At 47.0% G+C, this 286485-nt stretch overlaps 5 protein-coding genes, 2 non-coding genes and 1 pseudogene across 19 annotated transcripts in view; 5 read left to right on the top strand and 3 right to left on the bottom strand.

The window, feature by feature from the left end:
• Window positions 1-10310, top strand: part of Wnt5b (Wnt family member 5B) — a 136085-nt gene extending 125775 nt beyond the window's left edge. For all 3 annotated transcript variants that reach the window (XM_045137209.1, XM_045137207.1, XM_045137208.1), the window contains exons 4-5: window positions 1830-2122; window positions 8776-10310. In XM_045137209.1, coding sequence (XP_044993144.1) covers window positions 1830-2122; window positions 8776-9234 — 752 coding nt within the window. In that variant the 3' untranslated portion in view covers window positions 9235-10310. The remainder of the gene's footprint in view (window positions 1-1829; window positions 2123-8775) is intronic.
• A 20765-nt stretch (window positions 10311-31075) lies between these two features.
• On the top strand, window positions 31076-31177 carry LOC123455880. Its single transcript, XR_006634187.1, has one exon. It is a non-coding gene; the product is annotated as a U6 spliceosomal RNA (small nuclear RNA).
• Window positions 31178-38147: 6970 nt separating this feature from the next.
• On the top strand, window positions 38148-38254 carry LOC123455920. Its single transcript, XR_006634217.1, has one exon. It is a non-coding gene; the product is annotated as a U6 spliceosomal RNA (small nuclear RNA).
• A 13367-nt stretch (window positions 38255-51621) lies between these two features.
• Window positions 51622-51717, bottom strand: LOC123455876 (annotated as a pseudogene).
• A 4068-nt stretch (window positions 51718-55785) lies between these two features.
• On the bottom strand, window positions 55786-58079 carry LOC123455754 (5'(3')-deoxyribonucleotidase, cytosolic type-like). The gene is made up of 2 exons (XM_045137266.1): window positions 58014-58079; window positions 55786-56436 (listed from the first exon to the last, which is right to left on the bottom strand). The coding sequence occupies exons 1-2, from the start codon at window positions 58077-58079 to the stop codon at window positions 55819-55821; spliced, it is 684 nt and encodes a 227-aa protein (XP_044993201.1). The 3' UTR covers window positions 55786-55818.
• Window positions 58080-58485: 406 nt separating this feature from the next.
• On the top strand, window positions 58486-107853 carry Adipor2 (adiponectin receptor 2). Its single transcript, XM_045137521.1, has 8 exons — window positions 58486-58653; window positions 76192-76448; window positions 80719-80838; window positions 88180-88351; window positions 93617-93803; window positions 94038-94225; window positions 99553-99746; window positions 105146-107853. Exons 2-8 carry the CDS (start codon window positions 76278-76280, stop codon window positions 105272-105274), a joined length of 1161 nt encoding a protein of 386 aa, XP_044993456.1. The 5' UTR covers window positions 58486-58653; window positions 76192-76277; the 3' UTR covers window positions 105275-107853.
• An 11144-nt stretch (window positions 107854-118997) lies between these two features.
• Cacna2d4 (calcium voltage-gated channel auxiliary subunit alpha2delta 4) lies at window positions 118998-284415 on the bottom strand. Its single transcript, XM_004669117.2, has 38 exons — window positions 284252-284415; window positions 281129-281210; window positions 280006-280122; window positions 279103-279162; window positions 275167-275329; window positions 273680-273811; window positions 218046-218106; window positions 217146-217296; window positions 215853-215927; window positions 214698-214787; window positions 214490-214603; window positions 214044-214122; window positions 212232-212365; window positions 208630-208707; window positions 207825-207905; window positions 205775-205849; window positions 203648-203734; window positions 203056-203127; window positions 178800-178861; window positions 176849-176916; window positions 173794-173839; window positions 173624-173721; window positions 170733-170826; window positions 166256-166351; window positions 163589-163716; window positions 160030-160110; window positions 134479-134540; window positions 133282-133326; window positions 133049-133111; window positions 126639-126709; window positions 126122-126197; window positions 125631-125683; window positions 125237-125289; window positions 124943-124963; window positions 122590-122707; window positions 121549-121661; window positions 121191-121273; window positions 118998-119122 (listed from the first exon to the last, which is right to left on the bottom strand). Exons 1-38 carry the CDS (start codon window positions 284413-284415, stop codon window positions 119018-119020), a joined length of 3351 nt encoding a protein of 1116 aa, XP_004669174.2. The 3' UTR covers window positions 118998-119017.
• Lrtm2 (leucine rich repeats and transmembrane domains 2) lies at window positions 139967-156437 on the top strand. Of its 11 annotated transcripts, none has more exons than XM_045137737.1 (6): window positions 139967-140170; window positions 145982-146098; window positions 146271-146377; window positions 147094-147224; window positions 149909-150499; window positions 153994-156437. In XM_045137737.1, the coding sequence occupies exons 4-6, from the start codon at window positions 147158-147160 to the stop codon at window positions 154446-154448; spliced, it is 1113 nt and encodes a 370-aa protein (XP_044993672.1). In that variant the 5' UTR covers window positions 139967-140170; window positions 145982-146098; window positions 146271-146377; window positions 147094-147157; the 3' UTR covers window positions 154449-156437. The 11 variants fall into 11 exon arrangements, with proteins under 11 accessions (XP_044993672.1, XP_044993671.1, XP_044993673.1 ...); XM_045137736.1 differs by having other exon boundaries at window positions 146230-146377; XM_045137738.1 differs by having other exon boundaries at window positions 146210-146377.
• Window positions 284416-286485: the final 2070 nt, after the last annotated feature.

Below are 286485 nucleotides of genomic sequence, written 5' to 3'. Positions count from 1 at the left end.
CTTCCTGAGTGCTGGCGTTAAAGACGTAGCCATCACACCCAGCTGTCATGGAATTTTTGTTGTTGTTACATAAATTGTCCCATTTGTTTCAGGCTGGGGATGTCTCAAATGAAAGGGCTCCTATGGGTCACTCCGTTCCTTTAGTTTTCTGATGGCAGACGTGACTGCGACAATAGAGGTTGTGTTGTAGGCCCAGGCCCCGCCAGCCACCGTTTGCGTGCAGCAATTCCAGTGCTAAATGCCCATCGCTTCATCTTGGTTTTGCCACAGAGGGGCAAGTGTACTTGGCATGCTGGCTGATTTCAGTTTTCTTCACCATTTTCTGGAGGCAGGCACCTGAGTGGGTCCCGTACTTACTGATGATGCTGGCCTTCTTAGTGCATTTGACCATGTCCTCGTGACCCAAGCCAGACCACAGAGAGGGAATTTTGTTGTTTTTTTCAAGGTAGAGTCTCACTCTAGCCCAGGCTGATCTGGAACTCTAGCTCCAGGCTGGCGTTGAACTCTTACTGATCCTCCTAACTGTGCCTCCCAAATGCTGGGATTAAAGGCGTGTACCACCACACCTGGCGAAAATGGGGAATTTAAATTTAATTTTTTTCTGTTTTGTTTTGTTTTGTTGAGGTAAGGTCTCAGTGTAGTCCAGGCTGACCTGGAATTCACTATGTAGTCTCAGGGTGGCCTCGAACTCACAACGATCCTCCTACCTCTGCTTCCTGAGTGCTGGGATTAAAGGCGTGTGCCATCACGCCTGGCTTAATTTTTTTTTTTTTTTTTTTTTAATTTGAGGCAGACAGACAGAATGGGCACATCAGGGCCTCTTGCCACTGTAAATGAACTCTAGATGCATGTACCACTTTGTGTGTCTGGCTTTATGTAGGCCCTAGGGAATTGAACATGTGGATGGCAGGCTTTGGTAGCAAGCACCTTTAACCAATGAACTATCTTCCTCGCCCTCATGGGAATTTTTATTTTATTTTATTTATTTTTGGTTTCTCAAGGTAGAGCCTCCCTCTAGCTAGCCCAGGCTGACCTGGAATTCACTACGTAGCCTCGAACTCATAGCGATTCTACCTCTGCCTCATGAGTGCTGGGGTTAAAGGCATGTGCCACCATGCCTGGGTCTGAGACACTTATTTTTTTTTCTTTTCTCAGCCTGAGGTAGAGTGAAACCCTACCTCAAAAAAATAAAAAAGAAAAGAAAAGAAAAGAAAATGTGTCTGAAGGAGAAGAAATTCTTGCTAAGCTGTGCTGTTGGCCCCATGATACCCTAAGTCCCATCTGTTAGTCCCACGGGGCCCATAAACTCCAGGAAGGCCATTCTCCCTCTGCTTAGTGCTTCCTCTAGGAACAAATGTAGAGTCTTTTGTTGTTGTTGTTCATTTTTATTTATTTATTTGAGAGTGACAGAGACAGAAAGAGGTAGAGAGAGAGAGAGAATGGGCGCGCCAGGGCTTCCAGCCACTGCAAACGAACTCCAGACGTGTGCGCCCCCTTGTGCATCTGGCTTACGTGGGTCCTGGAGAATCGAGCCTCGAACCGGGGTCCTTAGGCTTCACAGACAAGCGCTTAACCGCTAAGCCATTTCTCCAGCCCAAATGTAGAGTCTTATAAGCTCTGCAGTGGACAGGGTATGGGCCAGGGTGGCCTAGGGCCTGAAGGCAGGGGGAAGCAAGGATGCATGGTAAAGAGAAGTTTCTAACCATCTGTGCAGTGGGAACCCCAGGCTGGAGGGAAGGAAAGGAAAGGCCGAGGAGGAGGAGGAGGAGGAGGAGGAGGAGGAGGAGGAGGAGGGTGACCTTCCTGCCACCGTTTGTTCCCTCTTGTAGGCAGCCGGGAGACTGCCTTCACCTATGCCGTGAGCGCCGCCGGCGTGGTGAACGCCATCAGCCGAGCCTGCCGCGAGGGTGAGCTGTCTACCTGCGGCTGCAGCCGGGCTGCGCGGCCCAAGGAGCTGCCGCGGGACTGGCTGTGGGGTGGCTGCGGGGACAACGTGGAATACGGCTACCGCTTTGCCAAGGAGTTCGTGGATGCCCGGGAGCGGGAAAAGAACTTCGCCAAGGGGTCGGAGGAGCAGGGCCGAGCGCTCATGAACCTGCAGAACAACGAGGCTGGCCGCCGGGTAAGCTGCCCCTGGGCTGATCTGCGTGCCCTCAGCATTTGAGCTAGCCACCCCCCTTACCAGCGCACATGTGGGGTTGGCACTTTGGTTGGTATTGTTTCCCTGCTTTCTTTTGCTTTTATTCCTTGTTTGTTTTGTTTTTTTTGTCTGCGGCAGTGTCTCATGCTAGTCCAGGCTGACCTGGAACTCATGGCTTTCCCCTTCCCTCAGTGGAGATTAAAGGCCTGTGCCACCACATCCAGCCATGTTTATTGTGTGTTTGTTGTGTGTGTAGTGTGTATGATGTGTGTGTGTGTGTGTGTGTGTGTATGCACCTGCACGTGCAGATTCACTCGCAGGCACACCAGATGAGAGTGTTGGGTGTTCTCTAGGCTCATCTGTGCATTTTCACTAACTTCCTTGCGACTCTGGTCTCTGAACGTGGAGCCGAGGTTTCTCGAAAGCACTGGTTGATTCTCGGGTCTCTGTGCACCACAAGACTGCGGGACAGATATGTGTGGCCGTGTGCAGCTGTGTATGCTGGGGAACTGATCCAGAAGTCTCAGGACCCTCGTGCTTGAGCACAAAGCACTTGTGTCCACTGAACCATCTCCCTCAAACAGGATTTGAACAATCCTCCCTACTAGAGGGGGCAACAGATGGCCGATATTGACTCCCAGCAGCCAGTAGCTACCTTGGGAGGTGTGCGTTCTCATGTACCCCACCATTAGGAATTCTTTTCCCCTCTATTTTTATTTTATTTTATTTTTGTTGTTGTTTTTCGAGGTAGGGTCTCACTCTATTCCAGACTGACCTGAAATTCACTCAATAGTCCCAGGGTGGCTTCGAACTCACGGCGATCCTCCTACCTTCTGCCTCCCGAGTGCTGGGATTAAAGGTGTGCGCCACTACGCCTGGCATTCCCCTCTATTTTTTTTTTAACCTCTCCACAAGTCACTGCAGCCATCAGTCACCATTGTGCTGCCCAGAAAGACCTCCAAGGAATCCTACAGTAGTGAAAATACCAGGACTAGTACTTTAAAATCAGATCCGAGCTGGTCATGGTGGCGTGCGTACCTTTAATCCCTGCACTCGGGAGGCAGAGGTTAGGAGAATCACCGTGAGTTCGAGGCCACCTTGAGACTACAGAGTGAATTCCAGGTCAGCCTGGGCTAGAGTGAGACCCTACCTCGATAGATTATCAGGGATCTGACACGACATCTTTGACAGTAAGTCTAGGCAAGCTTTGCCAGCTTTTCACAGCTTCTGAGAGCTCCGTCCCAGGCTCTACCAGGCTGGTGCTGCTTGGTTACATGAGGGGTTTTTTTCTTTTCATTTTTGGTCTACTCCCCACTTTATTGGGGGGAGGGGTTGAGGTAGGGTCTCTTCATAGCCCAGGCTGACCTGGAATTCACTATGTAGTCTTATTTGTGTGCGTGTGGTGTGTGCGTGTATATAGGGTGTGTACTTGGGTGAATCACGGTCTCTTGCTGCTGCAAATGAAAGCCAGATACACATGCCACTTTTTGAGTTTGGCTTTACATGGGAGCTGGGGTATTGAACCCAGGCTGGCAGACAGACTTTGCAAGCAGGCACCTTTAACCATTGAGTCATCTCTCCAGCCCCAGTTGAGTTTCTAAGTATTAGCCTTGTGCCTAATCTTGGTGACATTTCTGTCAAATACACAGTGTGACATTATAAGATAAATCTGGGAGAGGAATTTAGTATTTCGAAGGACTAAAACTTTTTTTTCTTTTTGATTTTCGAGGTAGGGTCTCGCTTGAGCCTAGGCTGACCTGGAATTCACTACGTAGTCTCAGGGTGGCCTCGAACTCACAGTGATCCTCCTACCTCTGCCTCCCAAGTGCTGGGATTAAAAGGCATGTACCACCACACCCAGCTTTTTATTTATTTATTTATTTTTCTAAAGCAGGAGCTCACCTGTGCCAGGGCCTCTAGCCACTGCAAATGAACTCCAGATGTATGCACAACCTTGTGCATCTGGCTTTATGTGGGTACTGGGGAATTGAAACCTGGGTCCTTAGGCTTTGCAGGCAAGCAGTTGTTAAGCCATCTCTCCAGCCACACCCCTACTTTAAAAAAACCTTTTTTTTTTTTATTTGTAAGCAGAAAGCAAGAGAGGGAGAGAGAATAGGAACACCAGGGCCTCTTGCCACTGCAAATGAACTCCAGACACCTGTGTCATTTTGCGCATCTGGCTTTACATGGGTACTGGGGAATCAAACGCAGATTGTCAGGTTCTGCAAGCAAGCACCTTTACCACTGAGCCATTTCTGCAGCCCTCTAGACCCGGTCTTTGAAGTTTTTATTGGGAGGGTATGTCAGTCCCACCTTGTGCCTCCCTGCCTCTCCACCCTGAACTTCCATAAGCTGTAAGATTGGAATACAGAACCCATTACCCTTCTGGTGCCCTTGTGGATGGCCCTCACTGGGTTGCAAGACTCCTTAGACTCTCAGTTTCTCTACCATAAAGTTATAGGCATAGTTCTCTATCAGTAAAAGGAAATTCAGAAAGAGTTTTTGAGGCAGTCTATGAGCTGGTTACATTGTTTCTTGCACCTGGCAGTGGTCTCTGCTCAGCACTGAATATAGGTACAATCTAGGAACTCTTGAAAAGAAATCAAAGAGATGGGCTGGAGAGATGGCTTAGCGGTTAAGCACTTGCCTGTGAAGCCTAAGGACCCTGGTTCAAGGCTTGATTCCCCAGGACCCACCTTCGCCAGATGCACAAGGGGACTTACGCATCTGGAGTTCATTTGCAGTGGCTGGAGGCCCTGGCGCGCCCATTCTCTATCTCTCTCTGCCTCTTTCTCTATCAAATAAATAAAAATTAAAAATTAAAAAAAAATCTAAGAGAGACCCTGGATAAAATACATCCTTGGGCTGGAGAGATGGCTTAGCGGTTAAGCGCTTGCCTGTGAAGCCTAAGGACCCCGGTTCGAGGCTCAATTCCCCAGGACCCACGTTAGCCAGATGCACAAGGGGGCGCACGCATCTGGAGTTCGTTTGCAGAGGCTGGAAGCCCTGGTGTGCTCATTCTCTCTCTATCTGTGTCTCTCCCTCTCTCTCTCTGTCACTCTCAAATAAATAAATAAATATGAACATAAAATACATCCTTGCTATTTAGTTTCAAGGAGGGGAGTTAGGTGGTGGCGCATGCCTTTAATCCCAGCACTCTGGGAAGCAGAGGTAGGAGAATTGCCATGAGTTTGAAGCCACCCTGAGAATATAGCTGAGTGAGTTCCAGGTCAGCCTGGGCTAGAGTGAGACCCTACCTTGAAAAACCAAATTAAAAAAAAAAAAAGGAGGGAGGTGGAAAGACAGACAGAATGGGTGTTCCGGGGCCTCCAGCCGCTATAAACGAACACGAGATACATGCACCACTCTGTGCAGCCTACTTTACATGAGCAGTGAGGAATTGAACCCGAGTTGTTAGACTTGGCAGGCAAGTGCCTTTACTGCTGAGCCATCTCTCCAGCCCTTTTGGTTTGAAGCAGGGTCTTACTCTAGTCCAAGCTGACTTAGATACTCACTCTGTAGCCCAGACTGGCCCAGAAGTCACAGTGATCATACTGCCTTGTTCCCCACAGTGCAGGGATTAAAGACATGTGCCACTTGCTAGGCTCAGGTGTGCGTTTTATTTATTTATTGAGAATGAGACAGGTAGAGAGAATGGGTGTGCCAGGGCTTCCAGCCTCTGCAAACGAACTTCAGGCACATGCACCACCATGCACATCTGGCTTATGTAGGTACTGTGGAATCAAACCTGGGTTGTAAGGTTTTATAGGCAAGCACCATAACTGCTGAGCCATCCAAAGTGTGCATTGTTTTGTTTTGTTTTTCGAGGTAGAGTCTTGCTGTAGCCTAGATGCGCATTTTTACCCTGCCATCTGTACTGGTAGAACAGCTGCCAGCACTAATGCATCATTATACTTTCATCGAAAAGCACTTTGTGTTTTGTTTTCTTTTTCAAGGCAGTCTAGCCCCGCCTGACTTGGAACTCACAGCGCTCCTCCTACCTCTGCCTCCCAAGTGCCGAGATTAAAGGCGTGCGCCACTGCGCCCAGCGAAAGGCATTTTGTAAGCAGCTTTCTGAACAACTCTCACATTATAATTGTGTTTCAGTGTGACCCAACCTCAAGTCCTTTCCACATTGCTGAGGTTCGGTGACTGGAATGGATTCCATACAGTAGCTTCCCTGAGCTGCTCCTGTTGCACGGGTCTAACCCCCTTCCTTCCCACATACACCATCCACCCACAGAATGTGAGGGAAGCTAGGTGGTCTTGCTTACAAGTATGATGGCTCACAGGAGACTTCTGAAAACTGACTGGCAACGCTAGAAAAGAGACCATTCAATACTTGGGGCATTGAGTAGGATGGGGGATTTTTGTTTCTTGCAAAACAGGGTTTCTCTGTACTAAGGCTGATCTGGAACTCACTCTGTAGCCTGAGGCTAGCCTCAACTCACAAATCCTACTACCTTAACCTAAGGCATGTGTCCCCATACCTGCTGGTGGATTGGGGAACAGGTCTTTTAACTAACCAAAGCCATACCAGCTTGTGAAATGACTGGATTCTTTTTTTTTTTTTTTAATGGACTCTTTTAAAAAAATGTATTAGTTTCATTTATTTATTTGAGAGAGACACAGAGAGAGAATGGGTGTGCCAGGGCTTGCAACCACTGCAAATGAACTCCAGATGCATGTGCCACCTTTTGCATCTGGCTCACATGGGTTCTGGGGAACTGGACCTGGGCCCTTTGGCTTTATAGGCAAATGCCTTAACCACTAAGCCATCTCTCCAGCGTGTGTGTGTGTGTGTGTGTGTGTGTAAAATGGAGAGGAAGTGGGAGGGAGAGAGAATGGGTGCTCCAGGGCCTCCCACCATTGAAAACCAACTCCAGACACATGCGCCACCTTGTGCATCTGGCTAAGGTAGGTCCTCGGGAATCGAATGTGGGCCCTTTGGCTTTGTAGGCAAATGCCTTAACTGCAAAGCCATCTCTCTATCCCCACCTCCTTTTAAAAAATAAATTCAGCTGGGTTTGGTGATACACCAAACCCATCTTTAATCCCAGCACTTAGGAGGCAGAGGTAGGAGGGTTGCCATGAGTTTAAGTTCACCTTGAGGCTATGAATTGAATTCCAGGTCACCCTGGGCTTGAGCAAAACCCTACCTCAAAAAAACAAATAAAGGGCTGGAGAGATGGTTTAGTGGTTAAGTGCTTGCCTGTGAAGCCTAAGGACCCTGGTTCATGGCTCGATTCCCCAGGACCCACGTTACCCAGATGCACAAGGGGGCGCACACATCTGGAGTTCGTTTGCAGTGGCTGGAAGCCCTGGCATGCCCATTCTCTCTATATGTCTGCCTCTTTCTCTCTCTGTCACTCTCAAATAAATAAATAAAAATGAACAAAATAAATTAAAAAAAGAAACAAATACAAGCTGAGTGTGGTGATGCACACCTCACACGCCTTTAATCCCAGCACTCGAGAGGCAGAGGCAGGAGGGTTGCCATGAGTTCGAGGCCACCCTGAAACTCCATAACGAATTCCAGGTCAGCCTGAGTTAGAGTAAGACCCTATTTCAAAAAATCAAAAACCAAAACAAAACAAAAATAAAACAAATACAGTGTTGGAGAGATGGCTTGGTTAAGGTGCTTGCCTGCAAAGCCAGAGGACCCAAGTTTGATTCCCTAGGACCTATGTAAACCAGAAGCACAAGGTAGTGCATGTGTCTGGAGTTCATAAGCCAAAACCAGGTGTGGTGGTACATGCCTTTAATCCCAGCACTCTGGAGGCAGAGGTAGGAGGATTGCCATGTGTTCAAGGCCACCCTGAGACTCCATAGTGAATTCCAGGTCAGCCTGGGCTAGAGGGAGACCCTACCTTGAAAAACTTAAAAAAAAAAACAAAAAACATAAGCCAGGTATGGTAACATACACCTTTAATCCCAGCACTCCGGAGGCAGAGGTAGGAGGATCACTGTGAGTTCAAGGCCACCCTGAGACTACATAGTGCATTCCAAGTCATCCTGGGCTAGAGGGAGACCCTACTTCAAAAAACCAAAATAAACAAACAAATAAATAAAAATAGTAAGATGGACTTTCCTGTTTACGAAAGTGGCACATTTCCTGTAGTACATTGCATGGAATATGCAATGAACAAGGTAGACAGGGGAATGTCCTCTGTGCATATTGACTGACCCTTCGTGGATAAGAACATGTTGCTCTGCCTCCCTGGTGATCAAGGCCAGGTTTCTGGATCTGCTTCCCATCCGAGCTCCTGGGGAGCCTGGAAAAGTCTCTGGATGTTTGAAAACCTATTACTCTTCCCAGTGAGCCAGCCCCATGGCTACTCTATCCATGTTGTTGACCTTGCCCGCCAGCAGTTCTCCTTTTAATTTTTCTTTATTTATTTGAGAGAGAGAAAAAAAAAAAAATAGGCAGAGAGACAGAGAATGGGTACACCAGGGCCTCCAGCCGCTGCAAGCAGAACCCTAGATATGCGCGCCTCCTTGTGCATCTTGCTTCTGTGGGTCTCGGGGAATCAAACTTGGGACCTTTGGCTTTGTTGGCAAGTACCTTAACCACTAAGCCATTTCTCCAGCCCAGCAATTCTTTTTTTTTTTAAATTGTCTTTCTCTTCCTTCAGGCTGTGTATACGATGGCCGATGTCGCCTGCAAATGTCATGGCGTCTCAGGGTCCTGCAGCCTCAAGACCTGCTGGCTTCAGCTGGCCGAGTTCCGCAAGGTGGGAGACCGACTGAAGGAGAAGTACGACGGCGCCGCGGCCATGCGCGTCACCCGCCAGGGCAAGCTGGAGTTAGTCAACAGCCGCTTCAACCAGCCCACCCCGGAGGACCTGGTCTACGTGGACCCCAGCCCCGACTACTGCCTGCGCAACGCGACCACGGGCTCCCTGGGCACCCAGGGCCGCCTCTGCAACAAGACCTCCGAGGGCATGGACGGCTGCGAGCTCATGTGCTGCGGCCGCGGCTATGACAGGTTCAAGAGCGTCCAGGTGGAGCGCTGCCACTGCAAGTTCCACTGGTGCTGCTTTGTCAGGTGCAAAAAGTGCACTGAGATCGTTGACCAGTATGTGTGTAAATAACCGCGCCTCCTCTGCAACCCTCCCTCTGCTTCCCAGACGTCTCCATTACGCAAACCTGGCATGGGGGTGCGTTCCTGTCATCCCACATTCGGGGAGGTGTGGCGGGGGGGGGGGGGTGCGCTGGAGGGTAAGAATTCTTCTATTCATCCTCAGCCGCGCAGTGAATTCAAGACCAGCCTGGGCTTCGTGAAACCCTGTCTCAAAAACAAAACAGAAAAAAAAAAAAAGGTCTATATTATATAAATATATCTAAATATATTTTATATTTGTATAAAGAAATGGATGGATGGTAGATAATGAACAGAAGAAAACGGAAAGGGACACGCTTATTTAAAGACTGGCGCTTTTGCTTTTAAAGGACTGGGCTTTGCTGGTACTCTGCCCGCTGTGGGAGGAAAAAAGGCTTCTTTTTTTTCCTGCTCTCTGGCAAGGACTGTCAGGACATAGGAACACAGAACTGCCTATCCACATGCCCTCCAGAAGAAAGACGGTGTTTAGGTGAAGATGATCTTATTTCTGGAGTCCTTTTGGGGGAAATGAATGTCCCATAACCCTGGCCAGGAGGCCCTGTGGAAGGTGGGGAGGATCTTGCTGAAATCCTCATGGTGGTCCAGGTGATGACGTCAGTAAAGGAAGCAACACTTGCTTTTTCTCTCATCATAGGAAATACTTGCAGGAAAGGCTCCTTCCCTCATGTGAAGAGACATCCCATGTCACTTACGTAGTGATTGCAGAGGGATCTACACCTCTCTGGACTCTGGGCCTGCATTTCAGTGAGACCCTTCCTCTGACGTTCACAAGCTCCGGTACCAAGAGGAAAGGGGTCATTTTACGTGCCAGATGTGACCACAGTGTCGGTACCTGGGCTGTGACTCAGGGCCAGGTGCATGTTGCACCGCCCTCCTACAGGGGACAGGAGACCACGGCCTCTGCTGCTGTCACTTCTCCAGCAAGGGGGACCTGGCAGATCAGGTCCAGCTGCCTTAGACCTGTCTTGTTATCTCTGCCCAGATGTACATTGTCTCCCAGACATAAAACACCCACCGAGGTCTGTCTCCTTTTCTTTGGGCACATAATTACCTTTTGTGAGTCTCCTTTGATATTTTGCTTCATTTTGGGTACTGAGCTTAGAACCCAGGGGTTCCTACATGCTACACAAGTGCTCCTCCATTGGGCCACACCCTAGCCTGGAGTAGACCTTTCCTTCAAAGACTAGGATTACCCAAACTCCTCTGCATGCTGACTTTCTCACTATTTGGTGTAATCCTTCTCCAAGCCAAGTGGTGGGGTTGGATTTTCTCTGCCTCCTCCTCCTCTTCCTCCTTTGTTTTCTCTAGTACTGGGGACAAAATACAGAGTTTCCTGTATGCTCAACAAAAAACTCTACCACTAAGCTACACCCCTAACCCTCCTTTCAGGGTTTTCTTTTGTGGGAGGGGGGGTTGGAGGAAGGGTCTATTTTGGCTTACAGACTCTAAGGGAAGCTCCATGATGGCAGGGGAAAAGATGGTATGAGCAGAGAGGGTGGACATCACCTCCTGGCCAACATCAGGTGGACAATAGCAACAGGAAAATGTGCCCAACCCTGGCAAGGGGGGAAGCTGGCTATAACACCCATAAACCTTCCCCCAACAGTACGTTGTTTCCAGGAAGCTTCAATTTCCAAATTGCCACCAGCTGAGGACCTATCATTCAGAACACATAAGTTTAGGAGAGACAACTGAATCAAACCACCACTTTCTGCTCTTGGCTCCCATAAACTGATCATCGTTGATATAAAGTGCAATGTATTCAGTCCAACTTTTGGGCATAGCAAAGAAATATTCAACTGAAGCCAGGTGTGGTTTGATTGTGGTGTCTCCCATAAACTTAGGTGTAGCCTAAGCCAAAAATAAACCTCTTTTTCCCCACAAGCTGCTCTTGGTTGGGTGATTTCTACCAGCAATGCAAACCTGACTGCATCACCAGGCATGGTGGTGCCCGCCTTTAATCCCAGCACTTGAGAGTCAGAGCTACAAGGATCGCCGAGAGATTGAGGCCACCCTGAGACTACATAGTGGATTCCAGGCCAGTCTCGGCTAGAACGACACCCTACCTTGAAAATTTTAAGAAAAGAAATATATTTAACCAATACGAGATTTAAACAGGGCAAATATCAAAACTATGTAGCTCCAAGTCAATTCTTTTTTTTAAAATATTTTGTGTATTTTATTTATTTATTTGAGAGTGACAGAGAGAGAAAGAGGCAGTTAGAGAGAGAGAGAATGGGCACGCCAGGGTCTCCAGCCACTGCAAACAAACTCCAGACGCGTGTGCCCCTTGTGCATCTGGCTAATGTGGGTCCTGGGGAACTGAGCCTCGAACCGGGGTCCTTAGGCTTCACAGGCTAGCGCTTAACCACTAAGCCATCTCTCCAGCCCTGATTTATGTTTTTGTTATTATCAAAGTACTGGGCATTTCCACAGGACTTTGTACATCCCAGGCAGGTGCTCTACCACTTAGCTACAACCCCGGTCCAAGTCAATTCTAACCAGCAACAGGTCTCTGGAGTTCTAATTCTGCCCCTCCAGCTAGGCTACTCACAGTCCCTGAAAACTTCATTAGGTTCTGTCCTTGGCAGCTGCCATCTCATAGTGCTGTAATCCCCGCTGGGTCTTCACTGCAACCCATGGTTCATCCTTACGGTTTCAATGGGCTCCACACAGGTAATTCAAAACGCCTGCTTCACACTGCCCATGGCTGTTTCCAAAATACAAAACCATATTGCAAATTCAATGAACCTCTCTTTCCTATATTTGTTATACTCCAGAGTACCAGGTGGGGTACCAATTTGTTAATCTGGGGTGGGGGGGGATGGAAAAATAAAGCAGACTTAGAAGAACAGGACATTCTTTCAGCATTCAGCCCCCTTCAAAAGACTGCATTGTCCCAGTGCAAATCAGCTGGCCTAATCTCAATGACTGTAGTCTCTTAAACAATTGCAGCTGAATGGGCAGTAGTTTCAGCCAAAAGATTTCATTTTATTTCTGCACCATATCCCTCTGCTCACACCAGTCCGTTTCTACACAATGCAATCCTGTACAACTTCCCAGGACACGGGCATAACAGGAAGCCTCTCACACAAACTGCTTCTAGCCCAGTCCAGACAAAGCTCTTCCTCACCCTCATATACCAAACCTCACAGTCCATAGTTCTCACTGCATTCAGGTCTTTGAACTCTGACCAGAATAGTCCATCAATCTACTTACATCTCTGCCATGAGTCTCTTAGGTCAAAGTTTCAAATTCATCCACATTCCTCCTGCAAAGCAGTTCCAAAAGGCCAAAAGACACACAGGCGGTTTCTAGCAGTAGTGATGCCATTTTTCACTTCTTGGTACCAATTTTACTGTTGCAGTCAGGTTCACATTGCTGGCAGAAAACACCCAACAAGAGCGGCTTGTGAGAAAAAGGTTTATTTTGGCTTACTCTAGGGGAAGCTTAACAATGGCAGGGGAAAATGATGGCCTGATCAGAGGGTGGATATCACCTTCTGGCCAACATTAAGTAGACAACAAGAAGAGTGTACCCTCCTTTGAGGGTTTATTTTATTTTTTTGCCAGGTGTGGTGGTTCACGCCTTTTTAATCCCAGCACTCAGGAGGCAGAGGTAGGAGGATCGCTGTGAGTTTGAGGCCACCCTGAGACTACATAGTGAATTCTAGGTCAGCCTGGGCTAGAGTGAGACCCTACCTTGAAAAAAAACCAAATTTACAATCTCATACATATACATGATATATTTTGATCATACTGCCATTGCTTTTTCTTGTCACTGTCCCATTCCTGGTACCCCCACCCTTCTTCCCAATTAGTCTTCCCCTACCCTCCCACATTCATGTCTTCCCACCCCAGCCCACTGTGGTGATCACCTGAGTTTAATTAGGGCGACTGGTATGAGCATGGTTAGGGTGGTGGGGGTTGTTTGTTGGGACATGGGCATCCTGTGAGTTTTAATCTGATCTTTAGAACTCTCCCACATGGTGTGAAACAAGGAAGTGGAGACTTTTTTTTTTTTCAAGGTAGGGTTTCACTCTCGTCCAGGCTGACCTGGAATTCGCTATGTAGTCTCAGGGTGGCCTCGAACTCTCGGTGATCCTCCTACCTCTGCCCACCTGAGTGCTGGGATTAAAGGCGTGCGCCACCATGCCTGGCGGAAGTGGAGACTTTCTTTTTGTTTTTGGTTTTTCGAGATAGTGTCTCGCTCTAGCCCAGGCTGACCTGGAATTCATGCCGTAGTCTCAGGGAAGTGGAGACTTTTTTTTAAAACTCCAGTCTGGTGAATAAAAAAAAAAAATGGCAGGAGAGTCTTGGAAGAATTAAATAAGTTAATGTACACAAGCATTTTCCTCAAGGGCTAGCACAAAACTGAACATGCAGTCAGTGCTAGCCACTGTGAACAAAACAATCTGAAATTCAAGTGGGAGCTTCAACAGACCTGCCCTTGCCATTCTTGCTGTATGTTGTAGCCTCCAAGTGTGAACTCATGTGAATGAGAGCTCTTCGTAAAGCACAGTGAAGCACCAAGAGGCTCTCTACAGCGTTCCTGAGCCGTGAACCACAGTATCTGGGGCAATAGAAAGAGTTGGGCAGAATTTAGGGATTCATGAAGGGACACATTCTATAAAGGGAAGGGGCTAGTGATGTAGCTTTATGGGAGAGCTCTTGCCTACCATGTTCAAGGGCCTAGAGGCTGGACTGCATGGGAGTGACCAGCCTGCAGTGAGCTGAAAGCTACATAAAGGTATCTGGGTTGGTTTTGTTTGTTTTTGAAGCAGGGTCTCACGTAGCTCAGTCTGACCTGAAATTCCCTCTAGTTCCAGGTTGGCCTCGAACTCACAGCTGTCCTCCTACTTCCTCCTCCCCACCTGGCAGAAGACATCTGTTTTATTTCAGAAGGAATTATTTCTAAGGAAATGATGGAATTGATGAATGAACTTGGATTACAATGAGAAAAGCTTTCTGGCAAATTCTACTGAGATGTGCATGGCCATTTGGACCACTTGACCCGTACAAGCTAGTAAAGGACCTAAAAATAAAGAACCTCAGCCCCAGGGCGAGTTTACCAGGAACTAACAACTCTGGCTCACTCAGATTCCTTTGATCCAAATTTTCACCACGACCATTAAAATAGTTGAAGCCAACTGGCTTACAAAAGTTCACAACCATGCCTTGCTGGGGCTATTTGCATAGGTCTATAAGGCCAGTGACTCGGGAGACCGAGACAGGAGGACCAGAGGTTCAAGACCTACTATAAGTTGGACTATGAGTTCAAGGCCAGCCTAGACAACTTGTGAGACCCTGTATCAAAATGCAAAATAAGGGCTGGAGAGATGGCTTAGCGGTTAAGCGCTTGCCTGTGAAGCCTAAGGACCCCGGTTCAAGGCTCGGTTCCCCAGGACCCACGTTAGCCAGATGCACAAGGGGGCGCACGCGTCTGGAGTTCGTTAGCAGAGGCTGGAAGCCCTGGCATGCCCATTCTCTCTCTCTCCCTCTATCTGTCTTTCTCTCTGTGTCTGTCGCTCTCAAATAAATAAATAAATAAATAATTTTTTAAAAAAAAGTTAAAAAAAATGCAAAATAAGAAAGCTAGCTCAGAGTGATTGTCTAGAATGCATAAAGCCCTCAGTTCAAGAACCAGACATAGTGCCACACTCCTTTAATCTCAGCACTCGGGAGGCAGAGGTAGGAGGATTGCCGTGAGTTCAAGGCTACCCCGAGAATACAGAGCAAATTCCAGCCTGTGCTAGAGTGAGACCCTACCTCCAAAAACCAAAACATAATAAGTAAGTAAATAAAGCTCTCAGTTCAATCTCCAGTACCAATAAAATAAATAAGCAGCGCTTGGTCTCACTAGATTTAATCTCCAATATCAATTAGCTTCATTAGTACCTTTTAACCATCTTAAACATATCTAGCCAGGTATGGTGGCTTATACCTGAAATCCCAGGACACAGGAGCCTAAAGTAGGAGTTTAAGGCCATCCTTAAGGCTATAAAGTGAGACTGTCTCAAAAAAAAGAAGAAGAAAAAAATAAAGTCGAACCAGCTAAGTAACAATAACCACAATAATGAACTCTGAGCCACGGTGGTGCACGCCTTTAATCCCAGCACTCTGGAGGCAGAGGTAGGAGGATTGCTGTGAGGTCTACTCTAGCCCGAAACTACTATAGGGAATTTTAGGTCAGCCTGGGCTAGAGCAAGACCCTACTTTGAACACCCCTTCCCCCCCCCAAAAAATAGCTAAAACACTGGCTGAAATCTGCAACTATTACTGTTATGTTGTCAGGGTCACATTGCTGGCAGAAAACACCTAACCAAGAACAGCTTGTGGGAAAAAAGGGTTTATTTTGGCTAACAGACTTGAGGGGAAGCTCCACAATGGCAGGGGAAAACGATGATATGAGCAGAGGGTGGACATCACCTCCTCGCCAACATCAGGTGGACAACAACAGCAGGAGAGTGTGCCAAACACTGGCAAGGGGAAACTGGCTATAACACCCATAAGCCCGCCCCAAACAATACACTCTCCAGGAGGTGTTAATTCCCAAATCTCCATCAGCTGGGAACCTAGTATTCAGAACAACTAAGTTTATAGGGAACACCTGAATCAAACCACCACATTTCTCCACTGGCCCCCATAAACTGATAACCATCCATGATGTAAAATGCAATGCATTCAGTCCAACTTTAAAAGTTCCCATGGTTTTTATCAATCCCCATGCTATTCAAACATCCCCATAGTCTGAAATCTTTAACTGAGTCATACTACCAAAAAATCCCCCCCAAAGTCCATAGTGGCACAGAATAAACACTCTGCAAAAAATGGCATTGGGCATAGCAAAGAATATTTAACCAATACAAGATTTAAAACAACCAGGGCAAACATCAAACTCTGTAGCTCCAAGTCCAACAACTCTAGTCAGTGACAAATCTCTCAAGTCCAGTAATTCTTTTTTTTTTTTAAATTTTTTTTGTTTATTTTTATTTATTTGAGAGTGGCAGAGAGAGAAAGGCAGAGAGAGAGAGAGAGAGGAGAGTGGGCATGCAAGGGCTTCTAGCCACTGCAAACAAACTCCAGATACGTGTGCCCCCTTGTGCATCTGGCTAACTTGGGTCCTGGGGAATCGAGCCTTGAACCGGGGTCCTTAGGCTTCACAGGCAAGTGCTGCTAAGCCATCTCTCCAGCCCAAGTCCAGTAATTCTAACCAGTAACAAGTTTCTGGAGTTCCAATTCCACCCTTCCAGCTAGGCTACTCACAGTCCTGGGAAACTTCATCTTGGGCTGGCAGTTCTCCTTAGCAGCCATTTGGTGGTCCCGGCATCTCCACTGAGTCTCCAGTGCAACCCACGGTTCACGGTTCATCCTCACGGCTCCATGAGGTCTCCACGCAGGCATGCAGCAAACCTGCTTCACACTGCCCATGGCATTTCCAAAACACAAGACCGTGTTGTAAATTCAATGACCCTCTCTTTCCTGCATTTCTTATACTCCAATTTGTTAATCCTGGTGTGTGTGGTGGGAAGGGGGGAATAAAACTGACTTTGAAGAACAGGACACTCCTTGAGCACTCAGGCCCCTTCAAATGAGTCTACATTCTTCCTGTTGCCCCAGTGTAGGTCGGCTGGTCCAATCTCAAAGGTTGTAATCTTTCATACAACTGCAGCTGAACAGGCAGAAGTTTCAGCCCAAAGCTTTCTTTCTGTGCCATCTCCCTCTGCACACATCAGTCCGTTTCTACACAATGCAGCCCTGCACAAGCTCTCAGGACACGGCCATAACAGCAAGCCTCTCACACAAGCTGCTTCTAGCCCAATACAGACAAAGATCTTTCTCTCCCTCACAAGCCAAACCTTATGGTCCATAGTTCTTACTGCATTCAAGTCTTTCAACTCTGACCAGAATAGTCCATCAAGCTGTACTTACAGCACTTCAAGGTGTCTCTTAGGCCAATGTTTCAAATCCTTCCACATTCCTCTCAACAATCAGCTCCATAGCCAGGCATGGTGGTGCATGCCTTTAATCCCAGCACTTGGGAGGCAGAGGTAGGAGGATTGATGTGAGTTCAAGGCCACCTTGACACTACATAGTCAATACCAGGTCAGCCTGGACCAGAATGAGACCCTACCTCAAAAAAAAAAGAAAAAAAAAAAGGCAGCTCCAACAGGCCAAAAGCCACACGGGTGTCTAGCATCAATCCCATTCCTCTGGTACCAACTTTACTGTTGCAGTCAGGATCACATTGCTGGCAGAAATCACCTAAGCAAGAGCAACTTGTGGGAGAAAGGGCTTATTTTGGCTTACAGGCTGGAGGGGAAGCTCTGTGATGACAGGGGAAAATGATGGCATGAGCAGAGGGTACACATCATCTTGCCTACATCAGGTGGACAACAGCAACAGAGTGTGCCAAACACTGGCTTGGGGAAACTGGCTATAACACCATGTATCCGCCCCCAACAATACATGACTCCAGGAGGGATTAATTCCCAAATCTCTATCAGCTGGGAACCTAGCATTCAGAATATCTAAATTTATGGGGACATTTGACACAAACCACCACAGTTACTTTTCTTTTTTATTTTTCTGTAGTCTCAAGGTGGCCTTGAACTCACAGCAATCCTCCTACCTCTGCCTCTGAGTGCTGGGATTAAAGGTTAGCGCCATCAAGCCCATCCTAGAGTTTTGGGTTTCTTTTTTTAAGTTATTATTGTTACTTTAAAAAAATATTTTAGGCTGGGCGTGGTGGCACACGCCTTTAATCCCAGCACTCGTAGGCAGAGGTAGGAGGATTGCCTGAATTTGAGGCCACCCTGAGACTACAGAGTGATTTCCAAGTCAGCCTGAGCTAGAGTGAGACCCTACCTCGTAAAAGCATAAAAAAAAAAAAAAAATAGGGCTAGGGAGATGGCTTATCAGTTAAGGCACTTGCCTACAAAGCCAAAAAACCCAGGTTCAGTTCCCTAGGACCCATGTAAACCTTTTGTCTGGAATTCATTTGTAGTGGCTTGAGGGCCTGGCATGCCCATTCTCTTTTACTCTGCCTCTTTCTCTCTCTCTTAAATAAATAAATAAAAATAAATATTTTAGCCAGGTGTGGTGATGCACATCTTTAATTCTAGAACTTGGGAGGCAGAGGTAGGAAGATCATAAATTCAAGTCCATCCTGAGACTACATTGTAAATTCCAGGTCAACCCAAAAAATAAATAAATATTTATTTATTTTTAAAATATTTTATTTTTATTTATTTATTTGAGAGAGAGAGATACAGAAATAGGCATGTAGAGAAAGAGAGAGAATGGGTATACCAGGCCTCCAGCCACTGCAAACCAACTCCAGATGCATGCACCCCCTTGTGCATCTGGCTTACATGGGTCCTGGGGAGTTGAACCTGGGTCCTTTGGCTTTGCAGGCAAGTGCCTTAACTGCTAAGCCACCTCTCCAGCCCATAAATATTTTATTTATTTGAGCAAGAGAATGGGTACACCAGGACCTCCAGCCACTGCAAATGAACTCGACTCATGTGCCACCTTATAGATCTGGCTTGCATGATTACTGAGGAATTGTACCTGGGTCCTTTGGCTTTGCAGGCAAGCACCCTAACCAACCACTGAGAAATCTCTACAGTCCACTTTTTTTTTTTTTTGTTTTTTTGAGGTAGGGTCTCACTCTAGCCCAGGCTGACCTGGAATTCACTACGGAGTCTCAGGGTGGCCTCGAACTCACGGCAATCCTCCTACCTGTGCCTCCCGAGTGCTGGGACTAAAGGCGTGCGCCACCACGCCTGGCTTACAGTCCACTTTAAAAAAAAAATAATTCTGGAGGAGGAGGCCAGGGCATGCCATGCCACTAAGTCATGCCCCCTGCCACACATTGGGCTTTTCTTCATCCCTGTTCTAGAGGTCTTCTGAGTTATTCAAAGTATTGAAGCCCAGTTCCTCCTTAGAAATTCTGGGAAGTCAAAAGTACCTTTCCTGTCCATAGTCTCCACAAGTTCCAAGAAGAAAGACAAGGGTCATTTGGCTTGCCACATCAGGGAAGATGTGAACCAGGCATTTGGTGCCCAGGCTGTAAGACCTAGGTTGCAACATGGGTCCCTCAGCCTCCAAAATTGCCTCTCTGCTCCTGAAAGGAATTTGATCATTCCTGGAACGTGATGCAGAGTCGTGGCGAATGGATAGAACAAGTCAGTGTTTTCTTTCTGACGTTGGAGCAAGTCGGGTGTTGAAATACTAGTGTGACCCTTACATTCTGATGAGTGTGAATTTAGAGTTAGTGTCATAAGCATGTTGACTCCTGGTGAGTTGACTAGGAATGTGACTACAAATGAAAATACTGAGCTGAAAAAAAAAAAGAAAGAAAGAAAAAATTGAGAGAGAGAGAGAGAGAGAGAGAGAGAGCCTTGCCTAGACCATAGATGGTTATCTTCCCAAACTTTAGTATGCTGGTGGAACCTCACAGTCCAAAAACCTACAGGATTGCCAAAATTTTTAGGCCAAGTGCAAAGTGACATTGTGAGACTCTATCTCTCTCTCCAAAAAAAAAAAGTGGTGGCTGGAGAGAAGTGGCTTAGCACTTAAGGCATTTGCCTGTGAAGCCAAAGGACCCAGGTTCGGTTCCCCAGAACCCACATAAGCCAGATGCACAAGGTGGTGCAGTTGTCTGGAGTTGGTTTGTAGTGGCCGAAGGCCCTGGCACACCCATCCTCTCCCTCTCTCTCTCTCTCTCTCTCTCTCTCTCTCAGCCTCTCTCTGTCTCAAAAAAAAAAAAAAAAAGCCGCTCTGTATCCTGTCATATTAGGATTTGTTCAAAGTCATCCTTGGCAAATAGGGAGTTCAAGGCCAACCAGAGCTAGACATCCTGTTTTCAGAAAGGGGAGGGGAGCTGTTATAAATCCTACATATATATTTTTTTTCTACTCACCTCCATTTGAAAGGTCAATCTCTCCCTGGGTGATTTAAAACATTTCCCTTTGTGTATGTTATTTTTCTCACAGCTGTGACTAAATACCCGAGAAGAAGCAATTTAAGGGAGGAGGGAATTCTTTTTGGCTCATGGATTGAGAGTACAGTCCATCGTTGGGGTGAGGGGCTGCAGGAGCAGCTGGAGGCTGTGGTGGTCTAGCTCATATCTCTAGGGGTCAGGAAGCATCAATGTGTGTGGGGGGGAACAAGGCTATAAATTTCAAGCCCCTCCCTCCTCAGAAATGCACTTTTCTCCAGCTAGGTTCCCAAAGATTCCACAACCTCCCCAAACCGCACCATGGGCTGGTTACCAGTTGTTGGAACGCATAAGTTTTAGGGGACTTTTTTTTTTTCTCGAGGTAGGGTCTTACTCCAGCCCAGGCTAACCTGGAATTCACTATGGAGGCTCAGGGTGGCTTTGAACTCACAGCGATCCTCCTACCTTTACCTCCCGAGTGCTGGGATTAAAGGCGTGCGCCACCAAGCCCGGTTTAGGGGACATTTTAATCTCCAAACCACATTAGACAGTATGAACTCGAACCAGCAGCATCACTTGTATCCTTTGTATTTTCCTCTGGTTCTTCAAGGTCAGAGTCCACCATGGGAGAATTTTACCTGAGATGTGTAAGGCTCACCAAGATTTTTTCTGTAAATCCTCCACAGCTCTTGAGAAGCAAGCAGAGCATTTGAAAACGTGGTGAGGCTAGCCTTTTTCTGTTGTTTGATTTTGTTTTGACACAGGATCTCCTTATGTTATTCAGGATCGTCTTGGGTTTGTTATCCTCCAATCTCATAACAGGTGTGCAGTACCACACCAGACTGGGAGAATCTTCTTTTGTTTTTATTTTTCTTCTCTTTTTGAGGTAGGGCCTCACTCTAGCCCAGGCTGACCTAGAATTCACTATGTAGTCTCAGGGTGGCCTCGAACTCATGGTGATTCTCCTACCTCTGCCTCCCAAGTGCTGGGATTAAAGGCGTGTGCCACCGCCTAGTTTATTAATTTTTTAAATTTATTTTTACTTATTTTATTAAGGGGAGAGAGAGAGAGAATGGACATGCCAGGGCCTCTAGCCACTGCAAAGGAACTCCAGACGCATGTGCCACGATGTGCATCTGGTTTATATGGGACCTGGAGAATCAAACCTGGATCCTTAGGTTTTGAAGGCAAGCGCCTTAACTGCTAAGCCATCTCTTCAGCCCTTGTCTTATTTATTTACTGTGGTGCTAGGAATCAAACTTGGGGAATCATGCACATTAGGCAAGCACTCTACCACTTAGGTGTGTTCCCTAACTCCTTTTGTCCCCTTTATTTGAGAGCACAAGCCACTGGGACATTCCTTTGACCTAGACCTAACTACATTCTGGGCCCCAGTTTGGGTCAAGCTGGGATTATCCTAAAACCCATTAGGGACCATTATGTAGTTTTTCATCTGGCCACATGGTGGCGCTGTGCCATAAATTCTAGCTCAATGTCTTCTTGACTCAGGCCTTGGTTCAAGGGCAGGGACGTGAGAAAAGGGTACCAATGCATGATGTATCCGTACTAAACATGCTGTTAATAATGATAATAATAATAATAAAACATTTATTTTTATTTATTTATTTTTTGGTTTTTCGAGGTAGGGTCTCACACTAGTCTAGGCTAACCTGGAATTCACTCTCGTCTCAGGGTGGCCTTGAACTCACGGCAATCCTCCTACCTCTGCCTCCCGAGTGCTGGGATTAAAGGCGTGCGCCACCACGCCCGGCAAAACATTTAAAAAAGCACTAGCTGGGTGTGGTCCACATAGGATCCACATATGAGAGAGAATATGTGATGTTTGGCTTTTGGGGCCACACTTAGTATAATCCTTTCCAGAATCATCCATTTTCCTGAAAATTTCACAACTTCATTTTTTATTTACTGCTGAGTAGAACTGTATTGTATAAATGTGCCATATCTTCACTATCCACTCATCAGTTGAGGGACATCTAGGCTGGTTCCATTTCCCAGCTATTGTGAATAGAGCGACAGTAAACATGGTTGAGCAAGTATCTTTAAGGTAGTGAGATGAGTCCTTATGATATATGCCTAGGAGTGCTATAGCTGGGTCATATGGTAGATCTATTTTTAGCTGTCTCAGGAACCTCCACACTGATTTTCCTAATGGCTGGACCAGATTACATTCCCACCAACAGTGTAGAAGGGTTTCTCTTTTTCCACATCCTCACCAGCATTTATGGTCATTTGTTTTCATGATGGTGGCCAATCTGACAGGAGTGAGACTGAATCTCAATGTAGTTTTAATCTGTATTTCCCTGATGACTAGGGATGTAGAACATTTTTTTAGATGTTTATATGCCATCTGTATTTCTTCTTTTGAGAACTCTGTTTAGTTCCATAGCTCATTTTTTAATTGGGTTGTTTAATTTCTTATTATTTTTTTTTTTGAGTTCTTTGTATATCCTAGATATTAATCCTCTATCAGATGTATAGCTGGCAAAAAATTTCTCCTATTCTGTAGGTTGCCTCTTTGCTTTATTCACAACGTCCTTTGCCACACAAAATCTTTGTAATTTCATGAGGTCCCAGAGGTTGATCTGTGGTTTTATTTCCTGAGCAATTGGGGTTATATTCAGAAAGTCTTTGCCAATACCAATATGTTGAAAGGTTTCCCCTACTTTTTCCTCTAGCAGTTTCAGAGTTTTAGGTCTGATATTAAGGTCTTGCATCCATTTGTACTTAATTCTTGTATATGGAGAGAGATAAGGATCTATCTTCATCTTTCTACAGATACATAGCCAGTTTTCCCAGCACCATTTGCTGAATAGGCTGCCTTTTCTCCAATGAGTATTTTTGTCAAATATCAGGTGGCTATAGCTACCTGGACTTACATCTGGGTCCTCTATTCTATTCCATTGATCTACATGTCTGTTTTTGTTACTATGGCCCTGTAACATAGGTTAAAATCAGGTATGGTGATATCACCAGACTTATTTTATATTAAAAATTTTTTTTTTACTTTTCTGAGGTAGACTTTAGCTCAGGCTGATCTGAAATTCACCATATAGTCTCAGGGTAGTCTTGAACTCTCGGCAATCTTCCTACCTCTGCCTCCCGAGGGCTGGGATTAAAGGCGTGCACCACCATGCCTGGCTTAATTATTTTTATTTTTATTTATTTATTAGAGATAGAGAGAGGGAGAGAAAGAGAGGGGGAATAGGTTCACCAGAGCCTCTACCCACTGCAAACAAATTCCATATGCATGCACCATCTTGTGCGTCTGGCTCACATGGCACCTGGAGAATTGAACCTGGGTCCTTAGGCTACATAGGCAAGTACCTTAACCACTAAGACATTTCTCTAGCCCCACCAGCCTTATTTTTGTTGCTCAAAATTGTTTTAGATACTCGAGATTTTTTGTGATTCCAAATTAATTTTTGGATTGTTTTTTTCTATTTGCCTGAAGAATGCTATTGGAATTTTAATGGGAATTGCATTAAATGTGTAGATCGCTTTTGGTAATATTGCCATTTTCATATTGATTCTCCCAATCCAAGAATAAGGGATGTCTTTCCATTTGCTAGTGTTTTCTGCAATTTCTCACTTGAGTGTTTTAAAGTTTTCAGTGTAGAGATCTTTCACTTCCTTCGTTAGGTATATTCCAAGGTACTTTATTTATTTATTTATTTAGATGCAATTGTGAATGGGAGTGATTCTCTGATTTCATCCTCTGTGTGTTTGTTGGTAGCATATAGGAAGGCTACTAATTTCTGTGTATTTATTTTGTATCCTGCTACATGGCTATAGGTGTTTATCAGCTCTAACGTTTGCTGGTAGAGTCTTTAGGGTCCTTTATGTATAGAATCATGTCATCTGCAAATAATGATAACTTGATCTTTTCCTTTCCAATTTGTATCCCTTTTATGTGTGTCTCTTGCCTTATTGCTTTGGCTAAGACTTCTAGTAGTATAGTAAATAAAAGTGGGGACAGGGGATACCCTTGTCTTGTTCCTGATTTTAGTGGAAAAGCTTCAAGTTTTTCTCCATTTAGTATTATGTTGGCTGTAGGTTTGTCATAAATAGCCTTTATTATGTTGAGATATGTTCCTTCTATTCCCAGTCTCTGTAGGACGTTTATCATGAAGGGATGTTGGATTTGTGTCCCAAAGGTTTTGGTATGCTGTGTTCTCATTATCATTTGACTGTGAATTTTTTGATTTCCTTCTTGATTTCTTCATTGATCCAGTCATCATTTAGTAGTGTATTGTTTAGTTTCCATGATTTTGTGTATGCTCTATAGCTTTTCTTGCTATTGATTTGTAGTTTGATCCCATTGTGGTCAGATAGAGTGTAAGGAATTATTTCAATTTTCCTGTATTTGTTAAGATTTGCTTTGTGTCCTAATATATGGTTTATTTTAGAGAATGTTCCATGTGCTGCTGAAAAGAATGTGTATTATGCAGCATTTGGATGAAATGTTATGTAGATATCTGTTAGGTCCATTTATTCTATGACCTCATTTAATCCAGATGCCCCTCTGTTTATTTTTTGCCAGGATGACCTGTCAATTGATGAGAGTGGGGTATTGAAGTCACCCACTACCACTGTGTTTGGTGTTATCTGTGACCTTAGTTCTAATAGCATTTGTTTGATGAAGTTGGGAGGCCCCATGTTATGTGCATATATGTTTAGGATTGTAATGTCCTCCTGTTGCAGTGTGCCAGCTGCTAGGCTAAGCCATCTCTCCAGCCCTATAATCATTGGTTAGAAATCTTTCTCAGGTGTTTCCTCTAAATTAGTCTTACTGGAGGTCAATTCTTATGCATTAATACTTTCTGGTGGGTTTATGTTGTCTTAATTTTTTGTGTTTCCTGTATTATAATGTAGAGATTTTTGCATCTTTGATTAACTTAATCCTTGGATTTTTAAATTATATGCAGTAGTATTAGATGTAACAATCAATCTGATATTATACATCTTCAGGGTAGGAGCTTAAGGTGCTAGCTGTGGCTCTTAAGACTCTCAGAGTAACATCAAAAGTGACCCTAGATGTTGGGTTTGCCTGTTATGAGAGTATTCAATAGGGCTGAGTTGAACAAAATACAGGCAATTTCTAAAACTTAATTAACAATGTACATATTAAGAGAAAAACAGCACAGAATACTTACGCAAGAGTAGGTATTATAACAACGGAATCCTCTAACAAAGTCACAGTCCCTAAGGATGTGCGTTAACCCACTCCCTTAATTCTGTCAACTGGGAGGCTAAGATTTCTGGTCTGTAGAGGGTTCCAAGTCAGCTTGTGACCAAGTGAGGCCCTTCCCCAACGAACACCAGAAGAGGAAACAAATGCACTATAAATCAGGAAACAAGTGACAAGCCCAAAATATAGCTTATTTAAGAATGGGAAATCCAACCATCCAATGAGATTTAACATATAATTTATCCCGACATGGAAGGTGCAATTAGCACTTCCGATTCAAGCCTATGTACCAGGCTTATTTGGCGGGTACTGACCTGGTGTAATCCCAGTTACCTTTTGGGATGGCTTTGGTCTCAATTATGCTGCGTACCCACTTGGGTCCCGATGCTGTGCTGGGGGCTCAGGAAGGCTGGCTGGGTGGCTGCTCTGATCGCCTGTGCGGGGTGCTGTGCAGGTGAGCTCCCTTCCCCAGGTCTCTGGTGCTTGCTGGCGCTTACCCTGGTGGTGGGGAGGGGAGGCTGTGGATGGTGGCTGAAGTTCTGCTGGTCCTCATGATCCTCTCCTCATGAGCCGCTTCTCTGTTGGTCACTGCCATCCTCCCTTCACGTTTCCTGAGTTTGCAAGGAGGCTGGTGTGGGAGGAAAATCCCCTCACCTGGCTTTTCCTGCGGCTCAGGCCAGTCTAGAGGCTGTGGCCATGTGGACCTGGTGCCGCGGCTGTTGGAGCCGCTTTTGCCTGCTTCTGTGGGCTCTCCACGCTCCGGGTCTCTCCTGCTTCTCTGCTGCATTTGATAATTTTTTTTTAATAAAAATATTTTGTGGGGCTGGAGAGATGGCTTAGCGGTTAAGCGCTTGCCTATGAAGCATAAGGACCCCGGTTCGAGGCTCGGTTCCCCAGGTCCCACGTTAGCCAGATGCACAAGGGGGCGCACGCGTCTGGAGTTCGTTTGCAGAGGCTGGAAGCCCTGGCGCGCCCATTCTTTCCCTCTCCCTCTATCTGTCTCTTTCTCTCTGTGTCTGTCGCTCTCAAATAAATAAATAAAAAAAATATTTTGTGTATTTTTATTTATTTATTTGAGAGTGACAGAGAGAGAAAGAGGCAGTTAGAGAGAGAATGGGCGCGCCAGGGCTTCCAGCCTCTGCAAACGAACTCCAGACGCGTGTGCTCCCTTGTGCATCTGGCTAACGTGGGTCCTGGGGAATCGAGCCTCGAACCGGGGTCCTTAGGCTTCACAGGCAAGCGCTTAACCACTAAGCCATCTCTCCAGCCCTGATAATTTTTTATACACCTCACTTTTTTAGTAGAAGAGTTTTTTTGTTTTTTTTTTTTTTGCCTTTTTCTCCTCTAGGCTTGCTTTGACATGGTTCCTAAACTGCCATCTTAACCAGAAGTCCAGGTCCTGGGTTTTGATCCTCGGCATTAAAATACACACACACACACACACACACACACACACACACACACACACACACAGTTGGGGATAGAGAGATAGCTAAGTGGCTAAGGTGCTTACCTGTGAAGACTAAGGATCTAGGTTCAATTCCCCAGTACCCATGTAAGCCAGATACACAAGGTGGCACATGTGTCTGGAGTTCATTTACAATGGCTAGAGGCCCTGGTACACCCATTCTCTGTCTATCTGCTCCCCACCCTCTATAATAAATAAACACATAAATAAAAATAAAGTATTGAAAATAAATCATGCAGTCAGCAGTTGAGCCAGGCACGGTGGCACCCACCTGTACTCCTAGGAGAGGTAGGGAGATTGCTGTGAGTTTGAGGTCACCTGGGATGACGTAAACGAGGCACTGCCACCCAAAGTGGTCAGACTCATAGAGACAAAGTAGAGTATTGGACAGCAAGGATTGTGGATGGGTAGGAGCGGACAGTAACTGTTTAATGGGCACAGAGTTCTAGTTTACAAAACAAACAAAGTCCAATATCGGGATGCTTCTGAATTGCACACTCAGTAACATTTGTCCTGTGTGTATTTTACCAAAGTTAAACAGTAAGAACAAAAAGGAAAAAAAAAAGTTGAGCAGTGGAGTCCTTGAAGATTAGTGGTAAAAAGCAGAATTTAAATGCAGCCACACTGAGTTTTAGCTTTTTCACTTGGGTGGATTTCAGAAGAATAAGGCAACATTATTTCACTTCCCTTTTGAGGATTAATTAGAGGATAATACAGAAGAATGCTCGATCTTCTTTAGGTGATCACCAAGACTATCAATAGCTACCTGGAGGTGGGGTGGTATAATCTTCAATTGGTCAGCCTTAACTACATGGTGAGACCCTGCGTCAAAAAACAGACATCTGAGCCGTGCATAGTGGTGCACGCCTTTAATAATCCCAGCACACTTGGGAGGCAGAAGTGGGTGGATCACTGTGAGTTCGAGGCCATTCTGAGACTACATAGTGAATTTCAGGTCAGCCTGGACTAGAGTGAGACCCTATCTCAAAACAAAACAAAACAAAACAAAACAAAACAAAACAAAACAAAACAAAACAAAACAAAACAAAACAAAACAAAACAAAACAAAACAAAACACCTTAGAATCTGGGAGCTGCGGAGGTGGTTCAGTGGTTAAAGTTCAATTCCCATGTAAAGCTGGACACCCAGAGACACACGTCTATAATCTCAGAGTGCCTAGGCAACGGGAGGAGGAGCCAGGAGAATTGGGACGCTCATGGACTGACCTGATTCACAAAGTAGCAAGAACAACAGAGACCCTGTCGCAAACAAGGTGAAAGGAGATGACACCCTCACGCCTCCACATGTGGCCGTAGCATGTGCCATGCCCATACGCACAATTCATACACATCTAGACACATAATTAAAAAAAAAAATACAAGGGCTGGAGAGATGGCTTAGCAGTTAAGCACTTGCCTGTGAAGCCGAAGGACCCCGGTTCGAGGCTCAATTCTCCAGGACCCACGTTAGCCAGATGCATAAGGGGACGCATGCGTCTGGAGTTTGTTTGCAGAGGCTGGAAGCCCTGGAGCGCCCATTCTCTCTCTCCCTCTATCTGTCTTTCTCTCTGTGTCTGTCGCTCTCAAATAAATAAATAAAAAATGAACAAAAAAAATTAAAAAAAAAATACAAGTCCTGGGCTGGAGAGGTGGCTTAGTGGTTCAATGCTTGCATGTGAAACCTAAGGACCCAGGTTAGTCAGATGCACAAGGGGGTGCATGAGTCTGGAGTTCGTTTGCAGTGGCTGGACGCCCTGGTATGCCCATTCTCTCTCTCGCTCTCTGCCTCTCTCTCTCTCTGTCGCTCTCAAGTAAATAAATAAAAATAAACAAAAAAAATTTAAAAAGGTAATGTTTAAAAAAATAATATACAACAACAACAAAAATTTAAAGTGCTCCCCCCAGACACAAAATGGCCTGGATATCCATGACCTCACTGTGCCTGACACTTACCTACACAAGACCATCATAAGAGGAGGGAAAGATCACGACATCAAAATAAAAGAGAGACTGATTGAGAAGGGGAGGGGATGTGATGGAGAATGGAGCTTCAAAGGGGAGAGTGGGGGGAGGGAGGATATTACCATGGGGTATTTTTTATAATCATGGAAGTTATTAGTAAGAAATTTTTAAAAAGAATTTAAAAGAATACAAGCCCTGGGGAGATGGTTTAGCAGTTAAGGGCCCTGGCCTGCATGCCTGCCAGCGTGGGTAAATTCCTCAGCCACTCACATGAAGCCGGGCAGGTATTTAATTGTAGCAGCAGGAGACCCGGGTGCCTGCGAGCGGGCAAACAATAAAGCAGATATCGTGCTAGGGACATGGCTCGGTGAGTGGAAGTGCTTGCTGAGCAGGTGTGACAACCCCAGAGCCCACATGAAGCTGGACACAGTAGTGAGCGGCTGTCATCCCAGTCCTCCCATAGCAGGATGAGAGGACCCAGGCTCCAGAAGCTCACTGGCAAGCTGGCCTGGCCAGCACAGCTGTGAGCAGTAGACCCTGTCGCAAACAAAAGGACGGACCCCTGAGGTTGTCCTCTGACTTTCACGTTTGTGCCTGTGTGTGTGCACGCATGCACATGCAAAAGGTAATCATTTTTAAAAAATTAATTATTTATTTGAGAGAAAGAGAGAGAGAGAGAGAAAGAGAGAGAGAGAAACTGGGCATGCCAGGGCCTTCAGCCACTCCAAACGAACCCCAAATGTATGCGCCACCTTGTGCATCTGGCTTATGTGGGTCCTGGGGAATTGAATCTGGGTCTTTAGCTTTGCAGACAAACAACTGCTAAACCATCTCTCTAGCCCATATATTTAAATTTTTTTAAAAAAATTTTTGTTTTACTTATTTGAGAGTGACGAACAGAGAGAAAGAGAGAGAGAGAATGGGCACACCAGGGCCTCCAGCCACTGCAAACGAACTCCAGATGCGTATGCTACCTTGTGCATCTGGCTTACGTGGGTCCTGGGGAATAGAGCCTCGAACCAGGGTCCTTAGACTTCACAGGTAAGCCCTTAACCACTAAGCTATCTCTCCAGCCCATCAGCCCATACATTTTTCTAAGAAAGCACATGTCAGCCAGGCATGGTGGCATACACCTTTAATCCCAACACTTGGGAGGCCGAGGTAGGAGGATGGCCATGAATTTGAAGCTACCCTGAGACTCCATAGTGAATTCCAGGTCAGCCTGGGCTACAGCGAGGCCTACCTCAGAAAGCAAAAAAAAAAAAAAGCAAGCAAGCAAAGAAGGCTGGGTAGATGGCTTAGCAGATAAAGCACTTGCCTGCAAAGCCAAGAATCGATTCCTCAGGACCCTCGTAAGCCAGATGCACCAGGTGGCGCATGCATCTGGAGTTCATTTGCAGTGGCTGGAGGCCCTGGCATGCCCATTCTCTCTAACTTTCTCTCTCTCTCTCTCTGCCTGTCTCTCTCTGCTTCTTTCTCTCTCTTCCAAATGGGTGAATAAAAAATAAATTAAAAATGTCACAGTGGAGTTCCTGCCAGGGCCAGGGAAACTGCTGTGTACTAGGTGTGTGCTCAAGCATGGCTAGACGTGTCCTGCTCCTAAGTCACTTCCAAGCAGTTTGAAGACTTAGCAAACTTGGAGGTGGTCATTAAGGAAATGAACAGCCTGTAGCCACCACTTACTTAGTGCTTACTGCTTGACCCCTGCCTTGCACACATCCTGCAGAATTCTCTCCGTACCTTCACATCACACTGTCACCCACACGCTCAAAGAGCCAAGGTAAGACTCAGAGAGATTCAACAACCCTTTTTGTCTCACATAGCTAACGCTTTATGCAGACTTCAGTCTTTCCTCTTCAGTACGTCTGTGGCAATGAAAGATGGAAGGCGCCTGAAATAAGAGATACCTGTTTGTTGCAGTCTCAGGTGTGTCCGGTGATCTTGCCCATCTTGCCACCATGACTTTGAATGGGCAGAGTGATGGAGAAATTTTCACTTGATAGGGGGGCGGGCACCTGGCCAAGAGATCTTGAGGCTCCCAAATCTGAAGACAACAGAACATGGGGCTAACAACATGGGAAATGTGTGAAAAGTGAAGAAAGAACCCTCAGATACGCCTTGAAACAGGAGTATTCAAGATGACCTCCTTTGGTGGGAATTCTAGAGCCGACTCAGTGGGGTTATTTTACGCCAGAACCATGGGCAGGCTCCATGGCGCCATTTCTCCCAAGTTCACATAAACACACATATACTAAAATTGGAATGATACAGAGATTAGCATGGGCCTCTGTGCAAGGATGACTCGCAAATTCATTCCATTAAAAAAAAAAAAGTGAAAAACACTTTCTGCCAAACTACCCCCCCATGTATGTGCGTGCGTGTGTGTAACAAAAGGAACTAAAATGGAAATAATGGAAGACTTTCTAATCAGAGATAGGTAGCCAAGAGTTACAGATTTCATTCCCTGAGGAAATGCTAAAAAACAAAAGTGTTTATAATTTTTTTTTTATTTATTAGAGAGAGAGAGAATGGATGTGCCATGGCCTCTGGCCACTGCAAACGAACTCCAGACGCGTGCGCCAACATGTGCATCTGGCTTACGTGGGTCCTGGGGAATCAACCTGGGTCCTTGGGCTTCTCAGGCAAGCACCTTAGCTGTTAAGCCACCTTTCCAATTCTACTTAAAAAAATTTTTTTTTTTTTTTATCTACTTGAGAGAGAGCTCCTAGATTCTGCTTTCCACGTGCTTGTGGCTCTACTCCAATCTTTCTCTAAAAACCTCAAGTTTTCTTAAAAGGAATCTTATAAACCATGCGATGTTTCCACATGAGAGTGTGTTTCCTCTTGTTTATGGCTCTGCCTCAGCTTCCCTTCCCAGACCCCAATCTCTCTTAAATAAACCTCACAATTTGTGATTTCCCACTGTTTCAGTCAGGTTCACTTTGCTGGCAAGGACAAAAAAAAAAAAAAAAAAAAAAAGGTTTATTTTGGCTTATGGACTCCAGGGGAAGCTCCATGATGGCAGGGAAAATGATGGCATGAGCAGAGGGTGGACATCACCTTTTAGCCAACATCAGCTAGACAATAGCAACAGGAGAGTGTGCCAAATACTGGCAAGGGGACACTGGCCATAATACCCATAAGCCCGCCCCCCAACAATACACTGTTTTCAGAAGGTGTTAATTCCCAAATCTCCATCAGCTGGGAGCCTAACATTCAGAACACCTAAGTTTATGGAGGACACCTGAATCAAACCCCAAATAAACTTAATAATTCATAATTTATCCTTAAGTCCATCTTTATTAATTCTTTAAAAAATTTTTTTAAATTTATTTACTGGAGAGAGACAGAGGGGCAGATAGAGAGAATGGGCATGCCAGGGCCTCTGGCCTCTGCAAACGAACTCCAGACACATGTGCCACCTTGTGGATTTGGTTTACGTGGGTCCTGGGAGATCGAACCTAGATCTTTAGGCTTTGTAGGCAAGCACTTTAACAGCTAAGTGTATTAACTCTTTTTGTCTCTTCACCCCTATTAACTCTTTTTAAAAATTTTTACTTTTACTTATTTATTTGAGAGAGGGAAAGATGCAGAATGAGAGAGAGAGAATGGAAGCGCCAGGGCTTCTAGCTATGCAAATGAACTCCAGACATATGTCCCACCTTGTGCATCAGCCTTATGTGGGTTCTGGGGAATCGAACTGAGGTCCTTTGGCTTTGCAGGCAAGCATGTTAACTGCTAAGCCATCTCTCCATCCCCTTAACCCAAAACTCAAAGCTTAGAAATTCTGGGGACTCCTCCTGAACCCCAAAAGCCTGTATCGGGAGGATTACCATGAGTTTGAGGCCAGTCTGGCACTACTGAATGAGTTTCAGGTCAGCCTGGGCTACAGTGAGTACAAATTGAGCTAGGCCTAGTGGCACATGCCTTTAATCCCAGCATTCAGGAGGCCAGGATAGGAGGATTACTGGGATTTCATGACTAGCCTGAGACTCCATAGTGAATTTCAGGTCAGCCTAGGCTAGAGCGAGACCCTACCTCGAAAAACCAGAAAAAAAAGAAGAAGATTGAAAGAAAGAAAGTACAAATTGATCACGTCTTAGTTGAGGAAAACCACAAATACAGAGGGTATGACTTGATCATTGACTTGAGTTGTTTGGTCCTTTGCATATCCAGAAATTCACCTTTCTTCCTAATGTTGATGTTGGTCTTTCATGAACCTGCCTAGAATTAAAAAATGGAGGAGTCCTTTCATTCTTTCTTTCTTTCTTTTTTATTTGTTTGTTTTTCAAGGTAGAGTTTCACTCTAGCTCAGGCTGACCTGGACTTCACTTTGTAGTCTCAGGGTGGCCTTGAACTCACGGTGATCCTCCTACCTCTGCCTCTCAAGTGCTGGGATTAAAAGCATGTGCCACCACGCCCAACTTCTTTCTTTTTGTTTAAGTCTGATTTTTATCATCTTTTTTTAAAATATGTTTTTAATTATTTTGTTGTTTATTTTTATTTATTTACTTGAGAGTGACAGAGAGAGGAAGAGGCAGATAGGGAAAGAATGGGCACGCCAGGGCCTCCAGCCACTGCAGACAAACTCCAGATGCATGCGCCCCCTTGTGCATCTGGCTGATGAGGATCCTGGGGAATTGAACCGAGGTCCTTTGGCTTCACAGGCAAGCACTTAACCACTAAGCCATTCCTCCAGCCCTGATTTTTATCATCTTAATGGGACCAATACCTTATGAACTTCAAAAGGGCAAAGAAAATGAAAGGAAGCAGGCGTATCCCAGGGGCCCTCTGAAGATTGGATAGGGAGCCAAGTTCCTGAGAGGCCTACTCTCCCCCCAGCCCCTTGCCAGCTGGGCCACTGGCCTTCACCCAGGGCAGCCACCCATCAAGGGTTGAGCCAAGTCATCACAGGGTGGGGGGTAGCAGGACGGTTACCATTGTGCTGGGAGACATAAGCAGTTCTTTTGGACTGTCCCGGGTAACAAAGCTTACACACAGCCTTGTTTATCTGGGAACCTCAGCCTTCCAGTTCTACACAATTGATTTACAAATTTTCTTCCTGAGCACAATGGCCATTCAGAGGTTGGGGATGTTCTGTCCATGAGCTCAGGCTGGGAACTCACAGTTCTTAGGAAGGGGGGGGTGAGTGGGGTGCCAGGCCTGCAAAGCGAGCCTATGCTTGGATATGCAGGTCCAAATGTTTGCAAAAAAAAAAAAAAAAAAAAGTGTGAGAATGCACATGTTACTAGTTCTAACCAGCTCCAGAACACTCTTGTGCATGGGTCTGTCACATGTCCTGATAGTGTGTCCCCTAACCTTTGCTCAAGATATTGGGTAATTGTCCTCAGCCGAGTTCACAGCCATCCACGTACTGTCAGATATTATCCAGACCAAGAAATGTCCAAGACTCACTCCCAGGTAGAGCAATCACCCTGTGGCTGCTTCTATCTTTTGGCAGTACCCCGTAGCCTCACAAGTAAAAACAGATAGCAAAGAGGAAAAGCAGTTTCCATGCGAGGCGCTGAGACAAAATGCCCCTTTAGAATTGGAACATGCTGGGCGTGGTAGCACACGCCTTTAATCCTAGCACTTGGGAAGCAAAGGTAGGAGGAAGCTGTGAGTTTGAGGCCAGCCTGAGACTACATGGTGAGTTCCAGGTCAACCTGGGCTGTAGTGAGACCCTGGGCGGGGGGGCGGGAGGGAGAAGATGGGAAGATGGCTCAGTGGGTAAAGACACTTGCAGCCAGGTTCAATTTCCTAGCCACCCACGTAAAGCAGGATGGGCATTCATTTAAGTGGCAAGAGATGTTGGTATGTCTATACACACACAGATGTATAAGTACATAAAGGTTGTTTTTTTTAAAAAAGAGTCGAGTGTGGTGGCGCACACCTTTAATCCCAGCACTCGGGAGGCAGAGGTAAGAGGATTGCCATGAGCTGGAGGCCAGCCTGAGACTATAGAGTGAATGCCAGGTCAGCCTGAGCTAGAGTGAGATCCTACCTCAATAAAACAAAAACAAGGGCTGGAGAGATGGCTTAGCAGTTAAGCACTTGCCTGTGAAGCCTAAGGACCCCGGTTCAAGGCTTGCTTCCCCAGGACCCACTTTAGCCAGATGCACAAGGGGGCGCACGCGTCTGGAGTTCGTTTGCAGTGGCTGGAGACCCTGGCGCGCCCATTCTCTCTCTCTCTCTCTATCTGCCTCTTTCTCTGTCTGTCACTTTCAAATAAATAAATAAATAAAAATACAAAAGGAATAAAAAGGGGCTGGAGAAATGGCTCAGTGGTTAGAGGCACTTGCTTGAAAAGCCTGTCAGCCTGGGTTCGAGTCCCCAGTGCCCATGTACCAGACGCACAAAATGGCAAAAAAAGGCACTCCCTCTGCCTCTCAATCTCTCTCTCTCTCTCACACACACACATTTTTTTTTTGTTTTTGAGAAAAAACAAAAAAGCATTTTTAAAATACTTTATTTATTTGAGAGAGAGAGAAAGAAGGAGGGAGAGAGCAAGAGAGAGAGAATGGGCATGCCAGGGCCTCTAGGTACTGCAAAGGAACCCAGACACATGAGCCACATCTGCATCTGTCTTAGGTGGGGTACTGGGGAATTGAACCTGGGTCCTTAGGCTTCAGCGGCTTTAACCTCCAAGTCATCTTTCCAGCTCCCCCTTTTTTTTGGTTTTCAAGGAATTCCTGGAATTCACTATGTTGTCTCAGGATGACCTCGAATTCGTGGCAGTCCTACCTCTGTCTCCCAAGTGCTAGATTAAAGCTGTGAACCACAACAATCTGCAAAGATATTCTTCTATGAGGGTGGGGAGAGAGGGAGACAGAATTGATGCACCAGGGCCTGCAGCCGCTGCAATCAAAGTCCAGATGCGTGTGCCATCCTGCATGCACATGCAATGTGCCATCCTGCATGCACGTGCAATGTGCCATCCTGCATGCACGTGCAATGTGCCATCCTGCATGCATGTGCAACCGTGTGCACGTGTCACCTGTGCGTCTTGCTTACGTGGGATCTGGGGAGTTGAATGTGGGTCCTTAGGCTTTGCAGGAAAGCACCTTAACCACTAAGCAATCTCTCCAGCCCCTGGCAAAAAAACATTTTTAAGGAGCTAGACAGATGGCTCAGAGGTTAAGGCACTTTCTACAAAGCCTAACAATCTAGGTTTGATTCCCCAGCACCCATGTAAAGCCAGATGCACAAAGTGACAAATGCATCTGGAGTATGTTTGCAGTTGATAGAGGCTCTGACATGCCTAGATTCGCTCTCTCTTTTGCTTTCCTTGCAAATAAATAAAATAAAGAAATATTTATTTATTTTGGCTTTTCTTTTTTTTAATTTTGTTTTATTCTTATTTATTTATTTATTTGACAGAGAAAGAGGTAGGGGGAGAGAGAGAGAATGAATGGGCATGCCAGAGATTCCAGGCACTGCAAACGAACTCCAGACGCGTATGCCCCCTTGTGCATCTGGCTAACGTGGGTCCTGGGGAATCGAACCTGGGTCCTTCGGCTTTGCAGGTAAACCCCTTAACTGCTAAGCCATCCCTCCAGCCCTATTTTGGTTTTTCAAGGTAACGTTTTGCTCTAGTCCAAACTGACCTTGAATTCATTATGTAGTCTCAGGTGGCCTTGAACTCTCATGAGGATTAAGGGTGTGCACCACCACACCAGGCAAAATAAAAAATATCTAAAAAAGGGTCTCACTCTAGCCCAGGATGACCTGGAATTCACTGTGTAGTCTCAGGGGGGCCTTGAACTAACAGTAATCCTCCTACCTCTGCCTCCCAAGTGCTGGGAACAAAGGTGTGCGCCACCACGCCCAGCTCATAGTTTTTAAAAAAGGAAGAAGAACTGCTAAGCCGTCTGTCCATCCCTTTTTATTTTTTAAATTGGAAGGCCACCTTTTACCTGGTTCCTTGTCTGAGAAAATAGTACAGGAAGAGCTGGAAGAAATGGCTTAGCAGCTAAGGCATTTGCTTGCAAAGCCAAAGGACCCAGGTTCAATTCATCAGGACCCACGTAAGCCAGATGCACAAGGGGGCGCATGCTTCTGGAGTTCATTTGCAGTGGCTGGAGGCCCCGGCGCACCCATTCTCTCTCTCCGTCAAATAAATGAAATAATTTTTTTTAAAAAAAAGAAAGAAAATAGTACAGGAAGCCTAGCATGGTGGTGTGTACCTGTCATGTCAGGGCATGAGCATTGTTTTAAGTCTGAGGCAGTCTGAGCTACATAGCTAGCCTTTGTCTCACCAATAACTACCAAAATAAATAAATGAATAAATAAATAAATAAAAGTAAGAACAGGCCTCAGGAGACCCAGGGGAGAAATGGAAGGGGTGAATGATTATCTGGGCAGGATGGTCTTTCATTTCCCCAGCCTTTGAATATCTCTTTTCCCCGCAACCTTGGCAACTACATGCCAAAGGAATGCTTCCATTAATCTCAGCACTTGAGAGGCAGAGAGGCAGGAGATTGGAAGGGCAAGTTCAAGGACAGACTGTCTCAAAAAACAAACAACAACTCTGGGAAAAAAAAAAAAAAAGAAATTACAAAAGAAGCAATGGGTGGTGCCAGGGTGCCCGGTCCACTGCGTGGCCTCCAAGGCCACAGTCCAGACTGGGGCAGGGTACGTTAGGAACACGGGCTCAAAGCCGGGCGTGGCGGTACACGTCTTGAATAGCACTCGGGAGGCAGAGGTCAGAGGATCGCCGAGAATTCGAAGCCACCCTGAGACTCCATAGTGAATTCCAGGTCAGCCTGAGCTAGAGTGAGATCCTATCTCAGAAAAGCAAAAAAAAAAGAACACTAGCTCGGGTCTAGTGTCCTGGCACGTGCCTGTAGACACAGCACTCAGGAAGCTGAGCTGGGAGAATTTTAAGTTTGATGCCAGCCTGGACTGCATAGCAATAACTTGTATGAAAAAAGGAGAAGTTGGGCTGATGTTTCAGGCCTTTAATTCCAGCACCAGGGAGGCTGAGGTACGAGGATCACTATGAGTTCAAAGCCAGCCTGGAACTAGAGTTCGAGATCCGCCTGGGCTAGAGTGAGACCCTGCCGCAATAAGACCAACAATAGGACTGGAGAGATGGCTTAGTGGTTAAGGTGCTTGCCTGTGAAGCCTGAGGACCCAAGTTCAATTCCTCAGAACCCATGTAAGCTAGATGCATGTGGTGGTGCATATGTCTGGAGTTCATTTGCAATGACTAGAGTCCCTGGTGAACCCATTGTTTTTTTTCTCTCTCTCACACACACATAATAAAATAAAAATAAAATATTTTTTAAAAATTGTCTCTGGTGCTTGCTTCGGCAGCACATATACTAAAATTGGAACGATACAGAGAAGATTAGCATGGCCCCTGCGCAAGGATGACACGCAAATTCGTGAAGCGTTCCATATTTAAAAAAAAAATTGTCTCTGTCTGCCTCTCTCTCATATAAATAAATAAAATCTTTGGGGCTGGAGAGATGGCTTAGCAGTTAAGCGCTTGCTTGTGAAGCCTAAGGATGCTGGTTCGAGGCTCAATTCCCCAGGACCCACATGAGCCAGATGCACAAGGGGACACGCACATCTGGAGTTCATTCTCAGTGGCTGGAGGCCCTGGAACACCTATTGCCCATTTTCTCTCTTTCTGTCTGCCTCTTTCTCTCTCTCATATAAATAAATTAAAAAAAAAAAAAAAACACAGCCAGGTACAAGCCTTTAATCCCAGCACTAGGAAGGCAGAAGTAGAAAGATTGCCATAAGTTTGAGGCCACTCTGAGACTACAGAGTGAATTTCAGGTCAGCCTGGGCTAGAGTGAGACCCTAACTTGAAAAAAACAAAAACAAAAACAACAACAAGAAAAAAACTGGGGCCTGGAGAGATGGCTTATCAGTTAAGGTGCTGCTTGCAAAGCCTAACAACCCGGTACCTACATAAAGCCAGATGCACAAAAAGCAAAAAGTGGGGCACGTGCCGTTTGTGGTGGCACATACCTTTAATTCCAGCACTCGGGAGGCAGAGGTAGGAGGATTGTGGTGAGTTCAAGGCCACCCTGAGACTATATAGTGAATTCCAGGTCAGCCTGAGCTGGAGTGAGACCCTACCTCAAAAAACCAAGATAAGGGCTGGAGAGATGGCTTAGCAGTTAAGGCGCTTGCCTGCAAAGCCAAAGACCTACCTCCTCCCACTGTTCGATTCCCCAGGACCCTCGTTAGCCAAATGCACAAAGGGGTGCATGCGTGTGGAGTTCGTTCGCAGTGGATGGAGGCCCTCCTGCTCTCTCTCTCTCTCTCTTGGCCTCTTTCTCTCAAGTAAATAAATAAAAATAAAAATAAACCAAAATAATAGATTAATTAATTAATTAATTAATTAAAAATAAGATAAAGGAAGTGAATGAGGATTTGTGTGGCTGTGTGGTAGAGGGCATGCTTATTTATTTGATCCCAGGTCATTCCCAAAACTGCAAAAGAAAGAAATGAAAGGAAGAAAGGAGGGAGAGAGAGAAGGCAGAAAAGAGAGAGAAAGACAGTATGAGAGGAGTGGGTAGTTCAGGGTGACTGGGCGGCTGAAAGTAACAAGTAGAAATGTCTTTGGGCCTATCCTTGCAGTCTTCTTATCTCTTCCCTAGATTTGTTTTTCCACAAACAATCTGAGCCCCTCCTGGAAAGGAGCTCCCCTTTCCTAGAATTTAAATCTAATCCTGACGTTATGGTTGGTCAAGTTCAGTCCCCAGTTCAGCGTCACGGCTGGCCTCTTCCGGAGCCAGCCCCCAGCCTGGATCATTGAACTCTCACTGTGTCCCCCTGAGCTGGAAGGCAGGCCCACCAACATAAGGTTATAAATACATTTACCAGCGGAGGGCAAACCTCTCTGGGCTGGTTTCTGAACTTTGGGGTTCTGGTAAGCTTATCTCACCTAGGCCCGGTTAGGCCGAGAAGAGAGGAGATTCCCCCCGCCCCACAACTTGCTCCCACATGGGCTTTCTCGCCCTTCCTGCTCTCCACATAGAAGTTCTCTGTACTTTCTTTCCTTTCCTCTCTAAATCTCTTTTCACCATTTATTTTAGGCCCACATGGGCTCTCTGACCATGTGTGTGTATTCATTTTCCTTCCCTTGGTTTTGTACTTTCCTAAGTAAATATAACAATAATTATATTTCTCAGTCTTTTTAAAATTTTTTTTAAATTAATTAATTATTTATTTATTTGAGAGCAACAGACACAGAGAGAAAGACAGATAAGAGGGAGAGAGAGAGAATGGGCGCGCCAGGGCTTCCAGCCTCTGCAAACGAACTCCAGATGCATGCGCCCCCCCTGTGCATCTGGCTAATGTGGGTCCTGGGGAATCCAGCCTCGAACCAGGGTCCTTAGGCTTCACAGGCAAGCGCTTAACCGCTAAGCCATCTCTCCAGCCCTTGGTTTGGTTTTTTGAGGTAGGGTCTTGCTCTAGTCCAGGCTGACCTGGGATTCACTATGGAGGCTCAGGGTGGGTGGTCTTTGAACTCACAGGGCTCCTGAGCCTCCCAAGTGTTGGGATTAACAGTGTGTGCCCACACACCCAGCTTTTCTCAGTCTTCTTTTATCCAATTCTTTGGTTAAAAGTACACAAGAACTGCTGGGCATGGTGGCGCATGCCTTTAATCCCAGAACTTGGGAGGCAGAGGTAGGAGGATCGCCGTGAGTTTGAGGCCACCCCGAGACTCCATAGGTCAGCCTGAACCAGCGTGAAACCCTACCTTGAAAAACTAAAAAAAAATGTAGGGTTTGGGGTTCAAAGACTCTTTTCCTGAACAACTAATACCCCGTATCAAGTAAGCCCAGAAGAGCAAACAAAGCTAAGCACTTAACAGGTCAGGGTTGCCTCCCAGTTGCAAAACCTGTCTCTTGGGTGATTAGTGCACAGTGCAGCAGGCAAAAGGGCCCAGTTGAGTAACAAAAAAACTAGCAGTAATTGTGAAGGTGCTTTGAAGAAGTTATGCTGAGTGAGGAGAGGACAGTACTCTGTAGCTCTTTTGTCAGGTAGACAATCAGAGATAATTCAGAAAGAGTAATGAGAAGTCACATTCAGAGACAGGAAGAAGTAGCATGGTGTCTTGCCATGGGCTGAGAACAGTCAGTATGTAATGGATACAGAGCTGAGGTGGGGGAGAAGAAAGTCCTGAAGGTAGACCATGGCCCCACACTGGTGTGCATGTACGGGGTCTCCCATGTTGTTTTCCTGTGCGTGCGTGCGTGCGTGTGTGTGTGTGTGTGTGTGTGTGTGTGTGTGTCAGTCTCGCTGACCCGCGACCTGCCAGATTCTCCTGGCTGTGCCTCTTCCCATTGTCACGGGTGCCCGGGGAATCTCAGATGAGTGTGCCACTTTTGGGTTTTGGCTTTTAGTGGGTACAGGGGAACCAGGCAGGCGGGCTCGCAACGTCTTTGTAACATCCTGTGAATAATACATGCTGAAAAAAAAAATCAGCTCAAGCCAGTTGTGGTGACACCTATCTGGAATGTCAACACCCTGGCGGCTGAAACAGGAGAATGGAAACAGCCTGTGCTGCGGAGCCAGACACTGATTTCAACAAACCCAAGCGAACAATTTGAGAACAACACCCCTCCTTCCACTGCACCCAGAGCTGGCCCTTGCTAAGAATGGGACGGTGGTGCTTCATTGCATTCTGACTTTTTTAGAAATATATATATATTAAATTTTTATTTATTTATTTGAGAGAGAGAGAGAGAGAATGGGGGCATCAGGGCCTCCAGTTACACTGCAAAGGAACTCCAGACACATGCGCCACCTTGTGCATCTGGCTTACATGGGTCCTGGAGAATCCAACTGCGGTCCTTTGGCTTTGCAGGCAAGTACAACCTTTCAGCCATCCCTCCAGCCCGCATTTTGACTTTTTAAGCAAAACCCTGCCCAAAATCTCCTTCCAGAGACAGCCTGACTAGAGACCTAGGGATCAAAGTCTTTGGAGTTTGAGCAGCGCTGAGGCAGAGGGAAAACTGTTATCTTGAAGAGCCAAGTACAGATCTGTAACTCTCTGTAGTCATGACCCGGTCCCCACTGGCTGCAGCTCACATTGGCCCAGTTGACTCCAGACGTACATTCGAATTGCTTTTGAAACAGTCTGGGTATGAGCCAAGGTGTCCCATGACCAAGTCACCCTACTTGTTCACCAGTGAGTGAGTCCCAAAGGGAACAGTTCTCTGGACCCAACAATGGCCCCACTAGGGGCTGAGTGAGTGATCTGGAAGGATAAATATGGGACTCAGATGGAAGGAAACATTGAACCTCACTACTGATTAGAAAGCCTACCTTTAAAATTCCTAATTCAAGCCAGGCATGGTGGCGCACGCCTTTAATCCCAACACTTGGAAGGCAGAGGTAGGAGGGATCACCATGAGTTCAAGGCCACCTTGAGACTACACAGTGAATTCCAGGTCAGCCTGGACTAGAGTGAGACCCTACCTCCAAAAACAAAAATAAAATAAAATAAAATTCCTAATCCAGCCAGGCATGGTGGCACATGCCTTTAATGCCAGTACTTGGGAGGCAGAGGTAGGAGGATCGCTGTCAGTTTAAGGCCACCCTGAGACTACACAGTGAATTTCAGGTCAGCCCCCCCTCCCCAAATAAATAAAAATGGGAGAGGAGCCGGGCATGGTGGCTGTGAGTTCGAGGCCACCCTGAAGCTACATAGTAAATTCCAGGTCAGCCTGGACCAGAGTGAGACCCCCACCTCAAAAAAACAAAAATAAATAAGTAAATATAAAAATAAAAATGAAAAAGGAGAGGGGTCAGAAGGTTGAGTTGGTAAAGAGCTTGCTGTACAAATTTGAGAACCTGCGTTTGGATCCCCAGCAAACACATAACAGTTGGGCTCAGCAGCGTGCATTTGCAATCCTCGCACCAGGGAGGAGATGAGAGAATGCCAGGGGCATTCTGGCTAAGCTGTAGTCTAATTGCTGAGATATAGGTTCAGTAGGAGACCCTATGTCACAAAATAAGGTGGAGAGCAAGTGAGTAAGCCCCTGACCTCTGGCTTGAACACACATCTGTGTCCACACACACACATACATCCCACACGCATGCCGGAAGTTAATGAATAATGCAGGGCATAGTGGCTCACACCTTTAACCCCAGCACTGAGGAGAGGCAGAGGCAGTAGGAGCACCGTGAGTTCGAATCCAGCTAGAGACTATGTAGTGAATTCCAGGCCATTCTGGGCTAGAGTGAGAGCCTATCTCAAAAACAAATAAATACAGTACTGCACTATCTCTATCACACCTTCCAAGGCTCAGGGTCCATTGCGGAAGAGGTGGTGGAAAGAACGTAAGAGCCAAAGGAAGGGTAGGACCCCTTACAACGTGCTTCCCCCAGACACAAAATGGCCTGGATATCCATGACCTCACAGTGCCTGACACTACCTACACAAGACCATCATAAGAGGAGGAAGAGATCATGACATCAAAATAAAAGAGAGACTGATTGAGATGGGGAGGGGATATGATGGAAAGTGGAGTTTCAAAGTGGGGGGAGGGAGGGCATTACCATGGGGTATTTTTTATAACTATGGAAGTTGTTAATAAAAATTTAAAAAAAAACACATAAATACAGAATAGCCAACTGATCAGCTGGGCTCAGCAACCTTGGCTTTTAGAGTTAACTTACATATATACATGGGTTCTTTTTTCAAGGTAGGGTCTCACTGTAGCCCAGGTTGACCTGGAATTCACTACATAGTCTCTAGCTGGATTCAAACTCAAGGCAATCCTCCTACCTCTACCTCCCGAGTGTTGTGATTAAAGGTGTGTGCCATGATGCCTGGCTTCTTCTTGTTGCTGTTTTTTTTTTTTTTTTTAAAGTGTATTTTTATTTATTTATTTGGGAGAGAGAGAGAGGAAGGGAAGAAGGAAGAAAGGGAGAGAGAATGATCATGCCTGGGCCTTCTATGGCTACAAAGGAAATCCAGACACATGGGCCACTCTGTGCATCTGACTTTATATGGGCTACTGGGGCCTTCAGGCTTTCTAAGAAAATGCCTTTCACCACTAGAACATCTCTTCAGCCCTGTTTTGGTTTGCTTTCTTTTTGGTTTTTCGAGATAGGGAGGTAGGGTCTCGCTCTAGCCCAGGCTGACCTGAAATTCAGGGTGGACTTGAACTCATAGCGATCCTCCTACCTCTACCTCCCAAGTGCTGACACTAAAGGCATGCGCCACCAGGCCTGGCTTGTTTTGCTTTTTATGTTTGTTTGTTTGTTTTGTGGTAGAGTCTCAAACTAGCCCAAGTTGACCTGTAACTCACCATGTAGTCCAAGGGTGGGCTCGAACTCATAGCGACCTTCCTTCCTCTCTGTTGAGGAGCAGCCCTCAACAAGGTAGCATAGCCAACTGAGAGTCAGGCATGGTTGCACACACCTTTAATCCCAGCACTCACTCGAGAGGCAGAAGCAGGAATATCGCTGTGAGTTCGAGCCCAGCCTGAGCCTACCTAATTGAATTCCAGGTCAGCCTGGGCTGCTCATTCATTCAACTTTTCTTTTGTTTGTTGTTCATCATTTATTTATTTGAGAGTGACAGACAGAGCAAGAAAGGCAGGTAGAGAGAGAGAGAAAATGGGCGTGCCAGGGCCTCCAGCCACTGCAAATGAACTCCAGACGCATGCGCCCCCTTGTACATCTGGCTAAAGTGGGTCCTGGGGAATCAACCCTCAAACCGGGGTCCTGGCTTCACAGGCAAGCGCTTAACCGCTAAGCCATCTCTCCAGTCCTCATTCAACTTTTTATTTGTTTACTTGTTTTGAGACAGAGAGGTGGCTGTTATGAACCCAGGCTGGCCTTGAACTCCTGATCTTCCTACTTCATCCTCCTGAGGGCTGGGATTATAGTCTTCTACCTTCACACTTGGCTTGGTTCAGTGTGTGTGTGTGTGTGTGTGTGTGTGTGTGTGTGTGTGTGTGTGTGAGAGAGAGAGAGAGAGAGAGAGAGAGAGATTGAGAGAGAGAAAGAGAGACCACAGGTTAACCTTAAGCTTGTGGCAGTATTCCTGCCTCTTCCTCCCAAGTGCTGGAATTCTGTGTGTACATCATCATTTGCAGCCTCATTCAGTTTATTTATTTTTGAAACAGGGTCTATGTATCCCAAACTGGCTCTGTAGCTGAGGTTGACCTTGAACTTCTGATCCTTTTGCTTCCACCTCCAGGGTACTCATGTGTGGGTTTGTTTTTCGGATCTGGGTTTTATGAGGTGCCAAGGAACAAACCCAGGGCTTCACACATGCTAGGCAAGCGCTCTGTCAATGAAGTCACATCCTCAGCCTATCACTCACTCAGCTGTGAGGGCTTCAAAGAAGGGATATGTCATCACGGTGTTCACCATGATCAGCAATGCTTCATCTGCCTGATCATAATAATTAGTACCTGGAGAGAGAGAAATTTACTACATGCTCAGAGTTATTTATAAACATGAACTCACGTCGTCACAACCCCATGACCTAATACTGTTGCTTATCCCTACGTTATAGATGAGGAAACTAAGGCACAAGGCAAAATGACTGTTTAAGATCACATACTTATTAATTCGAAGAGCCAGAATTCAGGCACAGTGAGGGTGGCTCTAACCCTCAAGATTATGAATGAAAAAAATAATAATAAATAGGTATTAAAAAAAAAAAGCCAAGTGTGGTGACGCACGCCTTTAATCTCAGCACTTGGGAGGCAGAGGTAGGAGGATCGTGGAGAGTTCGAGGCCACCCTAAGACTATGTAGTGAATTCCAGGTCAGCCTGGGCTAGTGCGAGACCCTACTTCAAAAAAAAAAAAAAAAAAAGACCGATTTTATTTTATTTTCTATTTCAAGATGAGGTTTTGCTCATGTCAATCCTTCCAACTTGGCTTCCTGAATGCTGGAATTAAAGGTGTGCACTGCCATGCCTGGCCTCAACCACACAATACTCCTACTTTAGTAGTGAGATTACAGGTGTGAGCCACCACATCCAGCTCAATTTTAATATTTCTTTTTTTCGGGGGGGGGGGTAAGGTCTCACTCTAGCCCAGGCTGTCCTGAAATTCACCATGTAGTCTTAGGCTAGCCTTGAACTCACAGTGATCCTCCTACTTCTGTCTCCCAAGTGCTGGGATTAAAATCATACTCCACCACGCCCAGCAATTTCAGTAATTCTAATGCACGTGTGTATGTGTATGTGTGGATGCTCGTGTGTGGGTGTGCATGCGTGTGGTGGCCAGAGGATGATCTTGGATCTTATCCTTAGGAATACTGTTTACCTTTAGTTTAGTTTTGTCTTCTTTTTGCTTTTCTGGTCTCACTCAGGTTGGCCTTGAACTCATGGTGATCTTCTTACCTCAGCCTCCCAAGGGCTGGGATTATAGTCATGAGCCACATGAGCCACCATATCTAGCCTTTTTTTTTTTTTTTTTTTTGAGTCAGGATTTTACTATAGCTCAGGCTGGCCTAGAACTCATCTTCTGACTCAGCCTACCAGGTGCTGGGATGGATATATATATATTTAGAGGTGGACACTGACTCCAATTAGGTTTAGAGGAAAGGATATTGTCTTCAGAGGGACAGATTTTATTGTATGCAAATCATCCCTCAATGAAGCTTTTTTTTTTTTTTTCTTCAGTTTTTCAAGGTAGGGTGTCACTCTAGCCCAGGTTGACCTGCATTCTCAGGGTGGCCTTGAAGTCATGGTGATCCTCCTACCTCTCCTTCCCAAGTGCCATGATTAAAGGTGTGTACCACCATGCCCAGCTTTTTCAACAAAGCTATGTCGTCTCAGGGTGGCCTTGAACTTACAGCAATCCTCTTATCTCTGCTTCCCAAATGATGGAACTAAAGGCCTGTGCCACCATGCCTGGCTTATTTATTGATTGATTTTGAGGCAGGGTCTCACTCTAGCCCAGGCTAGCTTCAAACTCATGGTAATCCTCCTACCTCAGCCTCCTGATTACTGGGTTTAAAGGCATGCATCACCATGTCAGGCAAAGCTGATTCTTGTTGTTGTTGTTGTTGTTTTTGTTTTTTGAGGTAGGGTTCCACTCTAGTCCAGACTATGTTGTCTCAGAATGGCCTTGAACTCACAGTGATCCTCTTAATCTCTGCCTTCCAAGTGCTGGGATTAGAGGCATGTGCAACCGCCCAGCACAAAGCTGAGTTTTGTAATATATAAAAGTTCAGGGCCTAGAGAGATGGCTCAGCTGTTAAAGGCATGGTATTCAATTTCCCAGTACCCATGTAAAGCCAGATGCATGAAGTGGCACATGTGTCTGAAGTTCATTTGCAGCAACAGCAAACCCTGGCACTCCCATATTCACCTTCTCTCCCTCTCTCTCAAATAAATAAATATTGGGCTGGAGAAAGGGTGTAGCAGTTAAGGCACATGCCTGCAAAAACAAAGGGCCCAGATTCGATTCTCCAGGACCCACATAAACTACATGCACAAGATGGTGCATGAGTCGTCTGGAGTTCATTTACAGCAGCTGGAGGCCCTGGCGTGCCTATTCTCTCTATCTGCCTCTCTTGCTCTCTCAAATAAATAAGTAAAAAATAAATATTTAAAATAAATAAATAAATATTAAAAAAAAAAACTCAGGCCTGGTATGGTGGCACCATGCCTTTAATCTCAGAACTCAGGAGGATGAGGTAGGAGGACCACTGTGAGTTTGAGGCCAGCCTGAGACTCCATAGTGAATTCCAGGTCAGCCTGGGCTAGAGAAAGACCCTAGCTTGAAAAAAACACCAACCCCCTCCCCCCCGCAAAAAACAAAAAAAAACCAAAACGTGGGGGCCTGGGGAGCAGGGAGAAGAGAGGGCTCAATGGTTAAGGCACTTGCCTGCAAAACCCAATGACGGAGATTTGATTCCCCAGTACCCACTTAAAGCCAGATGCACAAAGTAATGTGTACATCTAGAGTTCATTTGCAGTGGCTAGAGGACCTGGTATGCCCATTCTCCCTCTCAATCTCTGCTTGGAAATAAATAATAACAAAAATTAATTTTTTGGTTTATTTGAGAGCGACAGATAGAGAGAGAAAGAGGGAGAGAGAGAAAGAGAGAGAGAGAGAGAGAGAGAGAGAGAGAGAGAGAGAGAGAGAGGACCCACCACCACTGCAAATGAACTCCAGACATGAGCACCCCCTTGTGCATCTGGCTTACGTGGGTCCTGGGGAACCGATCCTCGAACCAGGGTCCTTAAGCTTCACAGGCAAGCGCTTAACCACTAAGCCATCTCTCCAGCCCCCCCAAACTTTTTTTTTAAAGTTCAGAGAAAAGCCGGGCGTGGTGGCGCACGCCTTTTAACCCCAGCACTCAGGAGGCAAGAGGTTGGAGGATTGCTGTGAGTTCAAGGCCACCCTGACACTACATGGTGAATTTCAGGTCAGCCTGGGCTAGCATAAGAGCCCCTACCCAAACCAGAAAAAAAAGACCATATGTTTGGGCTGGGGCTGTAGCTGGAAGGTTGAGTACTTGCTCAGCACACGCGAGACCCTGGGGTTGATCTCTTGCATTGCAGAAACACAGAACAGCCAAGCCCTGTGTATTCACAGACAGACAGTGTTCCCCGGGCACACCGGGACGGGTCATCCAGCAGCAGCAGCAGCAGCAAATGGTGTTCTCTCTCACACATCTTCCCCAGGGCTATGTTACCCGACCTGTGCTTGAGGAACTGCTAATGTAATTTATCTAATTATGAGTGTTTACATGACTCTTTTATTCTCAGTTCCCAATGCTGCTGCAACTCCACACAAATGGGAATTTGGCGTGTGATGACATTTCTACAACTGTTGGAGGCGTACCGCTTTGTCAACTTTCACATCCAAGATGAACGCACTTTTGAGCAGTATAGATATTTCACATCAGTGATTTGTTTAACTGCAGGTAAGAAAGGATAAAGAATACAGGACAATTTTGCTGGGCTCAGTGGCGCATGCCTTTAATCCCAGCAATTTGGGAGGCAGAGGTAGGAGGATCGCTGTGAACTCAAGGCCAGCCTGAGACTTACATAGTGAATTCCAGGTCAGTCTGGGCTAGAGTGAGACCCTACCTCGAAAAACCAAAATAAATAAATTAATTAATTAAAGTTAAAATTAAAATTAAAAAAGAATACAATTTTATGTCTAGAATATAGATTCTAGGGGCTGGAGGGATGGCTTAGTTGTTAAGGCATTTGCCTGCAAAGCTAAAGGACCGAGGTTCGATTCCCCAATACCCATATTAGCCAGATGCACAAGGGGCACACGCTTCTGGAGTTCGTTTGCAGTGGCTGGAGGCCCTGTTGTGCCCATTCTCTCTCTTTCTCTCTCCCTCTTTCTCTGTCAAATAAATAAATTAATTAAAATAAAAAATATTTTTAGAATATAGATTCTAGGGCTGGAGAGATGGCTTAGTGGTTATGGCACTTGTCTGCAAAGCTTAAGGACCCAAGTTTTATTCCCCAGGACCTATGTAAGCCACATGCACAAGGTGGCACATGCATCTGGAGTTGGTTTGCAGCGGCTGGAGGCCCTGGTGTGCCCATTCCTTCTCTCTAGCTGCCTCTTCTTCCCTCTCAAATAAATAAATAAATAATTTAAAAAATAGAATATAGATTCTAGATATTTTCAAACCAGCTAACTCCGTGGCAAACAAATTAGTTGGCACGATTTGACTTTTCTGCCAATCACGGGGGAGGACCAATTTGATAATTCTTTTTCACTTCTTTGTGTGTGTAAATGGTATGTGCATATGTGTGCAAACGTGCATGGTAAATGTGCAGAGGCCAGAGGAAAACATCAAAATGTCTTTCCATGTCATTCACCCACACATTTCACTGAACCTGAAGTTGCCTTTTTTAAAATTGGTCAGACTAGCTGACCAGCTCCGGAAATTTTCCGGCCTCCACTCCCCACAGGACGGGGTTTACAGGAGCCTATGGCCATGCCCAACTGTCTCCACGTGTGCTGGGGATCAAACTCAGGGTGAGTCAGGCCCTCTTAGATCCTTATGCCTGCAAAGCAAGTGCTCTTACCTGCAGAGCCATCTCCCCATCCCCAATCTTCTTTTTTATTTTCTTTTAAGCTCCTTAAGAGGACTTTTTTTAAAAAAATTTTGTTTATTTTTATTTATTTGAGAGGGACAGAGGGTGAAAGAGGCAGGCAGAGAGAGAATGGGCGCGCCAGGGCCTCCAGCCACTGCAAATGAACTCCAGACCCGTGTGCCCTCTTGTGCATCTGGCTAATGTGGGTCCTGGGGAATCGAGCCTCGACAGGGGTCCTTAGGCTTCACAGGCAAGAGCCTAACTGCTAAGCCATCTCTCCAGCCCCAATCTTCTTTCCTTCCTTCCTTTCTTTTGCTAATTTATTTATTTGCAAACAGAGAGATAGAAAGAAGAAAGACAGACAGAATGGGCATGACAGGGAACTCCAGATGTATGCACGACTTTATGCATCTGGCTTTATGTGGGTACTGGGGAAACGAATCTCCTGGATCCTTAAATTTTGCAGGCAAGTGCCTTGACCATTGAGCCATCTTTCCAACCCAGTAATATTTATTTATTTTTAAAAAATATTTTATTTGGGCTGGAGAGGTGGCTTAGCGGTTAAGCGCTTGCCTGTGAAACCTAAGGACCATGGTTAGAGGCTAGATTCCCCAGGACCCACATTAGCCAGATGCACAAGGGGGCGCATGCGTCTGGAGTTCATTTGCAGTGCCTGGAGGTCCTGGCACGCCTATTCTCTCTCTCTTTCTGCTTCTTTCTCTCTGTCTGTTGCTCTCAAATAAATAAAAAAAAATTTAAAAATATTTTATTTATTTAATATTCAAGAGAGACAGAATGGGCATGCCAGGGCCTCCAGCCACTGCAAATGAACTCCAGATGTCAAGCGCTACCTTGTGCATCTGGCTTACGTGGGTTGTGGGGAACTGAATGGAGGTCCTTTGGCTTTGCAGGCAAACGCTTTATCTGCTAATCCATCTCTCCAGTCCCCTAATCTTTATTTATTTATTTTTAATTTTTTATTTAGTTATTTGAGAGAGGGCGAAAGAGACAGAGACAGAGAGTGGATGTGTCAGGGCCTCCAACCACTGCAAATGAACTCCAAACCCATGTACCACCTTGTGCATCTGGCTTACCTGGGTCCTGGGGAATTGAACCTGTGTCCTTTGGCTTTGCAGACAAGCATCTCAAGCATCTTAACCACTAAGCCATCTCTCTAGCCCTCTTTCTTTATTGCTATCTTTTCTTTTTTATTTTATTTTATTTTGAAACAGGGTCTCATGTATCCCAGGCTGCCTCAAAGTCTGAGGACAACATGAACTTCCCATCCTTCTGCTGCTTCCTCCCTAGTGCTCTGATTATAGGGTTATGTAACCACACCAGTTTTGGGATGAACTCTTAGCTTCTTGCAGGCTCGGCAAGCCCTCTACCAACTGAGTCCATCTCTAATCTCTTTTTGATATGTCTTATGCTTTCTTTTCTTTTTCTTTTTCTTTTTTCCAGGTAGGGTCTTGCTGTAGTCCATTGCTGACCTGGAATCTCTACTATGTAGTGTCAGAGTGGCCTTGAATTCACAGTGATCCTCCTACCTCTGCCTCCCAAACTCTGAGATTAAAGGTGTGCGCCACCATGCCCAGTTCTGTCTTATTATTTTATTGTCTATTTTTTATGTTGTCCAGGCTTTACACTCAGTTCTAATACTCATAATTATGATTTTTTCTTCAGAGTGTTGAAGATCAAACCTAGAGGCTTACATGTGCCAGGCAAGTGATATACCATTGAGTCTAATTATATTTTATTTTCTTAAATGTGGGACACTTCATTAATTTACATGTCATCCTTGCCATGATAATCTCTGTATTGTTCTGATTTTAGTGTATGTGCTGCCAAAGCAAGCACCTGATTATATTTTAAAAGCCAATAATTATTGGAGGAGAAAATAATTTAGGTTGACTTTAAGTATGTTGGTTGAAAACTTATTATTATTATTATTATTATTGGCTTTTCAAGGTAGGGTTTCACTATAGCCCAGGCTGACCTGGAATTTACTATGTAGTCTCAGGGTGGCCTCGAACTCATAATAATCCTCCTACCTTTGCCTCCCAAGTGCTGGGATTAAAGGCATGTGCCACCATGCCCAGGCTTTTCTCAAAATATATTTTTTATTAGTAGTAGTATGTACACAGTGTGTATACAGCCATGTTGGTACCATCATTAGCCTCTTCCCTGTCCTCCCCCCTCTGAAGGAATCCTCCTCATTAGGAAATGTGGGTCATGCATTGTGGGGGTATCCATCAGTTATGGGGAAGAGGCAATGTCTCTGTGCATAATCTCCCAACTCGTGGCTCTAACGATCTTTCTGCCCCTTCCACAAATTTCCCTGAGCCATGTTGGGTTCAATTTTGGGTCTGCTTCAGTGATAAGATCTTGGGAGCCTCTGTGTTTCTGGATATCTAGTTTGGTAGGAGTGTTCTCTGTGTGTATCTCCTTCACCCTTGTGCTAGTACCCGGTTCACCAAAAAAGCTCTTGCTCATTTCCCCAATTACTCTATGGTTTCAGCTGGGGCCCTGGTGCGGTGGGATGGGCTAATTGTCTCCTCAGTTCTGCATCCATCTGAAAAAGAGAAGCAAATTCTCCAACGGAGAGTGAAGTCAGCACCAGACAAATGGGATAACCATTATTATTTTAGAGAGAATTTAATAGGGGTAGGCCCTCTAGTAGCACATGATTGGTAGGAGCTTGATATTGGAGAGTGGGCTTATTTTTTGGATATGGTTCTGATTTGTTTCGCAGTTCCAGCTATGGATTCCATTCCACTGAGCAGATCCGTTAGTCAATTCAAAAACAGTTGGTTACCCACCATGGCTTTAAAAAAATAATTCAAAAAATGTAGAGAAATAATTTTAAAAATGAGAGAGAGAAAGGAAGATAGAGAGGGAGAGAATGGGCATGGTAGAACCTCTAGTCAATGCAAATGAACTCCAGACACGTGCATCGCCTTATGCACCTGGCTTTGAGTGGGTCCTGGGGAATCAAACCTGAGTCCTTAGGCTTCTCAAGCAAGTGCCTTAACTGCTAAGCCATCTCTCCAGCCTCATTATTCTTTTCCAGCAGCGCTGGGGATGGAATTCAGAGCCTCATAATGAGTGAGGTTTAAAGTATTTTGTAATGATGGAATCCACCTTCCTTCTTATCTATTTTATTTATTTATTTATTTATTTTTTGAGGTAGGATTTTGCTCTATAGCCCAGGCTGACCTGGAATTCACTATATAGTCTCAGGCTGGCCTCAAACTCACCATGGTCCTCCTACAGCCTCTAAAGTGTGAGTGCTGAGATTTAAAGTCTGGCTGGCTTGAAACTCACAATCTTACTGACTCACCCTCCCCTGTTTTGGGACTAGAGCTGTGCACCACTATTCTTCGCTTGTAATTTTAAGTCACTGATTCGATTACTATTCATTTTGGTTTCTACTACAAGCATATTTTTCCCCTTTAAAATAGCCAATTGAGGGCTGGAGGGATGGCTTAGCGGTTAAGGCGTTTGCCTGAAAAGCCAAAGGACCCAGGTTCAATTCCCCAGGACCCATGTTAGCCAGGTGCACAAGGAGGTGCACACATCTGGAGTTCATTTGCAGTGGCTGGAGGCCCTGGTGCACCCCATTCTCTCTCTCTCTTCCTCCCTCCCTGTTCCTCTGTCAAATAAATAAAAATAAAATAAAATATTTAAAAAATAGCTAAAAAAATAAAAATAGCCAATTGAGCTGGGTGTGGTGGCACACGCCTTTAATCCCAGCACTCAGGAGGCAGGGGTAGGAGGATTGCCATGAGTTCGAGGCCACCCTGAGACTCTATAGTGAATTCCAAGTCAGCTTGAGCTAGAGTGAGACCCTACCTCGAAAAACAAAAAAAAATAAATAAAATAAAATAAAAAGGTCCTTCATAGGAGAAGCACCAAGCTGCTGGGGATGTAGCTTAGTGACAAAAGACTTGTCCAGGAGGTGCAACATTCTAGGTTCAATCCCAAGTACCGCAAACAAAAAAAGAAACAAAAACAAAGCAAAAACAGCACAGGAGCATTGAAAGCCAATGGCATCTAGGGTTTTCTTTTGGTTTGCAAGCTGTTCTGTTTGCTTGTGGCGTTATATACTTCCTCTGTGGTGACTATTATTGACTTGCAAATCACAAGGGAGGTTAACTCTGTCCCTAGCAGCGTCATTTTGCCTGCAGCCATACTGAAGTGTCAAGGAAGCCATAGGTGGAGTTCAGATATTACTCACCCAGTGTTGCGCCCTGCTTGTCAACAAACTAGGTGACTATAACAGACTGTTTGTGCCACAGGGCCTTGTTGGGTCACTGTGACTGGCATGAGGCAGGGCGGAAGGCAGTGGCTTTTGGTGTTTCATAAAATGAAGGACTTCACCCTCTGTGGAAAAATGGAGAGAAGAGCTGGCGATGTAGCCCAGTGGTAAAGGACTCGCCTCGCGTTCAATCCCTAGCACAGGCAAAAATAAAGAGATTCTCAAGACTCACAAGAGACACTGGCGGCTACAGAATTCCACTGAATCCCCATGGTGTTTGGACAGCTAATGCATAAAAATGACTAACTCAAGCGTGGCCATTGAGGGAGGCTCTGAAAAGTTTGGAACTCTAACTTTATTTAAGTAGCAACAAAAGTGAAGCCAGAACTCAGGAATGCTGCCCAGGTCAGGGAGGGTAATAAGATTCTTTTTGTTTTGTTTGTTTTTCAAGGCAGGGTCTCAGACTAGCCCAGGCTGACCTGGAATTCACTCTGGAGTCTCAGGGTTGCCTTGAGTTGTTCATGATGCAGCTCCCACTTCTGCCTCCCAAGTGCTGGGAATAAAGGCGTGTGCCACCACGCCCCACTTGCAAGATTCTTATTAGCTGAGAAGACTGGAGCATTTCAAGGAAATAAGATGTTTGTTTCATCATTATAGGAGCATCAGGAATTGCCAGTCGTGACCTGGAAAAGGGATCAAGGCAGCAGAGATAACAAGGTGAGGGGTAAAATCTTGTAGGGAAAATGATAAGTTCCCTTAAACTGGCAGAGTAAGCGAGTGAGAGAGAGAGAGGGAGAGAGAGAGAGAGAGAGAGGAGAGAGAGAGAGAGAGAGAGAGAGAGAGAGAGAGAGAGATAATGGGTGTACAAGGACCTCCAGCCACTGCAACCGAACTCCAGATGCATGCACCACCTTGTGCATCTGGCTTACATGGGTCCTGGGGAATTGAACCTGGATCCTTTGTTTGTCAAGCAAGTGCCTTAACTGCTAAGCCATCTCTCCAGCCTGGAACTTCTCCCCCTCCCTCTGAGGTAGGGTCTCACTCTAGCTCAGGCTGACCTAGAATTCACTATGTAGTCTCAGGGTGGCCTCGAACTCACGGCAGTCCTCCTATTTCTGCCTTCTGAGTGCTGGGATTAAAGGCGTGTGCCACCACACATGGCTTTCATCTTTTTGTTAAAAAAGAAAAGAAAATATATATGTGGTTATTTATTTGAGAGAGACAGAGAAAGAGGAAAATATGTAGAGAGAATGGGCACACCAGGGCCTCCAGCCACTGCAAATGAACTCAAGACACATGTGCCACCATGTGTATCTAGCTTACATGGATACTGAGGAATCAAACAGATCCATAGGGTTTGCAGGCAAGAACTCCAGATGCATGTGTCACCTTGGGCATCTGGCTTATGTGGGTCCTGAGGAATTAAACCTGAGTCCTTTGGCTTTGCATGTAAGTGCCCTAACTACTAAGCTATCTCTCCAGCCCTCATCTTTTTTTTTTTTTTTTTAAAGTTTTGTTTTGTTTTAATTAAAAGCCTCTGGACTGATTCTCCTATATTTCTATGCCAGCCATGCTCTCTGGGCACAACCTTCGCGGAGGCACCAGGTGGATGGGCCTGTACAAGTTAGGGCAGCTCCATGCTCCACACAAGGACAGGAGTCACCCGCCCTTCCTTCAGCACTGTCCACCACAGGTTCTGGTCATTCCTGCTGCACAGTTGTTCGCTTGCTGTCTATGATCTCCCTCCAGTTGTCACTCCAGGAGAGCAGTCGTCTCCTTGTGGGGGGCAGGGCCAGGTGCTGATTGTGGCAGCAGGTGAACAAGATGTGTTCCCAGGTTGGGGTCTCTTCTAGGCCTTGAATTGTGTCCTTGTCATCAATGAGCAGGTCCCCTGAGACCACTGTCTTGTCCCTTGTCAGGATAATGCGCTCCACAAACTGAGGCCCCAGGTTCCGCTCCACCCAGCGGTACTTCTCACTCACACAGTGGTGGTACTTGAGCAGAGGGCTGGTGCAGATGAAGACCTCCGTGTCGTCCATGGCGTTCATTTCCCGCAATGCTTCCAAGGCCCCGGGGATGGGCTCCAAGTCCAGGAAAAAGCCTGGAGCTTCGTACACACTGGCCACTTTATCCGCCAGGTCGGGCCGCAGGGCTCGGTACTGCTCTCGGGCCAGGAAGCCGCGGCGCTGCTCCAGCGGCACGTGCGGGTCGCGGGGGAAGCGGCGGCGGAAGCCCTGCAGGAGGCCGGACTCGAAGTCGGCCAGCACGCCGTCCATGTCCACCAGGACGCGCCATCCGCCCGGGACCGAGGAGAGGGTCTCCCCATCTTTTTTAATTTTAATTTTTTTTTCAAGTTGGGGTCTCGCTCTAGCCAAGGCTGACCTGGAGTTCACTATGTAGTCTCAGGGTGGCCTCGAACTCACGGTGATCGTCCTACCTCTGCCTCCCAAGTGCTGGAATTAAAGGCATGTGCCACCATGCCTGGCTCAGACTGGCCTTTTTTTAATGAGAAAAAGCGAGCCAGCGAGCGAGTGAGAGAACTGGGGCACTGTGGCATCCAGCCACTGCAGTCAAACTTCATGTGCCACCTTGTATGCGTGTGCCAACATGAGTCTTTAGGCTTTTCCTTTTTTCTTTCTTTTTTGTTTGTTTTTTGAGGTAGGGTTTCACTCTAGTCCAGGCTTTTCAGGCAAGAGCCTTAGCTGCTCTAGCCATCTCTCCAGCCCCTGCATTCTGTTCTTTTGTTTTTGTTTTTTTGAGGTAGGGTCTTGCCCTAGCCCAGGCTGATCTGGAATTTACTATGTAGTCGCAGGGTGGCCTTGAATTCTTAGCAATCCTCTTATCTCTGCCACCCCAGTGCTGGGATTAAAAGTTTGCGCCACGTCTGGCTCTGCATTCTGTTTTTGATGTGCTGGGAAGTGTGCAATTGTTTTCTTGATCTCAATCTGAAGACTTCTGTGTCTTTTTTTTTTTTTTTTTTGACAGGGTCTCACTCTGTAGTCAAACTTTGCCTGGAATGCATTTTGTATACCAGACTTGGAACTTGCAGATCTTCCTGTTTTTGTCTTCATAATGCTGAAACTGTAGACTTGAGACACCACACCAGGCTGGTTTTAGAAACTTTATTCACTTCTTAAAATTTTCACTTCTTGGATGAAGAATTTTTTTAATGTTTCTCCCTTTCCCTGTACATATCAAAATCTAGCTTCTTGGATGTGAGACCTGCCTTGGTCCAGGGGGAAAGGCAATGAGCTGTGGGTATAGGCTTCCTCTAAAGCCAATGAGTTTGCTTTAACCAATGCGAAGTTTTGATCTTAAGAGAGTAATAAATTCTTGTTACATCTGCAAATCAGCTCCCATAGTTCTTACAATTTTTTTTTTTTTTTTTCGAGGTAGGGTCTCACTCTAGCCCAGGCTGACCTGGAATTCACTCTGCATTCTCAGGGTGGCCTTGAACTCATGGTGATCCTCCTACCTCTGCCTCCCGAGTGCTGGGATTAAAGCCGTGCGACACCATGCCTGGTTTTAGTTCTTACAATTTTAAGTACATAACTAAACTTGTTCTTGGTTGCTAATTAAGGTAGCGTTTAATAGGAAAATACATTTGTCGCAAATCTCTCATTCTGGGTAACCAGACATAGTCAATGCTTATAAGTAATTTCTGATCTACAACTACATTAAAACCACTTAAAATAAACTTGAATGGTTTATTTTAAGCGTCCATGTGTATACACACGCACATTTTTTAGAAGCAGTAGGGCTTAAGTCATCATACGTTAATGCAATAATAAAGGGTTGGCAACTCCTGTTTGGGGAAGAGTTGACTAAAGCTTTGGGCATTCCGAAACCTTCGCAAGACAATGCCTAGCATTCATTTATCTTGGCCCGTTGGCACCAACACAAGCTCGGGCCCGAAATCCTTCAGCTCTGGCTCCAGGTCCGAAATGTTGTTGTAGCTCATAGGCACAGAGACCGTGGAGAGAGTCAGGGGAGTCGCGGCAGCCCCTCTCCCGCTCTTCCGTTTGGGGTTTGGAAGGAAAAAAAAAAAGAGGTCGGAAACCTTTCCAGGCAAGCGCCGTGGCTTGGAAGCACTCCGTGCAGCCAGCAATACTGTTTACGTTCAGTTCCCAGCTGAACTACAACTCCCGAGATGCACCGAGGGCCGCCGGAGGGGTCCGGGGGCGGGGCTTCCTGTTTGGCCCAGTGCGTCTGCGCGCCAGGTGCCATCTTACTGGCTGCCGCCGCCTCGTGCGATGCGCGTCACGACGACGCGGCGGCGGCGGTCGCGGCGGCGCTGGCGCGATCTGGACGCGGTACTGCTGTGGCGGCAGCGGCGGCGGCGGCGGCTCCACGGGCGGGCGGCCCCCTCCCTCCTCGTCCCCCCCGTCCTCCCCCTTCCCTTGGCTTCCCGAGGAGCCCGGGACGCGCGGCGAGGCTGCGGCCGACTCGGGCTAGGGTGTGTGGAGTACGAGCGCCGCCTTCTTCTTCTATCTTCCCGGGGCGCAGCGGAGAGCGGGAGCCGGAGCCGGGACGAGGTGAGGGCCGAGGGACAGGTGTCGCCGGCGCGCGGGGCGGCGGGCAGCGGCCTGGCTTCGCCTGGCTCGCAGCTGCTGTCACTGCCGGGAAGCCTCCGAAGCCCCTCGTCCCCGCCTACCCCCGGCGCTGTGCCGAGACCCTTCCCGGGGGAGGGGGGTGGAGGGGAGAGAGACGACCCGCCCGACCCTGGGTCCGTCCACTCGGAGCCTCCGGTCACTTGTCGGCGTCGCACCGGCCGCGGGCTCCGGCCCGTAGCGCTCACTTTGCAAGGGGGCTGCGGCTGCAGGAAGGCTGCGTGGTGCCGCCCGGGCCGCCCGCGCGGGGCAGCTGTCCTGGGGGTCGGTCTCCCCCCACCACCACCCCGAGCTCCCTGGGCCCGTTTGCTTCCATCTGTCAGCGTTAGCTCGGTAGGAAGGAGGGGATTGCTGGCAACGGTTGCAAACGTAACTTTTCAGGAGTGTGCGAGAGAGTTTGGATTAGAAAACTCATGCTTCCCCCTCCCTTTCGCTCCCCCTTCTTGGCTTTTTGACCTTGATTGAAACGGCTGCTCCGGGAAGAGTTTGACAAGTTCACGAGAGTGAATTTTGGGGGAGAGTTTTTTCAGTGTCCAACTTGGGATAGGCTGCAGAGCTTCATTGGAAGTTTTTGGTATTGGTTTTAGTAGAATGATCTTTGCTTTTCTTAACTAATTAATTAATTTTTGATTCTACATGTCTCATTTGTCCTTCCTGTATTTCCCAAAAAACACTGTCCACTCCTGCTGGCCAAGAAGCCAGTTAAAAATATAACGTCTTGGCGCTGGAGAGATGGTTTAGTGGTTAAGATGATTGCCTGCGAAAGCCTAAGGACCAAGGTTCGATTCCCTAGTACCCGCTTATATAAGCCAGATGCATAAAGTAACATATGCATCTAGAGTTCATTTACAATAGCTGGAGCCTTTGGTGTGCCCATTCTCTCCCCCACTCCTCTTGTCTGTTCTCTCTCTCAAATAGCATTTAAAATTACTTAATCAGAAAACTGTTCCCAATGAAGTGGTTTTTTTTTTTTTTTTTTTTTTTTTTTTTTGAGATAGCCTCTGCGCTGCAGCCCTGGCTGTCTTGGAGCTCCTGTATAGTTTAGGTGACTAAAACTCAGAAATCATCTGACTCTCGCCTCCCGAGTGCTCTGGCTACAAGACGTGAACTCATACCACTATGTCATACCCCAATAAAATGTTAAGAGATAAATCTTATTTTCAGTCTTTGTTTCAACTTTGCCACAGTGCTGCTTGTGATGATTGATCTATAAACTAAAATTCATTGCTAGTTGAGACTTAACACACATATAGTGGCAGTTCATTGGTGGTGCATTATGAAATTAGAAAAAAATTCAAATTAGGGTCGGAGGGATGGCTTAGCAGTTAAGGCATTTGCCTGCAAAGCCAAGGGACCCAGGTTTGATTCCCCAGGATCCATGTTAGCCAGCTGCACAAGTGGGTGCAAGCTTCTGGAGCTTGTCTGTAGTGGTTGGAGGCCCCGGCGTGCCATTCTCTCTCTCTCTTTCTGTCAAATAAATAACTAAAAATTAAGAAAAAGAAATTTAATTAAAAAAATTCAAATTAGGGCTGGAGAGATGGTTTAGCCATTAAGGCACTTGCCTATGAAGCCTAAGGACCCAGGTTCGATTCCCTAGTACTCATGCAAGCCAGATGCGCAAGGTGGCCAATGTGTCTGGAGTTCGTTTTGCGGTGGCTGGAGTCCTTGATGGGTCTGTTCTTTTTCTATCTGCCTCTTTCAAATAAATAAGAAAATAAATAATTTAAAAAATTAAAAATTAAATCTGAAAGGCACCTTTCCATCTTCTTTTTGTAACTGCCTACCCACCAGTATATGTTTCTGTCTAGGCTTTGGGCTGCTTAGTAGCAGCTTTTATCTTATAAGGAGGAAAGTTAAGATTTCCAGAGGTTAAAGAGTTTGTGTTTTTCAATTCTTGGACTTATTATATGAATTTATAATTGAATGGCTCTTTTGCATGGATAATACCAATTTATCTAGTGTGCTTTCTTTTGTATAATTTTGTTCTTTAATTTGGAGATTGACAATTTTTGTAGGCCACAGACCAAATCTTGCCTGCTGCCTGTTTTTATAAATAAAGTTTACTGGAACGTAGTCACATGCAGTTGGTTAGGTATTTATTATCTGTGCTTGCTATTGCGGTACATGGCTGAGTTAAGTTACATAGTTGTGTCAGATTCTTAGGGACTTTAAAACCTAAAGTATTTATTACCTAACTCAATAGAAAAAAAGTTTTCATATTAAAAATGATGCATAGTCAAAGCTACATGTGGTTTTATTCCTATAATCCCAGCATTTGGGGGCCAAGGCAGGATTGTGAGTTTGAGGCCAAACTGAGCTACCTATAGAAACCCTGTCTCAAAAAAGGAGGCATATTCATTGTGCAAATTTAAAGGAGTGTTTAAATATAAAAAAGCCTAAAGGAGAAAGTAAAGATTATCTGGAATTGTACTACTCACAGGAGTTTTCCTTTCTTCTTTCCCCACTTCCATGTACTCTTACCTCTCTCTCTTTCTTCCTTAAAAATTTTTATTTTTAAATTTTATTTATTTATTTATTTATTTGAGAGAGACAGAGAGAGAGAGAAAGAGGCAGAGAGAGTGAATGGGCGCCCCAGGGCCTCCAGCCACTGCAAATGAACTCCAGATACATGAGCCCCCCTGTGCATCTGGCTAACTTGGGTCCTGGGGAATCGAGCCTCGAACCAGGGTCCTTAGGCTTCACAGGCAAGTGCTTAACCGCTAAGCCATCTTTCCAGCCCCCTTTTAAAAATTAAAAACAAAATTTAAAATTTTTTTATTTTGGGTTTTCCCAAGGTATACATTCTGTCTCTAGCCCAGGCTGACCTAGAATTCACTCTGTAGTCTTAGGATGGCCTTGAATTCATGGTGTTCTCCTACCTCTGCCTCCTGAGTGCTACATGCACCGCCATGTCCGGTTTCCTTCTTTTTCTTTTTCTTTCTTTTTTAAATTTTTTTTTTTTTTTTTTTTTTTTTTTTTTGGTGAGGCAGGGTCTTTCTCCAGCCTAAGTTACTCTGGAACTTTGTAGCTCATTTGGCCTGGAAGTTGCAGTGACCCTACTCCAGCGCGAGCCACCATACCTGGTTTCTCCGGATCTTTTTTGATGATTGATTATGTAGACTCTCTTGGCCTTTTTTTTTTTTTCTTCAATTTTTTGATGTAGCCCAGGTTGATGTGGCATTCACTATATAGCCTCAGGCTGCCTTGAACTCACTGCACTCCTCCTACCTCAGCCTCCTGAGTGCTGGGATTAAAGACGTGGACCACCACGCCCCCGGCTCATTCCCTTATTCCCCCCCCCCCCATTTTCTTGAGGTAGGGTCTTGCACCAGCCCAGGCTGACCTAGAATTCACTATGTAGTCTCAGGGTGGCCTTGAACTCACAGTGATCCTCCTTCCTCTGCTTCCTGAGTGCTGGGATTAAAGGTATGGACCACCACGTCTGGCTTTTATATTCATTTTTCAAAATTTGTCATCAGGGTGTAAGAGTGCACACCTTTAATCCCAGCACTCTGGAGGCAGAGGTAGGAGGGTTGCTATGAGTTCCAGGTCAGCCTGAGACTACACAGTGAACTCCAGGTCATCTTGGGCTAGAGCGATACCCTACCTTGAACCCCCCCCAAAAAAAACCCCAAAACATTTATGTATTTACAAGTGGGGGTGTGTGGGGGAGACAGAAAGAGATAGAAGGAGTGTGCCAGGGCCTGCTGCCACTGCAAACAAACTCCAGGGGCATGTGCCATTCTGTGCATCTGCCAGTCCATACATTGTTGATATTAGTCATGATATTATATAAAGCTTTAGAAGCTTATTAGAACAAAAATGAGTGCTGTGGCACATGCTTGTAATCCCTGTACTTGAGAGGTGGTGGTAGGAGGACCAGAAGTTCAGGATCATCCTTGCCTACAAAGCCAGTCTGAGATACCTGAATATATGAGACCCTGTCTCTAAAAGGAGGAGGAGGAAAAGGGGGCTCAGTGGACAAGATGCTTGTGCACAAGCATGGTGTCCTACGTTTGGATCCCCAGGACTCTCATACATTTGTGAAGCCAGACGTGGTAGAAAAGCATCTAATCCCAATACTGCTACAGTCAGATGGAAGGCACAGAGGAAGAATCTTGAGAAGCTTGTGGGCCAGTTAGTCTGGTGTATGCAATGGCGAGCAAGATACTCTACCCCAAACAAGGTAGAAGGCGAGAATTGACCTCACATGTGCATGCCTGAAAACATCCCCCCCACCATAAGAGACCAAACAAAATTGGGTGTGGTGGTGCATGGTGGGAAGCAGTGAGTTTGAGGCCAGCCTGGGACTACTGAGTGAATTCCAGGTAGCCCGGGTTAGAGTGAAGGCCCTATGTTGGAAACAACAATGGAAAAATGCCCTAGCACTCATAAGGCTGCCTTAGGATGATCTCCATGAGCTTGAGGCCAGCCTGGGGCTAAATAGTGAGTTACTGGTCAGCCTGGGTTAGAGTGAGACCCTACCTCAAAAGCAACCACCACCCCTCAAAGAAAAGGTAGATGCAGCAGTAGCTGATTAAGGCAATAACTTTGAAAAGCCAAATTGACGTGATTCTTTTTTTTAATTTTTGTTTATGAGAAAGAAAGAATGGATATGCCGGGACCTCTAGCCACTTCAGTTGAACTCCAGATGCATGTGCCATCTTGTGCACATGCGTGACCTTGTGTGCTTCTGTCACCTTGTGCACCTGGCTTCTGTGGGTTCTGGGGAGCCAAACCTGGGTCTTTAGCCTTTGCAGGCAAGCACCTTAACCCCTAAGCTCTCTCTCTCCAGCCCCCCTTTTTTGAGCCAAGCCCAACAGACTGGTCTTTTTTTTTTTTTTCTTTAATGAGAGAGAGAATTGGCATGCCAGGGCCTCCAGCCACTGCAGTAGAACTCCAGATGCTTGTGCAATCTTGTGAGCTTGCGTTGCATTTTGTGTCTGGATTATGTGGGACCTGGAGAGTAGAACATGAGTCCTTAGGCTTTGCAGGCAAGTTCCTTAACCGCTAAGCAATCTTTCCAGCCCCCCCTTTTTTTAAAAATTATTTGTGAGAGAGAGAGAGAGAGAATGGATATGCCAGGGCTCCCAGCCACTGCAAACAAACTCCAGATGTGTGTGCCACTTTGTGTATCTGGCTTACCCAGGACCTGAGGAATTGAACCTAGGTCCTTTGACTTTGCAGGCAAGTGCCTTAACTGCTAAGCCATCTCTCTGGGCCTGTTTTTTGTTTTTGAATCCCAGCACCTTAAGAAAAAACGTTAAGAACACAGAGTCACTATAAGCAGTTCTTCTATTTACTGTCTAAACCACTGTCTTTCAGTCAGTGTACTCAGCTAACTAATTTGTTTCTTTTCTTTCTTTTAGTTTTCCAAGGTAGGGTTTCATTCTAGCCAGGCTGACATGGGATTCACTATGTAGTTTCAAGGTGGCCTTGAACTAACTGCCATCCTCCTCCCTTAGCCTCCCTAGTGCTGTGATTAGAAGCATGTACTACCATGCCCACCTAAACTATTTTTTTTTCTTTTTGTGATTTTTTTCAGGTAGTGGCTTGCTGTAGCCCAAGTTGACCTGAACTTCACTATGTAGTTTCAGGGTAGCCTTGAACTCAGGCAGTCCTCTTACCTCTGCCTCTTGAGTGCTGGGATTAAAGGTGTGTGCCACTAAGCCTGGCTCTTAAACTACTCATTTTTACTTATTTATTTTTAAAGTATTTTATTTTATTTATTTATTTGACAGAGAAAGAGGGAGAGAGAGAAAATTGGCACACCAGGGCCTCCAGCTACTGCAAATGAACTCCAGACACATGTGCGTGCTTGTGCATCTAGCTACTATGGGTCCTGGGGAATCAAACCTCTGTGTCCTTTGGCTTTGCAGGCAAACACCTTAATCACTAATCCATCCCTCCAGCCTTCCTAAACTATTTTTAAAGTATTTAGTGGGATGGAGAGATGGTGTAGCTGTTAAGGCACTTGCTTGTGAAGCCTAAGGACCCAAGTTCGATTCCCCAGTACCCACGTAAGCCAGATGCACAAGGTTGCACAATCATTTGGAGTTTGTTTACAGTGGTTCCAGGCCCTGGCCCACTCCCCTATACCCTGCCTCTTCTGCTCTTTCAATTAAATAAGTAACATATTAAAAAAATAGATTCAAGTCATAATTGTAGAAAAGCAGATCCTTCAGCTTCCGAGGAACATTACCTAGATGGAATAGGTGTCAGCAGAGTCTAATCAGCTGTTAATGTATTAGCTTGTTTCTTTGCTGACTTTATTTGGTTATTACTTGATTTCTCCACATTGGTATCTGGTGAACATTATACTGCTGTAGAAAGCTGTCAATGTCAACTTGTGGGTCTGCTTTTCTATGACTGCCGGAGGTTGTTGGACAGCTATTTTTGTTTTTGCTGGACATGATGGCTCTTGACTGTGTTTGCAATGAGCAGTTCTCTGACACTGGCTTTTTTCTTTTCCTGGCTGTGGGATGGAATGTGCTTCCGAATATGACCAGAAATAGTACTTGGGAGCTCAGCAGGTTGTACCATCTTGGCTTACAGCAGTGTTTTTAAAAAATAATATTTGTGAGCCGGGCGTGGTAGTGCATGCCTTTAATTCCATCACTCGGAGGCTGAGGCAGGAGGATCGCCTGCCACGAGTTTGAGGACACCCTGAGACTACATAGTGAGTTCCAGGTTCGCCTGGAGTGACAGACAAAGACGCAGGTAGAGAGAGAGAATGGGCACGCCAGGGCCTCCAGCCACTGCAAATGAACTCTGGATGTGCGCGCCCCCTTGTGCATCTGGCTAACGTGGGTCCTGGGGAATGGAGTCTCGAACCAGGGCCCTTAGGCTTCACACTTAACCACTAAGCCATCTTTCCAGCCCTTACTTTGCTTTTTAATAGTTCTTTAGTATTTTATTGAAATGGATGTGTTTAATATCGTATTATTGGATATTTAGATTAAGTATATAATCATATTGTTCCTTTGCATTATAGGTATAATTACATGGTCAACTCCACCTCATAATTTTGTAGTAGTTCATTCCTGGGTTGAATTGAAATGCATGTTCATTTTGATGTATGTTATCAGACTGCCATCCAGGAAGAGTACAGTAGTGTAAACCTGCCATCTGAAATGTGGGTGAAGACTGGCATCTTTTTTTGGGGGGGAGGTTTCGAGGCAGGGTCTCACTCTAGCCCAGGCTGACCTGGAATTCACTCTGTAGTCTCGGGATGGCCTCTCACAGTGATCCTCCTACCTCTGCCTCCCAAGTGCTGGGATCAAAGGTGTGCGCCACCACGCCCGGCAAGACTAGCATCTTCATGTCATTGCTATTTGAAATCTTTGCATATTTGAGGGTGACTGCCATTTGTTGTAGAGTCTATCTTATGAGGTATGTATGTATATATGTTTGTTTGACAGAGTCTTAGAATGTAGCCCAGGCTGGCCTTGAACTTGTTCTGAGTGCAGGGTTACAAGCTTGCTAGGTGACAATTCTTTTGTTGTTGTCGCTATCACTCAGTGTGTGTGTGCGTGTGCATCACGGTGCACATATGGAGGTGAGAGGATAACTTTCAGCCCTGTCCTTGTCCTACATCTAGTTTGATGCAGTCTTTTGTCTCTCTTTTTTCTTTTTTTAAAGAATAGTTTTATTTATTTATTTGAGAGAGAGAGAGAGAAAGGAGGGAGGGGAGAGAGAACAAGAAGAGAATGGGTACATCAGGTCCTTCTGTCTGTGCATGGGTTTTTACTTGAACCTGGGTTGTTAAGGCTTTGCAGGCAAATGCCTCAATCTCTGATCCTTCTCTTCAGCCCATTGATGCAGGGTCTTTCATTGTTCACAATCCCTTTGCTAAGCCAGCTGCTCTGTGAGCTTGGAGTTAATTCTGTCTTTGCCCCCTTTCTTGTCTTTGTTACATTGGGATTGCAGAAGCCAACCACAGCTTTCAGCTTTCACACGGGCTCTGGGGATCTGAACTCAGGTACTCAGAGTTGAGCAGCAAGAGCTTTATCCACTGAGCCGTCTCTCTAGTCTAGCTTTCTTTTCAGGCTGAGGATTACTTTAGGTGGGGTGTGCATTCTGCAGTTCTTCGGTACTTCATTAGTTGGAACTGCTCCACCTGTTAGCTTTTCTACATGGCTCTTGAAAGCATGTGCTTTTGCTTTCCCTGATAAAAAGGAATCTGGATGACTGCTTAGTAGGGTGTGTAAGCTCAGATAGCTTAGTGATAGAGACCTGTTCTGAGACACTCCGTGCGATTCAACATTATGTGCATAGGGTAGAGCGTACTTAGCTAGCCTGCATGGCTAGGTCATTTACTTGACACGAGTTCTTGAGGCAGTTGAGAGTCGGCAAACACGGAGAAGTGAAGCTGCTGCTGGAGTGACTTGGCGTATACTTCCAAGCTTTGTTGTAAATAAGTTGGAGTACACTCTGAAATAGCAAGAATATGGTGCGGTCTGCGCACAAGCCAGTAACAGTCAGTTGTTATTAAGTAGTAAAACCATAAGCACTTGAATAATGCTTTGTGCCATCACTTCACCAGCTGTGAAGTCACGAGGCAATAGAGATTTCACAGCTCCATTACAACCCCGTGAAACTGCTGCTGTGCATGTGTTTTGTCACTGACTGTTGTCTTGTTCAAAAGCCTTTATATCTGCTAGCAGTCTTGGTATTAGCAAGTAGTGAATAGTCGCTTATGTATTATTTTGTGTGGACACGTGTAATGTGTGTGGTTGCATATGGAGGCCAGAGTGTCCTCCTCAGTTGTTGTCCAGCTTAATTATTTTTTAAAATTTTATTTAGTTGTTTGAGAAAGAGACAGAGACAGGTAAAGAGAGAATGGGTACGCTGGGCCTCTAACCACTGCAGACGAACTCCAGGTGCACTTGTGCATCTGGCTTACGTGGGTTCTGGGGAATCGAGCCTGGGTTCTTAGGCTTTGCAGGCAGGTGCCTTAATTGCTAAAGTCATCTCTCTAGCACTCCATCTTCATTTTTATGTCTTATTATTTATTTGAGGGGGAGAGGGGAGGTAGGCAGACAGACAGAGATAATGGGCACACATCAGGGCCTCCAGCCACTGCAAATGAACTCCAGACTCATGCACCACCTTGTGCATCTGGCTAACATAGGTCCTGGGGAATTGAACTGAGGTCCTTTGGTTTTGCAGGCAAACGCCTTAACCGCTAAGCCATCTATCTCTCCTGCCTACATCTTAGTTTTTTGTTTTTTTTTTTAAATTTGCCGGGTAGGATCTCGCTGTAGCCTAGGGTAACCTGGAATTCACTCTGTGCTCTCAGAGGGCCTCAAGCTCACATCAGTCTTCCTACCTCTGCCTCCTAATTGCTGGAATTAAAGGTGTGTGCCACCATGCTGGGCTCTATCTTATTTTGCAAGACAGAGTCTCTAACTGAACCTGGAGGTCACTGCTTTGACTAGACAAGCTGGCTAGCAAGCCCTGGGGGCCTTCCTGTTTCCTTTTACCCAGTGCTGGGATTGTAAGTACTCACTGCTGGGCCTAACATTTTCCATGGATGCTGGTGATCTGAAGCCCTTTACCCACCGAGCTCTTTCCCTAGCTATTAGTTTATTTTATTTTAAAAAAGATTATATTTATGTTGAGAGAGAGAAAGAGAGACAATGAGAATGGGTGCTCTAGGGCCTCCAGCCACTGCAAATGAACTCCAAACATGTGGGCCACCTTGTGCATCTGCTTTATGTGGGTCCTGGGGAATCAAACTTGGGTCCTTCGGCTTGTAGGCAAGTGCCTTAACCACTGAGCCATCTCTCCAGCCCTAAATAGTCTTTTTTAAAAGTTAAACTAGGGGTGGGGAGGTGACTTAGTGGATAAAGCGCTTGCCACGCAATTCTGGTACTAGAGTTTGGATACACAAATTCCATCTGAAAAGGTGGAAGCTTCTAGGAGTGATGGCACACATCTTTAATTCCAGCACTTGGAAGGCAAAGGTAGGAGGATCACTGTGAGTTTGGGGCTAGCCTGGACTACAGAGTGAGTTCTGGGTCATCCTGGGCTAAAGTGATACCCTGTCTTCAAAAAACAAACAAAACAAAAAGCTTGAAGCTTGTGGCAGGCTTTTTTTGTAATCCAAGTGCACAACAGTACAGCCAGAAGGGAGGTGGAGACAGGAAATTTCAAAAGTAAACAATGAAAGATCCTGCCTCAAAAATGAGATGGAAGGCAAGGACTGACCCCAAAACTGTCCTCTAACCTCTAGACACACACTTTGGTGTTTAATTTCCCACAATTACACACAATAAATGAGTTAAAAAACAAAAACAAAAACACCCGAATTAATTCTTCCTCCCTCCTTCCTTCTCCCCTCTCTGTCTGAGTCAGGGTCTCATTTTAGCCCAGGCCTACCTGGAACTCACTTTGTATCAGTTTAGAGCTTCAGGCTTTCCTTGAACTCAAGGGGATCCTCCTGCTACAGCCTCCTGTGCTTAGATTATAGGAGTAAGCCAACAGACATGGCATTTCTTTTAGCTGACTGCTGAATGAAGTACTTTAATTTTACTTTAAAAAAATAAACCTTTCAAAAGTCTGTGTATAAAAAAAGTATAAACTTGAAAAACTGCATATAAATTTGTCTTTTTTTTTTTTTTTTTTTGTTTTTTCGAGGTAGGGTCTCACTGTAGCCCAGGCTGACTGTGGAACTCACTGCGTAGTCTCAGGGTGGCCTGGAACTCATGGCGATCCTCCTACCTCTGCCTCCCAAGTGCTGGGATTAAAGGCTTATGCCACCACACCCACCCCTCAGATTTGTCATCTTGATACATTTTTAAAAAATTTTTTTAATTTTTTAAAAAATTTATTTGAGAGTAACAGACATAGAGAGAAAGAGGCAGATAGAGAATGGACATGCCTGGGCCTCCAGCCACTGCAAACAAACTCCACATGCATGTGCCCCCTTGTGCATCTGGCTGATGTGGGTCCTGGGGAATTAAGCCTCGAACTGGGGTCCTTAGACTTCACAGGCAAGCGCTTAACTGCTAAGCCATCTCTTCAGCCCTTTCCTTCTCTTTTTGAGGCAGGGTCTCCCTGTAGCCCAGGCTGACTTGGAACTTACTCTGTGGTCCTAGGCTGGCCTTTATCCTGCTATGTACTCACTGTCCCTAGAGTAATGGGAATAAAGGTGTGTTGTGCCACCACATCTGGCCCTCCCCCCCCCTTTTAAATAAAGAAGAGCTTTTAAAACATAGTATTTATGGGGCTGGAGAGATGGCTCAGCAGTTGGGGTGTTTGCCTGCAAAGCCTAATGACCTGAGTTTGATTCCCCAATACCCATGTAAAGCCAGGTGCACACGGTGGTGCATGCATCTGGAGTTCACTTGCAGTGGCTGGAGGCACTCATGTGCCCATTCTCTCTCTCTCTCTGTTGGATGTGGTGGTTCACTTGCATGAAGGTCAGAGGACTCCAGGAAGGTAGAGTGTCTGTGCTCCACCTTTGAGACAGGCTCTCTTGCTTCAAATGAACTATCAGACTGCAAGGGAATTTTGACTAGCTGGCCCACAAACTTTATATTCTGGCTCTGCATCCCATTGTGCTAGGTGCATTGGGATCACAGATGTGTGAACCACTTTGTATCCAGTTTTATATGGGTGCTGGGGAATTGAATTCAGGGCAGCAGGTTTTGCAGGCAAGCATCTTTAACCTGTGAGCTAGCCTACTTGATGTGTTTCTACATGTACATTTTGAATTCAGAAATTGGAAGTTGAAGAATTAATTAAATAGGGAATTTCTTTTACAGTACTTACAGTTTTTTTTTTGGGGGGGGGGGTTGAGGTTTCCAAAGCAGGGTCTCACTGTAACCCAGGCTGACCTGGAATTCACTGTGTAGTCTCAGGGTGGTCCTGAACTCTCGGGGTTCCTCCTACTTCTGCCTCCCAAGTGCTGGGATTAAAGGTGTTTTACTACATCTGGCAATCCTTACAGTTTTGAAGTTGTCAGAGTATACTGTATACTAGATGGAGATGTCTGTCTGTTAGTGATATTTTAACTTGGCTTACTTAGAGAGCATAAGCATCCACACAGAAGGATGTGGTAGATTTTTTTTTTCCCTTCAAGGTAGGGTTTTACTGTAGTCCATGCTGACCTGGAATTCACTTTGTATTCTCAGGGTAACCACCAAGTCAAGGCGATCCTTCTGATCCTCCTCCTTCTCCCCCCACCCCCAGTGCTGGTGATAAAGGCATGTACCACCACGCCCAGCTGGATGTGGTAGATTTTTAAGGTTAATGAATCATTTATTTAGTTTTAAATATTTTTATTTATTTAAGGCAGAGATAGAAGAGATACACACAGAGAGAGTGGGTGTACCAGGGTCTCCAAACACTGCAAATGAACTCCAGATGCATGCACTGCTGTATCTGGGTTTATGTTGGTACTGAGGAATCAAACCTGGGTCATTAAGCTTTGGAGGCAAGTGCCTTACGTGCTGAGCCATCTCTCCAGCCCTTTATTTATTTATTTATTTATTTTTGTTCATTTTTATTTATTGAGAGTGACAGAGAGAGAGAGAGAGAGAGAGAGAGAGAGAGAGGGAGGGAGGGAGGGAGAGAGGTAGATAGGTAGAGAGAGAGAATGGGCACGCTAGGGCTTCCAGCCCACTGCAAACGAACTCCAGATGCGTGCGCCCCCTTGTGCATCTGGCTAACGTGGGTCCTGGGGAATTGAGCTTCAAACCGGGGTCCTTAGGCTTCACAGGCAAGCGCTTAATCGCTAAGCCATCTCTCCAGCCCTATTTTTTTTTTTTAATTTTAAGATACTTTTATTTATTTGCAAGCAGAGAGGGAGAGGGAGGGAAGGAAAAGAGAAGAGAGAGAAAAAGGGATGTGGTAGATTTTAGTGAAATGTTTAAATTGGGCATCACATAGAAAGTTACTTTTTTTAAAATTTGACTTTGACATTATTTTGTTTCCTTTTTCTTCTTTTCAAAAAATTGTTTTTATTAACAACTTCCATGATTATAAAAAAAATCCCATGGTAATACCCTCCCTCTACCCACTTGCCCCTTTGAAACTCCATTCTCCCCATCTCAATCAGTCTCTCTCTTTATTTTGATGTCACGATCTTTTCCTCCTATTATGATTGTCTTGTGTAGGTAGTGTCAGGCACTGTGAGGTCATGGATATCCAGGCCATTTTGTGTCTGGGGGAGCACGTTGTAAGGAGTTCTATCCTTCCTTTGGCTCTTACATTCTTTCTGCCACCTCTTCTGCCTTGGAAGGTGTGATAGAGATATTGCAGTACTGAGCGCTCCAGTCAATTCTTTCCAGCACCATGATGCCTTCTGAGTCATCCCAAGGTCACTGCCATCTGAAAAGAGAAGATTCTCTACCAAAAGTGAGAATGAACATTAAGGGAAGTGCTTACTGGGCAGTTTGATAAGCATAGTATATACATTTAGTCAGACAGCAGCAGACGTTACACCCCTAGGGCTCGTGACTACCCCTGTTTTAAGTTTTCAGTATCAGGGATGTATTCCCTCCCATGGAGCAGGCCTCCAGTCCAACTGGGGGGCAGTTGGTTTCCACCATGACAGATGTGCCACTATTGCACCCATTGGCTCATTTGTCCTGGCTGGCAAAATATAAGGCTTGCAGTATCCACTGTTGAGTATATTCACTGGTGATTTCTCTCTCCCCCATTGAACTGCATGCAGAATGGCTTCTTCCAACTTTGTCAGCTTGTCTACTTGGAGGAGATTATCAGCTCAATTCCAGCATGATTTCTTGGTGGCCTTGCAGTCCAAGTATGTGGAGTCTTCAGCAATAGGGTCTTACCATCTATTCCTGGTGGGAAACCAAGGGCCTTGGCAATGGCCTATAATGTTTTGGAGGCATCAGGGACCTCCCTGGCCGAAACTCACTGGAAGGTATCCCATCCCTGGCACTAAAAATTTTCTAGCAACAATCTACGGCTCCTGAGTGTTTCATTGTCCAGAAACGGAGGATTCCATATGATTTATTTATATCCTCTTAGATTTTGATTACCCCTCCCTCCACCTTTCCTATACTCAATCTCTTCCCCTGTCCTCACTTTGGGCCACCTTACTTGGTTTTTAAGTTTTTAATGTGTGTGAGAGAAGAGAGTAAGTGTGAGAGTGAGAGATTTGGTACGCCAGGCCTGCCAGCCACCGTAGCTGAACTCCAGATGTATGCACCTCCTTGTGGGCATGTGTGTCACTGCATTTGGCTCATGTGGGACCTGGAGAGTTGAACATGAGTCCTTAGGTTTCACAGGCAAGTGCCTTAGCCGCTAAGCCATCTCTCCAGCTGTATTTTTAATATTTTAATTTTTATGTATTTGAGAGAAAGAAAATAAGCAGAGAGAAAGAATGGTTGCACCAGGGCCTCCAGCCACAGCAAATGAACTCCAGATGTATGTGCCACCTTGTGCATCTGGCTTATGTGGGTCCCGGGGAATCAAACCGGGGTCCTATCTCTTTACAGACAAGTGCCTTAACTGCTAAGCCATCTCGCCAGCCCCACCTTATTTATTTTTGTGTGCATGCGTGTGGTGTATGTGTTTATGTGCCGCTGTGCCACTCCGTGTACTTACCTGCGGGTGAGTGTGCTTGTCTGTGGTGGCCAGAGTGGAACGCAGGGTGTCCCACTGCCATTGCTCTTCTGCCTGTTCTTATTTGGGCCAGATTCTCTTACTGATACTGGAGCTCGTCTTTTCACAGGCTCCAGCAGTTCTTGGGTCTCTTCTTCCCTATGGGACTGGGCTACAGACACGTGGCTAAACCCTGCTCTTTACATGGATCCTGGGGGTCAACCTTGAAGAGGTCCCTCATGTTCTCATGCTTGCATATGAGGTGCTCTTAACCACTGAGCCATTTCTCCAACCCCACCTTATCATTATTATTATTTAAATTTTATGTGTCCATTTTGAGGGATAGAGGCAGATAGAGAGAATGAGTGCACCTGGTTCTCCAGACACTGCAAACAATCTCTAGATGCATGTCCCCCTTGTGTATTTAGCTTATGTGGATACAGGGGAATCAAACCTGGGTCCTTCAGCCTTGCAGCAAACTCCTTAGCCTCTAAGGTATCTCTCTAGCTCCCCATCTTATTTTTATAAATTTTAATTTTTTTATTGACAACTTCCATAATTGTAAACAATATCCCATGGTAATTCCCTCCCTCCCCCCCTTTTCCCTTTGAAACTACACTCTCTATCATATCCCCTCCCTCTCTCAGTTGTATTTTGATATCATGATCTTTTTCCTCCTACTAGGATGATCTTGTGTAGGTAGAGTCAGGCGCTGTAAGGTCATGGATATCCAGGCCATTTTGTGTCTGGAAGAGCATGTTGTAAGGAGTCCTACCCTTTCTTTGGCTCTTACATTCATTCTGCCACATCTTCCGCAGTGGATCCCCACCTTATTTATTTATTTATTAAAGAAGTCTCTTCCTTTTTAAAAGAATGTTTTATTTATTTACTTGAGAGTGACAGGCAGAGAGAGAGAATGGGTGCGTTAGGGCCTTCAGCCACTGCCAGTGAACTCCAGATGCATGCGCCACCTTGTGCGTCTGGCTTACGTGGGTCCTGGGGGATCAAGCCTCTAACCAGGGTCCTTAGGCTTCATAGGTAAGCGCTTAACCACTTAGCCATCTATCTTTATAGTCCCCTCACCTTATTTTTTATTTTTATTTTTGATTTTTCTAGGTAGGGTCTCACTCTAGCCTAGGCTGACCTGGAATTCACTAGTCTCAGGCTGGCCTTGAATTTACAGCCAGTTCTCCTACCTGTGTCTTCCACGTGCTGGGATTAGTGTGCTGTCACCATGCCCGCCTTTATTTTTTGAGATAGTTTCTCACTGAACCAAGAGCTCACCCATTTGGCTAGACTAGCTAACCATTGAAAGTGAAAGGGTGGTCCTATCTACACCTCTCCAACATAGGAATTACAAACATGTACCACTGTGCCTGGCTTTTACTTGGCTTCTGGGGATCCAAACTCAGGTCTTTCTGCTTGAGTGACAACCACCTCACTATCTGACTCATTTCCTCAGGTTCCTAACTGTGTACTTTGTTTTATTTTATTTATTTATTTATTTATTTTCGAGGTAGGATCTCACTCTAGCCCAGGCTGACCTGGAATTCACTATGGAGTCTCAGGGTGACCTCAAACTCACAGCAATCCTCCTACCTCTGCCTCCCAAGTGCTGGGATTAAAGGTGTGCGCCATCATGCCCAGTTTATTTTATTTTTTCAAGGTAGGGTTTCACCCTAGCCCAGGCTGACCTGGAATTCACTATGGAGTCTCAGGGTGGCCTCCTTGTGGTGATCCTCCTACTTCTGCCTTCTTAGTGCTAGGATTAAAGGCTTGTGCCACCACACCTGGCTTTGTTTTATTTTTTTCAAGGGAGCCCAGACTGGCCTCCAACTCACAGTGATTCTTCTACCTTAGCCTCCTGAATCCTGGGATTAAAGCTGTGGGCCACCGTACTTGGACCTAACTATGTATTTTTATAATTGACACCTAAGTGGGAAAATACTGTACATCTTGCCTTGTATCCTGCCTTTTTCATTTATAAGTAGATTATAGCAGTTGGTCAGCAGATACAGGTTATTTAATATATTATTATTTTTAATTTTTTTATTTATCTGCAAGCAGAGAGAGAGAGACAGAGAGAATGGTTACACCAGGGTCTCCGGCCACTGCAAATGTACTCCATATGCTTGCAACACTTTGTGCATCTAGCTTTATGTGGGTACTGGGTAATCAAACTCAGGTCGTTAGGTTTTTCAGGCAAGCACCTTAACCACTGAGCCTTCTCTCCTGCTCACATTACTCTTTTTTTTGTTCATTTTTATTTATTTATTTGAGAGTGGCAGACAGAGAAAGAGAGGGAGGGAGGGAGAAGGGGGGGGAGAGAGAGAGAGAGAGAGAGAGAGAGAGAGAGAGAGAGAGAGAGGGAGGGAGGGAGGGAGGGAGGGAGGGAGGGAGGGAGGGAAAGGGCGAAAGGGCGCGCCAGGGCCTCCAGCCACTGCAAACAAACTCCAGACGCATGCGCCCCCTTGTGCATCTGGCTAACGTGGGTCCTGGGGAATCGAGCCTCGAACCAGGGTCCTTAGGCTTCACAGGCAAGTGCTTAACCACTAAGCTGTCTCTCCAGCCCAATTCTTTTTTTTTTTTTTTTAAATAGGGTCGTCTTCTAGCTCAGTCTGACATGGAATTCTCTAGTTTCAGGCTGGCCTTGAACTCATAGTGATATTCCTCCTCCTGCCTTCTAAGTGCTGGAATTAAAGGTGTGTGCTACCATGCCCAGCTCTAAATACATTATTCTTCTTTCTAAGTACTTGTTAAGTTTTCTGTTGCTTGAGTGTATAATAATGTAACTCATGTCTTTTCCCAGCACTCAAATAGTGTATAACTTTTTCTAAAATTAATTAATTAATTTAATTTTGTGTATAACTTTTCTTTCCTTAGGGTCAACTCACTATCCTGGAAATCCATTCTCCCCAAAAGAAGGGACAGAAAGAAAGACCACTTTGTAAGAAAGGTTTGTGTATCCCATGAACCAGCCAGCAGAAAATCGATTGGAGTGCATCAGGACTCCAGAGCCAGATATAAGGCTCAGAAAAAGCCACCAACTTGATGACACGAGGGGAGATAATAATGATACCCACCAAGGAAGTTTGGAGCCCATGCTAGAAGCATCTGTTTATTCTTCCCATCATAAAAAAGTAAGTTAAAGTTGAGAGGATGACAAACACAGTGACAGTTTATGGGGATGAGGGATGGTGTTGAAAAATTCATATATGAAAAATTCATATGTGACTGGAGAAAGGATGGGGGTGTTATATTTTCTGTTTAACGTTTTTATGGCTGTGCTTGACTGTTTTCTTGGGGGAGTAGTGCTGAGAACTAGACCCAGGAACTTACACATGTTAGATAAGTGTGTGTACCACTGACTCCCTCTCATATATGAGGAAGAGGCAGAGAGAGAGAGAGAGAATGGGCACACCATGGCCTCTAGCCACTGCAGAGGAACTCCAGATGCATGTGCCACCCTGTGCATCTGACTTGATGTGGGTACTGGGGAACTGAATCTGGGTCCTTAGGCTTTGCCGAAGGAAAGTGCCTTAAGCATTAAGCCATTTCTCCAGCCCTCTTTGTTTTGTTTTTCAGCTTAAGGTTTCTTATTATTTGGTTTCAGTTACATCTTTCTGCTGGTGCTTGAAATCATAATCTGTTTTATCTTCTTTAAGGGAGAAGTCGTCTTTGTTTTTGGTTTATTTTTTATTGATCACGTCCATAGTTATAGACAATACATCTTGATAATTCCCTCTCCTCCCTCACTTTCCCCTTCACAGATCTACTTTCATCATATCTCCTCCCTCTCTCAATTAATCTCTTTTATTTTATTTTGTAGTTTTCTGACGTAGGGTCTTGCTGCAGCTCAGGCTGACCTGGAATTCACTATGTAGACTCAGGGTGGCCTCAAACTCATGGCAGTCCTCCTACCTCTGCCTCCTGAGTGCTGAGATTAAAGGCATGCACCACCATGCCCAGCTGTCTTTTATTTTGATGTCTTCATCTTTTCCTCCTATTATGAGGGTCCTATGTGGATAGCACCAGGCATTGCGAGGTCGTGGATATCCAGACCATTTTGTGTCTAGACAGTTTCACCGTAAGCAGTCTTACCCTTCTTTTGGCTCTTACATTCTTTCTGCAATGGACCCTGACTCTTGGAGGGTGTGATAGAGATGTTTCAGTGCTGGACACTACTGTCACTTCTTCTCAGCACTATGGTGCCTTTTGAATCTTCATAGAGGTCACCACCATCAGAATAGAAAAACTTTTCTAACTCAAAAGTCAGAATAGCATTCATATATGGTTATAAATGTTATGTATCTGGTGTCAGTTGTGACCTCTCCATTTTCATTTTTAATCTTGTTAATTGTGACCACCTTTTTGTTGTTTTGTTTAAACTTTGATCAAATTAGCCAGTTTTTTTTTAACTTGTTTACTTTTTTGAAGACGGCTCTTAGATAGTCTGTCTCTTTTTAAACTTTATTTTATTTGCAAAGAGGGTGAGAGGGAGAATAAGAATGAAAATGGGTGCCAGGGCCTTCAGCTATTGCAAATGAACTCCACTCAATGCACTGCTTTGTAGGCGTGATGGTGCTGGGGAATTAAATCCAGGTTGTTAGGCTTTGTAGGCAAGCACCTTAAACACTAAGCCATCTCTCCAGCCCTAGTCAATCTTTTACCTTGTTTTCTTAATTTCCAGTTCACCAATTTCTGCTCTGATCTTGATTATTTCTTTCTGCCTTGAGATTGGATTGTTCTTGTTTTTCCAATGCCTTTAGGTTGATGGTTAAGTTATCAATTTGGTGTCTTTCTCTCGTGCGCATGAAGGCATTCAGTACTATGAATTTTCTCCTTAGAACTGCTGTCATTGTGTTCCATAAATTCTGGTATGATGTGTTTTCTTTATCATTCAGTTCTAGAAACTTTACAGTTTTCTCTTTGATTTCTTTCATGATTCATTCGTTGTTTTTTTTTTAAATTTTTTTTTGTTTATTTTTATTTATTTATTTGAGAGTGACGGACAGAGAGAGAAAGAAGCAGATAGAGAGAGAGAGAGAGAGAATGGGCACGCCAGGGCTTCCAGCCACTGTAAATGAACTCCAGACGCATGCGCCCCCTTGTGTATATGGCTAATGTGGGTCCTGGGGAATTGAGCCTTGAACTGGGGTCCTTAGGCTTCACAGGCAAGTGCTTAACCACTAAGCCATCTCTCCAGCCCTCATTTGTTGTTTAATAGTAAGCTCTACAGTCTCCAGGAGCTGCTGGGTTTTCTGTTGATTTCTAGCTTTACTGCATTGTGGTCTGATACCCTATAGGGAGTGATGTCAATTTTCCTGAATTTATGGAAGCATGCTTTATGTCCTAATATATGATCTGTTTTAGAGACAGTTCCATGAACTGCTGAGAAGAATGGTGTTATGTGTAACTAGGGTGGAATGCTTTGTAGATGTCTGTTATCCTAATTGATCTCTGGTGGTGTTAAGCTCCATTATCTCCCTGCTGATTTTCTGCTTGGATGGTATGTCACACACAGCATCACTCATCTGGTTTTTTTTTTTTTTTAGCAGATTTTTTATTTATTTATTTATTTATTTGAGAGCGACAGACACAGAGAGAAAGAGAGAGGGAGAGAGAGAGAATGGGCGCGCCAGGGCTTCCAGCCTCTGCAAACGAACTCCAGACACGTGCGCCCCCTTGTGCATCTGGCTAATGTGGGACCTGGGGAACCAAGCCTCGAACCGGGGTCCTTAGGCTTCACAGGCAAGCGTTTAACCGCTAAGCCATCTCTCCAGCCCACTCATCTGGTTTTGAGTGCACACACCCTAAAGATGCTCCCCCTCAACTGCCTTGAGCGCAGAGTCCCCAAACACACCTTGCCCCTCACGTGTTCTGAGTGTCCAGACTCCAAATATGCCCCTTACCAGTTTAAGCACACAGGCTCCAAACAAGCTGGCACCCCTCACCTGGTCTGAGTCCACCTTTTCTCAACTTTTAATTTTTTTTTGCCTGCAAAACATTTAACCACATAGTGTTAAATGTTTATGTGTGCCAGTGAGATTCTTGGAGATTTTCCCCTCAGTCATTTTTCAGCCTTTTACATCATTATTATGTGATATTTGTAAGTAATCCTTTTTTAAAATTAATTAATTTACTTTTGGTTTTTCAAGGTAGGGTCTCATTCTAGTCCAGGCCTTGAACTCATGGCGATCGTCCTACCTCTGCCTCCTGAGTGCTGGGATTAACAGCATGTGCTACCATACCTGGCTAATTTATTTTTTTTATTGACAATTTCCATCGTAGACAATAACCCATGGTAATTCCCTCCCTCTATGCACTTGCCCCTTTGAAACTCCACTCTCCATCATATCCCCTCCCCCTCTCAATCAGTCTCTCTCTTTTTTTGGTGTCATGATCTTTCCCTCCTGCTATGATGGTATTGTGTAGATAGTGTCAGGCACTGTGATCCTACTGCAAAGAAAAAAAAAAAATCTCTCAATAATCAAGAGCGCTCATGAAATATTTTGGTGGTGGTGATGGCAGTAGTGCAGTTACTGTTTTGGTTTTTTTGAGTCAAGAGTCTTGCTTTGTAGCCCAGGCTAGTCTAAAACTCACTGTGTAATATGTGATATCCAGGCCATTTTGTGTCTGGAGGAGCACATTGTAAGGAGTCCTACCCTTCCTTAGGCTCTTAAATTCTTTCTGCCACCTCTTCCACAATGGACCTTGAGCCTTAGAAGATATGATAGAGATGTTTCAATGCTAAGCACTCCTCTGTCACTTCTTCTCAGCATTTTGGTGCCTTCTAAGTCATCCCAAGGTCACTGCCACCTGAAAAAAGAAGCTTCTGTAACCAAAAGTGAGAGGAGCATTAATATGTGGGTTTGAACATTAAGAGAAGTGTTTACTGGGTAGTTTGGTGAGCATAATATATACATTTAGCCAGACAGCAGCAGATGTTACACCCCTAGGGCTCATGACCACCCCTGTTGTAGGTTTTCAGTATCACAGATGTATTCCCTCCCATGTAGTGGGCCAGTCCAATCAGAGGGCGGTTGGTTTCCCCCATAACAGATGTGCCACTATTGCACCTGTTGGCTCATTTGGCCTGGCTGGCCAAATATAAGGCTTGTTGTGTCCACTGCTGAGTGTGTCTACTTTTGGTTTTCTTGAAACCCTAAAGCAACTCTAGGAACATGCTGTGAAACCAACATAGGGACACAGTTGTTTATCCATTAGAGGAGAATGGAACAATTATTGTTCATTTTTAATATTGATAGGTTAGTAATGAACTACTTACTGTATTGTTAATGCTTAGCCAAGTGTTTATATCAAGACTTTTTCAAATGAAAGGAAAATGTATTGATTGTGTGATTTCTGTCCTACTGTTTGTTTTTAAGTGTTTCTATGATTGCCTTGCAGAGCTCTGAGGAACATGAGTGCAATGATGGCATTTCCCAAGAGGATGAGGGATTTATGGGCATGTCCCCTCTCTTACAAGCCCACCATGCTATGGAAAGAATGGAAGAATTTGTTTGTAAGGTAAGATTACAGTTCCTTATTGTTGTCATGCTATATACTTAGCCCTTTCCAAACAGACCTAAACAAGAATAATAGTCTTTTACCCTTTGCCTGTGGGGAAAATCCATGGCAAGATGGGAACAGGGAGGTCTCATAACTAACCCTGTTTTCAAGGTATGATACATTTATAAAACAGATCAGAAAAGTTCAAATACCACCAGGATATCTAATTGGGAAATAAGGCTCTCCTGATTTAGATTAACAGAGTAAATGTCTTCTTGATTAGATAAGACAGTATGAAACAGAATTTGCAGTCATAGATGCCAAAAATATTAAAGTGTTATCCCCAAATCCCTTTCAGTTGTTTAAAATACTTTTAAAAATAAATTTGCAATGCCGGACATGGTGGCTCACACCTTTTTTTTTTTTTTTTAATTTTATTTATTTGAGAGCGACAGACACAGAGAGAAATTCAGATAGAGGGAGAGAGAGAGAATGGCGTGCCAGGGCTTCCAGCCTCTGCAAAAGAACTCCAGACACGTGCGCCCCCTTGTGCATCTGGCTAACGTGGGACCTGGGGAACTGAGCCTCGAACCGGGGTCCTTAGGCTTCACAGGCAAGCGCTTAACCGCTAAGCCATCTCTCCAGCCCACTCACACCTTTAATCCCAGCACTCAGGCGGCAGAGGTAGGAGGATCGCCATGAGTTCAAGGCCATCCTGAGATTACATAGTGAATTCCATGTCAACCTGAGGTAGAGTGAGACTATCTCAAAAAAAAAATTCTGGTGGCTAGGAAATGGTTCAGTGGGTAAAATGCCTGCCATAGAAGCATGACGACTTTGGCTTAGATCCTGAGAATCTACATAAATGTCAGACATGGCATGCGCAAGTAATTCCAGTGCTGTGCGTGCAACAACAGGGACTCCCGGGGGCTTATTGGCTACCTTGTCTGAGTCAGTGAACTCTAGGTTCCACAGAGACCCTTCCTCAAAGAATAGAAGTGGAGAATGACTGAGGATGATACTTGATGTGTGCTCTGGCCTCCACACGTGTCACACACACACACACACACACACACACACACACACTTCTGAAGGCCATGCATTATGGAACATGCTTGAAGGCTCAAGTAAGAGAACTGCCACAAGTTCAAAGCCATACTGGGGTACATAGTGAGTTTTAGACTAGCCTGGGCTACAAAGCAAGACTCTTGACTCAAATAAACCAAACCAGGGGGCTGGAGAGATGGCTTAGCGGTTAAGCGCTTGCCTGTGAAGCCTAAGGACCCTAGTTCGAGGCTTGATTCCCCAGGACCCACGTTAGCCAGATGCACAAGGGGGCTCATGGGTCTGGAGTTCGTCTGCAGTGGCTGGAGGCCCTGGCGCGCCCATTCTCTCTCTCTCTCTCTGTCAGTTTCAAATAAATAAATAAATAAAAATAAACCAAAAAAATTTAAAAAAACCAACCAAACAAAACAGAAACTGCACTACTGCCACCATCACCACCACCGAAATATTTCATGAGCCCTCTTGATTATTTAGAGTTGTTTTTTTTTTTTTTTTTTTTTTTTGCAGTAGGATCTAACTCTAGCCCAGGCTGACCTGGAATTCACTGTGTAGTCTCTCAGGCTGGCCTTGAACTCACAGTGATCCTCCTCCCTCTGTCCTCCCCAAGTACTGGAATTAAAGGCATGTGCCACAATGCCTGGCTAGAGAGAGTTTGTTTTTTTTGGTTTTTGATTTTTCGAGGTAGGGTCTTGCTGTAGCCCAAGCTGACCTGGAATTCACTATGGAAATCTCAGGGTGGCCTTGAACTCATGGTGATCCTCTTACCTGCCTTCTTAGTGTTGGGATTAAAAGTGTGTGTCACCAGCCTGTCTAGAGAGATTTACTTACTTGTTTCGGTTTTTCGAGATAGGGTTTTACACCAGCCCAAGGCTGACCTGGAATTCACTATGTAGTATCAGTGTGGCCTCGAATTCATGGCAGTCCTCTTAACCTTTAACCTGTGCCTCCCAAGTGCTGGGCTTAAAGGCATGCACCACCACGCCTGGATAGAATTTTTTTTTCTTTTCAATTTTTTTTTTATTAACTTCCATGATTATAAAAAATACTCCATTGTAATGCCCTCCCTCCCCCTACTTTCCCCTTTGAAACTCCATTCTCCATCATATCCCCTCCCCCTAGAGAGAAATTTTTATGACATGTAGCTTTTCATTGGTTTTATGAAGCCAAAAGCTTTATAAACTACATGTAATGGTAGATCCTGAAAGCTTGTTTTCCTGTATTCGTAGTGATCCTGGACAAATTGAGGCCAGTTCACTTAGAATACTATTTGTATACTGGAGCAGAGAGTGAAAAGAGAGTGTTAATAGGATTTGAACATAAACACTTGAGTGTCTTAGAAGTCTAAGGGCAAGGGTAGCTGAATATAGAGGCTGGTAAAGGTTTCCATAAACCTGGGAAGGTATAATTACTGTTTGAAAATTGGTAACAGAGATGCTAGCAGAACAATAGATTCATTAAAAAAATTTTTTTGTGGGGGGTAGGGTTTCATTCTAGCCTAGGCTGACCTGGAACTTATCAGAGTGGCTTCGAACTTATGGCGATCCTCCTACCTTTGCCTTCTGGGTGCTGGGATTAAAGGTGTGTGCCACCACACCCAGATTTGAAAAAAAATTTTAAGGGGGCTGGAGAGATGGTTTAGTGGTTAAGTGCTTGCCTGTAAAGCCTAAGCATTCCGGTTTGAGGCTTGGTTCCCCAGGGCCCACGTGAGCCAGATGCAGGGGGCACTTGCATCTGGAGTTCCTTTGCTGGAGGCCCTGGTGCACGTGCGCGTGCACACACACACACACACTCTCTCTCTCTGTCTGTCTGTCACTCTCTAATAATAAAAAAAAATTAATATATTTTATTTATTTATTTGAGGGGGTCCATGCTAGGGCCTCCAGCCTTGCAAACAAACTCCAGATGCATGTGTTCCCTTGTGCATCTGGCTTACGTGGGTCCTGGGGAATCAAACCTGGGTCCTTTGGCTTTGCAGGCAGATGCTTTAACTGCTAAGCCATCTCTCCAGCCCTTAAAAGTTTTTTTTTTAATTGACAACTTCTATAATTACAGACAATAAGCCATGATATTTCCCTCCCCTCTCCCATTTTCCCCTTCACAACTCCACTCTCCATCATATCCCCTTCATCTCTCCGTTAGTCTCTTTTGTTTTGATGTTATCATCTTTTTTCTCCTATTATGCAGGTCTGTGAAGGTATTACTAGGCACTGTGAGGTCATGAATATTGAGGCTAATTTCTATCTGGGCAGTTGCATTGTTCACTGTTTATAAGGAGAATTGGCCCAAAGAGAAACCTTTGTGGGGCTGGAGAGATGGCTTAGCAGTTAAAGCATCTGCCTGCAAAGCCTAAGGACCCAGGATTAATTCCTCAGTACCCATGTAAAGCCCGATGCACAAGGTGGTACATGCATCTGGAATTTGTTGGCAGTGGCTAGAGGCTCTGGTGCACTCATTCTGTCTGCCTTCCCTCTCTCTCTTTCTCACTCAGATAAAGAGATGCATTTATTTTTCAGAAAACCAAATTTTGTGCTGGGTATGGTGGTGCATGCCTTTAATCCCAGCACTGGGAATGCAGAGGTAGGAGGATTGCTGTGAGTTCGAGGCCACCCTGAGACTCCATAGTGAATTCCAGGTCAGCCTGGGCTAGAGCGATACCCTACCTCAAAAAACCAAAACCAAACCAAAACAAAACACCCCACAAAAACCCCAAAAACAAATTTTGTGTAAAGATACCTCTTTGAAAATTTACTTATTTGTGAGGCAAGGGATGGGGGAGAGAGAGTAAGAATAAGAGCGAGAACTGCTGCAAACTGGCTCCAGATGTGTGTGCCATTTTATCCATCTGTCTTTACATGGGTATTGGGGAATTTAAATTGGCTTAGAACATGGCTCCAAATTAAGAATGAGGGTACAGTGTCTGTTGAACATGACATTACCTATGGCTGTAACTCCTAGCCATTGCTAGGATGTGAGAAGTAATGGCAAAACCACTCTGGGTTAAATGCACAGGGAGCTGGTCAAGAAAAGAGAACTGCAGATGCTCGGACTGCGCAGTTAACTGCTGATTTAGCGTCATTGCAGAAGCGCTGTGATTTGACACAGCAGAGCTGTGGTATAGGACAGACTACCTGCAGATGCAAGGATTGGCCAGACGTGGTTTCAGGATTAAAGGCGTGCACCACATTCTTTTTCTCCTCCTTCTCCCTCCCCTCCTCCTCCCTTCTTTTGCCTCCCTCCCTCTCCCAGCCCCTGCTCCTCCTCACCTCCCCTCTTCCTCTTCTTCTCCCCTTCCTTCCCCTCTTTTCCCTCCCCATCATCTCCCTCCTCCTCCTCCTCTTCCTCACCTTTGGTTTTTCTCAGGTAGGGTCAGGCTCTAGCCCAGGATGCCCTGGAATTCACTATAAAGTCTCAGGGTGGCCTCAAACTCACAGTGATCCTCCTACTTCTGCCTCCCCAGTGCTGGGATTAAAGGCGTGAGCCACCATGCCTGGTGTGCACTTGCTTGCTCACCCGCCCACCCTCCCTCCCTCTTGCACATGTGAATGTGATGTGTGGTATATACACATATATGTGCAGATGAGTGTGCCTGTGCACATGTGTGCAGAGGCCAGAGGAGAATGGTGGGAGGTGTTCTCTTATTGCTCATTTGTGTATTTCTGAAGACAGGCTCTTTCCCTCAACTGAGAGCTGTTGTTTGTGAGCCACAGTGGTGCTTTGTTCCCACCCCTGTGGACTAAGGTTATAGATGTAGGTGGCCATGCCCAAATTTTTATGAGGACAACATAGTGAGATTCCATCTCAGGGGAAAATAAACTTTAAAATATTTTTATTTACTTATTTGTAAGCAGAGATAGATGGGAGAGAGACATTGAGAATGGGTGTGGCAGGGCCTCCAACTGCTGCCAGTGGACTCCAGATGCATTTGCCACCCTGTGTATCTGGCTTTATGTGGGTACTGGGGAATTGAACTCAAGTTGTTAGGCTTTGCAGGCAAGCACCTTAATTCTAGAGCATTTCTCCAGCCCTAAATGAACTTTATTATAATAATTATTATTAAAGTTATTTTTTAATTTATTTACCTGACAGAGAAAGAGGGAGGGAGAGCTAGAAAATGGGTGTGGCAAGCCTCCAGCCACTGCAGACGAACTCCAGACATGTGTGCCCCCTTGTGCATCTGGCTAACATGGATCCTGGGGAATCGAATCTAGGCCTTTGGCTTTGCAGGCAAATGCCTACACTGCTAACATCCCTCCAGCCCTATTATTATTGCTTTTGAGAGAGAATGAAGCAGAGAGAGAGGGAGAGGGAGAGGGAGGGAGGGAGGGAGAGGGGGAGAGAGAGGGAATGAATGGGCATGCCATGGCCTTTTAGCCATTGTGAATGAATGCCAGATGCGTGTGCCCCCTTGTGGTGCATGTGCAATATTGCATGCTTGTGTCACTGCATCTAGCTTAAAGTGGGACCTGGAGATTCAAACATGTGTTTTTAGGCTTTGCAGGCAAGCGCCTTAGTTGCTAATGTATGTCCAGCCCCCAAACAAACTTAAATTAAAAAAAAAAATTAGTTTACTTGAGGTGGGGAGAGAATAGGCATGCCAGGGCCTCTAGCCCGCATAAATGAACTCCAGATGGATGTGCCACCACGTGCATCTGGCTTACTTGGTTACTGGGGAATCGAACCTGGGTCCTTAGGCTATGTTTGGAGAAAAGGATTGCTATCGGTGCAGACATGCAAATGGATAAGCATTGGTTGTATGCAGTTACTACACTTTTATTCAAGGACTTGGATACCTGCAGAGTTTACTGTCCACAGCCTGTCTGTCATGGATACAAGGGACAGCTGAACCACTAGCAGTAGACATTTTTGTTTGGTGTCATTTAGTTTGATCCTCATGACTTCCTTATTAAGTACATGTAACACTGTTACCTGCATTTTATAAGTGAAGAAGTCAATACCTGGAGAGTTTGCAATTTATTAAACTCACACAACTGGTTAATATAAGAGACCCAAGACTTCCTGACCCCTTTGTGTTCTACTCCCTCATGTTTATTTGTTATGCAAAGAATGGGGAGAATTTCTAGCAAAAGCCACAGATGTGACTCCATACTGGTCTTTTCTTTTTCTTCTTTTTACTAACAAGAATATTTTACTTATAAAATGGTCATTTTGAATTACTGATTTTTTTATTTTTAAAATATATATTTTTCCGAGAGAGAGGGAGGTGCAGGCAGATAGAGAATGGGCATGCCAGGACCTCTAAACCACTGCAAATGAACTCCGTCCAGACACATGCACCACCTTGTACACCTGGCATTATATGGATACTAGAGAATTGAACTCTGGTCCTTAGGCTTTGCAGGCAAGCACCTTAACCACTGAGCCATCTCTTCAGCCTCATAGCTAATTTTTTTTAAAGTAATGTCTGTCGTGGAGGATCAAGGAAAATATGTATACATGGAATTGCCTTTAGCTAGACTAAAACAGCTGTCTTTTAAAGGCATATTCATGTACTTCTTTCCTTTTCCTTACAAAGACTCGCATTTTAAAAATACATCTTAGACGGGCGTGGTGGCTCATGCCTTTAATCCCAGCACTCGGGAGGCAGAGATAGGAGGATCACTGTGAGATCGAGGCCACCCTGAGACTCCATAGTGAATTCCAGGTCAGCCTGGGCTACAGTGAGACTCTACCTCGGAAAACCAAAAAAAAAAAAAAAAAAAAAAAACATTTTAAGGGCTGGAGAGATGGCTTAGCAGTAAGGCGATTGCTTGTGAAGCCTAAGGACCCAGGTTAGGTTCTCTAGTACCCTCATAAGTCCGATACAGAAGGTGGTAGATGTGTCTGGAGTTTGCAGTGTTTGGAGGCCTTGGGGCACCCAAATTCCCTCCCTTCCTCCCTTTCTCCCTCCCTAATAAATAAATAAAAACAAAACATTTTAAAAACTAAATTTTAAATTGTTGGGGGGGGAGGGGCGGGAGGGAATATGTATATATGTGTGGGCCCACCAGGGTCTCTGGTCATTGCGAATGACCACATGCATGTGTCCCCTTGTCACTTTCTGTGTCTGGCTTTACGTGTGTGCTGGGAATCAAACTAGGGTCTTTAGGCTTTGCACGTAAGAGCCTTATATGCTGAGCCATCTCTCCAGCCCCCAAATTACATTTTTTCTCAGCCTGTTTTATTTTCTCCACTATAAGACAATGTGGTAAGAGAGAAAGAGTTGTCTGGGACAAGTATTGCTAAGTAGACAAGTAAAATCACAAAGATGTTTGATAACATTCTTCAATAAACCAGGTTTGGGAAGGTCGATGGAGAGTAATCCCTCATGATGTGCTACCAGACTGGCTTAAGGATAATGACTTCCTTCTACATGGACACCGGCCTCCTATGCCTTCTTTCCGGGCCTGTTTTAAGAGCATTTTCAGAATACACACAGAGACAGGCAACATTTGGACACATCTCTTAGGTATGTATCATCAGTGGCATAATGAATTAGTGATTCACTTTACTTACTTTTATTTTCATGTATTTGAGGGTCAAAGCAACTTAAAAATGTATTAAAAAATAATCCCACTCCCCACCCCTGATGAAATTTCTTTCTGGCTTACTTTTTGTCCATCCTAATTTGCACTGTGATTTTATTATAATTCATATTTATTTATTTATATGTTTATTGTTTTTTGAGGTAGGGTCTTGCTCTCGACCAGGCTGATCTGGAATTCACTCTGTAGTCAGCCTCAAGGTGGCCTCGAACTCACGGTGATCCTCCTACTTCTGCCTCCCGAGTGCTGAGATTAAAGATGTGTGTCACCACGCCCAGCCTATTTATTTAGTTTTTGAGACACAGTCTCACTATGTATCCGTGGATGGCCTGGAACTCAGTCTTCCTGCCTCAGCCTCTTGAGTACTTAGTATACTAAGAGGTGTTTAACCACCATGCCTGACTTCTCTGGATCTTTGGACAGTATCATTAAGCCAGGCAGAAGAAGAGTTTCTATATAAAATGTGTGACATTTTAATAAGAAATAAAGGGAAAATATATTAGAAAGTAAGCGGATTTTTCAGTTATTTAGAATACTTCATTAAATTTCAGTTTGATGTGAAGTTGAATATGAGGTATAGTGTCTTTTCATCATGGTTGTCTATTAAATAAGAAATACAGATTAAGGAGTGGGGGGAGACTAGGCTTTTCTATTAAAGGTGCTGGGGCAGTTGAGTTAGCCATATGTGGTACCATATAACTAATCCCACAGCTCAGAAAGTTGAGTCAGGATTTTGAGTACAGGCCAGCCAGGGATACATAGTGGGATGCTTTCTGAGAAAGTGAAGTTCTACCACAGCGGCACACAATGGAAGCACTAACGCATTAAAGAAATTTCTTTTCTTTTTAAGTTTTTTTAATTCCATTTATTTTATTTTAAAGAGAGAGGCAGATAGAATAAGTGCACCAGGCTGTCTAGCCACTGCAAATGAACTCCAGATACATGCACCATCTGTGCATCTGGCTTACATGGGTATTAGGAAATCCAACCTGGGTCCTTGGACTTTGCAGGCAAGCACCTTAACCGCTCAGCCAAGGAAAACATAGATAAATTGAATTTCATCAGTTAAAAATTAGTGTATGTGACAAATATTGTCAAGAATGTAAAAGACAACTCAAAGAATGAGTATATTTATAAATCATATGTCTGATCTACTAAAGAACTCAAATTATAAGTCTACGAGAAAAAGCTTAGTTTTTTTTTTTTTTGTCTTTTGAGGTAAGGTCTCACTGTAGCTCGGTTGACTTGGAATTCACTATATAGTCTCAAGGTAGACTCGAACTCATGGCGATCCTCCAACTTCTGCCTCCTGAGTGCTGGGATTAAAGGTGTGCACCACCATGCCCAGCTAAAAGTGTAGTTTTTGTTAGCAAAGCTGTTCTGTAGATATTTCTGCAGAGAAGGTCTATATATGACTAGTAGATACATGAAAATGTTTATTAGCATCAGTCATGTAAGGAAATGCAAATCAAATATGCTGAGGTGCAGTGAGGTACTATTTCACTCTTTCTAGGATGGCTGTGATTAAGAAAGTGGAAAGGTGGGGTGTGGTGGTACACGTCTTTAATACCAGCAGTGGGGAGGCTGAGGTAGGAGGATCGCCATGAGTTCAAGGCCATTCTGAGACTACATAGTGAATTCCAGGTCAGCCTGGGCTACAGCAAGATCCTTTCTTGAAAAACAAAATGCAATAAAATGCGAGGGAGGGAGGAAGGGGTAATGAGTCTTGGCAGTGATAGGGAGAATTGGGGCCCTAGTGTGCTGCCAGGAGGAATATAAACAGTTCTTCAAAAAGTTAAACAGAGTTACTAGCATTTCTACTCCAGTTATATACTCTAAGATAATTGAAGTAATTTTCATATAAAAATATGTACATGAATATTTATAGCAACATTATTCATAATAGCTTGATGAATGTATGAACTAAATATAGTATGCCCCTCCAATTGAACATTATTTGGCCATCTAAGAAAGATGAATTGCTGCTATTTGTTAAAACATGGGTGAGCTCTGAAAATACTTAGTTAAATCAAAGCAAACTACATAATTGTATGATTTCATGTACATGGAACATTCAAAAGGGCAAATCCATGGAGATAGAAAAGAGACTTGTGGTTGACTAGTGGTGGGGGAATAGGAAGTATTGGATAACAGTGAGTACATGGTTTCGGTTTGTTGTGGTAAAGAAGTTTTAGAATTAGTCATCGTGGTAGTACAACTTTAGTAATGCAGTAAATAGTTTCTGGCCTTATTCCATTTGGCTTGTGTTTCTTTTTTTCTTGAGGTAAGCTCTCACTCTAATCCAGGCTGACCTGGAATTCATTATGTAATTCACTGTGTAGTCTCAGGCTGGCCTCAAACACATGGTGATGTTTCTACCTCTTGTTCTCAGGTGTTGGGATTAAAGGCATGCACCCCCATGTCTGGCATAGTTCTTAACCCCATGTTAGATTTCTACTGTTGCCTCCAAGCTCACTGGCATAATGAGAATACAATAGTCTAGTCAAATTTGTTGCTGACATCTAAGTAAGAATAATTTTAAGTTAAAAAATTTTAATTAAGGCCTGGAGAGATGGTTTAGTGGTTTGCCTGCAAAGCCAAAAGATCTGGTTCAATTCTCCAGGACCCACGTAAGCCAGGTACACAAGGGGGCGCACGCGTCTGGAGTTTGTTTTCAGTGGCTGGAGACCCTGGCGCGCCCATTCTCTCTCTCTGCCTCTTACTCTCTCTTTCTCTGCCTCTTTCTCTCTCTCAAATAAATAATAAAAGTTAATTAAAATGATGAAACGATCACTTACTAGCTTCTGTCTGTCTTCCCTAGCCCTTCCCTAAGCAGTAGAGCATGGGCCCTCACTGCAGAGAACAAGAGCTGCATTGTAGCTTGGCTGGAGGCACAACTAGCAGGGAGGCTATGGCGCAGGGATCGCAAGTCTGAGGCTGCCTGGCCTCCGAGTCCAGGGCCAGCTTGGGTGTCTTAGTGAAACTGTTTCAGAATAAAAGTTTAAAAATCAGGAAAAGGCAGGCTGGGGACAAAGCTCAGTAGGGGAGTGCTTGCTTAGCATATTTTGGCCCCTACAAAAGATTAGCACCAAATAGCCTAAAAATGTACTTTACTGTTTCTTAATATTGATTCTTCTTGGTCAGCTGATGAAGCACCAAAGAAACAACAGATATAGGCAAAAAAAGGGAGGGGGGCTTTGAAAACTGGGTTATAATATATGTGCACAATTTCATAAATGAATTTTCACTTTTCATCTATTTTATTTATTTGAGAGTGGGCGAGAGAGAAAGGAAGTGGCAGGTAGAAAGAGAGTGTGGTTGCGACAGGACCTCCAGCCATTGCAAATGTACTCTAGATGCATGCGCCACCTTGTGCATCTGGCTTACACGGGTACTGGGGAATCGAACCTGGGTCCTTAGGCTTTGCAGGCAAGTGCCTTAACTGCTAAGGCTTCAGCCCTCATTCTAGATCTAAAAATGACTGTACTATCTGGTTTATTTTTGTAATGCATCTATTTAAGGTTGACACAGTTAATCTTTTAACATATTTTATTTTTATTATTTGAGAGAGAGAAAGAGAGAAGAGAATGTGAGAATGAATGGACATGCCAGGGCTTCTAGCCATTGCAAACAAATTCCAGATGTATTTGCTACCTTGTGTATCTGGCTTATATGGGTCCTGGGGAATCGAACCTGGGTCCTTTGGCTTTGTAGGCAAGTGCCTTAACTGCCAAGCCATCTTTCCAGCCTGATACATTTAATCTTATTTATTTCTTTGCAAACAGAGAGAGAAGAGAAAGAATGGGTGCACCAGGGCCTTCAGCTGCTGCAACCAAAATCCATGTGCACGTGCCACTTTGTGCATCTCACTTGACCTGGGTACTGGGGAATTGAACCTGTGCGTTAGATTTTCCAGGCAAGCCCCTTAATCACTGAGCCACCTCTCCAGCCCAAGGTTGATATATTTAAGAGTGATAAGTTGATGTGTACATATATTTGTATGTATACAGTGTTGTAGTTTATTTGTTTTTAGAAACAGGCTCCTGTGTGTCCCAGTCTGGCCTCATACTTAACATGTAGCACAGTCTGGCTGTACCTCCCAAGTCCTGAGATTATTTGGGAGGTGGTAGATGTATGCCATCATGATGCTGGGCATTCAGCCCAGGGCTTCTTGTGTGCTAGGCAAGTAATTGACATCTGTGCTACACCCCCAGCCAGTTGCTACTTTGTTGTTGTTTTTTGAGGTAGGGTCTCATTCTAGCCCAAGCTGATCGGGAATTCAGTGTGCAGTCTCAGCCTGTTGATCCTCCTACCTCTGCCTCCCAAGTGCTGGGATTAAAGATGTGTACCAACATACCTGGCATTATATTTACACACACACACACACACACACACGTACACACACACACACACACACACACACACACACACACATATATGTGTGTATATATATATATATATTTTTTTTTTTTTTGGCTTTTCGAAGTAGGGTCTTGCTGTAGCCCAGGCTGACCTGGAATTCACAATGTAGTCTTAGGGTGGCCTTGATCTCATGGAGATCCTCCTACCTCTGCCTCCCAAGTGCTGGGATTAAAGGTGTGTACCACCATGCCTGGTGGCATTATATTTTTCATATTAAGTTTGTGAAGCTGAAGTATATATACCAATAATATTTGAAGAAATGAAATTTGGCAATGATTCTGCTGCTCCCACAGTGCATAACCCAGCAACCCCACTGAGGAAGGCCTCCTGTGGAAAGGGGGCAGGGAGTAGGGAAAAGACGGTACCGATACATATTCATACAAAGTATGTTCTTAATTTAAAAAGGGGGAGGGAGCTGGAGAGATGGCTTAGCATTGAAGGCATTTGCCTGCAAAGCCAAAGGGTCTCGGTTCGACTCTCCAGGACCCACGTAAGCCAGATGCAGAAGGGGTTGCACACATCTGGAGTTTGTTTACAGTGGCTGGAGGCCCTGGCATGCCCATTCTGTCTATCTCTCTCAAATAAATAAAATGTATTTCAAAAAATGAGAAAATTTTGGATAAATTCATTTGTTTGGAAATATTTTTCTCATAGGACTCCTATTCCTGGTATTCCAGCTATTGAGAAAAATGGAAAACAGAATCAGTACATAACATTGGCCCTTCAAAGAGACCATGTTTTATCTCTGTCTTACATTCTTTTCCTAGGTTGTGTATTCTTCCTGTGCCTGGGGATCTTTTATATGTTTCGCCCAAATATATCCTTTGTGGCCCCTCTACAAGAGAAAGTCGTCTTTGGATTATTTTTCCTGGGAGCCATTCTCTGCCTTTCATTTTCATGGCTCTTCCACACAGTTTACTGCCACTCAGAAGGGGTCTCCCGGCTCTTCTCTAAGTAAGTATTTGTATAGTCCATGCTGTTGTTAATGATTTCGAATCAGTTGGGTATGGAAAAATATCTAGCAGAGCTGGCAGCGTTCTTGATGCTATCACCTGGGAATATTTTCCCTTAATCAATGCAGGCTACTCAGTTGATGTTGTCTTATGTCATGGGGGTTTAATTGGGATGTGTATTGTGTGATAATTTTTTAGTTAAGTGGAGGTTTCTTTTTTTCCTCCCCAATCCTAGACTCGATTACTCTGGCATTGCTCTTCTGATTATGGGAAGTTTTGTTCCTTGGCTTTATTATTCTTTCTACTGTAATCCTCAACCTTGCTTCATCTACTTGATTGTCATCTGTGTGCTGGGCATTGCAGCCATCATCGTCTCACAGTGGGACATGTTTGCCACCCCTCAATATAGAGGGGTCAGAGCAGGTAAGTGCATGTGGGCCTACAGCTATCACCATTTATTTAAGGTCTGTTATTTGCGATTTAGAGGTGAAGAAACCACAGTTCCTATCATTGGGGACTTTTGGCCTGGAGGTCACAGTCATCCTGAAGCAAAGGGTTGAGGGCAGTGGTGAGTTGGGAGCTTGCATGTATTTTGGGCACTGTAGTTGACTTGAAGGCATACATTATCCATAAGGTGGTTGGTGGTTCTGCAAATTTAATAAAATAATGGCTTCTCTCTTTTTAAAAAAAAAACACGTTATTTTTATTTATTTATTTGACAGAGAAAGGGGGAGGGAGAGAGAGAAAGAATGGGCACACCAGGGCCTCTAGCCCCTGCAAACAAACTCCAGACTCGTGCGCTCCCTTGTGCATCTGGCTAACGTGGATCCTGGGAAACTGAACCTGGGTCCTTTGGCTTTGCAGGCAAACGCCTTAACAGCTAAGCCATCGCTCCAGCCCTGGCTTCTCTTTTTATTTCAGCTTAGTGAACTTCGATAACAGAAGAAGTTGCTTTTTGTCTTGTTTTACTTTTTAAAAAATTATTTATTTATTGGAGAGAGGGAGGGAGGGAGGGGCAGATAGAGAAAATGGTCACACTAGGGCCAATAGTCAGTATAAACAGACGCATGTGCCACCTTGTACATCTTATGGCTTACATGGGTAGTGGGGAATTGAACTTGGGTCCTTAGGCTTTGTAGGCAAGCACCTTAGCTACTAAGCCATCTTTCCAGCCCCATTGTTTTACTCTTTTTTTATTTTTAACATTTCATTCATTTATTTGAAAGAGAGGAAGAGGCAGAGAGGACGGGAGGGAATGAGAATATGGGTGCAGCACATCAGGGCCTCTAGCCACTGCAGTTGAAAATGAACTCCAAACATAATGGGCTCCCTTGTGCATCTGCCTTTATGTGGGTACTGGGGAATAGAACCTGGGTCCTTTGGCTTTGCCAACAAGTGCCTTAACTGCTAAGCCATCTCTCCAGCTCTGTTTTAGCCCCCCCTTTCCCCAGGTAGGGTCTCATTCTGGCCCAAGCTTAACCTGGAGTTCGTTATATAGTCTCAGGGTGGCCTCAAATTCAGTTATCCTCCTACCTCTGCCTCCCGAGTGCTGGGATTAAAAAGGTATGTGCCACCATGCCTGGCTAGAGTTTTTTTTTTTTTTGGAGACAAATCTCTAGCTCCAGCTGACCCCAGATTCCCATTCCTCCCGCTGCCATGCCCAGCTTACTTGATGCCAAAGATTGAACCCAGGGCTTTGTGCATGCTAGAAAAACACTGTACCAACTGAGCTGTATCTTCAGGTTTTTTTTTAAAATAAATATTTGTTCATCTTTTATTTATTTATTTGAGAGTGACAGACACAGAGAGAAAGACAGATAGAGGGAGAGAGAGAGAATGGGCGCGCCAGGGCTTCCAGCCTCTGCAAACGAACTCCAGACGCGTGCGCCCCCTTGTGCATCTGGCTAACGTGGGACCTGGGGAACCAAGCCTCGAACCGGGGTCCTTAGGCTTCACAGGCAAGCGCTTAACTGCTAAGCCATCTCTCCAGCCCTGTTTTATTTTACATTTTCATTTAAAAATACTTTGTAAAACTGCTTTGGTAAATACTGATTGTGCTGTAATGAAATAGCCCACACATTTTTCCTGGTCTAATGGCAAGGGGCATTTTGCTATTTAGGGTAATACCTGCTAAGTCCTGTCACCTTGGCTGAGCCTTCTGGCTGGACTGTAGAGTTAGTAGGTATGTTTTTGTCTCCCACTAAGCTGGGATTCCTTGTGTCTGAGCTTTATCTGTGGAATACCTAGTGCCTCCTGAGCTTGAGTATTGCAAGAAGTCTCTTTTTCTTTTAAAGAATCTTTTTATTTCAACCTTTTAAAAATTACTTTTTAGGAATGCTGGAGAGATGGGTCAGCAGTTAAAGATACTTTCTTGAAAAGTCTGATGGCCTGAATTTGATTCCCCTGTACCTACCTAAGCCAGATAAACAAAGTGCCCCATGTGTCTAGAGTTGTTGGCAACAGCAGGAGGCTCAGGCACATGTAAGATCCCCAGAATGAGGACCCCACGCTCTGCCCAGAAATGGTGACACCCCAAATCACTCACGAGAAACGGTCTTGATGCAAACAGCAAGAGGATTTTTATTCCAAGTGCGCTGGGGCCCACAGTCGTACATCACGCAGGGGTAGAGGACTGCAGAGCCCTGAATGCAGGAACAGGACAGTTTTTATAGGGTTTCTAACAAAGCCTGTGCATTAGACCAATCATTTTTTTAACATCGGGAGCCCGTGGGGTGTGAACCAGTCAGTTTGTGCCACTCCATAGTTTCTAAGCCAATTAGTTTAATTTGTTCAAGCCCCTCGTGGACCAATCAGTCTCCTATGACCTTGGTGGTCTGAGGCAGGCTGCTACGGCTTATGGTGTGGGCTACTAAGGCTTACGGTGCAGGCTATTTATAGAAACCAAATAAGTGGTTCACTTTAATACTCATTTCCCATCCTTGAGGGCTATCTCACGCCCTTTTTACCTAGTTTTATATTAGGAGCGGGCTCTGATAAAATGAGAAGAGGGATTCTTTACTTGCTTCTAACAGAGAGTAAAGCCTAGAGTTTGAGATATGCAGGGGCCCGCTTAAGCTCCCTTTGGAGTGTGATAGTATTTCTGGGCTTCTGAAATCTTGGGCCTTTCACACGTCCATCCCCTCTGTCTTTCTCACTGTCTCTTCTTTTTCTTAAATAAATAAATAAATTTAAAATAATAAAAAATGATTAAAAAAAACAATTTAGTAATTGAAGTCCTGGTTCATCTGTATTTACTTGGAATGCTAGAAGTAGATTTAAACTCAAATGAGTGGCCAAATTCTGCTTTCTTCCTTATTTTAGTGTTCATATGCACAAATAAATGTGGCCAGGACAGGCTTTCCTAGTCCTTCAGTAGTTCATTGATGTCAAGCTTGCAAGAATACCTTTGCTGAGTGGAGCTGAGCATTCTGCTATTTATATACCTCAGAAGAGCCAAGATCCTGTGCTTTTGATTGAGGGAATGAAAGGCATCATTGGCAGCCTCCTTTGCATGTAGAAGAAGCAGTGCTTCTTTTGAGAGAAATGAAAGTAGGAGATAGTCTGCTTTGGCCCCTGACTTTTGTAAGCTTAGCATGGTGTCTTCCTTTTCCCTTTTAGATGCCCATTGTGTCCCGTCACCCCCCCCCCCGCCTTTCTGTATTCATGGCTACATATGGTGCCTTCCAGCAGCTTACTTGGTAATGCCCAATGCAGATATGCTCCCTGTCTTAGTTATGCGTAGTTCTGTCTGTTAAAACCTAGCATCTTACTGGCTGATGTGACTATTGCTTTGATTGACATGCTTTTGTTTTTTTCTTTAATTTGAGAGGGACAGAGAGAAAGGGGCAGAGAGAGAGAGAGAGAGAAGGAGAGTGGTAGAGAGGGAGGGAGGGAGAGAATGGGCACATCAGGGCCTCCAGCTACTGCAAATGAACTCCAGATGCATGTGCTGCCTTGTGCATCTGGCTTACGTGGTCCTGGGGAATCAAGCCTCGAACCAGGGTCCTTAGGCTTCACAGGCAAGTACTTAACTACTAAGCCATTTCTCCAGCCCTTATCCTTTTTAAAAAAAATTATTTATTTGACCGGGGATGGTGGCACACGCCTTTAATCCCAGCACTTGGGAGGCAGAGGTATGAGGATCACTGTGAGTTCAAGGCCACCCTGAGACTACATAGTGAATTCCAGGTCAGCCTGAGCTACACTGAGACCCTACCTCAATATATATATATTTTTTTACTTATTTTTAAAATTTATTTGTATGGGGATGGGGGAGAGAATGGGCCCACCAGGGCATCCAGCCACTGCAAACTCACTCCAGATCCATGCATGCACCTCTCTGTGCACTTGAATTTTGGTGGGTACTGGGAAATCAAATCCAGGTCATTAGGCTTTATAGGCAGGCACCTTAACCTTTGAGCTATCTCTTCAGCCTTGATTGTGATGTTTCTGTTCAACCCTAAATGTTTGTGTATATATTGACACGTGTATATTTTTAAATTTTTATTCTATTTTACTTAAGTAATGCTGATTGAGGCTCACTTAGTTGATATTAGAACCTTGGTCATAGCCAGATGTTTAAGAACTACTTTTTTTTTTAATTTTTAAAAATTATTTATTTATTTGAGAGCAACAGACACAGAGAGAAAGACAGATAGAGGGAGAGAGAGAGAATGGGCGCGCCAGGGCTTCCAGCCTCTGCAAACGAACTCCAGACGCGTGCGCCCCCTTGTGCATCTGGCTAACGTGGGACCTGGGGAACCGAGCCTCGAACCGGGGTCCTGGCTTCACAGGCAAGCGCTTAACCGCTAAGCCATCTCTCCAGCCCAGAACTACTTTTGATGGTTCTAAAGGCAGTAGCTGTGCTGAGTTATGACAAAATTATTTTTTCCTCCTAGTGCTGGGGATTGAATGCAGGACTTTGAGCATGCTGAGCACTCACTTTACCACTGAGCTACACCTAGCTCCATTTTGACAGTTGTCTTTACTTGTTTGTTGTTTGGGGCATGGAAGCCTACAGAAGTCTCCCCCGCCCAAAAAAAACAAAAACTCACAAAATAAAAAACTTTCCAGTCTTACTTAAGTGACAAGGTAAACCATTTGTTCAGAGCATTTTGTTTGCGATAGGAATTTGCTATGTTGCCCTAGTTGGCCTAGAACTCTCAGCCTCTGCTTCCCAAGTGCTGGGAATACAGGTGTGTGCCATTGTGCTGAACTTGCATAGAATGTTAAACATTTTTTAATTACCCTTTTTAGGCTATACGTTTAAATGACTTTTTGTTTTATGGTGGTGTTCACCTCTTCAGGTTACCTTGTCATTTCTCAACCCCAACCCATCTGTGTCTTCAAAAAGAAAACAAAATACACAGGAAGATTGTTTGCTCAGTACTGCAATCTTTATCTGTAAAAGGGCAACATTAAAAGAGGTTTAAATAAACTCCCCAAGCTTTTTTTTCCTCAAGCTCTTAGCAACATGGTTCCAAATCTCAGAGCGGCTCACGATTTAAGCAAATTTGGCTTAACAGAAGTTTCTTGGATTTGTAAATAGATTTCTAGAACATAGCTGTGTTGTCTTGTGTGTCAGTGTCCCAGAGTTTGAAGATCTTTCTTTTTCCTTTAAAGCAAGAAGTTGAGGTTGCACCCTACTTTTGGAATTATAACTTAACAAGTAAAATAGTACTGTGCTGTAATACTGACTTTTTCTTATTCCCCCTGTACATTTCACTGTGCTCTGCCGATGTCTTTCTTAGGCGTGTTTCTGGGCTTAGGCCTGAGTGGGATCATCCCGACCTTGCACTACGTCATCTCAGAGGGTTTCCTCAAGGCTGCCACCATAGGGCAGATAGGCTGGCTGATGCTCATGGCCAGCCTTTACATCACGGGAGCTGCCCTCTATGCCGCCCGCATCCCCGAACGCTTCTTTCCTGGCAAATGTGACATCTGGGTAAGTGTGGTCAGTGGTGATTTAGGTGTGCGCATTTATCTGTCAGTGTGCTGTTGCCGCTGTGATGTAATCACAAAAGCTTCACAGTCAGGGCTGGAGAGATGGCTTAGCGGTTAAGGCGTTTGCCTGCAAAGCCAAAGGACCTTGGTTCGATTCCCCAGGACCCATAAAAGCCAGAAGCACAAAGTGACACGTGCATGTGGAGTCTTTTGCAGTGGCAGCAGGCCCTGGCACACCTATTCTCTCGTTCTGTGTCTGCCTCTTTCTTTCTCACTCTCTCAAATAAATAAATTTTCTTTTTTTTTTTTAATTTTTATTAACATTTTCCATGATTATAAAAAAAAATCCCATGGTAATCCCCCCCCACACTTTCCCCTTTGAAATTCCAATTCTCCATCATAAAATTTTCTTTTTTTAAAAAAAAGCTTGACTCAGAACTGAGAGAGATTTGTGTTCTGTCTTCACTTTGACAGTAAGCATAACAGCAGCTCGCGTTGAGTTCTTGGTGTCTAGCACAGCACCTAGTTCTTGTGCATGTATTGATTCATCAGCCTATCAGTAAAAATACTATTCATGTTTTCACTTTACAGTTTACATGGTAGAGTTGAAATAAAGGCAGCTTTACTATCAGGTTCTGTGCTACCAGTTGTGTGTGCAGTGGAGAGTCATTCTTTTTTTTAAATATTAAAAATTAACATTAAAATATTTTTATTAGAGAGAGAAAAAGAGAGAGAATTGGTGTACTAGGGCCTCAGCCATTGAAATAGATCTCCAGACGCTTGCACCACCTAGTGGGCATGTGCTACCTTATGCTTGCCTCACCTTTGTGCGTCTGGTTTACATGGGATCTGAAGAGGGAAAATGGGTCCTTAGGCTTTGTAGGCAAGTGCCTTAACTTCTGAGCCATCTCTCTAGCCCATTATTAGCCATCTTTGTTTTCTCATTTGTGAAAGGAAGGGTGATAGATCAGGTTTCTACTAAGATTATTTTCTTCAAGAAATTATTTATGTATTTATTTGTAAGAAAAGAGAGAGAGAATGAGAAGGGTACACCAGGGCCCCTAGCCACTGCAAACAAACTCCATATGCACATGCCATTTGGTGCATTTGGTTTTATGTGGGTGCTGGGTACTGGGGAATTGGAACCTGGTTGTTAGACTTTGCAGGCAAGTCCCTTAACCACTGAGTCATCTCTCCATCCTCTAAGATCTTTTCTGATACCAGAACGCAGTGATATATATGACAGAGTGAACCCATTGGCGGGGTGGGGGAGGCGGCCACTAGACTGTGGTTAATGATAGGAGACTAGGAGAATGAAGCAGGGGAGGGGAGATATAATGGATTGATGAGGATGAAGATACGTAATTGACAAGGGTATGAAACATTTTCAGCAGTGTAGAATCAGAGAGTTCTCAGTATTAAATCTGACATTTGAAGTCCTTATTGCCGATAGTTGAAGACTGAGGTGGTAATCCAATCTCTTCAAAGTTTACTTTAGCTGTTTTGTAAAGGGAATATAATCCTGACCTCAAGAAAACTTTAGATTAGCTAATTTATCTTTCTGAGATTGCCTTCTTACAATTTTTTTTTTCTTCAAGGTAGGGTCTTATTCCAGCCCAGGCTAACCTAGAATTCATGATGTGGTCTCAGGGTGGCCTTGAACTCATGGCTATCCTCCTGCCTCAGCCTCCCAAGTGCTGGGATTAAAAGTATGCACCACCATGCCTGGCTCCTCATAATTTTTGCATGGATATGACATTGATATCTCAACCTTTTGGTTAAATTTATTCCCTTTGGTTTTCTAGAAAACATCTCTTGGGTTGTAAATTTTAGTTTCTTGTTTATACTTCTAAAACCAGTATCGTTCTCTTGCTAAATACCACTTGGCCACTGTGCTTTTTCCTTTTAAGACCATGGGAGAATAGTGTTATTTCTGAAATGAGGCTGGTGTACTCAGCAACTGATTCATTCCTTCCTTCCTTCCTTCCTTCCTTCCTTCCTTCCTTCCTTCCTTCCTTCCTTCCTTCCTTCCTTCCTTTCTCCCTCTTTCTCTCTCTCTTTCTTTCTCTCTCTCTTTCTTTCTTTCTCTCTCTCTTTCTCTCTTTCTCTCTCTCTTTCTCTTTCTTTCTCTCTCTCTCTCTTTCTTTCTCTCTTTCTCTCTCTCTCTCTCTCTCTCTCTCTCTCTCTCTCTCTCTGTCTGTCTGTCTGTCTGTCTAAATCAAGGTAGGGTCTTACTCTGGCCCAGGCTGACCTGGGATTCACTATGTAGTCTCAGGGAGGCTTCAGACTCATGGTGTCCACCTGCCTCTGCCTCCCTAGTGCTAAGATTAAAGGCGTGTGCCACCACACCTGGCCTGATTCCCTCCTCCTCCTCCTCCTCCTCCTCCTCCTCCTCTCTTCTCCTCTCTTCTCTCTTCTCTCTTCCCTCTTCCCTCTTCCCTCTTCCCTCTTCCCTCTTCCCTCTTCCCTCTTCCCTCTTCCCTCTTCCCTCTTCCCTCTTCCCTCTTCCTCCTTCCTCTTCTTCCTCCTTCCTCTTCTTCCTCCTCCTTCCTCCTTCCTTCTTCTTCCTGCTTCCTCCTTCCTTCTTCCTCCTTCCTCCTTCCTTCTTCTTCCTCCTTCCTCCTTCTTCCTTCTTCTTTTTTTTTTGGGGGGGGGAGGGTTTCGAGGTAGGGTCTCATTCTGGCCCAGGCTGACCTGGAATTCACTATGTAACATCAGGGTGGCCTTGAACTCACAGCAATCCTCCTACCTCTGCCTCCCGAGTGCTGGGATTAAAGGCGTGCGCCACCACGCCTGGCTCTGATTCCCTTCTTGATGTGCAGCAGCATTCAGCAGGGCAGGAACAGTAGCACATGCATGGCAGACCAGGAAATTCAAGTTCTACTTGTCTAGTCTTTTTGTATAGTGTGGTGTTCATGGATTTCCAGAATCTCAGTGTTTAAGGAAACTCCTGGGACCATTTCTTAAGACCCTCTTTTTGATTCTAAAAACCTCTTTAATTTAATAATAGCAGCATTTATTTATTTTTATTTTTTATTTATATTTGTTTTTATTTGAGAGGATGAGAGAGAAATGGGAACAGGCATACCAGGGCCTCTTTGTCACTGCGAATGCACTCCAGACGCTTGTGCCACTTTGTGCATCTGGCTTTATGTGGGTACTGGGAATGAGCTCAGACCATCAGGCTTTGTAAGCAAATGCCTTTACCATTTAGCCATCTCTCCAGCTCCTATTTTTACTTTTTAAAAATATATTTTTTATTAATTTGAGAGGAGAGACAGACAGATGTATATGTAGAGAGAGAATGGGCACATGAAGGCCTCTAGCCACTGCAAACAAACTCCAGACACGTGCCACCATGTGCATATGGCTTATGCGGATGTTGGGGAAATTGAACCTGGGTACTTAGCCTTAATTGCTAAGTCATCTCTTCATCTCCAGCCCTATTTTTACTTTGATTGCTTATTTATTTATTTGAGGCAAGCTCAACAGACCTGCCCTTTTTTTTAGGTGCATGAGAGAGAGAGAATTGACATGCCAGGCCTTCAGCCATTGTAATCGTGTGTGCCACACACGCATGTGTGTGACCTTGCATGCATGCGTCACCTTGTGTGTCTGGCTTACGTGGGACCTGGAGAGTTGACCATGGGTCCTTAGGCCTCACAGGCAAGCATCTTAACCGCTAAGCCATCTCTCCAGCCCTGTATTTATCCATCCATCCATCCATCCATCTATCTATCTATTTTTTGGTGTTTTGAGGTAGGGTCTCACTCCAGCCCAGGACGACCTGAAATTCACTATGGAGTCTCAGGGTGGCCTACAACTCACAGCAATCCTTCTACCTCTGCATCCTGAGTGCTGGGATTAAAGGCTTCCACCACCATGCCCAGCTCCCTATTTTTATTTATTTATTATTTATTATAAATTATAATAAATACATATAATAAAGATACATATCTGCACATATATATTATTACTATTTTCTTTTGGTTTTTTGAGGTAGGTCTCACTGTAGCCTGGGCTGACCTGGAATTCACTATGCAGTCTCAGGGTGGCTTAGAACTGACGGCGATCCTCCTATGTCTGCCTCCCAAGTGCTGGGATTAAAGGCGTGCACCACCTCAACTGTCTCCTATTTTTATTTTTGTGCTTTTAAAAAAAATGTTTGTTTATTTGCTCATTTTTATGTACTTTATTTGAGTGAGAGAAACAGGCGGGGGTGGGGGAGAGAATGGGTGCATCAGGGCCTACAGTCATTGAAAACAAACTCAAGATACATGTGCATCTGGCTTATGTGGGTCCTGGAGAATTGAGCCAGGATCCTTTGGCTTTGCAGGCAGATGCCTTAACCGCTAAGCCATCTCTCCAGCCCAAATATTTTTTATTAGAGAGAGATAGTGTGAGAAAGAAACAGGCAGAGAGAGATAGAGAGAATGGGCACTCCAGGGTCTGCAGCCACTGCAAATGAACTCCGGACACATGCATCACATCTGGCTTACATGGGTCCTGGGGAATTGAACTGAGGTCCTTTGGCTTTGCAGGCAAGTTCCTTAACTGATAAGCCATCTCTCCAGCCCCTACTTTCATTTCATTTTATTTGGTTTTTCGAGGTAGGGTCTCACTCTAACCCAGTCTGACCTGGAATTCACTATGGAGCCTTAGGGTGGTCTTGAACTCACGGCAATCCTGCTTCCTCTGCCTCCCGAGTGCTGGGATTAAAGACGTGCGCCCCCATGCCCGGCTCCTATTTTTATTTTTAATGTTCCTGGTATTGTGTTATGCAAGGACATTTTTGTTCAAGAACATGTGCTGTGCGTGTCCAGAGAGCTACTTTTGAATGACCTAGCTCTAGTGTTCTTTAACTGTGACACAGCAGTTCCCACAGTCAGCTAGTCTTACATTGCTTGTTGCTGGTATCGGGGTCTGTGGAAAACGTTCGCAGTCCAACTGCAAGGGTTTGTATGGTGCTCGCCCCTCTGCTCCTTGGGTATACTAGGGTTCAGTGTGCAGATTTGCATGTCTAGTGCTTTAGTGGAAGTACTTGTATTTCTTTGGGAGTGCTGGGTTTTTTTAAAGGGCGGGTTCAAGGTAGGGTCTTGCTCTAGCTCAGGCTGACCTGGAATTAGTTTCAGGCTGTCCTAGAACTCATAGTGATACTCCTACCTCAGCCTCCTGAGTGCTGGGATTGAAGGAGTGCACCACCACGCTGGTACCGCTAGCTTTTGACTCCACAGAATGTGATACACCTAGTGGGCGCTCTCCTGCTCGCCTAAAGGCTTCTTGAGTCTGAGCTCTGTCAGGCCGTTCCCGCCATCTGTCAGTGCAAGCTGGGCATAGCTTCCTAGAAATGTTTAGCAGACTCAGTAATGATGGCTTCTCCATCTCTTTTCTTCCTTCCAGTTTCACTCTCATCAGCTGTTTCACATCTTTGTGGTTGCTGGTGCCTTCGTTCATTTCCATGGCGTTTCTAACCTTCAGGAGTTCCGGTTCATGATCGGTGGTGGCTGCACTGAAGAGGATGCACTGTGATACTGTCAGTAGCCAGGGATGGTGACCCTGAATTGGAGGCCCAGATTCAGGCCTCCCTACTGGCCATCGGTGCCAGTGCCAGAGGAGCCCCCACACTTGGACAGCCTCATGGGCCTTGTGATGTCCCAGGGGCTCCATGGGACACAAGACTAAGAAGAGAAAAACAAAAATAAATCATACCTCAAAGGATCGAGTGCATCAATTTGGAGGAAAGGAGAAATGGCCCACACCCTGACTTCCTTTTGGGTTTGGCAGTTGATGAGGGCTCTTCAAGACCCTTGGAAGACTGGCTTCTGATCTGTATCATATTTATTGTAGAAGATGGGGCAGCAGTTTAGCTGATGGTTCTTTTTTCTCTCTTGCTCTCTCCTTAAAGCAGTAATACAAACCAATTTAGGTGAACATTTATATCCGATTAAGGGGCGGGAGTGTGATTTTAGATGCTCTTTTGGGAGAACAAAGTAATGTAAATAAGATTTCTAATTTACTGTTTAAATAAGAATTTATATAAATGTTTAAAACATAAGGGCAGGGGAGGGAGGGAGAAATTTTTGTAAAGAATGAAACATGCAAGTACCACACACTGTTTAAATTTTGCACAAAGTGACCGAAGAAGGAAGGACGAAGTGGCAGCCCCAGAACATGTGATGTCTTGGTGCACCGAGGGCCTTCTATAGGCCGCCATGCTTGACCCTGGTGGAGCAGAGGTCACAGCCCCACCTTAAGGGTCTCCTGGTCCCTCCCGAGCCTGAGAGCCTTCGGTATCCCATCCTGAGAGAGAGGGAGAGGTGGAAGGAGGTAGCGCTGCTTCTCAGTGGAGATGCACATGAACGGCTTGACAAGAGCATATAAAGAAAGGTCTAGTTATGGTGTCATTGAAGAGACTGTCCTGTGGGCCATTCGTGACCCTTTCTAAAGAGTGGAGCTACCTAGTCCTACCACAGATGCTGATAAAGAGGTGCTGGAGATGGAGGAGGACTTGGGGGCCCATTAGCACAGGGGCTTGTCTGGATGCTTCTGATGTTCTGTTGAACTCTGGTAGTTCTTACCAGAATGGAGGTGTATTGGTTTTTGCTGTGGAGCTCTGGGCCACCTTAACTTTTTTGTATTAAAAATCACTGCCCTACCTGCCCTACTTTTCTCAGAAATAAAAAAAAAAGTTGCCTTCCCTGGCATCCTAGCTCCCTGGCGTGAAGCCAGCCACTAGTGATACTCTTATGTGCGTGGGTCCTACCTGTGGTCACTTAGGTAGGCTGGGCTAGAGTGTTTCTCTGGTGTGCTGTCAGGGGAAGCCTGATGGACACACTGCTCAGCTCTCCTGAGTACGAAAGCCAAGAGCGCCCACTCTGTTGTCAGTACTCACCGGACCCCACGTTGCAAGGGTAATGCGCAGAGTTGAAAGTAGTTACTGCTCCTGCTAAGAAGTCTGGTAGAGCCTTTACGCCCATGAGTTTGAAATGGAAAGTGACTTCTATTGTCCCAGGGCCACCTTGGTAGAGAGCGGGTGGGGATAGAGTCTGTTTCATAGAATTCTGATCTTGGCTTGAGGAACCAAGCATTAGCATCTTAGGCTACTGCCCTCCAAGACTTTAGGCAGTGGCATTACGTCCCGGGGATGGTGGGCATCGGAATGAAAGACCAAGGCTCCAAACAGGCCCACAATCCTCAAAGGTCTTGTTTGGGAACGTAAGAAGGGTCTTCGGTTTATTCAGTAGACTTTTCTTGGTTATTTTCTTCCTTCCTTTCTCTTTCAAATCTCCAGCTGCACTAGGAAGAAAGGATCCAGTGTGGAACCTGGGAAGAACTTAGGGGTGTTTTGGTTTTGGATAAGGTCACTGCCCTAGGTGGACCAGGCAGAAGAGTGGGTGACTGTGTGGGGCCAGACAGTGTTAATCCCTTGCAAAAAACTGGCCACTGGAAGAAGACTCACCTAGTATTATGGGAACAACAGCACATATCAAAGCCAGACTTGCTCTCTGTTTATGTACTTTGGGACCTGGTATAAGATGCCACTGTCTCATAACATCTACATAAATCTTTGGGTTTAGCTCTTGCTCACCCCAAAGCAGGAGGAATCTGGTTCATCATAGCACAAACCCTTGGGGAAAAGAGAAACACCACCACTAGTGTGTAATCCAAGAACCTCCCTCTCTGGGTGTGTATGTGTGGGCACGTGAGTGCCCACGTGTGTCTCTGCAGCTCACTACCAACAGCCTCCATGTGCACTTGACCTTATGGTGCCATGGAGAACTATCCAGGTTGGCGCCTGAATGCCTTACTCTCAGCAGTCTGAGGCTTGCTTGCTCTGCACACATTTAATTATTTAATTAATTATTATTATTATTTTTTATTTTGGCCCCAGGCTGGTTAGGACCTCTACACCTTCATTCTTTCACTGTTAAATAGTGGCCTTTTTCAGTATTTTCCCTCTCCCCTTTATAAATTGCTGAAGCCACAAAGCACACTTGGGAATCAAAGCAGGAGTTCTAGAAAGTCGTCTGTGTGATGATTCCATTCACCGCGAGATTTCCCTACTTGGCTGTTGTTTCAGTTTCTCTAATAAAAGGAGCCAAATAGAAGATGAACTTGGTTGTGTTTTTATTGCCCCTTTCAGTTTAATTCCTCTTAGCTTTTGGTGTGTCCCTAAACCCTAGTTTTGACATTTAAACTTAAGGAATTTTCAAAAACTGCCCATTGTGGGTACAAAGATAGCATGATTATATTGGTCTGACTTTGCTCAACTTTTGTGTTAACTTGGATCAAATTCAGACTGGAGAAGAAATCTTTTTTTTTTTTTTTTTTCCAAGGTAGGGTCTCACTTTAGCTCAGGCTGACTTTGAATTCACTATGTAGTCTCAGGCTGGTCTCGAACTCACAGCCATCCTCCTGCCTCTGCCTCCCAAGTGGTAGGATTGAAGGTATGCACCACCATGCCCTGCCCTAAGTTTTTTTTGGGTGGGGTGAAGGGTGGGAAATAGGGTCTTACTGAACAGCCTAGGCTGGCTTCAAACTCACGATCCTCCTGCCTCAGCCTCCTGAGGGTTGGGATTACAAGTGTGTGCTATTTAAAAAAAAAAAAATTATTTGCAAGTAGGGAGAGAGAATGGGCATGCCAGAGCCTCTAATAAACTGCAGACAAAATCAAAACGCACATGCCACTTTGTGCATCTGGCTTTATGTGGGTACTGGGAAATCAAACCCAGCTGTTAGGTTTTGCAAGCAAATTCAATGGTTGAGCCATCTCTCCAGCCTTTTAATCCTGTTTTTTTTTTTTTTTCTTTTTCCACCTCTGTTAGTGTGAGGGGTTGGATGTATACATGTTTGTAAGAGAGTGTGTACTTGTGTATGCAGATGCATATGGAGACCAGAGGCTGATGTCCATGTCGTCCTTGATCACTTTCCCCGCTAATTACTGAGGCATTATCTCACTGGAACCCAGAGCTCACTGGTTTGGCTAGGGCAGCTATCAACTTGCCCTGGGTTCCCCTCTCTCTGCCTCCGCAGCGCTGGGATTCCAGGCAGGCTACCCTGCCCACCTAGCATTACAAGGGTGCTGAGGATCTGAACTCTGATCCTCAGGCTTGGGCAGGAGGTTTTGTTTACTTTCTTGGCGCCCATGCTCTCACTTGCCAAAAACAAAAGGGCTAACTAATAGTTTGCCTTTTGCATCTGTGTTGCTACTTTTCAAGAGAGGTTGGCTTGGTTTCTGCCATCTTGGCTGAACCCTTTTCTTTTTGTGGTTTTTTTTTTTTTTTTTTAGTACTTATTTGACAGAAAGGGGGAGAGAGATAATGCAAGTGAACTCCAGATGCATGTGCCCCCTTGTGCATCTGGCTTATGTGTGTCCTTGGGACTCGAACCTGGGTCCTTTGGCTTTGCAGGCAAATGCCTGAACCACTAAGCCATCCCTCCAGCCCTTTTTTTTTGGTGGTGGTGTTTTGCCTGTAAGACACTTCTGCTCCTTTGTCCTACAGAACCACACTTCATTTAGCATTATGTGCAAACTCTGGGCATTCTGGCAGTTAATGTGTCCCCGGTATGTTTAACAACATCCTTGAGCCTCCCATCAAAGGCGCCCATGGATAAGCAAATGTTGTACCCTGTTTGTTAAGTGGCAGATGCTCATTGCTCCTCTTGCAGTCAAGGTGATGGCTCCTCAGTATGAGTGAGGCTGCCACTCACTGGCCTCTTGTGCCTCTGTAAAATGTATTAAGAGTTCTGACCTTCAAAGGAAACCCTTAGGTTCCTAAGGGCTACTATGAGCTCTCTAAAGTAGAGAACCGGACATTAATTTGTCAGAAATGGCTTTCCTTCCACGGATTCAGGGAGTTGTTTCTGGATCTCACATTCTCCCGCGGTGGTTCAGAGGCATGGGAACCCCAGGGAGAAGCCACGTGAAGCCAGGAGCTGCCTGGCATCCTATGCTTGGTGTTTTCATCCTACGGCCAGAATAATTGATAGACTTACCCAAAAAAGCTCTGCCTGGCCGGATGAGGGATAGAAGCCTGATCAGAAGACAACAGTGAGACCTTACACTGCTGGATGCACGTCAGAAGGACTTATTGATGACACATGTTGGTTGGTAGCCATGGTAGGCATCAGGAGAGACTCAGCCCCCCATGCCTGTCCCAACTGTCTTAGTGAGATGGAGGAAGCTGTGAATTGTGGCAGGTGAGGTAATAAGGACAGGGCACCCTGCTGCCTAACACCTCACGCGGCCAGGTGGGCCCTCCGACTTTGCTTGTTTTTTTCCTGGCTTAAAAGCCAATAGGCAAGGCACTGTAGTGAGAGTGGTTAGCACGTGGTCCTTACTCTGTTCTAGACAGCTTTTGGGATTTGCACATCAGTCCTCCAGCATTCAGAGCCAAGTTTCCCCCTTCTCTAGGCTTTTGTTTCTTCATCTCAAAGGCAAATATGTATGGTAAGGATTAGGGATAGGCTGTTTCTGGTATAAGTTACTATCAGCCACAACAGAGAAAGCAGGAGAGACCAAGATCTCATAGGAGGAAACCGGCCAGCATCCCACCCAGACGCCAGCAGCTCCGATCAGCCTGGCTGGGCAGCAATGCAGGGCGGCCAGAGCAGAACACCAGCCTCCTTGCAAATCAAGAAACCTGAAGGGGAAGACAGCAGGGGCCAGCTGAGCAGCTCTGGTACAACTCCAGGCTCTCTGCAGAGTCTTCCAGCCCCCACCTGTCAGGGCTGGGCACGTCCCCTGGAGAGCTCATTCACCCCTGGCTGCCCAGCACCAAGAGGGATCAAGGTGGGCACTCAGCATTGGTGAGATTGGAAGCCATCCCCAAAGGTAACAGGGCCTACTTACTCAAAGCCAGATGCATAGGCCTGCAATGGAAATGCTGATCTCTCCATGTCGAGAAAGGTTAGGTATTATATTTGAACGATATATTCTTGGTTAGCTTTACCCCTCTCAAATAAGCTGTATTTTGGTGTTGACTATTGTTGTTTTTGACGTTTCCAGCATTTTAGGGCCTTTGTTTTCTTCTGTCATTACTGGGGGCAGGGGCGGACTGGCCCCAGGATGACTTGAACTGCATTTCAGACTAGAAATCTCCACCTCCTAGTTGACAGGATTAAGGGTGTGAGGCAGCACACATCCTGAGGGACTTTGGCTTTATTAGATTATCTGTTTAGTTTAATCCGCACACTTGTATAAATACTCTGTGCTGGTTTTGATTGAATGTCTATATTGCTCAGTTGAATATTAGAATTTGCCAGTAGTTTGCTTCACCCACTTGAATAGCAGGCAAACTCAACACCTAGGGTCACTTCTGCACCTGGCACCTTAAACTCCTACCCTGAAGATGTATAAACTCAGATTTACACAGCTAAGAACACTGCAGATAATTAAAAAACCCAAGCATCAAATTAACTTAAGATGCATAAACCTCTACAGTATAACACAAGAAACACAAAAAATCAAGACAGTACAATCCCACCAAAAATTATAAATCCATCAGAAATGACCTCCACTGAGACTGCTTTAAATGAAATGCCTGACAAAGATTTTTTTTAAAAGGATTATGTCTATGTTGAAAGAAATCAAAGAGGAAATCAAAAGAATCAAAACAAAACCAACTCCTGAAGGAAAACACAGGAAACCAACTTAATGAAATAAGGAGGTCAATACAAAACATGAATAAGGAAATAGAAATGAGGAAAAATAAAAATCCCAATCAAAAATACTAGAAATGAAAAACAGAGTAAGTCAAATAGAAAACTCTGTAGAAAGTCTCACGAGTAGAATGGATTAAGAAGAGGACAGAATATCTAAACTTGAAGACCAGGTGGCAGATCTGATACACTCTATCAAAGAGACAAACTAATAGGAAGGTATGAATGGGAATTTCAAGACATTGGGGACACTATGAAGAGATCAAACCTAAGGATTCAGGGCATAGTAGAAGGAGAAGAATTTCACTCCAAAGGCATAATAAGTATTTTCAGCAAAATCATAGAAGACCCCCTCATAGGGAAAGTGATGCCAGTACAGATACAGGAAGCCTCTAGGATGCCCAACAGACAAAAATCAGGAAAGAACCTCTCACCATCATATTATAATTAAACTATCAAACACACAAAAGAAAATACATTGAAAGCAGGTAGAAAAGCCAAGTCACAGACAAAGGCAAGCCCATCAGGATCACAGCAGATAACACAAACTTTAAAAGCCAGAGGGCTTGGAATGATGTATTCCAAGTTCTGAAAGATAACAACTGTCAACCAAGGTTATTATTTTATCCTGCAAAGCTATCCATTCAAATAGATGGAGAAATAAGGACATTCCACAATAAAAGCAGGCTAACAGCATATATGAAGACTAAATCAGCTCTACAGAAAACACTTGAAAGGATCCTTCAGGCTGAAGAGAAAGAAAAGCACATGCATAAGAAGCCTGGAAAAAATAAACCATACTCAAATAATAGTTAATACAAGAGAGCAAAAGTAATAAAACCAGAAAAACAAGAAAAATAGCAAGAATAAATACACACCATTCAATAAAACTCAACAGCCTCAATGCCCCAACCAAAAGACAGGTTTGCAGACTGGATTAAAGCAGGATTCTTCAATTTGTTGCCTCCAAGAAACTCACTTTTCTATAAAAGATGGGAACTATTGGCACATCTGTCATAGTGGAAACCAACTGCCCTCTAATTGGACTGGAGGCCCGCTCCGTGGGAGGGAATACATCCCTGATACTGAAAACTTAAAACAGGGGTAGTCATGAGCCCTAGGGGTGTAACATCCACTGCTGTCTGGCTAAATGTATATACTATGCTTATCAAACTGCCCAGCAAGCACTTCTGTTAATGTTCATACCCTTATATTAATGCTACTCTCACTGTTGGTAGAGAATCTTCTGTTTTCAGATGGCAGTGACCTTGGGATGACTCAGAAGGCATCATGGTGCTGGAAAGAAATGACCAGAGTGCTCAGTACTGCAATATCTCTATCACACCTTCCAAGGTCCAGGGTCTATTGTAGAAGAGGTGGCGGAAAGAATGTAAGAGCCAAAGGAAGGGTAGGACTCCTTACAACGTGCTATCCTCAGACATAAAATGGCCTGGATATCCACAACAGTAGACACTGAAAGCCTTACATTTGGCCAGCCAGGCTAAATGAGCCAATGGCTGCAATAGTGGCACGTCTGTTATGGGGGAAGCCAACAGCTCTCTAATTGGACTGGAGGCCCGCTCCATGGGAGGGAATACATGTCTGATATTGAAAACCTATGATGGGTGAAGTCATGAGCCCTAGGGGTATAATGTCTGCTGGAGTTTGGAGTCTGTGCTCACCAAACTGCCCAGTAAGCACTTCTCTTAATGTTCATACCCATGTGTTGCTGGCAGGTTTGCATTACTGGTAGAAATGACCCAATCATGAGCAGCTTATGCGAAAAAGAGATTTATTTTGGCTTACAGGCTCGAGGGGAAGCTCCATGATAGCAGGAAAAATGAAGGCATTAGCAGAAGGTGGACATCACCCCCTGGCCACCCTAAGGTGGACAATAGCAACAGGAGAACGTGCCAAACACTGGCAAGGGGACACTGGCTATAACCCCCATAAGCCCACCCCCAACAATACACTGCCTTCAGTAGGCATCAATTCTCAAATCTCCATGAGCTGGGAACCTAGCATTCAGAACACCTAAGTTTATGGGGGACAGCTGAATCAAACTACCACATTCTGCCCTTGGTCCCCATAAACTGTTAACCATCCATGATGTAAAATGTAATGCATTTAGTCCATCTTTTAAAAGTCCCCATAATTTTTAATCAATCGTAGTGATGTTCAAACATTCCCATAATCCAAGATCTTTTAACTGAGCCATAATACCAAAAACTCCAAAAAAACACAATGATGGCACAGAATAAACATTCACACTGGGGAGGTAATATGATGGAGAATGGAATTTCAAAGGGGAAAGTGTGTGTGTGGGGGGTAAGGAGGAAATTGCCATGGGATATTTTTTTTATAATCATGGAAAATGCTAATAAAAATTAAAAAAAATTCACACTGCAAAAGATGGCATTGGGCATAGCAAAGAAACATTCAGCCAATATAAGATTTAAAACAACCAGGGCAACATCAAATTCTATAGCTTCAAGTCCAACAACTCTAGCCAGTGATAAGTCTCCAAGTCTGATAATTCTAACCAGCAAGAAGTCTCTTCCATTCCAATTCCACCCCTCCAGCTAGGCTACTCACAGTCCTGATAAATTTCATCAGGGCCAGCAGCTTTCCTTAGCAGCCATCTTGTGGTCCCAGCATCTCCACTGGGTCTCCACTGCAATCCACAGTTCATCTTCACGGCTCCATCGGGTCTCCATGGAGACATCCAGCAAACCCGCTTCACACTGCCCATGGCCATTTCCAAAACACAAGACCGTGTTGCAAACTCAATGACCCTCTCTTTCTTGCATTTCTTATACTCCACCATACCATGTAGAGTGCCAATTTGTTAATCCAGGGGGGAATAAAGCAGACTTTGAAGGACAGGACACTCCTTGAGCCCCTTCAAAGACTACATTCTTCCTGTTGCCCCAGTGCAGGTCAGCTGGCTCAATCTCAAAGGTTGTAATCTCTCAATTGCAGCTGAACGGGCAGCCATTCACTCAAAGATTTTTCTTTCTGTACCATATCCCTCTGCTCACACAGTTTATTTCTACACAAAGCAACCCTGCACAATTTCTCAGGACATGGACATAATAGCAAGCTTCCCACACAAACTGCTAGCCCAGTCCAAGCAAAGGTCTTTCTCACCCTCATAAGCCAAACCTTCCAGTCCATAGTTCTTACAGCATTCAGGTCTTTCAGCTCTGACCAGAATAGTCCATCAAGCTGTCCTTACAGCACTGCAAGGCATTTCTTAGGCCCAGGTTTCAAATCCTTCCACATTCCTCTTGAAAATCGGCTCCAAAAGGCCAAAGCCGCACAGTCAGGTGTCTAGCACCAAACATTGGCAAGGCGAAACTGGCTATAACACCCATAAGCCTGCCCCCAACAGCACACCGCCTCCAGAAGGCATTAATTCTCAAATCTCCATGAGCTGGGAACCTAGCATTCAGAACACCTAAGTTTATGGGGGACACCTGAACCAAACCACTACATCATGTATTGATGCTACTCTCACTTCTGGTTAGAGAAGCTTCTCTTTTCAGATGGCAGTGACCTTGGGATGACTCAGCAGGCACCATAGTGCTGAGATGATGTGACAGAGGAGTGCTCAGCACTGAAATATCTCTATCACATCTTCCAAGGCTCAGGGTCCATTGCGGAAGAGGTGGTGGGAAGAATGTAAGAGCCAAAGGAAGGGTAGGGCTCCTTGCAATGTGCTCTTCCAGACTCAAAATGGCCTGGATATCCATGACCTCACAGTGCCTGACTCTACTTACACATAATAGGAGGGAAAGAAGATGACATCAAAATAAAAGAGAGACTAATTAAGAGGGGGAAAGGGCTTAAGGGAGAGTGGAGTTGCAAAGTGAAAGGCAGGAGGGAATTAGTTACCATGGTTTATTGTCTGTAATTGTGGAAATAGTTAATAATACAATAAAATAAAAGATATGCTATTTTCATCCCCTAGGATTTTTCCCCAGGGACAGACTTCCATCATTTCTTTTATAGATTATGGGTCCCAAAAGCCCCCATCATGGTGACTACAGGGAGACTCAAGTCTTGTCAAGAGGCTGAGAATTGACTGTGGAGTGCTGTGGACTAAATGAGCTTTATCACTGCCCCCCCACCCCCGCCCAAGGCTCAGGGAATAAGGTTTGGAAAGAATCTAAGACCCACAGGGTGGGGAGAAGTGTTGTGGAATGTTATTTTCCAGACATCACATGACCTTATGGCAACTGTTGTCACCTACACAAGACCTATAAAATAATGGCCCATCAACATACTGTCGTGAATGGTGGAGGAGGGAATAAACAACTAATAACCCAGATGGCTTACGCCCTTAATCCCAGCATTCTGGAGGCAGAGGTAGGAAGATCGCTGTGAGTTCACGGCCAGCTTGGGACAACAGAGCAAGTTCCAGGTCAGCCCTGGGCTGGAGTGAGAGTCTACCTCATAAACAAAACAAAACAACAACAAAACAACAACAAAAACAACGGGCATGGTGGCACACACCTTTATTTAATTTTTTTTTTTGAGGCAAGCCCAACAGACTGGTCCCCCCTTTTTTTCATACGAGAGAGGGGGAGGGAATTAATTAATTGGCACGCCAGGGCCTCCAGCCACTATAATTGAGCTCCAGATGCATGCGCCACCTTGTGTGACCTTGAACACTTGTGTCACCTTGTGTGGCTGGCTTACATGGGACCGGGAGAGTCGAACATGGGTCCTTAGGCTTCACAGGCAAGCACCTTAACCTCTTAGTCATCTCTCCAGTCCAGCATATGTCTTTAATTCCAGCACTTGGGAGGCAGGGGTAGGAGGATCACGGAGAATTCAAGGCTAACCCTGAGACTACATAGTGAATTCCAGGTCATCCTGGGTAGAGTGAGACCCTACCTTCAAAAACAAAACTAAATAAATGAATAAAATTAAATTGCTAATCCAACCAGGCATGGTGGCACATGCCTTTAATGCCAGGGAGGCAAAGATAGGAGGATCGCTGTGAGTTTAAGCCAATCTGAGACTACACTGTGAATTTCAGACCCTACTTTGAAAAACCAAAACAAACAAAAACACCAAAATAAGTATAGGAAAAGGATGGCGGAGAGGAGAGGGTGGGAGGGTTAACCAAAGATACTATGAATAAGCCATATGGAAACCTTCTGAACTAGCTAAATAATACATATGTTAAAAAGAGAGTTTGAGCTGGGCATGGTGGTACACGCCTTTAGTCTCAGCACTCAGGAGGCAGAGGTCAGAGGATCGCCATGAGTTCGAGACTACCCTGAGACTAATTCCAGGTCAGCCTGAGCTAGAGTGAGACCCTATCTTGAAGAAAACAAAAACAAAACAAAAGTTTGATCAGAAGTACCTCGTAGGGGTGGAGATAATGGACTGCCAAAAGCCATGGATTGTTATCAGAAAATTTCAGTGCTAGGGGTAGGATAGTGAGTTGTTGGACAGGAAGGCACCCAATGCCCCCTCCCCCCCGCAAGCACTATAAGCTATTGCTAAGGTTCTTGGCTGCCCACCAGAACTAAATGGTAAGACCCTGTTGCTAAAATCTCCATGTGTTTGGCCTGCAGGTCACTGAGAAATCGAGCTGGAGCTGAATTGGAAGCTTCCTCCCTGCTGACGAATTGTCAGGATGCTGGAAAGAGCTGTGTAGCCTGTCAGTAGAGAAAATTCTCAACAGTCTTAACCCAGCAGTGGAAACTGCAAGCTTTTATGGTTGGCCAGCCAGGCCAGATGTGCCAACTGGTGCAATGGTGGTACGTCTGTTATGGGCAAGACCGACTAATCTCTGGCCATGTGACCCATTCCATGGGAGGAAATTTATGCTTCGTACTGAAAACCTAATCAAAAGCCTATGGCGGGCTGGCTGGAGAGATGGCTTAGTGGTTAAGGTGCTTGCCTGCAAAGCCTAAGGACCAAGGTTTGATTTTCCCAGTACCCATGTAAGCCAGATGCACAAGGTGGCACATACAGCTAGAGTCCGTCTGCAGTGGTTAGAGGCCCTGGCATGTCCAGTCTGCCCTTCTTCCTCCCATGTCTCTCAAATAAATAAAAATTTTAAAAGCCATGGTTGTGGAGGTCATAAGCTCTTGCAGGGGTGGGGGACTACTACTGTTGTCTGACTAAATATATTTAAATTGCCCTCCAAACGCTTATACTTCTGTCCACATACTAATGCTCCTCTCACTTTTCGTTAGAGAAGCTTTTCTTCTTGTTAGAGAAGCTTCTCTTTTCAGACAGCAATGATCAGACTCATCAAATTACGGAGAAGCGACAGCAGTGTTAAGCACTAAGTGAGACATCTATTATACCCTCCCCAAGGTTCAGGGACCCTTGTGGAAGAGGTGGTGGAAAGAATGTAAGAAGCAAAGGAAGAGGAGGGAGTGCTTTTCAATACTGTCTTCCAGACACAAAGTGGCCGTGGCCGATGCTACACAAGACCTACGTGACAGGAGGGAAAATGTGACGTCACAATAGCCAGGTCACTTGAAAAGATGGGATTCAGTAGAGGAGGGATGGGGGAAGGAGAATGGTGGGAGGGGAAATTATCCGTTTTTTTGTTTTGTTTTGTTTTTAGAGAGAGGGAGAGAATTGGTGCGCCAGGGCCTCAGCCATCCCAATCCAACTCCAGACCCTGGTGGCACCTAGTGGGCATGTGTGACCTTGTGCTCGCCTCACTTTCGTGAGTCTGGCTTACGTGGGATCTGGAGAGTCGAACATGGGTCGTTAGGCTTTGCAGGCAAGCGCCTTTAACCGCTAGGCCATCTCTCCAGCCCTGATCATGGTATTTTGTTTGTATGTATGGGAATTGTAAATACGAAGTCAAAAATAAACACCCATCAAGGTAGAACAGAAAGAAAGTTGGAAAGAAGGAGTTTGGTGTAAAGGGGACAAGAGAAGGTAACAGGAGATTTTGTGTGTGCGTGCGTGCGTGCGTGTGTGTGTGATTTTGGTAAAGTGCAAGATTTCCTTCAAGTCACAGCTTTGTTAAAAAAAATTATATGTATTTTAGTTCTTAGGACATCACATGCAACTATGTTGATGGTTAATACTCACTTCTGTCCTAATTTAACATTTATTCTCTCTCTCCCCCTCCTCCCTCTCTTCCTTTCTTTTTCTTACCACTACTTCCCTGCCTTCTTTGTAATAAAAGTTCCTTCCAGAGACCCCCTTTGTTTTTGCCGGGGTACTGCTCTTGCCCCCCGCCTCCTCGGGATCCTTGGCTGACCAGCGCGTTCGTGGGAAACAACTGACCCTTCCGCGGCTGCTTCGGCTCGTCCGGAGGACAGGTGTGGGGAATCTTTTCATCTTGCTTCAAGTTGAACTCTTGCTGCATTCCTGAAGAGAAGACTTTTTTTTGGGGGGGGGAGGGTGGATGGCACCAAGTTCCCTGGAAGCCTTGGAGAAGCAACTTCTGGGGTGCTGCTTTCTTGATCCTCTTGACAGTCTCCAGAGGCAGGGACCAGTAGTCTCTACTGAGAGCCTGGGAGACACCCCACTGCTGTGGGCTGGGCCTTTGTCAACTGCTGACTTTTTAGACTGTCTGGAAGGATGCCAGTGCAGGAGCTCAGATGGGGGTGGCTTGGGGGTTCACTGTAGAAGCTGAGGTAGATGCAGGGAGGTTGACAGAGGCAGTAGGAGCAGGGGTAGCGAGGCAACTGTGTCTGAAGCTCGGCCACAGTCCTGGGCGTTCTCCTGTAAACCAGAGGGGGCGAGAGAGAGGGAAGGGCGGCTTCAGGAGTGGGGTCTTCCTGCCAACCCAAGGACTAGCAGGAGAGGTGGCAGGGGACTGACAGGGCCGAGGGCTTGGGAGAAGGGAGGGAACCTTTATGAGAGCTTTTTTTTTTTTTTTTTTTTTTTTTTGGTTTTCCAAGGTAGGGTCTCACTGTATCCCAGGCTGACCTGGAATTCACTCTGTAGTCTCAGGGTGGCCTCGAACTCACAGCAATCCTCCTACCTCTGCCTCCCGAGTGCTGGGATTAAAGGCGTGCGCCACCACGCCCGGCTTATGAGAGCTTTTAGGGACAGTAGAGTTTGCTCACTGAACTAGGTCTGGCTTTGGGGCAGTCCTTACCTCACCCAGGAGAGGTGGGTAAAGTCCTGGCTTGGGTGCTTAATAATAATATAATAACAATAATTGGCCATTACTAATATTAGCCACATAATGATAGAGAAATGAGGACAGTATGAGGAAACTTTAATTCACCTGGAGTTCAAATCCTCAATAGAATGAGCACCCTGGGAAGAAGTGACTGGAGTGCTCAGTACTGCAATATCTCTATCACACCTTCCAAGGCTCAGGGTCCATTGCGGAAGAGGTGGAGGAAAGAATGTGAGAGCCAAAGGAAGGGTAGGACTCCTTACAAGGTGCTCCCACAGACAGAAAATGGCCTGGATGTCCATGACCTCACAGTGCCTGACACTACCTACACAAGACCGTCATAAGAGGAGGAAAAGATCATGACCTCAAAATAAAAGAGAGACTCATTGAGATGGGGAGGGGATATGATGTAGAGTGGAGTTTCAAAGGGGAATGTGGGGGGAGGGAGGGTATTACCATGGGCTATATTTTTTTTATAATCATGGAAGTTGTTAATAAAAATTTGGATAAAAAAGGAGCACCCTTAGATCCCACTGATAAATTTGAATGCCATGGGGGATCAGGTGCGGAACACCACTTCTCATGCACACAGGCATGCCAATCCCAGCTGGGTGTCCTCTAGCTCTGACACCTGGTGCCTGGAGTTAGCATCACCACACCGACCGATCGCTGGTCCTGAGCCTCCCGTGGACCATACATGAAAGGTCCCCTGGCCTCTTTGCAGCCTCCACAGAACTCAGGGAGGTGCCTAGTGGAACAAGTGGGCGTTTGGGGCTCCCATCTCCTCCACAGACTTGCCACCATCTCAGCCAGTGGGTGGGCTCGCGCACCCTGCCGCACCTGAGCATGTCCCCTCCGGCTGGGGGGTTTTGTGCGGATCGTGTGGGACTGGCTGTGAGGATAAACTCCATCTCTGTCCTTCCCCTGCCCCAGAAGTCAGGACGTGGGGGTCTAACGAGGCTTGGCGTTTCCCATGACAGCCCCCATCCTGAAGCCACTTAGGTAATCCCAGTCACTACACTCCTCATTAGCATACTAAAGCGTCCCTCATCGTTAGTCACGCTTGCGTCAGAAACCCAGAACTAAGGCCAAACAACTAAAAACACCCTAGCTTCTACCTGCATTACCCAGGATTTGATGCTCTGTGCTAGACACTGGGACAAAGACTACGTTCTCATTCTCTGTCTCTCTTCCCTCCTTTCCTTCTAATTTTTTTTCAGACAAGGCCTCAAACTAGCCTGGACCTCCCCAGCATAGTATAGCTTTCTGAGTGCTAAGATTACAATTCTTTGTCACCATGCCTGTCTAAATCTAGTTTCTTTTTCTTTTCTTTTTTTTTTTTTTTTTTTTCGGTTTTCGAGGTAGGGTTTCACTTTGGTCCAGGCTGACCTGGAATTCACTATGTAGTCTCAGGGTGGCCTTGAACTCAATGGCGATCCTCCTACCTCTGCCTCCTGAGTGCTGGGATTAAAGGCGTGCGCCACCACGCCAGGCTTTAAATCTATTTTCTTGCACCACTGTGCCATACCACATAAACCCAAATGTGAGCACGTGTTCAGTTGCTTTGTCGGCGTCCAGAAGCGTTCGTGTGTGCGGGAGGGTCCCATGCCTGCCTCGCAGGGCCGGATGGTAAGAGGAGGCCCTTGCGGACGCAGCCCTCACCTCTGGGTGGAAGGCATGGCAGGAGTCCGGTCGCCGGCGGGGCTTCTGGGAGCGCATCCTGTCACACTTGACCGAGGCATTATGTGGAGGGACTCACTGTCAAGGTCAACCACTTGTGATTCTGGACACACCCACCCACCCGGAGACCAAGATCTCCACGAATGGCCCCAGATGGGAACAGCTGCCTTGCAAGCAGTTTTAGGGTCGGGAGGCCACGCCCGGAGCCTGAGGAGGAGCTGGAAGATACATCATGGTGCTCTGAGGGGAGGCTCGCCTCCGTACCCCAGATCCGAACCACCCCTCCGCCGTATCTATGGCTGCACCCTCGCCCACATGCCCTGGAGGAAGGGAAGGATATATTTGACCTCCGTGGCCTCTTGCAGGATGGGAGGAAAGGTGCTGCAGTCGCAGGTGGCGTCCGTCACGAACAGGAGTAGGTTGCTCTTGGGAATCTGTTGCATCACAAATGCTCTGCGGCCAAGGGAATGAGGTGGTAGGTAGGCTTTGCTGAGCACGCATGCAAGCCCAGGAGTAAGGGTTCTGGGGAGGAAATTTCTGGAGGCTTGAGTGGCTCTGGGAAGGAGAGGGCAGGGGCAGGCAGAGTGGGGCTGATGGCCCAGGGCGATTGGCTTTAAACAAGCCTTCGTGGTGGCATCCCTTCCTCTCCAGTACCCTGGGGAGGGGGTGGGGGAGCAGAGCCACTTGACTTGAAGCAGAACAATCCAAGCAAACAGGACGTGTGGCCAGGGCAGGTAGTTCCAGGTTTGGCCACAAGGTGGCCCAGCGCTTCAGCACACAGTTGGGCGGCGAGGGAGAGAAAGGCTGTTGATGCACATGGCCAGGTGCTGGCTTCAAGGCAGAGATAGCTGTCACCGAGCATTTCCGACCAGGTGGGTGATGTGCGCACCCAGGTATACATTGCCCATATAAACACCGTCCCCCCCTCCAAGTGTGACCTCAGAACCATGACAGGTTGGTGTAGTTCCCATTCTGCAAAAGTAGCCTGCCTTAGGCCACACCACAGCCCGAAACAGCAGAGCCAGTTTTAAAAGTTCAAGGCCATCTGCTGGAAAGGCCTTGCTGCTCTGAGAGGCCGGTGCCGACATAACACACAAGGAAGGCTGGGGGACTTGAATCTGCCTCCGGCTTGCTCTGGTCTTGGGGTTCCCAGATACTGGAGTGGTCCCCTAGTGAGCCGCAAGAATGGGCCTGTTTTTCCCCCATCCCGATTCCTTCTGTTCTACTTTGGGTTTCCTGCACCAAGGAGGGTGGGAAGATGAAGATGACCCTTCCCCTAAAAGCGTCCCTTCTCTTCCCTACCACGGCGACCTCCGTGCGGACGCGCGGGGCAGGGAACCGTGCTCCCTGGCTGGGCCTGGCGGGCTGTCTGGGGACTTACTTCTGGCAGGCTCCACATTGGATGACCCCGTTGGCCTCCCGGACGGCTGGCTGGTGCACAAACACGGGGTATTCCGTGTCGCAGGGGTGCAGCAGGTCCTGCTTCTTGTGCTTGTGGGCTGCGGTCGACAGAGGCATGCGGGTCAGGAAGGTGGTCACAAGTGCGGTGAGGGGCCGTAAGGGGGTGCACCCCCGAGGGCAGCCATCTCGGCCCCCAATGCTTCACCTCAAACAGCCTTTGCCCACCATTGTCTGCAGAGAGGCCCCTGCTAGAAAGTTCTCATGACTGGGATTGGTGTGGGCCAGTAAAGAAGGTTGTAGCCTGGACACGGAAGGCTGTGGATTTCAGGGGAATGGCTGTGTCACTGTTGCCTGCCCTGGGGAAGCCACTTCCTTTCTTTAGCAGCATGTGCCTGGGGTGGGGGGGCGGGGGAGGAAGTGTTCTATCTCAAAGGCTCCTTCTCGTATGGTCACCTGGATGGCTGACAGGAGATTGAAGGCAGCTGGGTGAGGGGACGCTACTCTCTTCCTCCCATGGCCTGGTCCCTTTTCCTATGGGCACCCCATGCCCCTGCTCTTAACGGCTAACATGATATGCATGGCAGATTTTGAGGGGTCCCTGCTCTTCCAGAGAGCCAGCAGGGAGAACCAAGTAGCTGGGCCTGGCAGTGAGTCAGGGAGGGTTGGGAAGGACTCCAAGGCCCACCGCTGCTGTCATGAGGCCCCCTGGTGGACTCTGGGTGAACACCCGTCAGTCTGCTAAGGCCAGGGCAGGGGATGCAGTGACCAGCAGGCAGCAAAAGGTACAGCAGAGTCGGAGCAACTGTGTCTGCTCCTGCAGGCAACCCTGAGGTCTGCAGAGCACAGCCGTCCCCTTGGGCCTGTGTGCAGTAACAATACTGCTGTTTGGAAGTGCTCACATGCCTGACATCTCGTTTTTTTTTTTTTTTTTTACAACCCCAAGTACCAAAGCAAGACAGCACAGGCGACAGTGGCCACATTTCACACACTTGGAAATATAGGTATGGGCACGTTGCTTTTATAGGGTCACATAAGGGGTGAATAAGGGAGCCATGGGTCTCCTCAACCGGGTCCACAAATTTCCTCGCAGACTCTAAGATCAAGAAGGGAGGCCAGTTTTCAGAGTGAACGAGCACTAGTCATGAACAGCAGATGCCCTCACATTCACAGCTGTGGGAGCTGCCCCCACCCAGGGCCGCTAGGAGGCCTCCCCGAGGGGATCAGACGAGTGTTGGGTTTTCACCCTGTCACTTGAGACCCTGTGATGTGTCAGGTCATCCCAGTGACAGAGCACTTGTCACAGACACCACAGTGACAGGACCAGGTGGCTTCCAGAAGGTCATAGAGCGGGTCTCCTGGTTACTCTGGAGAAGTAGAACTTTAAGCAAGCGGATGGAAAGGGCATCCTCTGCATCTCCAGCCCATGCTACGTCCACGTGGACTAGTTCCTGTCACTGCCCCAGAGGGATCCTGTGACACTTGTGGGGTGTCATGTCCTACCGCAGCTTGAAATCATGGTGGAACCCAGCCACCGAAGCCAAGAGTCTAAGGATGTAGCAACAGCAGGCCAGGGATTCAGAGGAGAAAGACAGTGAGAAGAACAAGCAGAGAGGAGGTCATGGGGGACTGTTTACATCAGGAAGCCAAATGGGAAAGCGATGGGGAGCTGGCCCGGAGCTGCCTGTCCATGGGAAGTGCTAGAACCCCGCGGTGAAGGTGCTGGGAAGGGGAACCTGCATCCTCGGGAGCGCCACACCTCCAGGACTGGGAATGCACCCGCGTCCTTTGGCTGTAAAGAGCAGGGGTGCTCCCTCACACTTTACAGTGGCCCCCAAAGCTTCTCTTCTGCTCACTATGTCACTGTCCTTGTTTTTTTTTTTTTTGGGGGGGTTGTTCTCCTCAGGAACAAGGCTGTGGGAGGGCTGTCATCCTGGTGACTGCTCCCTCCAACCTGGGCTCCTGCCGGTGGCTGATGGGCACCCGGGCTATAGACACCACTGTTTTCTTCTTTGGGGTGACCTGTTGGCCATACACCTGCATGATAGGCCACCTTCCCCTCCTATAGCAAACCTCCTACATTCCCACCTGAGAAGATGGCTGAATTTCCTGTGTCCCCTGGGGCAGGATTGCACCTGTGTGAGAATTCTCCTGGCTCTCCTTGCTCCCTTTCCCATGAAGGTACTTGAAAGTGGACGACACACCTGGGGTCCCGCTGCGTTTAGGAGTACCCCAGGATGAAAAGAATCCACCCAGCTTGGGCACATCCCCAGGATACATGTAGGCTCCCCAGTGCACTGTGGCTAGCTAGGACCCTTCAGCTGGTTATTACTTACAGTGATGGAAGACAGCTTTGGCTGCCCAGGGCATGAATTCAGTACAGGGTGGACATGGCACGGGAAGGACATGGCACCACATGAGGAACAGGATGGCGCAAGGCAGTGATGATGTCACATGGAGTGAAGGTGTCCGGAGGTGACGTGGCGTCACACATAGAGGTGAGGGGGAAGGTGATGAGATGAAATTGTAAGCAATGAAGGCTTCTGTGCCCACCCCATTGTTACCCCCGGCAAAAGCTTTTCAGATGAGCTAACCAAAGCGATGCCCGTGCTGCCCTCCAGCAAACTCACCCTCTGTCCCTTTGTCGCGCCAAGAGCCCCAGGTGCTCCACTCCACCAGGAACCTGCGGGTGCAGAACCGAGTCTTCAGATCTGACCTGCGCCCCTCAGTGGGGCTCCTCGCTGGAGCTCTCAATGGACCCGCATTCCTCTGACTCCTGTCTCCAGCTCACTTTCTGCTTGGGGGCTTGGGTGAGCAGAAAGTGTAGGGAGGAGAGGGGTGCTTGGTGCCCCCCTTCCCTGGGATGGGGCGGGGGGAAGGGTAGCATGTACCAGCTCTAAGCGGCCTCTCTCCAGTTTGTCCTCTTGTCCCAATCTCCATCCCTCACGTGGCGTCTCCACTCATGATTCAGCCTCACCCCCACTCCCCAGGAAGTGCTCCCCACTCCTGTTAACCCCCACTCACAGCAAGAGTTCCCGCAACAGCCACTTGGCCACCGTGCAGAAGGCAGAGAGAGGCTGCAGGAGAACAGAGCCACGTGAAGGGCGGCGCCCCTCAGCACAGCAGCCTCCAGAACCCCTTCCCATCCCTGAGGGACCCCCAGAGCAGAGGTGTCTCAAAGGCCTTTGTAGGTCAGGTACCCCATCCACCCTTCCAGGAGTGCAGTCAGTTCTCATCTCTGACAGGCCAGCACTGGGGACCCCGGAAGCTCTGGGTGGCAGGCTGGGAGGGGAGCTCTTGCTGTCTAACGCTCTATTGTCTTACCAGCAACCCCCACCCCCAGGTCAGGACCCACAGACCAAGGGGGAGGGATGATCTTGGGCAGAAGGGTTCCTGGCAGAATTGGGCCCTGAATGAGAAGGTCTGAGGTTGGGCGAGAATGGGCTCAGGTGGCCTCTCAAAGGACAGGACCGCAGGTGGCCTTTGGCGGAGGGAAGGCCTGTGGTGACACTTACACTGGCCAGGGGCCGGGCTGCGCTGTGGTGGTGATCTGTGGGCTTGCACATGGCCTGGTAGTCGTACATCGTCACGCTGAAATGCACACAAAGGGTGTGACCAGGCCAAGACCACTTGTGCCCTCGCCCTGGCCACCTGGAGGACCACCTGGAGGAGGAGGCGTGGCCAGGAGAACCTGCCCTTCCTGGGATCCACGAGGATGCCCGAGTTAGAACAGTGGGCTCGCGGTGGCCAGCTCACACTGAAAAGGCGCTCCTGCACTTGGGATGGCTTCGAGATCACGAAGGGCACTCGAACTTTAGGCTCCATGGGTTTCCTCTGAGCACTAAGCGTAGGGCTGGGGGGAGGGGGGTGTCTCTTGCTAGGGATGTTCACAGGAAATGATGTCCCTCCGCAGGGCATATATGTCATCCTTGGCTCTGGAAAAAGCTGTCTTTGGGGGCACTTTTGGGGGCTTTTGAAGTCAGAACCTGAGAACTGTCTATGGGGACTGGGGAGCGGTTAAGTTCCACTTACCGGTTGAAGACCCCCATGCCAAGCAGCTGGGCCATGAGGGCGCCGTCCACCTCCCCCAGGAAACTCCCCGTCTGTGAGAGAGACCGGGAGAGCAAGCTGTGCCCACACTTTCCCTGGAGATGTCCACCCACAGCGGACACCCCTCGCTTGCAGCTCGCCCCCACTCCCCGCCGCCCAAGACAGGGCACCTGGCTAAAAAGTCCGCCTAGACAGTGCTAAGAAGCAGCATGCACGGTGGTCCTTAGAGCACTTCGCAGGGACCAAAGCTTGCAGGAAGACGAAGGCACTGCCTTTGCACCGGCTCAGATGTCAAAGGTTTTCTCAAAAGGTCCTGCGCAGGCAGTGGTGTTAACACAGTAATACATCACCTACTGGCCTCGCTCACTCTCATCCAGCCCAGGACAGCCCTACCCCTGACTCACCCCCTCTCTCAGCGCCTAGGCTTGTTGCCGAAATAACATGCCCAGAAAGCGTGGTTTGGTCTCTTATTTCCTAAAACGTCTAAACCAGAACTCTCTGCCCCTCCCTCAGCGATCTAATCAATCAGAACCTGGGTGAGAGGCATGGACATCTCTGTGCCCAGTAGAGCCCTCCAAGCCAGGAAAGCCCTTGGGTGTTAGCTTGTGTCTGCCACACTGGCTTACCCTGGCCTCAGACACCCCCACTTACCCCCTGTACTGTCCTTGTTCTGCAATTTTTCTCAGAACCACCAGAGTGATTTAAACTCGAATATGGCTTGTTCTTAGGGCTGGGGACAATGTGCACCAAACCCTTGGCACCTAGTATGTACCAAGACTGCCACCCAGTGCATGTTGGGAAAAGAAGCCATTTTTCCCCGAAGGTGTCCCTGCCTGGCTGTTCTGTTCCTGCTGCCTTGTCACCCTTCCTCAGTCCTCACTCCCAGGTCCAAGGTGCTCCCCACCTCCTTCACCCCTCTTCCTCTTCCTCCCCATGTCTTCCTAGTCTAACCTTCCCCGTGAGACTTAGTACCTGCTTCTTCCTCACACTCAGGGCACGTGGCTGTGTGTCACTTTCATCCTATAGTCACTTCACCTGCTCAGGTACCTAGCTGTCTCACACCTGCATTGCTCCACTGCTCAGAGACAGGGACCCTTTCTTATTCCCCTTTAAATTCCTCAGCATGCCTTGCTACCTGGACACAGCCGTGGTGGACTGGGGCGGGGAGAGGGGTGCAGGTGGGCACTCAAGCCTCTGGGCATGGCAGGTTCTTCGTAGACAGCCTTCTCAGCCCCCAAGTCTGGGCCCAGCACTACCTTCTCAGGCCTTTGGGAGTGTGTTGGGGTGGGGGTGGGGCATTTCCATGAGCCACGGCCTCAGCTGTAGGTGAGATGGCTCAGGTCGACAGAAGGAGGGGCGAGGTGTGAGAGAGTCACGACACAGACTGCCTCCGTGTTCTTGGGGTCTCCTCCATGGACAGTACACTCCATGAAATGCTCAAAGTAACAACAGACATAACTACCCATAAAAGAAATGCCACCCTGTATAAAGAGAGGAGGTCTGTGGGCTTGGATGACCTCATGGATGGGCCTGCACAGGGCACCTGAGTCCACTCCAGTGGTTCTTAAAAAAAAAACAGAGTTGGGCTGGAGAGATGGCTTAGTGGTTAAGCGCTTGCCTGTGGAGCCTAAGGACCCCGGTTCGAGGCTCAATTCCCCAGGACCCACGTTAGCCAGATGCACAAGGTGGGCACATGTGTCTGGAGTTCGTTTGCTGTGGCTGGAAGCCCTGGCATGCCCATTCTCTCTCTCTTTCTCTCTGTCTCTTTCTCTCTCTCTCTCTGTTGCTCTCAAATAAATTAAGAAAAAATTAAAAAAAAAAACCAGACTTACAGCTGGGCGTGGTGGTGCATGTCGTTAATCCCAGCACTTGGGAGGCAGAGGTAGGAAGATATGCGTGAATTCGAGGCCAGCCTGAGACTACATAGTGAATTCCTGGGATACAGTGAGACCCTACCTCAACAAACAAACAAACAAACAAACAGACAAAAAACTAGAGTTATGGGCTGGAGAGATAGCTTAGCGGTTAAGGCGCATGCCTGCAAAGCCTAAGGTCCCAGGTTTGATTCTCCAGGTTCCATGTAAGCCAGATGCACATGGTGGCGCATGCATGCATCTGGAATTCTTTTGCAGCAGCTGGAGGCCCTGGTGTGCCCATTCTCACTGTCTCTTTCTCCCTCTGTCTCTAATAACTAGATAGAAATAAGCGGAGTGTGGTGGTCCACGCCTTTAATCTCAGTGCTCAGGCAGAGGTAGGAGGATTGCCATGAGTTCAAGGCCACCCTGAGACTATATAGTGAATTCCAGGTCAGTCTGGGCTGGAGTGAGACCCTACCTCAAAAAACCAAAAGCCGGGCATGGTGGCGCACGCCTTTAATCCCAGCACTCGGGAGGCAGAGGTGGGAGGATCGCCGTGAGTTCAAGGCCACCCTGAGACTTCATGGTGAATTCCAGGTCAGCCTGGACCAGAGTGAGACCCTACCTTGAAAAACCAAAAAAAAAAAAAAAAAACAAAAGAAGGGCTGGAGATATAGCTTAGTGGTTAAGCACTTGCCTTTGAAGCTCAAGGACCCCGGTTCGAGGCTAGATTGCCCAGGACCCACATTATCCACATGCACAAGGGAGCGCATGCATCTGGAGTTCGTTTGCAGTGGCTAGAGGCCCTGGCACACCCATTCTCTCTCTATCTGTCTGCCTCTTTCTCTCTGTCTCGCGCTCATAAATAAAAATAAACAAAAAATCATTTAAAATATTTAAAAAGCCGAAAGAAAAAACAAATAAATAAAAATAAAATCTTAAAAAAAAACAACCCAGAGTTATGCCAGGTAAGGGTCAGTTGCAATGTGGGGCTCCTGGACTCTTGATCAGCAGTCAGGAAGTTTGCTTCTGAATAAAGGACAGTGGCACCATGTTGGTACCAACCCTCAGGATATCGCCTTGGTTTCCAGTGATGTAACTTAACAGCAGATGGGAACCAAGGCCTCTGCTTGGGACTGGCTCTGAAATGTGGAACCAAGTTAGGAAATAACCACTTTCCAATTAGAATTAAAGGAAAAAAAATTACAGCTCTTGTATCCTACAACTTTCCTTATGAAGTTAGATGTCAGGCTACAAGCCCACTAAAAATCTATGGCAAATTGTAATCTCAGGACGTGACAGGCCAATGGCAGAACAAGAGAAAAAAAAACAAATAACAAAACAAAAACAAACAAACAAACACAGCAAGCGCAGTAGATACTGACCTGAGCCTTGAGTATCTTTACCTGAATACTTTGACTGCCCAAAACTCATGTCAACACTTCTTACAGGCACTTGCTCCCTAGGTGAGTGTGAAGTGGACAGCTTGGGTGATCTGTGTGTGTGTGAGAGAGAGAGAGAGAGAGAGAGAAAGAGAGAGAGAAAGAGAGAGAGAGAGAGAGAGAGAGAGAGAGAGACAGACAGACAGACAGACAAAGGGCCACTGGGGGGGACAGTAAGAGCCTAGTAGAGACCCACTTCTGTCCCCAGCACCACACAGGGTTTCCTGGTTGTTCACTAAAGAAATGTGGGAGAGATTGAATGAATGACCCAAAACAGCTGCTCCCTGGAATAGTGAAGCAGGGTGCAGACCAGGCTTCTGGTAAGGGTAGCTCAAATTCCCTCCTAACCCTGTCCCATTCTCTTCTTTAACTTAGGCTTTTCTACTACCCTGTTCAGATTCCTGCTTCTGAGAGTGGAGGTTTTGGACAATAAGAAAGCATATCCCGGACCTGGAAAAAGAACGTATCCTTCTCTGCAAAGGAGCGACTCCATTTCCTAGAACATGTCATTCAGCAGACAAGACCTCCTCGCCCCTCCTTTAGCTAGGCAACTTGAGTTTAACTATGTGAGCCACTAAAAGACTACAGTTCCCAGAATCCCTTGCACCGCGGGCTGACCAATGAAACGTGAGCAAAGCTCTAGGGATGGATTTAAAGCCTCAGGATCTGCTTAAAGGCAGAAGGCTGTGTTAGAGGCACTGTCACCCCTGTGCGATCCCTTCGGCTTGTCTGGGAAGCAGACTAGAAGGCAGGAGGTCCTCTAGCTATGCTGTCGTCTTGAGAGTGGGGACATCTGTTTCCTTCAGGAAGCAATGCCAGGTCTGGGTTGCCTTGATTCGCTCATTCTCTCTCTCTCTCTCTCTCTTTTAAAGTTTTTTTTTTTTTTTTTTTTTTTGGTAGAAAGTAGATCTTTTCTTTCTTTCTTTTTTTTTTTAAATGTTTTTTGTTCATTTATTTTATTTGAGAGCAACAGAGACTGAGAGAAAGACAGATAGAGGGAGAGAGAGAGAATGGGCGCGCCAAGGCTTCTTGTGCATCTGGCTAACGTGGGACCTGGGGAACCGAGCCTTGAACTGGGGTCCTTAGGCTTCACAGGCAAGCGCTTAACCGCTAAGCCATCTCTCCAGCCCGAAAGTAGATCTTTTATTTTTTATTATTTATTTGAGAGAGAGAGAGAAACAGGCACAAGAAGAGAGAGAAAGAGAGAATGGGCATGCCAGGGTCTCCAGCCAGTGCAAACGAACTCCAAATGCATGCACCCCCTTGTGCATCTGGCTTAGGTGGGACCTGGAGAATCCAATCTGGGTCCTTAACCACAAAGCAATCTCTCCAGCCCTTGTGTTTTGTTTTTTGAGGTAGGGTCTCACTCTAGCCCAGGCTGACCTGGAATTCACTATGTAGTCTCAGGGTGGCCTCGAACTCATGGTGATTCTCTTACCTCTGCCTCTCCAGTGCTGGGATTAAAGGTGTGCGCCACCACGCCCGGCTTTGTTTAAAGTTTTAAAATATTATTTATTTATTTACTCCTTCATTCCCTCATCCACCACGTGCATGTGCGGTGTGTGTGTGAGTGTATGAATGTCTGTATGCGTGTGGGTGTGGGTGCATGTGCACATGCGTGTGTGCAGGTGGAGACCAGAGGTTGACATTGGGTGCTTTGCTATAATTTGAAGTTAATTTTTAGGTAGGGTCTCACTGCATCTAGAGCTCACAGATTTGGTAAGACTGGCTATCCAGCAAACCCTCGGAATCTTCATGTCTACCCCACCCCAGCACCGAGAAGCATGCCACCGTGCCCAGCTTTTAATTGTGGGTGCTGGGGATCCCACTCCTATCTTCGTGCTTGTGCAGCAGGCACTGTATCCCCGAGTCATCTCTCCGGCCCTTCATCCATTCTTCTATATAGGGAACGAACCTGTGATGCGCTTGAACCACTGTAACCCGGAAAGCATGCTTCCTAACTGATGTCACTACTTCGGGCCTTGGTCAGAGTGAATATGCACCTCACATCAAGTTTCTGAGCCCGCAAAGCCAAGTGCACTTTAGGTGTCTTGTCAGTTCAGGACTACAGCAGGAATGTGCGGCTGTATCCACAGCACAGCAGTGCCAAGGGAGCCCTGTGCTGGGCTCAGTCCGCAGGGTAGAGGAGCTGTGGTGGATAGAAAGGCCTCAGGCTACCTGTGCTTAGGCGATGGGGGCTCCGGGATGGAGGTCCCTCTTCTGAGGCTCCTCTGGGAGGCTGTGCAGAACTCTCAAGGAAAGGGTTCAGGGTCAGACATTTTTCTTTTTGGTTTGATTTTCTCGAGGTAGGGTCTCGCTCTAGCCTAGGCTGACCTGGAATTCACTATGGAGTCTCAGGGTGGCCTCGAACTCACCGCGATCCTCCTACCTCTGCCTCCTGGGTGCTGGGACTAAAGGCGTGCGCCGCCATGCCCAGCTCAGTGGTTTTCTTTCTGAATATGGATTCTTGGCTAACTTTAGGGCCTGGTTTGGGGCTCAGTAGTTATAAAAGTCACCACTGTGAGCATATAGCGAAGGGGAGACGGGCTACTGGGTGAGTGAAGATCGCCCCACGCCCTTGCTGCCCCTTTAGCATACTCAGGCTTAGCGGCTAGAGTGAGATCATCTACCAAGAGGCCCAGAGCAAAGAACAGGGAGCAGGCCTTCTGGGTCCCATGATGGTAGAAAGAGGTGGGGAGGCATCTAAGTGGAGTGAGATGCTGGCAGGAGGCAGGGCTGCTTAGGGTTCGATGGACCCTCTTGGGCCAGGCCAGGGGATGTTCAGGAGACATGGGTGTCATGCCCCAAGGGCTGCTCTTACTAAGGGGCTCCTCACCATGTGTGGTGCGGCCGCTTTCCCACCACCCACTGGAGCGCTTTGTTACGGAGGGCTCATGGCTCCCACGGGGAAAGCAACTGAGCAGCCCTTCACACTGTCATCGCGCTCTGTCGACTTGGGTTGAAGAGACCCCTTTCCTTCAGGTCATTTACAGGAATACCATTTGCAGGTGAGATCAGCAGCCCGGCGGTGACCCCCGTGTTGGGGCCTGGTCGCCCGGTCCTGCCCCTTCTGCTTGGTTCTTCGGTAACTCACCTCTCCGGGCCTTTCTGAGATCAGAATGAAGCCATTGTTGTCAACGACCAAGCAGTCCAGATCCTGGGGAAGAGGCCGGGATCAAAGGGTCATGGCCAGGGCCATTTCGGGCCTGGGCTCTCCTACCTGCTCTGATGGTTGGGGAGAGCAGGGGAAGTTGGGAGTTGGGAAGGAACAGTGGGGGGGGGGGGCAGAGCTCCCACCCAGGAGCTCCTCCTGAAGCCGGCACTTACACTGTCCTCACAGCTCTTTGGGCACGGCCCCTCTGCTGCACCGCACTGGAAGGAAGAGAAGCAAGTGTGAGGGCAGTGACAGTCGTGTGTGAGGTGTGCGCACGCGCGTGTGCTTATGACATGCCCACATGTGCCTGGGTACATGATCTATGTGTGAGGAGTGTATCCGGAGTGTGTGTATGTGGAGTGTATGAACACACTGTACACGTGTTTGTCATACGTGTAGCATGTGTGCGTGTGTATGGGTGTGTGTATGGTGTGTGTCCTGCACGCAGGTGGTCTGCTTGTGGTGGGTGAGAGAGTGTGTTCTCTGTGGCAGGGGTGTGCACACGTGTGGGACATGTCTCCGTGGGCAGGGTGCTCAGCAGCAGGGCCTGGCGGGCGGCTGGCTGCCCAGAGGCGCTTCTGAGGTGCCCAGGCCTGCAGCATGAGATGCCAATACGCTGAGAGGAAATGTGGCCAGTGGCATCTCTTGGGATGGCGCCAGAGCTTTCATGTGATGAGGGGTTCCAGCCTTTACGGGCTCCCCTTTGTTCTGCATCATGCAGCTCTCTGACATGCCCACGGTGGGGACGCGACAGCCAATGAGTGGTCCAGCAAAGAGGATGTGTGGAGGACAGTGAGAGCCCTCGGGGGCAGGGCAGATGAGAAGGGGTCCTGGACATCATGCAGGGGCTGCGCCTTAGAGAAAGGGCTGAAGTGAATCTTCTTTTTGTTTGTTTGTTTTGTTTTTTGTTTTTTTGAGGTAGGGTTTCAGTCTAGCTCAGGCTGACCTGGAATTCACTATGGACTCTCAAGGAGGCCTCGAACTCACAGCGATCCTCCTACCTCTGCCTCCCGAGTGCTGGGATTAAAGGCGTGTGCCACCACGCCCGGCTCTAAAGTGAATCTTTTTCCATTCTCTGCAACATGTGGGGCTGGGAGCAAGTGATGGCCTAAAAGGGGCATTTTAGCTTACCCTTTGCTCTTGCTTTGAACAAGGACAGAGTACTGGGGATGAGGCCCAAAATGCATGGAGCTGAGAGTGTCAGAGAAAGGCAGACCCCGAGGGGAACACCACGTTGCCTACTGAGGGGCTAACAGCGTAGTCAGCGGGGAATCAGCCCTCCTCATGTGGGGAGCTTGCTGAGTCCTCTGTGCTCTGTACACGCCCCCACCCCGGCCGTACGCACCCCTCCCCTCCCGCCGTGCCCATACCTGCCGCACGGCTGCCCAGAACTGGCGCTGGAGGAAGTCCATCTGCATCTGGACGCCCACAGCTGTAGGAGCAGGAAAGACGAGGGTAAGACCAGACCAGATATGTTTTGGCAGAGGTGAAAGGAAGGAGACCGTGAGAAAAAAAAAAAAAGAAAAGAAAAGAAAATAGAATCCAGCTAGAGAGGAGGCTTGTCAGCAAGCGCTGAGGGCAGAGGCAGGGGCAGAGAGAGAGAGAGAGAGAGAGAGAGAGAGAGATGATGGAAGCTGAGTCAGGCACTGGGAGTCAGCCCTGGCAGTGGGAGAATGGGCAGAAGGGAATCCACAGGCTTCTAGCTTCCCGTGCAGAGCGGTACCAAGAGATGCCTGAGAAAGGAGCCATGAAGAGTGGGTTCTCCTGGGGTTCCTGGATGCCAAGGAGGAAAAAGGAGGCAGAGAGAGAGAGAAAGATAGATAGATAGATAGATAGACCATTTGTACAAGATCTACAGGACCCAAATTGGCAAACTGAGACTGGAATTCAGGCCTTTTTGTGAGTTGGGTGACTTGAGGGCTTCTAAGATCTCAATCCTGACATCATGACCTCCGTACCTCCAGTCCCCACACAGGAAGAAAGCCCTCTTTACTGAAGGTCATGGCCAGATTTGCAGGCTATTTCCAGTGCACCAGGGACGCCGTCAGCGCCCAGATGCTTTTCTTTTCATGCCTTCCCTCGTGAGGGCCACTTGCCTCTTTGATTCCCAAATAAACCTGGAGAACTCACCCACTAGAGAAATGTGGGACAAAGAACGCCAGGAGAACTCGGGGCCAAAGAATAGAAAGAAAAAGCGAGGCTATGCTGAACTGAAAGAGAATCTTAAAAGTAGGCCAACTTCGTGTCTGGCATATCATGGAACACATGTTGGGGGTTTGGGTGAGTTTAGGCGCCTGGATAGGCATGAAGGCTTTTAATCCCTCCACAGACTGGCACCGGCCTCATTCAGACTTCACAAGCTGGGGAACGGAGGCCGTGAGCCTGAGCTCTTAGCCTTGGAGCCTGAGCCTGTAACACGTGAGCTACCAGCCGCTCTTCCCTCTGCCCTTGAATGGGAGACCCGGCAGACAAGAAGGGCCTAAAGCTGGCGGGCAAGCCTCTCACACACACTGGGCATGGGGTTGGGTCTCAACCATTATACCCTCTGCCCGAGGAAATCCTAGTCACCTCATGATCACTGTGGTTCGGTGCGCCTAGTGGCTATGTCACCAAGCGCCAGAGTCTCCGTATGACAGAGGGGCAGAATTACATCGTTCCTTTCTTCAGTCTGCATTAGCTTGGAGCGGTTTGATGGATGGTTGGTGGGGGAAGGTTGAAAGTCAGAGGCCAGCAGAGTCCCAGCCCAGGATGGCTCAGGGCCCCAGTCTTTGGATGGGCTTCTTAGCTGGGCATTGACTCATTGCCTTCACCCTTTTTAGAATGGCAGAGTGAGCCACTAGCATGTTTTGTTTTTGTGCTTTTTGCTTTCTCCTTTGTGTGCATGTAGTATGTGTGGCGTAGTATGTGCGGTGTTGTATGAGTGGCGTAGCATGTATGGGTGGTGTAGCGTGTGTGGGCGGTGTCTGCACATATGGCGTTTGGCACATGCGTGGGTGCAGATGTGCTTTCCCAGAGGATGGACGTCCAGCGTCCCCCTCCATCGCTCACCCACGCGATTCCTGGAGATGGAGTCTCTCACTGATGTCTCTGCTCCTCAGGGTACTGGGTTACGGACCTGCACGGTCATCCCAGAGCTGCTCACACGGGCTCTGGGGAGCAAGCTCCTGCCACCCAGGCTCCCGGGTCCCCCCCCACCGCGCTTGCATGGGATGTGGTTTGACCCACAGAGCCGTCTTTCCAGTTCCCGTGTCTAGCTTCTTAAATGCTGTTGTTGGGGTTTGAACTCAGGTCCTCATGTTTGTGCAGCAAGGGCCCTTACCCACTGAGCCATATTCACAGGCCCTGCTTTTTGTTTTATGATTGTTTTGAGGTACAGGGGATAGAACCTAGGGGCCTTACAAGTGGTCTGCCGCTGAAGTGCACTCCAGCCGCTCCCCTTTTTTCTTTTCTTATTTTTGTTTTTTTTTCAAGGTAAGGTTTCTAGTCCAGGCTGCTAAGTGCCTTAACCATTAAGCCATTTCTCCGACCCTTTCTTTTTTATTTATTTATTTATTTTTGGTTTTTGAGGTAGGGTTTCACTCCAGCTCAGGCTGACCTGGAATTTACTATGTAATCTCAGGGTGGCCTTGAACTCACAGCACTCCTCCTACCTCTGCCTCCCGAGTGCTGGGATTAAAGGCGTGCGCCACCACGCCTGGCTCTATTTTTTTTTATTTTTAAAATATATTTTATTTATTTATTTGAGAGAAAGAGGCAGAGAGACAAGAGAGAGAATGGGTGTACCAGGGCCCCAGCCCCTGCAAACAAACTCCAGACACATGCGCCACCTTATGCATCTGGCTTACATGGGTCTTGGGGAATTGAACCAGGATTCTTTGGCTTTGCAAGCAGATGCCTTAACCGCTAAGCCATCTATCCAGCCCTGTTTTTCATTTAAAAATTATTTATTTACGAGAGAGAGAGAAAGAGAGAGAGAGAGAGAGAAACAGACAGAGATATAATGGGCATGCCAGAGCCTCCAGCCACTGCAAATGAACTCCAGACACTTGAGCCACCATGTGCATCTGGCTTATGTGGGTTCTGGGGAATCGAACCTGGGTCCTTAGGTTTTGCAGGCAAGCGCCTTAACCACAAAGGCATCTCTCCATCCTGTGATTTTCAATTTTGTTTTTTCCGAGGTAGGGTCTCACTCTAGCCCAGGCTGACCTGGACTTCACTATGGAGTCTCAGGGTGGCCTCAAACTCAGAGCAATCCTCCTACCTCTGCCTCCAGAGTGCTGGGATTAAAGGCGTGCGCCACTACGCCTGGCTTTTAATGCTATTTAATCCTAATGTAGGCAGTTACGTGTGTGGGTGGCCATCATGTTGGACAGTGCAGTTGCAGAGATAATCTAATTTTGCAGATGAAAAACTTGAGGCCCTATTCAGGACCATCACAGCCCCGAGGTAGGTAGTTCGAGGTGGCGTTGGGGAACCTGCTCACATACACTGGCCCTGTGACAGGGACAGCTGGGCCCTCTGGGGACGTTGCCGCTTAGGTCGAGGTGGTTGAAAAGTGTGGGTGAAGGGTGACAGGCAGACCTACGAGAGACAGATGCAGCATGCTAGATTCCTTCCTTACCCCTGCCCTAGGCTGCCTCTTGCCTTCCCCCTCCTGCTGGCCTCTTCCCAGGGAACCCCCCTGCCTTCCTCCAAAGCCATTTTTTGCTTTAAGATCCCCTCAGCTGGACTCATAGACAGCCTCACAGAACTCCTCAGTAAGGCCAATGGCTGCAAATGCCTCATGAAGATGTGCGTCCTTGTCATGTGTGCTGATTATCACCTTGGTGCTGCTTTGTCATTGTGGATGGCAAAACGAAGCAGCCATGCATATGCATATGCATGGATACACACACACACACACACACACACACACACGCATGCAACAAGCTAAGAGCTCCATTTAAACATATCTATTTATTCTTTAATAAATCTTTTTTTCTTTTATTTATTCGTTTATTTACTTGTTCTAGCTTTTTAAATTTTATTTGTTGATTTGCAATCAGTGAGTGAGAGAGAATGGGTGAGCCAGGGCCTCCAGCCACTGCAAACAAACTCCAGATGCAAGCGCCCCCTTGTGCATCTGGCTTATGTGGGTCCTGGGGATTCGAACCGGGTCCTTTTATTTTGCAGGAAAACGCCTTAATTGCTATGTCATTTCTCCAGTCCCCCCTTTTTTGTTGTTATTGTTTTGTTTGAGGTAGGGTCTCGCTCTAGCTCAGGCTGACCTAGAATTCACTACGGAGTCTCGGGGTGGCCTCGAACTTACAGCGATCCTCCTACCTCTGCCTCCTGAGTGCTGGGATTAGAGGCGTGCACTGCCACGCCCAACTCCATTTTTTTTTTCCTTGCTGGCCCTTGCATCTGTATTGATCCTTCTTGGCCTCCCTTCAGAAGGTGGCTAGCTGGATGGAGACTGCAGGGGAGGAGGGGCCCAATTTCTGCCCTGTTAGCTGGAGGCCTGGCAGGTGCTGTCAGTGAGTATCCGGGGTCACAGGATGCCAGAGCCGAAGGAGACCACAGAGCTCAACCTGCGTGCTCATTCTACAGGGCAGGAACTCAGCAAGGCTCTGGGTTGCTCAGTTAATTACTTAGCTAAAAGCTCCTTGAGAGGCAAGTATAGACTCAACCGACAGGAGAGCACAGGAGGGTATGGGGGGCCCGGAGAATGTAAGGTGGGGTCCCTCCTCCCGAACTGCTCACACTATAGGAAAGGTGGCACAGAAAACCACCACGCCACTCTCTTCTGTTAGTCAGAGCTACAAGCGTGGCCCAGAGAAAATGCCTTAGATTACAGAAAGCCAAGGTTGCGCAATAACCAGGGACACATCACAGCACAGGAGACGTGCATTTTTAGGAGAGAGGAGGTCACCCTCTCAGACAGAGGGAGCAACAGGCTCTGAAAGGGGTTGCTTTGGCCGGTGGCAGCCCATCACTGCTAGAAGGGTAGCATTTATAGGCTCAGGGGAACAAGGACTTCCTGGTAAATAGGCAAGTCTCTTGGTCACCGTGGACGTCAGTCCCACCTCTACTGCCCGGGGAACCCACAAAACAGACAGAAAGGAGACGTGAGGACTGTGTTGCGAATCAGCAACCTCGGCCCTGATGAAGACATAGGGGGGGCAGGACTATGGGTCATCTGCTGGGAAGTTCGAAGGAAGGTCATGAGGGTTCAAGCTCCAGGGTGAGATGGTCTGTTCCTCTCCTGCCTTTCTGCATCCTTCCACCTCCCAGAATGCGGATGTGCTGGATGAGCTCGGTCCTGATTAGGCCTCTGCATTCTTGGGTAACAGCTTTTCCCCCTTTGCATCCTACAGAAGAGCTGGGCTGAGGGCGGGGCAGAGGCCTCAGAACCTGCCCTGACTTCTTCAGGGCTCCTCCTGGAAACTGAGACATGCCAGGGCCACTTGCTGGGCATCTGGTCCAGCTGCAGCCGCCTGTTCTGGTGCCCTGGTGGTCATGGGCCAGGCACTCTGGACGCTCAGATCCCTCTTTGGAGGGACGTGCCCTTTGGCCTTCCCTGGGACCCTCAGTGCACCTCTTTGAAGAGCAATCAATCCCACCCAGGCTGTGCCATGGGAGACAGACCCAGCGTCCCAGGATCCCGGGCAGACGGAGGCGCTGTAGCCCTGGCCCAGTTTTCGCCAAATGGAAGGGACAGAGGCGGCTGCCCTGGTCTTGGGGGGTGGGTGGATGGAGGGTGGAGGTGCGCGGGGAGGGAAGAGGTGGTTCCCGGCGGGGCTGTGGTCTGGGGCAGAGCCGGAGCCGAGCGCCGCGGGCCGTGCGCGCGCCCGCGCCCGTCATCCATCGCCCAGGCGCCCCAGCTGCCACTCCGCCGCGCGCCGCGCTCTCCTCCCTCCGCTCGCCCCGGAGGGCTCCCTCCACCTCTCCCCTCTCCCGATCGTCTCCTTCCCGCCCCTTCCCTCTGTCCCTTCAGCCTGTCGCTGACCCTGCAGCCCCTTCTTCTTCTCCTCTGCCTGCCGGGGCCGCCCGTCCAGCCAACCTGGCTGGAGCGCAGGAAAGGTGAGATGGGGCGGGCGCAAAGGGAGGGGACTTGGGGACCACCTCTGCTGGGTTGCCGGGTCCTGAACACACTTAGTAGGCGCTCCATGCCCGGAGCAGTTGCTGAAGCTAGCTGGAAAAAAAACCACTCAGGACCTGGGGGCGACCAAAGAAAGGTACAGCAGCTCTGACCCCACTGGGGGTGCTGGGAACATAGCATCCTGCCGGGGCGCGGGGTGGAGGGGGGCGAAGGGTGAGGGGACAGGGGAAGGAGGACCGTGCTCGTGCCAAATGGTGGCCGCGGTGGCATAGAAACGGGTCCCCTGCAGCACCAGAGCAGCAGCCAAGAGCCCGGTGCTGTGTGCGTCCTGCCAATGTTCGGGCAGCCCCCTCCCCCAGGAACTTGGGTGTCAGGGGAGGGGGCAGCAGGTTGGGTACTGAAGACGGGAGGGGGGCCGCTGGCGTATAGGGAGACTTGGGGTGGGGTGCAAGGTGGAGAGCCCACTGGCCTAAGTGTGAGAATGGGGGCCAGGCCTCTGTCTAGGTTACCCTGCCGGCCTTCCGGTGGTGGCTCTCCTTGGACAAGGGTGCCCAAGAGTCCTTTCTAGCAGGATGGGGTCCTCGCTGTGCTGGTGAAGCCTCCCTAGTGTGTGTGGGGGGGTGTGGCCTGGAGCAGAAGAGGGGAGTCTGGGGGTGCTTCCTTGTAAGCCCCGGGCTCAGGCTTCCAGCACACCAGCAGACAGGAGGTCAGACAGGAAAGCCAGGCATCCGAGGAGTGTGGCTGGTCCGTGGCTATCCACCAGCTTTTGCAGCAGGTGGGTCACACGCTGTAGGGGTACTGGGCACTCAGCAGAGGGGCTGGCGTGTAGCCAGGCCACATCCACCTGACTGCCTGACCCTCGGGGACATAGATGTCCTGTTCAAATCAGGACAGTGGTTGTCAGGACAGTCCCCCCCCCCCCCCCCCCCCCCCCCCCGCGCCCCAGACCCATTTCACAATGCTTCTGCCCAGGAATCTGCAGTTCAGATTCCTGCATGGCTGGCAGGTCAAATTCCTGGGGACTGGGCTCCCATTGGCTGCCTTGGTCCCCCACCCCCCAGTAGCCTGCATTCCAGGGTGGTGGTGGTGGTGGTGGGAATGTTGGCATCAGGCTGCCAGGGCTTGTTGGGCATTGCCTCTTGTGGCTCAGATTGACAGGCTCCGCTTAGATAAGTACAGCAGGTGGGGGAAGGGAGGGAATCGGCACGTGGCGCTGGGTGGGGGGGTGGGGAGGGAAGTCCAGCTGGTAGGGAAACCCAACATCGGCTTCCAAGCTGCCAAGAGGAGCTTAGTGCTCCCCTCCCCCTCCCCCTCCCCACCACAGGAGGGCCCTCGCTGTGCCAGAAGAGGGAGATCCGAGGAGGTGGGGGGGGGGGGCTGGCATCTCCAGCCCCGCCTAGCTGCTGTTTGCTGAGGTCTGACTGGAGGCTGCTCAGGACAAGCAGGACAAGCCATCCTCATGCTCCAGATGCCCGGACCCAGGGTCCTAGCCCAGCTTGCTTGGGTCTGGCAGGCAACAGGGGAGGGAGCAGGGCAGAGTGAGTGTGCAATGTCAAGGATGAGAAGGGAGGAGTCAGAATGGGAGCAGGGTTGAAGCTCCCCCCATCCCCCCCAACTCCCCTAGATCTGGCCTGTCTCCCTCCTCATCCCTCTGCCCAGAGCCTCAGGTAAAAAAAAAATGATGGGGACGATCCGGGGTTCAATGGACTCCCCTGGTTCCTTCATGTCAGAGCAACTTGAAGAAGGGGAAGTTGGGGGGGGGGGTCGGGAAGACGACTGTGGGGCCCCTTCCTGTTCCGCCTCCCAGGGGGTCTGCCAGGGACAGGAAGGATTTAACAAGGAAGCTGGGAGTGAGAAGGGGGCAGGTGTTCTCAGAGAAACAGGCAGGGTGTGCGTCTGTTCCAAGCACACATCTAGAGACAGTTTTAACTGAAAGCTGGGCGGGGGGTGAGGGGCAGGGATTTGGGGCATTTTCTGGAAGGGCTGCATGGTCAGGTAGGTGGTAGCAGCCCAGGAGACACTCCAGGCTCTGGGCCGAGTGGAATTCTGCACCCCTTCTGCATATGGGGCTCAGGCAGGCTGTCCAGCCTCCTTCATAGCTCTCTGGGAAGGGACCAGACACTGCCCTGTCTCTTCTTCTTCTGTTTTTATTTGTTCATTCTTATTTACTTATTTGAGAGTGACAGAGAGAGAGAAAGAGGGAGGGAGGGAAGGAGAGAGAGAGAGGGAGAGAATGGGTGCACCAGGGCCTCCAGCCACTGCAAACGAACTCCAGACGCGTGCGCCCCCTTGTGCATCTGGCTACCGTGGGTCCTGGGGAACCAAGCCTCAAACCAGGGGTCCTTAGGCCTCACAGGGCAAGCGCTTAACGGCTAAGCCATCTCTCCAGCCCCCCATCCTGTCTCTTCTTATTAGCAAGCCTTTACCCCTGCCGGACCATGGTGGAAGAAAAGGCAGGGCCAGCCCATTGTGCTCCTCCTTCTGTGGAGTTTAGTGCTGAGGACCAGGAGGGCGCACACAGCAATAACTGGCTGCATCGCCCGGTCACTTGACTTGAGAGGAAGGAGGCAGAGACAAGGTGTGGACCCCAGGCCTGGGGGGTGAGTTAGTTGGAAGTTCTTGGTGGGCTACGAGTCTACCCTATGGGGAGGACTGACCTCGATTTGTAGGAAAAAAATGAAGGGCAAGTGTACTCTGCCTTCTTAACCTCGATGCTCCTCAGGGATCAGCATCAGGGAGGCTGCTCCCCAGCTGTGGGGCGGGGCAGGTGGGTGCTTCAGGAGAAGTCGCTCCTGCCCCCTCCTCCAGTGGGTGCAGCAGCCCCTGGAGCACCCGGGACCCTCTATCCTGTCTGCCTGCTGCCCCAGACCCTTCTCTCTGACTGGGCCTCCCACCCCAAGCCCACCCACCACATTTTGAGCTCCTTGCTGGGTGGAGTGGCCTAGCTTGCTCTCAATTCAGCAAGTCACAAGGCTTGTGGGTAGCATGGGGACACGGATGACTGTTCAGCTCCAGTGACACAGTGATAGAGAAACGCCGTGCAAACTGCAAAGTTCTGTGTGAACAGCAGCCGTCCTTCCCCGTTCTTGCCTCTGTCTCCCCACAAGGTCCGGACGGGGCTGACTGGGAGCTTATGAAGGAAATGATAGCTCAGTCCCAAGATGTGTGTTTCCATCTGCTCAAGCTTAGGCAATCCACTTATTTTCCCTGTCTTGGTTTTCCCATCATGTTGTTAACAGTAACAGCGCTCACCTCACGGAGCTATCTGAGTTCTAGGGGCGCTGTGACGCTGTTTGACAATGGCTGTTGTGCAAAGGCTTCTGGGAGAACCTCAGCTCAGGGTCCTTGCCGTCCCAGCCCCAAGCAGGGTCAGGGTTTTGGGTTAGCCCCTAGCTTGCTTCATCTTTGGACCTACCACTTTCCATCCCTGCTGTCCCCAGCTACCTGACCCAGAGATGGGCCCAGCATGGACCTGGGTGACTGTTGGCTCATCTTGGGCTCTGTGTGTGTGTGTGTGTGTGTGTGTGTGTGTGTGTGTGCAGGCCTATCCTCCTCAAACTAGAATATAACCCCAAAGTCTCTGGGATCTTACTACCTGCAGATTCCATCTTAGTCTGGGAAGGACCTAAGATTATACATATATTGCCAAAAGGCATCAGCTTCCCGGATTAATTGGATCCCGCCAGCCCAAGGACACCGAGTAGTGAGAGGGTAGGAATCTAAACACTGTGCTTCTGACCTGCAGGGTTCCCAGGCTAGACTCTGTCTAGCCCAAAGAAGGGGGCTAGGGACCCTGCTGAGCCAGTCAGCCCCTCTTGAATCTCTATCTCGGAGGGGGTGGGGTGGGATAAAACCCAGGCAGGCCCTTGTGTTCAGAGTGAGTCCAGCAAACAGAGATGGTGAGCACGGGGAGAAGGGAGCCTTCTGGCAGGATCCTCCGCTCTCTTCTCCCTCTGACTTCATTCACAGAACATTAATTTATTCCAGCGGTTGGCCAGGGCTTGCTGCAGCAGCTGTCCCCTGCTTCCCAATGTAGGTCACCCCTTGACTGAGGGAGCTCCCCTATCCTGTGGGAAGAAGGGTCCTTTGCTAAGGAGGTGTGGACATGGACAGGGGGCTGAGAGGCCAGGAGGTGCCAGTGTCCCCCTGGCTCCCTGAGGGCCAGGAAGTTAGCAGCTATCAGGAAGCTGGCTGGCCAGGTTACCCAGAGAGCCCAGGGCTCCCTCTTCCTGGACCTTGGGCCTCACTTCTCGGTAATCGGTGCTATCTTTCCTCACAGTGTGCCGGCTCTGTGTCATTTGCTGATGGTCCCTGGCTCACGGGTGGGATGGCACTGAGGGGGGTGGTGGGAAGAAGGGGCGTCCTGGCAGGCCTGGAGCCTGGGGCGGGGGGCGGAGGTTGGCCTAAGTGAGGCTGGGAGTGCTCATCCCCTACAGGAGAAGCGTGGGAGCAGTCGTGGCCTGAGGAGAGAAAATTTCCCGGCTTTGAGACTCTCCCGAGGGTTCTCAGCCTGTCTCCTTCCAGGCTGAAAATGACCCTGGTCCTCCCCGCTGAGGGTGTCCTCAAACTGCGACCTGCGGGTCGTCCCTGTCTGCTGCCTGAGTGTTGGCATCTGACACGTGCGCAATGCTGCTGGCATGGCGTGTGTATGTGGGTGTGTATGTATGCGTGTGTGTGCGTGTGCATTAGCACATGCCTAGATGCACGGCTCTGAGTGTGGGAGTGCGTGTGTGTGCGCATGTTAGCACATGCCTAGATGTGCATCTTTCTGTGAGCGTGTGTCCGCATCAACATGCTGTGAACCAGGCGTTCAGCACATGTCTGGGCTCTCCGTGCACACAGAAGATATCTCCCCACCGGGGTGCCCGCTGGCTGACAGCTGCCAGGGAGTTGTGGGGGGGGGGTGGTGAACAGTCTGACTCAGAAGCCTGTGACCTGTCCGTGACTTACCATGGAACCTTGGGCAAGCTGGCCGTGTCTGTGTGTTTGAGTGGCTGTGACCTTCCTGCTGTTTCAGAGCTGTGACCTACGGTGTGGTTGATGTTCTGTGGTTAGGGGGTGTGCTGCTGTCTGAGAGAGCAGGTTGTGAGGGCTGTGTGTGTGTGAGGTACAGAGACACAAGGAACACGGTGAGCACGCCGTTGTTACCGTTCATAGCTTGGGGGGTGTGCTCAGGAATAAGCCCCCCCCCCAACCTGGCCATTCGTGAGCTCAGTGGGACCACAGCAGTAAGGTGCTGCCTGGCTCCTGCTGACACCTCCTAGTGGACGAAGAGCCCGTGAACCTCGTACTTCATGGGCTTGTCGTGGGCTCGAGGCCAGACCGAAGCCTTTGCCTAAATTCCTTGGGCGATGTGTACCTCACACACGCATGTGACTCTCGGATCCCACCCACTAAGAATCAAGTCATCACATGGGGAGCACGGAATCCAGGGACTCCTGAGAGCAGCTCAGGGTGGGAAGGGAGGGAAGCAGAGGAGGGAGAACGGAGAATGCACGGGGTGAGCGTGGTGAGAGGCCACACAGGAGCCCCGAGGGGAAACAGCCCCAGACTGAGCTGCAGCAGGGAGTGTCTCAGCACTTCCTTCTACCTCCTCAGCTGCCTGCTCTGCGAGCCCCCAGAACCTAGCGGGACCACCAGAACTCTGGAATTATGCGTGCATGGACTCTGAGCTTGGCAGGCAAGGAAAGCCAAACTTGGAGCCAGCTAAGAGTGGGCCCAGAGAATGGTACCCTTTCGGCCTTCCCAGTCTTGACCTTATCCCGGTGCCCACTGCCCTTTGTGTCTTGTAGAAGCGGCACCCACCCGCTGGGCTGGCGGGGTTCAGCCCTCAAGTCATATCTGGAGGAAGGTGGGGTGCCACTACATCTCCTTTAGGAGACAATGGCTTAGGGCAGACCTTCCCAAGGGTAAGTAGCCACCTTATTCCCTGGAAGGACAGCCTGCTGTCTGCACCTTGCCCGCTCCCAGCCCTCTGCCCTCTCCCCCTCTCCCCCGCGTCTCAGTCTCTCCCCGGCCAGTGGCTGCAGAGTCATTACAGAGTGGCGGGAAGAAGACAGAACATCGCTATTCGCTTCCAAGGTGACGGTGGCGGCAGAACCAAGCCGGAGCCCAGCAGCTCACACCCTCCCTGTCAGCAAGCACAACAAGGAAGGGGGAGGACCTGCCTCTGCCTCCCTGGGGTCATGGTAAGCACAAGGGGCCTGGGACAACTGGGCCTCGGGGCGGGGAGCCAAGAGGCACAGGTAGGAGCTGGGGCCAGAGACCTCACTTTTGTTTACCTAGGAGAGAGGTGCCTCAATCTCCTCACCTGGGATGTGCCCAGGTACAGAGAGACGATTGCAGTCTCCTGCAACTTCGAGCCGTGCCTGGTGTCACCCCAGGGAAGAGACTTTCTCCTTTTTTTTTTTCGAGGTAGGGTCTCACTCTGGCTCAGGCTGACCTGGAATGCACTATGTAGTCTCAGGATGGCCTTGAACCTCTCGGCGATCCTCCTACCTCTGCCTCCCAAGTGCTGGGATTAAAGGCGTGCGCCACCACGCCCGGCTTTTTTTTTTTTTTTTTTTTTGGTTTTTCTTTGAGGGTCTCACTCTAGCTCAGGCTGACCTGGAATTCATTAAGGAGTCTCAGGGTGGCCTCGAACTTAAGGCGATCCTCCTACCTCTGCCTCCCGATTAAAGGGATTAAAGGTGTGCGCCACCGCGCACATTCTCCTTTTGGAGCTCTCCTTGTCCCTTGTCCTTGCCACCTAGAGTGTCCTAGCTCAGAGCAACAGGAGAGGGAATGCGGGATGTAAAGAGACACCTGGGCCCTGTCCCTAACCCCTGCGCTGGAACAGGCTCCAAATACCTGTCTGCCTCCACCCAGCTCTCTCTCTCTCTCTCTCCCTCTCTCTCTCTCTCAGGACTGACAGGTCATATGCACTGAGGGCTCTTCTCTCCTCAGAGCTTCAGAGTGTGGAGTTCACCATGCTGGCGCGGGGCATTGGCCCTGAGCAGAGGAGCAGGCTGGTCCTGCAGTGGAGGCAGATCTCCTGTGAGTATGGGCCCGTGTGTGTGTGTGTGTGTGTGTGTGTGTGTGTGTGTGTGTCTGTGTGTCTGTGTGTGTGTGTGTGTGTGTGTGTGTGTGTTGGGAGGGGGTGCTGGCAAGATTGACTCATGATACATGATCTTTCTGGATGCCCAGGGCCTTGGCCTGGGGATCCCAGCTCATGCCCCATGCTATGAAAATACAAAGCTGCTTCAAAGCACTTTCCTAGTCCCGTCGGGAACGCGGGTGGACAGCTGACCCTGCCCGCCGCTGTGCATTCCTTGACAGACACAGGCCAAGAGCTCTGCCGAGAGAGCGGCCCGCCCGGGAAGCTTTTCACCGCACTCTCTGGCACGTGCAGCCTGGGTTCGGCAGCCTGTGCTGGGTCAGGGGTGGAAGTCTATGTGTCCCCTCCCAACCCCCGGGCCCTGCAGCCTGCAGCCAGGTTGAGGCTGGGCTCTAAGAGCAGCTGCCCTCTAGTCTGGCTTTGACCAAAGCATGCGCTGGATAACCTGGAAGCCTGGCTGTCGTTCTATTACATTCTACATGGTTCTATTCTAGTCACCGTCGCTCCCAGACTTAGCTCTGGAGAGGCGCTAGTGGGCTCTTGTGGTGCCGTGGAGGGAGGAGCCTTAGAGACTTGGACCCATCCCCGTGTGACTGGGGACACCAAGGTGTCAGTGTTACTGTCAGCAACCTTGTCCCTGAAAACTCTTCAAAGGGACAAGGTCAGCTGTGACTGGTTTGCCCATGGCTCCCCGGAAGGTAGGAAATGGCCTGAGGGACACTGTTCTGTTTGACCTCTACCAGCCTCGGTTACTCTGCAATCCAGCCGCCCCAGAGCCAGCAGCCTGAATTATTCACCAGGCCAGTGGCTGATCCTGAAAAACCCAGATCTCTTTCATTCCAGGATCACTGGATACCTTCCAATACAGGATTATGGTTTCTTGTCATAGAGCTTTGCTGCCAGCCTGAATTTGTGGGCAGAGGTGGCGGGGGTGGGGTGGGGTGGGTGGGTAAGGGGGGAGAATTTGGTTTCTCCTTGTATAATCCCTTCTCTGGAAGGTGTGTGGAACATGGCGCCTGGCCCTGCTCATTCTTCCTGGGTGGGAGAGGGAGCTGGTGGGCTGGGTCTCCTCTTTCTTCCCTTCCTCTCCTCTGTTCGTTTTCCTTTTTAAATTTTTTTTTTTTGGGACAGTGTCTTGCTATGTAGCCCAGGCTGGCCTCAAACTCATGATTCTCTGCCTCAGCCTTCCAAGTGCTGGAGATGGATGCGTGCACCTCACTTGGTTTCTCCCTGCCTCCTCTGCAAGTAAAATCTGAAGAATGTTATTATTCAAATGGGGTGTGTGTGTGTGTGTGTGTGTGTGTGTGTGTGTGTGTGTGTGTGTCTGACACAGGCAGTCGATGATGGGCTCAGAGAGGTGAGGGGTAAGAGTTCACAACAGGTGGCCTCAGGCAGCCGGGGAAGCTCTCTAGGTGGCTTCAGTGAGTGACTAAGCTGTGTTTATTTTCCTCATCAAGAACAAAGAAGCTTCGGTGTCAGTGTCACAGTGTGTCTCTCAGGTGTCACTGATCCCCCAGGAAGGGGCAGGGTGAATGTCCTCCTGTCTCCTCTGGCCCTGCCTTCTGGAACTTAAGATGATGAGACACGCACCAGACAGACTGGAGACTGCCCCACTCTGGGAGTCCCGGCGGTGGGGGTGGCTCTGGCCATGGGAGTGGGGAGCATCCTGGCTGTGGTTGGGTCTTTCCTCGGGGCTTGGAAGGTGGGGTTGGCTCGGTGAGAAAACAGAGATGGAAACGGTGACTCCAAGGGCTGTGTGAGCTCACCCTGCCCCTTTCGAATGAGCGGGCTCCTCTGGCACGCAAGGAAGCCGCGCTGGCTGGAAGCCCATTGTCAGGCAGGGATACTCCCCGTGATTTTTCTCGGGGGCTCACTCTCTACAGCCCTTCACAGACTGTACCTCAGGGGTGTCTTGGGAAAAAAAAAAAAAGAGAGACCATGGCAGGAGTCCTGTTACCTGACCCACCCAGAAATCCTGCCCTTCAGCCCCGAGACTGGAAGGTGCATATTGGGTGTGGCAGCTTAAGGACGGAGCTGCTCCAGTGATGGGCGCAGTTATGCAGCGAACCCTGCCATTCCCACCTTGCTCTGGGGCCTGGGACCCGTCTTGGATACGGTGAATGAGGCAGAAATTGGAAAGCTTTAGGGGACGGTAAGGACGCCCCTTTCTACATGCAGCTTGTCTCGCCATCAAGTGGCTCCAGGCGGAGGTGGGGACCTCCGGGGAAGGACCCAGCTCAACTATGCGTCTTAGAGAGTCTCTCTGATATACTCAGCTCTTTTCTTTGGCAAACATCTAGATGCCAGGGGGGACCCAGACTCTGAGGATCTCAACCCTGGGAGACCCCTTCAGCAGGAGTGACACTGAGGACATATGTGATTTGTCTTCTGGGCCACTGTACTCAAGTGATTTCTTTCAGACAAGGCCCTGCCAACATAGCATGATGTTTCAGGCTTGTTGATGAGTTTCTTGTGTGGTAAATAAACTCTTGTGCACTTGGCAGTGGTTTGTGCTGTGGGAGAGGAAGGCAAGCGGCCACTAGGGTGTGAACCGGGAAGGAAGGTGTAGAGGCGGGAAGGGTGACTCCACGCCAGGTGCTTTTTTTCCTTTGGTCTCCCCCAGGGATCACCTGCTGGATTGCTCTGTGTGCTGTGGAAGCGCGCCCCGCTTGCCCGTTCTCCTGCACATGTGACAGCCGCAGCCTGGAGGTGGACTGCAGTGGCCTGGGTCTCACCACCGTGCCCCCAGATGTGCCCGCTGCCACCCAAAGCCTCCTGCTCTTGAACAATAAGCTGAGCGCCCTGCCGAGCTGGGCATTCGCCAACTTGTCCAGCCTGCAGCGGCTCGACCTGTCCAACAACTTCCTGGACCAGCTGCCCGGCTCCATTTTCGAGGACCTGGCGAACCTGACGGAGCTCCAACTGCGCAATAACAGCATCAGGACCCTGGACAGGGACCTGCTCCGCCACGCCCCCCTGCTCCTCCACCTGGACCTGTCCATCAATGGCCTGGCTCAGTTGCCACCGGGACTTTTCGACGGGCTCCCGGCTCTGCGCTCCCTGTCCCTTCGCTCCAACCGCCTGCAGAGCCTGGACCGGATGACCTTTGAGCCCCTGGCGAGCCTGCAGCTGCTGCAAGTCGGGGACAACCCTTGGGAGTGTGACTGTAACCTGCGTGAGTTCAAGCACTGGATGGAGTGGTTCTCCTACCGAGGTGAGCCTGTCTGTCTGGCAGGCATGCGGGGTGGCTGGGGTGAGGTCGGGGGAGAGAAGAGGTACCGTGTGCACCCACCCATTCCCAGCTGTTACGTTCTCTGCCAGGAGGCGGGGGCCAAGTGCCGCTCCCTCCTGCCTGCGCCTCTCTCTGCTGCCAGCTGCCCTTTCTCTCTCTCTCTTTTATTAATGTAAACATTATTAAAACATTTTTTATATTTATTTATTTATCAGAGAAAGAAAAAGAGAGAGAGAGAGAGAGAGAGAGAGAGAGAGAGAATGGGTGCACCAGGGCCTCCAGCCACTGCAAACGAACTCCAGACGCGTGCGCCATGATGTGCACCTGGCTAACGTGGGTCCTGGGGAATTGAACCTGGGTCGTTTGACTTTACAGGCAAATGTCTTAACTGCTAAGCTATCCCTTCAGCCCTCTTTCTTTCTTTTTAGAGAGAGAGAGAGAGAGAATGAAAGAGAGAGAAGGAGAGAGATAGAAAGAGATAATGGGTGTGCCAGGGCCTCTAGCTATTGCAAAGGAACTCCAGACACATGTGCCATCTTGTACATATCATTTACGTGGGACCAGAGCAATCAAACCTGGGTCCTTAGGCTTAGCAGGCAAGCGCCTTAACTGCTAAGCCATCTCTCTAGCCATCTATCTATCTTCCTTCCTTCCTTCCTTCCTTCCTTCCTTCCTTCCTTCCTTCCTTCCTTCCTTCCTTTCTTTCTTTCCCTTCCTTTTTTCAAAGCGTGGTCTTTTTTTTTCTTAGGTTTTAGTAACACAGGAGGTCTTTTCTGGATTGTGCATCCTATAATGTATGCCTCTTGGTTTCTCTAGCAGGGAAAGAGGAAGCAAAATCACCTTTCTTCCAAGTAATAGGGTTCCCTGCCTCTTCAGTAGCCTTCCTAACAAGGTGACATGGAGCTGAAATCCAAAGACACAGCTATGCTCTCCTATGGATGATGATGCTGACTTCCTGGTTTGATATCAAACTGTCAATAAGAAGCCAGCTGGTTTCAATTTCCTTAGCTCTGGCTGGCCTGGAACTTAATAGGTATCCCAGGCTAGCCCCAAACCTTCGATGTTCCTCCTTCCTCAGCCTCCTGAGTGCAGTGCTGAGGTTACTGGTGTGAGCCACCAGGCTCCCTTCCTTTTAACCCAGGAAAGTTATATAATAAGAAAATGAATTGATAAAATGAAATACTTAGCAAGGTGTGGTGGCACATTTCTATAATTCCAGCACTTGGGAGATAGATAGATGCAGGAGGATCAGGAGTTCAAGGCCAGCCCAGATTGTGAGACCCTATCAAAAAAAAAAAAAAAAAAAAGAGCCAGGCGTGGTGGTGCACGCCTTTAATCCCAGCACTTGGGAGGCAGAGGTAGGAGCATTATCATGAGTTCGAGGCCACCCTGAGACTACATAATGAAATATGAATTCCAGGTCAGTCTGAGCTACAGTGAGACCCTATCTATCTTGAAAAACCAAAAAAAAAAAAAAAAAGGAACGAATGGAAAGAAAGTACAGTGGTTAAAAATGTCAGACCTGGTTTGAATTTTGGCCCTGACAGCCACTATGATTTTGAGAAAGTTGGCTAACCTCTGTGGCAGAGTGACATCTATAACATGGGGAAGAGAGCGCCACCTACCCATGGAGTCATTGTGAGGATTATGTAAGACAGCGCCTATGAGGTGTTTTGCAAAGCAAAGAGGTTCTTAGCAAAGCACACATACACTCGCTCATTTGCTGGTATACTCATAAAATCAAGAACTTGGTAAAGCGCATGTTGGTGCCCAGCCCAAAGCGGCTGCTTGGTGTTGATGGATTGAATGAATCAGAATTAGAATCAGAAAAAAAAAAAAAAAACCAAAAACGCTGACACCTCTCTTCACTCTTAATTCTTTCACTTCTTACCTAGCTACTAACTCAATTATTTCCATGTTACTCTGATGTATTAATTTAAAACATTTTACAAGCTATAAAGTACTGTGAGATATTAGTCACTATGATAATTCCATTTGGTGACTGGAGTAATAGGGGACGAATGAATGCTGTTGTATCGTTTCCAGTGTACAAATACGCTTTTATGCACATTATCTATTTTAATCCTTCTGGCAGCTAATTGAGATAGATATTCTTATTTTGCAGTTAAATTGAGACTCAGATATAATTAAGTTAAATAATTTTCAGGAGATGACGCAGCCAGGATTCAACCTTGGGTTCCTGGTATAGGAAGGAAAATAAGGTCACTCCCGTCTCAGTTCCAAGACCATGTGCAAAGGTGGCCCTGAGCTCATGCTCACTGGACATCAGTCTTGCTGAGGCCACTCAGGCAGCAGGTGGCAGAGCTGGAGGCCACGGATTGGTCTTAGCAATACCCTTGACTTTCGCACAGTGACCAGGAGAGCTGGATCCCAGCACAAAGGGACATGGGATGGGAAAGTTGCATTTTCCAGATCTTTGAAGCAATAGATTCATTTTTTTTTCAGCCTTGTGCACTCCTTAAAAAAAAAATAAATGTTTTCATCCACATCCTGGGGTGAGATTGATGTCTTTGTGTGAGGAGACTTGAGGCTGCTAGGTTGGGAGAGGGAGCTGTCAGTGATGGAGTGGCTGGAGCCAGTCTGTTCCAGCAGGCTGTTTGTTGTACCTTCTAGACTTTCTGGAAGCTGAAAGAAGGCCAGACTCCAACTGTCACTTCCTAGGGGATATCTAGGCGGGTGCTGTCCTCAGTCCCACCTCTCTTTCCCCACCCAGTTAGGCACTGGTAGTTTCTTCCGTCTGTCTGGCTTATGTGCCCGTGGCTGACCACATGCTCATATCAGCACGAGGAGTCTCCTCTGCATCTCTGGGAGCCCCCAAATCCCTCTGTATAAGCCGGGGCACCCGAGGGGCCCGGGAAGACACTGCACTCTTTTCCTTCTCCACCCTCGCAGGAGGTGTTCGTAGGCTACTGAAGTCCTACGTGGAGGATGGGATGAGGCGACTGCTTTGATTCAGGGAGGCGCTCAGGCTAAGGATCCCATGTCAAGAACAAACGATTTCACAGAGAGCAGTGAGCAGCCAGGTCCAGGCAGAGAAGTTTCAGAAGTGCAGTCTGGGCAGGGAACACGCTTCTCTGCACCACAGCCCCTGTCCTGAACAGTGTCCCTGGTGGGCACCCACTTGTGGGGGGATGTGACCCTCCCTGGAGGGACAGACTTGACTGGGATGGTTGTGAGTTCATGAAACAGGTATAATGATGATGTCCAATCCTCCCAGCTTTTGGCAGCAGACACATGAAATTTTATCTCTTCCCCCAGTGCTGGGGGAAGAGGGTCTTGGAGGAGGACAGCTCGAGCTGGTTCTCTCCTTCTCCTCCTTTCTGTTCTGCAGTCAAGAGTGACCACATTGCTGGTGGCGTTGTACTCTGTGGGCCTTTCATTTTGGGGTCTGGATGAGGGAGGACATCCTGGTTCTGAGTGTCGGTTCAGCCTTTCCTTTGTTCCCCTGGATACAGGGGGGCGCCTGGACCAGCTTGCCTGCACCCTCCCCAAGGAGCTGAGAGGGAAGGACATGCGCACAGTCCCCATGGAGATGTTTAACTACTGCTCCCAGCTGGAGGACGAGAACATCTCTCCCGGGCTGGATGCTCCAGGGCCGCCCTGCACCAAGGCCAGCCCAGAGCCTGCTAAACCCAAACCCGGAGCTGAGCCCGAGCCCGAGCCCAGCACAGCCTGCCCTCAGAAGCAGAGGTACCGGCCTGTGAGCGTGCGGCGTGCCATCGGCACGGTGATCATCGCGGGCGTCGTGTGTGGCATCGTCTGCATCATGATGGTGGTGGCGGCCGCTTACGGCTGCATCTATGCCTCGCTCATGGCCAAGTACCACCGGGAGCTCAAGAAGAGGCAGCCTCTGATGGGGGACCCTGAGGGCGGGCATGAAGACCAGAAGCAGGTCTCCTCTGTAGCCTGAGAGTTGCCTGCCCAGCCCAGGTAGGGCAGAAGGGAGGCCGCGAGGGATTGCTGCCAACGAGGCTGCCTTTCCCTCCATCACAGGCCCTGCCTCAGCCTGGCACTGGCCCTGGCCCCAGCTCCCCTCTCTTCTACCCATAACAGATGCCTCTGAGTCTTCTGGAAGCTAGGCTCCTGGAAAAGCCCCTCTGTGGGCCTCTGGTCTTTGGAACCCCCCGAGGCTCCTCCTAAGCTTCTGGTGGCAGGGGAGGAAGGACCTCTGAGAGAGATGCCTTCTTCACTGAGCAGTCCTCTCTGGCCCTCCGGCCCTGGGGCTAACACAGCTGGGTGACCCTCCCTAGCTCCTGTTCACCCCCACCTCAGTCTGATTTAGGGCCTGACAGGAAGGGCTGTAGGAGCCAGGGATAGATTTTCTGTGACTTTTCTAAAACAAATCTTCTTTAACTGCTTGCTGTGTGAAGCTAGGCCAGCTCTCAATGGCTGGTGCCAACGTGCAAATTCTCCAGGCCTGTGATCTGGGCCCAAGGCAGACACTGCGGCCACTGCAATACCCTCCTTGAGTGGACGCCATTCGATCCTTATGTCTTTATAAACTCCTCTGACCTCACTGTTCCTAGGTTCACTTTCAGTCTCCCCCCCACTTTTTTTTTTTTTTTTGGTGTTTTTGAGACACGGTCTTACTCTGTACATTAATTCACTCTTGAATACACAGTATCACCAGCAAAGTCTCATGGATAAAGTCACACAAGCATATTCATTTCTCTCTCTCTGGTCAGGTAGAAACAGAGGTCATGAGGACTCAGGGGCATAGATGCCTCCTGACTACAGTCTTCCACGTCATGGGGCGGGGCTGGAGTCTAGACAGTAATACAGGGCTCCTTTGAGACCCTCCAAAGTAGGCCGAAGTGGGCTGCTGGAGGAACTGCCTGTTGCCATGGCAACCCTCACACCTCTCTCCGGCTGGGTTTTCCAGGGATACAGGAGGAGTGGTGTGTGTGTGCGCCGTAGGCGTAGCCTCTCCAGAGCTCAGCTGTAGACCACTGGGAATGCCTCAGCATTTCTTCCCTGCCAGGCCCGGGGGGGGGGGGGGGGGGACACCTACGGGTCCCACTGCTGCAGCCTGTGGCCTCACTCAGCTCAGTCTCTGCCCCTCCTGCCCCCCTCTGTCTCTCCCATTTTCCATCTGTGACCTCCCCCCTCCCCCGCCCCCGGGGCCAGGACTCAGATGTGCTCTGGGGTTAGTTTGCCTTGGGGAAAAAGCAGGCGGCAGGCTGCCTCCCTCACATCTCAGACTGCAGGGATAAATCGGACAGGATGGCCACATTCTGTTCAGAGCCCTCCGCGCTGGGCTGCCTTTCCCAGGGGGCCTTGCAATTACACTCGGACCGCTCAAGACCAGAGAATTGGCTAGAATAGGGACTTCTTGGACTATGCAGATTTTCAGGGTCACTGTCCCCTGTTTTTAGCTGCCTCCCCTCCCACACCCCTCCTTGGGAGTCTGGGTCTCTCTGCTGGACCATGATCTCCTGCGTCACATCGGATCAGGACGCGTGAGGCTGACAGCTTGCTCGAAGACAGGTTTTGGTGGCAAGCACAGAGAGCGGCTTGCCGTCTGCTGTGGCACTGGGCGAAGTCTGCGGGGCATCAGGCCAGGCCCTCCCCTCCTCCACTTCCTGCTCCACTCGCAAGGGAGTGTGCTGGGGGGTCTCAGGGATGCCTCGCGGCCATCCCGAAGGTGGACACACAACACAGGCTGCTTTTCAGGATCACAAGATCTCCCTGGATGGGACATGGGCTTTCTTCCTCATTTTTTTCTTTTTTTTTTTTTTTTGCTTCTGGGGTTACCAGATCTGGGATTTCCCGAGGGCCCGAGGGAGAACAGAACACCGTTGGTGGGTGCACCTTCAGTTGGAGAAAGATTTTTAAAGGCAAAATTATATTTCTGGTTTGTTGTTTCAGAAGACCAATAAAGACTGTATTTTCCTATATATTTCCTACTTTTTTTTTTTTTTAAACTGGGCGAGAGGGAAGAATGCTGTCCTGCCTGCCCCTTGATACTCCAGGCAGCAAAGCCATTTGTGCAGGGATGTCACTCTGATGCAAATAGCTCTGTGTGACAGATGCCACTGCACTCCAGGTGCTCAGGACCTCAGATGGAAGGGGTGTGGAAGCAGAGTCATGGGAAGGCCCAGGTCAAAGGAGACGAGCTCCTGGCATGACTGAGCTGGCATTTAAACACATCCATGCTCCAACCTGGCAGGAAACAGTGTGGCTTGTGGAACAGAGGGGAGTATAGCCAGGCATACCTGACGGGTGTACCTAGCTCCTGACTGATCTGTCCTGGCAGTCAAAGGCAGATGGTTCATGTGGTGAGAGGCTGGCATGAGGTCAGAACACCCTGGGGTGTGCTGGGAGTGGGGGCAAGTTAAAGGCTGCTCTGCTGATTTGGGTCTTTTTTTGTTTGTTTGTTTGTTTGGTTTTCCAAGGTAGGGATCTCACTGTAACTCAGGCTGACCTGGAATTCTCTATGGAGTCTCAGGGTGGCCTTGAACTCAACGGCGATCCTCCTACCTCTGCCACCCGAGTGCTGGGATTAAAGGCGTGCACCTCCACTCCTAGTTACTCTGATGATTTGGGCTCATGAGACCCTCAGCTGAGGTCTGTGGGATTTACCGGAGCTGTGCTTAGCCATGGCCACCTGGGCTTTTTGGGACCTTTCAATAGCCCACACTCAGGCTTAAAGAGCTCAGCTGGTGGGAACCAGAAATGAGGATCCTGGAAAACTGGGGATGGCAGACTGAGGAGAGGGGAGAAATGAGAATAAGGTCTCTGGGATTGTTAGTCTAGCCTGGAGGGAAAAGCCAGGCATCTTGTCAGGCCCGTCACCTCTAGGTCTGGCTGTGTGGCTCATTAGTCCTTGGGGACTACTAAGACAGAGACTTCTGCTTCTTGGGCGCCTCTCCAGGATCACAACTCAGCAAGCCAGGAGCAGACCTCAAGAAGAGTGACCCCCCTTTCCCCTAGGGCACACAGGGCCATGTGCCTGGGCTGGCTCAATTTCTTTCTTTTCTTGTCTTTTTTTGTTTTTCGAGGTAGGGTCTCACTCTAGCCCAGGCTGACCTGGAATTCACTATGGAGTCTCAGAGTGGCCTTGAACTCAAGGCGATCCTCCTACCTCTGCCTCCCGAGTGCTGGGATTAAAGGCGTGCGCCACTATGCCCAGCTTGGCTCAATTTCTTGGTCAGAGCAGGGGGGGTCCTCCTGCCTATGTTGCAGCAGAGCCAAGGTAAGCGTTCCCTAAGCCGCACAGCATGGCGTGCCAAAGGCGCAGCTTACAGAGGAAGACCCACGGAGGGTAGCAGCTCTGTACATTCCAGGCACCCAAAGGTGACCCAGGCAGGAGGCTCCCACCAGCAGGAGAGGCTTCTGTGCTGAGCTGTGCCAGTGTTGTAGGGTAAGCTGGAAGCCCCATTGCTATGGGAGCACATTCGTCATAGACTGCATGTCCCTTACCTGGGGCCTGGAGACCACGGAGAACCGAAAATACACCCTAACCGCGGGGAATGTTTCTAGAAAGCTTGCACGAGCTCTACCTCCGTAGGGATCGCGATTGCCCTTCTGTGTAAGTCACCTGCAGCAGATTCAGTAGCTGGAGCTTTCGTAGTCACCCCCGACCCGGACCCTTGCTGGCAGAGAAACACAGGGCACGGCCCTACCACAGACACCACGTACACTCGCTTCTGGAGGACGCAGGCACCCCAGACCCCGGCTTCCAGAGACAGCGGACGCGCCCTTCACTACCCCACGTGAGCGTCGAGGCCCCAGCTGGCCCCAGGATGGGGGAGGCTGCGCCGGGGGTGGGGGGCAGATCAAGGATTATAAAAGGAGATTAGGGGGAATCTGCAGCGTCAGGTCCCCAGTGCCGCGTGCTTTCCCCATCACAGCTGTGCACCCAGAATGTCAGTGGCTGTCTGCAGGAGTTCAACTGGAGGCATTGGGACGTGGTTTCTATGGCAACCCCTTGGCTCTAACTCTGCCCTGAGTTAAAAATGATATCGGATAATTGGAGAGCATAGGGAGGCCCAGCCCTCAGCTCAGCCCATTGCCTCTTGGCCTTTCTCCTTTTCTCCCAGGCCCTCAGAGGTGGAGGCGCCCCAGAGTCATGTCCAGGGGAAACAAGGTGGCTGGCCACAGGCCTGCCGAGATCACGCTGCAGAAGGGCTCTAGGGAGAAAGACTGGGCATCACGTTTGGCCTGGAAGTGGGTCTTGGATTAGTGTGCATTGGGTTACTAGGAGAACTATGCTGGGATTTTACAAGTCCCTCTGAAGGGTCAGAGATATCGTTACAGATGGCCAGAGATTCACAAAATCCCTGCTGGTATGGCTACATCACCGAGAAATCTTTCTTCATCTCTATTCCAGAGGGTCCAGCAGTAGGGTCCCTTGATCCAGGACAACCCCTTATTCCCTCAGCAAGAAGACTATGCTTGCTCCTCCTGAGCCTTTACCCTAAACAGCCCTGGGAGGAGGCCAGGGCCCTGCCTGCCGACACAGCCTCCCATCTGGCCAGAGCTGTGAGGTAAAAGATGGGTGCCTGGCATGCTGGCTTCTAGAACCACGGAGCTGAGTGGTCGGTGGATCGCACAGGCTTTTCAGAACACGGTAGCTGAAATGAGGCAAAAAGCGCTCCATTGCAGAGGTCAGAGAGTTCTAAACCCGCTATGCACAGACGCATTTGGGACTGTCCTAGGTACCAAGAAATGGCAAGGTCAGGGCAATCGTGTCGGGGGCTATTAGACGTTCTCCTCCCATAAGCGGGGGCAAACTCAGCACAGGGCTGACTCTGGGACTTGAAGTAGTGTGAGTCCAAGTCCTAGTTTCATTAGTCATTAGCTGTAGGGCTTTGGGTAAATAATTTCTCCATGTCTCAGTTTCCTCATTTGTAAAATACAGAAAAAAAAGGCTTTCCTTGATCACCATGAGATCACAATACAAAGAACTAGCAGGGGAGTACGGGTGCTGGAGAGATGGCTTAGTGGTTAAACGCTTGCCTGTGGAGCCTAAGGATCTCAGTTCGAGGCTCGATTTCCCTGGACCCACGTTAGCCAGATGCACAAGGGAGCGCACGTGTCTGGAGTTCATTTGCAGTGGCTGGAGGCCCTGGCGCGCCCATTCTCTCTCTCTCTCTCAAAAAAAAAAAAAAAAAAAAAAAAGAACTAGCCGGGTGTGGTGGCACACCCCTTTAATCCCAGCACTCGGGAGGCAGAGGTAGGAGGATCACCGTGAGTTCGAGGCCACCCTGAGACTACCTGGGCTTCATTGTACTCATTTCATGAATTCTTTTTGGCTTTATGGTTTTATAAACACAGTGGCTTCGGTCTCCCCACATTTCCTAGAGAAAACTTAGAGCCATTTTTGTAGGAGGTGCTGGGCGGTGGGGTGGGGTGGTGTTGGCTGCTGAGGCTGGAAGCCAGGCCTCTGACGTGCCAGGCAGGAGCTCTACCTGAGCCTGCTCTGGCCGCCTCTGCCTTGACACTGGATCCCGCAGCGCCTCGCAACAGCTGCTCAAGGCAGCGCCTACCTGCGGCGATGGCCGTCTTCTCGTCCACGGTCACGGCCACGGCGGTGCTGGCCCTCACTGCCACTGGCTTGTTGGAGCTGTCTGGGGAAGGGAGAATTACCGAGTCACTCTCAGAGCCTGGAGAGAGAGAGTGGCATGGCCCAGTGAGCCCCACCCCTTTCTTACAACAGGAGACAAATCCCTAAAGCAGGTGGGCTGGGGAGGGAGGGGAATTGGGCCGTTAACTGTCCGCCATCCATCTGTCTCTGCGCAGTGTCCCGAGGGTCCCCTGCCGCCCTCCTTTCTCACCTGCGCAGATCTGAACCTGCCAGATCACCTTCCAGCCTCTGCCAGCCTGAGCCGTGTTGGCACCACATTACTACCACAGTGACGCTGTGACTTTGCTCCGTCTCAGGGTGACAGATTTGCCTGGCCGCTGCCTCTTGCCAGGACTTTGGGGTAGCAACCGCGGTGGGATCCTGCTGTAGCTGGTTCTCTCACTCGTGTCTTACCCCAGGAGGGGCATCTCGAGTGGAAGGGACAGGCTGCGGGCATTCTAGGACTGGGTTTGGGGTGACCTTGGGGTGCCTTTATGAATCACCATGACTCCGAGTTGACAGTGAAGGTCCTTCCCGGGGGCCAGATGCAATGGATGAGCCACCAGCAGGTAGGATGGCATCTGACACATACGTGGCGGCCAGCCCACTGCCACCACCACTTTCCGCCTCACTGTTGCCCTTCTGGCACGTTCTGCCAGGCTCCTGACGGTCTGTGCTGCCACTCCACTTCTAGAAGAACCGGGCTGTCCTGGGAACAGGTTTCGTTGGATGGGGGCGGGGGAAGATTTCAGCTCCGCATGAAAGCAGTTCTCTGGCTCTGGGGTAGGCAGCTATGATGTGATCTCTTGTCTTCTTCATTTCCATACATTCACAGCCCTCAGCCAGTTTTTTTGCAAAGACTGCCTGTCTATAGGTCGGACTCCATTGCTTAAAAGTCCAAGAAAGAGCCATAATTTGATCCCGTGCTGCCCCATGTCACCGGATGTTCTGCTGGTGAGCGTTGCCTGTGACAGACAACTCCCGGAGCCTTGTGGAGAATGCTGAGCGACCACTGTAATGGGACTAAGTGTGGCTTCCTAGATCAGCTGTTTTGCTCCAGCTCTCCCCACACTCTGCTAATGATAATCCAGCGTTTCACAGAAACTAAATTACACCCGGCTTCTAGGAACTTAACAATACCCAAGGTTGTCCTTGACTCCAGAAACTTGCCACCACAAAGCCAAAGTAGATACAGAACCAGGCCTCCGTATCTCACTTATGGAAAAATCTAGAAGATGTGGCGTTCCTATAGCATTCCTTGGGCTCTGCAGCTGGCTTTCCAGCACGGACCTCCAGCCAGCACAGGCTTATGGGAAACACCACAGTGTGAGTGTGGAGACCCTAAGACCACAGTACCTAGGGGTCTTTGAAAATGTTAATGCTTGGGTAGCCACATGGCCCGGTACCCAGGTGTACCAACCCAGGAAGAAGCAAGCACAGGCCTGGACCTGGAACGGGCAGGACATTGTTTACTGGTGGGTGGTACAGGTGCTGGCTGCTCATGGGGCAGCACTGAGTCCACCAGGCCCCAGGTACAGGGCAGAGGGAGGCTGGTTCCACTCTTTTTTTAAAAATTATTTATTTATTTGCAAGAGAGGGAGAGGCGTAGATAGAAAGAATGGGTGCACCAGGGCCCCCAGCGCCTGCAAACAAACTTCAGACCCATGAGCCACCTTGTGAATCTGGCTTCACGTGGGTCCTGGGGAATTGAACCTGCATCCTTTGGCTTTGCAGGCAAGCATCTTTAACCACTAAGCCACTCTTCATTGCCGTCTCTCAGTCCCATCCCGTTAGAATGAAGCGTGGAGCTCAGGTGTCCACACGGCTCTGAGCATGTGCCTGGGCTAAGCCAGTGTGTGAGGGCGGGCGAAGGGAGTGAGCTCCTGCCTCCCCCCACTCTCTCCCTCCCTCCTCAACAATCCCCTTTTGGGTTGCCAGGGTTCCTGTCTCCTCTTGGCAGCTCAGTTCTCCACCCACCTACCTCCTACCTCGTGGACACATAAAGCTTCCCCAGCAGCCAGCAGGCACAGTCCTGGTGACGATCTGGCGGGAGGGAGCCTGTCACCTAAGCCCTCACCCAGGGAACCTCCCCAGAGCCCGTGGGTGTTGCCTCTTAGGGGAGCCGTTTAGTTGCCTTTCTGCCTCAGTTGAGTAACGTGGGAAGAAGATCTTCACTTTGGCCTTGCGAACCTTCCTTGCGCGCACTGGAGCTAAAAACACTCTCTCCATTTCCTTCCTCGGAGTCTTAGGTTTTCCCCATGTAAGACGAGAGAAAACATGCTCTGGGGCTGTGCACTTTGAATGAGTTGCGTTCAGGAAAACGTTTTGTAAGGTGCACTCGTCGTGAGCCCATGGGCGCAGGGGGCAGCGTAGACGGAGGGACAGGCGGAGCACACTGAGGGAGGCTTGGGGACAACAGAGAAACACCCTTCCTGTCTGCAGCCCAGTGGGGAGTTCCACCAAGTCTGAGCCTCTCCAGCCGACAGCCCCAAGGCCACATCTCCACCCTCCATCTGTACTTTGAGGAGGGTAGGAAGGAAGCGGTATGGGCACAAGGGCATCTTGAAGCATGCGGTTTCTTTCCAGATCGACTGCCAGTCTTCTGTCTTCTCCAGACATCTCCACCTCCAGCCCGCTCCGTTCCCACACGGGGACTGTCTAGGCCCCAGCTCCCTTGGGCTGGGCTCAGTCTCCATCCTGTTCTAAGACTCCTGGGTGCCCGGCAAACCTCTCAAGTTCTCTGGGCCGCTGTTTCTTCCTCAAGGAGTAGCTAAGAGGGTAAGGCCACACAGGGCCTCGGGCCTACTGGGTTCCCAGCATTCAGTGGCTTCCCTCGGGCTCAGTAAAGGTCCCTGGTAGTTTTCCCTGCCGTCTTCAAGAGCAGATGGGGCGGGGAGTTGGTACCTGCAGCTCGGTCTGCTGGCCTGGGTCTGTGGGGATCTGTTAGCTAGCGCTGGCCACCCCTGCCACGTCTTCAACAGCCACCTTCCACTTAGAAAGATCCCATGGTCACTTTCTTTCTGTCTGGGAAGAGCTGTGGCAGCCCCGAGGATGCAATAAGCCTTTGGTGGGCAGAGCTTGGGACTTGGATCTGGGTGATTACAGACTTTTCAAAGGCACTCAGACTTGCAGAAATAGAAGTGTCTTAGCCATTAGCTTTCTGATCACACATTTGGAATTTGGGCTAGAGTTCAGTTCTGTTGGTTTTGGGTCAAATCGCTTTTCCTCTCCTCCAAGCTGGAGTTTGAATGCCGGCTAAGAGCTAGAGCGTGCCAGTCCTACATTCTATGTGGGGACAGTGGGGTGGGGGTACGAGGTTGCGTCTTTAACCGCTACAGGGTCAGGAGGGAAGGCAGGGAGGGAGCCTGGGGTCTGGAACTCTGTTCCACACTGCGGTCCCATTTTCCATTCTCCAAGAAGATGCAACCTGAGGAAGAACGTCCCAGCTAGCCCCAGAGCATGGAGGGATGGGTGGGGGTTACCTGGTCCCTCTGCCCAGCGGATGTTGAAGACAAAGCTTCCAGGGGGCTGCTCAGAAGCCTGGCGATACCACAGGGGGAAGTGGTCCATGGTGAACACACTGGCCTCATCTTCGGGTGTCAGGAACTTCCTGCAAGAGCAAGATTTGGGGGCTGGAGAGATGGCTTAGCGGTTAAGCACTTGCCTGTGAAGCCTAAGGACCCCGGTTCGAGGCTCGGTTCCCCAGGTCCCACGTTAGCCAGATGCACAAGGGGGCGCACGCATCTGGAGTTCGTTTGCAGAGGCTGGAAGCCCTGGCGCGCCCATTCTCTCTCTCTCCCTCTATCTGTCTTTCTCTCTGTGTCTGTCACTCTCAAATAAATAAATAAATAAAAAATAAAAATAAAAAAAGAGTTGGCACCCCTCGAATCTGGGAACACGTTTGTCTCTCTCCCGTTTGCGGAGGTCATCTTGGCTGAATTAACACTGTCTCCCTGGTGAGTTGCACACTGAAAACATCAGCCAACCGCCCACCCCTGCCCCGTGACCATGGGCGTGGCAAAGTGTGCCATAATCCCAGCATTCTGAGGCAGAAGGAGGAGGACCGTGAGTGCCAGGCAATGGGGGTGACACGGCAAGACTCTGTCCCAACAAGTCCCTCAAATCAAAAATGAATAAAAGTGAAATGTTCGTTCCTAAATTGGTATTGGGTTAGCGGATTTCCAGAAGCAAAATGCTGGTGTATGTGGCAGCAAGCAGTGCCAGAAGAGGTGGAGCTGATGCCAGAGAAATCTCCAGATCCATTGTTGACACAGTTCATGTCCTTTGGGTATAGCTAGTTAATTTTTGTTTTTAAAATATTTAATTAATTAATTTATTTGACAGAGAAAGAGAGAGAGATAGAGATAGAGAGAATGAGAATTGGTGTGCCAGGGCCTCCAGCCACTGCAGGCCAACCCCAGATACATGCATCCCCCTTGTGCATCTGGCTAACGTGGGTCCTGGGGAATCGAACCTGGGCCCTTTGTGTCTTTATCTGAGTGAGGAAGTGAGAGTCAGTTCTGTCACTGCAGGAGAAGGGCATGAGTTGTCCCCGAGCGGTTACTTTGAAAGTCATTGTCTCTAGGCTTTGGCGTGCAATGTACACCTCCTTTTTTGAGCAGCTTTTCCTCGCTAATTATGGCTTTGCTTTCCCAGAACGTACACCAGCCTACAGAGGGGAGGTCGATCCAGGAGCAGACGGGGAGACGAGCGACGCTGGCTGGGGTGGAGGACGGAGGGTTGATGGGGAATGATGGATCCACCCTCATTGGAAGAGATCTGCTGTTGCATAGTCCCCCAGGCTGCTGAACACATTCCGGCCTGGGAAAAGGAGTCCTCTGGGACACACGGTGCATGGTGCACCCGCAGCTCTTCAAGCAGCTGTTTTCCCGGGAGACCGAAGCCCTCAGCCACTTGCAAAGGCCAATCTAATTGCTACCTCTCCCATCCTATGGTACCTTTTAGGGTGGTGCATTTTCCTCCTCCCACGTCTCTAGGGATGAGGGTAGGAGAGGAAGGGAGAGGGAAGATCTACTTAGTTTGTGTTCCTGGGAAGTTTCTACCTCAAACGTGTGGGTTTGAATCCTACAAGGTCAAGACGGTGCTCTGTAGGTGATTATGCGGCGGGGGTGGGGTGGGGGGGGACTTAGAAAAAAGCAGGAGCTTGGCGTGGCGGCACACACCTTTAATCCCAGCACTCTGGAGGCAGAGGTAGGGGAATCGCTGTGAGTTCAAGGCCACCTGATATTACATAGTATATTCCAGGTCAGTCTGGGCTAGAGCGAGACCTTATCTTGAAAAACGGAAGGAAAAAAAAGGGGTGTTGGTGAGTGAGTGGGAGGAAGGATGGTGGAGAGTGTTAAGGCAGCCATCAGCTCAGGAATCACTACTTCCTAGGTGCCAGGGCCTCACCGGCCTGAGTCTCCTCATGGGAGGGCAACAGGCAGCCGTGGCACCCAGGGGACGGCAGCAAGGGTCTTCTGCGTTATGCGGGTCCCGCGGCAAGGTTAGCCTGGAATCTGGATTTTGCTAAGAGTAGGGTCTCTGCTGCTGGGGACGTCCTGAACGCTGTCGACACATTGTAGGCGCATCCCAGACTGCCATCCACTGTATGACGGTAGCAACTGCCCGCCTGTCCTAGGGTAGTGACCAAACCCATCCCCAAGCTCTGCTGGCTGCTCCCTGGGGTGCAGAACTTGCAGAGGAGGACTTCTGCCTTGGGGTTTTGGCCTTTCATGAGTCCGTGGTGGTGAGGGGTTGCATTTTAACCCTATAGAAGCTTGGAGAAGTCGTGCATAAACTGGGGTGAGCCTGGGCCTAGTGTGCAGCCCTTCTCCATGGTGGGGTGGAGAAAGGACCAAGAGGAGGGGACATGGAAGATCAGCCCCAGGGAGGAAATAATGCCTGTTTCCCTCTGCGATGCCTGCTAGGGAAATTTCTGACCCATCTTCCCAGCAGCGCCCGTCAAGACCTGCTAAGCTGAGCGGGCCGCTGCTCCTCTCACTGCCCACATCTGCGAAGCCCATCTCCTGCCCTCCGTGGACTCACAGGTCCACCTCTGCCCCACGCTCCTCAAGGAGGTGTGAGAATCGTGTCACATTCACCCTCCCAGGGATCCTGCACCCCCCCCCCCCCCCCGTAGGACTCACCTGTCGGAGACTTTCTCAGAACCCACGAATAAGCTGCTTCGAAGGAGGCCGGCCCGGGTGCCTAGGAAGGCCACGTCCACACCAGGCTCTGACTCACTGTGGACAGACAAGGCAATGACTATGTGGAGGCTGGAAGCCCATCCCCCGGGGTACTGCAAAGGAGGTGCCAGGGTTTTCTGCGTCTTGCCCAGTGGGTGCACACGGGGCCCAGACACCTGTCTGGGAAGGCTGTGCTCTTGGTGTGAGAGAGACATGCCTTCAGCTTCTGTCTGCTCTGGGCACCTTCTTTATGGCCATAACCCCAGTGCTGGGGTGAGGAGGAGACCAGAGACTCACTGGGGCTCATGGACAAGAATGAGGGAGGCCTGGTTTCAAGGAAGCATATGAATGAGCAATGGAGAAGGAAACACTCATTTTTTTTTTTCCTTTTTCTTAAAGAGGTAAGGTTTCACTCTAGTCCAGGCTAACCTGAAATTCACTATGTAGTCTCCGGCTGGCCTTGAACTCATGGTGATTCTCTTACCTCTGCCTCCCAAGTGTTGGGATTAAAGGTGTGAGCTAGCATGCCTGGTGAAACACTCTTTTTATATATTTTATTTATTTGAGAGAGAGAGAGAATGGGTGTGCCAGGGCCTATAGCCACTACAAATGAACTCTAGACACATGCGCCATCTTGTGCACCTGGATTATGTGGGTACTGGGGAACCGAACCTGGGTCTTTTGGCTTTGCAGGCAAACGTCTTAACTGCTAAGCCATCTCTCTAACCCCAGGTGTTTACCTTTGGTCTCTGCACTTACGTTCATGACACATGTACATTTGCACGCACACATGCATACACCACATATCATATTCCAAACCACATATACTATACACATACACACATGTGTGTGTGTGTGTGCGCACATGCCCACAAAAAAAAAAAGCACCAATCTAGTTCTCTATGTAAAAAAAAAAATTTTTTTTCTAGATAGGGTCTCACTCTAGTCCAGGCTGACCCGGAATTCACTATGTACTCTCAGGGTGGCTTTGAACTCACAATGATTGTCCTACCTCTGCCTCCTGAGTGCTGGGATTAAACGAGTGCATCACCACGCCCAGCTAGTTCTGTATGTAAACATTTCTAGAGTTTTCCCCATAACTTATCTCTGGAGCTAGCAGCCCAAGCCTATCAAGATGTATCACAAATCCCTCCACCCCAAGACTGGATTCCTCTAAAGCAAATCTCAGATACCTCATCAGTAAATATTTTAAGTTGTATCATTAAAATATTAAAATACAAGGAACTTTTTAAAGCCTTGGAAGTCACTGTCATTCTTTCTAAAAAGCTACAATCCTCTAGTATCATCAGAATCCAGTGGCCTCACCTCATGAATTTAATTTAATCTGACCAAGATCTGTGCATTACAACTGCTTCATAGCTCTCTTAAGTTCTTTCCCCCTCTTCACTGAGCTTCACATGCCATACAATTCTCCAATTTAAAGTGTATTGTTTTGTAGTGTGTTCACCAAACGGTACAACCATGGCCATTGTGATATTAGACCATTATTGTCACTTCAAAAAGAAACTCCATGCCCAAAAGCACTCATTAGCCTCTTTCCTTGCAAATTACTTCCTGAACAAACTAGGTCATTGGTCCTGTGGAATTTCTCACACTCTTCTTACGTGTCATTTAGAATGTGCTTTGGTTCCTTGCCCCATCTTACAAACTACCACTTCGAAGGAGGGGCCTGATCAGAATCAGGTTTGAGTTTTTATCTGCTAAATTTGGGAAGAACCCCCCCCTTAAAGACCCTATTATTGTATTTACTGTAAATACCTGTACAAAGAAAAACATCTCATCAATATTTGGTTATCCTGAGGTACAACGTGCATAGAAGAGGCAGCATAGTTAATTGGTACGCGTTATTTATTTGCTATTTTTTTTCAAATGAGTTGTTTCCCTGATGGCATCAAAGATGACCAGTGAGCTGTATTTCTCCCAAGACACCCTGGATGTATGGGTTTGAGCACAGTTGATATGTTCAGCTCATTACAGAGTTGCTACCCTTAGCTCTTGTTACCTTGGGAACAGGAGGCACTTGGCTTTTATTGAGGTATATAGCATCAGAAAGAGCCATTGCCACCGGCACCTGCACCATCTGCTAAGTCCCTCTCCCCTCACTGACGTGACAGGATGCCTTCTCATCCACAATGTCCACATGCATGCGGAGCAATGGCTGGATTTCTTCTTCTGTTCCCTGGCCCGGCTGCCCTTACACATGCCAGCCCGACATTTCATAGCTAGTAGAGAGGCTTGGTAACCTCAGCAGGACCACTCCCCACATTCAGACTTTTGGCTGTTCACACCCTTCCAGTGAACTTTACAACCAGTGTATTTGGATACAGAAAACTACTGGGGATTTAGCCTGTGGCCTCTCATGTGGTACCTACCACTGAGCCGTATCCCCAACCTGCTTTTGTAACTTTTTATTTTTACTTTTGGTTTGTCATGGGAGGGTCTCGCTCTAGCCCAGGCTGACCTGGAATTCACTATGGAGTCTCAGGGTGGCCTCAAACTCACGGAGATCCTCCTACCTCTGCCTCCCGAGTGCTGGGATTAAAGGCGTGCGCCACCAAGCCTGGCGTAACTTTTTATTTTGATACCAGGTCTCACTGTGTAGCTCAGGCTGGCCCAGAACTTGTGATTCTTTTGCTCACCCTCATGAGTGGTTGGAATCATAGGCCTATGCTATCTGATCTAGCCATAATTTTCTTTGTATAGGTTTTCAAATAGCTTATTTATTTATTTTTAATATTTTTTAAAAAAGTATTCTAAGCCAAGCATGGTGGTGCACGCCTTTAATCCCAGCACTCGGGAGGCAGAGGTAGGAGGATCACCGTGAGTTCGAGGCCACCCTGAGACTCCATAGTGAATTACAGATCAGCCTGGGCTAGAGTGAGACCCTACCACGAAAAACCAAAAAAAAAAAAAAAAAAAAAGTATTCTAAATCTTATTGATTTATTTGACAGAGAAAGAGGGGGAGAGAGAGAGAGAGAGAGAGAGAGAGAGAGAGAGAGAATGGGCGTTACAGGGCCTCCAGCAAATGCAAATGAACTCCAGATACATATGCCCCCTTCTGCATCTGGCTAACGTGGGTCCTGGGGAATCGAACCGGGGTCCTTAGGCTTTGCAGGCAAATGCCTTAACAGCTAAGTCATCCCTCCACCCTCAAATAGTTTTTATTATTTATTTATTTATTTTTTTTTTATTTTATCTTTCGAGGTAGGGTCTCACTCTAGCCCAGGCTGACCTGGAATTCACTATGGAGTCTCAGGGTGGCCTCGAACTCATGGCAATCCTCCTACCCCTGCCTCCCGAGTGCTGGGATTAAAGGCATGCACCACCATGCCCGGCTCAAATAGTTTTTATAGTATATACCTTAAGTGTTCTTATAGTCCTATGATTTTAGATTTTATTTCTCACATTTCTAAATAAGCCTTTCTTATTAGATTTCCTTTCTAGCTTTCATATATAAATGATGTAAATCTGTGGATGCTGATATATGTGGTGGTTTGACTGTATGCCCCCTCATAGACTCATGCTGGAAGCTTGAGCCCCAAGTGGGTGGCACCCTATGGAGAAGAGGCAGATCTTAAATCCTCTGCTCTAAGGTGTGTTCAGAGAAGGAGTAGCTCTGGCTGCTTGACGGTGTCTCTCTGCTATGAATCTACCCAGTGGAGCCAGCTTCTTCCACCATTGGTGGAACTTCTCCTGGGATCTGTAAACCTGAGATAAACCCTTTCCTTCCATAAGCTTGTTTCTGGTTGGGTGTTTGTTCCAGCAACGAGGAGCCACCTAGTGGGCATGTGCAACCTTGCGCTTGCCTCACCTTAGTGCCTCTATCTTAGGCGGGATCTGGAGAGTTGGATATGGATCCTTAGGCCTGGCAGGCAAGCAACTTAACCGCTAAGCCATCTCTCCAGTCCCATGTTGCACTTTTCAAATGGGAGATTGCTCCTGGAGAACTCTTGATGCTCTGTTAGGGGAGCAGTGATTACTTCGTTGAGCGTCTAGGAGAACCACTGGCTTCCTGCCCTACTGCTGGAAACAAGCGTCTGTGTGTCCACCCTCAAGTGTCTGTGTGTCCACCCTGCTGTCAACAGGGCACTTTTTGGGCAGTGGATTCTCTTGACCAGAGAGCAACCCACACCTGGGTGTTTGGACCATGGCTTGTGCTCGGGAGCTGTACTTGGCATTGTCTTCAAGCGAAGAGCAGGCAGCAGCTGCAGGGTAGGGGTCCTGCTTGACCAGGGCTGGGTGAAGGTCGTTCTCAAACCCACCCCATCCTACCCCACACGTCCCCGACCTCATCATGGTTCCTGTCGGGCCAGACAGGGGTGGTGGCTTCCTAACTGCTCTGACTTGGTGGGTGAAGGAACGTTGGGCTCGAGCATGCCGCCTGCCCCGCTGGAGCCCTCAGCCCTTCGTACGTACCTGGAGGTGCTGAGTGCCAGGGCTGTCCAGTAGGCTTCCATAGGGGCCGTCACCACGGCATCGAACAGCACCTCCCGCACCAGCTCTTCGTCACCTGGGGACAAAGCCACAGGGTTCAATCCCCAGAGCTGCATAAAACCAGGCAGAGTGCTACATGTCTCTAATCCCAGAATTTGGTAACTAGAAGCAGGGTGACCAGAAGTTCAAGGCCATCCTTGGCCACATAGCAAGTTCAAGATCCGCCTGATCTCAAACAAACAAACAAACAAACAAACAAACAAGCATTCCCCCAAGCCAACCAACACCCGCCTTCCCCACAACTCCCTATCCTATTGAAGGTCAAGAGCAACATGAGTGTCCTGAATAGGTGTCTCTGCGGAACTAACGCTGTTTGGGTTGGCTTGAGCATCATGTCCCCTCCTTCAGCCTCTGAGCCCTTTGCCCCTAAACAGATGTGAGCAGAAGCAGTTGATATCCACAGGCTCCTCAAGCTCTGACACTCTCTGGAGCCAGCCTCTCTCACCCTCTGCTTCCAGACAGCGGGCACGGGGGCAGCTGGGCGGAGGGCTGCTGCTCTGACCTGGCCAAGCTTCCCCCTTGCTCACACCTCGGCATGTTGCTCCCTGGCCTGGCTGCTGTTCCTGCACCCTGCACAGGTGGCTCTCTTTTTAGAACTTAAAAAAAAATATTTTTATTTTTATTTTTATTTGAGAGAGAAATAGTCAGAGGGAGAGAGAGAAAGAGAGAGAGAGACAGAGAGAGAGAGAGAATGGGTGCACCAGGGCTTCCAGCCACTGTTAACGAACTCCAGACACATGCACCCAGTTGTGCATCTGGCTTGCATGGGTCCTGAGGAGTCAAACCAGGATCCTCTGGCTTTGCAGGCAAGTGCCTTAACCACTAAGTCATCTCTCCAGCCCCCCCACCTTTTTTTATAACTTTTTTTTTTTTTTCTGAGGTAGGGTCTTATTGTAGCTCAGGCTGACCTGGAATTCATTATGGAGTCTCAGGGTGGCCTCGAACTCATGGCAGTCCTCTTACCTCTGCCTTCTGAGTGCTGGTATTAAAGGTGCATGCCACCATGCCCGGCCAGAACTTTTATGTATCTTCATTGAAGTGAAATTCACATAGCACAAAACTCGCTGATCTATAGTATTCAACTGCATGGCGTTTACAAAGTACATATCCAACACTGTGTAACCAGATGTTCATTACCCTCAGAAAAGATCCCATTAAGACATACTTGGGCTGCAAGGCCACTGAGAACCTCCTCCATGTAGACCAGCTAACAGAAAGATGGAAGAAGCCATTTTACATGTAGTTCAATGGGAGAAAGAGATACCAGCAGTGAAGATACTCAACAGTGAACACTGCAAGCCTTATAATTGGCCAGCCAGGCCAAATGAGCAAACAGGTGCAATAGTGGCACGTCTGTCATGGTGGAAACAAAATGCCCTCCAATTGGACTGGAGGCCCGCTCCATGGGAGGGAATACATCCCTGATACTGAAAACTTAAAACAGGGGTAGTCATGAGCACTAGGGGTGTAACATCTGCTGATGTCTGGATAAATGTATATACTATGCTTATCAAACTGCCCAGTAAGCACTTCTCTTAATATTCATACCCTTATATTAATTCTATTCTCACTTTGGGTAGAGAATCTTCTCTTTTCAGATGTCAGTGACCTTGGGATGATTCAGAAGGTGTCATAGTGCTGGAAAGAAGTGACTGGAGTACTGAGTAACATCTCAATTACACCTTCCAAGGCTCAGGGTCTAATGTGGAAGAGATGGCGGAAAGAATGTAAGAGCCAAAGGAAGGGTAGGATTCCTTACAATGTGCTCCCTCCAGACACAAAATGGCCTGGATATCCATGACCTCACAGTGCCTGACACTACCTACACAAGACCATCATAAGAGGAGGAAAAGATGATGACATCAAAATAAAAGAGAGACTGATTGAGATGGGGAGGGGATATGATAGAGAATGGAGTTTCAAAATGGGGGGAGGGAGGGTATTACCATGGGATATTTTTTTATAATCATGGAAAATGTTAATAAAAATAGAGAAAAAAAAAAAGATCCCACTAAGCTAACCAGGGGCTCATTTTCATCTTTAGCTTACTTAAGTGGTCTCACTTGCAGAAGTCACCTGCCTCAGCCCCATTTCTTCCCCCACAGCACCCCAATTGTGGCGCCTGTGATAGCACGTCTCCGTAGTGCTGCCTGGCTTAATTCCTGGCTCCTTCCCCGGGTTACCACCTCCACGGGGCTGGCCAGGTCTAGTTTGGGTTGTATCTGTATTTCTGTATTTGCTTCAAGTCTGATGCAAGTACATGTTCATTTCAGCTTTGTTGAATGAATGGATGGATGGATGGATGGATGAATAGGTGGACGGATGAATGCACTGGTGGGCTGACTCAAGAGGCCATCTTTTCAGGAGAACTGAAGAGCAGGAAGGGGTGTGGCCATGGGTGTTGGGCTGGGAAAACCCTCACAGGGCCCAGGCTTGAAGAGGCTGCCTGGCCAGACACTGTCTCTTGTGGAGTTGACCTCGGGGAGCTGTGCCAGCCCTCTTCCCAGGGTCCACTGCAAGGTGGTGGTGGTGGGGACAGACCTGGCGAACAGTGGGCTTGACAGAAACGTAAGATGATTCCAGTCCCCGACTCAGGGCACCCTCATGTAGACACGTTTCACAGAGTTCTCACGCTCCAGCATGGCACGCTGCCAAGGCCAGCCCTGCCTACCTTTTCAGGGCTCTCTATCTGTCCTCCCTAATCCATCCGACGATCCCACGATGGGGTTGGTGGCATCCTCTAGCCCCGCAAATCCATGAGCTGCTGGAGCCCAGAGGACAAGTTTGCCTGTGTGGGCGTGGGCGGTACTCACACTCCAGGTCTGGGTCCTCCTCTGTGAGGAAGCGGACTATGGCCTCCAGTTGGCTAAGCTTCCTGTGATCCGGGTCGATATCAGTGACGCAGTAGATCCTGGAGGCCCAGAGACTCCATGTTACCTCAGATCCCCGCGTTTCTCCCTCCCACCCTCGACCCGCTGCTTACCAGTCGCTCGCCAGGGTCAGATCTGGATGAAGCAAGTCGTGCAGGCCTGAAAGCAGAGTCCACATTCCAGCTGACCCCCTGCAGCTGACCCCCTGCAGATGACCCCCTGCAGCTGGACTGTACAAGCAGTGAACTTTTGTGGGGTTGGCTACCGGGTGGGTTGGCACAAGCACCTGTGTGCCCATCTTGCTCCTGCCTCCCAGGTGATTTCTTTTCTTTTCTTTCTTTCTTTTTTATTTTATTTTATTTTATTTTTGAGGTAGGGTCTCACTCTAGCCCAGGCTGACCTGGAATACACTATGGAGTCTCAGGGTGGCCTCGAACTCACGGCGATCCTCCTACTTCTGCCTTCCGAGTGCTGGGATTACAGGCGTGCGCCACCATGCCTGGCTTGCTTTCTTTTTTTAATCCCCTCACCAGCAGACACCCTGCTCTCATGCCGGGAATTGAACCCAGGCTCTTACACATGCGAGGCAAACACTCTTCCACTGAGTTACATTCCCCAGCCTTATTACTTTGAAATAATGTCTCAGTAAGTCACCCAGAGTGGCCTTGAGCTGCTCTATAGCCTAGGCAGTCCATGAACTTGCAATCCTCCTGCCTCAGCTTTTCTGTAGCTAGGATTACAGACCCACTAGTCTTGAAGGTCAGAGTCAATACCATGTCCCCAGGAAGCTTCCCAGACAACCAGGGGTCCTTTTTTTCTTTTTCTTTTTCTTTTTCTTTTTGTCTTTTTGAGGCAGGGTCCCACTCTAGCTGAGGCTGACCTGGAATTCACTATGTCATCTCAGGGTGGCCTTGAACTCATGGAGATCCTCCTACCTCTGCCTCCCCAGTGCTGGGATTAAAGGCATGCGCCACCACGCCCGGCCAGGGGTCCTTTCTCTCCTCCTTTAGCTCCCACATCATGTCTGCCCTTTGGGCCTGGATTTTGGTATGGAAATGGCCTTATGCCTCACTAGACAGTAGTGCCTCACAGAGCCCTGACCTCCTAGCACCTCTTTTCAAGGAGCTAACACTTTAAAACCAGTGATTTTTTTTTTTAAGTCTTCCTTGGCTCTATGGTACTTGGACTGGCCTCAGTGGCCAGATGAAGATAAGACCAAACTTGCCCAGTGGGCGCTGCAGTCTCCCCTCGCTAGGAGCCTGCACCGGCCGTGGGCTCAGCACAAGTGCTGGTTGAATGAATGAAGGAGCTGCCCTGCTGATCTCTGCTCAGCGCTCGAATATAAGTGAGTGCTCAGTGAAGTTTTTGTGAGATTGTAGGGAAGGGTGCTGGAAAGAGCCTGCAGAGGCGCACAATGACTGCAGGTCGTTAAAGGGAAGTGCCTCAGTCCCTGGAGAGCCAGGGCTTAGCTCCGAAGGCTCCACATGTAGGTGGCAGCCAGTGCCGTCTGTCCCCTGGAGTATTGTGACTTGGAACTACCTGAGCAGAGGAAGAAAGGTGCAGAAAAAGGGGCTGGAGAGATAGCTTAGCGGCTAAGGCGTTTGCCTGCAAAGTTAAAGGACCTTGGTTCGACTCCCCAGAACCCATATAAGCCAAATGCACAAGGTGGCGCATGTGCCTGGAGTTTGTTTGCAGTGGCTGGAATCCCTGGCATGTCCTCTCTCTCTCTCTCAAATAAATGAATAAAAATAAAAAATATTTCAAAAAAGAAAGATGCAGGACAGAGAGAGGCAGCTCTATCACCGGGGACATGTGCTCTGGAAGGGTGATGTGGGGGCCACCGTACTATGCTGCTGGCATACTTGTGGCAGGGCAGGGCTGCCCTAGGGCAGCTGAGTGGGTACAAGTGTCAGCCAGGATGAAGCCTGATGGAGCCAGGGTGAGCTGGGTGAAGGTGCGGAGAGGAAGGCTCTTCGGGGGCTGGAAAAAGCAAGAATGAAAGATCGGAAAGGTGTGACCCAGCCACACTAAGCATTTCTAGAAAGATTCTGTGGCAGAAAGAAAGGCGGGGTGAACGGCAGAGGCTTGCTGTGATTGCCCAGGGATGGCGCGGTAACGGGCGGTGGAGTGGGAGAAGGATAGAGATGCTGGATGTCCCGAGGGATGGGGAAGACGAGTGGACAGACGTGGGAGTCTTTCAAGGACTCCTGCGGTCACCCTGGCCTCAGCAAAGTTGTCTCGATGTGCTCAAGGAGCTGGCCTCATGGGTGCGTGGGAGGATGGAGTGCGGCTCACCCATGACGCCCACCTGGCTGTTTTCGGGTTCACGTCTGTCCCCCTAAAGGACGTGCTGAGGGCTTGATCCCTGGAAGCTATGGATGTGACCTTCTCTGCGGATGGGACGCGAGCAGATGTCGTCAAGCCAAGATGAAGTGACTGAAGGGCTGTGTGTGTGTGTGTGTGTGTGTCTCCCATGGGCCCGGTGTCTTTACAGGAAGCCCTCAGACCTTGGCAGGAGGAGACCTGCAGCAACAGAGGCCCCCGCAGAGGCACAGCGTTGTGTGGGGGATGGCGCCAGATCAGAGCTGGGAGGAGCCACAGAGCATCCTTCCCTGCTGGCCTTGTGGGGAGCAGGCTGGCCTCTCGAGGACCCTAATCAGACTTCCAGACTTCAGCTGCGAAGAAAATGTATTTCTGGGGTGAAACCACTATTGTGGGGGGCCTTGTCTTTGGTCTCAGCAAGGAGATACAGACTTGTTCTCTTACTCTGTTTTTTTTTTTTTTTGAGAAAAGGCCCCCCACTATGTTGCTAAGTGGCCTCCAAAGCCTCAACATCGCAGGCAGCTGGGTGCGCACATAGGTACGGACGCCCTGCCTGCTCTCTCACGCTTCCTGGCCTCCATTCTGCCCCCAGCAGCATAGCCTCCCGGAGGGAAAATGCAGCCTTGTCTATATAAACACCCCCCAGCTGGCCTGTCTCCTGCAGGCCACCAAAGCACCCCCAGATCTGATAGGCGGTTGACTGGGACACACCGTCCCTTCCCCTAGAGACTGCCAGAGGCCAGCATTAAGCCAGTGACAGGGAGGCGCTCACCCTTGCTCCACCCAGCCTCCGGGCGCATCCACCCCTCCCCCGCCCCCTCCTCACTCTTTGCTGGCCTGACCCACCTTCCTCCACGGACGTGTTCCCCAGGAGGACATGCTCTCCATGGCCCCGGGCCAGCACCACTCCCAAGCTGGGGACAGAAAAGCAGGCACACAGTAGAGACAGAGCCAGTCGTGCCCATCCCACCTGCTTGTCATTACTAGGAAAGGGGCTTTGGATAGGGCATGATGGCGACATGCCCCGCCAGCCTCCCCTCCCCTCTTAACCTGCGCACAGGTCACCCTGTGGAGAACTGGCACAAGAATGCTAGGCTCTTTTCTTTCCTTCCTTCCTTCCTTTTCTTTCTTTCTTTTTTTTTGTTTTTTTTTTTTGAGGTAAGGTTTCATTCAAGCCCAGGCTGACCTGGAATTCACTATGTAGTCTCAGGGTGGCCTAGAACTCATTGTGATCCTCCTACCTCTGCCTCCCGAGTGCTGGGGTTAAAGGTGTGCGCCATCATTCCTGGCTGGTTGTTTTCTTTTCTTTTTAAAATTGATTTCTTTATTTGACAGTGACAGACAGAGAGAGAAAGAGGCAGATATATATATAGAGAGAGTGGGCGCGCCAGGGCCTCCAGCCTCTGCAAATGAATTCCAAACGCGTGCGCCCCCTTGTGCATCTGGCTAATGTGGGTCCTGGAGAACTGAGCCTCGAACCGGGTTCCTTAGGCTTCACAGGCAAGCGCTTAACCGCTAAGCCATCTCTCCAGCCCTGGTTGGTTTCTTTATCAGCCTTTCTTCCCAAGAACAACCCTGGCAATTCCATAGACTATGAGGGACACCCCTGCCCTTGGGGTGTTACCCTAGGCACATGCTGAGCGATGATCCCCCCTCCCCCCCCCCCCCCCCCCCCCCGCCCAGGCACTCCTGGAATATACGAAGGTCTCACGGTCCCCTGCTAGGAGGTTCCTTTCTGGTGGCACCTCTCTTCCTGGTAGCCCACTAGATATGAATCTCAAGGCTGTTAAAAGGTGACGCGGGTTCTACTCCCAGAATTCTGAACACAGTTGGTTTGTGTGGGCAGAGGAGTTGGCAATGCTGCACCATCTCAGGGGTTCTAATGAGCATGCAGGAGAGCTCATGGTCTGCTGGGTATGAGGGAGGGAACCTAGGACCTAGTCTCCCTTATCCTTCCTTCTCACCAGGCCCAGCCTTCACCTATTTATTTTTTTAATTAAAAAAATTGAGCTGGGTGTGGTGACGCACACCTCTAATCCCAGCACTCAGGAGGCAGAGATGGGAGGATCGCTGTGAGTTCGAGGCCATCCTGAGACTACAGAGTGAATTTCAGGTCAGTCTGGGCTACAGCAAGACCCTACCTCAAAAAAACAAAGCAAAACAATGAAATTTTGGTGTGCGTGCGTGTGCACGCATGTGCGCACACATGCGTGATATGGAGGTCAGAGTTTATAGGTTTTGAGGCAGGGTCTTGTTCACGTTCGCTGCTCAGTTTGCCAGGCAAGCTGACCTGAGAGCTTCTATGGGTTTTTCTGCCTCTGGCCTCTTTCTTGTCCCTGGGCATGCTAACATTACCACTGTCCACCACGGCATCTGGCTCTCCGTGGCTGCTGGGTGGCCAGACTCAGGTAATCACCCTTGGATACGAGCACTTGATGTGTGCTGAGCCATCTCTCCAGCCCTCCCCACCCTTGGGTAGATTCTGCTATGTTGGCATAACAGCGCTGCCAAGCTCATCTTAAGAGGCGAGAAATTTAAGGCTCAGCGAGGTTAAGAACCTTCTCGATGGAGGTCACACAGCTTTACTGGGACCCAAACGAGAAGTTTAGCTACAGAAACCAGATGCGCAAAGCAGGTCTAGACCTCATTTCCTGACCGCTAACCAAGGCCTTTGCTATTAGCACCAAACTGCTGACTCGGTAGGAATCCATCTCCAAACCAGCAAGTTCCCACCTGAGCTGCTGGGACTCTCATTCTGTGCCCTCCAGCCAGGGCTGGTGAGGCACGGGCACTTCACCTGAAAGGCGTGTCACTTATGTCCGTGAAGAAGTAATCATTGGTCAGGAACAGAACCCGCTTCTGAAAGAGGCAAGGAAGTTCTCATCACACCTCCTTCACGTTTCGGTTCTCTTCTTAACCACCCACCATGCCCCATCCATGGGCAGAGACGCCCAGTCCTCCCAAGGCAGAACCAAGGCTCTGCTGACACCCGCCCGGGGCCGCATCACTCATCAGCTTTTCTGGATCAAGCAGCTACCTGTCTACCGTTCACTGCCGCGAGGCCTGAGAACGCTGAGGTCCCAGGGGTGCACTTGCAACCCATAGCTGCATCCTCCAGCAGGGTGGAGGTCCTCGGCTGCACTAATCTCAGAACCCCACTGTTGCTTCCCCATTCTCAGGGCGCTGGGGAGCCACCCTCCCCACAGCTAAAGCATGAGCCAGCCCAGGGGTACAAGCTCTGCAGGCTTGGGGTGGTAAGAGAATCTGCCCAGGCCACGGAATGCAAAGCTCAATGCAGCCATCAAAGGCCTCTGCTGGGCAAGGAAGGAGGACTTCCAGGAGGATGAAGGGAGCTCAGGGAAGAAGAGAGTTCACAAAGGTCAACCGAGCCACCCTGACTCCATGCAGATGACTTGGCAGGCTCCACGTTTCAAGGACCTAAGGAAGAAGCTACTCTGATATTGTTATCCTAAGATTCCTCTTTTCCTGCATGTATGTGTATGTATGGTGTGCATGCACATATACATGCTTATACGTGTGTGAGCTCAAATGTGTTGTGTTGTATGTGCACACGATTGTGGAGGCCAGAGGTCAACCTCAAGTGTCTTCCTCCTCAATCAATCTCCACCTTATTTTAATATTTTATTTTTATTTCATTATTTATTTGACAGAGACAAAGAGGGAGAGAAGGAGGGAGGGAGGGAGAGAGAAAGAGAGAGGGAGAGAATGGGTGCACCAGGGCCTCAAGCCACTGCGAATGAACTCCAGACACATGTATCATCTTGTGCATCTGGCTAACATGGGTCCTGGGGAATCGAACCTGGGTTCTTGGGCTTTGCAGGCAAATGCCTTAACTGCTAAGCCATCCCTCCAGCCCACTCTCCACCTTATTTTTTTTAAACATTCTAATGCTTTTTAAAAATTTTTATTATTATTATTTTTTATTTAACAGAGAAAGAGGGGAGGAGAGAATGGGCATGCCAGGGCCTCCAGCCACTGCAAACGAACTCCAGATGTTTGCACTCCCTTGTGTATCTGGCTAATGTGGGTCCTGGGGAATTGAACCTGGGTCCTTTGGCGTTGCAGGCAAACGTGTTAACCGCTAAGCCATCTCTTCAGCCCCTCCACTTTATTTTGAGACAGGATCTGTTATTGAACCTGGAGCTCACTAACTCAGCTAGACTAACTAGCCAGTGGGCTCCTGTTTTTGCCTCCTTACTGTTGCATTTACAGGGGCATGCCACCATGCCCAGCTTGGCTCTTACACAGATGCTGGGGATCCTAACGTTGCTGTGGCAAGCTCTCTCCCCAACTGCATTCCTTTCATTTTTTATTTAAAAAAATTTTTTTTGTTTGTTTTTTGTTTTTCGAGGTAGGGTCTCACCCTAGTCTAGACTGACCTGGAATTCATTCTGTAGTCTCAGGGTGGCCTTGAACTCACAGTGATCCTCCTACCTCTGCCTCCCGAGTGCTGGGATTAAAGGCATGCGCCACCACGCCCGGCTAAAATTTTTTTTTTTTGAGTGGGGTCTCACTCTAGCCCAGGCTGACCTGGAGTTCACTATGGAGTCTCAGGCTAACCTTGAACTCACAGTGATCACCCCGCCTCGTGGCCTCCCAAGTGCTGGGATTAGAGGCGTGCGTTACCATGCCCGCTCATGTTATTTTTTAAGCTACAGTTTTGGGAAGATTCTTATTTATTGCATTTAAAAAATGTATGCTTTTGTTGCCTTCCTTCATACATGCATATTTCCATTATTAGGTAATATTTTTGTGTTTTATTTAGTTTATTGCCTCTGTGTTTCTCCCTTTTTTTTTTTTTTTACCTCCTTTATATTTAATAGTATTTTGACATCATCTTACTGATTTTTCTTTTTAAATACACTCAGTTTTTTGGTTTGTTGTGAGGTAGGGTTTCACTGTAGCCCAGGCTGACCTGGAACTCATTCTGGGCTGCAGAATGAGTTCCTTCTATCTCAGCCTCCAGAGTGAGGGAATTAAATATGTGTGGCACCATATCTGGCTCTAAATAAACTACATCTTTTTTTCTAATCTTCTTCTTACATTTATTGAAGTTTGGTTTTGCACTTTTTCATTATTGGAAAATCTTTTTTCTTTTTCTTTTTTTAATTTGTTGTTTTTAATTGACAACTTCAATAATTATAGATAATAACCCATGGTAATTCCCTCCCTCCCCTTACTTTTCCCTTTGCAGCTCCATTCTCCATCATATCTCCTCCCCGTCTCAATCAGTCTCTCTTTCATTTTGATGTCATCATCTTTTCTTCCTGTTATGATGGTCTTGTGTAGGTAGTGTCAGGCACTGTGAGGTCATGGATATCCAGGCCATTTATGTCTGGAGGAGTGCATTGTAAGGAGTCCTACCCTTCCTTTGGCTCTTACATTCTTTCTGCTTTCTTTTCCTTTTATTTATTTTTTCCTTTTATTTTTTTAAAAGAATCTTTTACTCTTTCCCTCCATAACATTCTTCTCCTCTCCTCTTCTTCTCTTTCATTTCTTTTATTTAACTTTGCTTCTCCTCTATTTCTCCTTTCTCCCTGCTTCCTTCCTTTATCTCAGGCATTTACCATTTCTTTAGTTACACTAAATATTTTTCAACTTCATGCACATTCTACAATGGTTCTTCCATTTTCAGTGTGTGATCAGTGGAGTGTATTAGTGGGCTGTATTGCTTTTCAGGAGTTCTATGTCTTGTACGGTTTGATGTTGCTATTACAGCAGCTTGTTTCCTCCTTTCTGAGTGGTACTGGAGGATGAACCTTCAAGACTAGGCTGCTCGAGAGAAAGATCTATCCTCAAATAAATGGAATAGATATCTAAACCAAGAGATGAGCACATCATAACACAGAAACACAATGATCATGAAAAAGAAGGCAATACGCCTCCTTCCAAAGATCATAGCTCTTCAACTCCTGAATTCCAAGATATATAGATAAAATGTTAAGTGAAGATTTCAAAAGTTTTTTGGTAAAATTGATGAATGACTTAAATGAGGATATCAAGAAACCATCCAGGACCTGGAGAGAGACAACAGTAACACAGAAGAAAAAAAATTCATGAGAAAATCAGCAATGCAGATGGAAAAGTCAGAAACAGGGAAGAATCTGAGATAAAAAATAGAAATTAAAACTACTCATCAAGCTGGGCATGGTGGCACACGCCTTTAATATCAGCATTTGGGAGGCAGAGGTAGGAGGATCGCCATGAGTTTGAGGTCACCCTGAGACTACACAGTGAATTCCAGGTTAGCCTGGACTAGAGTGAAACTCTACCTTGAAAAACCAAAAACAACCAAAAAGCAACTATGCATAAAACAAAATGCAGAGAGACTCTCCAAAAAAAATTCTAGTAGTAAAGCTGGGCATGGTGGCACATGCCTTTAATCCAAGCACTTGGGAGGCAGAGGCAGGAGGATTGCTGTGATTTTGAGGCCACCCTGAGACTACATAGTGAATTCCAGGTCAGCCTGGGCCAGAGTGAGACCCTTCCTCAAAAACCAAACTAAGCCAAACCAAACCAAACCAAACAAGCAAGCAAGCAAACAAAGAAATTCTAGCAGAAAAGTCCCCAAACCCAGAGAAATGGACATCCAAACCCATGAGGCATTTAGAATCTTAAATAGACATGACCAGAGAAGAGCATCACTATGTATGTCATAGTATAGTCAAGAGTCAAAGATAAAAGCAAAGACTTCTGGGTAAGATGGCAGTACAGCAGCCACACAAAAGCAGTCTCGGGAGAGAAATAAACAGAAAAACAGCCAAAGACACTCTTCTACTAAAAAGTGAAGGCGTATAAGTTATTTTCAACCACATCAGAGAAGCAGGAGTGACTAAGATCTTCCAGAAAGGAGGAAATTTCCAGAATTTCCTTGAGGGGCCAGTGGCCTCGGTTTGTGTGCTCACGCACCCAGCCGGCACAGAGCTGCAGGAGCAGCAGGCAGGTGAAGGGGTTTTCCACTCACGTCAGCCGCCACAACGTCAAGAAACGTGAAGGGGAAGACGGCAGGGACCAGCTGAGCAGCTGCGGGAGGAGAGCACAACTGGGACCAGCTGAGCAGCTGCGGGAGGAGAGCACAACTGGGAGCAGCTGAGCAGCTGCGGGAGGAGAGCACAACTGGGAGCAGCTGAGCAGCTGCGGGAGGAGAGCCCAACTGGGACCAGCTGAGCAGCTGCGGGAGGAGAGCACAACTGGGACCAGCTGAGCAGCTGCGGGAGGAGAGCACAACTGGGACCAGCTGATCAGCTGCGGGAGGAGAGCACAACTGGGAGCAGCTGAGCAGCTGCGGGAGGAGAGCACAACTGGGAGCAGCTGAGCAGCTGCGGGAGGAGAGCACAACTGGGACCAGCTGAGCAGCTGCGGGAGGAGAGCACAACTGGGACCAGCTGATCAGCTGCGGGAGGAGAGCACAACTGGGAGCAGCTGAGCAGCTGCGGGAGGAGAGCACAACTGGGACCAGCTGAGCAGCTGCGGGAGGAGAGCACAACTGGGACCAGCTGAGCAGCTGCGGGAGGAGAGCACAACTGGGACCAGCTGATCAGCTGCGGGAGGAGAGCACAACTGGGAGCAGCTGAGCAGCTGCGGGAGGAGAGCACAACTGGGACCAGCTGAGCAGCTGCGGGAGGAGAGCACAACTGGGACCAGCTGAGCAGCTGCGGGAGGAGAGCACAACTGGGAGCAGCTGAGCAGCTGCGGGAGGAGAGCCCAACTGGGACCAGCTGAGCAGCTGCGGGAGGAGAGCACAACTGGGACCAGCTGAGCAGCTGCGGGAGGAGAGCACAACTGGGACCAGCTGAGCAGCTGCGGGAGGAGAGCACAACTGGGAGCAGCTGAGCAGCTGCGGGAGGAGAGCACAACTGGGACCAGCTGAGCAGCTGCGGGAGGAGAGCACAACTGGGACCAGCTGAGCAGCTGCGGGAGGAGAGCACAACTGGGACCAGCTGAGCAGCTCCAGCACAGCGCCGGCACCCTGCGCAGCCCCCCTCCCCCCAGCTGTCAGGGCTGTGAACGCGTCAGAGAACTCGTCCGTGGCCAGTTGCACAGCATCCAGCACAGCCAACCAGAACACCAGATCCAGCTACTGGATCAGCAGCCTGACGTCCATGGGGTACAAGAAGGTTGGAAGTGGGCAGTCAGCATAGATGAGATTAGAATCCATCCCGAAAGGTATCAGGGCCTACTTACACAAAGCCAGGCACATAGGCTTGCACTGGCAGTGATAATCTCATCTTCCGTGTCAGGGAAGGTTATGTGTTAAATCTGATGTGCTCCTGGTCGTCTTTACCATTCTCAAATAAGCTGTATTTTGGTGCCGACCATTATTGCCTTTGACGTTTCCTCATTTGTAGGGCCTTTGTCATTTTCTTCTGTCATTATTGGGGACAGGGTCTCACTAGGACCCAGGCTGACCTGGAATCCATTTCAGACCAGAAATTACAGTCTCCCAGGTGAGAGGATTAAGGGTGTAGGCCAGCGCACACCCCTAGGGACTTTGACTTTGTTACATTATCTGTTTTAATCCCTTCTCTTGCATAAATACTCTGTACTGGACTTCATTGAATGTGTATATTGCTCAGTTGAATTTTAGAATTTACCAGTAATTTGTTCCACCCAGTCTACTAGAATACTTGCATAGCAGGCAAACTCAACGTCTAGGGTCACTTCTCCTGTTACTCTGGGAGTCACTTAAGAGCCACACTTGGCCCCTCAAACTTCTACCATGAAGTTATATAGCATTAGATTTACATGTGTAAAAATACTGCATAATTTGATAATTATTTGATAATTTGAGATTATTATTTTAATTATTTGATAATTTGAAAGCCCAAGCATCAAATTAACTCAAGATGCAAAATAAGAAACAAAAAAATACAAGAAGCACAAAAAAAATGCAAAAAGCACAAAAAAATACAATTCAACCAAAATTATAAATCCATCAGAAGTGACCTCCAGTGAGATTGTTTCAGATGAAATTCTTGACAAAGATTTAAAAAAGAGATTATATCTATGCTCAAAGAAATCAGAGAAATCAAAGAAGAAAACAAACTCCAGAAGGAATCCCAAGAAAAAAGAGGAAACCAATTTAATGATATAAGGAGGTCAATACAAGACATGAGTAAGGAAATAAAAATAATTAAAAAATACCAATCAGAAATATTAGAAATGCAAAACAGAGTAAGTCAAATAGAAAACTGTAGGAAGTCTCATCAGTAGAATGGACGAAGGAGAGAACAGAATATCTAAACTAGAAGACCAGGTGGCAGATCTAATTCAGTCCAACAAAGAGAAAGATAATCTAATAGGAATGCATGAATGGGAATTTCAAGACATTCAGGATACTATGAAGAGATCAAACATAAGAATTCAGGGTATAGTAGAAGGAGATTCTACTTGAAAGGTAAGATATGTATTTTTTTCTTTTTTCTTTTTCTTTTTGTTCCTTCAAGGCAGGGTCTCGCTCTAGCTCAGGCTGGCCTGGAATTTACTCTGTAGTCTCAGGGTAGCCTTGTACTTGAACTCTTGGCAATCTTATTTCTGCCTCCCAGGTGCTGGGATTAAAGACATGTGCCTCCACGCCTAGCTATAGTAGGTATTTTCAACAAAATCATAGAAGAAAAATTTCCCCAAATACAGAAAGAGATGCCAATATAAATACAGGAAGCTTTTAGAATGACTAATAGACAAAATCAGGAAAGAACCTTTTACTGTCATATTATAATTAAACTACAAAACACAGAAACCAAAGTAAATATATTGAAAGCAGCTAGAGAGAAAAATCAAGTCACATACAGAGGCAAGTACATCAGGATCACAGCAGATTACTCAACAAAAAATTTAAAAGCCAGAAGGGCTTGGAATGGTGTATTCCAAGTCCTGAAAGATAACAACTGTCAAACAAGATCACTTTACCCAGCAAAGCTATCCATCCAAATTGATGGAAAAATAAGGACATTCCACAACAAAAGCAGGCTAAAGGAACATATAAAGACTAAACTATCTCTACAGACAATACTTGGAAGGATCTTCCATGATGAAGAGAAAGAAAAACATACACATAAGGAAACAGGAAAAAATAAACGATATTCAAATAATAGTTAATACAAGAGAGTAAAGGTAAAACCAGAAGAACTACACAATAAATGAACACCTTTATTTATGCCAGGGCTTCCAGCCACTGCAAAGGAACTCCAGACACATGCACCATCCTATGCATCTGGTTTAATGGGTCCTAGGGAATCAAACCTGGGTCCTTTGGCTTTGTAGGCAAGTGTCTTTTTTAAAAATAATTTTTATTTTTAATTTTTTTTTAGTTATGGACATAGTTTTTAAAGAGCATATATTGGCACCATACTTACCTTCATCCCTGCTCCCTCTCCAAAGGGACCCTCCTCACAGGGGATGCCAATTATCTCCATGGGGACTGTGGGTCATGCACTGTGGGGGTATTCATCAGTTATGGGGAAGAGGCAATGTCTCTGTGAATAATGTCCCAACCTGTGGCTCTAACAATCTTTCCACCCTCTCTTCCATGAATTTCTGCAATCAAGTGTCTTAACTGATTAGTCATGTCTCTAGCCCTTACACCTTCCAATAATAACTCCTAATATCAATGGCCTCAATGTCCCAACCAAAAGACACAGGCTTGCAGACTGGGTTAAAAGACAGGATCCTTCTATTTGTTGCCTCCAAAAAACTCACCTTTCCATAAAAGGCAAGCACTGTCTTTTGGTGAAAGGATAGAAAACAGTATTTCAAGCAAATGGGTCTAGAAAACAAGCAGGTGTTCTTATCTTAATATCTGACAGGATAGATTTCAAACCAACAATAGTTAAGAAAGATAAAGAATGTCACATTATATTGATTAAAGGAGCAATCCAACAGGAGGGCATAGCAATTCTAAAGGTTGTAAGTAAACAAGTTAATGCTTCACCTTAAGGCCTTGGAAAAAGAAGAACAAGGCAAACCAAAAGCCAGTAGATGGAAATAAAGATTAGGCAGAAATTAATGAAATAGAAACAAAAAATACAAAGAATCAATGAAACAAAGACTTGGTTCTTTGAAATAATAAGCAAGATTGATAAACCCTTAGCAAATCTGACCAAAAGAGAGAAGAGACACAAATTAATAAAATTAGAAATGAACAAGGTACCATTACAACAGATACCAAAGAAATTCAGAGCATCATACTGATAGTTTAAGAACTGTTTGAAAATCTGAAAGAAATGGGTGATTTCCTTGATTTATATGATCTACCAAAATTAAATGAAGATGTGATTAACCACTTAATAGGTCTATAACAAGCATGGAGATCCAAGCAGTTATAAAAATAAAATCTCCCAACTAAAAAATGTCTGGGCCAGATGGATTCACTGGTGAATTTTACCAGACCTTCATGGAAGAACTAATACCAATGCTTCTCAAACTTTCCCACAAAATAGAAGAGGAAAAAATTCTACCAAACTCCTTCTACATAGCTAGCATCACCCTGATACCAAAACTAGACAAAGACAGAACAAAAAAAAAAAAAAAAAAGGAAATTATAGACCAATCTCTCTCATGAACATAGATGCAAAAATTCTCAACAACAAAAAAAATTCTCAACAAAATATTAGCAAAAAGAATAAAGAATGTATTAAAAAGATCATTCATCTCGTCCAAGTAGGTTTCATCCCAGAGATACAGGGATGGTTCAATATATGCAAGTCAATAAATACAATAACCATATAAATGCACTGAAGGACAAAAGTCATATGATTATCTCAATAGATGCAGAAAAGACATTTGACAAAATTTGATAAAAATTTGATAAAAGGCCTACAGAAGATGGGAATAGAAGGAACATATTTCAACATAATAAAAGCTATTTATAACAAACCTACAGCCAACATAAATGGAGAAAAACTTGAAACTTTTCTACTAAAATCAGGAACAAGACAAGGATGTCCACTGTCCCCACTTTTATTTAATGTAGTACTGGAAGTCTTAGCCATAGCAATAAGACAAGAAACACTCATAAAAGGGATACAGGTTGAAAAGGAAAAGATTAAATTATTGTTATTTGCAGATATGATTATATACATAAAGGTCTCTGAAGACTCTACCAGCAAACTGTTAGAGTTGATAAACACTTTAAGCAATGTAGCAGAACACAAAATAAACATAGAGAAATCAGTAGCCTTCCTATATACTAACAACAAAAATGCTGAGGATGAAATCAGGGCATAACTCCCATTCACAACTGCATCAAAATAAAGTACCTTGGAATAAACCTAACCAAGGAAGTGAAGGATCTCTACAATGAAACCTTTAAAACACTCAAGCTAGAACTTATGATTAAGATGACATCTTAGGAACCATGCCAAAGCAGCCTAGGGGAGAAAAAGCCAAAAACAAAACAAAACAAAACAAACAAAAAAAATGAGCAAAATATACTCTTCTACTAAAAAGTGAGGTGTATAAGAAATTACCAATGGCAACAGAGAAGTAGGAGAGATCCAGACCATCCAGAGCCCACTTAGGCAGGCAGAAGCGGCTACAGCAGCAGCAGCAGCAGCAGCAGCAGCAGCATCTGGTCCATGGGGCCACAGCTGCAAGGCTCGGCTTGAACCACAGGAAAAGACAGGTGAGGGGATTTTCCACTCACACTGGTGCTCCTTGCAAACTCAAGAAATGTGAAGGGAGGACTGCAGCAAACAACAGAGGAGCAGATCACGAGGTAGAGGATCACAAGGATCCTCGGGAGAACTAAAGCCGCCATCCACAGCCTCCCCGCCCCTACCACCAGCAAAAGGGCCAGCAAGCACCAGCGATCTGGGGAAGAAAGATCACAACACCCCGCACTGGCGACCAGAGCAGTGATCCAGCAACCCAGCCAGCCTATTTGAACCCACAGCTCACCAAAAAGGGACCCAAGCAGGAGCACAGCATAACTGAGACCAAAATCATTCCAAAAGGTAACTGGGATTACACCGGGTCAGTACCTGCCAAATAAGCCTGGTATATAGGCCTGAACCAGAGGTGCTAATTATACATTCCATATCAGGATAAAGTATATGTTATATCTCATAGATGGTCAGATTTTCCATTCTTAAATAAGCTATATTTTGAGCTTGTTATTTGTTGCTTCTTGATTTAAAGTGGCTTTGTTTCCTCTTCTGTTGTTCACTAGGGAAGGGTCTCACTTGGTCACAAGCTGACTTGGAACCCTCAGCAGACCAGAAATCTGAACCTTCTAGTTGACAGGATTAAGGGTGTGGGGCACCACACACCCTAAGGGGCTGTGACTTTGTTAGAGGATCTTGATGTTATAGTACCTACTCTTGCATAAATACTCTGTGCTGTTTTTCATTGAATGAGTACATTGTTTAGTTAAATTTTAGAATCTGCCTATATTTTGGTCTACTCAGTCTACTTGAATACTCTCATAGCAGGAAAACCTAACATCAAGGGTCACTTTTGTAGATACTCTGAGAGTCTTAAGAGCCACAGCTAGCACCTTAAGCTCCTACCCTTATAACATCAGATTGATTGATACATCTAATAATACTTCTGCTAACTAGAAAGTCCAAGCACTAAATTAATCCAAGACGCAACAATATGTGCATTATAACACAAGAAACACCAAAAATCAAGACAATATAAATCCACCAAAAATTATTAATGCATCAGAAATGACCTCCAGTGAGAATGAGTTAGAGGAAATGCCTGAGAAAGATTTCAAAAGAATGATTATAGATATGCTCAAAGGAGTCAAAGAGGAAATCAAAGGAGTCAAAGAGGAAATAAAATGAATCAAATAAGACACAGGAAACCAATTTAATGAAGCAAAGAGGTCAATACAAGACATAAATAAAGAAATAGAAATAATAAAGAAAAAACAAGTCAGAATTACTAGCAATGAAGAACACAGTCAATGAAATAAAAAACTCTGTGGAAAGTCACACCAGTAGAAATGGATGAAGGAGAGGACAGAATATCTAAGCTAGAAGACCAGGTGTCAGATCTAATACAGTCCAACAAAGAGAAAGACAAACTAATAAGAAAGTATGAATGGGAATTTCAAGATATTCAAGACCCTATGAAAAGATCAAACATAAGAATTCAGGGTATAATAGAAGCAGAATAGTTTCACTCCAAAGGCATAGTAGGTGTTTTCAACAAAATCATAGATGGAAACTTCCCCCTAATTGAGAAAGAGGTGCCAATGCAGGTACAGGAAGCCCTTAGAACACCAACCAGACAAAACCTGGAAAGAACCTCTCCTCGCCATATTATAATTAAACTACCAAACATACAAACCAAATAAAATATATTGAAAGCAGTTAGACAGAAAATTCAAGTTACCTACAAAGGTAAGCCCACCAGGATCATAGCAGATTACACAACACAAACTTTAAAAGCCAGAAAGGCTTGGAGTGATGTATTCCCAGTTTTGAAAGATAACTGTCAATCAAGGTTACTTTATCCTGTAAAGCCATCCATTCAAGTAGATGGAGAAATAAGGACAACAAAAGCAGGCTAAAGAAATATTTGAAGACAAAACCAGATCTACAGAAAATACTTGGAAGAATCCTCCATGCTGAAAAGAAAGAAAAGCACACATATAAGGAACCTGGAAAAAAACAAACCATGCTCAAATACTAGTTAACACAAGATAGCAAAGGTAAAACTGGAAGAACCATAAAAAAAAGGCAAAGATAAATACACACCTCTCAATAATGTCTCTTAATATCAATGGTCTCAATGCCCCAACCAAAAGACATAGGGTTGCAGACTAGGTTAAACATCAGGATCCTTCAATTTGTTGCCTCTAAGAAACCTACCTTTCTACAAAGGATGGACACATTCTTAGGGTGAAAGGTTGGAAAATGGTGTCTCAAGCAAATGGGCCTAGAAAACAAGCAGGGGTTGCTATCCCAATATTGGACAAGGTAGACTCCAGTCCAACATTAGTTAGGAAAGATAAGTAAGGTCACTTTATATTGATTAAAGGCACACTCCAACAGGAGGACATTACAATCCTAAACATGTATGTACCTAACATGGAGGCTCCCAACTTCATCAAACAAACACTATTAGAATGAAGGTCACAGGTAACACCAAACACAGTGGTAGTGGGTGACTTCAACACACCACTCTTATCAATTGACAGGTCATCCCAGCAAAAAATAAACAGGCATCTGGATTAAATAAGGTCATAGAACAAATGGACCTAACAGATATATACAGGACTTTTCATCCAAATGGTGCAGAATGCACATTCTTTTTAGCAACACATGGAACATTACTTAAAATAGACCATGTATTATGACACAAAGCAAACCTTAACAAATACAGGAAAATTGAAACAATTCCTTGCACTCTGTCTGATTACAATGGGATCAAATTGCAAATCAATAGCAAGAAAAGCTATAGAGCATACACAAAATCATGGAAATGAAACAATACAGTACTAAATGGTGAGTGAGTCAATGAAGAAATCAAGAAGGAAATAACAAAATTTGTAGAGCCAAATGATAATGAGAATACAACATACCAAAAACCTTTGGGACACAATGAAGGCAGCCCTAAGAAGGAAATTTATAGCTTTAAGTGCCTATATTAAGAAAGTAGAATGGTTGCAAATAAATGACCTAATGTTTCACCTTAAAGCTTTGGAAAAAGAAGAATAAGGCAAACTGAAAATCAGTAGACAGGAAGAAATAATAAAGATTAGGGCAGAAATTAATGAAATATAAACCAAAAAAATAATCCAAAGAATCAATGAAACAAAGAGTTGGTTCTTTGAAGGATAAACAAGATTGATAAACCCTTAGCAAATCTGATCAAAAGAAAGACAGAAGAGACACAAATTAATAAAATTAGAGATGAAAATGGCAGATTCACAAGATACCAGAGAAATTAAAAAAATCATAGGGACATAGTATAAAAACATATACTTCACTAAGTATGAAAAGCTGAAAGAAATGGATAAGTTCCTTGATTTATATGACCTACCTAAATCAAATCAAGATGAGATTAATCACTTAAATAGACCTATAACAAGAATGGAGATCCAACTAAAACAGCCCAGGCCCAGATGGATTCACTGCTGAATTTTACCAGATCTTCAGGGAAAAAATAATCCCATTGCTTCTTAAGCTTTTCCACAAAATAGAAAAAGAAGGAATCCTACCAAACCCCTTCTTAAAAGCCAGCATCACCCTGATACCAAAACCAGGCAAAGATAGAACAAAAAAAGAAAGTTATAAACCAATCTCTCTCATGAACATAGATGCAAAAATTCTCAACAAAATATTGGCAAACAGAATACAAGAATATATCAGAAAGATCATTCACCCCGACCAAGTAGGCTTTATCCCAGAGATGCAGGGATGGTTCTACATATGCAAATTGATAAACATAATACATTGTATAAATGGGTTGAAGGACAAAAATCACATGATCATCTCATTCGATGCAGAGAAAGCATTTGACAAAATCCAACATCCCTTCATGATAAAAGTCCTACAGAGACTGGGAATAGAAGGAACATAACTTAATATAATAAAGGCTATTTATGACAAGCCTACAGCCAACATATTACTAGATGGGGAAAAGCTGGAAGCTTTTCCCTGAAACTCAGGAACAAGACAAAGGTGTCCACTGTCCCCACTTTTATTTACTATAGTACTGGAAGTCTTAGCCATAGCAATAAGACAATAGACACATAAAAAGGGATACAAATTGGAAAGGAAGACCTTGTTATCATTATTTGCAAATGACATGATTCTATACATAAAGGACCCTAAAGACTCTACTAGCAAACTATTAGAGCTGATAAACACCTATGACCATGTAGCAGGATACAAAATAAATACACAGAAATCAGTAGCCTTCCTATATGCTAACAACAAACACAAGAGGATGAAATCAGAGAATCACTCCCATTCACAATTGCATGAAAAAAAAAAGTACCTTGGAATAAACCTAACCAAGGAAGTGAAGGATCTCTACAATGAAAACTTTAAAACACTCAAGCAAGAAATTGCAGAAGACACTAGGAAATGAAAAAACATCCCTTTTTCTTGGGTTGAAAGAATCAATATTGTGAAAATGTCAATCTTACCAAAAGCAATCTACACATTTAATGCAATCCCTATCAAAATTCCAATGGCATTCTTCACGGAAATAGAAAAAACAATCAAAAAATTCATTTGGAACCACAAAAAAATCTCGAATATCTAAAACAATACTGAGCAACAAAAATAAGGCTGGTGGTATCACCATACCTGATTTTAATCTGTAGTACAGAGCCATAGTAACAAAAACAGCATGGTACTGGCACAAAAGCAGACATGTAGATCAGTGGAACAGAATAGAGGACCCACATGTAAGTCCAGGTAGCTATAGCCACCTGATATTCGATAAAATTGCCAAAAATACTCGTTAGAGAAAAGACAGCTTCCTCAGCAAATGGTGCTGGGAAAACTGGATATGTATCAGTAGAAGGATGAAAATAGATCCTTCTTTCTCTCCATGCACAAGAATTAAGTCCAAATGGATTAAAGACCTTAACATCAGACCTGAAACTCTGAAACTACTAGAGGAAAAAGTAGGGGAAACCCTTCAACATATTGGTCTTGAAAGACTTTCTGAATACAACCCCAATTGCTGAGGCAATAAAACCACAAATTAACCACTGGGACCTCATGAAATTACAAAGATTTTGTGTGGCAAAAGACACTGTGAATAAAGCAAAGAGGCAACCTACAGAATTGGAAAAAATCTTTGCCAGCTATACATATGATAGAGGATTAATATCTAGGACATACAAAGAACTCAAAAAATTAAATAATAAGTCAAACAAGCCAATTAAAAAACGGGCTATGGAACTAAATAGGGAGTTCTCAAAAGAAGAAATACAGATGGCATATAAGCATCTAAAAAAATGTTCTACATGCATAGTTATCAGGGAAATGCAGATTAAAACTATGTTGAGATTCCATCTCACTCCTGTCAGATTGGCTACCATCATGAAAACAAGTGACCATAAATGCTGGTGAGGATGAGGAAAAAGAGGAACCCTTTTATACTGTTGGTGGGAGTGTAATCTGGTCCAGTCATTGTGGAAATCAGTGTGGATGTTCCTGAGACAGCTAAAAATATATCTACCTTATGGCCCAACTATAACACTTCTAGGCATATATCCTAAGGACTGGTCTCATTACCTTAGAGATATTTGCTCAGCCATGTTTATTACCACTCAATTCACAATAGCTGGGAATGGAAGCAGCCTAGATGTCCCTCAACTGATGAGTGGATAATGAAAATATGACACATTTATACAATGGAGTTCTACTCAGCAGTTAAGAAAAATGAAGTTATGAAATTTGCAGGAAAATGGATGGATCTGGAAAGGATTATACTAAGTGAGGTAACCCAGGCCCAGAAAGCCAAATGTTGCATGTTCTCTCTCATATGTGGATCCTAGCTACAGATGATTGGACTTCTGTGTGAATAGGAAGAAAACTCAGTAGCAGAGGCCAGTAAGCTAGAAAAGAGATCTAAAGTGAAAAGAAAGGAAGGAAGGGGGTATTTCATAGGATGGTATTGTATATATGTAAGTAGAACAGATTAATGGGGCACAAAAGGCATTCCTGGGCTGGAGAGATGGCTTAGCGGTTAAGTACTTGCCTGTGAAGCCTAAGGACCCCGATTTGAGGCTCGATTCCCCAGGTCCCACGTTAGCCAGATGCACAAGGGGGCGCACGCGTCTGGAGTTCGTTTGCAGTGGCTGGAGGCCCCGGCCCGTCCATTCTCTCTCTCTATCTGCCTCTTTCTCTCTCTGTCTGTCACTCTTTTTTTAAAAATTTTTTTTGGTCATTTTTTATTTATTTATTTGAGAGCGACAGACACGGAGAGAAAGACAGAGGGAGAGAGAGAGAATGGGCACACCAGGGCTTCCAGCCTCTGCAAACGAACTCCAGACGCGTACGCCCCCTTGTGCATCTGGCTAACGTGGGACCTGGGGAACCAAGCCTTGAACCGGGGTCCTTAGGCTTCACAGGCAAGCGCTTAACCGCTAAGCCATCTCTCCAGCCCCTGTCTGTCACTCTTAAATAAACAAACAAACAAACAAACAAACAAACAAACAAACAGACAAACAAACAAACAAAAAAAGGGCTGTCAAACTAAATAGTGAGTTCTCAAAAGGAGAAATACATAGGCCATATAAACATCTAAAAAAAAAATGTTCTATATCCTTAGCCATCAGGGGAATGCATATTAAAACTACTTTGAGATTCCATCTCACTCCTGTCAGGATGGTTATTATCTATGAAGAAAACAAATGACAATAAATGCTGGTGAGGATGTAGAAAAAGAGGAACCTTCTATACTGTTGGTGGAAATGCAATCCCCATGGTACAAATGGTACAGCTACTGTGGAAATCAGTGTGGAGGTTGCTGAGACAGCTAATAATAGACTTACCATATGTTCCAGCTATACCACTCCCAGGCATATATCCTAAGGAGTTGTCACACTACCTTAGAGATTCTTGCGCATCCATGTTTATTGCTGTTCTATTCACAATAGCTACTAAATGGAGCCAGCCTAGATGCCCCTCAACTGATGAGTGGATAATGAAGATATGGTACATTTATACAATGGAGCAAAGATAATTGCAATTATAAAATTTGCAGGGTAGTGGATGGACCTAGCAAGGATTACTCTTAGTGAGGTAACCCAGGCCTAGAAAGCCAAGCTCTGCATGTTCTCTCTCATATGTGGATCCTAGCTACAAATATTTACACTTGTGTGTGTGTTGGAGTAAAAGATGGTAGCAAAGGCCAGTAAATTAGGGCTACAAGGAAGGGAGGAGAGGGGAGGACTTAAGGGGATGACATTTTATATATGTAAGTAGAAGAACAGATTACTGGGGGTAGAAAGGCCTAAGTGAGGTCAGGGGAAGAGATTGAGTAAAGGAAAGGTGGAGGGAGGGCTAATCAAAATTTAAGAGGTATGACTAAGTCATATGGAAACCTACCTTTCTGGACAATGGCACACCCAGAAGCCATAGATTGTTACTAGGAAATTTTCAGTGCCAGGGATGAGATACCTTCCAGTGAGTTGTTGGCCAGGGAGGTCCTTGATGCTCACAAAATATTACAGGTCATTGCTGACACTCTTGGTTTTCAACCAGGAATAATTGGTAAGACCTTATTGCCGAAGACTCCCTATACTTGGGTTGCAAGGTCACTGAGAAATCTTGCTGAGCTGAGCTGAAAATCTCCTCCCTGTAGACCAGCTGACAGAAAGCTGGAAAAAGCTATGCTGCATGTAGCTCCATGAGAGAGAAATCACTCATGGAGACAAAGAACAGTGGACACTGCAAGCCTTGAATTTGGCCAGCCAGACTAAATGAGCCAATGGGTACAATAGTGGCACGTGTGTTATAGGGGAAACCAACTGCTCTCTAATTGGACTCGAGGCCCACTCTATGGGAGGGAATACATGCCTGATCCTGAAAACCTGTAACAGGGGAAGTCATAAGCCTTAGGGGCATAGTGTGTTCTGGTGTCTGGTTAAACTCATTATTATCCTTACCAAACTGCCTGGTAAGCACTTCTCTTGGTGTTCATACCCATATATTAATGCTACTGTCTCCTTTGGTTAGAGAACCTTCTCTTTTCGGTTGGTGATGACTTCTGGGATGACTCAAAAGGCACCATGGTGCTGATAAGTGACAGAGGAGTTCTAAGCACTGAAACATCCCTATCACACCTTCTGAGGTTCAGGATCCATTGCTGAAGAGGTGGCAGAAAGAATTTAAGAGCCAAAGAAAGGGTAGGACTCCTTACAATACACTCTTCCAGACACAAAATGGCCTGGATATCCATGCCCTCATAGTGCCTGACACTACCTACACAAGACCATCATAATAGGAGGAAAAGATGATGACATCAAAATAAAAGAGGGACTGATTGAGAGGGGGGAGAGGACATGGTGGAGAGTGAAGGGGAAAGTCGGGGGGGGGAGTGGGAGGGAATTATCATGGTTTATTTTCTATAATTATGGAAGTTGTCAATTTTTTTTTTTTAAGTGAAAACCAATCCCATTTGGTTCTTGCTGTAACTTTATTTAGTAGAGCCGAAACTAAAGTTCCTAGATCCAGTAGCTGAGACGTTTACATGATATTGTATGACGGTGGTAACGCAGAAGTTGGCGGAGCAAGCCAGGCACTGTTCAGTTTTATCCAGCTGGCTATGCCTACTACTGGTATAGGTACGTGTGTCCATGTACATGTACCCAAGGCAGGGGGCAGGAATTTCGAAGAACCAGAGTTCATGTTGCCTGTTTCCTCTCCTTCCCTATTGCCACTCATCCGCTGTATAAGATCAAACAAAAAGAGAATGATCAGAAGGGCCCTAGGTGGCTTGCTCTGGGATGTGCTTGCTTGTTTACTCTTTTTTTTTTAATTTATTTTTATTTAAAAAAATTTTTTTTGTTTACTTTTATTAACTTGAGAATGACAGACAGAGAGAGAAAGAGGCAGATAGAGAGAGAGAGAGAGAGAATGGGCGCGCCAGGGCCTCCAGCCTCTGCAAACGAACTCCAGATGCATGCCCACCCTTGTGCATCTGGCTAACGTGGGTCCTGGAGAATCGAGCCTTGAACCGGGGTCCTTAGGCTTCACAGGCAAGTGCTTAACCACTAAGCAATCTCTCCAGCCCTGTTTTCTCTTTAACCAAGTGTCCAAGTGTTTCAGGGTTTTGCTGAAGTTTAGGAATAGAGTCCTCGAACCCCAAACCCTGAGTTTGTGTTTGTATCTAACCAATAAATTGGGAAAACCAAACTGAGAAGGACAATTACAAAGTTATTACGTTTCTTTAGGAAAGTATAAAACCAAGGGAAGGAAAATGAATTCCTCCCACATGGTCTGAGAGCTCATGTGGTGGGCCTGGAAGAAACATGAAAAAAGATTTAGAGAGGAAAGAAAAGAAAGTTCAGAGAGCTGCTTTGTGGAGGGCAGGAGCAGGTAGAGAGGAGTAAGGGGGTTCTCCCCTCATCTCGGCCCCGTCTGGCTGAGACAAGGGAGGGCTCCCCAGAGCCTGGAGGGTCACTAGTGATGAACAAGCCACCAAGAGAGCCCTTGGCCCTGGGAAGGGTCTATTTATCACTGTGCTATGGTGCGGGTTTCACCTTCAGGCTCAGGTGAGCTAGAGTGAGGGCTGGCTGGTTTGGGCGAGGGGCTGGCTCAAGGGGAGGCCAGCCGTGACATAACTAACCACAATGTTGGGATCAGGTTTGAATTGTAGGAAAGGGGAACTCCCTCCCCGTTAGAGGCTCAGGCTGCTTGTGGAAAAACCATCTAGGGAACTCTTTTAGGCAAGAGATAAGGGGAAGCCAGCTACTCTGGTCTCAAGCAAAATGGAGACTGCTAGAGTTAAGGACATTTCTGCCTTTACTTTAGGGGGCCCAGTCACCCTAACTGCCACACAAGACACCTGGCCCAGGCCCAGGCCCAGCCGGGAGGGCCCCCCAGCCCTTATTCCCCACATGGGATCTTTAGCCCCTCCAGGTCCCTACATGGCAGGAGCTCCTTGAATTTTTTCTCTTTTCTTTCCATACTTTTTTTTTTTTTTTTGAGGTAGGGTCTCACTCTGGCTCGGGCTGACCTGGAATTAACTATGTAGTCTCAGGGTGGCCTCGAACTCACGGCAATCCTCCTATCTCTGCCTCCCGAGTGCTGGGATTAAAGGCGTGCACCACCACGCCTTGCTTATTTCCAGACTTTTATATTTTTTTTCCAGGCCCTTCATGGAGGATCTCCAGCCATGTGGATGCTTTCCTTGGCTCTGTACTTCCCTCAGTAAATATAATAATTTAATAGTTATGCTTTCCAGTCTGTTTTTAAATTCAATTCTTTGATTAGAAGTAGAAATAAACCTAGGGTTTGGGGCTCAAGGACCCTGAACAACCTGTTACAGAGAAAGGTTGCAATCCTTACTGGGGATCTGCAGTGTACCCTGGAGAAAGTAGAATAGTGCCTGTGTGTGTCACTATTGTGTGGCCTAAAGACAGTTATTGCCACAGTGTTTTAAGACCGCTTCGCTTGGCCTAGATCTGGCTGTGCAGGTTGAGCTGGGAGAGACAGGCAAGGACGAAATGACTGTTTCAGAAAGAAGATGGCAGGGGAGGAGGAGGGGCAGGCAACAGTGAGCTCAGCTTAGCAACACCAAGAAACAAGGTGGCCATAACAGGCCAGAGCCATCACATGCTTAGCTGCCACTTGGTTGGTCCCGTGCAAGCAAAACTGCCCCATAACGGCTGGAGACATGGCTTAGTGGTTAAGGCGCTTGCCTGCAAAGCCAAAGGACCCAGGTTCAATTCCCCAGGAGCCACATAAAGTCAGATGCACAGGTGGCATACGTGTCTGAAGTCCATTTGCAGTGGCTGGAGGCCCTGGCATGCCATGCTTGCTCTCTTTCTCTCAAATTGATAAATAAAAAAAAATTTTTTAAATGTACCATATCATGTAGGTTCAGGGGGTTCTGGGATTATAGAGCTAATGAGAGAGAAGAATGGGAGAAGAGAGTAGTTGATTGATTCATTTATTTTTGGGGGTGCTGGAGATGAAACATGGGGCTCTCTGCCTGCCGAGCAAGCAGTCTACCACTGAGCCACACACCAGTCACCAAGGCAGTGAATCTTCCAAGATGGAATAAAAATGCTATTCAGGGTCAGACATGGTGGCACACGCCTTTACTCCCAGCACTTGGGAGGCAGGGGGGTAGGAGGATCGCCATGAGTTCAAGGCTACCCTGAGACTACATAGTGAATTCCAGGTCAGCCTGGGCTAGAGGGAGACCCTACCTCGAAAACAGAACAAAACGAAACAAAAAGCTATTCCAAGTCAGGCATGGTGGTGCACCTATAATCTCAGCACTTGGGAGGCAGAAGATCAGGAATTCAAGGACAGTCTTAGTTATATATCAAGTCTGAGGCCAGCCTGACCTACATGAGTCCTTGTCTCAAAGAAAAATAAAAGTAAAAAAATAAAAAGACCCTTAAGCCAACCCATCAAACAAACAAACAAACAAAAAGAAACACTATTACAAAGAGACTTTGGGAAAATCTTCAAGGCTGGTGGTCAGAGGATTCAGGCCAGTCCTTCAGGAAGCCCTATACAGTAGAGTTTAAGGGCATGATGCTAGCATTTGTGATTCATGGGGCTGGAGAGATGGCTCAGCAGTTCAAGGCACTTTCTTTTTTTAAATTTTTTGTTTATTTTTATTTATTTATTTGAGAGCGACAGACAGAGAGAGAAAGGCAGAGAGAGAGAGAGAGAGGAGAATGGGTGCGCCAGGGCTTCCAGCCACTGCAAACGAACTCCAGATGTGTGCACCCCCTTGTGCATCTGGCTAACATGGGTCCTGGGGAATTGAGCCTTGAACCGGGGTCCTTAGGCTTCACAGGCAAGCGTTTAACCACTAAGCCATCTCTCCAGCCAGCAAGGCACTTTCTTGCAAAGCCTGATGACCCAGGATCAATTCACTTGTACCCATGTAAAGCCAGATGCATAAAGTGGTGCGTGTGTCTGTAGTTCATTTTCAGTGGCAGGAGGCCCTGGTATGCCCATTCTCATTCTCCCTCTCTCTCCCCAGTTCTCTCTTAAATAAATACATAATTTGTATTTGTGATTTGGTACCTGTATAACCTTAGGCAAGATTTTGGCCTCTATGAATGTCCTCACCTATAATATAGAGATAGGAAGGGACCTGTCCACAGGGTTGCTAAGAGCAGACATCTGTAAAGTGCTCATCCCAGCTTCTTTTTTTCTAAAGATTTATTTTTATTTATTTACTTACTAGAGACAGAGAGAGGGGGAGAGAGAGAGAGAGAGAGAGGGAGAGAGAGAAAGTGAGAATGGGCACACCAGGGCCTGTAGTCACTGCAAACGAACTCCACACACATGTGCCACCATGTGCATCTGGCTTATGTGGGACCTGGATAATTGAACCTGGGTCCTTAGGCTTCGTAGGCATGTGCCTTAACCACTAAGCCATCTCTCCAGCCCCCCAGCTTCCTTTTTAAAAAAAAATTATTTTGGGCCAGAGGAACGGCTTAGCAGTTAAGGCATTTGCCTGCAAGCCAAAGGACCCAGGGTCAATTCCCCAGGACCCATGTTAGCCAAATGCACAAGGGGGCGCACGCGTCTGGAGTTCATTTGCAGTGGCTGGAGGCCCTGACGCGCCCACTCTCTGCCTGTCTCTCTCTGCTTTTTTTTCTCTCTCAAATAAATCAGTAAATAATTTTTGAAAATTTTTACATAATATTTTGAGAGGGAGGGAGAGAGGGAGAGGACGCACAAATGAGAAGGAACTCCAGACCCAAGAGTCCCCTTGTGTGCATGTGCATCTGGCTTACTTGGGACCTGGAGATTCAAACAGGAGTTTTTAGTCTTCACAAGCAAGTGCCTTAACCACCAAGGCACCTCTCCAGCCCTTCATTCCAGCTTCCAATAAAAGACCACCATTATCCATAGTAGTATCATTGCTGGAAAGACACAGTTATTGATGTGCTATGAAATGATCCGTACAGTCGTCCTAGTACATCACTGTACTTCTTCAGGACTCAGAAAGCCGTGCTACATTGGAAATGGGTTGTTAGTAGCAATGAGCAAATTTCAAAGGGCTAGGCAGAAGTTTCAGGAGAAGTCTAGGCTGCTTGGTCTGGTTAGGACTCTGCCTGGTGGCTTTGAGGAGCATGCAGGAACCATGAGAATGTGCCCTGAGAGAAAAGGATGGAAGGCAAATTCCACCCACTGCACGTGTCAGATACAACACAGCTGCTCATTTATGTGCCACACACTTTAGGTTTTTCATGCTGTTAGGTGCCTGAGTTTAGGCAGGAGTTTTGTGCATGGGAACAAGGTTCCGGTTGTGGGGATACAGGAAAGGGACCTTGACTCTTTGCATCATTAATATTGCTAGTCAGTCAGGAGGAGTCCTCAGCCCAGAGCTCATTTAAAAAAAAAAAAAGGCAGTTCAGGGGCTGGAGAGATGGCTTGGCAGTTAAGGCATTTGCCTGCCAAGCCAAAGGATCCCAGTTCAATTCTCCAGGACCCACGTAAGCCAGATGCACAAGGGGGTGCATGGGTCTGGAGTTCGTCTGCAGTGGCTGGATGCCTTGGCGTGCCTGTTCTTTCTCTCTCTCTCTCTCTCTCTTCCTCTTTCTCTCTCTCAAATAAATAAATAAAATATGTTTAAAACTTATTAAAAAAAAGTCAGGTCAATGCCCCAAAAGTCAGACAGCAGACCCAATGGAAGCAGTTTCTGGTCTAGAAGGAATGTTTGTCAGTGCTTCTCCTCCACGGAAGCCTACGTTCAGGGAAGGCCTTGGGTCTAATTGCTGAAGACAGATGCTGTGTTCTTTCAGTGGAGGCAGATGGTTCACGGGAGGAGGTGGTGGGAGTGGCAGTGGGAGAGGTGATATTTGTCAATATGTCAAAGGACAACTCAAATTAAGAGGATGCATCAGAACCTTTTAAGTGAGAAAATGAAATGATCTTTTCTAAATGATGCGCAGGTCTGTAAAGACAAGAATACTATCAGGAACGGTACGAATTCTTGACTCACTGCGGTTGGACGAGAATCAGCTCGTAGTGAGTATTTTTAACCTCTTCCCATATAATATGTTTCAGCAGAACTGCTGACAGTTTGAAGAGTTAACCGTTACTTTTCCACTTTCCATCAAAAACAACCAAAGAGCCAAATAGCAGCAGCAGCAGGAGGGACAGCTGTGAGTGTCTGGGGACAATCCCTATCCCCAACAGTCTCTAGAGAACAGAGCATCCGCGTAAGCAATAGCACAGTTCCCTGGTCTGAATTTGCTTGGCAGTACGACTCCTCTGGGTGCGCCCCCTCCCCACTGTATCCTGCAGACTATAACAAGAACCAGTCCCAAGATCTCATTAAATCAACTTCAAGACCAACCTCAGAGCCGCCTGTCTGGGACGTCATCTACTCTGTCGTCCTTAGCTCCTTACCCCTTTGTCCAGTGAAACCTTCACGTCCATGGTGAGAGAACCCGTTTCCCCATTGATCATGGCCGTTCTCAGCTTCGAGAGGAAAGAGAAGTCATTAGGTGCCCAGCTCACCTGGAGTGCGGAGGCGTCAGGCTTTCCTGATCAAGTCTCCCCGGGATTCCCCTGGCCCTTCTCTTTCCCTCTGAGTAGAATTCCAAGGTGGGAGAATTGCAGGTGGGTGCCACTGGGCTCCCATCTGAGGGCTTGCTCTGAGGAGACCCTGGGTCATGCTGTGCTGCCGAGACGTCCTTTCCCTTACCATGCGACACCGAGACCAAAAGCCACACGAAACCGCACACTTTCTAGCTGGCCTTATCAACACAATTTTGGTCTATTTCTATATGCCCTGTGACTCAGGAGATGTAGCTCTATTTTCATAGTTGCTGGAAAGATCTCTCTGTCATAGGGGTTCCTTCTGGCTGGGGCTCAGAAAGGATCCAGACTGAACTGCGTTGCCCTGCATTGCAAAGCGACCTCAGGGCACCCAGCCCCCCCCATTCCTCGACTCTTGAGCTAACTAAACAGCTTCTCTCTCTTCGGTTTCCCCACTCACCGTTTCAGCTTGGTCTTCCCACTCCACTTCAGAGAGATCCACACTGTTGTAGTTGGGTTTGGGCCTCAGCTTCTTGCCCTCTCTGTACTGGAGCGGACCAGACAAGAAGGAAAATGCAGGGTTAACATGCATCACTCTCCCATTTCCTCTCTTCTCTGAAGTCTTTCAAGTGTACTCAAAAACATCGAAGAATCTCGTGACCTTCAGGGTGATCTGACCAAACTTCCACCTGCAGAACTTTCCTGGCCAACATGTGCCACAGGGGGCTTCTCGGCCTCCTGGGGAGTGTTCCCTAGGATAGAGAGGTTTCTGTTTTGTGAGTTAGCTTGTCATAGTTTGGATAATTATTTTAAAAAATGTTTTATTTTCATTTATATATTTGAGAAAGAGACAGACTGAGTGAGTGAGAGAGAGATGGGGGGTGGGGATGGGGAATGGCATGCCAGGGCCTGCAAACAAACTCCAGACACATGTGCCACCACGTGCATCTGGCTTTATGTGGGGACTTGGGGAATCGAACCTGGGTCCTCAGGCTTCATAGGCAAATGCCTTAGCCACGAAGCCATCTCTCCAGCCTCCAGTTTGGATAATTCTAATTACTAAAGTTCTCTCTCTTTTGTAGCTGAAATCTCTCTCCCTGTAACTTTAACATTTTTTTTTTTTAATTAGAGAGACAAAGAGAGAGAAGGAGAGAGAATTGGCATACCAGGGCCTCATTCACTGCAACGGAACTCCGGATGCTTGTGCCGCTCAATGGGCACGAACAACCTTGTGCTTGCCTCACCTTTATTTGTGTCTGGCTTACGTGGGATCTGGAGAGTTGAACATGGGTCCTTAGGCTAACTGCTAAGCCATCTCTCTAGCCCTTAACTGCTGTTTTGTTTTCTCCTGAAGCCACTCAAAACGTGTCTCTCCAGGCCCTTGTCATTTCCTAGACTTGACATTCCTAACTAAACGTCCCATTCCATCAATATACGAGCTCTCTAAAGATGCTCTGTGCTGTCAATGTCTCCCCTCAAGATGGAGGCTAGAAATCTGAGTTGCATGGACCTCTGGTCAGTGTACCGTGGTGGGGGCAGAGCTTTTTAGGTGTTCCTTACGTATTTGTTTCAGTTGGTTGTTTTAGAAGACAGTAGTCATCTTCTCAACATATTAACCATACCTTCCAAATTTTATGGCATCTGCAAAACATTTTCATCCCGTTGATGGAGTTTTTTAATTGGACAGAGCCAAGGACAGGTGTGCGGTGCTTAATAACTGCCTGCCTCCAAAACTTGACACACAACCATGAATCAACTTTGTGTCATTATTATTCCTGGCCTTCACACTCCATCGATCACTCTCTTTTTCTCTGCATGAGGTAAACAGTTCGCTCTGCCATATGCTTACACCCTGTTGTGCCCTGTCCCGCCCTAGGCATAAAAGCAATAGGTACAATTGCCAATGGACCAAACCCTGCAAAACTGTGACTCGAGAAAAAAAATCTTTTCTAAACCGGGTGTGCTGACACACACCTTTAATCCCAGCACTCGGGAGGCAGAGGTAAGAGGATCAGCAAGAGTTCAAGAACACACTGAGACTGCATAGTGAATTCCAGGTCAGCCTGGGCTAGAGCGAGACCCTACCTTGAAAAACAGAACCAAAACCAAAACAAAACAAAGAACAAAACAAACTTTCCTGTTTATAAGCTGTCTGTTTGTTGTGGGGATGGGAAACTGGTGGTTCCAAAGGAATCTATTCTCACTTCTACCTGAATTATCTGTTCTCTGGTCTGTTTATTAATCATGTCATTTTTTTTTTTGCCTTGTATATCTTACTAGATGATAAACAATTTTGAAAATTGGAACCATGACATAAATTTCTTTTCCTTCTTTTTTTCGAGGTAAGGTCTTGCTCTAGCCTAGGTTGACCTGGACTTCACTATGTAGTCTCAGGCTGGCCTTGAACTCATAGTGATCCTCCTATCTCTGCCTCCTGAGTGCTGGGATTAAAGGTGTGTGCCACCATGCCCAGATCACAAATATCTTTTCTTGTATTGTCTGCTGGTTTTTTTTTTTTTTTTTTTTTGTAAACTATCCCCAAATCCTGTATTGTTAGGATCCCAATGCAAATAAGATCGATACCTACCAGGGGTCGGAGGTCAGGATGAGAGAGGATGTAGCCATTATTAGTATTCAAGAAGGCATATCCATGCACCCCGAGCTGCCAAAGTCAGGGGTTGAGGGCATTAGACGGTCGTCATGGATGAATAGAGGGTGAAGGGCTGGGGAGGGGGTACACAGGGTAGTCAAAGGCAGAAGCTCTCAGCAGTGGGTTTTTCAAATAGGAATCTTACAGAGCCAAATAATGCCATAGCCTTGCCTGACTCTGATGATGTCATTTGTTTGTTTGTTTGAGACAGGGTCTTATATAGCCCAAGTTGGCATGAAACTCACTAAGAAATAGAGAATGACCTTGAATTAGTGTTTCTTTTTCTTTTCTTTTCTGTCTTTCTTTCTTTCTTATTTTTTGAGGTAGATTCTATGATCTAACCACCAAATGCTGAGATTAAAGGTATGTGCCACCACACTGGGTCATGGCCTTGAACTTCTGATCATCCTGTCTCCACCTACTAATTTCCAGGATTACCGCCATGTCAGCTTCATTCACTCTTTTTTATTTTTTTAAAGGGAAGAAGAAAATCTAGTCTTGTTTATTTATTTACTTATTTATTTATGTGAGAGAGAGAGAAGGAGAATGGGTGCACCAGGGCCTCTAGTCATTGGGCAAATGAACTCCAGACACATGCACTACCATGTGCATCTGGCTTACATGGATTCTGGGGAATTGAACCTGGGTCCTTAGGCTTTGCAGTCAAGCACCTTAACCACTAAGCCATCTCTCTAGCCCTTCATTTGCTCTTTTTATATAAAAAACTTTATTTATTTATTGAGAGAGAGAATGAGGGATAGAGGGAGAGAGAGAGAGAGAGAGAGAGAGAGAATGGGCACACCAGGGTCTCCAGCCACTGCAAACGAACTCCAGACGCCAGCGCCCCCTTGTGCATCTGGCTGACGTGGGTCCTTTGGCTTGACAGGCAAACGCCTTAACTGCTAAGCCATCTCTCCAGCCCCCTTCATTCACTCTTTTTTTAAAAATTTTTATTTATTTATTTGAGAGCGACAGACACAGAGAGAAGGACAGATAGAGGGAGAGAGAGAGAATGGGCGCGCCAGGGCTTCCAGCCTCTGCAAACGAACTCCAGACGCGTGCGCCCCCTTGTGCATCTGGCTAACGTGGGACCTGGGGAACCGAGCCTCGAACCGGGGTCCTTAGGCTTCACAGGCAAGCGCTTAACCGCTAAGCCATATCTCCAGCCCCCTTCATTCACTCTTAAACAGCACTGCTTGGCATGGAGGTACAGATGGAGAAACTGAGGCATGCGTAGTAAAGAACTTGCTAAAGGCCATAAAGCAAATCATGGCAAAAGGCTTCACGACAAGAAGCTACTGCGCTGCTCCCGCAGCATCTGTCTGGGCCGGATGGAGGCGCTCCACCTAAGCTCGGGCTCGATGGCTGCTGCCTGCTGTAGCCTGGCTCTGGAGTGTGCCCCAAAGGCCCAGGTACCCGAGGCTTGGTTGCCAACCTGCGGTGCTTTGAACTTTGAGGAGGCGTGGCCTAGTGGGAGGAAGTTAGGTCACTGGGGGAGTGCTCTTGAAGGACATATTGGGATGCCTCCCCTGTTTCATCTCTTCGCTTCTGACAGCTGGAGAGATGGCTTAGCGGTTAAGTGCTTGCCTGTGAAGCCTAAGGACCCCGGTTCGAGGCTCGATTCTCTAGAACCCACGTTAGCCAGATGCACAAGGGGGCGCATGCGTCTGGAGTTCGTTTGCAGTGGCTGGAAGCCCTGGTGCACCCCATTCTCTCTCTCTGCCCCTCTTTCTCTCTCTGTCGCTCTCAAATAAATAAACAAAAAAAAAAAATTAAAAAAAAAAAAAAAGAGCACAAGTTTCCTCTGTCATTCTGTTCCACCTCGCCACAGGCCCAAAGCCACATTCAAGCAACCATAGACCGAAACCTCTGAAATCATGAGCCAAAATAAATCTCTCTTCTTGTTAAACTGACTTTTCTCAGGGCTTTGTCACAGTTGATGGAAAGCTACCTGACAGGGCCCCTTAGGGACCCGACCCAGGCTCACCTTGTAGCGGGGTGCCAGCTTCATGAGCTCTCTCAGAGTCACATCAGAGCCCACCACACCCAGAAGAATGCCATGGGATCGCTGGAATAAAAAGTACAAGGGTTAGGGGCGTTGGGCTTCCCAAGTCCAAGGCCAGACGGGGCTCTAGGCTGCCCCAGAGCCAGAGGAGAAGGTGCCTGGGTCTTAAACCAGCCTTCCTCTGCAGTTAGATTTTAGATTGTTTCCCTGAATGAAAACGTAGAATCTGTCAGAGAAGACCTCGGGAATGATCTCAGCTCCTGGCAAGATTAATACCCGGTATTAATATGTAAGTGATAATATTTGAGTGGAATATAAAGTTGGATGAAATATTAATTTCATAGCTGAAATGCAAGAACCATAACTTATGGATGCTCTAAGGCATAAGTGGCTTATAAGGAAGACATTTCCTGACCTGACAGAGAATGGAAGGCTCTAGAACTTCCCCCACCTGGAGGCTTTCACAAACAATCTGCTTAATTTGACCAGTGAGGTGTGGTTTTGCTGGGAGGCTAGAAGCAGACCTGAGGCTTTAGGTCTATGAGGCAGTGGTCCCTACAGCACAGCAGGTGATCCCCACGCCCCCCACAAACCACTGGATGAGCACCCAGGTTAAAGCCTATGGTCAGTGAGGATGCTTCCATGTGGCTAGCCAGAAATTGTGCCTGGGAATCTGTATTTAACTCTCATGGGTGTCTTGTGGCTCAGGAACCCCTGGTCTTGTGATATCAGACAGTGGCTCTGAGTTCGAATCTCTGCTGCCACTTCACTGGGATCAGCCACTCACGGTTTCATTCTTCTTGCTGAAGACAGGCATGGCCACTGTAGTGAGAAGCATCAGACTCTGGGCCTTCGAGGTGAAGAGCTGCCGGGAGAGGAAGAGGCGGAGGCGGTCAGGGGTCAGTGGACCTGGGTGTCAACACCGGCTCTCCTTCCAATATGAGGGAAGGAGTGTTAGAGGGAACTGGAAGGAGGGCCGGAGGAGCTCAGGGGGGCTCGAAGGGTGGTATGGGGGGTGCTTGAGGGAATGCTGGAGGAACTGGAAGGTGTGGAAGGGGTGCTGGGAGCTGGAGGGAGAGCTGGAGGGATGGAGGCAGTACTGGAGGCAGTGCTGGGAGGAGCGGAAGTGCTAGGGGAGGTGGGGTGGATTTTGGGGGGAGGGCTAGGGGAGGTGGGGTGGATTTTGGGGGGAGGGCTGGGGGAGGTGGGGTGGATTTTGGGGGGAGTGCTGGGGGAGGTGGGGTGGATTTTGGGGGGAGTGCTGGGGGAGGTGGGGTGGATTTTGGGGGAGTGCTGGGGGAGGTGGGGTGGATTTTGGGGGGAGTGCTGGGGGAGGTGGGGTGGATTTTGGGGGGAGTGCTGGGGGAGGTGGGGTGGATTTTGGGGGGAGTGCTAGGGGAAGTGGGGTGGATTTTGGGGGAGTGCTGGGGGAGGTGGGGTGGATTTTGGGGGGAGGGCTGGGAGAGGTGGAGTGGATTTGGGGGCTAGTCTGGGGGAGCTGGAAGGTGATACCCTGGGGAGCACAGGGAGGAGTCATGGGGTGGGGTAGGTGGAAGGAGCCGGGCCCAGTTCAGTTGGCAAAGCACTGATTCCAACGCTCAGCTCCTGAGGGTGTGAGCCAAGCTCTCTCATCCTCATCTACCCAGAGCGAGGGTGAGCCCTAGAGCCCAGCACACACAAGTTTCTGTACCACCCAGGAGCACGACACAGCTTTCGGATATGGCTGCAGAGCCAGACACCAGCACGCACAGGAGGAGCCGCAGCACAAGGACTGGGTATCCAGCCTCTGCCATCTGCCTCAGGTCACCCTTAACACTTGGGCGAACACGCCGCTCTCTCTCCAGGAATGCAGAACCAGACCACAATCCTGTCCAGCCCCGGGGGAGGCGGTCCCCTGCCTGGCTGATTGCTCTTGCCTTCTTCAATGTTCTTGGAAGACCGTGTGGCTTTAAGGATACCAAGTGTGCACGCGGCAGGGACATTGTAGGGCTGCCTATTGCTCAGAGCGCTTGAGAGAGGCCGAGGAAGCCGGCGTGGTGGCACACGCCTTTAATCCCAGCACTCGGGAGGCAGAAGTAGGGGAATTGCCGTGAGTTCGAGGCCACCCTGAGACTACATAGTGAACTCCAGGTCAGCCTGAGCTAGAGTGAGACCCTACTTTGGAAAACAAACAGAAAGAAAGAAAGAAAGAAAGAAAGAAAGAAAGAAAGAAAGAAAGAAAGAAAGAAAGAGGCAGGGGAATCATGACCTTCTAGGGCAGACGTCCTTGGAAAAGGAAGTCCTTTCAACTTTCACTCTCCTCCCCGACCTTAGCACTTGTTTCAGGGTAGAGTTGGAAGGCAGGTTTTCCTTGCCTGGGCCTCCCCAGCATCTCCTATTCAGGGATCAGTCCTCTGCACTATCCAAGGCTCTTTGGTCCCTGGGTTTAGAAGCCACGGGTGCTGTAGGGGGATTTAGCTGTGTACACAGGGGTCATTTTTTTTTTTTTTTAAAGTGAAGGCAAATCTGTGCCTTCGTCTTCAGGCGTGGGTGGAAATGAGACCCTAGGAGGCCATGCTGTCTGTGAAGGGCTGCCTGAGGACAGCTTGGGACAACCTGCCTGGAGTCATCTGGGCGGCATCACAGGGACGCAAAGCTTTGCTTCTGCTCCCCTTCCTTCTCCCTCCTCGTCCCTCTGCCAGACACATGCCCAGCTGCTATGGTGCCCAGGTGTGGTCACCGCTGCCACTCCTCTCACTGCACGTTAGTTCTGAGAGACCCCCCCCCTCCGCCTCCGGCAGCCCCTCAGCACGTAGGAGGTGCTGCACATGTTGGGGAGACAGATACTCCTCAGACAGGAGGCTGTATGGATGCACGCCTTTAATCCCAGCACTCGGGAGGCAGAGGAAGGAGGATCGCTGCAAGTTCCAGGCCAGCCTGACACTACAAAGTGAGTTCCAGGTCAGCCTGGGTTAGAGTGAGACCTTACCTCGAAAAACCAAACCAAACCAAACCAAACCAAACCAAATCAACAAACAAAACCCAAACAAAGGAAGGAAGGGGGTAAGCCCGAGGGTAGTGGAGACAAGAGAATGGGAGCAGTTCTCCTTCCTCTTCTCCTTCTTCTCTTCCCTTTGCTCTCCCACCCTTCTCCCATCTACCTGGGGCAAGCAGAGCCTGTGGTCAATGACCACCTTGACCATGGAGGTGTACCCAGGGGGCAGCCATCAGAGGGGTATGTCAGTGTCCCAGGCAGGCCCTCACAGAAGAGCTGGTTCCCTCTGGGGAGGTGACTTCCTACTAGCGAAGGTACTTTAGTGTGGATTTGTGAGTCTTGTCCCAAACTTTTCAGGATGACCCGTATCTACTATTACTCTGTGCTGTAAGATGCTCCTGTCCTTAGGCATAGAGCCCAGCAGAAGAAGAGTGTGCCTTCCCAGACACCTCGGCTGCTCAGAGTCAGCGTCAAGTAGAAGTGGTCAATGAGAGGCAGGCACATGAGCTGGAGACTCCTACGCAGTAGCCTTTGAGGGGTGAACATGCCCCCCGCCCCTCCCACCTGACATTCACACACTGTTTTAGTTCCATTAGCTTCTGGGACCAGGAAGATGGGGCTCATCTTGGGGACAGTAAAGGTGATGGCAGGAAGGAAAAGGATATTGTTGCAGATGCACCCTCTGTCCATGTAGGCCTCTGTCCAGAAGACCTCATGCTGGTGGTTGATGACCATGGGGTGGGTTGACCAAAGGGCAGCCTGGGCCCCTGGCTAGCTCTAAGATTCCTTCCCCCCCACATAAACCTCTTTCCCCCGTATGTCTTATTTATCCACTGTTTTCAGGACTGTCTTAATTGCAGTGTTATGTTCCAGATAATCTATGCTCTTAATTCCAGCACATTGTCACTGAGGCAGGATGTGATTTAAGAAGTGGCAGAAAGTCTCCCCCGCCCTCAAACACCTCCAGTGACCTTCTACCTCTACATTTATTTATTTATTTATTGTGTGTAAGACAGTGCTTCCTACAGCCTGGGAAATGCAAGGAGCACCCAGGGCGAAGTGGTTGGTAGGACGGCAAATAATTGATCCGACTGTTTCCCTTGGCAAGTGGGAGAGCGTATTGAGGAAGGCAGGGTCCTGGGAAGTGGGGAGAATCAACATATAGGGGTGGGATGTGTCTACTCGGTTGGGCTCTGGGGCAGCTTTAGACACAAAGCAGTGTCTTTTTATGAGCGGGGCTGAAGGTTGCCAGCAGGAGAAGGAGGAGCATATCAATGCCTTCACGCCCCCCACCTTTATGATGCCTCTTGGGATGGCATATCAGCCCTTTCCCAACCGGGCAGTCACTAACTGCCCCCCCCCGCCCGACCTCACTCTGGGCCTCCCCGCCTGTCTGGAGCCACCACCAGGCCTACCCTGCTGTCCATGTACGCCTCTGTCCAGATGATGTCGTGGTCGTGGTTGATGACCATGGGACGGCTGAGCACGTGCAGGTACTCCATCACGTTCTCTTGGGCGTCAGCCAGTGTGGAGATTTGCGTGTAGTAGCCTGGGGAGGGGAAGGCCGCCTGGTCATCAGATGCCAAGGGGAGCCCCGCTCAGTCCCTGGGCAGGGCCCATTCACCCTCGCCCGCTGCTGGTGGTTCTCAGCTGGGGCCCCTCTAGCCGTAGGCAACTCCTTCCCCAAGGCCAGGCCCCGCTCCCAGTGTAAGATGGCGAACAATCTGCGTCAACTGGGGAGCTCTCTGAGGGGCCTCCCACCCTCCAGCACTCTGCAGAGGGATAGTGTTACAGTGACGCCTCCCCCGCCTCCTTAAATCTTCCCCATGTCATTCTCTCTGGCTCTGTTCAGGGATGCTTATACCCTATGCCCATAGCCTCTTGTTTCCCTTATTGCTGTCCTTCCTTGGGCCATGGGCTGTGGGCCATGGCTGCCTGACTCATTAAAGTAGCCACCGTGCTATGGAAAAAGAGCACGTGGCTTGCAAGGTTGTGAATGGTTTGCTGCCTACCTTTCCGGTCTCACTGCCTGTCACGTCTTCCCAAGCCATCCATCCCACATGCCAGCAAAATGGGATAGCTTTCCTTCCCAGCGTACCCTTGCCTCAGACCCTCTGCACGGAACACCCTTCCTCGCTTTGTCTAAACTGGGGAGTACCGCTCCGCTGCTCTCCTGCATCTTTAACAGCCCGAGCCTCACGAACACCCATCTCAGTTCAGGTCTATCATACTGTCACCAAGGTCCACCTGCTGGCTGCATCAACAGTGAGACTGAGCTCAAGTCTGTCTTATTACCCTTGGTCCCCAGTTTTGCAAATTGTACCAGGGGCATGGCAGATGCTCAAAAAATTTCTGCCAAATCAACAGAGCCTAAGATGGCACTGCAATCCCAGGCCTTGGGTTCTGGTCCCAGATATTGGAGGACTGTTTACATACAAAACATTATGCCAAAAAACCCCCACAAAACTGTGATCTGCTGGGAATGGTGGCCCATGTATGTAATCCCAATACTTGGAAGGCTGAGGCAGGAGGATGGCTATGATTCTGAGGTTAAGATGGGCTATATAATGAGACCCTGTCTAAAAAAAAAAAACAAAACCCAACCAATAAATAAATGAATAGATTAGAAAAATAGTGCTCTACTTTTGTCTTTGACAAAGGTGGGTGACATAATTTGCCACAATAGGAATGACGGTGGGCATAAGAGTCAACTTTGTTTTTATTTTTTATTTTTTTGTTTTTTGAGGTAGGGTCTCACTGTAGCCCAGGCTGACCTGGAATTTACTATGGAGTCTCTCAGGGTGGCCTCGAACTCACGGCAATCCTCCTACCTCTACCTCCCAAGTGCTGGGATTAAAGGCATGCGCCACCACACCCGGCTTCAGCTTTGAAAACATGAAACCCCTGGCCTCCTGCCTGGCTTTCTTAAGGAGCCAGTTCTCTTGTGCAAACCCTGGATAGGTGGCCTCTGATTTTCATTTAGGGTGACGCTAAGCCAAGGGTCTCCAGGAACATCTCAAAGTCTTATGAGAACTTGGCCCTCACTCTTGCTTTCTTCCAACAACAAGGGGAAGCGGGCGCGGGGGTGAGGGGGATGACTTTTCAACACAGCGCCACCCCTCTCTGAGGGCTTTGCCCAAAGACCTGCGCTCAACCGCGCAGGCACCCCAGTAATGCTGTCGGCTGGCTCAGTGGGGAGCACGGGGCGTGCTGCCCACAGCTTTCACCTTTGTTGTTGCAGGCGATCCACTTCATCCGGTCAGCGAAGGTCACTTCTCTCCCGATCAGGTACGTGAAAACTCGGACCTGGCCACGAGACAGATTGGGCAGCTTCAAGCCGTGCCAGCATCATTTACAAGGGGGCCCAGATGTTGGGCCCAGGCACATCACAGTCCCCGGAACTGTGCTTGGAACAGAGGAGGTCCCGAGGCCCAGGCGTAACTTGAGTTGCCCAGCATCATGGTGAATATGGGGTAGGACCCTGAAATCTTTGGACCCACCCTCCTGGCCCAGGGGTGTCACCCCTGGTTGGGACATGCCTGAACTGATATATAATGTAAAGGAACTTTACATTTGGGACTATGCTGCTGTTGTCCACTATAGCTGAGGGAGAGGCAGAAGGATGCTCCCAAACCCCTTTCCTACGGCCTCCAACCTCCTGGCAGCGAGTCACCTTGCGGTCTGGCCAGTTATACTTCTCAAACACAGGTTCGTAGCCTTCCACGGCCCCGTCAGTGATCAACATGATGGCCTGGTTGCAGAGACTTCCTTGTCTGGCCTCTTGGAACTGTGAAAGTGGACGTGGCCCCATCACTACAGGCTACATCATGCTGCCCCCCACCTTTCTGCCCCCCCCCCCCGATCTTCCCAGTGGCAGGCACCTGTTTCAGGATCTGGAAGGCCTCTACCAGGGCTTGGCTCACGATGCCCACACCTTTGACCATCAGTTCATCCACCAGCTGCTTGAAATGCTGTTGAATGGAAACGTCAGATGAGGCTCGGCCGATTACGTGGGCCCAGGAAGTTTCCTTTCTGTGCTTGTGGAGGAAGTTATTTGGAATGCTGTCAGGACTTGGCTATAGGGGCGAGGTCCACGATGCAACCAGTCACATTCACCCGAGTCGATGTTTCTCAAATGACCCCAAGATGAACACAAATCCATGTTCTCTACCAGAGACAAGTGTGAAGCCACCCAGAGGGAAGGCAGTCTCGGAATGGAGGAGAGCCATGTTCTCTGGGCTCAGCCACCACCTCAGTGGGGAGGAGTCACAGGAGACACTGGAGGCCCCAGAGCCTGAGGCCAGGGTTGAAGAGGATGCCAAACTCAAAGCCCTCAATCCCTGAGGGACACGTAAAATCTGTTTAAAAATTGCTGCCACATCCTCTTATCTTTTATTTATTTTTATTAGAGGAAAGGACTCAGAAGCACTGGGTTTGGGCTGGAGAGATGGCTTAGCGGTTAAGCGCTTGCCTGTGAAGCCTAAGGACCCTGGTTCGAGGCTGGATTCCCCAGGACCCACGTTAGCCAGATGCATGGGGGGGGGGCGCACGCGTCTGGAGTTCGTTTGCAGTGGCTGGAGGCCCTGGCGCGCCCATTCTCTCTCTCTCTCTGTCTGCCTCTTTCTCTCTCTGTCTGTCACTTTCAAATAAATAAATAAAAATAAACAATAATATATATATTTTTTAAAAAAGCACTGGGTTTGGCTCTGTGTCCTTCACGAAGACTGGCAGACTGGGAAGGTAAGAGCAGCAAAGGGAAACAGCCCTGGGTCCTTCTCCAAGCAGAGACCAGACCCGAGAGAGCAGGACGCTCTGGTGCTGGGAGACCTGCGTGCTGCTTGTCGAATAAAGCAGCTACGCAGAGTCAGTGGGGCGGGGGCCCTCGGGGACGAGGTCTGCCTGGCGACTACTGCCTTGCTTTGTTTCCCCAGGGGCCTTGTTATAAGCAGAAGCAGCCTTGCAGTGGTCTGCACAGACACCCCCCCCCCCATGCCATCCTTCACCCTGATGACCACTAGGCCGTGGTGGACACTTACCTCTCTGTTGTCTCGATCTGCTTGGACGAGGATGCCTTTGAAGCAAGGCTCAACGTAGTGGACATAGTCATTATACTGCAGCCGAGAGGAGGGGAGAGAGAACAGGGGCTCAGAAATGGGCTCACCTGGACACCTGTCTTGTGGGTAGGCAGACATTAACAGTCTGGAGTTTATCGGAGGAGGGGCCCTACCTCAAGTCTGCCCTGAGATGAAAAGGAGGAGGGTGGAGGTATTAGAGCATGGTCCTCTCTCTCTCTCTCTTTTTTGTTTTTGTTTTTTTGAGGCAGGGTCTCACTCTAGCTCAGGCTGATCTGGAATTCCCTATGTAGTCTCAGGGTGGCCTCGAACTCACGGCCATCCTCCTACCTCTGCCTCCCAAGTGCTGGGATTAAAGGCAAGTGCCACCACGCCCGGCTCCCCTCTCTTAAGAGTTAATCCAATGGAGCCTGTCAATTACTCACCTAAAGACTTGCTAAAGAGGTAGGAAGAATAGTTATCCTTTTAAGGAAAAAATAATGTACTGTACCCCCCCCACCCCTCCCTTGGTGTAGTTGCTTGTAGATGCTCATGGCTGAGCCTGCAGCTTCTCTTTCTAACTCAGAGAGCCAACTCTCCCCCCCCGCCCCCGTTTTTTCTTTCTTTCCATTTGGATGTGGCTGAAATCCCAAGGATGTTTGCCCTGACACTTTGGGGCTTTCCCCCATTTTTCTCCATACATCTCCTCTGCTTTACTCACTCCTGATTGCCAGTGTGCCTAAGCTTTTGTAGTCACAGGACAAAGGTTTAGATCTGGCAGTGCTGTCTTAGGGTGTGTGAGCAGAGAGGGCGCTGAGAACTGAGACCCCACTTTGTTGGACTCTTCCCCCCACCCCGTTTTCTTCATCTTTGCTCCTCTCTCCCAGCGTGTCTGCGTTTGGTTGGAAGGTAAGAGAGTTGGAGTCATCACGAAGTGAGAACCTGGGGTGTCTGGACCTCCAGCAGACGAAGCCCTCTGCCCGGCGCCCTCAGGTGGGGTGAGGGCTGATGCGGGGGGGGTGGGGGGGCTGGTTGGTTCTGTCTGCAGTGGAGCCAGATTCTCTGGGAAGCCCACAAAGGATGCGGACTCAAGAAGAGCTGCGCACATCCACAGGCTACTTCAGATACTCTGAGGACGTCTTAAAGCCATCCACACAGACCGATCGTGGTCCCCTGGGTCAGAAGTCACAGCTGTCGAGGAAGGAGCCCCTCCACAGAGGGAGGCGCCTTGCGGTGCGAGAGGAGAAAGCGTTGACCGCAGCAAGCCACCCTTCTTACCGCGATGATGTTCACGAAGTCGTTCTCCCCAAGGGTGTCCAAGATGGTGGTGATGGTGTGCTTGGCAATAGCCATCCTGAGCCCTTTCATGCTGCCGCTCACGTCCACCACAATCACAACGTCCTTGGGAGAGGTAGCGGCTTGGATGTACCTTTGCAAGGAAGGAAGGCAGGACGCCAAGGCAGGAGCCGTCAGTTGGCCGAGAGCCTCCTGTGAATTCTACTTGGTCTGGCCCATGGGCGCCCCAAGTTCATTGGTGCCAGGTTTCCTCATGTGCCAGCAGGGTGGCACAAATAGGGCTGGTGAAGCCGGGAGTAAGCCTTGTCCTTTTTTTTTTAAACTTAAAAAAATTTTTTTTAAAAAATTTTTATTTATTTGAGAGCGACAGACACAGAGAGAAAGACAGATAGAGGGAGAGAGAGAGAATGGGCGCGCCAGGGCTTCCAGCCTCTGCCAACGAACTCCAGACGCGTGCGCCCCCTTGTGCATCTGGCTAACGTGGGACCTGGGGAACCGAGCCTCGAACCGGGGTCCTTAGGCTTCACAGGCAAGCGCTTAACCGCTAAGCCATCTCTCCAGCCCGCGCCTTGTCCTTTTTGATCAGACCAGCTAGGGCCCCTGAGGGGCTGGCAGCAGGGGAAAAAAGTTGGCTCAGTTTTGCTGCCCATCTGCCAGAGAAGGGGGAGAGTTGCTCCATAGAGATTTGGGCTGTAAGACTGTGTGTGCGTGTGTGTGTGTGTTTGGGGAAGGGTGTAGTTGATGAGCCTTCCAACTCTTAGGCTGCATTAAGGCTCCATACCTCTCAGGCCCTTGGGTGGGGAGCAGGGACGGGAGAGAAGACCCCAGGGGCTGCGTAGTGCGCGCTAGAGCACGCTGCCCGTCTGCTCGGTGAGCACTCACCAGCCGCGGTTTCGGCAGTCAAAGGCAATGACTCCATTCTCGTCGGGTGTCCACTTTATCCCTGTGGAAACAGGGGTTGCATCTTTTCACCAGCTCAGCGTGGCTGCCCAGCACCCCTCCCTGATGGCCACTGACTTCCAGAAGGGCCTCGAACGCCCCCCCCCAAACCCCAGCACAGGCTCTGCTTCACCTGTGGATGGCAGGGAGAAGATGGAGAGAGAGAGACAGAGACAGAGAGACAGAGAGAGAGAGAGAGAGACACTGGCCATCTGAAAGGTCACAGTAAGAGTCGGGGTGGTTTCTCAGAGAGGAGGTATGTGCCAGGGGCTCATCTGTGAGGCTTGACCTCATTTCCGAGAGCTGCGGGGAGCCACGTGGCCGTGACACTGTGGTGAGGTCCAGTGACCTGACCCGTGGTCGCCTGCCTCACTCAGGTGGCTCACTAGCATGCATGGTCTCTCCTGGTCTGGGAGGAGCAGGACCAAGCAAGCAACTTGAGTTCGGGGACTCTTGGCCCTAGAGGTGATGCTCAGAAACTCTCTCCTGTCTGGATGGATTGAGGGACGGGAGAGGTCCTGCTTTGCCCTACTAACAGCGCAGTGGGAGGTGGGTGATGTTAGAGCCCAGACCTTCTTGGAGCTGCTATAAAGGAGCCACGTTCATCACTTCTGGGAACGGCCCTTCCGGACAGTAAAGCCGGGCACATGCTTCAGGCAGAGGAGAACACACTGAGCCCATGCCCAGAGACTGACTGGCTCTGTCATGTCACCAACTAGGCATACTGTTCTTCCAGATGTCCCTTATCCAGAAACGACCTTGAGACTTTTTATTATTTTTATTTTTTTCAGAGAGAGTGAGGGAGAGAGAGAGAAAGAGAGAGGGGGGGGCAGAATTGGTGTGCCAGGGCCTCAGCTTCTGAAATCAAAGTCCAGATGATTGTGCCACCTAGTGGGCATGTGGGACCTTGCACTTGCCTCACCTTTTGTGGGTCTGGCTTATGTGGGATCTGGAGAGAGATTGAACACGGTCCTTAAGCTTTACAGGCAAGCGCCTTAACCACCAAGCTATCTCTCCAGCCTCTTAAGACTTTTTGAACACTCAGCTCAGCCAGACATGCAAGAAAACATGTCTAAGTCTAGTTAGGTGATGTCAAATGACCTTGAACCCATTTCTTCGTGGCACAACAGCCCCCTCGGCTCACTTCTGGGAACCTTAAAAAGATCAGGCTCTGCTATCTCTGGGTGGGCTGAAACTGGTTTTCAGACCCAACTGCTTTGTACTAAACCATTGACTTGAAGGGTCCTCTGACTGTCTTCCTCACTCAAACCCTGCTCTCTCCTAAAACCTGATGTGTGGATTTTCTTCTCATCTAACTGAACATTTTGGTAAATGAATGGAAAACATTAACATGATCCATAAGAAAAACTCTTCCAGAAAAGACTTTCATGATCAGGAATAGTGTGTTCAAGATAAGACTAAACGCAACAAAGCAAAACTGGAATTCTTTCTTGCTAGAGAAAGTATTCCAGGAGAATCATGAAAGTCTCCCCACAGGCTGTGAGGGCTTTTGGTGCCATAGCAGGTGGCATCAGAGATGTGCCTTGTGAGGAGCTCTGAGTTGTAGGAAAGGCTTCTGAGTTATTCCCTAAGACCTATCAAATGTGAATAGAGTCCCAAAGGTTAAGAGGGGCCCATGGTGGCTAGGAACTAAGGCCAGAGCCAAAGGCAGGCTTGGTGTGGTGGAGGTTGGGTGGCGTGGTTGTGACTGGACTGTAGGTGGCCAGAAGAGTGTGACCCTACGAAGTCCACATTCTTAAGACAGCAGGGTCACCTTGACCTCAGAACAGTGGTAGGGAAGAGAGGCTAAGAATGAGGCTTTTGGCCTAAATCAAAACCTCAAAAGAGGGTGCTGACAGTCCTGGATCTCTACCAAAATTCCAATTCCTCCCTCTCTCCCTTTCTCCCTCCCTCCTTTCTTTCCTTGCTTCTGCATGGCTAAGTCAGGACTCTACAGACTATAAGACACATTGGCCTCACATACAAGTTCACCAAACACATGAAGGACAGGCCCCTGTGACTGAGAGGGGTAAAGCGAAGGCCGTTACATCCAGCCTCCCGAGAATTTCAGATATTGCATCTGCCAAATACTAAACATACTATGGGCATATGCAATAACCTGGGTCTGAAATGTCCCCAGATGCCTATGTGTAAAAGGCTTGGTTCTAAGCTGACAGTGTTATCAGGAGTTGGTGGATCCTGTAAGATGTGGGGGCTTAGCAAGAGGAAATCAGATCCTTGAGGGTGTGCCCTTAAAGGGTATCCTGGGACCCTGACCTCTTCCTCCTGGCCTTCCCCCTTCTCTTTGCTTGACCATAACTTCCCATCCTAATGTTTTATATCATCAAAAGCTCAAAGTGGCAGGCTAAGCGATCAGATCATGGACTGAAATCTTTACAACCATGAGCCAAAATGAGTCTGTTCTCTCTTTCTCTCTCTCTCTCTTTTCAAGGTAGAGTCTCACTCTAGCTCAGTTTGGCCTGGAATTCACTCAATAATCTCAGGGTGGCCTTGAACTCATGGTGATCCTCCTACCTCTGCCTCCCGAGTGCTGGGATTAAAGGCGTGCGCCACCATGCCTGGCAAGCCTGTTCTCTTCATAAATGGAGTAGCTCAGGAATTTTGTCACAGTAATGGGAAAATGATCAGCATAGTATTCACAAAGAATACACATTAAAAAGGTTCAGGAATGTAATCCCAGCACTCGAGAGACAGAGGTAAGAGGATCACCATGAGTTTGAGGCCACCCTGAGACGACATAGTTAATTCCAGGTCAGCCTGAGCAGTGAGACCCTGCCTTGAAAAACAAAAACAAAACAAAAGTTCAGGAATGAATAAATACTCTCTCTCTCTCTCTCTCTCTTTTTTTTTTTTTTTTTTTTGGTTTTTTGAGGTAGGGTCTCACTCTGGTCCAGGCTGACCTGGAATTAACTCTGTCATCTCAGGGTGGCCTATGAACTCATGGCAATCCTCCTACCTCTGCCTCCTGAGTGCTGGGATTAAAGGCCTGTGCCACCACGTCCGGCTGAATAAATACTCTTAAAATGAACTTTTAGAAATGAAAAAAAAAAAGTGTTTTGGTTGAAAAAGCAATCTATGAAAAAATAAAATCAGTGAAGAGTAAATTCATATATTTGAATGACTTAGACAGAATCCTGCTGATTTAAAACACGAGGTCTAATGCATGTCAGATTGCAGATCCAGTAGGAGGAAAAGGACAGCAGTCAGGAGGACAATGTAAGAGATGTTGGCGAATGTTCTAGAACAGATTAACACAACTCACATACACAAGAGCCTCAGTGTACTGCAACCAGGGCAAATACAAAAATACCCCCAAGCAGACACAGAGTAATGAAGCTGGAGAAACTGCTTCTAAGGGCAAAACAAATACATATCTTGGAAGCACTCAGAAAGAGCAGCAGTTAAACTGAAAACAGATCTCCTCAACACTGGTGGGAGCCAGGAGGCAGGAAAAAGCAGTTTTCAGATGCAGAGAGAGAGAAGAGCTATCTTTTAAAATTGCATTTCCATCAAATGCAGCATTGGGAAAGGGGACAAGAGGGCAAGAGATAGCCTATTGTAGATAACTACACATGGAGGTAGTTTGTCCTAAGAGTAAAGGAATTTCTGGAAGGTTTACCCCATGAAGAGGGAAAACAACCCAGAAAGAACAGACTGTGGTGTATGAACAGAGCAGTTTCTATGTCAGATCGCAGTAGTGATACCTGATTTGTGGGCATGCAAACTTTGAGACAGTAGATAATTATAGATTGAATGCTAGGATGGGAGAAGGAGTTGATGTATAAAAGTTCTGAAGTCTGGGGCTGGAGAGATGGCTTAGCGGTTAAGCACTCGCCTGTGAAGCCTAAGGACCCCGGTTCGAGGCTCGGTTCCCCAGGTCCCACGTTAGCCAGATGCACAAGGGGGCGCACGCGTCTGGAGTTCGTTTGCAGAGGCTGGAAGCCCTGGCGCGCCCATTCTCTCTCTCTCCCTCTATCTGTCTTTCTCTCTGTCTCTGTCACACTCAAATAAATAAATAAAATATTAAAAAAAAAAAAAGTTCTGAAGTCTGGCCCTAGCAAGAGCTGTGGGAACTGAAGGGAAGGGCGTCTCTCCACACACAGCAGCCGTGTGCAATCAGAACACGGAGGACGGGGACCAGCTGACCTCTGTAGGAACACGGCCAGGCCATGCTTCACGAGTTCCTCTCCCCCACACACCAGCGTGGGGGAACACGGACATCACAGGAAGCAAAGATCCCCTCCAGCCTCTCTTGAAACCCTGCCCAACTGAGCCAGCAGAGACGGCTTCACAATCCAGGGTGGCTGAGCTGGACACTCACTCCATGAGGTCACTGGACCCATCTCCACTGGGGCAATGCATCCCTCGGATCTGGTTCTACAGGTCTGGAAGTGCCAGTCAGGCACTTGGCTAAACCAAGCAGCTTGGTAAAGGAAACAATATGGGGAGGGAAAGGATTTCTTTTTAAATTTTTATTTTATTTATTTGAGAGAGAGAAAGAGGGAGAGAGAAAGACACACACACACACACACACACACACACACAAACAGAGAGAGAGAGAGAGAGAGAGAGAATGGGCACACCAGGGTCTGTAGGCACTGCAAACGAACTTCAGATGCATGCACCACCTTGCGCATCTGGCTTATGTGAGTCCTGGGGAATTGAACCTGGGTCCTTAGCCTTGCAGGCAAGTGCCTGTAGTGGTTTGATTCAGGTATATCCCCATAAACTTAAGTGTTCTGAATGCTAGGTTCCCAGCTGATGGAGATTTGGGAATTAACGCCTCCTGGAGGAAGTGTATTGTTGGGGGTGGGCTTATGGGTGTTATAGCCAGTTTCCCCATGTCAGTGTTTGGCACACTCTCCTGTTTCTGTTGTCCACCTTATGTTGGCCAGAGGGTGATGTCCACCCTCTGCCCATGCCATCATTTTCTCCTACCATCGTGGAGCTTCACCCTCAAGTCTGTAAGTCAAAATAAACCTTTTTTTTTTCCTCCCCAAAGCTATTCTGGGTTGGGTGATTTCTACCAGCAATGTGAACCTGACTGCAACAGTGCCTTAACTGCTAAGCCATCTCTCCAGCCCAAGCATATTTTTTCATTAAATAATTTTTTTTTGAGGCAAGCCCAACAGACTGGCTTTTTGTTTGTTTGTTTATTTTTCAAGGTAGGGTCTCACGCTAGTCCAGGCTGACCTGAAACTCACTACATAGTCTCAGGGTGGCCTCTAACTCTCAGTGATACTCCTACCTCTGCCTCCCAAGTGCTGGGATTAAAGACATGTGCCACCATGCCTGGCTGGCCTTTTTCTTTCTTTCTTTTTATTTTTTTAATACAAGAGAGAATGCATGTATGAGAGAGAGAGAGATAGAGAGAGAATTTGCATGCCAGGGCTTCCAACCACTGTAATCAAACTCCAGACGTGTGTGCCACCTTGTACGCATGTGCAACCTTGCACGCTTGTGTCACCTTGTGTGTTTGGCTTACGTGGGACCTGGAGAGTCGAACATGGGTCCTTAAGCTTTGCAGGCAAGCGCCTTAGCCACTAAGTCACCTCCAGCCCAAGAATTAAAAAAAAAAAAAATCTAGCTGGGCGTGGAGGCAGAGGTAGGAGGATCGCTGTGAGTTCAAGGCCACCCTGAGACGACATAGTGAATTCCAGGTCAGCCTAGACTAGAGTGAGACCCTACCTCAAAAAACAACAACAACAAAAAATCTTTTAGGCCCTCTTTAAAAATCTCTATTTTTGCAAATAAATTCCAGGGTGGTTTTGTTTCTGTTTAGCTATTGCTCAGTTGGATTTTAGGTTTGTTCTGTATCTTTCTGACCTCGGTCTACTGCTGTGATCTCTTTACTTCCCTTGCCACGTGCCGCTAACGTCCTCCTTCCTCTCCCCAACCTTTTCACGTGCTTCCCAACGCTCTTCATCGCTACAAACCTCCATAGCCTTAGCAACTTCTAAAAGCTGAGGAATTTAACAGTACCTCATATTTCCTCTCAGATACTCTGGCGCTTCTAACTTTCAAAGCCAACTCTAGTCTCCACCCTGATCCACCATACAACCCTCCCATGTCTTTTTTTTTTTGTTTACCCGTATGTGCAAAGATGTGCATTCCATGTGCAAGTGTGCGTAGGCCCGAGAAGAACTTTGCATGCCTTCTTTATCACTCAGCCACCACACCCGGATGAAATTACTTCTTAAAGGAACCCCTCAGATTGAAGAGAAGGAAAAGCACACACACAAAGCCACAGGAAAGAATAAATCAGATTTGAACAATAATACAAAAGAGGTGAGAGGAAGTGCACGCCTTTAATCCCAGCACTCAGGAGGAACAGGTAGGAGGATTGCCCTGAGTTTGAGGCCACCCTGAGACTACATCGTGTATTCCAGATCAGCCTGGACTAGAGCAAGACCTTACCTCAAAGAAAGGGGGGGGAAGCCAGGCGTGGTGGCGCACGCCTTTAATCCCAGCACTCGGGAGGCAGAGGTAGGAGGATCGCCATGAGTTCAAGGCCACCCTGAGACTACAGAGTTAATTCCAGGTCAGCCTGGACCAGAGTGAGACCCTACCTCGGAAAAAAAAAAAAGAAAGGGGGGGGGAGGGGGGCTGGAGATCTGTCACAGTAGTTAAGGTACTTGCCTAAAAAGCAAAAGGACCCAAGTTCGATTTTCCATTACCCACATAAAGCCAGATGTACAAGGTGGCACATGCGTCTGGAGTTTGTTTGCAGTGGCTAGAGGCCCTGGAGTATCCATTCTCTCCCTCCCTCTTTCTCTCTCTCTCTCTGTATCTGTGTGTCTCTCTAATAAATAAAAATATTTTTTTCCTGGGTATTGAAAATTTTATTATTTCTATTTCTATTTATTTTTATTCTTTGCATTTTTTAAATTAGTTTTCTATTCAGCAAATACAGGCAGTTTGGTACCATTATTAGGCTCATCCGTGACCTACCCCCTCCCCATTGGCCCCTCCTTGTTGAGGTATATGGGTCATGCATTGTGTAGTTAGCCCACAGTTATTGGTACGATAAATGTCTCTGCATATCTTGACCCAACATGTGGCTCTGACATTCGTTCCGCCCCCTCTTCCACAAAATTTCCCTGAGCCATGTTGGGTTCATTTTTGGTCTGCTTCAGTGATGAGGTGTTGGGGGCCTCTGAGGCTCTGGCTCTCGGATTTTGTAGAAGTTGATTTTTCTCTGTGTTGATCTCCTTCCCCCTTGTGCTGATATTCGGTTCATCAGGAAAACAGCACCCTTGCTTGTTTGGCCAATTTTCCTTAGTTTCAGCTGGGGCCCTTTTGAGGTGTGATGGGGAATAAAAATATTTTTTAAAAAAGAGAGGCACAGGAACAAAGACAAGGATGTTGACTTTTTCCACTCTTATTGAATATAGGAAAGGAAGAAGTCACATTGTCTTTATTTGCAGAAATCTATACATAAGAGACCCTACGGACTTCATTGGAAAACTGTTAAAACTGATAAGGACTTTCAGCAGAGTAGAAGGATATAAAATTAGCACATAGAAACAACATGTACCAATTAGAAACATGCTGCCGATGAAAACAGAAACAGTGCCATTCACAATTGCCTCAAAAAATATGTTGGAGTAAATCTAACTAAAGAACTGAAAGACCTCTGCAACAAAGACTTTAAAACATTGAAGAGAGAAATTGAAAAAGATATTAGAAAATGGAAGGTCATCCCATCCTCAAGGATTGGAATAACTGTAGAAATGGCTATCTTATCCAAACCAATCTACAGATTCAATTCAATCTCCATTAGAATTCTAATGCCATTCTTCACTTAAGTAGAAAAAAAAATCTCAAAATTGACTTGGAAGCACAAAACATCTTGACTAGCCAAAGCAATGGTGAGAAGGGAGAGATAAAAGCCACACTAACAAAAACAGCATGGTACTGACACAAAAACAGATACGTAGATCAATGAACTGGAATAGAAGATCCAGATGGAAGCCATCAGTTTTGTTTTGTTTTGTTTTCCGAGGTAGGGTCTTGCCCAGGCTGACCTGGGTGGCTTTGAACTCAGTTGATCCTCTTACTTCAGCCTCCCAAGTGCTGGGAGTAAAGGCATACATCACCATACCTGGCCTGATTTTTGACAAAGGTACCAAAAGCACACACTGAAGAAAAGACAGCAGTTTAAAACATGGTGCTGTCAAAATTTGGTATTTGTGGGTAAAAGAACAAAAGTAGATCCTTAGCTCTCACAAAAATCAACTCCAAATGGATCAAAGACTTGAAACTCTGAAATGACTAGGGGAACACTTCAGGATATAGGGGTAGGGAAAGACTTTTTGAACTGGACCTTGCTTGTCCAGGAAATAAAGCAAAACAATCAATAAATGGAACCTCAAACTACAAAACCAAAACTTATTTTCACAGCTAAGAAAACCATCAATTGAGTCAAGAGGCAGTCTACAATATGGAAAAAAAATCTTTGTCAGCTATACATCTGACAGATGATTAATATTTGGAATATACAAAGAACTAGAAAAAAAGGCTAAGCAATAAAAAGCTCAAACAACCCATAAAAATGGGCCATGGAACTGTGGAGATAGTAGCCCTCAGGGAAATGCAAATTAAAACTACTCTGAGAGTCCATAAAGAATGGCTACCATCAACAAAATCAAATGATAATGAATGCAGGCAAGGGTGTGGGATTGCAAACTGGTGCAGCCTTTATGGAATTCAATGTGGAGCTTTCCCAAAAGGCTAAAAGCAGGGCTTCTAGTAAAGGTGGCAGACTCATAACGACGTAGCACTTCAGAGGAGAAAGAAGGCAAGGTTTTGGGGCTCCAGAACGAGAGGGGACTTTCCAAGCCCCCCCCCCCATTGGGCAGGCACAGGGGTGCACACACGGGAATCCACCAGATTCCTACATGCTCCGCAGCACAGGTGGCAGGTGCCAAGTACTGGTGGCTGGGATGGTAGTTGATCAACCTTCCTCTACACACCCACCCTTGGGTAGGGGACCAGCCCATGGAGCAGGCAGTGTGCATACGGCTGGGACTGTGGAATAGAGGGCTTCCCATACTCACAGGTGGTATGTTCCCTGGACCTCCATGGACAGACAGACAGACAGACAGACACACACACACACACACACACACACACACACACACACACACACACACATTGAAAGTCTCCCAGAGGCACTAGGGGAGAGGAAACACAGGGCAGGGAACTGCTAGGCAGGTAGGGAAGTAGCTAGTTAACAAGCCCCACTGACTACTTGTGCTAGGGTACAAGGAGAAAGATCTAGTTGTGAGGGAATTCAGGGACATGCCTATCTAATAGCAGCTGTCAGCTGTTACACTGGAGCTAGGAGATTGGGAGAGGGACTGAGTTGCAATGGCGAGCTGCCGGGGGCACAGCCAGCTAACGCCAGGAGATTGGAAGAAGGGACTGAGGCATGGTGAGGGGAGGAGGGGACTGCTGGTGAGGAATGGAGCCGCCTCTGGTAGGAAAGCCACACAAGCGACGCCAATCAGGAAGAAGTGAGCGAGAAAAGGAAGTGCGGCTGTGAGGCAGGCAGGGCATTCAAACCCAGGAGTGCTTTCTGCCCAACAAAGGACCCAATGACTTCTCCAAGCTTGGAGACAATGCACTATACTGGAATGCCTAACCTGCCAAGCTGGTGGCTGCAGTCCGAGTGTCCACACTGTCTTGGGCAGAACAAATATGAGGGAATTGTGGGATACACTGAAAAGACTGAATACCTAGATCATGGGCATACAAGAAGGAGAAGAAATACAGGACAAAGGCATAGAGAACATCCTCAAGAAAATTACCGAAGAAAGGTTTTCCTAACCCTTACGAGAAATAGACCCATCCAAATGCAAGAAGCCCACACAACACCAAATAGACAGGACCCAAGAAGAAAATCTCCATATCTCCATTCTAGTTAAAATGCTAAACAGGGCTGGAGAGATGGCTTAGCAGTTAAGGTGTTTGCCTGCAAATCCAAAGGATCCTGGTTTGACTCTCCAGGACCCATGTAAGCCAGATGCACAAGGGCGTGCATGCATCTGGAATTCATTTGCAGTGGCTGGAGGCCCTGGTGTGCCCATTCCCCCCCCCCTCAAATAAATAAATAAATAAATAATGCTAAACAATGAAAATAAAGAGAAAGTGCTAAAAGCAGCAAGATAAAAACAGATAATTACAAAGGTAAGCCAATCAGAATTACATCTGATTTTTCAATGGAAACTCTAAAAGCCAGAAGGGCTTAGAATGGAGTACTCCAAACCTTGAGAGACTATGGCCACCAACAGAAACTACTATGTCCAGCAAATGTACCCCTCATAGTAGAAGATGAAAGGAAAACTTTCCATGACAAAAACCAGCTCTACGAATACATGAGCACAAATTCTTCAGGGAATGTTCCACACAGAAGAATCCAACCAACCTTAACAGCCTAAAAAAGTGAAAAATAATAACCCCAAAAATGGAACGGACATGAAAAGGTTTAAGACTCAAGACAGCACCAAAATCCACAAAGCCTTTCGTATGATGGATTAAATTGAACCACAAAATTGTAACTCTAAACTCAATGGTCTCAATTCCCCAATCAAAAGACACAGGTTAACTGGCTGGATCAGAAAAATGGATACACCCATCCGCTGTGCACAAAAAAAAAAAAAAACCCTGCCTCACCGTCAAAGATAGACATCTCCTCTGGATGAAAGGATGGAAATCAATCTTCCAAGAAAATGGAAATAAGAAACAAGCAGGTGTGGCTATACTAATATCTGACAAAATAGACTACAAACCAAATGTAATTACAAGAGACAAAGAAGGCCATTTTTTACTCATCAACAGAATGATCAAACAAGAGGATATCACAACCAAAAACTTATATGCACCAAACACAGGTGCACCAGATTCTATAAAGCAAGATATACTTGACAAGAAACCAGAAATAGATCCCAACACCATCACAGTAGGGGCCTTTAAAACCTCACTATCATCACTAGTGAAATCATCCAAGCAGAAAATCATCAGGGAAATAATGGAGCTTAATAACATCATAGGCAACTAGACCTAACAGGCATCTACAAAACATTCCACTCTAATTCCACATAATACAGATTCTCAGCATCTCATGGAACCTTCTCTAAAAGATAATAAATTAGGGCATAACGACAGGGAAATTAACATCATGCTCTGTACTATATCTGACCTCAATGCATTAAAGCTGGAAACCAACAAGAGAAACAACAGAAAACACACCAGTTCCTGAAGACTAAACAACTCACTGTTAAACAATGGATGGGTCATGGAAGAAATTTAAAAAAAAGATATTATAAAATTTCTAGAACTGAATTGTGGTGGTTTGATTCAGGTGTCCCCCATAAACTTAGGTGTTCTGAATGCTAGGTTCCCAGCTGATGGATATTTGGGAATTAAGGCCTCTTGGAGGGAGTGTATTATTGGGGGTGGGCTTATGGGCTTTATAGCCAGTTTCCCCATGCCAGTGTTTGGCACACCCTTCTGTTGCTATGGTCCATCTTATGTTTGCCAAGGGGTGATGTCCACCTTCTGCTCATGCCATCGTTTTCCCCTGCCATCGTGAAGCTTCCCCTTGAGCCTGTAAGCCAAAATAAAACTCTTTTTCCCAGAAGCTGCTCTTGGTTGGGTGATTTCTACCAGCAATGCGAACCGGACTGCAACAGTAAAGTGGTACCGAGGAGTGGGATTGCTGCTAGACACCTGACTGTGGCTTTGGCCTTTTGGAGCTGATTTTCAAGAGGACTGTGGGAGGATTTGAAACCTTGGCCTAAGAGATACTTTGCAGTGCTGTAAGTAAAGCTTGATGGACTATTCTGGTCAGAGTTGAAAGACCTGAAGGCAGTAAGAACTATGGACTGTGAGGTTTGGCTTATGAGGGTGAGAAAAAGCTTTGCCTGGACTGGGCTAGCAGTTTGTGTGAGAAGCTTGCTCTTGTGCCCATGTCCTGAGAAGTTGTGCAGGGTTGCTTTGCGTAGAAATGAACTGGTGTGTGCAGAGGGATATGGCACAGAAAGAAAAATCTTTGGGTGAACTGCTGCCCGTTCAGCTGCAACTGAGAGATAACAACCTTTGAGACTGGGCTAGCTGACCTGCGCTGGGGCAACAGGAAGAATGTCAGCTCTTTTGAAGGGGTCTGGGTGCTCAAGGAGTCCTGTTCTTCAAAGTCTGCTTTATTCCCCCCTGGATTAACAAATTGGCACCTACCTGGTATCGTGGAGTATAAAATGCTGGAAAGAGGGTCACTGAGTTTGCAACACGGTCTTGTGTTTTGGAAATGGCCATGGGCAGTGTGAAGCAGGTTTGCTGGTTGCCTGCATAGAGACCCCATGGGGCCATGAGGATGAACCGTGGCTTGCAGTGGAGACCCAGTGGAGATGCCGGGACCATGAGATGGCTGCCGAGGAGCTGCCGGCCCGATGAAGTTTTCCAGGACTGTGAGTAGCCTAGCTGGAGGGGCGGAATTGGAATGCCAGAGACTTGTTGCTGGTTAGAATTATCAGACTTGAAGATTTGTCACTGGCTAGAGTTGCTGGACTTGAAGCTACAGAGTTTGATGTTTGCCCTGGTTGTTTTAAGTCTTGTATTGGTTGAATGTTTCTTTGCTATGCCCAATGCCATCTATTGCAGTGTGAATATTTATTTTGTGCCATTATGGGTTTTTTGAGGTTATTTTTTGGTATTACGGCTCAGTTAAAAGATATTGGACTATGGGGATGCATGAACATCATTGGGATTGATAAAAACTATGGGGACTTTTAAAGTCAGACTGAATGCATTGTATTTTACATCATGTATGGATATCAGTTTATGGGGGCCAGGGGCGGAATGTGGTGGTTTGATTCAGGTGTCCCCCATAAACTTAGGTGTTCTGAATGCTAGGTTCCCAGCTAATGGATATTTGGGAATTAAGGCCTCCTGGAGGGAGTGTATTATTGGGGGCGGGCTTATGGGCTTTATAGCCAGTTTCCCCATGTCAGTGTTTGGCACACCCTTCTGTTGCTGTGGTCCATCTTATGTTTGCCAGGGGGTGATGTCCACCCTCTGCTCATGCCATCGTTTTCCCCTGCCATCGTGAAGCTTCCCCTTGAGCCTGTAAGCCAAAATAAAACTCTTGTTCCCAGAAGCTGCTCTTGGTTGGGTGATTTCTACCAGCAATGTGTACTGGACTGCAACATGAATGATAATAAAAACACATCCTACCAGAATTTTTAGGACACAGCGAAGATAGTCCTAAGGGGAGAAATTCATATCACTACATGCCTTCATGTCAAAGACAGAGAGATCCCAAATTAATAACTTAATCATCCACTTAAAGACTTTGGAAAAACAAGAAAAGCTAATCCCAAGAGCTCCACATGGACCATTTTGATGAAAGTTTGAAAATGCTAAGTGAAAAGAATTGTATTTGGAGGCTTTGCTTATGAACTTTCTAAGGGCAAGGAAAGGCCACAGAGAACCTTGCTGGAACTGGGCTATTGGCATAAAGGCTGGCTGCGTTTTGTTGCCCATGCCCAGAGAGTTTGATTAAAGTTGAGTTTGAAGGTAATTTGATGCGCTTGGTGGAAGATATGAAAGTGATAGATACAAGATTTAAAGTTGGAAAGATTCATACAAGTTCAAGGTTACTGGCACAAAGACTGGTTGCTAAAACTGATGTTGTTAAGGAGATAGTGCCATGATTAAAGATGGCCCAACTGCTTTACAGTGAAACAATAGAGAGAATGCCTGGGATGAAGACTAAATTGTCGAAATGCAAACTCTTTTGTAAGGAAGGAACCTGCTCTTCAAGTTCATGATTGATTTCAGTCCGGGGTTGAAAACATAGCTGTGTACTGCACACCTGGTATTGGTTTTGGATGCATTAAAAGTGTGTGGAGTAGGAAGTCAGGCGTGGTGGCACGTGCCTTTAATCCCAGCAATCGCGAGGCAGAGGTAGGAGGATCACCGTGAGTTCAAGGCTAACCTGAAACTACATAGTAAATCCAGGTCAGCCTTGACTAAAGTGAAACCCTACCTCGAAAAACAAAACCAAAACAAAAGAAAAGTGTGGAGTAGGTCCTGAAGTACAAATGGTCCCAGGAGCCGCTGCTGAGACATGGCATATGGGACTGGGTGTGAAGTCCCTGATAAAGAGACCAGCAAAGCCATTAAAAGATGGACTGAGGTTCACAGAAGAGACCCAAAGATGTCTTGGATATGCCAGGTCTGTGCAAGGGCTACCATGGGGTGCGGTAGGCTTAGGATGGAAGTTTTTTTCTGGATGCCCAGCCTAGCTGGAGGGGCAGCATTGAAAATCCAGAAACTGTCAGATCTTGGACTTGAATTGCAGGTTTTTGACTTGGACTTGAACTGCAGATGTTTGCCTAATAGTTATTTATTTTTCATTGGTTCAGTCTCTCCTCGTTATGCCTCATAGCAATGGAAATGTTTAGTCCGTGCCATTTGTTATATGTTGGAAGTTTGTAACTTATTTTGATTTTATAGGACTTGCAGTTAAGAGACAGTCTTAAATATCAGATAGGATTTGGGACTTTGGAACAGTCTTGAAATTGGTAAAGGCTATGGGGACCTTTGAAGTTGGACTGAATACAATTTACAATGTGAGATGGCTATGAATGAGTCTCTTAAGAGCCAGGGGAGGAATGTGGTAGTTTGAACGTATGTCCCCCAGTAGATTAAGGTATTTTATTAAAACTTGGATTTCCAGCTCCCTGGCTGGAAGAGGTGTCACTGGTTATGGAGTCCAGTCCTAGAGTGTGTTGGGGGGTGGATCTTTTTCCAGGGTAAAGGTATGGAGAGTGCTTGGGTTTGGCCTGAGTTCCTTGCTACTTGCTATAGGTTTTGTGCTTGCTTATACATGGGGCTGTCTGCTTAGTGGTGTCTTTCTGCTTAGATCTGTGAAAGGGAGTCAGCTCCTTGTGCCATCATGGAACTTCCACTGGATCTGTAAGCCTAAAATAAATCTTATTTCTCCCATAAACTATGTCTCGTTTGGAAGTTCATCCCAGAAATGTAGAGCTGACTACAACACAAGCATGCCATGAACAGAACCAACAGACAACCCACACAACGGGGGAAAAAAGATCTTTGTCAGCTGTACCTCTGACAGAGGCCTAATATATAGAATTTACAAATAACTCAAAACACTAAGCAATTAAAAAAAAAAACAGTTCACTCAAAAAATGAGGCAGAGAACTGAACAGAGAATTCTAAAAGGAGGAATTACAAATGTCAGTACACATTTAAAGAAATGTTCAACATCTTTAGTCATTTGGGAAATGTAAATTAAAACAACTTTGAAATTCCATCTTAATCCAGATGGGATGGAACTCATCAAAAAATCAAGTGACAACAAAGGCTGGGAAGGCTGTGGGGAAGGAAGAACCCTTACTCACTGCTGGTGGGAGTGTAAACTTATACAACCATTAGGGAAATCAGTATCGATACCCCTGAAAAAAATTGATTTACCATCTTTTTTTTGGGGGGAGGGTTCTCAAGGTAGGGTCTCACTCTGGTCCAGGTTGACCTGGAATTCACAATGTAGGCTCAGGGTGGCCTCGAGCTCATGGCAATCCTCCTACCTCTGTCGCCCGAGTGCTGGTATTAAAGGCGTGTGCCACCATGCCCAGCTGATTTACCATAGTACCCATCTCGTCCACTGCTCAGTATTTACCCTAAAGACCCTACTCTCTACTTCAGAGATACTTGCTCAACCATGTTTATTGCCACTTTATTGACAGTAGCTAGGAATCGGAATCAACCCAGATGCCTGTCGACTGAGGAAGGGATAATGAAGATGTGGTACATTTACACAATTGAATTCTACTGAGCAGTAAGGAAAAAAAATGAAATAATGAAAATTTCAGGAAAACAGATGGTCTGGAAAATATCATCCTGAGTGAGGTCACGCAGTCTAAGAAGGACAAATGTTGCAAGTTTTCTCTCACATGTGGCTCCTAAGCTGGCCCAGTGGAAGAGGAGTGTAAAAGGGAGTGAGCGTTAGGACTACGGACGTGTAGTTACAATGAGACCAGGAAAGAGAGGAACCGGAGGAGGAGGAGAGGAGAGGAGTGGATACCAGACGAACCAGTAAAGGGAAAGAATGGGGAGGGGTTCAGGGAAAGGGAGCATAGGGAGGGGAACTACACAAAGACTAAAGCAGTCAGCACAATAGGAAACTCCTCTCCGGAACCAGTACAGGAGATAGAACTCCCAATTACGGACCAGGTCCAAATGCCCAGTAGAAGGTGGAGGAAGCTCAAACCTTAAACCACGGGTTCTGGCTTGGATCCCGGGGCAGATCTGGGTTAACCCCACAGCGAGCAGACACTGAGAGACAATGTGGGAGCATTAAAACCAAACCAAACCAAACCAAACAATATGACAAAAGCCTGTCCTCATCTGGAAAGCCTTCATGGGGTCTCTAAAGTATTATGGGAGCTAGTAGGTGACAATAATCACCAACAGCAAGAAGAAGCAGGGGACCCTGCAAGCCACACAATCTGTCAGCTAGACAAGAAGTATACTCTTTTGAAACAGTGGCGCATGGCCTTTGTGGGTAACTAACTGCCCTCCAATTGGGCGGTGGGAGAAGATTCACAACTGGTTCTGGGAACCAAATCAGCATTCCACGGTCAGGAAAAATCAAGCCAGAGAGAAACCCTCAGTGTCCCTTGTACAAGTTGAGTGGACAGCCCCATCAAAATGTCTCTCAAGGGCTGGAGAGACGGCTTAGCGGTTAAGCGCTTGCCTGTGAAGCCTAAGGACCCCGGTTCGAGGCTTGGTTCCCCAGGTCCCACGTTAGCCAGATGCACAAGGGGGCGCACACGTCTGGAGTTCGTTTTCAGTGGCTGGAGGCCCTGGCGCGCCCATTCTCTCTCTCTCTATGTGCCTCTTTCTCTCTCTCTCTCTCTGTCGCTCTCAAATAAATACAAATAAAAATTAAAAAAAAAAAAAGTCTCTCAAGTTCCTAGGCGTGTTGCCTTTAATCAAAGCTGCTCTCACCCTTGGTCAAAAAACAAACAAACAAAAAAATCTGTTTTATTTTACAGACGGCAGAAAATCCTGCAGAGTTCCAAGATCCTTCAACACAAGACGAGACAGCCAAATACTTGCCGTGAGACGTGCCACCTCTACTGCATTCACCGGGATCCAGAAGAAACTGCAGGGGAAGCCCAGTAGTGTTCCCGATGATGCGAGCTTGACACCCCCATCCAGGACAATAGCAACAGACGCCACGGTGGACCAAAACGCATCATAACAGAAACACAGAGACGAGAAGGAAGACCACACCAACCAACCACATGCCTGCAAAGCTGAGGGAGTTTCAGAAGAGGGGGCCAGGAGGTTGTAAGAACCACAGGTGGGTAGAAACAGCCTGAGGCACAGCTTTCCCCAGAGATGGAGGTCCTAATTACCCCTCAGGGGACACCAGTAAGCCTACAGAGGAAGGCCCACGGGGAACTGGAGATGGGGGAAGGTTCATATTACAACTTATGTTTAAAAATTCATTCATTTTAAAAAGGCTAAAAGTAGATCTAGAGCTGGGTATGAAGGTGCATGCCTTTAATCCCAGCACTAGGTAGGCCACGGTAGGATAGCTATGATTTCAAGGTCTGCCTGAGAAGGCATAGTGAATTCTAGGTCATCGGAGGCTAGAGCGAGACCTTACCTTGAAAAACCAAAATAAATAAAAGTAGATCTACCACATGACCCAGTTGGTATATCCTTGGTATATGCTCTATGGACCTTACACTTTATTATAGAGACACTTGCTCGGCCATGTTTGTTGCTGCTGTATTCACAATAGCTAGGAAATGGAATCAGTCCACCAGCTCATGAATGGATAATGAAGATGTGGTACAGATACACAATGGAGTTTTCAGCTATAAAGAAAAATGAAATTGGGCTGGAGAGATGGCTTAGTGGTTAAGTGCTTGCCTGTGAAGCCTAAGGACCCCGGTTCAAGGCTCCATTCCCCAGGACCCACGTTAGCCAGATGTACAAGGGGGCGTTACGCATCTGTAGTTGGTTTGCAGTGGCAGGAGGCCCTGGCACACCCATTCTCTCTCTTTCTCTGTCACTCTCAAATAAATAAATTAAAATAAATAAAAAAGAAAAGTGAAATTATGAATTTTGCAGAAAAATTGATGGACCTGGAAAATATGAAACTGAGATAACTCAGGCTCAGAAGGACAAACACTGCATGTTTTCTCACCTATGTGGATTCTAGCTTAGAGTTTTTGGATTTCTGTTTATATTGAGTAAGAGGCAGTAGAGATCAGGAAGCTAGAAAGAAACCATGGTGGGGGTGGGGGGAGCTGGGTAGTTTAAGGGGAAAGGATAGTAGTGCCCAGCATGGTGACACACACCTTTAATACCACACCTTTAACCTCAGTACTCAGGAGACTGCAGTATGAGGATCATCATGAAATTGAGGCCAGCCTGGTTTGCAGAGTGAGTTCCAGGTCAGCCTGGGCTAGAGTGAGATTTTATCTCAAGAGACCAAAAGAGGGCTGGAGAGATGGCTTAGCATTTGGGGCACTTGCCTATGAAGCCTAAGGACCTGGGTTTGATTCCCCAGTACCCACGTAGGCCAGATGCATGGAATGGCACATGTATCTTGAGTTTGTTTACAGTGGCTGGAGGCCTCAGCATGCCCAAACTCTTTATCTCTTTCTCTTTCTTTCTTTATTTTTTTTTTAAATTTTTTATTTATGTATTTGAGAGCAACAGAGAGAGAGAGAAAGAGACAGAGACGGGGGGGGGGGAGGATGGGTGCGCCAGGGCCTCCAGCCACTGCAAATGAACTCCAGATGCATGCACCCCTTGTGCATATGGCTAACGTGGATCCTGGGAAGTCGAGCCTTGAACCAGGGTCCTTAGGCTTCACAGGCAAGCGCTTAACCGCTAAGCCATCTCTCCAGCCCTTCTTTTGTTTTTTTGAGGTAAGGTCTCACTCTAGTTCAGGCTGACCTGGAATTCACTATGTAGTCTCAGGCTGGTCTTGAACTCATGGCAATCCACCTACCTCTGCCTCCCAAGTGCTAGGATTAAAGGTGTGCGCCACCACGCACGGCTCTCTCTTCTTAAATAAATAAATAAAATATGAAAGAAAGACCAAAAGGTAAAAAAAAAAAAAAAAATGTAGGAGAGAATAGTAGCCTAGGGATGGAAGGTTTCAGTGGGAATGGGATGGCAGGATTAAAGGGTTGGGGAAGAGTTAATCAACACTAACGATGTATGAACAAGCCCTATAGAAGCTTACTTCTTTGTTAGCTTATTGAAAAATATTAGCCAGGCATGGTGGCGCAGCCTTTAATCCCAGCACTTGGAAGGCAGAGGTAGGAGGATTACTGTGAGTTCAAGGCCACCCTGAGACTACATAGTGAATTCCAGGTTGGCCTGGGCTAGAGTGAGACCCTACCTTGAAAAAAACAAAACAAAACAAAAAGCACAAAGCATATATATTTTAGTAAAAAAGATTTTGAGTAGACATGAGGAGGAGTAGGGAACAGGCAGTTAGGGTGACTAGACCCCTGAAAGTAAGAAAAAAAAAAAAAAAAAGGCAGTCTGCACTTGCTAGAAATCAAAGATGATCTGACATCTTATCGCTTGCCTAATTCCGTAGTCCTGTTTTTCCACAAATAACCAGGGCTCCTCCTGGGAGGGAGGTCTTTAATAGGATTTAAACATTGTGGTGGGTCAACTTCAGTCCCTGGAACTTGGTGTCAGGGCTGGCCTCTTCCTGAGACAGCCCCTAGCCCTAACCAACCAGCTGTCCCTCTGGCTCACCTGAGCCAGAAGATGACGTACCACTATACGATTATAAATACCTTTGTAGGCCCTCAGACCACTTGGGAACTTCCAGCTGGGGTGAAATTTTCCCTCTTTTGGGCCTGGGCTTGGGCCCAGCCGGGTTGAGCCAAGGAGAGAGCCTGCTAGCCCTTACTGTCCACATGGCTTCTTTACCCCCTCCAGCTCCCCACATGGCAAGAGCTCTTTGAACTTTCTCTTCTCTCTTTTCTTTCCATGGCTTTCCCAGGCCCTCTAAGTGAGATCTCTTGCCATGTGGGGGTGCATTTCTTTGGCTCTGTACTTCCCTAAATAAATATAATAATTTAACAACTGTCCTTGTCTTAAAATTAGAAATGAACCTAGGGTTTGGGGTTCAAGGACTTTCCTGGACCCTAAGCACCCCCCCTCCGCCATTATGAAAGTCTCTGCATAGCTAATGCTGTTCCCAGCAGGCATGGGTTGTGGGAAAATCCCAGTGCCAATAGTAGGGCACCTCCCGGGAAGGTCCCAGAGGCTCTAAAAACAATGCCAGCTGTTGCCAATGCTGTTGGTTGCCCACCAGAAGTAGATGACACAACCCTAACTAGAAACCAAAAAAAAGGGGGGGGGGAAGAACAGAAGAAAACAAGTTCTGAAGTCCTTTGGAGAGAATTCTTTGGTAGTAGGATAATACTATTTATTTGTAACATTCTTTTGTATAAAATATGGCTGATGAAATTGTAACAGTAATACCAGAAATATGGGGACAAAGAAAGAAAACTTTCCAAGTTAGGTAGACAGATAAAGAGAAAAGAGAGAGAGAGAGAAGGAGAGAGAGAGAGGGGTGGGGGATGGGATAGATAATGGGAAATGGAGATATATCTAAATCATCTAAAAACTAAAACAGGAGGAAAACTGAACACAAAAATGTTGGAGCTAGTAAAAAGTTTAAAGTAAGATCAAATATATCATCATGTACAACAAGCAAATGTGATTAACTTGCCAATAAGAACAAATTTAAGTAAGACTTTAAAGCTACACAATATTATTAAGAGATCTTATTACCAGTCAGAATTGCTTCTGTCAGGAAGATAGACAACAGATGCTGGGAAAGGGAACCCCTATTCACTGTGGTGGAAGTAGAAACTAGAACAGCCATTGTGGAAGTCAGTACTCAGTTGGGGTGGGGTTCTCAAAAAATTAGACATAGCACTTTCATATGACTCAGTCATACCACTCCTGGGCATGTGCCCTAAGTACTCCAGACTGTACTATGGAGACCCCTGTTTATTGTGGCTCTGCATACTCTATTTACAGATGAATGGGTAATAATTTTGTACATATACATAATGGATTCTATTCAGCAATATGGAGGAATGAAATCATGAAACTTACAGAAAAAGAAAAACCCGAAATCAGATGGACCTAGAAAAAATCATATTAAGTGGACCAAACTTAGAAAGGCCCAAACCACATGTTCTCTCTAATATGCAGGTATTAGCCTGTGATATTTGTAAGAATGTGTATATAAGGGGAAATGTAGATAAAACCTATAAAGGTAGAACTGTAACTAAATGCAAGTATCAAGAGATGTGCTCTAAGAGGGGTGAGGGAGGGCAGGAGCACCCATGACATGCAAACAGAGGAGTAGATACTAGGGGATGGGAATTGGAGGAAAAGTAGGATTGGGGATAAGAGAGGGGATGAGAATCAACAAAAACAAATTGTATTTGAAAACGCCAGAATGAATGATACCTAAATCTCTGCATAGCAACTAAATATTAAAAATAAATCTCAGGGCTGGAAAGATGGCTTAGAAGTTAAGGCACTTGCCTGAAAAGCCAAAGGACCCAGGTTCGACTCCCCGGGACCCATGTAAGCCAGATGCACAAGGGGATGCATGCGTCTGCAGTTCATTTGCAGCAGCTAAGGCCCTGGTGCACCCATTCTCTCTGCCTGCCTATTTCTGTATGTCTGTCTCTCAAATAAATAAATGAAAATAAAATATAGAAAATAAACCTCAATGTGGGACACACAGAAGGAGACAGTATGCGGGGGGAGATACCTGGTTAATGCAAAATGACATTAGAAGGTTGAAAATAAATATCAGGTATATATTTATCAAGAGCATGTTGGCATCATTCTGTGACTATCCAACAAAGAGACTTAGAATGAGGTATCATAAAAGCTAATGGAGGGCTGGAGAGATGGCTTAGCAGTTAAGTGCTTGCCTGTGAAGCCTAAGGACCCCGGTTCGAGCTCGGTTCCCCAGGACCCATGTTAGCCAGATGCACAAGGGGGCGCACGCATCTGGAGTTCATTTGCGGAGGCTGGAAGCCCTGGCGTGCCCATTCTCTCTCTCTTCATCTATCTGTTTTTCTCTCTGTGTCTGTCGCTCTCAAATAAAAAAAAAAAAAAGCTAATGGAAGTCAAACAAAAACAAACAAGACAGTAGAGATGTAGACAATTTAAGTAAAACAGTTGATAAGACTGATCTGATGGCACAGAGAATTTGGACTTGACAGAAAGATCACAAAAATTCAGCTGAATTAATTTCATATAATCAATACCACATGTTCTCTGACCACAAGACAATTGGGTTACAAATTTATAATGAAGATATAAATACAAATTTTCTGTATATTTAGAAATTCAGAACCACGCTTGAACTGACCGAAACATCACAGGAAAAATTTTAAATATTTAGAAACAATAATAGTGATAATTAAAGCATTCCAATGAGACTAGAATAATAGGTAACAAAGGAAAAAAAAATGGGTAAAGTGGACACCAAACTAAAAAAAAAAGTCTGTCCATCAAAGAGCACAATCAACAGTGTAAATGAAATGTCTATCTGGTAAGAGGTTAATAACCAGAATATATAAAGAATCCCTGTGACTCAGAGGCAACCTGAATAAGAATGGGCCAGTGACTCAAATAGACACATGCTCAAGAAGAAATACAAGTGAGCCATAAGCCCAGGAAAATGTTCATTAAGGTCACTTGAGAGGGACACAAGGTAAAATCAGAATGAGGCGACACTTTGTAGTCAACAGGCTGGACACTAGAAAACAAACAAACAAACAAACAAGAAATACAGGGATCTAGGGATGGCTTAGCAGTTAAGATGTTTCCCTGCAAAGCCAAAGGACCAAGGTTCGATTCCCCAGGACCCACGTTAGCCAGATGTACAAAGTGGCACATGCATCTGGAGCTCATTTGTGGTGGCTGGAGGCCCTGGCATGCCCGTTCTCATTCTCTCTCCCCGCCTTTTTCTCTCTGTCAAATAAATAAATTAATAATCATAAGAAAGAAATCAGCAATTAGAACCCCACCGTGCATTACCTACAATTCTAGTACTTGGGAGATCGAGGCAGGAAGATTAGTACAAATTCCAGGCCAGCTGAGAAACCTAGAGTGTCTGTCTCAGAAACACAGCAACAGTAAAAATGAGAAACAGAAAGTGGGCTAAAGAGATAGCTTAGTGGTTAAGGTACTCGCCTGTAAAGCTAAAGGACCCAGGTTCAATTCCCCAGGACCCATGTAAGCCAGATGCACAAGATGCCACATGTTTCTGGGGTTCCTTTACGGTGGCTGGAGGCTCTTGCCGCACACATTCTCGTCCTCCTTCCCTCCCTCCCAGTCTCTCTATCTCTCAAATAAGTAAACAATAAAAATTAAAAATAAAATAAATTACTTTTTAAAAAAGAAACAGAAAGTAACAAGCTGGTGAAAATGGAGAAGAATTGGAAGTCTTGTGTACTGTTGGTAGGAATGCAAATGGTGCCGTTGCTGTGGAAGACAGTATAACTGCACCTCAAAAAAAAAAAGAAAATCATACTGGGAAGATGGTGGAGTAGGAACCTCACCAAAGTAACCCAGGGAATCAACAGAGGCAGAATTGCACACACTACATTTCTTACCGAAAAGTGATGGTGTATAGAACTATCAACCCAGCAGAGAAGCAGGAGAGACTCTGAGCTTCTAGCAGCCGCACAAGCAGCCAGAATCAGCTCTGGCCACTGCTCCAGTCATCCCCTGGGAAGAGCTCCTTGCCAGTCCTGTCTGAGCCAGGGCAGACTGAACCACAGTGAGGGGATTTTCCGCTCACACTGGCCTTGCAAACTCAAAAACCCCGGAGGAGACGACAACAGGGACCAGCTGAGCAGCTCCTGAAGAGCCTCAGACATTCTCCATAGCCTCCCCAAATGCCAGCACCAGGAGCCACTGGGGGCGTCTGGATGACAAGGGATTAGAACCATCTCTCAGATACACAACATCCAACGCTGAAGAGTACATCTGCTGACCTAACCAGCTAAGCAGAGCCCACAGTGTAACGAAGAGGGAACCAGCCTCGCACTCAGCATAGGAGAGACAGGAAGCCATCCCAAACAGTGACAGGACTGTTTCACGCTGGGGCAATGCATACCCCAAAGTCAGGCATATGGGCCTGCGCTGGAAGTGCTAATTGCACCTTCTAAATCAGGGCTGGTTATTAAATCCTGGGAGAGAATTCTAAACTAGCTCGCTAGGCAAAAATACTGAGGTGTTAGATCTGGTTGATGTGCTTATAGTCTATTTTGCCATTCTTTGTTTGTTTTTGTTTTTCGAGGTAGGGTCTCAATCTGGCTCAGGCTGACCTGGAATTCATTATGTAGTCTCAGGATGGCCTCAAATTATCGGGGATCCTCCTACCTCTGCCTCCCGCGTGCTGGGATTAAAGGCATGCACCACCACACCCAGAAACTTTTGATATTTCTTGATCTGTATTAGCTTTTTTTTTTTCTTCTCACTCTGGCTGACCTGGAGCCCATTGCAGCCCAGGAATCTCATCCTCCGAGTTGATTAAGGATGAGAGCCCAGCCAGCTTAGGACACTTGGCTTTATCAGTTTGCTTAGTTGTTCTAAACCCCACTCATGCATAAATACTTTATGCCAGTTTTGTTTGTGTGTATAATGTTGTGCAGTTGGATCTGCATTTTTCTCCACCCAGCCTACTATCAGAATCTTTCTAAAATGCTTTCCACCCACAACTTGTTTACTTTCCCTCTTTCCAAACTCTTTCACATTCCCTCTCCTCCTTTCCTCCTCCCTAGTCCCCATAAGTACAACCTTCCATGGACTCAACATATGGCACCTTGCGTTATACCCTGAAAATAAAACTTCTGATTTATGCATCTAAGAATACAGCAGATAACTAGAAAACAGAAGCACTGAAATAACTAAAGATGCAAAAATCTCTACATTATGATATAAGAAACACACACAAAAAAATCAAGACAATATAATTCCTCCAAAAATTATAAGTCCAACAGAAATGACCTCTAGTGAGACTGATTTAGATGAAATGCCAGAGAGTTCAAAAGAATGATTATAAGTATGTTCAAAAAAAATCAAAGGAATCAAAGAAGAAAATAAAATCCTTGTGGTAGTTTGAATGAATGTCCCTAAATAGACTCAGGAGTCTATTAAAGTGTGTAACTAGGTGTCACTGTGGGCAGATACTAGGGTCCAGCCCTAAGGTGTGTTTGGGGGCAGACCTGAAATTCCAGTCTAAGATAGGCAGAGTGCTTGAGCTCTGTCCTTGGTTCCTAGAGTATGCTTGTTTATGATGCTGGTGGTGGTTGTGAAAGGGGGCCAGCTTCTTCTGCCATCATGGAATTTCCCCTGGATTTGTAAGCTTTAAATAAATGCCATTTCTCCCATAAATTGTGTCTGGTTTGTAAGTTCATCCCAGCATTGTGAAGCTGACTACATAAGAATTTGTACCAGGAGTGGGGTGTTGTTGCATGATGAATTTGACCATGTGGATTTTGGTCTTTTGGAACTTTTGTTTTCGAGGAATGGGCATGGAACTTGGTATTTGCAACTGAAGATGCCTTCCAGAGTGATAAATGTAATACCCATAGGAGTGGAATGAAGGACAAAAATCACATGATTATCTCAATAGATGCAGGAAAGGCACCATTTGTTAGAGAGGTTCTTTTTCCTCCAGTGAATATTTTTGTCAAAAATCAAATGGAGCTGAGCATGTTGGCACATGCCTTTAATCCCAGCACTTGGAAGGCCAGAGGTAGGAGAATCACCATGAGTATGAGGCCATCCTGAGACTACAGAGTGAATTCCAGGTTAGCCTGAGCTAAAGCAACACTCTGCCTTGAAAAAAAAAATACGATGGCTGTAGCTGCCTAGGTTTATATCTGGGTCCTCAATTCTGTTCCATTGATCTATTAGTCCATTTTTGCAACAGCACCATACTGTTTTTGTTATAATGGATCTGTAATATATCTTAAAATCTGGTATGGATATACAAATAGCCCCCAAAAATTAACTAATAAGAAATTTAAAAAATCCAATCCAAAAATAGGCTGTAGAATTGAAGTCAGCTCACAAAAGAAGAAATACAGATGGCCAATAAACATCTAAAAACATGTTCTATATACTTAGTCATCAGGAAAATGCTAATTAAAACTACTTTGAGATTCCATTTCACTCCTGTCATTAGGATGGAGAGACAGCTTAGTGGTTAAGGCACTTGCTTGCAAAGCCAAGGGACCATGGTTCGATTCCCCATGACCCACGTAAGCCAGATACACATGGTGGCACATGCGTCTGGAGTTCATTTGCAGTGGCTGAAGGCTCTGGCATGCCCATTCTCTCTCTCTCTCTCTCACTCTTTCTCTCAAACAAATATAATTTAGTTAAAAAAATTTTTTTTTTGGTTTTTCAAGGTAGTGTCTCACTTTAGCCCAGGCTGACCTGGAATTCACTATGTAGTCTAGGGTAGCCTCGAACTCTTGTTGATCCTCCTACCTCTGCCTCCCAAGTGCCAGGATTAAAGGTGTGCACTGCCACGCCCGGCTAGAATTTTTTTTTAAAAGAATGGCTATCATCAAGAAAACAAATCCTGGGCTGTAGAGATGGTTTAGCACTTAAGGCATTTGCCTGCAAAGCCTAAGGATTCAGGTTTGATTCCCCAGGACCCACATATGTCAGATACACATGGTGGTTCATGTATCTGGAGTTTGTTTACAGTGGCTGGAGACCTTGGAACACCCATTCTCTCTCCGTCCCCCTCTCTCTGTGCCTCTTCAGCTCTCTCAAATATATAAATACAAATCCTAGTACCAGAAATTAGTTACAATCCACATTGATTGGAGGGACTTATGAGTTCCCCCAAATAAGAAAGGCTTTTGTCAAAGCACTTGTTTACCTGCCTGAGGCAAAAGGTAAGAACCTATTTCTGAAGACACCACATGCTGCCAATGCAGAATGTTGATAGATCTGGCTGAATCTGGAAGGAAGCCAGTTCCCAGATGATTCAGCCTGTATCATGCTGAAAAGCTGCTGGGAGAAAATGGCCAGCAATGCTGTGAGCAAGCAGAGGACATGGCTATATGAAAACATCCAACCTGTGCACATCTGTACAATAGTGGCACACAGCCTACTTGGGTAATCAATGGCTCTTTGATTGGCTAAGAGATCTACTCAGCAGAAAGCAAACCATAACTGGAACTAGGAACCAAGTCAGAATTGTATGGAGACCAAGATGATGGACTTCAATGAGGGGCTACCACAACCCTTTGTCCCAAAGTGAGGCTACACCCATCAAAATCTCACTAAGTGAACAATGCTTATCCCCTTTAACCTATCCTGATCTTACTCTCCATTGGAGAACCTATTTTTATCTTTCAGAAAGCAGGGAACCAAGGACAACCATGATCTATCGACAACATACAGTATGGATAGCTGAGTCCCTGGCAGGGGATAAAGATCACTCCTTGCACAGCAGCTAGGGCCCAGGTGAAACCACAAAGGAACTTGCGAGATGAGCAAGAGTGCTGCTTCCCTGGTGAGCCTGACAACTTGGTCCAGAGTGATGGAGACAGACACTGAGGATATTCAAAATGCCCCAAAGCAAAAATACAGGAGGTGCTGAGAGCTCAACACTAAAGTAGACTTAAAGCACAGCCACCAAGGCAGAAAGAATGTAAGAGCCACAGAGTGAAAGGGAATTTCCAGAGACATTGCCCTCCCCTCAATAACAGACTGCTGCCCTTACAGCTTAAAACCCACGACTCTATGGTGAGCACCTGCTAAGGAGGGTCCTCAGTGGAGTGGGAGCAGGGAGGAGGGAAATGATGGCACCAACATATGATGTGTCCTTACAAAGTTTCTATTTAAGAGGACATTTTTAAAAATGAGGGCCCTGGAGAGAATGGGAAGAAGCCTAACCCTAAAACATTTGGCTCTGGCTTGTGACATCCAGTGCCAGAAATTAGTTACAACCCACACAGAGCTGTTGATCGGAGAGACCTAGGAGGTCCCCAGAACAAGAGAAGCTTCTGTCTTGTAGCACTTGATTACCTCTCCTGAGGTAAAAAGAACCCACTGTTGTTGACACCACATGCTGCTGACATGGAACACGGAGAGATCTGGCTGGTGTCTAGAAGGAAGCCAGTTCCCAGATGGTCTGTCCACAGAGTGCTGCAAAACGCTACATGAGCCGCTGGGGGGAAATGGCCAACAACCTTATGATAGCAGGAGACACTGCTGTACAAAAGCAACCAACCTGACAATACGGACATGCCTGCGAAATAGTGCCACCAGCCTAGGCGAGTAACCAATGGCTCTCTGATTGGCTGAGAGATCCACTCAGTGGAAAGGAACCCTCGGGGGGTACAGGGAACCAAGCCAGAATCCCACAGAGACCAAGATCATGGGCTCCAGTGAGAAGCTCCCACTAGTCTTTAGCCAAAAGAGAGGCCAAGCTCATCAGACTCTCTCTTAATTAACAATGCTTATCCAATTGAACCTAGGCTGACCTCATTCTTCACTGGAGAATCTGGTTTTCTTTTTCTCAGAAGGCAGCTAGAACTGAGGAGATAAACCACCCCTCAGACATCAGCCAGGGCCCGGGCGAAACCACAGAGGACTTGGCGGGAGGAGGAAGGGTGCTGCTTCAATAGCGAGCCTGATAACCAGCGCCAGGCGGACGGACACAGATGCTGAGGATACTCAAAATGCACCAAAGCAGAAATCCAGGACCTGCTGATAGCTCAACACTGAAGTAGGCTGAAAACACCTCCACAATGGCTCAGGGAGGTTTGCAGAAGAGGGGGCAGGAAGAAAAGGCACAGAGTGGAAGGAAATGTGCAGAGCCATTGCCCACCATTACAATGACTGACGCTGTCACAGGTCATAACCCACAAACAACCCCGGGGGAATACCAGCAATCCCACTGACCAGGGCCTCCAGCAGACAGGGACCAGGGAGCAGGGAAATGATGGTATTGACACATGATGTGTCCAAACAAAGTTTCTACTTAATAAAAAATGTTTTTGAGGGCTGGAGAGATGGCTTAGCTATTAAGGCACGTGCCTGTGAAGCCTAAGGACCCAGGACCCAGGTTAGATTTTCCAGGTTCCACGTAAGCCAGATTCACAAGGTGGCCCATGCATCTAGTGTGCCTATTCTCATTCTCTCTCTCTCTCTCTCTCTCTCTCTATCCATCTCTCTCTGTCTCTAATAAATAAATAGAGCTGGGCATGGTGGCGCACGCCTTTAATCCCAGCACTCGGGAGGCAGAGGTAGGAGGATCGTCGTGAGTTCAAGGCCACCCTGAGACTCCATAGTGAATTCCAGGTCAGCCTGAGCTAGAGTGAGACCCTACCTTGAAAAAAACAAATAATAATAATAATAATGTTAAAAAAACGAAAACAAATGCAATAAGTGCTGGTGACGGTGTGGGGAAAAAGAGGAACCCTTTTGCATTTTTGGTAGGAATGTAAACTGGTATAGTATTATGGAAATCAGTGTGACAGTTCCTAAAACAGCTAAAAATAGATTTATCATATGACACAGCTATACTAATCCTTGGCATTTGTCCTAAGGACTCTACTCATTACTTTACAGATACTTGCTCATCCATATTAATTGCTGCTTTATTCACAATAGCTAGGAAATGGAAGCAGCCTAGATGACCTTCAACTGATGAATGGATAATGAAGATGTGGTATATTTATACAATAGAGTTCCTTTTTTGTTTGTTTGTGGGTTTTTTTTTTCAAGGTAGGGTCTCACACTAGCTCAGGCTGACCTGGAATTCACTATGGAGTCTCAGGGTGGCCTCGAACTCACGACGATCCTCCTACCTCTGCCTCCCGAGTGCTGGGATTAAAGGCGTGCGCCACCACGCCCGGCTGTGGTTTTTTTTTTTTTTGAGGTAGGGTCTCACTCTAGCCCAGGCTGACCTGGGATTTACTATGTACTCTCAGGCTGGCCTTGAACTCACAGTAATACTCCTACCTATGTCTCCTAAATGCTGGGATTAAAGGTGTGTGCTGCCATGTCTGGCTCAATGGAGTTTCATTTGGTGGTAAGGAAAAACAGAATTATGAAAATTTCATAATGAATGGATCTGGAAAGGATTATACTAAATGAGGTAATTCGCGCCCAAAAAGTCAAATGCCACATGTTCTGTCTCATTTGTGGAACCTAGATACAAATGTTTAGATTTGTATATGAGTGGAAGTAAAAGTTAGTACTAGATGCCAGGAAGCTAGGAAGAGGCTATGCGGGAGAGGAGAGAAGGGGACTTAGGGGAGGGTATTGTAGATGAGTAAGCAGAGGGCCACATTGCTGGAGAGAGAATATCTAAGTGGCATCAGCAGAAGGGAGGGAGGAAAGGAATGGTGGGAGGGGGAGTAATCAAAATCTAGGATGGTATTGGCTGGAGAGATGGCTTAGTGGTTAAGGTGTTTGCCTGCAAAGCCAAAGGATCTTGGTTCGATTCTCCAGTACTCACGTAAGCCAGATGTACAAGGGGGCACATGCATCTGGAGTTCATTTGCAATGGCTGGAGGCCCTGAAGCTCCCATTCTCTCCCTTTGTCTCTCTCTCTATCTCTCTCTCTACCTTTTTCTCTTTCTCACATAAACTAAAATATTAAAAAAAATTTTAGGCTGTTATGAATAAGCCATGTGGAACCTGCTTTATTGATAGCCTTATATATATATATGTATATGTGTGTGTTAAAAAGAGTATGGGCAAGCCGGGCGTGGTGGCGCATGCCTTTAATCCCAGCACTCGGGAGGCAGAGGTAGGAGGATCACTGTAAGTTCGAGGCCACCTTGAGACTCCGTAGTGAATTCCAGGTCAGCCTGGGCTATAGTAAGACCCTATCTTGAAAAACCAAAAAAAAAAAAAAAAAAAAAGTATGGGCAGAAGTATCCTATGGACATGGATACAATGGTGCATCCAGAAGCCATAGGTTGTTATTAGAAAAATTTCAGTGTTAGGGATGGGATACCTTCTAATGACTTGTTGGCCAGGGAAATTTCTGATGCTCCCAAAGCATTACAGGCCATTGCCAAGTCCCTTGGTTTCCCACCAGAAATAGATGGTAAGACCCTATTGCTGAAGACTCACATGTTTAGGCTGCAGATCACTGAGAAGTCAAACTGGAGCCGAGCTGAAAACCTCTCCCTGTTGACTAGCTATCAGAAAGGTGGAAAAAACTATGCAGCATGCAGCCTTTGGGGAGAGAGAAGTCATCATCAATGGTGTTAACCAGCAGTGGACCCTTTAAGCCATAAAGTTAGACAGCCAGGCCAAATGTGCCATCTCGTGCAATAATGCCATGTCTATTATGGACGAAACCAACTACCCTCTGATTGGACTGGAGGTCTGCCCCATGGGAAGAAATTTATGCCTGGTACTGAAAACCTAATGAAAAGTCTATGGCTGGGGAAGCCATGAGCCCTAGGGGAGTAACTACTGCTGTTGTCTGGCTAAATGCATATACTATGCCCACCAAACTGCTCTCTAAGCACTTTTTAATGTTTGTGTTTGTAGCCATATATTAATGCCACTCTCACTTTTGGTTAGAGAAGCTTCTCTTTTCAGATGATGGTTACCATAGGGATGACTCAAAAGTTAGCATAGTGCTGAGAAGAAGTGACAGTGGAGTGTTCAGCACTAAGTGAGACCTCTCTATCACACCCTCCAAGACTCAGGGTCTGTGGGGGAAGAAGTAACAGAAAGAATGTAAGAGCCAAAGGAAGGGTAGGACTGTTACAATGCACTCTTCCAGGCACAAAATGGCCTTGATATTCATGACCTCACAGTGCCTGACACCACCAACATAAGACCTTCCTAATAGGAGGAAACAATGATGATATCAAAATAGAAGAAAGGGGCTGGAGCGATCGCTCAGTGGTTAAGGAGCTTGCCTGCAAAGTCTAAAGACCCAGGTTAGAATCCCCAGTACCCACGTAAAGCCAGATGCACAGGGTAGAACATTCATCTGGAATTTGTTTGCAGTGGATAGAGGCCCTGGCATGCCCGTTCTCTCTCTCTCTCATAAATAAATAAATACAAAAAAAAAATTAAGCTGGGCATGGTGGTGCATGCCTTTAATCCCAGCACTCAGGAGGCAGAGGTAGGAGGACCTCTGTGAGTTCAAGGTTACCCTGAGACTACATAGTGAATTCCAGGTCAGTCTGGGCTAGCGTGAGACCTTACCTTGAAAAATCATATATTTATATGAGAGACTAATTGGAAAGAAGAACGATTCAGTGGAAGGTAGATTTGGGAGGAGGAAAATGTCTGTGGTGGGTGGGAATTATCATGGTTTATTGTCTATACTTATGGAACCTATCAATAGAAAGTTTTCTAAAAACCATGTTGGAATTATCATGTGATCGAGCAATGCCCTTTTGAGCATATGCCCAAAAGAATCCAAAGCAGTGACTTGTAGAGATACTTGTGCAACAACGAGGTGCTTGGTAACACGATGGCCCTTGTTCATGGAAGCATTGTTCATAAAAGTCAAAGGCAGAGATACCTGAATAAACACATATGGACGAATAAAACAAAATGTGGCACGCTCATACAATGGAACATTATTTATCCATGAAAGAAAACTCCAGACACGTGCTACAATATGGATAACTTTCCGTGGTATTAAGCTAAGGGAAGTAAGTCAGTGACAGAACAAGAAATTCTTAGGGTTGTTCTTTTGTGAGGTACCGAGTAGTCCAAACTCTAGAAAGAGAAAGGAGAATGGGGGGGGGCAGGTGGTAAGGATAATGGACAGCTATTGTCTAATGAGCCCAGACATGAGATTTTTCGGGATGAAGAGTTTTTGAGCTGGGTGGTGATGGTTAGACACCCATGAGAATGTATAGCACACTGATGCACGTGTTTCAAAGGTGCCCTTGAGAAACATGAGATCAACACCAGCCCAAACTTACAGCTGAGCCTAGTGGCATAAACCTGAGATCCCAGGAACTCAGGAGACCAAGGCAAAAAGATTGCAATTTCAAGACCTGCCTTGGTAACTTAAAAAGTAGGGAGTGAGGGAGAGAGAGAGAAGTGGGGGAGGCTAGGGACTTTGCTTAGTGGCAGGGCACTTGCCTAGCCTATGCCTGACCCCAGTACTGACCACTAACATTGTGCCATGCAGCCAGAGCGGCGCTTCTGGCGACATTATAGCCCAGCCTGACACTCCCTGTAAGATACAGAGGCAAACATTGAAAACTAAGTGTCTCTTGAAGGAGAAGAGACAGATGAGGGGCCCCCACCTGTCCCTGGGGTGCTGACAAGGCGTGGCGAGCGCAATGTACATTCTGTTAAATCGCTGTTGACTGTCAACGCTACGTTCTCTAAGTTCTTGCGAGCACTCCTTCTGGTGTTAATGTTCCTGTAAATAGGGAAGACTTTGGGGGGGGGGGGGATGGAGCAGTTTAAATCCGACTCCCTAACTGACAGCTAAGGGGATTCCCTGGGCTGCCCTGGCTACCTTGAGCAAACGGACTGTCAACCAAGCAGTAGGCGGAGCCTTCCCCAGCACCTGCGCGGGCTGCTTTGAACTCCTCCCATGACTTGCAGCTGGCTCCCAAGGGTGCTGCGCAGCCAGGACTGATCGGATTGGGACTTTTCTCTGTAATAGTTTTCATCTAGACCAGAGGGGGAGCCTGTCTCCTAGTGGCTACAAAGAGGGACTGCTATGATTGCTGAAAGGGGGGGAGGGGCAGTGCCATGATTCCTGTTAACACACACAAAAAAAAACCCTTCATTTACGTGAAAGGTTCGCTGAGATTGGTGCAAACATCCCATTCTCTGGTAGTATAGGCAGGTTGTTTGGCTCCCTTGGTGATCTGTCTGGGAAACACTGTCCAGCGACATTAGACCCAACAAAAGGCTCAGTCGTCTCTTCTTGCCTCCTTGTCATAGAGCAGGCCCACCTGGAAAGCAGTGGTGGCTACAGAAGCCATGCCCCAGCGAGGTACTTGTTTTTTTTTTTTATTTTTATTTTTTCAAATTTTTGTTTATTTATTTGAGAGCGACAGACAGAGAGAAAGAGACAGAGAGAGAAAGAGGCAGACAGACAGAGAGAACGGGCACACCAGGGCCTCCAGCCACTGCAAACGAATTCCAGATGCATGCGCCACCTTGTGCATCTGGCTTTACTTGGGTCCTGGGGACAGGGTCCTTAGGCTTCACAAGCAAACGCTTAACTGCTAAGCCTTCTATCCAGCACTCCCCAGAGAGGTACTTTGATGGCACAGAAGAGGCGGCACTGCCGTGGACTGTGGCTCACAGAAACCAGGGAGCCACGTGGCAGCCAAAGCAGCCTCCCCCGCACTAGCTGCACCGGTGGCTAGGAAAAGCTGCAAGGAACGGCATTTGAGGAGCTCCCCTCGCCTCTCTACCATTTCTACCTGAGAAAATCAAAGGAACCCAGTCATCTGATGGGTAATGTAAAGAGAAAGGGGAATCTTCAAAAGTTAGATCTATAGGAAATAAAACCACCAATCAACCACTGGGACCTGATGAAATTAAAAAGCGTGTTTAAAAAAAAATAATTTATTTGGGTTGGAGAGATGGCTTAGCAGTTAAGCGCTTGCCTGTGAAGCCTAAGGACCCCGGTTCAAGGCTCGATTCCCCAGGACCCACATTAGCCACATGCACAAGGGGGCACACGCGTCTGGAGTTCATTTGCAGAGGCTGGAAGCCCTGGTGCGCCCATTCTCTCTCTCTTTTTATCTGCCTCTTTCTCTGTCTGTCGCTCTCAACTAAATAAATAAAAATGAACAAAAAATTTTTTAAAAATATGTTATTTATTTATGAGAGAGAGAGAGGCAGGTATGGGGAGAGAGAATGGGCATGTCAGGGCCTCTAGACATTGCAAACAAACTCCAGATGCATGGGCCACTTTGTGCATCTGGCTTTATGTGGGTACAGGAGAATCAAACCTAGGTCCTTTGGCTTTGCTGGCAAGTGCCTTAACCACTAAGCCATCTCTCCAGACCTTAAAAACCTTTGTATAGCAAAGGATGTTGTGATTAGAGCAAAGAGGCAACCTACAGAATGGGAGAATATCTTTGCTAGCTATTTATCTGACGGAGGATTAATATCCAGGATATACAAACAACTCGAAAAACTAAATAATCAGAAATTGAACAACCTAATTAAAAATGGGCTATGGAACAAAAGAAAGAGTTCTTAAAAGGAGAAATACAGATGGCATATAAACATCTAAAAACATTCTGTATTCTTAGTCATCAAAGAAATGCAAATTAAAACTACTTTGAGATTCCACATCACTCCTGCCAGAATGGCTACCATCAAGAAATCAAATGACAATAAATGCTGAGGAGGATGTGGGAAAAGAGGATCCCTTCTACACTGTTGGTGGGAATGTAAACTAATACAACCATCATGGAAATCAGTATGGAGGCTCCTGAGACAGCTAAAAATAGTACCGTGTGACCCAGCTATACCACCCCTAGGCATATATCCTAAGGACTCATCTCACAACCTTAGAGATACCTACTCATCCATGTTTATTGCTGCTCTATTCACAATAGCTAGGAAGTGAAATCAGCCTAGATGCCCCTCAACTGATGAATGCATAATGAAGATGTGGCACATTGACACAATGGAGTTCTTCTCAGTGGTAAAGAAAAAATGAAATTATGGAATTTGCAGGGAGTTTGCATGTGGCTTACATGGCAACTGGAGAATGGAGGCAATTGCCTAAACCACTAAGCCATCTCTCCAGCCCCTACATGGTTTTAAAAGACGATTTTTACCAAGCTTTCAAAATAAAGATCCTTTTAATTTTATTCAAATACTACCAGAAATCAGAAGTAAGAAAATACCTACATTTTGAAGCCAATATAATTTTGAAAACCCAACAAGGATAGTGCAAGAAAGGATTTTTTTTTTGTTAGTTTTTATAGACAGGATCTCACTCTATAGTTCAAGCTGGTCTTGAACTCACTCTGTAGCTTATGCTGGCCTAAAACTCATGACAGTCCTTCTGTCTCAGCCTCTTGCATGCTGGGAGTACAGGTGTGAACCATGTGTTACATGTGTAACTATTTCATTTATGAGTAAAGATGCAAAAATTCTAAACAAAATATTAAGCCAAAACCAGCAGTATATGAAAGAATTTACTACCATCAAGTCAGGCTATTTACAGGAATACAAAGATGGGTTAACATTAGAAAATCCAATAATTGTGGGCTGGAGAGATGGTTTAGTGGTTAAGTGCTTGCCTGTGAAGCCTAAGGACCCCGGTTCAAAGTTGGATTCCCCAGGACCCACATAAGCCAGATGCACAAGGTGGCGCATGCATCTGGAGTTCGTTTGCAGTGGCTAGAGGCCCTGGCATGCCCATTCTCTCTCTCTCACTTTCCCTGTCTGTTGCTCTCAAATAAATAAATAAATATAAACAAAACAAATCTTTTATTTAATTTTTTTTTTTTTTGGTTTTAGTTTTTTCGAGGTATGGTCTCACTGTAGCCCAGGCTGACCTGGAATTCTCTATGTAGTCGCAGGGTGGCCTTGAATCATGGTGATCCTCCTACCTCTGCCTCCCAAGTGCTGGGATGAAAGGTGTGCACCACCACGCCTAGCCATAAAAATCATTTTAAAAAATACAATAATTAAGTGGGTAAAATGAGACATTCATTTCCCTCCTTTTGTGCATGTGTATGTATGTAATGTGTGCATGCTCATGTGTGTGAGAGCACATGTGTGTGTGCAGGTAAACATGTACATGTGTGTGCATGCATGTGGAGTCCTGAAGTTGATGCTGGGTGCCTCCCTCCATTGCTCTCCACCTTAGTTTTTGGGACAGGGTGTTTATCAATCCCAAAACTCACTGGTTTGTCTAGACTACCTAGCCAGCGAGTCACAGGACTGTGCTGTCACCCCAGCTCTGGGATTGCATCATGCATGGCTTCTCACAAGGATGCTTGGAATCTGAACTGAAGCCCTCATGCTTGTGTGGCAAGCAATTTCTTTTAATGAGCCTCGTTTCCTCTCTCTTAAATACATAAATTAAAAAAAAATTCAAAATGAGCCATTTCCCCAGCTTTCAATGTGCATTTCACAGATGAGGAAATGTCGCAGTCAGGTTTGCATGACTGGCAGAAATCATCCAGCCAAGAGAAGCTTGTGGGGAGAAAAGAGGTTTATTTTGGCTTACAGGCTCAAGGGAGAAGCCCCATGATGGCAGGGGAAACGATGGCATGAGCAGAGAGGGTGGGCATCACCCCCTGGCAAACATAAAGTATACCATAGCAACAGGAGAGTGTGCCAAACACTGGCAAGAGGAAACTGGCTATAACACCCATAAGCCCGCCCCCAACAATACACTGCCTCCAGGAGGCGTTAATTCCCAAATCTCCATCAGCTGGGCACCTAACATTCAGAACACCTCAGTTTATGGGGGACACCTGAATCAAACCACCACAGGAAATATACCTAGCTAAAAATGTTGTAAAGTGGTGTTCATCTTCATGTATAAGGAAAATGCAAAGTCAGACCACAGCTAAATACCATTATATATATTCAGAAAGAATTTTAAAGTTTAACATACCCAAAGTTAGAGAAAACGTGAACCAACAGGATATCTTATTCATTGCTTTTGGGAATAAAATTGATACGAGTGTTATGGAAAAAATTGTGATTTGAATACCTAGATATCTTAAAACCCAGCAATTTTATGCCTTAGGTCTATACTCAGGAGAAACTCTGATGTTTTAAGAGATATGTATAAGAATGTCCACAGCACTGCTGAGGCAGCTCTGTGGTAGAGTGCTTGCCTATAGCATGCATGATGTCCTCTGTTGATTTCCAGCACCACCACACACACACACACAAAGAAAAATGGAAAATAGGAAAAAAAAAAAAAAGGATGCTTATAGCAATACTGTTCCTAAAAGAGAATAGGAAAAAACCGAGATGGGATGAAGAGCATGGAGAGACTGTGGTGACGAGGAAGTGACAACCCAGGTAAACGTTGGTGGCATCACCCTGAACGAAAAAGCAAGTTCTAGAAGGGCAAATGCTAAACCAGGCTCACATATTTTATTTTATTTGTTTTTGTTTTTCAAGGTAGGGTCTCACTCTAGCCCAGGCTGACCTGGAATTCACTATGGAGTCTCAGGGTGGGCTCGAACTCACAGTGATCCTCCTACTTCTGCCTCCTAAGTGCTGGGATTAAAGGCATGGGCCATCACGCCCGGCCCCATTTCATTTTTTATATAGGATGTCATACCTTCCAGGGCAGCTTTGAACTCATTATATAACCAAAAATGGCTTTGAACTTTTGATCCCTTTTTTTGTTTGTTTGTTTGGTTTTTTGAGGTAAGGTTTCACTTTAGTCCAGGATGACCTGAAATTCACTGTGTAGTCTCAGGGTGGCCTCGAGCTCATAGCAATCCTCCTACCTCTGCCTCCCAAGTGCTGGGATTAAAGGCATGTGTCACCACAACCAGCTTGAACTTTTGATTCTTCTTCTCCTTACACTTTTTTTTTTTTTTTTTCCAGGTAGCGTCTCACTCTGGCCCAGGCTGACCTGGAATTCCCTATGGAGTCTCAGGGTGGCCTTGAACTCATGGCGATCCTCCTACCTCTGCTTCCCGAGGGCTGGGATTAAAGGTGTGCGCCACCACGCCCGACAGGCTCCCATATTTTAAAAGCTAGCCTAGTAGAGATGGCAGTGGAGGGGCCCTGGGAATGTGCCCACCTAGACAATATGACACTGCTAGAATCTGGTGAGATTATTCTGGAACTCTTGCAGGAGAACTCTCTGATGGCAAGTTGCACTTAGTGTTGCTCAGTTCCAGCTCTCAGCATAGTATCTTGCAAACCTCCCACCTCAGTCCTGAGGTGGGCAGCTGTGCATGTATTCTTAGACCAGCTTGCTCACAGCCCACAGGAGTCAGGATTGGCTCAAAGGACCCTGCCATCCCATACAGAGACCCTCTGTTCTGACTGCCAAGAGGGTGGTTGGCATGTTTTCTTGCAACTTCCCTGGCAATTCCCATCCCCCTAACTGTAATGGGGATATAACAGTGTTCTTTTTTTTTTTTTCCTCCCTTCATTTCCCTATTTTGAGATCCAGACTAGAACATTTTAAAACAATACGTTTTAAAGCAACTATGGACATGGAGCAAATTGTACGGTGACCATGGATGTCCAGGAAAAAGCTCAGAAATGGTCTGATCCAGCCATTCCCTTAGTGGGCATCAACCTCACAGGCTCCACTATTCACTGCAGAGATATTCGCCCAACAGTGTTGATAGCTGCTCAACTCACAATAGCTAAGAACTGGAATCAACCCAGACACCCATTGTTTGACAAATGGATAATGAAGATGTGATACATATAGACAGTGGAATCCTACGCAACACTAAGGAGAAAAGATACAATGACATCTGTAGGAAAATGGTCAGACTGGGAACAGATCATACTAAGTGAACTCACATAATCCCAGAAAGACAAAGGCTGCGTGTTTTCTCTCATCTGTGGTTCCTAACCTGGAATGTCTTGAATTGCAGGCATACCTGATAGGCAACCCAAGAGATCGATAATAGGGATGGGAAGGGATTGGGGGAGGGGAATGGGAGGTTGAGGAGAAATATAAGCTAAACAAAAATAAATTGGTGCCATAGAAAGCTTCCTCCTGGTTATAGACTTTAAGATATAACCCTCAATGGGAGTATGAGGGAGCTGTCTGGTAAGATGGTCCCTGGAGAGGGCAGGATGAAGACAAACCCTAAAACGTTTGGCTCTGGCTGGCAACTCCCAGTATCAGAAACGTTACAACCCCATTGAACTGTTGATCAGAGAGACCTATGAGGTCCCCCAAACAAGACAGGCCTATGTCAGAGCACTTGATTACCCACCTGAGGTAAAAAAGTAACACCCTGTTGCTACAGATACCACATGCTGCTGACACAGAATATCAAGAGATGAAGCCGGACGTGGTGGTGCACGCCTTTAATCCCAGCATTCGGGAGGCAGTGGTAGGAGGATCACCATGAGTTCGAGGCCACCCTGAGACTACATAGTGAATTCCAGGTCAGCTTGAGCTAGAGTGAGACCCTACCTCGAAAAACCCTACAAATTACATCTATCTCTATCTCTATCTCTATCTCTATCTCTATCTCTATCTCTATCTCTATCTCTATCTCTATCTATCTATCTATCTATCTATCTATCTATCTATCTATCTATCTATCTATCTATATCTCAAGAGATGTAGCTGGAATCTAGAAGGAAGCCAGTTCCCAGATTGTTAGGCCATATAGTGCTGGAAAATGCTACATGAGTTGCTGGGGGAAAATGGTCAGCAATGTCATGAGCAAGCTTGAAAGCAACCGGGTTGACAAGATGTCCATACCTGTGCAATGGTGGCATCCAGCTTAGGCAGGTAACCAGTGGCTTTGTGACTGGTGAGATGAGCAAGAGTGCTGCTTCAATGGTGAGCCTGACAACCTGCACTAGGCTGATAGACCAAGACACTGAGGACACCCCAAACGTACCAAAGCAGAAATCCAGAAGCTGCTGAGGGCACAACACTGAAGTCGACTTAAAGCAAACCCACCACAGCTCAAGTAATTTGTAGAAGACGGGAGGAGAAAGATTATAAGAGATGGGGGAGGAGGGAATATCCAGAGGCATTGCCCCCCACCCCCCAGTGACTGACTGCAGCTCTCACAACTCATAAACCACAACCCCATGGTGGGTGCAGGGAGGCGTGAAATGATGGTACCAATATACAATGTGCCCATACTAAATGTCTATTTAATTAAAAGAAGAAAGTAGGATCGTACGGCCTATTCAAAGGAAACACTGATAGAAACTGTCTGAAACAAGAGCAGATGGTAGAAAGAGCAGGCTCAGGTTTTGTAGTCTTCAAGGCCCACAGGACTAAAGGAATGTGTGGAGAGAGTCAAGCAACAATACATGAACAAAATAAAGATGTCAATATGGAGAAAGCTATAAAGGGGGCATTTTGGAGCTCAAACTACAATAAGAGAAATGGAAAATTCACTTGAAACATTCATAGGGAAATTTGAGCTGACGGAAGCAGAACCAGCTGAAAGTGGGACAGTGACAACTAATGAGACCAAGGGACAGAAATAACAAGGATGTGGGGAAACTGAGCAGAACCCAGGAGGCCCATGGGACATTATTACATTGACCACCAGATACGCTGGAGGAATTGCAGAAAGAAAAGGGCAACATAAGAGGAAAGAGAAAACTTGAAGAAACAATCCCCCAAACTTCTCAAATTTAATCAAGTACATATATATATATAGACACCCCAAATTCGACAAACTTCAAGTAAAATCAACACAAAGAGGCCATTCTGAGACATATTACAACCAAACTTTCAAAAGGCAAAGAGAAGAGATGATGTGAAAAGCAGAGAGGGGCTGGGGAGACAGTTCAGTTGTTAAAAACACTTGCTTAAAAGTCGGGCTTGGTGGCGCACACCTTTAATCCCAGCACTAGGGAGGCAGAGGTAGGAGGATTGCCATGAGTTCGAGGCCACCCTGAGACCCCACAGTGAATTCCAGGTCAGCCTGGGCTAGAGTGAGACCCTACCTCAAAAACCCAAAACCAACCAACCAACCAAACAAACAAACCAAAAAACACTTGCTTAAAAAAGCCAGCTAGGGGCTGGAGAGATGGCTTAGCGGTTAGGCGCTTGCCTGTGAAGCCTAAGGACCCTGGTTCGAGGCTCAATTCCCCAGGACCCACGTTAGCCAGATGCACAAGGGGGCGCACGCATCTGGAATTTGTTTGCAGCGGCTGGAGGCTCTGGCGTGCCCATTATCTCTCTCTCTGCCTCTTTCTCTCTCTGTTTGTCACTCTCAAATAAATAAATAAAAATAAACAACAACTACAACAAAAAGCTAGCTGGCCTGGGTTCAGACTCCCAGCACCCACATGCATCCAGATGCAAAGTCATGCATGCATCTGTAATCCCAATGCACCAGTGAAAATGGGAGGTGGAGCCTGGTGGATCCAAAGCTCATGGACCAGCTCACCTGGCATTTGTTGGCAGTAGGTTTGTGGTGGCTAGAGACCTTGTCTCAAAGAGGGTGCAGCACAGAGACCTTGAACTTGTCCTCTAATCTAATTGTATAGGTCACTTCCAAAATTTACGTGGATGGAAGCGTTGCAGTGAAATATAACGAGCATTTCAGGTCACTGAAACCTTAATTTGTGTACTTAATTCGTGTTTGTAATCATCATAGCAGTGTAAGAATGAGTGAGAAATTAAGGCATCCTCTAATCAATGATAGCTGAGAGAACTTGGTCCTTTAGATTCGTCCGTCATGGACTGCTCAAGGGAGTCCTTCACTGTGAAATGAAAGGGCGTTAGGCAGTGACCTGAAAACAAGTGGAGAAATAAATATCTCAAGAACTGAAAGTCCATAAACAGTCCAATTATTAAAGCAGTAGTATTGCAACACTTATTTGAACTCCACACTTTGTTTTCTGCATGACTTAAGTACCAATACTTTAAGAACAACCATTACTATAAAAGTCGCATTGTAACATTTATTGGTAATTCTGCATTTTGCTTTCTACATGATTTAAGAGATTAGTTCATTTATAGGAACAATCACCAAATTTATAGCCTTAAGTGCCTAGATTAAGAAATTAGAAAGGTCACAAGTAAACAACTTAATGCTTCACCTTAAGGCCTTGGAAGAGGAAGAACAAGGCAAACCAAAAATCAATAGATCAGAAGAAATAATAAAGACTAGGGCAGAAATTAATGAAATAGAAACAAAAAATAAAATAAAATAAGCAATTAAACGAAGAGTTGGCTCTTTGAAAGGATAAATAAGATTGATAAATCCTGAGCAAATCTGACCAGAAGAAAAATAGAAGAGATACAAATTTTAAAAATTAGAGATAAAAAGTCACCATTACAACAGATACCAAAGAAATTCAGAAAATCATAGGAACATACATTGAGAACATATACTCCACTAAATTTGACAATCTGAAAGAAATGAATGAGTTTCCTAGATGTACATGACCTACCAAAATTAAATCAAAATGAGATAAACCATTTAAATGACATAACAAGTATGGAGATCAAGGCAATTATAAAAAATTCTCCCAACTTTAGCTGGGCATGGCAGTGCATGCCTTTAATCCCAGCAGATGCAAAGGTAGGTGAATTGCTGGGAGTTTGAGGTCACCCTGCCTCAAATTTACCCATAGTAAATTCCAGGTCAGCCTGGGCTAGAGCGAGACCCTGCCTTGCAAACAAACAAACAAAAAATCTACCAACTAAGAAAAGCCCAGGCCCAGATGGATTCATTGGTGAATTTTACCAGATCTTCATGGAAGAACTAACACCAATGTTTTTATCAAACTTCTCCATAAAATAGAAAAGGAAGAAATACTACCAAACTCCTTCTACAAAGCCAGCATTACCCTGATACTAAAACCAAACAAAGACATAACAAAAAAGAAAATTATAGACCAATCTCCCTCATGAATATAGATGTAAAAATTCTCAACAAAATATTGGCATGCAGAATACATGAATATATCAGAAAGATCATTCACCCTGACCAAGTAGGCTTTACCCCAGAGATGAAGGAAGGGTTTAACATATGCAAATCGATAAAATTAATTCATTATATAAATGGACTGAAAGACAAAAATCACATGATCATCTCATTAGATGCAGAGCAAGTATTTGACAAAATCCAACATCCCTTCATGATAAAAGTCCTACAGAAATTGGGAATAGAAGGAACATACCATAATAAAGACTATTTATGACAAACCTACAGCCAATATAATACTAAATGAAGAAAAACTTGAAGCTTTTCCATTAAAATCAGGAACAAGACAAGGTTTCCTCTGTCCCCACTTTTATTTACTATAGTACTAGAAGTCTTAGCCATGGCAATAAGGCAAGAGACACACATAAAAGGGATACAAATTAAAAGGAAGACACCAAATTATCATTATTTGCAGATGACATGATTCTATACATAAAGGACCCTAAAGACTCTACCAGCAAACTGTTAGAGTTGATAAACACCTATAGCCATTTAGCAGGATATGAAATACACAAAAATCCATAGCCTTCCTATATGCTAACAACAAACACACAGAGGATGAAATCAGAGAATCACTCTCATTCACAATTGCACCCTGAATAAAAGTACCTTGGAATAAGCCTAACCAAGGAAGTGAAAGATCTCTACAATGAAAACTTTAAAACACTCAAGCGAAAAATTGCAGAAGACATTAGGAAATGGAAAGACATCCCTTTTTCTTGGATCAGAAGAATCAATATTGTGAAAATGGCAATCTTCCCAAAAGCAATCTACACATTTAATGTGATCCCTACTAAAATTCCAATGGCATTCTTCATGAAAATAGAAAAAACAATCCAAAAATTCATTTGGAAGCACAAGAAACCTTGAATAGCCAAAACCATTTTGAGCAACAAAAATAAGGCTGGTGGTATCACCATACCTGATTTTAACCTATGTTACAGAGCCATAGAAACAAAAATAGTATGGTACTGGCACAAAAAACAGACACAGAGATCAATGGAACAGAATAGAGGAGCCAGACGTAAGTCTGGGAAGCTATAGCCATTCATCTTCAACAAAAATGCCAAAAAAAATTCACTGGAGAAAAGACAGCCTCTTCAGCAAATTGTGCTGGGAAAACTGGATATCTATATGTAGAAGGATGAAAATAGATCCTTATTTCTCTCCATGCTCAAGAGTTAAGTCCAAATGGATCAAAGACCTTAATATCAGACTGGAAACTCTGAAACTGCTAGAGAAAAAAGTAGGAGAAACCCTTGAACATATTGCATAGGCAACGACTTTCTGAATATAACCCCACTTGTTCAGGAAATAAAACCACAGATTAACCTCTGGGACCTCACGAAATTACAAAGCTTTTGTAAAGTAAAGGACACTGTGAATAGAGCAAAGAGGCAACCTACAGAATGGCAGAAAAGCTATACATCTGATAGATGATTAATATCCAGGATATACAAAGAACTCAAAAACCTAAATAATAAAAAAATCAATAAACCAATTTAAAAAAGGGCTAATGGAACTAATTAGAGAGTTCTCAAAAGAAGAAATACAGATGTCATAGTGTGGTGGTTTGATTCAGGTGTCCCCCATAAACTTAGGTGCTCTGGATATTAGGTTCCCCAGCTGATGGCAATTAGAAAGTAAAGCTTTCTGGAGGCAGTGTATTGTTGGGGGTGGGCTTATGTTTCTCAATGCCAGTGTTTGGCAAACTCTCCTGTTGCTATTGTCCACCTTATGTTGGCCAGGGGGTGATGTCCACCCTCTGCTCATGCCATCGTTTTCCCTGCCATTGAGCTTCCCCTCAAGTCTACGAACCAAAATAAACCTCTTTTTCCCACAAGCTGCTCTTGGTTGGGCGATTTCTACCAGCAATGCGAACCTGACTGCAACAGTAAAGTGGTACCAGGATTGGGGTTGCTGCTAGACACCTGACTGTGTGGCTTTAGCCTTTTGGAGCTGATTTTCAAGAGGAATGTGGGAGGATTTGAAACCTTGGCCTAAGAGGTATCTTGCAGTGCTATAAGTACTGCTTGATGGAGTATTCCAGTCAGAGTTGAAAGACCTGAATGCAGTGAGAACTATGGACTGTGAGGTTTGGCTTCTGAGGGTGAGAAAGAGCTTTGCTTGGACTGGGCTAGCAGTTTGTGTGAGAAGCTTGCTGTTATGCCTGTGTCCTGAGAAGTTGTGCAGGGTTGCTTTGCGTAGAAATGAACTGGTGTGAGCAGAGAGACATGGCACAGAAAAAGAAAAATTTTTGGGTGAACTGTCACCCATTCAGCTGCAATTGAGAGATTACAATCTTTGAGACTGGGCTAGCTGACCTGTACTGGGGCAACAGGAAGAATGTAGACTCTTTTGAAAGGGCCTGAGTGCTCAAGGAGTGTCTTATTCTTCAAAGTCTCTTTATTCCCCCCTGGATTAACAAATTGGCAGCCTACCTGGTATTGTGGAGTATAAAAAATGCAGGAAAGAGAGGGCCATTAAGTTTGCAGCACAGTCTTGTGTTTTGGGAACCACCATGGGCAGTGTGAAGCAGGTTTGCTGGATGCCTGCATGGAGACCCAATGGGGCCATGAGGATGAACCATGGATTGCAGCAGAGACCCAGTGGAGATGCGGGGACCACGAGATGGCTGCTAAGGAAAGCTGCCAGCCCTGATGAAGTTTTCCAGGACAGTGAGTAGCCTACCTGGAGGGGTGGAATTGGAATCCAGAAACTTATTGCTGGTCAGAATTATCGTACTTGGAGACTTGTCACTGACTAGAGTTGTTGCTTGAAGCTACAGAGTTGGATGTTTGCCCTGGTTGTTTTAAATCTTGTATTGGCTGAATATTTCTTTGCTGTGCCCAATATCATCTTTTGCAGTGTGAATGTTTATTCTGAGCCATTATGGGTTTTGGGGGGACTTTTTGGTATTAATGCTCAGTTAAAAGATCTTGGACTATGGGGATGTATGAACATCATTGAAATTGATAAAAACTATGGGGACTTCTGAAGATAGACTGCATGCACTGCATTTTACATCGTGCCTAGTTGTCAGTTTATGGGGGCCAGGGGCTGAATGTGGTGGTTTGAGTCAGGTGTCCCCCATAAACTTAGGTATTCTGGATGTTAGGTTCCCCAGCTGGTGGCAATTGGAAATTGAAGCCCCCCGGAGGTGGTGTATTGTTGGGGGCGGGCTTATGGGTGTTATAGCCAGTTTCCCCTTGCCAGTGTTTGGCACACTTTCCTGTTGCTATGGTCCACCTTACGTTGGCCAGGGGGTGATGCCCACCCTCTGATCATGCCATCGTTTCCCCTGCCATCATGGAGCTTCCCCTCAAGTCTGTAAGCCAAAATAAACTTCTTTTTCCCACAAGCTACTCTTGGTTGGGTGATTTCTACCAGCAATGCGAACTGGACTGTGACACATATAATCACCTGTAAAATGTTCCACATCCTTAGCCATCAGGGAAATGCAAATTGAAACTACTTTGAGATTCCATCTCACTCCTGTCAGAATGGCGATCATCATGAAAACAAATGACAACAAATATTGGTGAGGATGTGGAAAAAGAGGAACCCTTCTACACAACATCAACACAAAACAAGGCAGCAAAGCAAGAAATAAGGAACACAAAAATATATAGGGAATCTAGTAAATAAATAAATAAATCCTTTCTTATCAATGATTACTTCAAGTGAAATGAATTAAGATTTCCAATAAAAAGACACAGATTAGCCAGGTGTGGTGACACATACCTTTAATCCCAGCATTCAGGAGACTGAGGCAGGAGAATTGCTGTGAGTGAAACCCTACCTCCAAAAACCAAAACACAAACAAAGACACAGATTGGTAGAATAGATGAAACACGTGATACATGCTGTCTGCAAAAGATAAGCCAGATACCAACACACAAGCAAGTTGACGTGAGAGGATGGAAAAAAAAAACACTCCATAAAAGTAGCAAATAAAGGCCTGGAGAGATGGCTTAGTGGAGCTGGCTTGCAAAGCCAAAGGAATCAGGTTTGATTCCCCAGAACCTATATTAGCCAGTTGCATGGGGGTGGGGGGGTTGCACACATCTGGAGTTTGTTTGCAGTTGTTAGAGGCCCTGTCATGCCCATTCTCTCCCTTTTTTCCTCTCCCTCTCTGTCTCAAATAAATAAATAAATAGAAACAAACAAACAAACAAAATTGCCAGTGGTGGTGCATGTCTTTAATCCCCTGGACTTAGGAGGCAGAGGTAGGAGAATTGCTGTTAGTTTGAGGCTACCCTGAGACTAGAGTGAATTCCAGCTCAGCCTGGCTATATAGTGAGACTCTACCTTGAAAAACCAATAAATAACTAAATAAAATAAAAAAGAGCAAATAAAAAGTATATATAAAAAACAAATATTGAACAAAATAAACTTTAAGCCTGAAGATTTATAAGAGACAAAAATAACATTATATATTTATGAAATGTTTTCAGCACAGGACCGGAATATAGCGTGTGTGTGTGTGTGTGTGTGTGTGTGTGTGTGTGCACACGCGCGCGTGCTTCTTCCTTAGGGTCTCAAGTGCTGGAATTATAGGTGTATAGCAGGCAGCTTCAGGTCTCTGAGATGAACTTCCAGACCAGGCACAGTTGCAGAGGAAGGGATTTGTTGAAGCTTACAGATCCAGGGGAAGTTCCATAATGGCAGAAGAAGCTGGCCTGCTTTCACAGGTCCAAGCCCAGACAGAGAGAGAGAAAGAGAGAGAGAGAGAGAGAACCACACCACACAGCACACTTCAAGAACTCCAGACAGAACTAGATAGTTTGCATATCTTCAGACGTGTGCGTCGCCTTGTGCATCTGGCTAACATGGGTCCTGGGGAATCGAGCCTTGAACCGGGGTCCTTAGGCTTCACAGGCAAGCGCTTAACCACTTAGCCATATCTCCAGCCCCAAGTTTGCATATCTTTAGACTGGCATTGCAAATCCACCACCACCCTGAGGGCTGGACCCTAAGATCTGCCCAGTGACACCTCCTTCAGCCAGGTGGCTGCAGATCCAAACTACAAACTAATAAACACTGAATGTATTGGAGGTCATGCATTCAAACTAACACAAGGTGTGAGCCACCAGCCTGGCAGTATATATATATATATATATATATATATATATATATATATATATATATATGTGTGTGTGTGTTTATCTCCAATAATTGACAATCTAACATATGAAGCAAAATCTGACAAAATTCATGGCAAACATCTACAATAATGTTAGAGACTTCAATACTCAACAGCAAAAGGACGTGTAAGGAAAATGGATACGTGCAGTACACCAGCTAGAAAGCACACAGAGCATTCTGCCCAGTAGTGCACACATTCTTCTCGAGTACTTTGAGACCTTTTCAGAAAAGATTATATATATAGGCTTTCAATTTAGTCTTAATAGAACAAAATCAGAAGGGAAATTAGAAAATACTTTGCAGATGATGAAAATGACAACATAATAAGGCTTATGGGATGCAGCAAGAGCAATGTTAAAAGGGAAATTTATAACTACATTAACAAGTAAGAAAGGAGCTGGGTGTGGCTGTGCGTGTCTTTCATCCCAGCCCTTGCAAGCTGGAATAGGAGGACTGCTGTGAGTTCCAGGCCAGTCTGGGGCTACAGAGTGAGTTCCAGGTCAGCTTGGTCCACAGTGAGACCTCACCTTGAAAATCCAAGAAAGGGGGCTTGGAGATGGCTCAGTGGATAAAGGGGTTCCCAAAGCTTGCCGATACAAGTTCAATCCTCCACAGATCCCATGTAAAGCTGTGTGCAAAGTCGTATATGTGTCTATGACCCCAACACACCTACAGCAATGGGAGGAAGAGCCAGGAGAACCCAAAGCTTATGAGCCAGGTAGACTGGCATGCATTTGCTGCAGCAAGAGACCCTGTCTCAAAGAAAGTAGAGGAGCTGGGCATGGCGGCGCACACCTTTAATCCCAGCACTCAAGAGGAAGAGGTAGGAGGATCACTGTGAGTTTGAGGCCACCCTGAGACTACACAGTAAATTCCAGGTCAGCCTGGACTAGAGTGAGACCCTACCTCCAAAACACTAAAAAACAGCAACAGCAACAAAAACCAGAATCAAAGATGGAAGGGAAGAAGTAAAACTATCTTGCTTTACCGAATACAGGATATTATGTGTAGACAGCCCTGAAGATCCTACAAACACCTGTTTAGCCTAGTAAACAAATTCAGCAAAATAGTAAGGAAAATCAGTTAAATTTCTAGTCACTAACCATGAAAACCTGAAAAGTTACCAAAGCAATTCAATTTACAGTACCAACGAAAAGAATGAAATACTTTGATATTAACCAAGAAGGTCAAAGGTACCCGGGCATGGTGGCACACACCTTTACTCCCAGCACTTGGAAGGCAGAGGTAGGAGGAACGCCATGAGTTAGAGGCCATCCTGAGACTCCATAGTGAATTCCAGGTCAGCCTGAGCTAGAGTGAGACCCTACCTTGAAAAAAAAAAAGATGGTAAAATGTAAAAGATGAAAACTAAAACTAAATAAATTGCTGAAAGAAATTATAGAAACAAATGCGAACACATTCCCTGCTCATGGATTGGAATGGTCAACCTGTTAAGATGTCAACACTCGTCAATGATGTACAATTCAGTGAGCATCTCTCAGCGCTGGGATAATGGCCCAGTAGTTAAAAGAGCATTTAAGCCAGTCGTGGCAGCACATGCCTTTAATCCCAGCATTTGGGATGCAGAGGCAGGAGGATCACCGTGAGTTTGAGGCCACCCTGAGACTACACAGTAAATTCCGGGTCAGCCTGGGCTAGAGCGAGACCCTACCTACAAAACAAAACAAAACAGCAGTTCACACAAACATGATCACTGTGGATTCCCAGGGCCCATATAAAGCTGGACAATGGGAGAGAGAGTCAGGAGGACCCTGAAACCTGCGGGCCAGCTAGTCTGGTCTTCCCAGGGCAAATGACAAGAAAGACGGTGCCTCAAACAAGATGGAAAGAGAATCAACACCTTATTTTTTCCCCTCTGACCTCCACGTGTGTGCCATGGCATGCATGCGTCACCACCCCCCCAACACACACATGATACACACATACCTACACACAAACAATAAAAAAGAAATCTCTACCTACATTTAATGATGTTTCCTGCAGAGATAGAAATACCTAATCTAAAGTTGACATGCGTCTCACAAGACTTCAAATGTCTGAAGTGATCTTGAAGGAGAATCAACCTAGACTTCATGTTTGAATAGGAAGTGTCTCCCACACTATCATGTTTGGAATGCTTGTTTCCCAGTCACTGGCACTATTTTGAGAAACTAAAGAGCCTTTAGGTGGTGTAGCCTGACTGGCAGAAGTATGTTACTGGAGGACAGGCCTTTGAAGGATATAGCTTTGACACCTGATTCTGGTTTCTTTCATGCTTCTTGGTCTGTTATGCTATAAGAAGCCTCCGTAATATGCTTCTGCGGCCATGAGTTCTATCACACTTTCCCAGCGTGGTAGATGAGGACCCTCTGAAACTGTGAACCGGAACAAATCTCTCCTCCCTTCAGTGTTTCTGTCAGGCACCTTGTCACAGTGATGCAAAAGTAACTAACAACCTGATGCATCACATCTCCTGGTTCTAAAATGTACTCGGAGGCTATAGTAATCAAGAGTGTGTTGTGAGCCTATAGGCAGACACAGGGACCAATGCAATAGAAAAGATAACCTGGGAATACAGCCTTGCGTTGCTATCAAATCATTTTTTTAGTCAAGTCCAACAGACTGTCCTTTTCTTTTTTAAATACAAGTGTGGGGGGGGGGCTGGAGAGATGGCTTAGCGTTTAAGTGCTTGCCTGTGAAGCCTAAGGATCCCGGTTCGAGGCTCGATTCCCCAGGACCCACGTTAGCCAGATGCACAAGGAAGCGCACGCATCTGGAGTTCGTTTGCAGTGGCTGGAAGCCCTGGCTTGCCCATCCATTCTCTCTATTTCTATCTGCCTCTTTCTCTCTGTCGCTCTCAAATAAATAAACAAAAATATTAAAAAAAAATAAAATAAAATACGAGGGGGTGAGAGAGAAACAGAAAGAGGGAGAGAGAGAAAATTGTTGTGCCAGAGCCTCCAGCCACTGTAATTGAACTCCAGATGCATGCACTGCCTTATGCGTATGTGTGACCTTGCATTTTTGTATCTCCTTGTGCGTCTGACTTACGTGGGATCTGATGAGTGGAACATGGGTCTTTAGAATTTGCAAACAAGTGCCTTGGCCAATAAGCCATTTCTCTAGCCCCAAATCATTTCTTAAAATTATTTTTATTTATTTATTTTAGAGAGACACAGACAGAGGCAGAGTGAGGAGAGAGAGAGAGGAAGAGAGAACACCAGGGCATCCTGCCATTGCAGATGAACTCCAGATGCGTTTGTCACTTTGAGCATCTGGCTTTATGTGGGTCCTGGGGAATCGAATTTGGGCCATTTGGCTTTTCAAGCAAGCTTCTTTAACCACTGAGCAATCTTCCCAGCCCTCAAATCATTTTGACAATTAAAAAAGGATAGTCTTTAAAACAAATAGTGTTGGGGCCTGGAGAGATAGCCTAGCAGTTAAGGCACTTGCCTGTGAAGCCTAAGGACCCAGGTTTGATTCTCCAGGTCCCATGTAAGCCAGATGTACAAGGTGGTACATCATCTGGAGGGAGTTAGCTTGTAGTGGCTAGAGGCCCTGGTGCACCCCATTCTCTCTCTTCCCTCTTTCTCTCCCTCTCCCTGTCTCTAATATATAAATAAATACAATTTAAAACTACAAAAAAATAGTATTGGGAAAACTAGATAGGTACATGTGAAAGAATGAATTCTGACCTTCATCGAACACCATATACAAAAATTAACTCAAAATGAGTAGAAGGTTAAACACAAGATACCCAATATAAAACTCTTAGTAGTAAATATAGTGTTAAATCTCCATGTTAACAGATCTGGCAATGACTTGTTGAATATGCCACAAAAGGAATAGGCAACCAAAGAAAAATGAACAAATTGAGCTTCATGAAAAATTTTAAAAAATGCCCATCAGAAGAGATGGCTCAGTGGATAAAGGTGCTTGTTTGAAAAGGCTGCTGACCCAGGTTTGATTCCCCAGTACCCCTGTAAAGCTAGATGTACAAGGTGACACACTGGAGTTTGTGTGCAAGGGCAGGAGTTCCTGCTATACCCATTATCTTTCTCTTCTTCACTTTCTCCTGCTCTCAAATAAATAAATAAATAAGAATATTACTATTATTATTTTTTGTTTGTTTTTTTGAGGTAGGGTCTCTAGCCCAGGCTGACCTGGAATTCACTATGGAGTCTCAGGGTAGCCTCGAACTCACGGTGATCCTCCTACCTCTGCCTCCTGAGTGCTGGGATTAAAGGCGTGTGCCGCCACGCCCATCTAATTAGAATATTTTTTAAAAGACCATATAACACAATATCAACAGATTAAAAAGAAATCCAGAGAATGGGAGAAAAAATATTTGCAAATGATATATCCGACAAGGGATTGTCATTTAGAAGATACAGAGATCTCCTCAAACTTAGTCATGATGACAAACAATCCAATTCAAAACTAGACAAGAAGTCTAGGGATGTGGCTTAGTGGTAGAGCAGAAATGCATACTTATGCTGGAGGCCCTGGGTTTAATCCCCAGCACCATACCAAAGTGGGTAAAAATCTTGAATAAACATTTTTTTTATATTCATTTATTTGACAGAGAGAAAGAGGGAGAGAGAGCAAGAGAGAGCGAATGGGTACAGTAGGTTCCCCAGACTCTGTAAACAAACTCTAGATGCATGTGCCCCCTTGTGCATCTGGCTTATGTGGGTCCTGGGGAATCGAACCTGGGTCCTTTGGCTTTGCAGGCAAGTTCCTTAACTGCTAAGCCATCCCTCTAGCCCTTGAATAGATATTTATCTAAAGGAAATCACATTAAAGGGATGAATGAAAGAAAATGTGGCATGTGCATACAATTTCTGTTCAGTAACCAGATGGATATTATGTAGTCTTTAAAAATAGAGCTGGAGAGATGGCTTAGCGGTTAAGAGCTTGTCTGTGAAGCCTAAGGACCCTGGTTCAAGGCTCGATTCCCCAGGACCCACATAAGCCAGATGCACAAGGTGGCACACACATCTGGAGTTCGTTTGCAGTGGCTGGAGGCCCTGGAGTGCCCATTCTCTCTCTCTCTCTCTGCCTCTTTCTCTCTCTGCCTGTCTGTTGCTCTTAAATAAATAAATTAGTTAAATTAAATTAAAAATAAACAATAAAAAAATGCTCTGGCATATAGTGAAACATGGATGCACCTTAAAGGACTAAGCTCAGGAGTAAGTCAAGTACAAGAGACAAATGCTCAGGCGGCACTTTGGAGAGATACCCACAGTAGCTGACATCATGGAAGTGGGAAGTGGAATGGCCGTTGTGAAGGGCCGGGCTTGGGAAGAAAGAAGGGCGAGCTGGTTGCGTGGGTGCGCGTGGTGTTTCCGGTAATGACTAACCTGCTAGATAGAGTCCAATGGGGTTGATGGCCGCATAGCACTAGGAAGTGTCCATATTCCCAACCTGTCTACTTAAAAGCCGATTGAGGTTTTCTAGTCTGTGCATTTTAATATCATACAAAATTTAAAATGCATATGTGTATAATGTAGACTGAAGTCAGAAGAAACACCCAACTAGAGCAATAAGCTTGAGGTTCAGAATGCTACCCAACTGTCGGCGGGGAGGGTGGGGGCAGCGGGCAGAGGAGAGAAGCTCATGGCACATACACATCGGTAATATTCTGGGTCTCGTGTTGGTGGCATGTAGATGGGCATTCCTGTGCTCTAAGTTCAACTCAATCAATAACAGTGGGTCTGTGTGGACCTAGGGAGATAATGCGCCAGAGCTCAAGAGTCACGGTCAAGCCTCCCGCTGCTGGCAGAGGGTAGATACGAGCTCGTGAAGTGGTGGGGTGTGAGAAACAGGCCTCTCCCCCAATGCACAGCTGGAGGGTGTGTACAAGATCGCACCTCTGGAGGCCCCATGTGGCAGGACTGTTCATAGGAATTCTGCTCTGGAGAGAACACGAGGGATGGGAGCTTCTTCAGGCGCTCTGAGAACTCTGCACTGGGGAGCTCAACAAATCCATCTACAGAAGTCAAAGCACCCACTGACTGGGAGTGTCTGGTGGAAAAACACCACAGGGAACACTGGCAGTGGGAGTCATGCATGCTGTCTGTACCTTCAGAGAGGAGTCGACTGGGCCAACCTGGGGCCAAAGAGGGGCATTTTAGCAGCTTTCCAAAGTCTGCTTTCAGAAGAGGGACAACCTTTAGGTCTTTCTGGACACGTATTAGCATGACTCTGAATAAAACGCAGGTGGATTATTCTAAGTGGAAAGAAAACAGAGGTGGACTCTCGCAAACTCTGCTTTTGGGGGTGGACAACAAGGCCTTCGCTGCTTTGTTTGCTAGGGTGGCAACGAGCCACACTGAACCGTGACATTCCCTGCTTGATGGCTGTTGAGCATAATTGAATGTACGCATTTTGCTTTTTCCAATTAGGACAACTCCCAAGACAAAGAACTGTACAATTTTCCTGGGCATCTTCCGCGCAGCTTGGCCAGGACAGGAGCTCACTGTGGGCACATGACAGTCCCTCAGCCACTCATGCAACAGCTCCCTTTGACTCTGTTGCAGCTTGTTGTAAGGCCACCAAGGGCTGGCTGGAGGTGCCTTTGGGCAGGAGGGCCACTCATTCTCTGGGGGCTGAGTGCCATGGTGCGTCTGTCATGGACACCCCACTGAAAGAACAACAGTGGCAAGGACGACCACCCAGTGTTCTCACCTGGATAGATCCTGAAGAATCCGGTTGAGCTGCCAAAATACTGCCAGGTCAATGTGGGGTCTCTCTGGAAATTCTCCACAAACACGGGGTTTAGGGCCTCGGACATGTAGACTCCGTTTAAAATATCTGGGTCTGAGAGTGAGATCATACCAGAGAAGGAATTTCACGGGGGGAGCAAAGTCAGAAGCAGTGGTCATATCCTCACATGTGAACACACACACACACCCCCACATCCCTATAGTGACGCCGCCATCTAGCCTCACTTGCTGCCCTACACATGCCCTCGAATCCAGAAGCACTGCCTTTTCTCCCAGCCCATGTGTTCTGGTTTGGATATTGATTGAGTGTCCCCCAAGGAAGCGTGGTCCTCATATGGGAGACAGTGAGACATGGGGGAAGTATCTGGCTCATAGGGGGCACTGCCCTCGAATGGGGTTTTTAGAGTTCTTCAGGGGCCCTGATGGCTTCTCCAGAAAGTGTTGCTGTAGCAGAAAAAAAATGGACCTTTCCAGAGCTGGAGAGACAGCTTAGCGGTTAAGGCATTTGCCTCAAAGCCAAAGGATACTGGTTCCATTCACCAGGTCCCACATAACCCAGACACACATGGTGGCGCATGCATCTGGAGTTTGTTTGCAGGGGCTAGAGGCCCTGGTGCACCCCATTCTCTTTCTCTCTCTCCCTGTCTCTAATAAATAAAAATAATAAAAATAAAATCTTTTAAAAAATGGACCTTTCCAAGCTAGGCATAATGGCTCATGCCTTTAACCCTAGCACTCAGGAGGCAGAGGTAGGAGGATCACCGTGAGTTCAAGGCCACCCTGAGACTACATAGTGAATTCCAGGTCAGCCTGGGCTAGAGTGAGACCCTACCTTGAAAAAAATGAAACAAAAAAAGAAAACTGGAGCTTTACTCTCTCTAGCTTTCTGCTTCCCCATGTGATCATACCCTCTTTCACGGGCTCCTCCTCTGATACCTTCTGCTATGGTGGGACGCAGCCAGGTCCTCCACAGAATGGTGCCATGTTCAGTCCCATAGGCTCATGTGTTTAAACACGTGGTACCCCGATGGTGGTACTGCAGAACCTTTTGTAGTGGAAGCCTTTCTGGAGAAGGTGGGTCACTGAGGGTGGTGGCCTTGGGGTTTTACTGCTTGGCACTACTTCCAACTCCCTTTCTGCTTCCTGACTATGGATACAATGTCACCAGTCACCCCTTGCTCCTACCGCCATGCCTTTCCCACCATAATGGCCTGGATGCTCAGGAGGTGTGAGCCAAAATAAACCCTTCCTCCTATAAATTGCTTTGGTCAGGTATTTGAGCACAGCAATGGGAAAGGTAACTAGCACATACATCGTGATTGTGTGTAATAATTTCTTTTCCTCATCCTGTACTGGGGAAGTTCAATGGTTCTCAGAAAAATGGAAGCAAAATCTCTTACTCCCCCAGGATCATCATGCCCCCCTCCGGGCAGTCAGGGCATGGGCTACCTTTGTTGTACACATTGGTGGGCAGTTGCACGCTGCTCATGGACACGTTCACCCTCTGGTTGCTGAAATGTGCGTTGGACTCGAGGACAAATTCTGCTCCCAGCTCCACATAGTTGCCCTTCTCATCCCTTTCATTGATCAGGACGGAGTTGTAGTAGTCAAACTGGTGGGAGAAGGGAGTGTGCCAAGCAGACACAGCCCAAGCCGAGAGAGAGAGAGAGACAGAAAGAGAGAGAGAGGGAGAGAGAGAGAGAGAGAGAGAGAGAGATTAGAGGACTTGGAAGCATGGGTAGGGCTGGAATAATTGGCAGTACTTGTATCTCCATATATATCATATATATGTATTGTACTAGTGTGGAAGCCACCTTTGTGTTGCTGGACAAACACCCAAAGGCCCAACCAGATACAGCTGATGGGAGGAAGGGGTTTATTCCAGGCTAATGGAATCCAGGGAAGCTCAATCATGGCCAAAGAGGCTGGCTCACTTCCACAGATCCATAGCAGAGAGAAACAACTGCAGCCAGCGGCAAGCACCAACAGCCAGAGCTCTATCTGGTTCTGGACACGCCTTAGGATTGGACTGAAGATCTGCCCCCAGGGCTGGAGAGATGGCTTAGCAGTTAAAGCGTTTGCCTGCAAAGCCTAAAGATCCATGTTCGAGTCTCCAGATCCCACATAAGCCAGATGCACAAAGGCGAGGCAAGTGCAAGGTCGCACATGCCCACTATGTGGTGCAGGCATCTGGAGTTGGGTTGCAGTGGCTGAGGCCCTGGTGAGTTAATTCTCTCTCTTTCTCTCAAATTAAAAACAAAATGATCTGTCCCAGAACATATCTTAGGGCTGGACTCCAAGATCCATCCCTAGTGACACCTCTTCCAGCCAGGCTGCTGGAGACTCAAGTTACTCATTTCATCAAAAATGCCTCAAGCTGGGCTGGAGAGATGGCTTAGCGGTTAAGCGCTTGCCTGTGAAGCCTAAGGACCCCAGTTTAAGGATCCATTCCCCAGGACCCACGTTAGCCAGATGCCCAAGGGGGCGCACGTGTCTGGAGTTCGTTTGCAGTGGCTGGAGGCCCTGGTGTGCCCATTCTCTCTCTCTCTGCCTTGTTCTCTCTCTGTCTGTCAGTCTCAAATAAATAAATAAAAATAAACAAAAAAATTTTTTTTAAATGCCTCAAGCTGTCTGGGTGTGGTGGCATATACCTTTAATCCCAGCACTTGGGAGGCAGAGGTAGGAGGATCACCATTTTACCCTGAGACTACATAGTAAATTCCAGGTCAGCCTGGGCTAGAGTGAGACCCTCCCTCAAAAAACCAAAAAACAACAACAACAAAAATACCTCAGTCTATTGGGACATACATCCACACTGAAACCCCCACATTCCACCCCTGACCTCCACAGCCTTATGACCATCTCACAATGTAAATTACACTCAGTCCAACTTCAAAAGTCCTCATAATTTTCTTACCAAATTTAATACTATTCAAAGTCTTAAGTCTCATCTGAGATTTAAGACTATCTCTTTTCTTTAAAAAATTTTAAAATATTTATTTATTTATTTATTTGAGAGAGAGAGAATGGGTGCTCCAGGGTCTCCAGCCACTGTAAACAAACTCCAAACATGTGCGCTCCCTTGTGCATCTGGCTAACATGGGTCCTGGGGAATCAAATGGGTCCTTTGGCTTTGCAGGCAAACTCCTTAACTGCTAAGCCATCCCTCCAGCCCTTAAAATTATCTCTTAACTGGGACCTGTAATATCAACACACAAGTTATTAGTTCCAATACTTAATGACACAGAACAAACATTTCCATTGCAGTAAGGCAAAACAAGGAGAGACTGGACCAATGCAAATCAATAACCATCAGGTATATGTCAAACATCTGCAGTTCCAAATTCAACCATCCGTAACCAGTGATGACAGTCTCTGGATTCCAGTTCTGCCCCTTCATTTGGGCTGGTCACAGCCTGGGAAAACACCCTGTCCCCAGCCACTAGGTCTCCATGGCAAACATTTCACAGTCCTAATATTCCAAAGCATCCATGGATCTACACTGCAAACCACAGTCCATCTTCACAATGTCCTACAATGGCCTTTTTTGGCCTCCAGTACAGTTATGTCCACCCTGTTTTCCCTGCAGCCTCTCTGGCTCCTGAAACTGTGTGTGCTTCACGACACGTCTATGTCCCTATGTTTTTCATGCTTCCAAAACCATTACCTGGTATTGGACAAACACCCAACCAGAAGCAGCTTAGGGAAGGAAAAGGTTTATTTCAGGCTTACAGAGTTCAGGGAAAGATCATCATGGGAGCGCTGGAGAAATGGCTTAGTGGTTAAGGCGCTTGCCTGTGAGGCCTAAGGACCAAGATCTGAATCCCCAGGACCCATGTTAACCAGATGCACAAGGTGGCACATGTGTCTGGGGTTCATTTGCATTGGCTAGAGGCCCTGGCATGCCTATTCTCTCTCTCTCTCTCTTCTATCTCAAATAAATAAAATATATTTTTTTTAACAAGATCACCATGGCAGAGGAAGCTGGCCCCCTTCCACAGAGCCAAGCAGAGAGAAACAACTGCATCAGGCAGCAAGCACCAACAGCCAGAGCTCCCCACTGCTCTTTTTACACCTTAGGGACGCAAGACCATCTCCAGTGACTCCTCCTCCAGCCAGGCTGCTGGAGACTCAAGTTATTCCCTTCATCAAAAAATACCTCAGAGGGCTGGAAAGATGGCTTAGCAGTTAAGGCACTTGCCTGTGAAGCCTAAGGACACCAATTTGAGGCTCGATTCCCCAGGACCCACATTTGCCAGATGCACAAGGGGGCGCACGAGTCTGGAGTTTGTTTGCAGTGGCTGGAGGCCCTGGTGCACCCATTCTCTCTCTCTCTTTCTCTGTCTGCCTCTTTCTCTGTCACTCTCAAATAAATAAATAAATAAATAAACAACAACAACAACAACAAAAATTCAGGCCATGGGGGACCTACATTCACATTCAAACCACCACAACTCCGTTGGAGAATTCAGGTAAAGATGGATTGATGGGGGCAGCACACATTTAGATAATTGGATCGGATGGGGGGGGGCCTCATTGTCTCGTTTTGGGGCAAATTGTCCTGATCATTGCTTTGATTCTCTACTTGGCTTAGTGAACAACCAGACTTGGAGAGAGACACAGTGAGATTCAAGGAGCCAGTGGACCTCATTAGCACCATCCGTTTCTCCTGGGCAGTTAGGGTCCTGTAGACCCTGGTGGTTCCAGCAGCCTCTGGGCTCCAGCCCTGTGAGAGGGCCGGTGGGTGGGTGGGGTCTGCTCTCTGAGCCTGCCTTGGCTTGTAACCTAAGGGGTCGTGGCCAGACCTTCTTCTCCATCCCCTCCAGTGTTGTAACAACACCCATGCACTGCCTCAGTCCTGCTTCCATCCCCTCTGAACTCACACCCAGGAGTGTGTGCATCCTCAGCCCCAGCCCAAACAGCAGCTCTGATACTGGACTTCAAGGCCTCCCAGCCCTTTCACAGGCCACTCCTGTGTTGCTGTCTTTTCTACACAAGGGATTACTCCCACTGGGTCCTCAACCAGCCTACACGTTCTTCTTCCTGTGTTCTTCTATCCTTCAGTGCAAAGACCCACGCATCATCTACCCAAGCCCTTTCTTTCCCTGGGGCCTAGTCCTGGCCTGCAGTGTTCTAGAAGCTCGGCCCCTCTCCTCTTTGGCGGGCATTCTAGTGGGTACATCTGAACACACTTGCCCACACCTTCCCTGGGAGGTCTTTCTCTGAGAGTCTGTTGAGGTGGACAGAAGGCCTCACTGGCATGTGCATACTGCATGGTCACAGAACGAGTGGCTTCCACTCTGGATCCCCCGTAGCTGGTACTCAGGCTGCCCTGGTGGCTGGGAGGGGATATGGCGGAGCCTAGAACACGTGGAGAGAACTCACCACAAGAGATGCATTGAACTCATGGTTCAGGTCAGCTTCCTCGGCGGCCTCTACCAGGCTCTAAGGGAGAGAGCGGAAAGGGAAGGAGACATCACGGAGGCACCACCAGGTTCGCTCTGCTGCACACAGCGCCCAAAGCCACGCTTTTCACTCCCCTTCATGTCCCTCCTTCTCCTCTCTCTCCTTTCCTCTCTCCCTCCTCTGCCCCTTCGGCCATGTTTGAATGGATGTCTCCCCAATAGATTCAGTTTTATTATATTATTATATATTATTTTATTATAACTTCTTGGATTTCCAGTTGCCTGCCTGGAAGAGGTGTCATGGTGAGTGGATCCTAAGGTCCAGTCCTAGGCTGGGTCTAAATTCCAGTTTAACATATACAGAATGTCTGAGCTCTGCCTGGCGTTCCTGCAATGTGCTTGCTTAGGATGCTGGTACTGGTGATGGTATTTCTCTCTGTGTGTGGATCTGTGAAAGGGGGCCAGCTTCTTCTGCCAGTATGGAACTTCCCCTGGATCTGTAAGCTTCCAATAGATTCCCTACCTCCCATAACTTGTGCCTGGTTTGGAAGTTCACCCCCAATAACGTAAAGCTGACTGCTACAGGCCACGTGGACCTGCCCTTCGTGGTCCCCAGGTACTCTGACTTTCCCTGTGTTCACCTGGATGTCTATCAAGTCAGGTTGGCCTGGGTAGGAACAGAAAGTCTCCCCATTCCTGGTGTGGCATGCCTCCCTGGATGCCTGTGGGAACTTGCTAAGTGTAAACCTGTGGCTACAGCATGGCCCAAGGAGCAGCTTCTGCTCCATCCAGCCAGGGCTACGACCATCCACCCCCAGGATAGTCCGCGGAAGGACCCACCATCGAGCCCCACTTCTGGGAGACAAAAAATACGTGATGGTACCTTGACAGCCTCCACTTTCCTCCGCAGCATGGTCTCCATGTCCTCTGAGAACTTCCTCACCAGCTCCAAGCCATCCACCTCCTTGATCTTCAGACTGGGCTCTGCGTCTTTGTATTTCTGAGCAAGGTGAAGTGGGAGAGGTGGGCACCTTTGCTCTGTACCCAGGCGTCTACTTCTGAACGCAGCGGCTGGATGCTCTCAGTGGGTGCCCCCTCACCCCACATCTTCTTATTGTTGTTATTTAATTTTTAACTTTTTTATTGGAGCCTCTGTGTGGCCTTGGGTCCACACCGAGGGACAGATAAGCAGCTTGCGGCACCAAGGACGCTAACAACCTTCTGGCAAGCCCAGAAGAGCTTGGGAACTGGCATCAAGTTACTGCCTGCACCACGGGCACCGCTTACTGTGCACATCATAAACTGTGCTGAAACCTGTTGGTCCTGTGATCTTGTGCAAGTCACCCAGTAGCCTCATCTACAAGGAGTGCCATTTCTGGAGCTGAAGAAATGGCTTAGTGGTTAAGGCACTTGCCTGCAAATCCAAAGGACCCCAGTTCGATTCCCCAGGACCCACATAAGCCAGATGCACAAGGGGACGTGTGCATCTGGAGTTTGTTTGCTGTGGTTGGAGTCCCTGGCGCACCCATTCTCTCTCTCTCTCTGCCTCTTTCCCTCTCTTAAATAAATAAATAAATAAATAAATAAATAAATAAATAAATAAGTAATTTTTAAAAAGAAGTGCCATTTCTATAAATTTGGACAATGCTCTAGAATGCAAAGACTACTGAATGCTTTTACCTCTAAATGACCATGACCATGGCCACATAATCCTTCTCTGACACCACCCCATTTCTCCGCTATCCACCTGATAAGCTTCCTGTAGGTCTAATTCCTCATTGTCTTGGCTTCCTGAGCTGGCACAGCATCCTTGAGCACACCGTCCCCACAGACTTGCTCTGGGTGCAGAGCCTCAGTTTGCCTGTCTGAAAATGAGGGCGATGGGCACAGATAGTCTCCAAGACCCCCTTACAGATGTTGGGGGAGGGGGTCCAACTTCTCTCCAGGAAGTGGCCTGGCCAACTGCTTTCTGACCACATGTGAGCTCCCAGACAGTGGACACTGACCTTCTGCAGCAAGAGGGAGCCTGAATATCTGGTCACTGTGTCATACAGGTCCTTGCCAAAGGTGTTGGCCCAGAGCTTCACTCTGTCAGGGGAGGAAAGCAAGTGTGCATACTCCCAGCATTCCCACGATGGACAGACACCAGACCCCATCCAGGCAACAGACCTGCCCTCCACACACGCAAAGCAGACCCCTGGCCTCATTTGTAATCCATAGGCACAACGTTATATTTCTCTACATTCCTTTATGCCTAGCTTAGAGAAAAATAGAAGTCACTTCCTTGTAGGAGCCCATAAAAGAATGGAATGAAACACTGGCTTAAGCAGATGGGGATGGTAGATAAACAGGAGGCTCTGCTGGTCTGAACAGCATTACCCCGGGGCCTGCATTGTTGAGCAAACTCCTTAAGGGCAGATCAGCAGGAGACTCCTGGTCACAGGCCTACCTCACACCCCCAGGCACTTCCTGTAACTGACCATCAGACCTGTTTACAAGTGCTTTTTTTTAAATCTTTCTTCTCTGTCATCTAAGATACACTGATTCCCCACTATGTTTAAAATTACTTTTATGACTATGACTGTCGCATGTAAACTGTTATTTATGGTTTAACTCCCACCCTGTTCTTTTCTAACACCATTTGGTTATTTCCAATAAAAGCTGACACTCTGAACAGTTAGGGGCTGCACCCTGAGATTACCTCTGGGGTGCAGACCTGATATACCAGACTTTCTTCTTTTTCTTCTTTTTCTTTTCACCCAATAAAACTTTGCCCCATGTTCTGTGAGTCGATGGTCTTACTTGTGTGACCCCATAACAGGGACAACCTGGAACAATCCAGAACTTCCCAGGCCTAGCTGCACAGCTCAATGACCCATCCACTCCTGTGTGTTTCTACTTAAGGTCACCTAGATTCTGACCTGTTGGACCCTTAGAGACAGTGAGGCCAAGGTGAGAGGGAAGGTTCCAAGCATCTCCACTGACACAGAGGGCAGGGAGGGTTAGAAGGATGGCCTGTTGGCAGGCCCTGACCCTTCATCCAGCCTCAGAAAGCCCTGAGGCTCTGCCCTCAGGAGAGAGTCCTGCATTGGAATGGGCACCCCGGCTCTGGCTCTGTCCTCCAGCCAGAGGCAGCGGCCCTCTGGGATCACCTCTAGGTCAGCGATATCCATTTGCATCGGCATTTGCTGAGGACTGATGCCAGAGGCCACTCCCTCCTTTGGAGGGAGGCAGAGAAGCATGGAGTGGGAGCAATGGTAGAGAGGGAAGGTTGTGATGCAAGATCAGGCCTGAGTTCAACATCTGGAATGTGGCACAGGCTAGCCCAGCAAAGAGAATGGAGGAGAATTCTAGTTAGAACGTCAAGAGGAGCTATCCAAGGAGTGAACAATGACTTTCAGTCTCCAGCCTGAGGCTGTGCTCACGGCAGTATTACCCAACAAAGAGAAGAACGTCAGGAGAAGAGGGAGGGTGATGGATGCAGCTGGGCCATGGTGAGTATGAGGTTCCTGTCACAGGGCTGTTGAGTGCCTTTGGGTAGCTTGTGCACTGCACAACACCAGAAGCCTCGGATCACGTTGTACCTTGAGAGCTCAAACTCCATGTACCCCTCCTGCGGTGTTCAGGAGGAAGCAGGTGGGCACGGGTGTCAGGCCCGTGAGTCTATCAGGGCTGGGAGTCAGTAAGGCGTAAGATCGGAACACTGAGGGGAGATGGCAAGGGACATGTGTGGCAGAGGTGGGTCTGTGATGGGCACTGGTGAGTTCTGGGAAGTGCAGGAGGCAAAGAGCTCTTGAAGGGTTACAGAGACAACACTCAGGGGCCAGGCTCGTCACGAGGCTCTGGGAATCAAGGCCTTGAGTCCAAGGGAAAGCAGCAGAACGTGAGGGACCATTACGACGCTGGGATGGGGCCCCTCCGAGGTCTGTGGGGCCCCTGTCTAGAGAAAGTAGGGAGGTGATGGCCAAGGCTGAGGGTTCAATGGGAAGCTCAACAGGACGGGAGCAGGGGACTGCCGGGGTGTGTGTGTGGGGGGGACTCTGTGGGAGAGGAGAATGCAATCAGGAGTGGACAGAATCTCTCCAGGCTAGCGGCAGCCGGGCCATATGGAGGCCACCATTCCAGGCCACTCGGGCTCTTCTCCATCAGACCTAGATGCCAGCCATCTTTTCTTGGTTCCCTGCCATTCCTGGAGCTTGCCCGTATTCTGGGTGTGGACTGCTATTAGGAGGCTCAAAGCCCGAAGGAGTTGACACAAACGTGGGTGTGTGGGTCCCCTAGTGCAGACTCAGCGCTTCCATCTACTGGGCTGTGGTCTGGGAGGAGCTACCCCGGGGAATAGCATTGCCTCTCTCCCACCTCCAAACCGCAACAAGGGCCGAGGCACCGTTGGTGGAGCCCCGAGCTTAACGCCTGGCAGGGAGAAAGGAGAGAGTCATCTGGTGCCACAGAAGTCCACGCTGCTCCAATCACGCAGATGCAGCCTGGGTGGGCCCTGGCCTGCCTCTGCCAGCCTGCCACGCTGTTCTCTAGTGGTTTAGGCTTAGAAGTGGGCAGAGCGACTTCCGTGTAAAACGCTCTGGCCCCCATACATACTGGAATGTCCTAAATAGACACAAACAAACAGAATACCCCAGAGAGCTTGCCTAGCAGTTCATAGCGGGGTGTGAAGGACTGATTCTAATTCTTTCCCAGAGCTGGTCTCAATGGCAGGGTGTAAAATCAAGGCCTGAAAGGAGGCAGGAAGGTATGGAAAGGAAGAATGAGGGGCAGACAAGCCCATTTTTAACTAGGTTCCCAAACCAGCTGCTGTTCATAGGAACCATCCTATCTGTCAGCTTTTACCCTTTCTGAATGCCAAGGCACACACATTCCGTAAGCAGTCTTCCCCAGGGAGGTGGAAGGTCACTTCCGCGGCCAACACAGCCTCCATTCCAGTTTAGGGCCCATCACACCATCCCTGCAGGCTGACTTCGCCCTCATCCGTCCTGACATGAGGCTCTGGCGACTGCAAGATCAGCAGGTGTTTGGGGAGACAGGAAGGAGGGTGGGGAAGGAAACAGGCAATGGAAGCTAGCAGGGAAGGCATGGGAGATGCCATAGGAGGGAGGGGTCCACTCAAGGCTCACGTTTCCAGAGGAATGTTGGTCTGGCCCTGAGAGAGGGGCTGGGAGGTACCAGACAGCAGCAGCCACAAGATGACCTGCATCTTCCCCAGGAAGGTCCGCACCGCTGACCAACGCTGGTAGGAACCCTGATCGTGGATGAAGTGGAGCATGGGCAGTCTCCACATGATGTTTCTGCTGGGGAGCAGGATGAGGAAGAGGACAGAGCCCCAGCCCACGGATGTGCAACTGTGTGCTGGCCTTGTCCCCAGCTTCCTGGACGTGGGAGCCTTCCGACAAGGCAGGTCTTGGTGTTGCCCCCAGCTGCAGCGAGCAGAAGGGCTTGCCCAGCTCAGCAGCGGCTCCTGGGCCAGAGGTCCACTGGGAGAAACCGTGACCACCCCCCCCTCTAATCCCTCACCCTCTCCTCTAATCCCTTCCTGATGCCCTAATCGGACTGACGCAGGAGTGGGGTGACCTCAGTGTGGTGCAACCCAGCCAGCCATCACTCTGCTTTAAAGAGGCCAACCTGTGTCCACAGAGCACAGCTCTGGAACCGACCAGGAGAAAAGCTACGCCCCGGCCGTGGAGTGTGGAAGGAGCTAGGGCTGGGTGGGCCTAACCCACAAAAACCCTTCTCAGCCTCCCCGGGAGAGTGTGGCCTCGGCTTTGAAGGGCTGGGCTCTGGAGACACTGGGAGACCAAATGCAGCATTAGAAATGTAATGCACACATCTCCTGGCCTGGACCCCAACAGTCTACAGATCCCACACTTCACCACCCATGAATGAGTCTCTGGAGGGGCGTGTTTGCTGGGTTGCTAACCTTTATCATGGTGTGTGGCCATCACCACTATCCATTTTTTTTTTCCTCTTGCAAAATGAAAACTTTATTTATTTTTAAAGAAATGGGGTATTGCTCTGTTGCCCAGACTGAAGGGTAGTAGGAACTCAGGTGAATTTTGACTTGTGCCAAGGAAAAATGAAACTCTACCCATTTGACAGATGTTCTCCATTCCCCTTTGGAAATCACTTCTCCATTGCGGTGGTTTGAATTAAATATCTCCCAGAAACTCATGTATTTTTTAAAAAATTTATTTTGTTCATTTCTATTTATTTATTTATTTGAGAGTGACAGAGAGAGAAAGAGGCAGAGAGACAGAAAGAAAGAGAGAAAGAGAGAGAGAGAGAGAGAGAGAGAGAGAGAGAATGGGTGCTCCAGGGCCTCCAGCCACTGCAAACGAACTCCAGACGCGTGCGCCCCCTTGTGCAAATGGCAAATGTGGGTCCTGGGGAAATCGAGCCTCAAACTGGGGTCCTTAGGCTTCATAGGCAAGCACTGTATTTTTGACTGCTTGATCCCCTGCTGGTGGAAATTTGGGAAGCGGAGCTTTGCTGGAGAAGATGTGTTGCTGGAGGCAGACTTTGGGGTGTTATAGCCAGCTCCCCTTTGCTAGAGCTCAGCTCACTCTCCTGCTGCTGTTTTCCACCTGCTGTGGCAGAGGCGATGTCCAGCCTCTGTTCACGTCATGTGTGCCCTGAGGCTGTAAGCAGAAATCACCCCTTTTTTCCTACTAACTGTTTTTTGCCAGCTGTGTTGTTCCAGCAATGAGAAGGTAATTGCAATACCCACGTTCTGTCTCACTGTGGTAGAATGATGTAATATTTGATCTTTTGTCACTATTTACTTAGTAGAGGATCCTCAGGATCTGCATACACTGTAGAATGCGGCAGAATGCTTTCTTTGCAAGGCTGTGTGGTACTCCCCAGAATCCATGAGCCCAGTCAACAGGAAGCCCCAGCAGGAGTCTGGAAAGATGGGTGGCATGTGGTTTCTCCCAACCTCACTCCAAGGTGCCCCTCCCTCAAGGTGACCTCCACCTGTGGTTCCTGGTCACCCTGGGCCCACTGAGCATTGGTCTCCCAGGGGCGTCCAGGCAACTGCGGAGCAGGGTCTTGAGCTGCCGTGAGTGCGGCAGAACGAAACACCCAGGAGACAGCTTCAGAGAACAGCTGGTTTATCTGACAGGGGGATGGGTTTATGAGCATTTGTGAAAGAGCGGGAAGAGGTACAGGTAGGAACGGGTCATGAGGGGATTGGTTAGTTCAAGGGTCCCACTGATGCCTCATTAGCATGTAGTGACTTCATGGGCGAGCAGGAAAGGGTCACAAGGACTAAGCAGTGTTGGGAAATGGTATAGGGTACGGGTCTTGGGGATTGGCTGGGCGGAGGCTGCTTGATGATACCTCATTAACAAAC

This window comes from Jaculus jaculus, chromosome 18 (genome assembly GCF_020740685.1).
Source record: "Jaculus jaculus isolate mJacJac1 chromosome 18, mJacJac1.mat.Y.cur, whole genome shotgun sequence".
In the NCBI taxonomy this organism is placed as follows: Eukaryota; Metazoa; Chordata; class Mammalia; order Rodentia; family Dipodidae; genus Jaculus; species Jaculus jaculus.
This window is presented reverse-complemented; position numbering and strand designations above follow the sequence as displayed.

Bases quoted from the DNA above. Each gene is read 5' to 3' on its own strand.
- LOC123455754 (XM_045137266.1), bottom strand. From the start codon at position 58,079: ATGAGCTACAACAACATTTCGGACCTGGAGCCAGAGCTGAAGGATTTC. The intron at 56,437-58,013 runs GTGCCAACGGGC...AAAGATGGGGAG, and splicing joins TCGGGCCCGAGCTTGTGTTG to ACCCTCTCCTCGGTCCCGGG.
- Adipor2 (XM_045137521.1), top strand. From the start codon at position 76,278: ATGAACCAGCCAGCAGAAAATCGATTGGAGTGCATCAGGACTCCAGAG. The intron at 88,352-93,616 runs GTATGTATCATC...TTCTTTTCCTAG, and splicing joins CATTTGGACACATCTCTTAG to GTTGTGTATTCTTCCTGTGC. The intron at 94,226-99,552 runs GTAAGTGCATGT...TGTCTTTCTTAG, and splicing joins ATATAGAGGGGTCAGAGCAG to GCGTGTTTCTGGGCTTAGGC.
- Cacna2d4 (XM_004669117.2), bottom strand. From the start codon at position 284,415: ATGTGGAGACTGCCCATGCTCCACTTCATCCACGATCAGGGTTCCTAC. The intron at 273,812-275,166 runs GTAGCCCATGCC...TCTCACTCTCAG, and splicing joins CACCAATGTGTACAACAAAG to ACCCAGATATTTTAAACGGA. The intron at 166,352-170,732 runs GTACGTACGAAG...GTCTGTCCACAG, and splicing joins CTGGCACTCAGCACCTCCAG to TGAGTCAGAGCCTGGTGTGG.
- Lrtm2 (XM_004669150.2), top strand. From the start codon at position 147,158: ATGCTGGCGCGGGGCATTGGCCCTGAGCAGAGGAGCAGGCTGGTCCTG. The intron at 147,225-149,908 runs GTGAGTATGGGC...GGTCTCCCCCAG, and splicing joins GCAGTGGAGGCAGATCTCCT to GGATCACCTGCTGGATTGCT. The intron at 150,500-153,993 runs GTGAGCCTGTCT...CCCTGGATACAG, and splicing joins GGAGTGGTTCTCCTACCGAG to GGGGGCGCCTGGACCAGCTT.